Consider the following 288,358-nt stretch of genomic DNA (forward strand, 5'->3'; position numbering starts at 1 on the left):
AAAAATATATTCAAAAGAAAAAGCACAAAGAAACCCAAAAGAAAGAAATTTTGTTCTTTGTCCCATAACTTTTGTCCACGCGGATATAGGTATAGACATTGCTTCACAGAAAAAAAAACTAACATATTTTCTCTTTAAAAAGATGTTCAGTAGAGGTCATTAGGATTTACAGTTTTCGAAATATGATTTTTCAAAGTTCGCCACTCACAGCAATTTTGGGCAATTTTCCTTGTTATTTCGCAAATATTGTTCTGTAACTTTTTTCTACGTAACTTTTGCATATGCATATGCAATGGTACATGTAACAGAAATAGAAATCAATTACCTTTAACATGTTCTGCTGTATAATGTTGTACGACTTCTTTTAAAGAAGTTATCTTTTTCAAGATTTTATACTTTTAACGAGTTTTTATATTTTTTACGATTATTTTTTAAATTTCCCAGTATAACTTTTTTTTTCTACATTTAGGTATATATTATATAATAAAAAAGAAAGCTTATTCTGTTTACTTTATAATGGTGTATTATAAAAAATTCTAGGATTATTTTTTAATAAGATATGCTTTTTCAAAATGTAATAAGTACTTGCAACGATTTTTGATTTTAGGATTATTTTTTAAATTTCTCATAACTTTTTTATGTGATTGTGTGTTATGATTTTATCTTATTTTTTATAGGTAATATTTTGGATCCACTTGACTCGGCCGGACAAACTTCAAAATATGGATTAATTCCAATATTTACTGTCAAAGCTCCTGCACCACAAGCTTTGCTTGAAAAAATAGCATGTAAATGTACCAAAGTATGTACAAAAAACTGCGGTTGTAGCAAGATAGGAATTAGCTGTTCTGCAAAGGGTGCAATGTGCATAGGTACTAATCGTGGGAAATCTAAGATACCTGAGGTGTCAGAGGAAGATATTGAAGATAATGCTAACAAAGAGATGGACTTTGATTTTGAAAAATTTTTAAATGTCAACGTTTAAATAATTTTATCTAAAGTGATGTTTTCTAAGCCTAATGTTTATGTAATTTTTGTAAAAGAAATAATTTTAAATAATACAGGTAAAAAAAATATCAAAGAATCTCTTAGTTTCCATTATTTAAATATAGATGATACGCCATTTTAAAGAACAGAAAATAAGCAATCTTTATTGAGCAATATATAGTATATTCATGTACAAGAAAAAGAAAGTTATAATGAGAAATTTAAAAAATAATCCTAAAATCAAAAATCGTTGCAAGTAATTATTACATTTTGAAAAATAATACCTTATTCAAAAATAATCCTAGAATTTTTCTAATAAACCATTTTAAAGTAAACAATATAAGCTTTTTTAATTATATAATATAATATATAGGTACCTAAATGTAGAAGAAAAAAAGTTAGAATGAGAAATTTCAAAAGTAATCGTAAAAAATGTAAAAATTAATAATTTTTATATATTAGGTATTATATAATATATAATATAATACTATATTATATATTATATATGTAATTTAATATTATATAATACATAATATATTATATAATATTATTTTATTTTTATATTATATGTATTATAAAAAATCGTTAAAAGTAAAAAAACTTGAAAAACCATAATCTGTTTAAAAAAGGTCGCACAACGTTATACAGTAGACTATTTGAAAGGTAATTGATTTCTCTGCCTATTATGTGTACCATCACATATACCTAAAATTACGTAGAAAAAAGTTACAGAACAATATTTGCGAAATAACAAGGAAAATTGCCCAAAATTGCTGTGAGTGGCGAATTTTGAAAAATCATATTTCGAAAACTGTAAATCCTAATTACCACTACTAAACAACATTTTAAAGAAGAAATATGTAGGTTTTTTTCTGTAAAGCAATGTCTATACCTATATCCTCGTGGACAAAAGTTATGGGACAAAAAACAAAATTTCTTTCTTTTGGGTTTCTTTGTGCTTTTTCTTTTGAATATATTTTTGTAAAAAAAAGTATCATTGACTTTAAATAGTAATATTTAGATAGGAAATTTAATCAGGAACGATTTTTATGTAGACATGTTTGTACAAAAAGTGCATAGAACTCACCCTAATGTAACCTGTGCCCAGGGACTAATTCACCCATTTCTCAAAAACGCACCCCTTTAAATGGTAGCACTCCGCGGTTTTTTCATATATAGATGTCCATTGACCACATGAAATAATAAAACCCCGTTAACGTTGTAGTTCCTTTTAGCTATCTTATTTTGAATATAATCAATAGCCTAATAAAATTGTATACCATTTTTATTTACTTGCAATGCAAAAGCAAAACTGTCTTATTTTTCACAAAATTTCTGTCTTATATTCAAAATGGTATACATTTTTATTTCATTTTATATTGGTTTTACTCCTTTGAGTAACTAGGTCCATTTTCCGTTGAAATTTACCAGCTGAACAGACGGGGTCGTGAATTGTAAGTTTTTGAATTCTCTCTTGTTTTCTTCGCTTTAGTATCCATCTGGCTTGCAATTTTTAGAAGCCATGAAGGCGTTACCAGGAAAATGGTCCAATAAGTTTTCAATTGAATACCTTTTGCACAAATTGCACAATTGAGGTGGTCTCTTTTGTTAAAAACCTATATACTATATTATAATCTGTTAACCTAATGACAGGAAGCTCATTTTCAAATAAATAATGTAACGTAAAATGCAGAAACTTAATTTATTTTTATAAGTTGTTTCTTTATATCAGCATTTTTTGTTAGCTAATTTATTCTTTAAGATTTTTTTGTGGAGTTAAAGAAATTATTAAAACCAAAAAATATATTTTTAATAAAATAAATTGATTTATATATCACGTTTGTTTTTAACATATTATTATGTATAACTCATTATTGATATTGAATTTAAATAAAATTAAAAAGAATAATAAATACATACAGCGCTAGTCAAAAGTCCGTACCTCCCTCGTATCTTTTGAACGGTGAAATATAATAATTGTCCTATAATAGTGAAATTTGGAGGGAGGAAATAAACGGACGTAAGCTTCTTAACTAGTCACAACAGGTGACGTAATTATGACAGATGACTTTACAGCGCCACTGTGACAGATAATTTTAAATGGGACTTTATGGCAAGTGATTCCTCGTTTGAAAGGTATTGAAAATACCTATTCAGTCATACTAAATTTGTTTGAGTTTAAGCTAATTTTGATGAATAAATGAAATAAATATAAAATTGTAGTTTCGCATTTAATTAATAAAAATTCAAAATTCCGCATACGATTACTTGTCAAAAATGTTGACGTTGACGTAAAAACTACTAGAGAATTGAAAAACGTCAACTTTTTTGACAAAAAAACCATAGGCGGACATTTGAATTTTTATTAATTAAATGCGAAACTACAATATTATATTTATTTAATTTATTCACCAAAATCAAAATAAACTAAAACCCAAAAAAATTAGTATGACTGAATAGGTATTTTAAATACCTTTCAAACGAGGTAGGATCACTTGCCATAAGGTCCCATTTAAATTTATCGGTCACAGGGCTCTGTAACGTCATCTGTCACTATTACGTCACCTGTCATGACTAGTTAAGAAGCTTACGTTCGTTTATTTCCTCCCTCCAAATTTGACTATTATAGGTATAACCGTTCAAAAGATACGAGGGAGATACGTACTTTTGACGAGCACTGTATAATAGAAACCAAATTACCACATTTTGAAACGATACCAACAACTAAAATAATTGAAGTGACTATGTTAAGCACATTTTCTTTCCTGACCAGTAAACAATAATTTTCATTAAATTTTCTTCTATCTAACGGTATCACAAAGTGGTGGTCCTACTCTCAACAGCGTCTGGCATTGTTCTAGTCACTACATCAGGACTATTTGGACTAGCGATATCACAATCGAACTTCCACAGTATCTTGTCAGACACGTTGAGCCCACTCTGGACCACGTCGCAGGGGTTTTGAGGCCCTACCACGGTACGGCTGCGCCCCAGCGTGGCGCTCTTGGTGGCGCCCAGGTCGGGGCAATGGAGGTCTACCTTGTAGTTTAGCGTCGCCGCTTTTTGATGAGATCTGAATAAAGTTGAAATAATTATTATTAATGATATAGTACGTTCTTTAACGGTAAAATATTACAAAACCTCTAAATTTTAAAGAACCGCTTGGATTGACATGAAATTTGGTATACACATAGCTAACAAGTCAATGAAAAAAAGTGATATTATGCCGATATGTGCTTTTGCCCCGGGGGTGGTTTTCAGCCCCTCTTGCGGGTGAAAAAATATTCGTCCAAAGTGAGTCCGGAAATGGACAAACTGACTAATTTTAAGTAACTTTTGTTCTATAGAGTTTTTTTACTAAGTCAATACTTTTCGAGTTATTTGCCAGTGAATATGTTCATTTTTTCAACAAAATAACCACGCTTTTAGAAGTTTTTCGTAAATAACTCAAATAGTAACTATTTTGTCGAAAAATATTCTTAGAAAAAATATAGCCGGTAAAAAATTTAAAAAAATGGTGTGTATATCACGTCTCTATACCTAGTAGAAGCAGAGTTATAGCTAATTAAAAATAGGTTCATATTCGTCAAATTCCAAATGGAATAATTTAACGTGAAATAACCAAAAATGAAGCACATTTCGGGGAAAACTCATTACAACTTATTTAAAGTGTTTTCATTTTTGTTTTATAAAAAAAAATTCTAGAATAAAAAGTAAATAAGCTACGCTCAAAATAAAGTTAGTCCCTTTTTTTTGGTAAAAATCGGGAAAATCACCCCCTAATTAGTATCTCAAATGAACTTAATCGTTACGACTTCACAAGTTTCTTGACTCGTGTATGTATTGTTTATATGATCTGTAAGTTTCATCGGTTCAAAGGCCTTATTTTTGAAAGGGCTGTAGTTAAAAGGGGTTGAACGAGTCACTGATCACGAATGTATGCAAATTTAGAAATACCAAATCTTAATAAATTTTTGTCTAACAGGAAAACAAAAAAATACATGATATTCAGAAAAGCAATGCTGAATTTTTTTATTTTTCGAGATTTTTGGTATCTCTAAATACTTTTAAGTAATTTTAAAAAAAGCATATTTTTCAAAATTAAAATTTTACTTTAAAACCAAATTTTTTCAAAAATAAGCACTTTGAATCGATGAATCTTACATATCGTGTAAACACAACATAAGTAAAATAATTTCTGGAGCGGTAACGATTAATTTCATTTAAGTTGCTAATTAGGGGGAGGTCTTCCTGTTTTTTTTGCCAAAACAAAAAGGACCAACTTTATTTTGAGCGTAACTTGCATAAATTGATTGCTAGAAACTTTTTATAAAAACAAGAATAAAGCTTTTCTTAAACACTTTAAAAATACCCGCTTTAACTAAAAGTTAAAATGGGGTTTTCCAAAAAAGTGCTTAATTTTTTGGATATTTCACTTCAAAATTTGGTGAATATGAATTTATTTTTTCATTTGCTATAACTCTGGTACTACGAGGTCCAGAGACCTAACGCGTACACCATCTTTTTTTTTTACTTTTTTACAGGCTATATTTTTGATAAGAACGTTTTTCGACAAAATACTTATTTTTGAGTTATTTTCGAAAAACCGTCTGAAAATGTAGTTATTTTGTTGAAAAATGAACATATTCACTCGCAAATAATGTATAGATATATATTTTTTAAGCCATGTAATGAGACATTTAGTCTGTATGGTTAATAAATAAATAAATAAATAAATAAATAAATAAATAAATAAATAACTCCAAAAGTGTTGTCTTGGCGAAAAAGCTCTATAGAACAAAAGTTACTTAAAATTAGTCAATTTATCCATTGCCGGACTTATCATGGACATATATTTTTTCACCCCCAAGAGGGGGTGAAAGTCACCCCAGGGCAAAACCACACATCGGCACAATATCACTTTTTTTCTTTGACATGTAAGCTAGGCGTATGCCAAATTTCATGTCAATCCAAGCGGTTCTTTAAAATTTAGGGCAAAAACCGTGAAAGAATGTACTAATAAGAAACATCAAAAATTTCGTAATTAAGGAAACAATTCAAGTAAAATAACATTTTAAGTAATAAAGAACAAATATTTTGAATATTCCAAAATTTTTACATAAAGTAACAAATAGTAAAAATCTAGGAAACAAAACCATTAATAAAAAAACAGATCTTTAGTATTCCCATTCAGCAAGCTACAAAAATATTCAATGGAAAAATAAATGCCGAAAACAGTAAAGCATAAATTAATATAGTCCAGAAAGCCACTGGCGCATCCGCTAAGAAAAATATTCCCCTCATATACTCAAAATGGACCCCTCTTAACAATTTGCATGTTGCCAGGACAAAAGTGGGTCAAACATTTTTTAAACTTTTTTTTTGTTTTTTCCTAAAATTATTTTTTTTTGCATGGAACAAAGTTTTTTTTAGGTTTTTCGGATCATTAGAAACAGAAAAGGTCTTAAGTGACTTTTCTCTAAAGTTGATAGTTTTTGACATATAAGCGATTAAAAATTGAAAAATTTTGAAAAATTGCGAAATAGTCCATTTTTAACCCTCAAAAACTATGTGAAAAACTGAAAATTTGAATTTTACCAAGGTAGGTAAATATTCTTTAAACATCGGTTGATGAAATCCCAAAGAGTTTTTTGCAATAGAATATTCCAAACTCCTTTGTTTTTTAATTGCTAATCAAGCGTGCCTGACACTATTTTCCACCGTTGCATGTGTATACAGTACGATGCAAATGAAAGGAATAAATTCGTTATTTCGTAAACCGGCGACTTTAAGGAAAAATCCCAAAACAGGTCGATTTTCGACAAGAAATCGAAACGGGAGGTCGATCGTGGGAAAATCCCACGATACTCAGCATGGTAAAGCTCCAACAAGAAAGATTCCTTCCTTGTTGGAGCTTTACCACGCTGAGTAGATGAGTTGTGAATTATTTAAAATTCTCTCATCTCAATTTCCTCGGCACCCTGTATGATTTATAATTTTTGAAAATCTCAGGAGGTGTAACCAAAGAAAGTATTCCACCTGTTGTCAATCTGGTGGTACGGAGGCGATATTTATTCTCGTTTTCTGTTCTACTTCGATTGATACCTTAGTTTGTTTTTCGGTAGATGGCCCTAGTTCATCCGTGACATTTCTTTCTTTGAAATTCGGGAAGGCCCAAGCTATGGTAAATGGTTAAAGCGGAGAGAAGAGGATATGGGTTTACTAATGAGGGGAAAAAGATCTCCGAAACCGGTATAGACTCTTCCTGCACTCTCCGATTTAACCAGAGTATTATGCAGCTGCTGCATTTTCGTTTTGCAAAGAAATTGAGAATGTTTATACATTTACATAATTATTTATATAGGGTGGCCAAAATAGGTTTTAATTAAATTATTTGAAAAAGACAGAAGAATGTATGTAATTTATTTAATTCAAAACACATTTTACTGTTACCCGAAAACTAAAAAAATGCTTTTCGATTAAATTCAATGTTCAAGCCAGCTCCCGCCAGCCACCTGCCTCTTGGAAGTTTGAACATTTAATTTAAGCGAAAAGCAACGATTACTTGTGAAATAAACTTTGTTTTCTGATTTGTGAAAGCAGTAAAATGTATTTTGAATTAAACAAATTACATACATTCTTCTTTTTTATTAAATAATTTAATTAAAAACTTTTTTTGGACACCCTGTATAAATAATTATGTAAATGTTTTTATTACTAAATAGATAATTGAAGAACCTTTCAAATGAGCTAGCACACGACCCCTATTATTATTTAAAAAAATTATCGATTACGTCTTTACGCCCAGATGGATGACGTCACTTGTATACCATATATATGCCACAATATCATAACTTAAAAATAAAAATCGACCTTTTTCGGGATTTTTCCTTAAAGTCACCGGTTTACGAAATAACGAATTTATTCCTTTCATTTGCACCATACTGTATACACATGCAACGGTGGAAAATAGTGTCGCGCACTCTTGAGTAGCAATTAAAAAACAAAGGAGTTTTGAACATTGTGTTGCAAAAAACTCTTCGGGATTTCATCAATCGATGTTTAAAGAATATCTACCTACCTTGGCAACATTCAAATTTTCAGTTTTTCACATAGTTTTTGAGGGTTAAAAATGGCCGATTTCGCAATTTTTCAATTTTTAATCGCTTAATGTCATAAACTATCAACTTTAGAGAAAAGTCACGGAAGGCCTTTTCTGTTTGGAATGATCCAAAAAACCTTAAAAAACTTAAAAAACTTTCATGCAAAAAAAGTAATTTTAGGAAAAAAACAAAAAAAAAACGTTTAAAAATTTTTGAACCACTTTTGGTCCTGGCAACATGCAAATTTGTTAAAAGGGGTGTCCTTTTTGAGTAAGATTGTGCAAAAAATCCGAATCGGAATATTTTTTATAGCGGATGCGCAATGGCTTTTTGGACTAATACCCGCGAAGCAAATAATAAAAAAGAAAAGGAAAAAATGAAAAAGCAGTAGGAAAAACATATCGTTGTTAATAATGCTTTTTTGTACACATCACAAAACATGAAATATATTAAGAAGTATGTGAAATAGAATAGAGTATGAAATAGAACCAAGAAGTAAATAAAGGAGCTGCTTCATTTATTCATCTTTAGGTTAGACAAAAAAACGTTGATTTTAATATTTCTCTGGGGATGATTTCTGTATTTTCTACTTATTATTCTTTCTGTGCCATGCCCGATTATCGTATATTAGTCTACCTGGCCTTATATTACTGATTGGAGTGTATTATATCTCGCTGGGTGATACATAGTATGGCCAACGTATATCAATTTTGATCACTTCCTTAACTCACCCATCCGCTGCAAAACCACTCCTTAAGGAACTCTATCGACCACATTTATATTGCAATTACCATCGTATGAATTCAAATCGTATTCGTTATGAAACCTTGTTTAGCCTTTTGCCTCTTCAAGTTAGGTTTGTTATTTTTTTGTTACTTGACCCTAGAATTGAGACGAGCACAGTATTTGCTATGGATGTAGAGAATCCAACCAAACCGTGAGAAGGAAGCACTTCAAATGTTACCAACCATACATTGGAACGGCTCTTATTCAGCATTTTTTCTAGCAGCTAGTAGCTTATATTATTCACAATATCCTAGGGGAGTTTCTTTTAGAACGACGTAGTATTCGTCAGGAATTTCGTTCCCGCCCCAGTGTAGAAGTTTGGCTGGTGGAAACAGAACTCTTTTCTTGGGGCACCTGGTAAGTATGTAGACCTAGATGGTGGCAAAGAATTTTAAGGTCCGCTTTAGTTCTGATGTTGAAGCTGTCTCTTTTAACAAGTTTCCTTACGCATTTACTCAGGATTTGTATAATATAAACTATATTTTAAAATTTTCTAATATATTTTATATTTTTATATTAAACATCAGAATAGATGTTACCAAAAATGAAAGTCGAAAATCTCACAAAAATAAAAGACAATAAGAGAAGCCAAAGCCAATAATAGAAGAGCAAAAGACTAAATACAGGGAAAATAAAGAGGCCGCAATAGATTATTTAAAGATAAATCTATTTAGAACCTTTAATTACCATGGTCTATTTAAAATTATTAAAACAGTTGAAACTTGTAAGGATTATTATTAAAAAGGGAATTTATTGTTAAAAAAAATATATATACTCATGGACAAAAATATTGCATATTTTATCTTCAATCGTTATTATTTGTTTATTTTTTATCTTTGAAACGTTAAGTATTTTTTTTATTTAGTTGTTTATCTATTTATTTTATTTATTTTATTTATTTATTTATTTGATGTATTTTAATTTATTAGAGATAAATAAATGGTCAAACATCGTCTTTATAACTGAATTTTCAATAATTGCATAGTATGGCAAGTGTGCTTTGGCGACTTGAAAATTCTTGTTTTGTTGAATTGTCAGTTAGAATATGTCAGTTGGAGAGTTTTATTTTTCGATTCTGCAGTTTTCTTGCTGATATGCCACATCTAAGTGAGGTAGTGTGTGCTAGAATTGTTACTTTAAGAAATGAGGGTTACAGACCAGAAGATATTGCGTGGATAACGAATATTCATCAGTCGACTGTTTCTCGTATAGTAAAGCGATACAATGAGACTGGGGAATACAAAAGGCGACTTGGTCAAGGACGAAAAAGATGTACAACGCCAAGAGATGACCAATATTTAAGACTTAAATCTTTGCGAAATCGTACACTTACAGTTTCTTATCTCAAAAATGAGTTACTGATCACAAGAAAAGTTAATGTAAGTGTCAAAACTATGACTCGAAGAGGTTGGTTTGAATCCAAAACAGCCTGCCAGAGTACCACTTCTTCTACCACGGCATAAAACTCAAAGGTTGCACTTTGCAAGAGCCCACGTTAACTGGAACGAACATCAATGGAGAAGAGTTCTTTTCACAGATGAAACGAGGATACAATTATCGAAGCCAGTTGGACGTGATCGAGTATATAAAAGGTCTGGGGAACGTTTCGCAGAATATAATCTTGTACAATATGTTAGTTTTGGTGGCGGTTCCATAATTCTATGGGGTGGCATTAGTTGGGAGAGTCGTACGGAGCTTATTGAGGTGGATATTCGAATGAATGCTGACTGGTACATACGGAACGTCCTTGAAGAGCATGTTTTTCCTTATGCCGGCTTCATTGGGTATGATAACTTTGTGCTAATGCCTGATAATGCCCGTGCACATACCGCAGGAACAGTCATACAATATCTTGAGGGTGTTGGAGTTGAGGCTCTAGACTGGCCACCAATGAGCCCTGACGCAAATCCCATAGAACATATATGGGACATCCTAAAAAGGCGTATACGAGCAAGAAATCCAGCTCCAAACTCAATTGCAGAATTAAGAATTTCTGCACAGGAACAATGGAATTGACTTCCGCAAGAAACCATCCAAGATATTCTGCGGAGCATGCATAGAAGGATGCAGGCAATCATTAGAGCTAGAGGAGGAAATACTAGGTACTAAATTGTCACAATGTTGCCGTAAAAATTGTTCTATTGTTGTTATTGTTTCTTTTTCTAATTAAATGTTATAAGCAAAATCAGACTATTTCATTAATTTCTCTAAAAATTAGTTGTGACTTTGCAATATGTAAGTTACTTGATAATAAATATACGTAGGATAGTTCAGCTCTACTTATTTAGCAATAAAAATTACAAAATTTATTAAAAGGTAAAAGATATACTTCAAAAATAAAATATGGAATATTTTTGTCTGTGAGTGTAAAAACATGACAAAATAAATATTACGGAGAAAACATATACCAAAAGATATCGGACAAGTACAACTGTACAGAAATAGCTAAAACTGCGAAGGTCACTTAGGTAACAAATTAAGAAGAGGAGACTTCAGTTTAATGCGTTTGTACAAAGTGCAGATTTTCGTGAAATTATACACAATGTTTTAAAATTTACGCAAGAAGAAATTTTAGTGTGAAAGAAGTAACAATTAAAAAACCGAAACACCTTTGAAACCCGATCGATCTGACAACGTCGCATAACCCAAATGTCTCGATCGGTCTGACCTTGGCGATTTCAGATATTTCTGTCTAGTTATAATGGCGGTCTCAAAGCAAATTAAAAAAACTGCGAACGTTTTTTTACGTACAAATGCGAACATAAATAGGGGAGTGCAATTAGAACGAAAAGATACAATGTTTCAGAAAAAATCAAACAAGGTTATATTTTTCTAAAACTTTTTTTGTCAGTTTATAAGTAAATATGTTAAAGTAAAAAGTTCTACTCACAAATTTCGCCGCTAATTGTTTAAACAATAACAATTGTTTTGTATAAATAATGTTAAGAATATGGGTGAATTCAACATTTTATTTTGATTATTTTTTTCACCTGTCAAATTCTGATGTTTTTGCTTTTTCAGCCAATCACCACGCGTCGCTCTAGCCAATCACTGAGTGTAATACTGATAAAACAGCCTCTTCCTTGATAAAACAGTCTCTTCACTGATAAAACTTAAGGTACCCTAAATTTCACATAATACGTACATACCTGTGTTTACTAACTTAATTTATGAACAGCCCTGGTACATAGATATTTTAAAAACACTAACCACGATATACTAAGATTTTCTACAGTTTTTATTTTCAAAATAAATATTTAAATTATTAATGTTAAATGTATTTTAGGTAAGTTTTACAGAAAAAACTTTTGATCACTCTGTATATACATTTTTCAGCTGGTAATTTTCGGTTTTTGTATTACATTTTTGTTATATTTCTTAGTTTTCTCAAAAAGAAATTATTTATTTAATTTTTAAATTAAAATAATTCAGTGCTTTTTAAAGATTACATCCTAAGCTTTAAAAAAATATCAAAAAAATTGTAACAGATTTATTCAAACTTGAGTAATACCGTCTTAAAATGGTGGGAATTCTGTAAAACTACGAAGTTTTAAAAAATTAAATTTTTTGAGACATCGTATTATTTGAATTAAATTTTTGAGATTTTTTCTGAATGAAACATCGTTTAGTAAGATGATTGAGAGATAAGTTGTGCAAATTTGAGAGTTTTTTTATAGGTAAAATTGTATTAGTTACACATTTTTAAATCATTTTTAAACAAAATTCATGTAAGGCTCACTTTCCGCCCACACCGTACTTATGTCCATACATTTTATTTCTTTTTATTAAAACCATAAGATAGCTTATTTCATCTTCTTTCATGTCCAATTTGTAAAATTTCTTTTGATCCATTAGTTAAAAAATTACATTAAAAAAACTCAACCGTGCACTTCTTCCAACGCTAGTTTACAGTGCGACAATGTGTGTGAGAAGGGTGACTTTAGCGTTATAAATAAAAAATTACAGAAGCTAAAGATTTAATTTTAGAAAAATTTTTATATAAGGTTTTTTTTGTAAAATGTTCTGAATTTTTCATTGGTCAAGTCAGCTTTTTTCTAAAAATTATATTTTCGGAGTTATTTAAAAAAACATCTAACTTGGCTGTTCATTTGTTTAATAAAAAATGAAGCACCCACTTCTCGAGTAGAACTTTTTGGTATGTTGTTTATTAAACATTTCTTAATGAAATTACAAAAAGTTTTATCTTGTTTGATTTTTTCCGAAGTGAAAATCTAAATGCACTCCCCTAAAAAAGCAAATTAAAATTTTTAGATAAAGGTTATATTATTCATTACATACAATATTTAATTAAATTTACCTAGAGTACACTGGACCACCACAACAGTCCCTAATCGCATTTGAAGGGCATGTGAAGGTCGAATAGCCTCCACCTTGGAGTCGTCGCTAGGTGTCTACTTCATAATTTATAGGCGACCGCTTTATATCCAACATTGGTAGCATTACTCCTTCCTGCAACAATTATTTTAATTATAAGTAACAGAACATAGAAGGTAAGGAAGAAGGATTAAAATTGAAAATAATAATTATAATTTTCACAATTAGGTAGTTAAGCATTTTGGACATTTTTTAAGCATTATATATTATTAGTTTTAAGTTTGTTTAACATAAATATTTATAAAATTTAAATTATATACAATAAAACCCATTTATCTGCAACCGCGAAGAGAAGACACGACAGATGTTCGTTGATGCGGTGCAAGCGACCTTGAGGGTATCACTGGGTATCAGAGGGAATCTGTTCAGTGGTCGTCAAAAGTTAGCGACACTATTAAGATATAATTATTATTAAAAAAACATTGTGGAAATAATTTTGATGTTAAAGTAGATAAACACTTTTAAATAGTCTAGTCGCGCCATAGGGGGTCTCGTGGAAAATTCTAGCTCGCCGTGATTATGGTGGTATTATAGGATTTTTGGGTCGCCGAATCCAATTGAAGTGGTCTGAAGGTCCAAATATGCTGCGTTTAAATGTTATTAACAAATTATGCTAAAATTAGGTATTTTTCAGGTATTATTAGAAGCCCTTTAAAGAAATTGATAGTGTTAAGCTCTCCTTTGGTGTATTTTTGGTAGCTGAATCAAATGCGACTAGTCGCGATTACCCAAAATGTGTTCTTATTTTGTTAATAACAAAATAATTGTTTATTCGCCGAAAAGCTTAAAATAATGCGCTATCTACAGCAAGTTTGTAATCTTTTTCATAGTATTTTTATACGATAAATCGATTGCCACTATTTCATAGTCGTGATAGCTTAAACCAGAAAGTCGGAGAAGCCAATTTGGCCCCTGTTGCGATTTGAAGTTATTGTGGTTTTTATATTTGAGACAATAATAAGTTCATATTTTATGACTTTTAATATTTTGATACAAATATTTTAGCACAAAAAATATTGTTTACTAAATTTATTAAATGAGTTTTCTAACAAATCTACCATAGAAGTCTAAAGGGGCCAAATTGGCCCTGTGTAAGTTATTATAGTTTTCTGGGAAATTCGACGAGCCTCTTTTCAAATTCCTGTCGGATGGGTAAAATTATCTTTATGTATGTTTATTGTAAATTGTTACCCTTATACTGGTACTGATCATCTACGTAATCAAGATAAAATTGTTGGTGAACACAAGTGAACACAAAGATACAATTGTGGGTATAGAGGACCAAATGACACGTCTTTATACAAAAGTAACTTCAAGACGATGGCCTATGTACATTTTTTATAATACTCTTGACTTGGAAGCAATAAATGCATGGATTATTTATAAAGAAATAACTGGAAGTAGACTCAGTCTTTGTAAGTTTATTCTTCGGCTGTGTGAAGAATTATAGGCCCATACCTTGCCTCCCGAAATCTGGAACTACGCCTAGCAACACCAGGTCTACCAACAACTATCACTGTTACTATCCAAAAACGACAAAAATATCAGTTGAAAATATTTTCTAAAAGAAATCATACTTCCAATCATTGCCGCGGCTGTAACAAGGCAATGTGTGGAAGATATCAGAAACTGCAAACTGTATGGTGTTCCGAATATTTTTGATAGGCAGCAAACGTGTTAAACAATGAAAGTAAAAGATGAAATCAGATTATATCGTATAGAGTAAATTTAATTTTTTTAAACTGAGTTTTAATTGATTAAAGGACGTGGGGCCAAAATGATCCCTTCCGGCTTTCTAGGTAGGTAAGCTAAGCCCGACTTTCTAGTGTTAAACCACATTTTGACTTTGTTATTAATAAATTATTGCAAAAATAACGGTTTATAGTAGTTTACTAACGATTTTTGCTCTAAATTTTAAAAAAGTGACTTGGATGGGCATGCAATTTGGCATACACGTAGTTAACATGTCAAACAAAACAAGTGATATTGTGCCGATGTGTGCTATTGCCCTGGGGGTTCCACCCCTTTTCGGAAGTGAAAAAAGAAACCATTAAAATAAGTCCGGAAGTAGATAGACTTATTAATTCTAAGCAACTTTTGTTCTATACAGTTTTTTCACTAAGTCAATACTTTTCGAGTTATTTGCGAGTGAATATGTTCATTTTTTAACAAACGAACCACGTTCTTGGTGATTTTATAAGCACTTTGGACCGATAAAACTTACAGATCATATAAATAAAACATTAGTAAAGCAACTTGTGAAGTAATAACAAATAACTTCTTTTGAGATGCTAATTAGGGGGTGATTTTCTCGTTTTTTTTTACCAAAAAAAGGGACCAACTTTATTTTGAGCGTAACTTGCTTATTTTTGATATTAGATACTTTTTCAAAATACAAGAATAAAGTTTTTTTAAAAGCTTTTCAAAGTTTTAATGAGTTTTCCTTAAAAAGTGCTTCATTTTTTAGTTATTTTATGTTGAAATATTTGATTTGGAATTTGACGAATATGAACCTGATATTCATTAGCTACAACTCCGCTTCTACTGGGTCTACGAACCACACACATACACCATTTTTTTCACTTTTTTACAGTATATATTTTTGCTAAGAAAATTTTATGAGAAATACTTACTTTTTTAGTTATTTGCGAAAAGCCGTCTAAAAACGTGGGTTTTTTGTTAAAAAATGAACATATTCAATCGCAAATGTCTCGAAAAGTATTGACTTATTGAAAAAATTGTTCAAAATAAAAGTTGTTTAGAATTAATTAGTTTATCCACTTCCGGATTTATCTTAAAGGTTTCTTTTTTCACCACATAAAAGGGGTGAAACTCACCCCCAGGGTAAAAGCGCACATCGTCACAATATCACTTGTCTTGTTTGATATGTTAGCTATGTGTTTGCCAAATTTCGTGTCATTCCAAGTGGTTTTTTTAAATTTAGAGCAAAAACCGTGAGTAAACGTACTATAAACCGTTATTTTTGCAATAATTTATTAATAATAAAACAGGAACGTGGTTTAAGCTATCACGACTAGTGGCGATAGATTTAGCGTATAAAAATACTATGAAAAAGGCTACAACTTTCTGTAGATAGCGCATTATTTCGAGCTTTTCGGCGAATAAACAATTATTTTGTTATTAACAAAATAAGAACATATTTTGAGTAATCGCGACTAGTCTCATTCGATTCAGCGACCAAAAATACACCAGAGAAGACCTTAACACTATCAATTTATTTACAGGGCTTCTAATAATTCCTGAAAAATACCTAATTTTAAAATAATTTGTTTATAACAATTAAACGCACCATATTTGGGCTTCCAGACCACTTGTATTTGATTCAGCGACCCAAAAAATTCTACAATGCCACCATCAAATCACGGCGAGCTAGAATTTCTCACGGGCCCCCCTATGTTGCGACTAGACTATTAAGGAAAACTGCTGCATTAATCTTCGATGTCGGTGTACAATATTTGGTGTGCGCGATAGGCGCGCCCTCCAAAGTATCTGGAACGAACAGTCGCTAGTATCTCCGACATGCCCCTTTTTATTTTAAAACCTTTTTATATACTTGGCTTGGTTGGTGTCACGGACTCCGCAAATTTTGTAATCCATTTTAAAATCTACCTAGATACCTGAAATTTTCAGGATAGCTTAGAACTAGTTAACAATGCAATATTTAACTGCTATTATATTATGTACAGGGTGATTAATTATATAGTGGGGTGAAGCTCAGTAGATCCGTTATAGTAATGTATAGCGATAAAATTTAATAACAAAAATTGTAGTGAACTTTGAGCTTCATATTACAAAATTAGTTAGAATGTTACAGGGTGTTCGATAACATAGTGGCAGACCAAACATATGTTTTTTTAAATAGAACACCCTGTATTTTATTTTATATTCGAAATCTTCGTAACTTTTCGATTACAAAAATATTAAGGTTTGGTATGTTATACGGGGTATTTACAAAGTTATAACCAATCTTATATGAAAATCGTAACAAGTTTAACTAACTGTATAAATAAAAGAAAGCACAAGGTCAATAGTTTATTGACGTCATAATTTTTTATTTATTGTCAAAATTTTCGTAAATGTTTGTTTTGCTAATGTTCTTTATATTGAATACAGGGTGAGTCAAAACGCAAGTGCATTATTTTCTCAATAATTTTAAATAGAACACCCTGTATTTGATATCATTATCAAAAAGTACCATTACCATACTCTAATTTTTGTATAACATTCCATATGTGTAAATTTATTAGTTTTCGAGATATTTTCATTTTTCAGAGCAAAATTATTAATAATTACGGGTCTAAATCTTTCCAAATTTTAAGTAAGCCATGGCTGAATAATTGTCCAAAACTTACAATTTACCATTACTGATTATCAATCTGTAATCAAAGTTGACTACAATTTTTAAAAACCTATACAGAAGTAAAAACTTCAAATTGTATTTTGGTATAAAATAGTTTATTTAAAACTTCTAAAAGTCATCCACATGGATTGCAAAACGTTTTCGTTCTGAACAGAACATCTTCAGTGCCTGGAATGAAGTATTTCCACGTTAGATTAAGGCAAAAAGGATAAAATTGTGACTGTTAATGAGAAAATTATGTGGAGAATACTTACATTCCGCAAAGTAGTTGTAACTAGCACACCAATGAAGGTGGTAACTTCAAAATATATGGCTTACATTATACCTTATGATAAAATATTATGACTACAAGTCGATGTTACTAGATTAAAATATGTATGTGCCTAAAGAGCAACATGCTTCCCTGCTCGAAAAAACTAGGTACTTGCCATTTGAATTAGCACAGACCAACTGATGTAAAATGACCAACAATTTTTGTTATTAACTTTTATTACTATCTATTACTTATAACGGATCTACAAAGCTTTACCCCACTGACCAATCACACTGTATGGACAAATCGGTTTTTTTTTAATTTCAAACTATTTTAAAAATGTGACTAATGCAATGATATTTTAAAGTACGTTAATAAATCGATATCTACAAATTGATGGTGCCTCAGTGGCATTAGACTGAAGATCAAGAGGTCCCCCGTTGGAACCCGGCTGTTGCGTATTTTTTTTAATTATTTTATAAACTAATTAAACGTTTATATACTTAAAATTGTATATACCATTTTAAACAACCGTGGTATTATAAAAAATACTATTTTATACTAGTGTAATTTTTGGAATCATAATTATAAATAACAGTTAATACACCTACTAAAAATTCATATTTTATAAGTTAATTATTCTTTCCAAACATGTTGTCTCCTACATATGTACATGTACAATAACAAAACCGTGATATTATAAAAAGTACTTTTTATTAGAGTGTAATTTTTGGATTTTTAAGCATTTTATCGTTAAATCGTTTATCGTTAAATTATTTTATATTCTTTCTTATAAATAACAAAAAGGTGTTATTATAAAAAAGTTCTTTTTTATAAAAGTGTTATTATTTATTATACACTAAGCGTCAAAATTAACGCACCACCTTAAAAATGGGACATTTTTAATGTCTCATATTTCCTAAACCTGTTGTCCGATTTTAGTGATTTTTTTAATATGTTATAGCTTTATTCTTCAAGAATATCGACGTAATAATATTGTTGCTAAACAGATAAGTGTCATTGTATACCGGGTGTAACAATGATAGTGTGCTTTTCCTCAAAGTTTGGAACACCCTGTGGAATATTCTAGCGTATGTAAAATATTTAAATTAAAACTTGACTGTAGCCTTAAGCTTTCTTAACATTTCGCTTTTTGATTTATTTGATTATGTTGTATAATAAAAAAGTTAGATATTTTAACAACTAGCAACGTTCTGCATCAATACAGGGTGTTTCTAAATAAGTGCGACAAACTTTAAGGGGTAATTCTGCATGAAAAAATAATGACCGCTTACTTTATAAACACATGTCCGCAAATGCTTCGTTTCCGAGATACGGGATGTTGAATTTTTTTTTACAAACTGACGATTTATTTATTGCTCTAAAACCGGTTGGGATATGCAAATGAAATTTGGTAGGTGTTAAGAGGTGGTTATTGCGCATTTTTTGACGTACAACTAAGAATTTGATTACCCGGGTCATATTACCCGGTCATATTACCCGTATGCACGCCAATGGTGAATATAAAATTTACCGATAACTACCTCTTAACACCTACCAAATTTCATTTGCATATCTTAACCGGTTTTAGATCAATAAATAATCGAAATAATTTAGATCAATCGTCAGTTTGTAAGAAAAAATTCAACATCCCGTATCTCGGAAACAAAGCATTTGCGGACATATCGCACACCTAGTTCAATAGTGCCACAAGTGCAAAACACAATATTCTCGAGAAATGGGCAAAACGTTCTGTAGCAAACGCGTTATGCCCTGTAAATAATTTATTTTAAGAATGACTGGCTTCAAAATTACAATTTAGGAAGCAAATTATACAGTTATTCGCTGGATCTTATTACAATTTATTAAAATTGTGAAGCAAGTCATTTATAAAACGATACCTAGGAGATACGGCAGCAATATAATGGTAGGGGAGCAAAGTATGCTAAATGTGCAGTCACTCGAGCGCGTTGGGGACCTATTGGGTTGTGAAAAGTAGGTCCTAAAACCAAAAAAAAGTTAAGTAAAGTTTTCCATTTTAGTGGGCGCTTGCCATTTTTTAATTTAATTTTCCATTTCCAACAATCGTTTTTTCCGACTATAACGCCATCTATCCATAATTCGAAAAAATGTTTCGAATAAAAGTGACTTATTTTTACGTAAGGAATCCAAATCTGGAATAAAAAATGGGGGCTCCTATTTAAGATTTTAAAGTAGCCCCCCACCCCACCTCCGTGGGGAGTCGTGTTTGGTGCCATTCGACAGATTTTTCAAAAATATTGAATAAGTGTATTTTACAGTTTTTCGATCTGATGTTTATTTCACGAAATATCGCGGGTTTCGTATTTAAAATATTAAATTTACCCCCACCACTCTCCGTGGGAAGTCGTGTTTGATACCATTCGATAGATTTTTTAAAAATATTGAGCACATATTTTTAGTTTTTCGATCTGTCATTCATTTCGCGAAATATTCGCTTTTTTCTTGTGAAAATTTGTGACTCTTCCATTTCCTTACGCCCCGCTCAAATCGTCAGATTTTTGAAATATACACTCTTTTGCATGTACTTAACTTACCTTATCTTAATCTGACAATTTCGAGTTTTTTTAAGGATAGATTTTATTTTTCGGGCCCCCCTTAACGAACTCCCCTGCGTTAAGAGCCAATATATGGTAGAGGTACATCTGCAAGGTACCAGGTTTCTCCCCATATGATAATCTGACGCGCTCGAGTAACTGCAAAAATCCCCGCTTGGGCTCCCCTACCATAATGAAAAAATCAATTGATTTTTGCAGTTGTGGCCGTATTGAACGTATTGAATAATTACATCGGTTGTATTGTGGCAGTGTATATTATCGCCACATCTCCTAGTTATGGCCATATTGCATTTTCAAACCTCCAAAAACCCTACAGTGAAATACCGAAGTAACTTACTTTATACTTATCCAAAACAATATTTTAGTTCAGGCTGTATTGCATAAGATGGGGCATTATATAGGCAATAGTTTACAGCTTTAACACAAAATTCAAATTTTTTCCAGTTGTGGCACAATTGAACTAGGTGTAAACGTACTAAACGTTGAACTAGGTGTAAAGCAAACGGTCATTATTGTTTCATGCATACCCCTTAAAATTTGTCGCACTTATTTAGAAACACCCTGTATTGATGAAAAACGTTGCTAGTTGTTAAAGTACCTAACTTTTTATTAACCAACATAAGAGAATGAATCAAAAAGAAAAATGTTAGTATAGCTTAAGGTTACAGTTGAGTTTTAATTTCAATATTTTATATACCCTAGAATATTCCACATCGTGTTTCAAACTTTGAGGAAAAGACACACTATAATTGTTACACCCGCTATACAATAACACTTATCTGTTTAGCAACAATATTATTACATTAATATTCTTGAAGAATAAAGCTATAACACATTAAAAAAATCACTAAAATCGGACAACAGGTTTAGGAAATATGAGACATTAAAAATGTCCCATTTTTAAGGTGGTGCGTTAATTTTGGCGCTTAGTGTATTTTAAGCAATAATTAAAAATGCCATTACTATACAAGATGTATTTAAATCTACAGAGGACTATTCTAACAGATAAAATTACAGGTTGTAGGTAGCCAACTTGATTTAGTTTGCTTAATATTATTTAATTGTATTTATGGTTTAATTTTTTTAAATTTGTCACTTTAAAATTTTTTAATAATTTGAACATTTATAAGAAACCAAAATTTCTGTTTTATTTAAAAATTTTCTAAATTGGAGACTAAGCCTAAAAACGTATAGAAAATGTGATTTTAAAAGTTTTTATTATATGACCTATAAGTTTCTTACTATCAAATTTGTTTCAAATGACTAAGTTTTCAATCTAATAGCACATAAAACAATACTAAAAATACTACTCTACATCCCACCAAACTGAAAACAATGGAAACCTTCTCTGGTTACACCTCCGAGGCTTCTAAAATTTGCAAGCCATAACGGATGCTGATACTAAAGAAGATGAGGGAATTTTACAATTTATAATTTACGTCCCATCTGCTCAGCACGGTAAAGTTTCAACGAGAATGGTTCCCTTCGTACTCCAATCAGAGTAAACGTGTTAATCAAAAAAGAATGTGTGTGTACTTTTTACGCACGTAAGAAGTTATACTTCTATTATATGATTTAAACGAAATTAATATACTTTTTATTTATATTTTGTTTAAATATTAAACTAATTTATACTTACTACTTCTCAAACATTTTTATTAGAACAGTGCCAAAAATTAAAATAATAAAAGAATAAAACACACACAAACACATTAAACAAGCCACAAATGATGTCTGGACATTAATTGTCGAAATTTTTTTTAACTAAATACGTATTTTCTGAAAATACAATTATATAATAAATATACTTACAATCATAAAATGTATTAAAAAAAACAAAAAAGAAAGTTTCTATTGGGACTCGAACCAGCGCTGATAAGAGCGGTTGGTATTGGAATTCATTCGCCTTCTCCGCTTAGCCATGAACACTATGTGTCATTATTTACGAAGATCGACTAACTAAACGGATTAAACTTGTGATATTTTGATATTTTGAAAATTGATCAAATTATTTTAATTTTGAATTGAAATGATTTAGAATTGAAAAAATACAACAAAACATAGAGTAAAAAAACAATATATTAGGTGAATATTGATAGAAATTTTGATGGTAATCAAATTATATAAATAAAAGTATTACATACTATGTATTTTGGCAGATCAAATAGGTAGGTTTATACCCATGATACATTAACAATTATTACGTACCTGTTGCTTTTAAAAACTATTTAAAAGTCACTACAATATTATAAACTTTTTTGTTTCTGTCCTCACAACAGTAAAACTAATATATTATACATTTGTTTACCTTTACCTTTACCTCCAAACCACAGCTGCCATATCGGATAATTTTTGACATGTCATTTGAACATCCAATCAGAACAAAGTTATAATGCGCATGCGCCGGGCTGATAGGTTTTAACATATAAAAAAATCACCCTCTATCGCCGCCCACATAACAATTTCATGTTCTTAGTAGATTCATAGAACATACTTTTCAGAAAAAGTATATACTTAGAATATGCGTAATTACCATTGCGAATGTGCAGAGCATATACTGAGTATATACTACATTACAGTACTTAAACGTTCTATGTATATACTTAGAATGTACTACCGCACTTCTTTTCAGTATATACCAAGAACATACTTTTTATTAGATTCTAAGGAGGTGCTATAAACCTTTTATTTATATACTTAGAATGTACTATCGCACATATTTTTAGTATATGGGAAGAATATTCCAAGGAAGTGCTATATACCTTCTAGTTACGTACTTAGAATGTACTAGGGCACATATTTTTAGTATATGGGAAGAATATTCCAAGGAAGTGCTATATACCTTCTATGTATATACTTAGAATGTACTATCGCACATATTTTTAGTATATGGGAAGAATATTCCAAGGATGTGCTATATTTCTCAGAAGTATGTTTTCAACATCACCCAATCTCATCCTAGGTTCTACTAATATATTATATTTACATATTCTAATTGCATATGAGAATGTATAGTTATTGCATTCTACAATATTACGTAAAAAGTAAGTATAAAATGTATAAACTTTAGTTAGTTATATAGGTACCTATGTATAATAAATATTATATGGGTAAGTAGCCTATATATAAAATATAAGTAATATATTTAGTTATTATGTGCACATCAAAATAAAAATGCTGCTTATATAATTATATAATAGCCAAATATATAATATAATATGTATGTAAATTACTAAAATTTATAGGTATCTATATACATTATACATACTTTTACTTACTAGGTATTTAGGAAATATTGAAGTACCAATATGAATTTATTATTTTCAAGCTGCTTTTTATGTTCTTAAAATGTTTTAGTCCTTGTAGCTAGAAATACAGTCGCTTCTTCCTCACAGCGTAGACATAAATGCCCTAACTGTACTGGAAACTATTTTCATATTTTGCCTTTTTGTTACCTACCCCCTTCCCTTGTGCAGGTATAAAATATGCAATGCAAGGGTCAGAATAACAATGAATGGCCGTTTCCGGATTCCCGAAAATTATAGGTAAAAATATTTTTATGGTATAAACTCAAATCAAAATGGTGTATTCATTTCAATTGAAAACGAAACGAGAATTTCTCATTTTTCTTCAATAGAATTAAGTTTTAAACTTTTTTACCATACAATTAAAACGGTTTAAAAAAAATGATGAATTAGATAGTTCAGTAGTACCTACCAAAATACCTAAATTTGATTAATTATTCTTAACGCGAAGTTGATAATCTATAGGCTAACATTATTCTTCTTCCTATAGGTACATACAGTATATTCTTTTTAAGATATTTTAAAAGTATATACAAGTATGTGTTAAGCATATATTTTTGCATATACTTACGCATATACTAAGAATATTCGATTAAGGTATATTCTAAGAATAAACTTTTACGAACATTCCGAGATACTACGTACACGAATGTGCTCAGTATATTCGGTGCAAGAATATTCTTCGAAGCACATGCAAAGAACATGAAATTTAGAATGTTTTTTATGGTACATGCTATGCTTGTACTACGCATATACTAAAAAGGATATACTTCGACGAATGTTGGCAGGATATGCTTAGAACATGATGCGAACATCATTGTTATGTGGACGGTAAAGAAGTATAACTTCAAAAATGAATAACCACTCCGCTTCGCGTCGTTCGGCAAACTGTAATCGCCTGCAGAAAAGTATGACTTTCGCACTAGTTAGGAAAATAACTATTGTCTTACTAACTAATAAATTAATATTTTACAGAATGACGACACCCCGTATTATTCCCCGTTATATTTATTGTTCGTGTCTATTAATTATTCTGGTAACTACTAATAAACTTGTCGTTACAGGACGAATAGGTCTTTATAGCTATAACAACTTTAGCTCTCTAGAATTAGGTTCATGTCTTGTGCTTGTACTTTCAGGTCTCCAGAAGTTTGTGATCGTTAGCTTCGTACCAATAGGTAAATCAATGCTAATACGATTATTGCAGAGTGACGTCCAAATGAAATTCGTGTAAGTACAATACAAACTATACACCTCGTAAGTAGGAAGTATCTTTAACATTTAAATATACATAAAACCAAACTTAAATGCAATCACCATGTATTTCAAACTAACAGATATTTATTTATTTGGAAACTAACTTGTTATTATTGCGAAGAATAAAGGTGTTTACTAAAAATAAATAAACATAAAAACAATCAGATAACATAGGTCGGTACGTTATAGATTTACTTTAGTCAGTTGTAAATTGAATAAAAATAAATAAAAAGAATGTGTGTGTACGTTGTACGCACGTAAGAAGTTATACTTCTATTATATAATTATATGATTATAAACGAAATTAATATACTTTTTATTTATATTTTATTTAAATATAAAACTAATTTATACTTACTACTTCTCAAACATTTTTATTAAAACAGTGCCAAAAATTAAAATAATAAAAGAATAAAACACACACAAACACATTAAAAATGCCACAAATGATTTCTGAACATTAATTGTCGGAATTTTTTTTAACTAAATACGTATTTTCTGAAAATAAAATTATATAATAAATATACTTAAATCATAAAATGTATAAAAAAATAAAAAAATAAAAGTTTCTATTGGGATTCGAACCAACTTACCAGCGCGGCTGGTATTGGCGTTGTATTGGGGTTCACTCGCATTAAACGCTTGGCCACGGAGACAGTGTGTCATTATGTGCGACGATCGACTAACTAAACGGATTAAACTTTTGACATTTTTGAATTATGTAAATCAAATTATTTTGATTTTGAATTGAAATGATTTAGAATTGAAAAAATACAACAAAACATAGAGTAAGAAAACAATATATTAGGTGAATATTGATAAAAATTTTGATGGTAATCAAATGGTAATCAAAACTATTTAAAAATCACTACAATTATAAACTTTTTTGTTTCTGTCCTCACAACAATAAAACTAATATATTATACATTTGTTTACTTTCATACTGAACAATTATTTATTATTGACAGATCATTTCAACACCCAATCAGAGCCCGTATAACGACTAATAAATTTCGCAATCACTTGCATCGTGCAAAGTGGCTATGTTCAAATATCATAACAAAATTTGATCAACTATTTTTAAAACACTTACCAGTGTAAGATTCTTTAGCTTTGAATAAGCGAGATCGTAGATCGTCCCGGTTGATTGTTGTTATCCACAGTTCTCTACGCCTTCGAGCTAATAGGTTTTTTATCAGTAATTTTGCGGCACTCATACTAGTCACAGTTCGATGGGCTTTCACATTGGCATGCAACAATCATCTCTTCTATGTTAATAAGTACAAAAATATAATATGAAAACTATTTAAAAAGGCAGTATAACCATTAACTAACTTTTTGTTTGTTGTTTCTCTTCCTACAAATTTTAAAACGCAACAACCATACATAACCAAACCACAGTCCCACAGCTGCCATATTGGATAATTTTTGTCATGTCATTTGAACATCCAATCAGAACAAAGTTGTAATCCGACTGCGCCGGGATCAAAGGTTTTAATCCTATTAAAATTCACCCTCATATCGCGCTTAAAGAAGTATAACTTCAAAAGCTAACTTTTGCGTTCAAAAATGAAAATATGTTTTATACGGGATTGACGGGAGTGCAAAAGGAAAAGATTACTAGTTTTGTGTAGGGATGGTGGTTGTTGACAAAACACCGGTTTTCCGTTAAACCGGTTTTCTAACTTACGGTTTAACCTGACGGTTATAACAGATCAAAAAAACCGATTTTTCCAAAAACCGGTTTTAGGTTTTTTGAATCAATATTCAATACTCAATATTTTAAAAAGTTAAAACGTCACATTTACATTGCACTTTAGTTTGTGATACTCCATATGTATATGTATATTACGTCAATATAAAATCTCACAGGTTTCGACATATTGGAAAAAATCAATTTTCATTTGGTAATTTCAAAGAGCGGTAACTTTTTTAAGTGCTCATTTGTACTAATGTAAATTAGGTTAAATCGATCTATTTTTAAACTCAAAATATGTGATTTAATAATTTATAACCTACCTTTTTGTTACACCCTTTATAACAATAAACTAACCGAACGAAAGTTTCGGGTCCAAATAATACCTACTACTACTATCGGTTTACAGCGTTCTCCGACGCCTTCCGACTCCTAACCGCCATTCTTCTCTGTTTAACCATAGACCTGGAGGGATTTCTCTTTCCTCTAGTTCTTTTTCAATTCCCTCCCTCCAGCTTCTTCTCGGCCTTCCTCTTTTTCTTCTCCCTTGTGGTGTCCATGCCAAAATCTGTTTAGGGATCCTGTCATCTGGCATTCTCTGTACATGGCCGTACCATACCAATTGTTTTGTTTTTATGTCATCAAGTATTGTATGTGTTACTCCCATCATTTCTCGTATTCTCTCGTTCGGTATCCGATCTCTTCTTGATTTGCCTGCTGCTCTTCTCCAGAAGTCCATTTCTGTTCCTAGTAACATTTTCTGCGCTCTTTGTTTCAGTGGCCAAACTTCACTGCCATATGTGATTATACTTTTAAGTATGCTATTGTATATGAGCTGTTTGTTCGCTTTAGATATTGTCTGGTCCCACAGAATGCCGTTCATCATGGATATGGCTTTTCTACCCTGCATGTTTCTGTCTTTTATAGCAGCATCGAGTGTTCCATCTTGAGTTATCTTCATGCCCAGGTACTTGTATTCATCGCAGTGTTTAATTTCTACCCCATCGTCTAATGTAATGGACTGTTTTGTTCCTCCAATACACCAATAATACCAAATAATTAAAAAATACAAAAGTAGTGAAATTAGGTACTTATTCATAAGACTATAAACGTAATAAACATGAAGTAAATAAGCCTATAACGTTTATACATGTAGGGGAACGAGGGGCTTGTTGTAACAGGGGTAAGTAGTAACACGACTTTTTCATAGGTTATTTAACCGTTTTTAACTAATTTAGCTGACTCAATCTTATTCTCTTATCGCCCTGCAAATGACACCGTCTAGCCAGTCATCCTCCGATAGTTGCAAATAGTAGTTTTGTGCACGTGCTTCATTTGGACGAGGTAATTTAAAATTTGACTCTCATAAAATTTTTGGTTATCATGAAACTTTCAGTGTTCATTTCATTTCTAAATTTAGTTATACTTTGATGTTGCTTAACGATTTTACGATTAGCAGGATATTTTTACAGTTATTTTAATAAATATACAAAAGTGTGCTACGGGGCATGTTGTAACAAAACGTTGGGCTTGTTGTAACAAGTTACAAATTGCGCTGAATCTTACTAAATTTATGAGCTACAATGTAAAAACGTATTATTTAGTTTAGTAATAGTCCAGAATGAGACAACATAAAATAAAATGAGAAAGGGCAACTCAAGGCAACTTAGGAGGTCTAAGTTTCTGAAGGGCTCACAAGTGGACCCTGCCCCGATATACCATAACCAAGGGCAACTCAAAGCCAGAAAGTGAAGTCTACCAGTGAAGTTCAGCGGAAATTTTAGATAATCAATGTAGCATAAAGTAAGCAAGTAAAACAGCACCGACTGTGTCATGTATCTTGATACCGATATAGAAAAAAAGAAAAACATTAAGAGTCTACAAGTGGGCTGTAATAAACCCAGGGATAGTTTTTACAGCCGAAGAAGAAAGTAAAATGGCTTCGTATATTCTGAAGTGCACCGAAATATATTTTGGAATAATTCCCATGAAGATGCCAAAACTGCCTTACCAATGTGCTGTGAAACTCAGTGCTAAGCAACTTCTTTTTTCTTGGTATCAAAATTATACGGTTGGTCCAGATTTGGTCCAAAATTTTATGCGTAGAAATCTACATTTATATTTAAGAACACCGGAAGCCACGTTATTAAGTCGAGCAACATCTTTCAACAGGACCAACGTTGGAATTTTCTTCGAAATATTCCAAAAAGTTCGAATTTTCGTAATATTACAACCTGCCCCAATAGATGTTACAACTAGCCCTAAGCGCGGGGTAAGTTGTAGCAAGGCACTTTTTTTTGATAAAATGCTAGTTGATTAAAAAATACCAGTCTTTTTACCTTTTCTTCAGTTCAATTTTATTCAGAAAAAGTTAAACTAACGTTTAGTGTTTAATTAGTGATAATTGGGAAAATGGCTATCAAGATATTTGATTTTATGAAAATTGTTACAACTAGCCCCCTGCTCCCCTACCTCTATGAATTATAATGACAAAAATGTAACATCAAAAATAATAAAATTAGTAAAAACAAATAATTAATCACTGTTAACATTCTGAACTGGATGTATTATTGTCCTGAACACATCCAATCACATTTTATACAAGATACATAAAACTATTTTATTTTTTTCATTTTTTTAAGTTATTCCACAGGGTCGTTTTTGTAGGTATAGCATTTATTATAAATAATACAACTATGACTTCACTCACATTCTGCACAGCACATAGCTGACTGATATTGATACTAATATCTTTTAATATCTGTTTTCAATAGGATCCCCAATTTAGCAAACATGACGTGCTTATCCTCAAGTTCATCAAAATAACAAGTTCAGCTTATGAAACATACTTTAGTGAGCGTGAGAGTTATTAACGGATATAAACATTAAACAAATCAAGAATTATTAATGAACATAAACAAACAGTATTTTTCTCGGAATTCACTATTTTTTTATTATCCGGTAACTATTAAGGTTTTGTTATCTTAGGTAACTTATCCGGTTTTTCAGCGGTTATTAAAATAAAAAGAAAAAAACCGGTTAAAACCGTGAGAAAAACAACCGGCAAAACCGGTTATGACGAAGTAAAAAACCGGTTTTAGATTATAACCGGTAGGTTTTTCCCATCCCTAGTCTTGTGGAACAGGGAAAGTTTCAGAGAAACATAGCCGCAGTGGTATGCGTAACATATAGCGTTGTGTCAAAAACTTATAAAAATAGACCAAGTCAAAGTCTCCAAAAAGTTACAAAGTGTCACCACGATCGTTTAATTGTCCCAGTAACTAGAAGAGACCCAACAATTTTTCACCTGCAACTTAAAAAGCCAGCTTTTGGAAGCTATAAGTGTAAGTGTTTCAGTTGAAAGGATAAGAAAAAGGTTTCGTGTCAGCAAGAAACCGTTACAGGTTTCTGAGTTATCCAGGAAGTACAAAATTGATCTCAGAAATTGTGGAAAACTTGGATTTATGAAAAATGAGATGTGCCACGAGTTCGTGTACTTAGAGGACTAGGCACACAAGCAAGAACAGAAACTGAGAGAGCTGTTTAAAGATATAAAGGAAGAAATGTTATGTTCTGGAGTGGCACTACGATTGCACAACAGCTCGTAGGTATGTTAATTTGGTTTTAGAACCTGAATTTAGGCTTTGGAGAGCTGCAATGGATGAAATTTTAATTGCCATGTATGATAATGTAACTTCACATACCAGCAAAGTGCAGAGTGACTACAGACATAAAGCAGAAGATATCACTGTTCTGGAGTGGCCTACTTGCTCACCCCACCTTGCTCCACATAGCTACACATAGCTTGCCAAATAATGCAACTCCACATATAGTCTAGTAAAATAAAATTACACTACATGTAAATCAAAATGTAAATTCGTACAGATTGAAACAAATTTTATAACAAAGTTTAGGTGGGTACAAGAGATATTTTCAAGAAAGTATCCAAATCATACAAGGGGATCATTGTTTAAATAATTAAAAAGGGGTCATTTTTGCAAAAAAATTACTTTTTTAACTGCTGAGGTCATTCAATTACTAACGAAGGTCTATAGGATTGTTTTCTGCAAAGCTAAAGGGTGAATCTTTCACATAAGACTTACTAAATTAAATTTGACCCCCTATTTATTTAAATAATTAGACATAAAACTTTAAAAAGAAATTTGCAAAAAATTATTTTTAGCGTTTTAAATAAGCACTACAAAATGTATTATTTTACAGGAGAAGTTGCGCTATGTTATCAATATTAATTAAAAAAAATTGGTCCAAAAATATTTAATATTTTTTGAGATATTGAATTTGTTTATTAAATGTTACTCTATTCTCAATTGCAAAAACGCGGTTGTTGCCAAAGAAATCTTCACCTGTATTAAATCTTTGTATTTTTATTTTTATGTATATTTTCGATAAATGTATTGATAAATTCAAATTTCAATTAAACTTCCCCCTAAAATGACATTTGAAAATTATTCAAATTTGTTTATAAATCGTTTTTTAATAACGTCGCGGGGATTAAGTATTTTGAAATGCCGTTTAGATAATTGGGTTGCTGGGAATTTTTCACTAATTAACGAATTTTTTTGTCTTTTTTTCCTCTTCTTTTTTTTTCTTGGAGTTACATTACTACGGGCCCTTTTAGGGTTTAGTTTCATTAAAAATGTCGAATCTTTAAGTTGTAGATTATAAACCTAAAAATATTAAGACCGGTCTAAAATTACTTAAATAAAATGTGGCTACTTACTGAGTTACAGGGTGTTTTATTTAAAAATTTAAAAATTATTTTTACCAAGTACTTTCAAACTATTTGACGTATCCTTATCATACTTGGCAGAAAGTGTGGGTACTATACAGTCTACTAAATTTTGATAAACAAAAGTTTATAGCTGCTACCAGAGGCGTACGACAGGGAATAGTTAATGGTTGACCCTTCCCAAATTCTACGACACTGAGGGAATTATTATTTTAGCGGAATTTTTAGATTCTCCAATACTTTCTATGTAAATAATATACTCTTTACTTATAACGATTAAGTCATTAGTTTTCGAGATATTGGACGTTAAAAATGAAACAGCATAGTTATTTTGATTCATTCATTCATTTATTTTAAACTTCCAATATCTCGAAAACTGATGACTTTATCGACACCGATAAGGTTATTTACATACAAAGTATTGGAGAATCTAAAAATTTCGCTAAAATAGTAATTCACCCAGTGGCGTAGAATTTGGGAAGGGTCAATTATTCACTATCCCCTGGCGTACGCCTCTGGCACTAGCTAGAAACGCTTATTAATCACAATTTAGTAGGGCGTTTAATAGCCTCACTTTCTGCCAAGTATGATAAGGATACGTCAAATAGTTTTAAAGTACTTGGTAAAAACAATTTTTAAATTTTTAAATAAAACACCCTGTAACTCAGTAAATAGCCACATTTTATTTAAGTGATTTTAGGTAAATCTTAATATTTTTAGGTCTAGAATCTACAACTTAGAGATTCGACATTCTTAATGAAATTTAACCCTAAAAGGGCCCATAGTAATATAACTCCAAGAAAAAAAGAAGAAGAAAAAACGACAAAAAAAATTTTGTTAATTAGTAAAAAATTTCCAGGAACCCAATTATTGAAACGGAATTTTAAAATACTTAATCCCCGCGACGTTATTAAAAAAACAAGTTATAAACAAATTTGAATAATTTTCAAATGCCATTTTAGGGGGGAGTTTAATTGAAATTTGAATTTATCAATACATTTATCGAAAATATACATAAAAATAAAAATAATGAGATCCTACATAGGTGAATATTTCTTTGGCAACAACCGCGTTTTTGCAATTGAAAATATAGTAACATTTAATAAACAAATTCAATATCTCAAAAAATATTAAATATTTTTCGACCAATTTTTTATTGCTTAATACGGGTCACATAGCGCAACATAGCTTGTAAAATCAGATATTTTATAGTGCTTATTTAAAACGCTAAAAATCATTTTTTGCAAATTTGTTTTTTCAGTTTTATATACAATTATTTAAATAAATAGGGGGTCAAATTTAATTCAGTAAGTCTTATACGAAAGATTTACCGTTGAACTTTGCAGAAAAAAATCTCGTAGACTTTCATTAATAAGTGAATTACCTCAGCAGTTAAAGAAGTATTTATTTTGCAAAAATGACCCCTTTTTAATTATTTAAACAATGATCCCCTTGTATGATTTGGATACTTTCTTGAAAATATCTTTTGTGCCCACCTAAACTTTGATCTAAAATTTGTTTCAACCTGTACGAATTTACATTTTGACTTTTTTTTTATTTTATTAGACTAATACCAGCAGAGTGACTAGAGACTTAAAGTAGAAATTCACTATTCTGGAGTGGCCCCTTTAGAACACTTTTGGGATATGTTAAATATTGTTTAACTCTTAGGGTAAGAACAGAACAAGTGGGTCGAAGTGGAGGTGGAGGTCACGGTGGATGCTACTAGTTAAGTCGCGCTTAATGATGACAGCGCATAGCAAGGAGGTCACCTGTGTGTCACAAAGTAGTTTAATGGAATTTTAATGACAAAAAGACTGTGCTTTTGCGATGTTGTGTCAGTCAAGTGAAGATAGTAATGAAATGTCAGCTGTAAATAATCAGATCCTCCTTCATAGTTCAAATATTTACTGAATTTAATTACTTTATATAGTTACAAATACTAACTGCACACAAAAAATGATTATATAAAAAGTATCAACTCAGATGGCGCAGGTAATGACAACTTGGCTTCGAACAGACCAATCACAGGGAAGCATCCTTGTATGCCGCGCAGTAGACATCCATGTAACACAAACTCATTTTATTTTCAAAAGCATCGATGTAAAGCTCCTGGATGGCATCGTGCTAACCCTCCACCGCGACTTACCTGCTCTGTTCTTTTACATGGATATCGACATCGAACGCAACCTCCAACTCCACCTCCACCTCCACTGCGACCCACTTGTTCTGTTCTTACCCTAATGTTGTTAAATATTTGTTCCTTACTATGTTTTCGTTAATAACCTTTCATGTTTGATACGGTAAATAAGCTAAAAAACATAATTGGCATTATGTTTGTGCAGGCTATGAGATCATCGTCGATGTGCTAATGGGCGTTAATCAAATTAAACTCTTTTTGTTCTCAGCTTTGGGTATAAAGTTTTCCATCCACATATTCTCCTCGGACCCAACAACTATTATATACCTAGTTTCTACTGAACTCTCGCTTGTTAACAAGAAAAGTATTCTATTACTCTGGGCTAATTAGCAAAATTCATAGAAAAGTTATTTACCAGCAATTTTATTGCTGGAATCGAATTATAAGATCCTATATATTAATAATATAGGTATGCAAAGTCCACATATAGTGTGCTACTTTTTTTATAAACAAAATGGCGCCGACAAATCGTATTTTTTTCAATTATTGCCCTATAACTCCGAAGATTTTAACTTTACACCAAAAACACTCAAATAAAAATTCACCCCAATTTAATTCTGCATAAAGTCATGTTTTTCCCGATTTGCTCCGACGAAAATTTTCCTCGGAAAACGTGGGTTTCCCCAACAAAGTCTCGAATTTTCAAATAAATTTTTTGGGCCAGTAATTATTTATCAATAATTATATAGCTTGGCGAAATAAAAGCTTTATTGTTATACATTATAAATTCAGAAGCCGGTGAAAATATAACGAATATTTTAGCAACAATTTAATTGTTAATTAACAATTTACAGTCGCAATAACAACCAAAATAATCATGAGACATTGATCAAACTTAGAAAGGTTATAAAAGTGTGATGCCTATTTAATATTTTGTCGACAAAATATAAATTTTTCATTTTTTTGCATAATCTTTAAATGTTTAAAAAAAATTTTTATAAACAAATTAAGATTTCTCAGAAATTGTTTATTATATTCTAATTTAAAAAAATACTTTAAATGCGTATTTCATAGGTCTTGAAAATGAATGCTTTAAAAAAATTTTCCAACCATTTGCAAAAAAGTTATGAAACAGCAAAATAAATATACCAAATCTCCGTTGTTTATAATTTGTTTTAATTGTTTCAAAGCTTAAAAGTTAGTCTATGGTACAGCCTACTTACTCACAAAGAATGCCGAAAATTAGCGCAATGGTTATATTTTAATCAAAGATTAAAAATACTTTTTTTTGTAATTTTTAGCGCAAACCTAGGCCTGATACAGAGTCGGAGCTAAAATGTTCACTCGAAGCGACTGACACGCAGCATGCATTATTTATTAAAAGTGTACATCACGCGGCCGGTCGTCGCTCCGAGTGAAAATTTTAGCTACAGTACTGTGTTACTCTACTTTCGCGCGTGTAAATTACAAAAAAATATATTTATAATCTTTAATTAAAATATAACTATTAAACTCATAATCGATATTGTTTTGTAAATAATTAGCTTGTACTTTAAACTCACTTCTACGCTTTGAAAGAATTAAAAAATATTATAAACACAGTAGTAATCGTATGTTTACTTTGCTGTTTCATAACTTTTTTACAAATGGTTGCAAAAAAGTTTTAAAGCATTTATTTTAAAGATATTTAAAATGCGCATTTTAGCTATTTTTTAAAATTATAATATAATAAAAACTTTCTGAGAAACGTTAATTTGTTTTTAACTATTTTTTTTAAACATTTAAAGATTATGCAAAAAAATAAAAAATTCATATTTTGTCGACAAAATATTAAATAGGCATCTCATCTTGATAAGATTTCAAAGCTTGATCAGTGTATCATAATTATTTTGGTTATTATTGCGACCGTAAATTATTAATTAACAATTGAATTGTTGCTAAAATATTCGTTTAATTTTCATCAGCTTCTGTAACTATAATCTAAACCAAAAATGCTTTTAAGTCACCAAATTATTTAATTATTGGTAGATAATTACTTATCTAAATCTTTATTTGAAAATTAAAGATTTTGTTGGGAAAACCCGCATTTTCCGAGGAAAACTTTCGTCGGAGCAGATCGGGAGAAACCCGTCTCTATGCAGAATTCAATCACGGTGAATTTTTATTTTGGTGTTTTTGTTGTAAAGGTAAAATCTTCGGAGTTATAGAGCAATAATTGAAAAAAACACGATTTTCGTGCGCCATTTTGTTTATAAAAAAAGTAGCACACTATCTGAGGACTTTGCATACCTACATTATTAATATATAGGATCTTATAATTCGATTCCAGCAATAAAATTGCTGGTAAATAACTTTTCCCAAAAATGGCCTATTCTCCGATAATCAGCCCATACTATATGCAATTTCTAATTTAATTACTAAAACAAATAGACGTACAATTATGGCTGTAATGACCGAGTTTTATAAACTGCGCGTCAGAGAAAAGGAGCACCCCAAAATGGGCCATTTTTAACGTCTCGTATCTCCTAAACCTGTTATCCGATTTAAGTAATTTTTTTAATAAGTTGTAGCCCTATTTTTTAATAATATCGCTGTAATAATACTGTTGCTAAATAGGTAAATTTTCATTGTATACCGGGTGTACGAATCAAACTGTGTTTTTTTCTCAAAGTTCGCAACACCCTGTGAAATATTCTGGCACTTATAAAATACTGAAATTACAACCCAACTATAGCGTCGGATATTCGCTTATGTCGGATAATACAAAAGTTAGGTACTTTGACAACTAGCCATGTTCTCCATCCCTACAGGGTGTTTCTAAATAAATGCGACTTACTTTAAGGGCTAATTCTGCATTAAAAATAATGACAGTTTGCTTGATAATCGTATGTCCGCAAATGCTTCGTTTGCGAGATACGGAATGTTGAATTTTTTCTTACAAACTGTCGATTTATTTATTGCTTTAAATCTGGTTGAGATATGCAAATAAAATTTGGTGTGTTTAAGACGTAGGCATTGTCCTCTTTTTGACATACAATTAAGAATTTTATATTGATCACTGGCGTGCATACGGGTAATATGATCGGTCATATTACCCGTATACGCGCCAATGGTAAATATAAAATTCTTAATTGCATGTCAAAAAATGCGCAATAACTATCTCTTACAAAATACCAAATTTCATTTGCATATTTCAACCGGTTTTAGGACAATAAATAAATGGTCAGTTTGTAAGAAAAATTTCAACAGCTCGTATCTCGGAAACGAAGCTATTGCGGACATAAGTTTATAAAGCAAACGGTCACTATTTTTTCATGCAGAATTACCCCTTAAAGTATGTCGTACTTATTTAGAGAAACACCCTGTACTTATGAAGACCATGGCTAGTTGTTAAAGTACCTAAGTTTTGTATTTTACAACACAAGCGAATGAATCAAAAAACAGAATATTAAGAAAACCTGAGGATATAGTTGGGTTTTAATTTCAGTATTGTATAAGTACTAGAATAGTCCACAGGGTGTTGTGAAATTTGAGAAAAAGTTTGCTTCGTACGCCCGGTATACGATGAAAATTTACCTGTTTACTAATTTACTAGTTTCGCAACAATATTATTACAGAAAAATAAGGCTATAACATCTTAGAAAAATTGCTTCAATCGGACAACAGGTTTAGGAGATAAGAGACATCAAAAATGACCTATTTTTTGGGGTGCCAGTTTTCTCTGATGCGAGGCGTAGTTGATTAATACATACCTGTAAATTAAAAATATTTCTCAAAATTTATATCTTTCTGTTATATTTTTTTACATAAAGAAAAAATCACATTAATGCTGACACTCTGCATATCTAAATATTGTTGAAATATTTTTCTCAGATATTAAACACCTGGACAAAAATACCGTACCTATCGCTTTTTTACGTTTACTTTTCTGTTTTAGAATTAAAGGCACCCGAAGTCCCATTTAACGACAATGCTAACATTATGTCACATATCTCTGTAACCAAAGCACTTAGAGACCGAATCTTTATTTTATTTTGAAACTAGATGTATTATTTAGTCCCGCGTAGATTTTTGTAAAGCTAGAGTAAAAGAAACATTTATTTTAAATTTTTTTAAAATACTCTTACAAAAAATCCATAAAAGTTCAAAATTTTATTTTTTATTTTACTTGTTTTTGTACATTTTTCAATATAACTTTACGCGGGACTTGATATTATCTATCTACAACTACTGTAAAAATTTGGACCTTCTATCATAAATAAGAATCCAGAGATATTTGACATCAAAAGTTAAAAAACTAGTATTCGGGAAATCACAAAAACATAAAACACTCTAATAAGCTATAAAGCTACCGGTACACGGTAAGTTGAGTGTAGACGTTCAGAAACAAATAATTTGGTAACGATGGATATTTTATACTATAATGTGTTATATATCGTTGGAAAGAGAAGATTTCAGAGAATAATTTTCAATCATAACCCAAAAAAACTTAAAAAATTCAATTTTTGGGCTTTGGCTGCCCTTAAACTCGTGTATATTCCTTTTCTTGTTCGCAATTGGTATCTATGCATAGGAGCACTAGAAGTGTAGCACAAAAGTTATCGGCACTAATTGTAAAAGATCATGTCACACCGTTTGCTCCATTCAGCGGCGACAACTTCTTTTATGTGCAGGATAATCCTTTACTACACGTTGTAAAAGTAATGGTCTACATTCGTTAAATTAATATTCAGGTTACGAAGTAATCACCTATAATAAAATCTTGAAGCTAAATGTAGCGTCGTGCAGGATTTGTGGGATGTACTAAAAGTGAAATAGCTGCTCCTCTCCTACAATTGGAAAATCGAAAATGTTATAAAAAGTCATAACTACAGTTTGCAACTTAATCAGTAATGGGACTGGATGAATGGTATAATTAATAAAATTTAAATCAATAAAATTGATTAAAATTAATCAAAAAATAATAAAATCCTTTGTAGAAGGTATATTTATTAAAATTACCTAAAAAGGGTTACATCACAAAACTAGTTTTCAATCTGATAACAGATCATCATCAGTGCCAACAAGACGCTGACAAGATAACTAGCAAAATACAAAAATATTCGGGTAAAAACCCTTTAAACCTTCAGTCACGGAAACATTTCCTATAATTGTGAAATTGAACATTTTTCTTTTTCTTCTTCTACGGCACCACAGCCCAAATTGAGCCTTGGCCTCCTTTATTTTTTGCCTAAACCCTTGCTTGTCTTTGGCTGCTCTTCTCCATACACGGACTCCTAAAAGTGCTTGTGCGTCGCTGTTTACTGTGTCTTCCCAGCGCTTTCTTGGCTTTCCTCTTGGATTTCTTCTCTTTCCATACATTCTAGCACTGAGTGCTCTTTTGGGTAGCCTATCCTCTCCCATTCTTACCACATGTCCGGCCCATTGCAATCTTTGTATTCTAGTGAAGTCTGACAGGAGTGCTTCCTTATAAAGTTGATAAAATTCGCTGTTGTATCGACTTCTGAAGATTCCGTTTTCCCTCACAGGTCCTAGTATTCTCCTCAGTAGTTTCCTTTCGAATGTGTCGAGTTTGTTTTGGATGTTTCTTTTAGGACCCAGGCTTCACTGCCATAGCATGTTATTGGTCGAATTAAAGTTTTATAGATTCTCATCTTTGTATTTCGGTGGACACTTTTAGACCGAAATATATGAAAGAGGGCAAAATAAGCTCTGTTTGCCTGCGTTATTCTCTCTCTTCCGTATTTCTTTATCTTCTGATCCCTCAGCATATATTTCTACTCCCAGGTATGCAAACTTTCCAACCGTTTCAATGTCATCTTCATGTATAATGTTTTGTGGGACTACAGACCTAGCATTTTTGTTTGTGTTTTTAACTCTGCGTATGTTTCCTGTGCTCCTGTTGATGTACTGATCTACTCATAATATTAATATCATCGGTATAAGCGACCAGTTGAACCGTTTGGTTTTTCAGTAGGTTTCCTCGTCCAGTTTGCATTTACCTAACCGCATACTCCAGTGCCAGGTTAAACAATGTTGGGGCCAGCCCATCTCCCTGCTTTAGTCCCTGCGAAATTTTAAAAAAGTCTGTCCGGTGGTTTTGTATTCGTACACATGCCTGAGTTTCATCCATTGTGGCTTTAATGAGTCTTATTAGCTTGTGTGCTATTGCCAATTCAGCCAATATATAGTATACTTTGTTCCTTTTGACCGAGCCTTATGTCTGTTTGAAGTCTACAAACACGTTGTGAACATCAATATCGTGTTCCCATGATTTGCTCAAGATTTGTTTGACTGTAAATATTTGATCCAGTGTCGATCTTTCCCGTCAGAAGTCCGTCTGATTCTCTCCAATAATATTTTCTGCTAGTGGTTGGAGACTATATATTCTGTACATAGTAGAGAGATTCCACGGTAGTTTTTGCACTGGAGTTTGTCTCCTTTTTTATAGATCGGGCACACTAAACTTTTCTTCCAGTTGTCGGGTATTTTCTCTTCTTGCCATTTGTCTTTAATGAGCGCGTGGGTGTGACTTGCTAGGTGGTCGCCACCTACCTTATACAGTTCTGCTGGTATTTCGTCAACTCCCGGAGCTTTATTGTTTTCTGGGCCTTAAGAGCTTCGAGAACATCCTCTATAGTTGGAGCTTCTACTCCATTATCTACTTCATTCTCTTCTACGTAGTTCACACCCATTTCATCTTCCATGTCTACTTGTATTCCAAATAGAATCTAAAAATAATGCTTCCAGGTTTCTGTGACTTTCTGTTGGTCACTGATTATTTGCCCACTTTCATCTTTACATATATACTTGTTTGGTAAATTGAACATGGATGCACAAAATATCACGTGTTGAATGGTTGGTGGCAACTCCACCAGAAAATCTGCCTGTAGTTAGGTAGGGAGTTGGGTAAAGTCAGTAGTAGGATATTACTAAGAGTTGGATTAAGGCCTAATTAAAAATTGAGGATGAAAATGATTGAAATCATATAGCGAAAAGTATAAGATTATTTTTGCAAGTGAAAAAAAAAATTGAACAGTCAACTTATTCACTACCTTAAAATTATAGTGGTCCATGCTGAAGTTTTGTTCGGCGTTTCTAGGTCTATCTCTATTATTTGGAATCGATGCTAAATTTTAGTTTTTCCCCGGTTTATTTTAAAGCCCCCATTTGGTGCGGCCGTTAAGAAGGTGAGAACTACCTCTTCAAGTCCTAGCTGTAGATCTCGTTACATGTTTTTTTACCAACAAACCTCCAATGAACACTCAAAGTTGCTTTTATAAAGAAAGAAGAAGAACAAGTTTGTTGTATGTTTTCGTTTGTACTGTTTTTTCTATTTTTAACACAGGAAGAGATTTTTAACCGCATATGAAACTGTTGTTAAAAGTTGTGTAATGCTAAATCCCGCTGAACTAAGTTTAACAATCAGTTTAAGACTTTTAAAAAGGTTCGTATCAAATTTAAGAAAACATTCTGAAGTTGCTTACCCCATTGAGATGCGGCAAATCAAGTGCAGCAGGCACGTACGTGGTGGCTGGGCTGCACCTCGTACAGGACCGTCTCAGGGCCGGCCTTTGCCGCGATCCGTGACAGCGGACTGCGAACCTGAGTTCCTCAGCCATCTCTGAACACAGCGACTGGCGGTCGGTCTGAGCGTTCTTTTTGCTATTCCAACAGAATTCTAAAATGGCAACAAGGATGGCTAGGGCTAGGCCGCAAAGTAGGACGACGAAAACTCCACCTATAGAAAATATATGAACTGTATTATTACAACCAATGCATATTAATGCATTTACTGATATAAGACGTAGAGTCAAATAAAAACATAAATCTAGAGACGCAGACTACACAATAAACTCTTGTTAATGGTAGACTGCGCCATGAATTAATACATATTATTGCATTTGACAAAACGTTCATAGGTCAGTAAAATAAAAGAGATCAAGATTAAATTTTAAATTTGAATTTAGAAACAAATAGTATATATCTTGAATATTATGACAATAAATAACTAATAATGGTAGGGGAGCCCAAGCAGGGATTTTTGTAGTTACTCGAGCGTGTCAGATTATCATATGGGGGAGAAACCTGGTACCCTGCAGATGTACCTCTACCATATATTGGCTCTTAACACAGGGGAGTTCGTTAAGGGGGGTCCGAAAAAAATCTATCCTTAAAAAAACTCGAAATTGTCAGATTAAGATAAGGTAAGTTAAGTACATGCAAAAGAGTGTATATTTCAAAAATCCGACGATTTGAGCCGGGCGTAAGGAAATGGGTGAGTCCCATAATTTCACAAGAAAAAAGCGAATATTTCGCGAAATGAATGACAGATCGAAAAACTAAAAAATATGTGCTCAGTATTTTTTTTAAATCTATCGAATGGTACCAAACACGACTTCCCACGGAGAGGAGTGGGGGGTAAATTTAATATTTTAAATACGTATTCCGCGATATTTCGCGAAATGAACATCAGATCGGATAACTGCAAAATACACTTTCAAAATATTTTTGAAAAATCTATCGAATGGCACCAAACACGACCCCGCACGGAGGTGGGGTGGGGGTTACTTTAAAAACTTAAATAAGAGCCCCCATTTTTTATTGCAGATTTGGATTCCTTACGTAAAAATAAGTAACTTTTATTCGAAACATTTTTTTTGAATTATGAATAGATGGCGTTATAATCGGAAAAAACGATTGTTGGAGATGGAAAATTAAATTAAAAAATGGCAAGCGCCCACTAAAATGGAAAACTTTAGTTAACTTTTTTTGGTTTTAGGACCTACTCTTCACAACCCAATAGGTCACCATAACGCTCGAGTGACTGTACATTTAGCATACTTTGCTCCCCTACCATAACTAAAACACTGGCTCGTTTAAAATATCAATACAGAGTGTCTCCAAAGTAATGTGAAATATTTTAGGAGATTTACTATTAGAGCGTAGGCGCAAAATTTGATGCCAATGCTTTTTAAATGCATTTATCTTTTTCGAATCCTGAGAAAATAATTTTTGAAAAATTTAAACGCACAATGAAAGATTATCTTATTACCGAGGACCGAAAGTCCCTGAAAACTTCTATAACACTTATTTTAATAAGTTACAGGGGTAAAAAGAGAAAATAGAAAATTTAATGTGATTTTTATTTTCCAATAACACATTAAAAATAAACTTTTTGTTTATTCTAAGGGACTTTCGGCCCTCCGTAACAATGTATTATTTTATTCCGCGTGTATATTTTTCTTTCAAAAATCTTGATTAGTTTTCTCAAGATTCGAAAAAAAATGAATGCATTTAAAAAGCATTGGTCCGAAATATTTTGCGCCTAAACTCTTAAATATTGAGAGAAAAATTATTGAAAATCTGTATGATTTTTTAGTCGTCATTAGCGGCCCTTATACGATCAGTAATATTGACAGCATTAGCAAGTAATGACAGTATTATTAGCCGTGTAATTAAACAGGGAAAAATACCGACGCGATATTGACGAAATATCTAGATATTCTGATATTCACCATCAGTATTTTAACAGTGGACAGGACACTGTCAGTATCATCAGTAATATTGATCGTCTAAGGGTAAAATTGATCGTGATTATCAGCAATATTGATCGCCGCATTAATCGCCGAGACAGAAGACGATTTCCATATACACATCTTCAATACAACAGACAAGAAATACAATATTATAATAGCAGCAGAAAAAACCAAATGTATGAAAACATCTAAATACCCACTACGATGTAAAATCGAAATTGATGAGAAAATAATAAAGCAGGAAGCAAGGTTTAGATATCTGGGAATAGATATAACCAGTTACGGAGATGTTGAAGAGGAAGTACGACAACAAAGCTTAAAAGCAAGTAAAGCGGCGGGATCTCTTAATGACACAATCTGGAAGAACAATCACCTAAGACAAGACACAAAAGCAAGAATCTATAAAGAAGCAATTAGACCTATATTGACATACACGTCGGAGACAAGGCCTGGCACATCTAAAACGAGACGACTACTAGAAACAACAGAGATGAAAATACTCCGACGAATATCAGGGAAAAGTCTGTTGGATAGGGAGAGAAGCGAAAACATAAGAAGATCATGCAATATAGAAGACATAAATGGATGGGTGACAAAACGGAAACAGGAGTGGAACGGACACATTAGTAGAATGGCAGAGGATAGGATAGTACGAATAGCACGAGATAAGTCACCAAATGGACGAAGAAGTATTGGTAGACCAAGAAAAAGATGGTGCGGTAACTTAAACAATTTAGGAGGCTAAAATTGAAGGAGAAACAGGCTTTAAAACCTACATATAAGAAGTAAGAAGAAGAAGTCGAAGGACCGCAATTTATATACAGCAGTTTTAAACAATGTTTGTAAAAAACCTTCAACTAATTACCTGATGCCATTCGGTACCCCAAAGAGGTGTGTGCTTTATGAGAAACGATTTCTCACACATAAACACGCAGGAGCCTGTATAGTTCGTCCGCTATAACTTTTCCCATGAGTCACGATTGATTTTCAAACAAATTAAGCCAAAACACAAAGTGAAACGAGCGTCGATCTGTATATACATATACTGTATACTATATACTACACACATCGGCGTACGTTTCACTTTATGTTTTGATTTAATTTGTTTAAAAATGAATCGTGACGCATGGGAAAAGTTATAGCGGACGGACAATAGATAGGTTTTACAGCGTTAGGGCGCGTTCACTGTGCACGCTGCTTTCCGAGTCAGAAAGCCAACGCCAAGTGGGTGTGCGAATTATCATTCGTATTTAGTTGTCAACGAGCTGGTGCACTTTGGACAGGCCCATTTAAATACGTAGGACTTAGCTACACCGACTCGGCGTCGGCCTTCTGACTCGAAAACCAGCGTGCACACAAACCATACATACTCATAGACGTTTTATGTCCATGTTAATCTTTCGGATCAAATTAACGCCATCTCTTGATTGGAATGGGAACTAAATTGACAAATTTTAGTTACGTGGGAATTTCAAATTATAAATTTTGCGGAATTTTTGATGAAATTTCGCAGGAAATTAAAACAACAGAAAGACAATTCAATGTTTTACTGAAAACTTCAAATATTCCAATTTGTTTTCAAAATGCTAAACACTACCGCCATATGTCACGTGAAAGCACTGATGTGTAATATTGAGTTGAATGAAAATTTTTGAAAGAATCTTGTAGGATGATTGTTTAGATAAATATCTTTATAATCTTTTACAAACTTCCAAAAATATATAGGCCCGAAATATTGATGACACACTTGTCTATTGGAATAAACTGTTTCAGGATCTATTATATTGCTTTTTTAAATGTGGAGAAACACAACACGGGATGATCAATGTAAACTAAAAATTCTACTCATAAAAACGGAGAGGAGGTTAATACAATTGATTAAATTTGTGACTAAAACTAATTAAAAACGTAACACCACTATAATAAAATAATTAAGCCACAAACTGTAAAATAAAAAGTAAATAACAAATTAATTTAATTGTCAACTGTCAGTTGTTAAATATGACAAGATAATTGACTGAAAGCGACATCTCTGGATTGGAATGGTAACTAATTTGCTGTCTTGACCTTGACAATTTACGTGAAACGTCTATGAGTATGTATGGTTTGTGAGCGTGCACTATGGAAACGCGGCTTAAGGGTGCGTCCACTCTCTCATTACCAAATATACTGGCATGACCTTTAGTCCATATTATATAGGTACCCATAATAGTTACATAAGACTCTATATATTTCTGTATCATTGTACAGTGGAAACCAAATAAGTCGGCCCCCGATAACCCGGAAGTCCTGCTAACCCGGACCGATTTTCATCAGACAAACATTTCAACAATAACAATGTACTATCAGTTGCAAGATAATTCGGATAGAATTCCCCAGATTATTTTGTGCTTGATATCGGCCCAGTCTCTTAATCTGGGGAATTCCATCCGAATTATCTTGCAAGGGAAAGTATGTAATATAATAAGTTTGTTCTAGCATCAGTTTCAAACGGTTTGAAACCATCAGCGAATAGTGGACCAGCGCGAGTAGAAGGGATAGCACTGGTGACTGTATTATGTTCTCTCACTGACCAACTGTTTGCTGACTAGTTTGACTGTTTGCTAGAACAAACCTAATATTTGAGGGATAATGTGTATTTGCTAATTTGAACTATATATGTATACGATAGTAAAAATGATTCATGGCACACGGCGGCGGAAGCAGAGCGAGGTTCATTGTCTCGGATTTATCGGAAACAACAGGCACCTGTTATTCCTTTATTTATTTCAAACTATCTTAGCATTGTTTAAAAAAGACTAAAAGAATATTTAAAAAAGTGTTTTTTAAACAATGGTCTTAGTTTTCACAGTTCATAACATCGTTCCGATTGTGACTGTATTGTTTGTAGTACAGTTTTGTATTGTTTGCTTAGGTTTGTGTTTGCGTGTTTTTAATAATTTTTTCTACGAGCGTGCAAAAATGTCTACTTTCACGCATGCGTTTTAGTTTAGAAAGTTTTACTTTTCCGCACGCGTTTTACTTTTCCGCACGCGTGTAGATATTTTAATATGGCCTTAAAATAATTATAATACATGCAATAAATTAATATTTAGATATTATTTACTATTTTATTTCAAATGTTTGTTATTGTGTTCATGTTTTAATGAAATTAACGCGACAATTCGATGAAATTATTTTGACATAATATTCGAAAGTCAAATCGGTAGGGAATAACAGTCGTTTTGAATCATAGTCATGGAAACCAAGATCGTCGTCATGCTAACTAATTATATTGAAAGTTTGGTTTTGAAAACATTGTCAAAGAATTAACTTGTGTATGTATTTTCATAATAATTAAAGTAATTGATTAAGATTTGGTAATTTTTAAAAACTCGTAGAAAAAATATTGTTCCTAACTCTTGCAGAAAGTCTCTTTTCCGCACTCGACTGCTTGCCGAACTCCCGCTTTGCGTCGTTCGGAAAACTGCAGTGGCGTGCGGAAAAGTATGACTTTCTGCACTTGTTAGGAAAATAACTATAGATGTGTAGGTACTGTGCATATATATTTCATATTATTTCAATTATAACGGAGTTTATCTGTAAGTATACCGTATTTTATTAATTTTTACCATATTCTCCGGCTAACCCGGATCTTCTGCGGTCCCGATTAATCCGAGTTATTGAGGATCCACTGTACCTCACAACTTTTTAGTCGACAAACCGTCGTACATTCACGTATCAAGCCGTTTAGGCGCTATATGTCTAAAGTTCCTTTAGTTATCCACTCTTGAACCATCAATCATTCAATATTTACTTCTTAGCTGCCCTTTTTCCAACGAGGTCTCATACGTCACGATCCAACGAGCCTCTCTATTCCCGACTACAAAAAGCGTTAAAAATTACCAGAGTGGGCCTTAGATTATGGTGGAGGCGCCAATGTTAATTCTTCAGGGCGCATCCACCAAACCATCGCAGGTTTGTCACAGCATAATAATATAGGGATGGCGGTTGTTGACAAAAAACCGGTTTTCGGTTATACCGGTTTTTTTTTAAATTACGGTTTAATTTAACGGTTATAACCGATCAAAAAACCGGTTATTCCAAAAACTTTCGGTTTTTTTTAATCAATAGCAAATACTCAATAGGTTAATATATTACATTTATATTGCACTTTAGTTTGCTCAATTTTTTTCCCTAAAAATTCCCCAACCATTTCAACCTATAAAAATTTTCCCATGCGCTTTCAAATTACCCTAAAATTGAGCTAAAGTACAAGTACCCCAATCTGGTAACTCCGATTCGTCGCTCATTGTAGACGGCGGCGGCTTGTCTTGCGTTGTCAATTGGGATATTCCTAAAAGTGATGTTCGGTTTTTCACCGGTTATTACTTTAAAAAGAAAAAACCGGTTATAACCGGGACAAAAAAACAACCGGTAAAACCGGTTGTTACGAATTAAAAAAACCGGTTTTCGGTTATAACCGGTATGTTTTTCCCATTCCTAATAATAATTATTACTACGCTGGTAACTGTCGAGCTTAGCTGATAGTAGTCCAGGAACCGAAGCTTTTTACCTCGGAATTTTTACAGAATGGATCGATTTGCTTAAAAATTTGAGAATAAGTAGTGGATACTCCATGGATCAAAATCTATATGATGCCGAAAGGCGCTTTTACCATGGGGGTGGTTACCACCCCATCTCGGGGGTGGAGATTTTTGATTATATTTTGACTGCAAAAGTTGATAAAAACATTCATTCTAAGCAAAAAATGTTCTATACATTTTTTTGATAAAATTAATAATTTTCGATTTATGCGCTATCGAAAGTGTTAGTTTTATATCTAAAAAATCAATGTTTTTCGATGGTATACTCATTAACAATTCACTCAATTTTTGCCGTAGCAAAAATTTTTCAACCCAAATTATTGAGAATTAAATAACCCACAATTCAATATTTAATCATTTTTTCGCATCTCTGATGGTAATCTTTCTATTCTGAAGAGAAAGCATTTTTACCAAATTACAAAAATTCGTTATTCGCTTTAAACACCAGATTTTTACAAGATAATCATTCTAAGCCAGTCAAACTTCTAGAATCTATTAATAATACATAAATAAAGAAGAATGGGTAAGGCCAATAACTGAAAACACCGCTAACTTACATTATTATGCTTCCAATTGGATTTCTCCTTTTTTTTTTCTAAAAAATACATATATTGATTTTTCAACCGTAACTTTTTTATTTTTTATCTTAGAAAGTTTGAGAAAAAATAATTTTGTAGGTTTTTACAAGATATATAAGGCTATTAATATTAAATCTTTTTAAAATCCTGAGTCGCAAAAAGAGGTGACTTTGAAAGGGTTGGTAAAGGTGGTTTTTGCTTGTTATTACAAGATTTAATTGTCAATAGCTCACTTAATTGTTGCCGTAGAATAATGTTTTGCAAACTATGTTCTTGGGAATTAAATAAGCTACAGTTTCATATTTAAACATTTTTTCGTATCTCTGATCCTAATCTTTCTATTCTGAAGAAAAAGCCATTTTTTTCCAAACTACAAAAATTCGTTATTCGCTTTTAGCTCCATTTTTTTTACAACTAATCATTCTAAGCCGGTGAAACTTCTAGAACGTATTAATAATACATAAATAAAGAAGACCAAATAAGTTCAATGACTAATTTTAATTAGGGTGGTGATTAGGAGATTGCTTCTGATCACTTTTTCGCTGAAAAAAAAAAAAAAAAAAATAGGGACTGGCATTCTTTTCACTATAAGTCACTTAATTTTTTAGCTAGGGACTATTTTTTTATTTCTGGAGATAGATATTTTTAAATACTTTAAATTAGTTTAAACAAGTTATCCTCGAAAAATGCACAATTTTACCGTTTTTGACTTTGAAACTACAATATTTAGCATTTGACGAAGAAGAGCTAACATATAATAAAGTATAGCTCGATTACTATTGCTCTTAAAGAAAATAAAAAAAACGGTTTTGTCAATTTTTTTAAAAGGTACATTTTTGTTAAGTAAAGTTGTTTTTTTTTTAAACGAAACTTTTGGAGTTATTAGCAGAAAACTTATTAAAAACATTGATTTTTTCGATGTAAAACTAGCACATTCGATAGCGAATAAATCGAAAACTATTAATTTTATCAAAAAAATTTATGGACCGTTTTTTGCTTAGAATTAATGTTTTTACTAACTTTTGCGGTCAAAATATAATAAAAAATTTCCACCCCCGTGATGGGGTGGTAACCACCCCCATGGTAAAAGCGCCTTTCGGCATCATATAGATTTTGATCCTTGGACTATTCACTACTTATTCTTAAATTTTAAAGCAAATCGATCCATTCTGTAAAAATTTCGAGGTGTTGTCATATTTAAAGCTTCATTACTTGGACTATAGTCTGTTGGTAGCTATTTTGTAATCAGTTTGTACAGATGTGGTAACATGCTTATTGGTCTGTAATTTTCGAGTTTACGTTTGTCTATTTCCACGTTACATACAAATAAAGAAAATCCAGTATGCAAGTTGCATTTTTATTTCATCCATTCAAAAATTATTTATAGATATTTAAATTAAGCTATCATTACAAAGAAATACAAATGAATGAAGTAATAAAACAGTAAGTACGTGCAGTCTAAAATATGAGGTAAACAACACAGGAGGTAAAGCAAAATCTTCTTGTGGAGCGAAATAAAAATATATATCTAAAATTATGTGTTTTGACATCATTATTTATTTATTTATTTAAATTTATATTTTATCCCCTTATGAAACGACTACATTTATTTTTGCGTTATATGAATTTTATCTCTACATTTTCCTCTAAAATGCATTCTTCTCATAACTAAAAATTATTATGTGTGATACCTAGTAAGATGGTGGTTGTTGACAAACACCGGTTTTCGATTATACCGTGTTTTTACTTATGGTTTAACGGTTATAACCAGTCAAAAACCGGTTATTTCAAAAACCGGTAGTCGGTTTTTTAATCAATAGCCAATACACATTAGGTTAGAATATTACATTTACATAGCACTTTTTGCGATACTCCAGTCGAATCAGTATCAATATTATCGATATCGTTTCCATTGAAACAATAGATCGATATCAAGATAATAGTCTTGTCGCCAGAGGGGGTACCCTGACTTGCCCAAATTTTTCTATGTATTTTGACCCGTAGAACACAAATTTTTTGGGTAACAGTTGATCCGGATGTCGATAAGATTGTTATAAACAAAGAACATGAGGAATTATAAAACAGCGATTTCTCGCAAAATAATTTTTTTTTGTATTTTTTGGGTCATTCTAAGCAAAAAATTTTCTTACAAGTTTATTCGTAGGATGCATAGTTTTCGAGATAAACGCGGTTAAACTTAAAAAAATCGAAAATTTGCAATTTTTGAACCCGAATAACTTTTGATTTAAAAATAAAATAGCAACTCTGCTTGCCGAATTTGAAAGTTTAAGTCAAATTATATCGGTTTTGATTATTTGCATTGCTAAAAATTTATTTTTTTTATTGTTAAACAAAGCTATAAACACACAGTGTTTCCCGTGCCTAATACCTGCGTTTCAACGCATGCTACGTAGATATTGCCTCGCTTGCACTTGTACCTACTCTACCTACTCGTTCGATTTTAAATGAGAAATCATTGAAAATATCACTCACGCACTAGGTGTTTATAGCTTTGTTTAACAATAAAAAAATAAATTTTTAGCAATGCAAATAATTAAAACCGATATAACTTGACTTGAACTTTCAAATGCGGGAAGCAGAATTGCTATTTTATTTTTAAATCAAGTTATTCGGGTTCAAAAATTGCAAATTTTCGATTTTTTTTTAAGTTTAACCGCGTTTATCTCGAAAACTATGCATCCTACGAAAAAACTTGTCAGAACATTTTTTGCTTAGAATGACCCAAAAAATACAAAAAAATGTTGTGTTTTGCGAGAAATCGCTGTTATGTAATTCCTCAAACTCTTTGTCTATAACAATCTTATCGACATCCGGATCAACTGTTACCCAAAAAATTCGTATTCTACGGGTCAAAGTACATGAAAAAAATTTGGGTAAGTCCATCTGAATAAAGGAGGCCGTTCAAAGGTTGAATAAAGGAGGCGAATGATAAGGCCTCGAAAAACCGAATCTCCGCACCAAAAACATAAAAAACGTCAAGATACCGAGGGGACATAAAAGTAAATACTCCACCCTTCCGGTTGCTAGACTATAAGGTCATTTAATCATCGTCGAACGTTCTGATAGTGTTAAATGTTCGGTCGTTCTAATTTGAACAAAACCTAAATAAATACAATCACTAATGAACAGCATTTACCTATATTCTCTACACCTAAGGCATTAGCTTTCGATTCTTTACTCTTATCATCTCGGGTGCACACGTCTCCCGTATTCTTCCACCATTTGTCATACAAAATTTGTATCACACCTTTCTCTTGAAGTTCGAGAATAGCTAGCGATATTTTGTCCCTCCAAGGACTACCCTTTGGGGTAGCAATACCATATCCTTTGGAGTCCAACAAACCTCCTATTTGAGTTAAGTTGCAGTCCCTTTGAACTGCATAATCTAACATAGTTGATTCCATGAGAAAGGCGTAGTCGCCTTCTAACACCCTCTGAAAAACAAAATATATAACTTATATATAAATTATATGTATTTAACTGAATTGAATTAAAAAAAAAATACTGATAAACTTAATCAGTCTTGAATTTTTGAATACTTTTATTTGCAAAATGAAGACCATATTTTTAGTACGACAATTTCTAGCTATTTAAAATTATGATTTTGGTTTGTTTTGTGACATGCATAAAAACCCCTAGATTGGAAAATGATTACCCAACTCTGTATCTTATTCCCTGAAAATATAACATTAAACTTTTGAACAGCAACCATATTATTTATAGGGTCAATAAAACTCTGCCGATAATCCAAATAATTATATTACTTAATGAATAATTTATTTTATCATTTTAATTTAGAGCAAAATATCATCGGTTTTAATCACAGAGTACCTAATAATCTTTGAGGATTTTCCATATTGGTAGTCAAAAACCGTCTTTTTGACGGCATATCTTAGGATGTTAATAATTGATATTTCATTCACAATTACATCAACGGCTGAATCCATGATCTTAATAAATAATTAAATTGAATTTTCGAATTGATTTTAATGAAATTTTGGGCCTAGCTTCTACTTATCTCCTAATTCAAAGTCTATCCTATGCCGATGTGTGCTTTTATCTTGGGGGTGGTTCCCACCTCGTCTCAGGGGTGGAAATTTTTTTGATTAAAATTACCACGTAATTCGCTAGATAACCTAATTCTAAGAAAAAACTGTCCTATGATTTTTTTTTTGAAAACTCAATACTTTTTGAGTTACTTAGTCGTGGTTGAAGACTAACCACTTTCATTGAAACATAACACCTTTTCGAACGTTTTTTTGCGAATACCTTAAAAACTATGCACCTAACCAAAAAAACTACATCAAACATTTTTGTAAGTTACAAGAAAACAAAGAGACACCTGCCTTAATAAATCTTCTAGTTATAATACAAAAAGAGATATGGTAGGTGAAAATATTTTGTTTTTTGGTCCATTCTTAAAATGGTGTATTCAACTTGAAATAACAGTGAAACGGTCGATTTTAGGTGTACAATGCCACTAATACCTTTTGTAGTACTTGAAAAGACCTTTAAAATGAGCTATATTTGAGGTCCATTACGTTAAAACTAAGCGATATACGCTGCAAATAAAATTGATAACTAATGTATTTTAAGAAAAAATGAGAAATAATTTTAACCCCCATCCACCAAAATATAATGCATCGTTTTCCTTCTACAATACCTTTTATTATAGTATTATTTCTATGTTCAAAAAGGTGGACGGGTTTAAAATAAATGGTTTTTGAAAAAAGAAAAGATCAAACTATAAAGCGCATTTTTAAATTTTCTTAAAAATCTTCTCTTTCTCCTTGTAACTTGAATGAAGAGATACAGTAATGAAAAAAAAAATTGTATCTGAAAAAACCCTACATTTTTGTTTGGTATCTTTTTTCGTATCTCTTATCATTTTCGAGTTACATGGAGAAAAAGGAAGATTTAAAAAAAAAATTAAATGTGCGCTCTATAATTTCATCTTATTTTTTTGCAGAATATCTCGCTTAGTTTGAATGAAATCGACATTTAGTATTGCTCATTTTAAAGGTCTTTTCAAGCACTATAAAAGTTATTAGTATCATTATACACCTAAAATGGACCGTTTCTCTGTTATTTCAAGTTGAATGCACCGATTTGAGCATGCAGCAAAAAAACAAACTCTTCTTACCTACCATATCCCTCTTTGTATTTTAACTAGAAGATTTATGAAGGAACGAATCTCTTTGTTTTTTTTTTATAAACTGCAGAAGTATATTAAATCTTTTTTTTGTTAGATGCTTAGTTTCTAAGGTATTCGCAAAAATCCGTCCGAAAAGGTGTAATTTTTCAATGAAAATGGCCAATTTTCAACCACGAATAACTCAAAAAGTATGAGTTTTCAAAAAATAATTATAGAACAGTTTTTGCTTAAAATTAGGTTATCTAGCCTATTTCGTGGCTATTTTACCCAAAACATTTTTCACCCCCGAGAAGGGGTGGGAACCACCCCCAAGATAAAAGCGCACATCGACATAGGGTAGAATTTGTTTCTTGAGCTATTCCCTACTTACTGTAAAAGTATCAAGTAAATCGAAGTAGGTAGTAGGATGGAATTCGAAGCAAAATACCCTCGTTGACTGCCCTAATAGAATTATTTCACAAATAGACAGAATTTAATATACACTAAGAATCAAAATTAACGCACCACCTTAAAAATGGGACATTTTTGATGTCTCGTATTTTCTAAACCTGTTATCCGATTTGAGTAATTTTTTTAGTATATTATAGATTTATTATTCAAGAATATCGATGTAATAATATTATTGCTAAACAGGTAAGTATCATTGTATACCGGGTGTAAAAATGATAGTGTGTTTTTTTCTCAAAGTTTGAAACACCCTGTGGAATATTCTAGCGTATATAAAATATTGTAATTAAAACTCAACTATAGCCTTAGGCTTTCTTAACATTTTGCTTTTTGACTCATTCGCTTATGTGTGATAATGAAAAAGTTAGGTACTTTAACAACTAGCCATGTTATTCATCAATACAGGGTGTTTCTAAATAAGTGCGACAAACTCTAAGGGATAATTCTGCATGGAAAAATAATGACCATTTGCTTTATAAACATAGGTCCACAAATGCTTTGTTTCCGAGATACGGGATGTTGAATTTTTTCTTACAAACTGACGATTTATTTATTGCTCTAAAACCAGTTGCGATATGCAAATGAAATTTGGTAGGTTTTAAGAGGTACTTATGTTGCATTTTTGACATGCAATTAAAAATTTTATACTCACCATTGGCGTGCATACGGGTATAAATATTTTAGATACATCCCGTATGCACGCCAATGGTGAATATAAAATTCTTAATTGCATGTAAAAAATGAGCAATAACTACCTCTTAAAACCTACCAAATTTCATTTGCATATCTCAACCGATTTTAGATCAATAAATAAAACGTCAGTTTGTAAGAAAAAATTCAACATCCCGTATCTCCGAAACGGAGCATTTGTAGATTTATGTTTATAGAGCAAAAGGTTATTATTTTTTCATGCCGAATTACTTCTTAGTCTTACTTTGTTGAAGTTTGTCTCACTTATTTAGAAACACCCTGTATTGATGAACAAGATGGCTAGTTGTTAAAGTATCTATCTTTTTTATTATCATATACAGGGTGTCCAGAAACTCTACCGACAAACGAAGACAGAAGATTCTGCAAATAATTCTAAGACAATTTAACCCTATTCACTTAGTCCGAAAATGCTTCCTAAGGGAGCTAAAGCTCTTTGAAGATGGCGTCTTGTAATGAGTTTTTCTTAAATACTTCCAGAACGCTTCTATTTAGAAAAACAAGAACTGGTACGCGTATTTATCTTCCAGAGATAAATCTATTTCATCTTTTGCGAATTTTTAGTACCGATCATAGGCGTCCGTTTTGGGCAGGGCAACGGTTATTTTATCGCATAACTTTTTTGTCTTTAATTTTTAAGCATTTTTGACACTTCATTATTAAATTGTGAGGTATTCTAGTGATAAAAGTTACTCTTGTTTTAAGTCGGTAGGACACACCGTTTTCTAGAAAAATCGATTTGAAAATTTTTCGTTCTGTAAATTTCAAAAAAAAAATTTCCAAAAAAACCTTTTTAGAAAGACGAAAACTGGTACATTTATTTATATTCCAGAGATAAATCGATTTCATTAATTGCGAATTTCTAGTACCAGTCATAGGCGTCCGTTTTGGGTAGGTCAACAGTTATTTTATAGCGTAACTTTTTTGTCCTTAATTTTTAAGCATTTTTGACATTAGATTATTAAATTATGAGGTATTCGAGTACTAAAAGTTACTCTTGCTTTAAGTTAGTAAAATACATCGTTTTTTTTTGAAAATTTTTTTCCATTTTTTTCAAATTCCCAAAACGAAAAACTTTCAAATCCATTTTTCTAGAAAACGGTGTGTCCTACCGACTTAAAGCAATAGTACCTTTTAGTACTAGAATACCTCACAATTTAATAAACCAGTGACAAAAATGCTTAAAAGTTAAAGACAAAAAAGTTATGCGATAAAATAACCGTTGCCCTACCCAAAACGGACGCCTATGACCGGTACTAGAAATTCATAATAGATGGAATGGATTTATTTCTGGAAAGTAAATATGCATACCAATTTTCGTTCTTCTAAATAGAAGCGTTCTGGAGTTATTTAAGAAAAACTAATTACATGACGCCATCTTCAAAGAGCTCCAGCTCCCTTAGGAAGCATTTTCGGACTAGGTGAATTGGATTAAATTATCTTAAAATTATCTAAAAAATCTCCTGTCTTCGTTTGTCGGTAGAGTTTCTGGACACCCTGTATAAGCGAATGAATCAAAAAGTAAATTGTTAAGAAAGCCTAAGACTATAGTTGAGTTTTAATTACAATATTTTATATACGCTAGAATATTCCACAAGGTGTTCCAAACTTTGAAGAAAAAACACACTATCATTTTTGCACCCGGTATACAATGACACTTACCTGTTTAGCAATAATATTATTACATCAATATTCCTGAAGAACAAAGCAATAAACTACTAAAAAAATCACTCAAATCGGCCGACAGGTTTAGGAAATACGAGACATCAAAAAAGTCCCATTTTTAAGGTGGTGCGTTAATTTTGATCATAAGAAATAAAAACGACTTCCGGAGTGGAAATAGAAACGTCAAGTATTTTTGAGGTAAAAATGTAATAATTGTCATCACGGTTCTTAGACATTTACTACGGTTGCCTACATCGACTAACCAATGAACATTAAACCCGCGATTACGTCAAGAGATTACAGTAATATGAATCGTAATATGATTAATCGGTATTTTTATGTCTTTGATATATGCAAAATAGTAAAAATAGTTATGAAATAAAGATGTTAGTGGATTATAATACCTAATTAGGTATGAAGAACTGTTGATATTTGGGTGGTTTGTAGTCCAGGGCGCATCTGTTTTGAGATGGACGTTGAGAGGCGACTCAAATTTTTTTGCAGAAATTGCTTGAAAATAAATCAAATAATAATATTTGAGTTATCCTCCCTCTCAAAAAGGTCCGGAACATTGTTTAAATAATCAAAATGGCAAAAAATGAAGGAAAAATTCGATTTTATTCTTCGTTTCTTGATTATAACTTTAAAAGTATTTATTTCCGAGAAAAGTTGTACTAACATAAAAGTTGCGTAATTAAATTTCCTACAATATAGAATTGGTTAAAAATTTAAAAAGTAGTCACCCTAGTTGCAAAATAGCAATAATTGCGAAAAAAACATACAAAATCAAGTATTGGCATTTTACGTTTCTCAACCATTTATGCTACACTTAGGACCTTCATATTTCACCCAGAAAAACTTTATGATATAGTAAAACAATACTGTAAATTTTATTAAGATCGGTTCAATAGATTTCGCAAAATAAATTTCGCAATCCAGCTTTTGCAAAAAAAAATTATTTTTTCAAAATGTTACAGGACCGAAAATAAAGCAGATGGCTAGTTGAAATTTTTTTGCTTATAAAAGTGTACTGTACCTTTCATTTGCAATTTGCAAAATTAAAATCGATTAATTACCACGGCGTCAGGAAATTTTTTAAATAAACATTAATTTTTGGTGCTACGCGCAGGACAGCGGTGTTCGATTCACACAAGTTGATTTCCACCAAAATTTCTTCCAATCTTTATCTAATATATTATTTTCTTACTCTATATTTTGTTGTATTTTAATATTTTAATTCCACAACAATCAAACTAATTTTATTATTGTTTGTGAAATATTGTTTAAACAATTGCATATATTTAAAAATAATAAACTTTTATTCTCTAAGTTAAAATATATGAACAAAGAAAGTTTTTGCTAATAAAAGTGTTATTTCAAAGGATAGAGTATGTGTTTTTATTTTGCAATAAACAAATTTATTTATTTACATCGAAATGTAATAAAAATTAAAATGTATCAATCATTATCAAAGGCCATTGGAATGACCAATCAGAGCAAACTATCCGCTGTCCTGCGCGTAGCACCAATAATTAATGTTTATTTAATAAAATTCCTGACGCCGTGGTGTTAATCGATTTTAATTCTGCAAAATTGCAAATGAAAGGTACAGTGCATTTCTATAATAAAAAAAAAATCAACTTGCTATCTGCTTTATTTTCAGTTCTGTAACATTTTGAAAAAATGAATTTTTTTTTGCGAAAGCTGGATTGCGAAATTTATTTTGCAAAATCTATTGAACCGATCTTTATTTTTAAGCAATTTCTGCAAAAAAAATTTGAGTCACCTCTCAACGTCCAAATGTACTAATATTTTTACATATGCGCCCTGGTCTATTGGTACTTAAAATTAATCAAGACCAATTTATTGTTCTTGTTTATCTAACGGTTAATGTAAGATTTACAGAAATATAGAACTTCAATCTCCATTCTACACTGAAGATTTGTCGCTTATAGTGAATCTGGCATTCTAAAATTTCATCAAAAATATTATTATTTAAGGTACAAGGGCCTACATAATGAAATTTAAACGTTTTAACCTACCTTACAAATATATATTCTTATTTAAGCTTCTACAAGAGGTACGATGTACAATTATAATAATAAATAACTTTTCAAGGATAATTCAAAATAAGTTTTTACGGGAAACAACACTAAAATTTCAAATACAAAAATATAAAGTTAACTATTAGGATATAAAAGATAAATAATACCACAAATAATACACATACATACACAATAATACACATTCAATGATCGGAAATCATTTAAAAGTATGGGCGTGTGTATTGTGTACTCTTGTGACGTAAGTCAAACATTTAAGTCTCCCCCACCACAGTCGAACTAGACAACCGTAGTAAATGTCTAATAACCGTAAATTGTCATTACAACCAAACTATGGTTAATACCATATAAACATATCAGTTAATAATTTCAATATTTGCTATGCTATAATTTGTTCATTTTTTAAAAATGTTTATAAAACAGTATTTCAATAATATTGTATTTAATCTTTATAAGAAGAAGCAGCTCTACATATAATTCTAATAGTGGAGTCACTGAAGGTGGATATGAGCTATTACCTCCGATTTCGTTGAACCTCCATCGATTTGCATGAAAATTGGTGAGTGGTTAGAGGATATCTCAAGGAACAAAGGTGACATGGTGCCAACTTGCGCTTTTACCCTAGGGGTGGATATCACCCCTTCTCGGAGGTGAAAATTATTTTATTAAAAATAACCCCATATTTCGATAGAGGGACAAATTTCAAGCAAAATTTGTTATATAAAGTTATTAAAATAAATCAAAACTTTTTGAGTTATTAAAGATCAAAGATTTTAATTTTTCTTGAGAAAAATGCATGTTTTTAACCAATTTTTCATCAATAACTCAAAAAGTGTAAGTTTTTACAAAAAAGTTATAATTATCAAAATTGAAGCTAATAAAAAATGAAATAAACCGCTTACTACAAAAACCTTTTTATCTTAACTAAAAGTGAGTTATAGGTAATTGAATATATTTTTTTTCGGCGAGTAAAAAACTCTAAATATTCAAGCTGAAATAATGGGAAATTGACGAATTTTATAACATAAACTTATTAAACATTTGTCAAAGTACTTAAAAATATCTATTTAATGAGCCCCCGAATATGTTGATAGCGTTAAAATTTATGCACCAAAATTTTTTCAAAATTTATCTTTTAAAAATTTTTCCAAAAAATGTTATTGTTTTTTTTAATAACTCCGTTCTGTTTACGATAACAGATTCATCTAAAAACTGTTAGAAAGTTAATTCCAAGTGCTATTTAAGCACGTTGAACCTAATCTTTTAAACCCCTTACTTTTTAAAAAAATAAAGGTTCAATGACCCCGGTTGCACGGTTCCCACAGGAAAATTTAAGATTTAAACGTTTCTATCTCGGTTATTTTTTACCCTATAGAAATAGTAAAACAGGTAAAATATTTGGTATAGAAAAATCAAAAATTTGGTTATATATAATTTGTTGCGGATATTGAGTATTTTTGGAGTTATTATCAAAAGAATATGAGAATTACAATAATTTTAAAAATCATGATTTTTTAAATTTTTTTTTTCAAAAATGTGCATTCTAAACCGGTCAAAATTATCGAAAACATTACTTATGCTAATAAAAATAAGTTTTTTTAAGGATTACTATAAATTTTAATTTTTGTGGAAATGGCGTATGTTTTAATTTTCACTTTTTCCCAAAAAAATTCGAAACGGTTCTTTTATTTTCATTATAACTTGCTTAATTTTGACGCTATTACCTTGTTCTGAAGCTCATTAAATAGGTATTCTGAAGTACTTTGGCAAATGTTTAGCAGGAATATTTTATACATTGCATTGTTTTCCCGTTATTTAAGCTTGAATACTTAGATTTTGGTACTCGTCGAAAAAAATACACATTCAATTGCTCATAACTCACTTTGAACTAACATTAGTTTAGTTCTTTATGTGAGGAGTGTATTCAATTTTTTATTATCTTCAATTTCAGTAATAATAACTTTTTTATAAAAGCTTATAGTTTTTGATTTATACGTGAAAAACCGATTTAAAACATACATTTTTTACCAAAAAATAAAATCTTTGGTCTTTAATAACTCAAAAAGTGTTGATTTATTTTAATAACTTTATATAACAAATTTTGCTTATAATTTGTCCCTCTATCGACTTATGGTATTATTTTTAATAAAATAAGTTTCACCCCCGAGAAGGGGTGGCATCCACCCCCAGGGTAAAAGCGCAAATTGGCATCATGTCACCTTTGTTCCTTGAGGTATCCTCTAATTACACACCAATTTTCATGAAAATCGATGGAGGTTCAACGAAATCGGAGGTGAAAACCTTCAGTGACTGCACTATAAGAGCTGTTCAAATTACTGCTCTGATTTAGTTTATAGTTATTAAATATAGACATTTTAAATATAGACATACCTGTACTCCATCCTCGTAAGATTTTACGAAAGCTGGTGGGTTTCTATTTTCCATGAACCTCCACATCTTTTGATATATTCCAATTTTGGAATCCTAAAATTAAAAGTAATGCATACAGACATTATCCAAACATTGAACGATTTTTGTGTAGTGTTTTTGTTATCAATATTATTGGATTTTTGAACAATTTTGGATTATATGGAATCTATAAAAACCGAAATTGTATGTTTTGGAAATGTTTACGTTATTTTATTATTAACACCAAGCTATTTTTGTAGTTCCCTTCTATTTTATATTTATGTTAATTATCAAAACATTGTATATTCTTAAATATAATTTTTCCTCCAATTGTATGGCCACATGCAATAAAAATGGAAATCGTGCTCTATTCTATTATTCCAAGTATATTAGGAGGATGGAGCACCCAGCGCCCCAAAACTTATCAATAAACCGAGTACCTTAACAATAAAGCTATTGGAAGTTGTTAGGAATAACCTTTTATTCCAAAAATACAGGGTATCCCGAAAATATTGTCATAAATTATACTACAGATTCTGTGGATAAAATAGGTTGATTGAACCTCACTTACCTATATAAAATAGTGCACACAAAAAAAGTTACAGCCCTTTGAAGTTACAAAATGAAAATCGACTTTTTGAAGTTATACTGCTTTACGCAAGCTACGAAGGTGAATTTTTATATGTTAAAAACCTACGATCCCGGCGCATGCGCAATATAACTTTGTTCTGATTGGATGTTCAAATGACATGTCAAAAATTATCCAATATGGCAGCTGTAGCGCAGCTGTGGTTTGGACGGTTGACGGTTTGGTTATGTATGGTTGTTGCGTTTTAAAATTTGTGGGAAGAGAAACAACAAAGGTTAGTTAATAGTTATACTGCCTTTTTAAATAATTTTCATATTATATTTTTGAAGTTATACTTCAAAATGTTTTAATTTATGTATGTATCAGTCCAGAAAAGGTGTGGAAAGAATATATTAGTGTTTTTAAATATATTTTTCTACAAACGTGTTAAAAATGCAATTTTTAGGACTCCATAGGAGCGTTAAAAATGCTACTTTAAGGCACTAGTGCTTTAAAAATTTTAAGGCATTGCAGTTAAAAGTGAATTTTCAAATTGTGAAACGTCAAAATATTTATATTTCATTTATTAACATTAATATTAATAATACAACTTGGGCAATTTGAAAAAGGTGGTTTAAAAGGTTTTTTTATTATAATTTTGTGTCTTTGGATTTGTCTTCCTTGGGCGTAAAATAATAAAACATCTATTTTTATATTTCACTTGTCACCGTGATGTATAATTATGTATATCTGAAAGGTAAGTTGCATGCGGCTTGATGGCCTTGTTGGTAGAGCATTGGACCAGAGATCAAAAAATCACGAGATTAAGGTTCAAATCCCGGACGATTCATATTTTTTTCTTTTTTTCTTAATATTTGGCATTGTTAAGTTTTGGTTCATTTTTGGTAATTATTGTTAATTTTTTGTATTTTAACTGTTAAGTAGGTATATTTATTTCGTTGAAATTATATTAGAATAGAAGTATAACTTCTTACGTGCGTACAAAGTACACACACATTCTTTTTTTTGATATATCGAAAACTCTTAAGGTAGACTTCCGCACCAAGCGACCGAGACAGGAGACCGCGACAGGCGACAGATAGGTCGCGATTAGACGATAGTTGGTCGCTGGTCTCGGTCGCGGGCTGCAGAACTACCCTGATATAATTGCATTGAGAGCAGTCGTGGGGAGACCTCGCCTATCTGTCGCCTGTCGCGGTCTCCTGTCTCGGTCGCTTGGTGCGGAAGTCTACCTTTAGAGATTTTTTATTGAAAATGGACATGAGGAATTTTTATGGCAGCAATATCTTAAAAAAAATTAAAGTGAAATTTGTGCACCCCATAAAAATTTTATGGGGGTTTGTTCCCTTAAATCCCCCAAACTTTTATGTACGTTCCAATTAAATTATTATTGTGGCACCATTAGTTAAACACAATGTTTCTAAAACTTTTTTCCCTCCTAGTACTTTTTTGATAAGCCAGTTTTTATCGAGATATTTTGAATATTTGTCGAATCCACCACATATTTGTACATATGGTTAAGTATGATTATAGACACCTGCTAATAATCTGAAAATTTATTTAGAACTTACATTTTTAGGTATATTTTGAAAAAGAAGCCACATCTCAATAAAAGGGGATTTATCAAAAAAAGACTAAGAGGCAAAAAAGTTTTAAAAACACTGTGTTTAACTAATGGTACCACAATAATAGCGTAATTGGAAAGTACACAAACATTTGGGGTGTTTAAAGCAACAAAACCCCCATAAAATTTTTAGATAAATATATTAAAACAAAAAACGCATCTCGCTAAAAACTGGCTTATCTAAAAAATACTAAGAGGCAAAAAAGTTTTAAAAACGTTGTGTTTAACTAATGGTACCACAATAGTGAATTAATTGAAAGGTACACAAAAGTTTGGAGGGGGGGGTTTAATGGAACAAAACCCCGATAAAATTTTATGGGGTGGACAAATTTTACTATAATTTTGTTTTAAGATGTTCCTGCCATAAGAATGATACATGCCCATTTTCAATAAAAATCTCTAATAGTTTTCGATATATTGAAAAAATCGATTTTCATTTTGTAATTTCAAAGGGCTGTAACTTTTTTATGAGCACATTTGTACTAAGGTAAGTTAGGTTCAACCGAACTCTTTTTGACCCCAGAATGTGTGGTATAATTTATGACCAATCTTTTCGGGACACCCTGTATAACTACAGTTTACCCTTGCAAAACACTATCTTTTGCACTTCTTATGTAGCGTTAAGACGTTAAAATGAAAGTATGCGATGGAATTTTTTTCAATTGGACGTGTTTTACACGTGTTTCGAGTTATTCAACTCTTGTCAGGAAAACTTGTAGTAGCTCGAATTGAAATGAAATGTTTTTTATCTATATGGTTAACATAACATGTCTGAGTACGTTAGTAGCGGCCTCTATATGAATATCCTGACTTTTTGTTGCCTCATATATTTGTTGTTTATTTGGGTTTATATGACTGCGAACACTAAATCCATTCGCCAATTTTACTTTTTTTTATGTTTTTATGTTATTAGTCATTTTTTCGTATCTTATCCTAAAACTAATACTAATATTAATCTCTAATAAACAATTCTACTAATAAATATTTATTTTTGTATTTATTTTTTAATAATTTTTTATATTATATTTTTTTTTTATTTATTTTTTCTAAAGGATCTCTCAGAGTTCCACAGTAAAAACTGCAACATTCTTCTTTTCTTCTTTAGCCCTCTACTTCATTCGAAAGCTTTTTACTATGGACTGTCCAAGTTCGTCATTCATTTTTATCTACATATTTTTTTATTATATTTTTTTAATTATTATATTTTTTTTTCTATTATTTTTTCTTTTAATATACAGGGTGTCTGCGTAACTTGGAACCATATGGGAAACTTTTTTAATATCAATTTTACGAAAAAAAGTCATTCTTTATAAAGTACTCTGCATAGTCTAAAACCTAAGATGCAATCATCAGATATCAAATTTTGTCAACAGTATACGAGGTATGTCAAAAAATATGAATTTTGCTCAAGAGCAAACTACCTTTATATTTCAAAAATCAAAAAATTTTATTATGAAAAGTTATTTGTAATTAAAAACCATATTCAAATATGCAATAACAGCCTTCTACGTGAAAAAAAAATTTCTGAAATTTTCCTAAATTACCGATTCCGATCATCATTTTTATTAATTAGACATGTAATAACTCTTTTATTAATAATTTTACGAAAAAAAGTTATTCTTCATAAAAATCTGTGTATGGTCTAAACCTCCAGATGCAACCATCAGTTATCCAAGTTTGTTAATTTTATACGAGGTGTGTCAAATAATATGAATTTAGAAAGAATTTAGAAATTGAAAATGTATATTATTCGACACACCTCGTATAAAATTAACAAACTTGAATAACTGATGGTTGAATCTTGAGGTTTAGACCATGCACAAATTTTTATGAAGAGTAACTTTTTTTCCTAAAATTATTAATAAAAGAGTTATTACATGTCTAATAAATAAAAATGATGTTCGGAATCAGTAATTTAGGAAAATTTCAGAAATTTTTTTTTTCAAGTAGAAGGCTGTTATTGCATATTTGAATATGGTTTTTAATTACAAATAACTTTTCATAATAAAATTTTTTGATATTTTGAGATATAAAGGTAGTTTGCTCTGGAGCGAAATTCATATTTTTTGACATACCTCGTATACTGTTGACAAAATTTGATATCTGATGATTGCATCTTAGGTTTTAGACTATGCAGAGCACTTTATAAAGAATGACTTTTTTTCGTAAAATTGATATTAAAAAAGTTTCCCATATGGTTCCAAGTTACGCAGACACCCGTATAACAATTTACAAGAAATACTTACTCTATATTTTACAATTACAATTTAAGTTTAATATATAAAATATATGTTTATACAATACTCGGTATACCAACTCATTATTTTCTAATGTTAATAAATAGTATAAGTTAATGGAATGGTCGACATCAATCAAAGAATACAGTGAATTTAAAAACATGTTAACGTTATTAGAAATAAGAGAACAGGTCAAATTTTATGTTGAAGGTTACCCAACTGACCACAAATACATTGTGGACTATCAGCTATATTAAGTTTAAATATATATGGTGGTGTAAGCCAGTGGTTAAATCCCATTCTGCATATAATTTTTGTCATATCATTTATCGACTCCATTTTAGAAATCCAAATGTAGTTTCTGATTGATCTGTATGGATTCCTGTATTTATGTTCTCATCACTATACCTTCCTTTTCATTTATTCTTAAGCTCTTTTTGAATAAATCTGATTCAATATCTCTAGACGTACAAAGATAATGTGTTAATACTCCTTGTGTCACCGCGTTTTTAACAAATTCATCTACTATTTCATTTCCAGTTATTCCACAGTGGCTTTTAATCCATGCTAATTTAACAGACTTTTCTTTTTGCTGAAGTTCTTTAATTTTATTAATTATATATAATTCAATGTAGTTCACTTTTGATTTAGAACCTATAGCACTAGTTTTACTTAGAGAACTTTTACTGTCGCTATAAATTATAAACTTTGAATGATTAATATTAGATAAATATTTTAGTGCTTCCATTATCGCTATTAATTCAGCTCATATAGAGGTTGCACAGTTCTCCATATACTTCTACTGCGGTTTTTAAATATATTCCAGTGTTCTGTTCATACTATTGCAAGCTTGTTTAAAGTCTAGGTATAGTCTGTTCGCTAAACTCAGACACAACTTTCTAGATATTTTAGTCTGTAGATGTGCCAATTTTAGTAAAATTGGCAAAAAATAATTACTAAATAGTCAATAATCACTAAATAGTTAGTAATTTTGCCAAATTTTGCAAAATTGGCAAAAAACAAAAAAAATATCACGAGGAAAACGAAAAGCCCTAGATACAAAGTTTACTACTTTTTAAACAATTAGAATAATTGAAATAAAAATATAATAAACAATATTTTAAATCCAAGACTTTTCGTTAATAAACTGCTTTCTGGCTGCATCCCATATCTCCGGATTTTACAATATATAATCACATAGAGACGACGAAATAGCAGAAAGCAAATAGAGGACACTTAGGCCACGCATTTACCTTCTCTTCGTCTAGGAAAAGGACCGAAAGACAGTTTCTAAATACTCACAAATTGAGTAAAAATGAAAAAGATAAAAAAGGGTTCAAGGCAGGTTTTGTTTATATTCGATTCAGAGTTGGACTACCATCTCCATATAGTAACTATTTCAGCATCCTTATGCATCATCAGTGAAGATTATGCAGTCACAACTCTGAAGGGAATCACAAGGGAAGGGAGATATGGGATGCAGCCAGAAAGCAGTTTATTAACGAAAAGTCTTGGATTTAAAATATAGTTTATTATATTTTTATTTCAATTATTCTAATTGTTTAAAAAGTAGTAAACTTTGTATCTAGGGCTTTTCGTTTTCCTCGTAATACGAGAGATGTCGCTGTATTGCGTCTCAAAAGGCGGGTTCATCGCATCGCGATGGTTTGCTTTAAAAGAGGCAGAATGTTTGTATTCCCTTCAGAGTTGTGACTGCATAATCTTCACTGATGATGCATAAGGATGCTGAAATAGTTACTATATGGAGATGGTAGTCCAACTCTGAATCGAATATAAACAAAACCTGCCTTGAACCCTTTTTTATCTTTTTCATTTTTACTCAATTTGTGAGTATTTAGAAACTGTCTTTCGGTCCTTTTCCTAGACGAGGAGAAGGTAAATGCGTGGCCTAAGTGTCCTCTATTTGCTTTCTCCTATTTCGTCGTCTCTATGTAATTATATATTGTAAAATCCGGAGATATGGGATGCAGCCAGAAAGCAGTTTATTAAAGAAAAGTCTTGGATTTAAAATATTGTTTATTATATTTTTATTTCAATTATTCTAATTGTTTAAAAAGTAGTAAACTTTGTATCTAGGGCTTTTCGTTTTCCTCGTAATACGAGAGATGTCGCTGTATTGCGTCTCAAAAGGCGGGTTCATCGCATCGCGATGGTTTGCTTTAAAAGAGGCAGAATGTTTGTATTCCCTTCAGAGTTGTGACTGCATAATCTTCACTGATGATGCATAAGGATGCTGAAATAGTTACTATATGGAGATGGTAGTCCAACTCTGAATCGAATATAAACAAAACCTGCCTTGAACCCTTTTTTATCTTTTTCATTTTTACTCAATTTGTGAGTATTTAGAAACTGTCTTTCGGTCCTTTTCCTAGACGAGGAGAAGGTAAATGCGTGGCCTAAGTGTCCTCTATTTGCTTTCTCCTATTTCGTCGTCTCTATGTAATTATATATTGTAAAATCCGGAGATATGGGATGCAGCCAGAAAGCAGTTTATTAACGAAAAGTCTTGGATTTAAAATATAGTTTATTATATTTTTATTTCAATTATTCTAATTGTTTAAAAAGTAGTAAACTTTGTATCTAGGGCTTTTCGTTTTCCTCGTAATACGAGAGATGTCGCTGTATTGCGTCTCAAAAGGCGGGTTCATCGCATCGCGATGGTTTGCTTTAAAAGAGGCAGAATGTTTGTATTCCCTTCAGAGTTGTGACTGCATAATCTTCACTGATGATGCATAAGGATGCTGAAATAGTTACTATATGGAGATGGTAGTCCAACTCTAAATCGAACATAAACAAAACCTGCCTTGAACCCTTTTTTATCTTTTTCATTTTTACTCAATTTGTGAGTATTTAGAAACTGTCTTTCGGTCCTTTTCCTAGACGAATAGAAGGTAAATGCGTGGCCTAAGTGTCCTCTATTTGCTTTCTCCTATTTCGTCGTCTCTATGTGATTATATATTGTAAAATCCGGAGATATGGGATGCAGCCAGAAAGCAGTTTATTAACGAAAAGTCTTGGATTTAAAATATTGTTTATTATATTTTTATTTCAATTATTCTAATTGTTTAAAAAGTAGTAAACTTTGTATCTAGGGCTTTTCGTTTTCCTCGTAATACGAGAGATGTCGCTGTATTGCGTCTCAAAAGGCGGGTTCATCGCATCGCGATGGTTTGCTTTAAAAGAGGCAGAATGTTTGTATTCCCTTCAGAGTTGTGACTGCATAATCTTCACTGATGATGCATAAGGATGCTGAATTAGTTACTATATAGAGATGGTAGTCCAACTCTGAATCGAATATAAACAAAACCTGCCTTGAACCCCCTTTTTTATCTTTAAAAAAATTATCGACTAAAATATCTAGCCAGTTGCGTCTGAGTTTAGCGAACCGACTATATATATTGTAACAAAAACGAGCGTTCGGGTATTTATTTACGACTTTATTATTTATTTATACAAGTTTACTTTACAAACTTTAGCTTAAGATTAAACTCTATTTACAAAAATTATGCCTTATATATCCTAGTCGTTATTCTCGATCATTCCGGGCTAAGCCAGCTCTACGACTATCGTGTGACCTTCCAACAACCGCGCATCGGTTCCACGTATAGCGTGCTTCGATCTAGACTTTTCTCGGCTTACGTCTTGCGGCCGGTGACTCATTGTTTTGCTACATTGCTCCCCTCTTAAGATCTGAGCGTCCCGATCAGCAACTCTAGTTGAAGGCCCAGGATGGCGGAATCTACACGACTTTGCTCCAGCTTTGCATACACCCTTCAAGAAGAAATAACAGTCTACTGTCTTTGAAGGATCCGACATCTTCGGGTTCATGCAACACACAGTAATTCGTACGCCAGTTTCTCTGAAGACCACTTCAAGCATACTTCTCACAATCTTCCAATCCAGATTTTCTACTGCATGGCCTATTTTTGGTAAAGCCAAATCTTTGATGTCATAATTACACACGATTTTCTTCAAATTAGTTAGAGCACGCCATATGTTCTCGTAGCTTGGCGTGTCCGTATAAGACTTCCTGGTCACCATATACAGCAAAGATCGAGGACCATCTTCCAATCTCAGTACTCTTCCAATTTTAGGTTGTTGATTTCTTAACTCGTCCAGGCGGCCGAACTTTCTATTGAATACGGACGAGATTCCTTTAGTCATGTCGAGGTCTTGGGCAACACAGTGGGCTAGAGAGACGTTTTCTGGGACACCAAAGAGATCTTGCTGAACTTCTGTGGTCACGCCGAATCTAGCACTCTTTCTCGCTGCGTAATTTGACATAAATTGATTAAAACTTGGCTGTGTGGCGTCTTTCATCTCCTGTTGGAGGACTCGGGCTTCTTTTGTTTCATTTGAGCCAGCATATGGTGCAAGACGATTTATGTGAATAACTTTTGGTTTACCGTTTGGCAACTTCTTAATTCTGTATATTACGTCATTTATTTTCTTCTTAACTTCATACGGACCTTCCCATTGTCTTTGCAGTTTAGGAAACAAGCCGCGACGACGTTGTGGATTATAAAGCCAGACAAGATGACCTACTTCGAAGCTTTCATTCTTGCATCGAGAATCATATTGATCTTTCATTCTGTCACTGGCTATCTGGATGTGTTGTCGGGCAAATTCATGAATGTTGTTCATTCGTAACTTCAGGCGGTCGACGTATTCTTCGCCTGCAACATGTTCCTCGGAAGGTCTGCAGCCAAGCTCTAGGTCGCAGGGCAAACGAACTTCACGACCCAACATCAGGCAGGTTGGTGTTTGACCTGTAGTTTCATTTACGGCCGAGCGGTATGCCATCAGGAATAAATGAATGTGTTGGTCCTAATCTCGCTGATGTTCAGACACAACTTTGGACAAGTGTTTACCCATCGTTCGGTTCATCCTCTCGACCATTCCATCTGATTGAGGATGCAGGGGTGTTGTTCTGGTCTTATTGGCACCAATCAATTTACAAACGTTTTGGAAAAGAGCTGACTCAAAGTTTCGCCCTTGGTCGGAGTGGATCTCCAAGGGAACACCAAATCGGCTGAAGAATTCTCTAACAAGTACCTCTGCAACGGTAGCAGCTTCTTGATTCGGTAATGCATAGGCCTCGGTCCATTTCGTAAAATAATCCATGGCTACCAGGATGTATTTATTTCCAGCATCGGTTTCTGGAAATGGACCTGCAATGTCGATTGCTACTCTTTCCATAGGACTGCCAACATTGTACTGTCTCATGGGTGCTCTCTTTTTACCAACTGGACCATGACCGGATGCTCACAGTTCACATTTCCGGCACCATCTTCTTACATCATCTTTACAGTTCACCCAATAGAACCGTTCTCGAACCTTTTGCAGAGTCTTCGTAATACCAAAGTGTCCACCTGATGTACCGTCATGCAACTGACGCAATACTTCTGACACTTTACTTTTAGGTACAATCAACTGAAGCTTCGATTCTGTACCATCATCGTTCTCAAAGGTTCTGTACAGAAGATCATCTTTTAGTACCAGGCAATTCCATTGGCTCCAGTAGGCCTTGACTTCCGGACTACATGCACTAATGTTTTGCCAACTAGGTCTCTCACCTTGCCGCATCCAATCCAAAACTCTTTTTATACATGGATCGTCTTCTTGGGCGTCTTGTAACTGTTGGGGCTGCCATTTCTCATTAACGACGGTAGTTCGTCTCACAGGGCAAAGCTGTTCACCTGCTTTAAGCCGGTGATTACAACTTTCACCGCATGGCCGTATCGAGGAAGCATCTGTATTTGCACCAACTCTTCCAGCCCTCTTCATGCGTCTCTTCGGCATCGTGTCACGAATCACCCTCCGTACCATTTCCACCAAACGTTCATCTTTTCTCTTATTGCCTTTTTCCACGATTATTACTCGATTGTTTCGTGAAGCTTGGCTAGCTGCTTCGTGTTCCAAGGCAATAGCAAGTGCTTCATCTAAAACTTTCGGTCTTGCTAGTCGTAAAGCTTTCTGTAGTTCATTATCTTTCAGCCCATTGACGAAGGTATCTACTGCAATTTCTTCTAAAACGCTGTCTGGCACCTCTGGATAAGCCAACCGCACCACACGAGCCACATCTGCTTCAAATTCTTGCAGATTCTCACTTGCTCGTTGACTTCTACTTCGCAGTTGTGCTTTGTATACTTGTTGTAGATGGGCATCTCCATAGCGTTTTTCTAGACGAGTGAACAAGGTCTGGTAACAATTTTCTTGACCCTTGGGAATTGACGTTAATATATCTGCAGCATCACCTCGTAAAGCAGCAGTCAAGGAAACAGCCTTTTCCTGTTCGGTCCAATGATTGGCGGTCGCAATAGCTTCGAATTGTCTAAGGTATATGGACCAAGAGGACTTTCCATCAAATGGTGGTAATTTGAATCTCATATTATGCGACATTTCGTCTCTCGGTAGTTCATCTTTCACTACAGGATCTAAAGCTACTGCATTAACTGACGGTTGCACTTTTGTATCGGTTATCATGCTCTCTAATTCTTTGATCTTCTCTTCTACGGCCAAAACTACTGCATTAATTGAAGGTAGAACTTTCGTATTGGTTACCATAGTCTCTAGTTGTTTGATCTTCTCTTCTAACATCTCTTTATTGTCGTCTACACTTTTCTGTATCTTATCGAATGTTCTAGAAACTTCTTCAAATTTCTCATTGTTCTGTTTACAAACTTCTTCAAGTTTTTCGTTGTTTTGCCTACAGACCTCTTTAAAAGTTTCATCAATCTTTTGAGAAACACTTTCGAATTTCTCATTGTTTTGACTACATACGTCTTTAATTATTTGAGAAGTCTCATCGAATCTTTTAGCAACATTTTCGAATTTATCGTCGCTTTTTCTACAAGTTTCATCGATCGTTTCAGAAACAGTTTTTAATTTCGATAAGATTACTTGTTCTGCTGACTGGAAGTGGAACGTCTCTGGGCCATCTCCGTTCTTCGTGAGGACATCCTTGAGTCGTGCTTGTAGGACTATCTTGCACCCACTGCTGTCTAATTCGTACTCTTCTAATTGTTCACGGAGCTGTTTTATGGTCAGTTCTTGTAGCAACATCTTTGGTCGGCACACACGTACTTTTCAAAATGTCTTAAGTCTTTCCGAATACCGAACAATCAACGCACTTCAATTATTCCCGACGAATAAAGTTCAAAAGTCTTTTTTTTCACTTTTCATTTATTTACACTCCACACCGTTAACACCACTGTAACAAAAACGAGCGTTCGGGTATTTATTTACGACTTTGTTATTTATTTATACAAGTTTACTTTACAAACTTTAGCTTAAGACTAAACTCTATTTACAAAAATTATGCCTTATATATCCTAGTCGTTATTCTCGATCATTCCGGGCTAAGCCAGCTCTCCGACTATCGTGTGACCTTCCAACAACCGCGCATCGGTTCCACGTATAGCGTGCTTCGATCTAGACTTTTCTCGGCTTACGTCTTGCGGCCGGTGACTCATTGTTTTGCTACAACATGTATATGTTAGGCCTAAATAAATATCTAAGACAACAATATACGAAACACGAAGCAGGACAGAATACTATTACGACTTCACGGCACTACGAAGCAGGATAGAATACCATTACTAAAATCGAGTCAACAAGTAAAAAACATGCAATATTTGAAATGGCATGGACCATATTCTAAGTGCTTACCAAAATGATAAAGTAAAATAAAGAAATATATGGTCCAGACAAGAAATGAAGATAAGAACTAAATATCTACTTGATTTACTCGTATGGAGATAAACGTTAAGCAGTATGACAATATTCACATACAAGTTTATTAAACTCAGTATAAACTCATATCTTACAATATTAGAGAAACATTATTTTGTGTAATAAAATAACATCTGTACTAAAAGTGCAGAGACTACGATATACAGGATACATAAAAAGAATAGGGAAAGAAGTACCTATGCCGATAATAGTACTCTCAAGAAAGGTAATACAAAAGAGAAGGAAAGGTAGACCAAAAAATAGGTAGAAAAACAGAGTAATAGAAGTTTTCCAAAGAAGTAAAATTGAAAACTAGAACTCTTCAATAACACTACGTTTGTTTTCGTCTATTTTCAACCAAAATCTTTAAATATAAAATTATTGAATGCTAAGGCGTGACTTCCCAAGTTAGCTCAGATTTCGGTTTTTGTGCTGTGCCATCGGAGTTGGCAATATCTCTACTAATTTACAAACCTAAATGAAACATAAGGGCAGAAGAAGACAAATGAACAAATTTTTGAAATAAATATGCTAATAATAATTAGAATATAAATATGCTAAATGAGCAAAAGTCGAAAAATCTAAAATATTTCATGACAATATTTTCTGTTTTATTAGTTACCAAAGAATTCTAACAATATATACAGAGTGGGCCAAATATTTAGCAGTAGTTATTAAATTTTAAGGAAATGCCGAAACAGTTCGATTTTTGTTCTAAGGGGGACACATTTTTACGATACATATATCTGTCATTTGACAACCCCCTCCCTTACACGTCCCCAACACCTTATTTATAAATATGGAATAGGGGTCGTGTGGTAGTTCATTTGAAAGGATATTCAATTCTCTATTCAGTAATATGGACATTATCATAATTATTTATACAAGGTGTTAAATTTTTTTTTTTAATTAAATTAATAATTGACAAAAAAAAGAAGAATCTATTTAATTTATTTTATTTAAAATACATCTTACTGTTGTCAGAAAACAAAAATAAATGTTTACTTTACAAATAAACATTGCTTTTCGCCAAATTAAATGTTCAATCTTCCAAGAGGCAGGTGGATGGCGGGAGCTGCCTTGAACATTGAATTTAAGCGAAAAGTAATATTTATTTGTAAAATAAACATTTTTTTCTATCTTCTGATAACAGTAAAATGTATTTTAAATAAAATCAATTACATACATTTTCCTTTTTTTGTCTTAAAAAAAAATTTGGACACCCTGTATAAATTATTATGATAATGTTTATACTACTGAATAGATCATTGAATATACTTTCAAATGAGCTACCACACGATCCCTATACCCTATTTAAAAATTAAGTGTTGGGGACGTGGAAGGGAGGGGGTTGACACAAGACAGATATATGTATCCTAAAAATGTGTCCCCCTTAGAACAAAAATCGACTCGTTTCGGCATTTCCTTAAAATTTAATAACTATTGCCAAATATCGAGGTGAACTCTTTTCTTTGGCCCACCCTGTATATGTATTGTTTGGAGAAGTATTTAATATTTCAAAAATGAATAACCATTTTCAATTTCGTTGCAAAACGAAAATACAGCCGAACCATATTCCAGTCCAATCAGAGAGTGCTGCAAGCACCTCTACCGGTTTCGAAACTTATTAGTCTCTCATCAGGAGGCACATATGCTGCTCTCCCTGATCCAACCAAAACAAACCCCAGCGTGCAGTCCCGAATTGCAACGAACGAAATGGCATAGATGCCCTAGCGGCAACTGCTAGCAAAAGACTAAGTTTTCACTCTAATGGCATATAACATATCCCACCAGAATGAAAACAATGGGAACCTTCTCTGGTTACACCTCCGAGGCTTCTACAATTTGCAAGCCATACGGATGCTGAGACTAAGGAAGATGAGGGAATTCTACAATTTACAATTCACGTCACATCTGCTCAGCGCGGTAAAGTTCCAACGAGACTGGTTCCCTTCATACTCCACACAGAGTAAATGTAAATCAAAAATGAATAACCATTTTCAATTTCGTTGCAAAACGAAAATACAGCCGAACCATATTCCAGTCCAATCAGATAGTGCTGCAAGCACCTCTACCGGTTTCGAAACTTATTAGTCTCTCATCAGGAGGCACATATGCTGCTCTCCCTGATCCAACCAAAACAAACCCCAGCGTGCAGTCCCGAATTGCAACGAACGAAATGGCATAGATGCCCTAGCGGCAACTGCTAGCAAAAGACTAAGTTTTCACTCTAATGGCATATAACATATCCCACCAGAATGAAAACAATGGGAACCTTCTCTGGTTACACCTCCGAGGCTTCTACAATTTGCAAGCCATACGGATGCTGAGACTAAGGAAGATGAGGGAATTCTACAATTTACAATTCACGTCACATCTGCTCAGCGCGGTAAAGTTCCAACGAGACTGGTTCCCTTCATACTCCACACAGAGTAAATGTAAATCAAAAATGAATAACCATTTTCAATTTCGTTGCAAAACGAAAATACAGCCGAACCATATTCCAGTCCAATCAGAGAGTGCTGCAAGCACCTCTACCGGTTTCGAAACTTATTAGTCTCTCATCAGGAGGCACATATGCTGCTCTCCCTGATCCAACCAAAACAAACCCCAGCGTGCAGTCCCGAATTGCAACGAACGAAATGGCATAGATGCCCTAGCGGCAACTGCTAGCAAAAGACTAAGTTTTCACTCTAATGGCATATAACATATCCCACCAGAATGAAAACAATGGGAACCTTCTCTGGTTACACCTCCGAGGCTTCTACAATTTGCAAGCCATACGGATGCTGAGACTAAGGAAGATGAGGGAATTCTACAATTTACAATTCACGTCACATCTGCTCAGCGCGGTAAAGTTCCAACGAGACTGGTTCCCTTCATACTCCACACAGAGTAAATGTAAATCAAAAATGAATAACCATTTTCAATTTCGTTGCAAAACGAAAATACAGCCGAACCATATTCCAGTCCAATCAGAGAGTGCTGCAAGCACCTCTACCGGTTTCGAAACTTATTAGTCTCTCATCAGGAGGCACATATGCTGCTCTCCCTGATCCAACCAAAACAAACCCCAGCGTGCAGTCCCGAATTGCAACGAACGAAATGGCATAGATGCCCTAGCGGCAACTGCTAGCAAAAGACTAAGTTTTCACTCTAATGGCATATAACATATCCCACCAGAATGAAAACAATGGGAACCTTCTCTGGTTACACCTCCGAGGCTTCTACAATTTGCAAGCAATACGGATGCTGAGACTAAGGAAGATGAGGGAATTCTACAATTTACAATTCACGTCACATCTGCTCAGCGCGGTAAAGTTCCAACGAGACTGGTTCCCTTCATACTCCACACAGAGTAAATGTAAATCAAAAATGAATAACCATTTTCAATTTCGTTGCAAAACGAAAATACAGCCGAACCATATTCCAGTCCAATCAGAGAGTGCTGCAAGCACCTCTACCGGTTTCGAAACTTATTAGTCTCTCATCAGGAGGCACATATGCTGCTCTCCCTGATCCAACCAAAACAAACCCCAGCGTGCAGTCCCGAATTGCAACGAACGAAATGGCATAGATGCCCTAGCGGCAACTGCTAGCAAAAGACTAAGTTTTCACTCTAATGGCATATAACATATCCCACCAGAATGAAAACAATGGGAACCTTCTCTGGTTACACCTCCGAGGCTTCTACAATTTGCAAGCCATACGGATGCTGAGACTAAGGAAGATGAGGGAATTCTACAATTTACAATTCACGTCACATCTGCTCAGCGCGGTAAAGTTCCAACGAGACTGGTTCCCTTCATACTCCACACAGAGTAAATGTAAATCAAAAATGAATAACCATTTTCAATTTCGTTGCAAAACGAAAATACAGCCGAACCATATTCCAGTCCAATCAGAGAGTGCTGCAAGCACCTCTACCGGTTTCGAAACTTATTAGTCTCTCATCAGGAGGCACATATGCTGCTCTCCCTGATCCAACCAAAACAAACCCCAGCGTGCAGTCCCGAATTGCAACGAACGAAATGGCATAGATGCCCTAGCGGCAACTGCTAGCAAAAGACTAAGTTTTCACTCTAATGGCATATAACATATCCCACCAGAATGAAAACAATGGGAACCTTCTCTGGTTACACCTCCGAGGCTTCTACAATTTGCAAGCCATACGGATGCTGAGACTAAGGAAGATGAGGGAATTCTACAATTTACAATTCACGTCACATCTGCTCAGCGCGGTAAAGTTCCAACGAGACTGGTTCCCTTCATACTCCACACAGAGTAAATCATTCATTTACTCTGTGTGGAGTATGAAGGGAACCAGTCTCGTTGGAACTTTACCGCGCTGAGCAGATGTGACGTGAATTGTAAATTGTAGAATTCCCTCATCTTCCTTAGTCTCAGCATCCGTATGGCTTGCAAATTGTAGAAGCCTCGGAGGTGTAACCAGAGAAGGTTCCCATTGTTTTCATTCTGGTGGGATATGTTATATGCCATTAGAGTGAAAACTTAGTCTTTTGCTAGCAGTTGCCGCTAGGGCATCTATGCCATTTCGTTCGTTGCAATTCGGGACTGCACGCTGGGGTTTGTTTTGGTTGGATCAGGGAGAGCAGCATATGTGCCTCCTGATGAGAGACTAATAAGTTTCGAAACCGGTAGAGGTGCTTGCAGCACTCTCTGATTGGACTGGAATATGGTTCGGCTGTATTTTCGTTTTGCAACGAAATTGAAAATGGTTATTCATTTTTGATTTACATTTACTCTGTGTGGAGTATGAAGGGAACCAGTCTCGTTGGAACTTTACCGCGCTGAGCAGATGTGACGTGAATTGTAAATTGTAGAATTCCCTCATCTTCCTTAGTCTCAGCATCCGTATGGCTTGCAAATTGTAGAAGCCTCGGAGGTGTAACCAGAGAAGGTTCCCATTGTTTTCATTCTGGTGGGATATGTTATATGCCATTAGAGTGAAAACTTAGTCTTTTGCTAGCAGTTGCCGCTAGGGCATCTATGCCATTTCGTTCGTTGCAATTCGGGACTGCACGCTGGGGTTTGTTTTGGTTGGATCAGGGAGAGCAGCATATGTGCCTCCTGATGAGAGACTAATAAGTTTCGAAACCGGTAGAGGTGCTTGCAGCACTCTCTGATTGGACTGGAATATGGTTCGGCTGTATTTTCGTTTTGCAACGAAATTGAAAATGGTTATTCATTTTTGATTTACATTTACTCTGTGTGGAGTATGAAGGGAACCAGTCTCGTTGGAACTTTACCGCGCTGAGCAGATGTGACGTGAATTGTAAATTGTAGAATTCCCTCATCTTCCTTAGTCTCAGCATCCGTATGGCTTGCAAATTGTAGAAGCCTCGGAGGTGTAACCAGAGAAGGTTCCCATTGTTTTCATTCTGGTGGGATATGTTATATGCCATTAGAGTGAAAACTTAGTCTTTTGCTAGCAGTTGCCGCTAGGGCATCTATGCCATTTCGTTCGTTGCAATTCGGGACTGCACGCTGGGGTTTGTTTTGGTTGGATCAGGGAGAGCAGCATATGTGCCTCCTGATGAGAGACTAATAAGTTTCGAAACCGGTAGAGGTGCTTGCAGCACTCTCTGATTGGACTGGAATATGGTTCGGCTGTATTTTCGTTTTGCAACGAAATTGAAAATGGTTATTCATTTTTGATTTACATTTACTCTGTGTGGAGTATGAAGGGAACCAGTCTCGTTGGAACTTTACCGCGCTGAGCAGATGTGACGTGAATTGTAAATTGTAGAATTCCCTCATCTTCCTTAGTCTCAGCATCCGTATGGCTTGCAAATTGTAGAAGCCTCGGAGGTGTAACCAGAGAAGGTTCCCATTGTTTTCATTCTGGTGGGATATGTTATATGCCATTAGAGTGAAAACTTAGTCTTTTGCTAGCAGTTGCCGCTAGGGCATCTATGCCATTTCGTTCGTTGCAATTCGGGACTGCACGCTGGGGTTTGTTTTGGTTGGATCAGGGAGAGCAGCATATGTGCCTCCTGATGAGAGACTAATAAGTTTCGAAACCGGTAGAGGTGCTTGCAGCACTCTCTGATTGGACTGGAATATGGTTCGGCTGTATTTTCGTTTTGCAACGAAATTGAAAATGGTTATTCATTTTTGATTTACATTTACTCTGTGTGGAGTATGAAGGGAACCAGTCTCGTTGGAACTTTACCGCGCTGAGCAGATGTGACGTGAATTGTAAATTGTAGAATTCCCTCATCTTCCTTAGTCTCAGCATCCGTATGGCTTGCAAATTGTAGAAGCCTCGGAGGTGTAACCAGAGAAGGTTCCCATTGTTTTCATTCTGGTGGGATATGTTATATGCCATTAGAGTGAAAACTTAGTCTTTTTATTTAATATTTGTTTAAACATTTTGTTTAATTATTTTTACCACTCAACATATGACCTTATTTAAAACAGCTAATTTCATATTGTTTAAATTCTTAAAAATTGGCATATTCATGTTTGTCAAGTTTACAGAACTACATTTGTCATTAATTACCTAGAGAGCCCAAAACGCTTCTACGGATCAAACTTCTTGAAACCGTATCTAAAGTAATGCATGTAAAAGAGTGATGTATACACAATATAATAGCTTTAATTTATTTTTGTACGCCCATTCTTCTAAATACCTCGGAGAACCATGTAAGATAGTTCGTAAGGGAACTTGTCGATATGAGATATGCAGATCTTTACAATACGTCGTGGCAAGTACATCTTCAGTTTAACCTTGAAGAATCCTACCTTCCTAGTCGTGATGCCAAGCGACGCGCAACAAGCCGCTTTCCTTCCTACCAAGGAGCTTCCAAACTAAATCTCTACCCACGAATTAACATATTTCTGATATTTATGATTTATGCCAAATTATTTCTTTCAAATCTACAACTGTATATTTTATTTTGTCGTTTATTATTTTGATTAATTAATCAGAGAATTCCAATATTTCGTACTCTATTCACCCGTCTTGATGTATGGAAGCGAAAGGTGGACGATAACAAGGGTAAACGAAGAGAGACTACTTGTTTGGGAAAGAAGAATCCTCAGGAAGATCTTTGGTTTTGTGCTGGATGAAGCATCAGGACAATATAGGATAAGAACTAACAAAGAGCTCGAAGAACTTTACCCAGACGCCAACATCATAAAAGAAATAAAGTCCAGAAGACTCCAATTGGCGGGATACCTCAGAAGACATTCTGACCAAAGAACAGTAAGACTGGTGTGGGAGGAAGTCCCAACTGGATGGAGACCACGCGGATAAGCACTCGACTCCGGTGGAGAGATAATATAGCAGGAGACCTAAGCACTATGGGCGTGGATAATTGGATGGAGGTTGCTCAAGACAGAAATCAGTGGAGGCATGTTGTCGAGTCGGCTAAAACCCACGAAGGGTTGTAACGCCACCGAGTAAGTAAGTACTCTATTCAGTATATAATAAACATGATATAAATCAATAAAAAAAGTTACTAAATTTGAAAAGGATTTTGATAAATAAGTAAATTATTTATTAATAATTCAAAATTAACATATGTATTTTAGAAGTGTACTTCAAACAATTTAGTTGTCGTCTGAAAAGCAGCATGCAGTTTACGCCAGAAAGATGGATGCATTGCAGAGGGAAGTCCAGTAGGTAATATAATTTTCGATTATCGAATAAAGGAAGCGTTTCAGAGATTACCACCGGCAATGCGCTTGAAACTCATCACAAGATGTTGCAAAATTGGCCGTTTCCCTAATTCGATTTACCTGCTATCTCATGAAAATTTCGCACTAAAATTCCAACAACTTCTATTTTGGCAACAAAACGAATTTCAGCACGCGTTACGGTGGTAATAATACATTTAGAATTTATGTCTGTGAGTGTAAATCTCTTTGAAGTTGGATAATGTTTTTGTACATGGTGCACATTAGGTAGATACATGAATACAAGAGAAAACTAATATAATGTGATAGTGATAAATATTTTACGATTTACGTGTTTGCAATTTCTTCGTTTGGCATACAAAATAATATACAGTATGTTCCTATAAGTTATATCCATTTGGAAAACTTATTTATTATTAATTTTACGAAAAAAAGTTATTCTTCATAAAAAGCTCTGCATGGTCCAAAAGCTAAGATTTAAACATCAAATATCAAATTTTTTGAATATTATACGAGGTATGTCAAAAAGTTTGAATTTCACTCAAGAGTAAAGTAGCTTTATTTTTCACAATATTGAAAATTGCTATTATGAAAAGTTGTTTGGAATTAAAACAGTTATTTTCCTAACTAGTGCGGAAAGTGATACTTTCACGCACGAGACTGCCGTTGACCCGAACGACGCGATAGCGGAGTTCGGGCAAGCAGTCGAGTGCGGGGAAGACACTTTCCGCATGAGTTAAGAACAATATTTTTTCTAGGGCCGTACGTTTGAAAAAAAAACCACAAAAAATAGAGTTATATCAATTTTACAATTTTACAAATTTTACAAAAAAGATGAGGTTTCATTAACGATAAAGCCATTTGCTTTAAAAAGACGACGTTTTTCTGTTTTATTATTATTATCTTTATATAAAATGTTATTATTGTTGCCGCCAATATTTAACATTGAAAAATATATGGAAAATGACCATATAGGTACAACTAACCCGTGAAACAGAATATAGGATTTTCATATAATCGACCACATCCGCGGTACCTTTTATTACATCATAAAAGGATATTATTTTAGGTTTTAAGGGGAAAAATAAAATTAATTTTTATACACAGTTGGTGACGCCGGTGGTCGCCTGATGAGAGAATCTGTCACATGAAGCGCAATGACTCAACAATATGGTGATACTAACTAAGCTAAGTCACTATCGGAGTGGACGAGTCTATTAAATTGTCGAGGGAGGATAGTTAGGAGACTAGAAGGAACCACAGCGCGTATAAATTCCCAAAAAAAAAGGTGTGCGCTATATTCTGAAACTGTGAGAGAAAATCTCATATAGCGACCACTGGGGGGTTAAAAGTGAAAATACACAAATTAATTCTTTGACAAGGTTGTCAAAACCAAACTTTCAATATAATGGGTTACCACGACGACGATATTGGTTTCCATGAAGACGATCCAAAACCATTGTAATTGTCTACTGATCTGACTTTTAAATATTATGTCAACATAATTATATTTTAGCGAATTATCAGTAGTAATTGCACAGGAGCTCTAAAATTATCGAATTTTTCCCTAGTGACACTTTAACAGTTTTAATTTCACGACCCGAAGGGGAGTGAAATTATGTCAATTTGTTGCGATTATTTCATGAATAAAACTGTTCAAAACCAAAATTTTATTGTAATTTATTTATGTAAGTACAAATTAGTATAATTAAACACACAGTTGTTATAAATACTTGACGGTTGAAAGTCATCACTTTTATAATTTTTAAAACATTAATTGTCATTAATGTCACTGAATGTATTTTTCATAACAACGAAGGACATCTGGCGTAATATACTTGACGACGGAATATTATCAAAAATTATCAGTTTAATTTTTATTTCTGTAGCTTTCTATTGGTCAGAATCTCCTATGATGAAATAATCGCGCGAATTTCAATAAATCATGAACACAATAAGATTAGACGGACGATGCCCGTCCGTCTGGTATACATTTTTATGATATACATTTTTATTTTACAATAAGATTAATTTGAAAGTTTTTTTCTGAAAATATGAAGTTTTTTTCTTAAAGTTCGGAACACCCTGTGGAATATTCTAGCATATATAAAATATTAAAATTAAAATTCGATTGTAGACTTAGGCTTTCTTAACATTTTTTTTTGATTCGTTTGCTTATGTTGGAAAATAAAAAAGTTATGTGCTTTAACAACTAGCCATTCTTTTTATCAATAAATCCTCATAGTAGGGGAGAAGAGTATGCTAAATTTGCCACTCGAGCTTTATGGGGACCTATTGGATTGTGAAGAGTGGGTGCTAAAACCAAAAAAGTTAAGTTAACTTTTCCATAAAGTGTGGGACTCTCCATTTTTTAATTTAATTTTTCATTTCCACCAATCGTTTTTTATTTTGGAACCACCATAATTGGAAAAAATGTTGCGAATAAAAGTTGCTTATTTTTACGTCATGGATCCAAATCTGCAATAAAAATTGGGTTCCTCTATTTAAGATTTTAAAGTAACCCCCCAGCCCACTTCCGTGGGGGGTCGTGTTTGGTGCCATTCGGTAGATTTTTGAAAAATATTGAATGAGTGTATTTTGCAGTTTTACGATCTGATGTTCTATCGCGAAATATCGCAGGGTTCGTATTTAAAATTTTTAATTTACCCCTCACCCTCTCCGTGGGGTGTCACGAGCCCACACGGAGGTGGGGTTGGGGATTTAATTTAAAATCCTAAATAGGAGCCCCCAATTTTTATTGTAGATTTGGATTCTTTACGTAAAAATAAGCAACTTTTATTCGACAAATTTTTTCGAATTATGGATAGATAGCGGAGAAAAATGATTGTTCCAAATGGAAAATTAAATTAAAAAATGTAAAGTCCCCCACTTTATGGAAAACTTAACTTAACCTTTTTCTGATTTTAGCACATACTCTTCACAATCCAATACGTCCCCATAACGCTCGAGTAACTGCAAATTTAGTATACTTTCATCCCCTAATATGAGGATTTATTGATGAAAAACATGGATAGTTGTTAACGCACATAACTTTTTTATTATCTTATATAAGTAAATGAATCAAAAAGGAAAATGTTAAGAAAGCCTAAGTCTACAATCGAGTATCAATTTTGATATTTTACATGTGCTAGAATATTCCACAGGGTGTTCCAAACTTTAAGAAAAAAACACAGTATGATTGGTACACCCGGTATAAAATGATATTTACCTGCCTAGCAACAATATTATTACAACGATATTCTAGATATATATATATATATATATATATATATATATATATATATATATATATATCCAACGATATATAAGAATCACTCAAATCGGACCAGTTGTTTAGGAAATTCAAGGCATCAAACATGTCCCATTTTTAAGGTGTTCGGCTAATTTTGCCGGTGTGTGTATGTAGCTAGTTCCAACTACTTTGGATCTGAAGTTTCAACCTGATGATGGACTGATTAGTCCGAAAACGATTGTTGTGTACTAGTGATATACCCACTTTAATCCAACTTGGATCTTTTTAGAAACAATTTAATAAATTTATGTACCATCTACATCCCTACAAGAGAAGTTTTACTTCCTTGGTAAAAAATATATCGATTTATTGCGAACTTGTTAGAAAATATTCTCGTATAAAATAATATAACACACAATGTTATATTATTACATTATCACCCAGTTTTACCACAAATTGAGCAGTAAACTTTATCCTTATCCGTAGATGTAGGTTTTATCCAAGTTTGAAGCAGTGTTTATTTTCGGTAGATTCAAATTGCAATTCACAATATTATTACAAAGACAGGTGTTACCGGTTCCAATTTTACAACATAATTGATTTCTAAAACTGACCATCCCAATAAAAGTTTTTACCTAGAGGTATAAACTAGCAGATTTTGGAACCCTTATTCAAGGACAACACTATAATAAATATCTAGAGATATTAAAAAAAAATTAAATATTCAAATTTCCAAGCTCTTGATTTATTTGATGAATATCTATACACCTAAAATTTCAAGTTATATGCACGTTATGCAAACTTTTATAGAAATATGCAATTTGCATATTTGCCTAAGTGTAGTCATGACGTAACTAAGTAAAATCTCCAGGGGCGGAACGCTGCTTGGGGTACAAAGGGGTGGTAGGCAGGGGTGAGTGTAAAAATATAAGGGGTTTTTTTGCCGTTTGTGATCGAGATAGTGCACCAAAATTTGGAAATAAGTAGATCATGACATTACTAAGTAAAATCTCCAAGGGCGGAACGCTGCGTGGCTGACAAATGCTCTGCTGCGTCACAAAAAAATATTACAAACTGCGACTTTGACCCCTTAAAACTACCCTCATCCCAACTCTGGTTTCCGCCCCTGAAAATTTTGCTTAATTACGTAATGATCTACTTAATCCCAAATTTTGGTTCACTATCTCGATCACGAACGTCACAAAAAATCCCTTATAATGCTTATATTCAACCCTGCCCCCACTCCTTTCTCGGACACGCAGCGTTCCGTCCCTGGAGATTTTACTAAGTTACGTCATGAGCTACTTATTACCAAATTTTGGTGAACTATCTCGAATATGAGCGTCACAAAAAAATAATAAGAACAGAGACTTTGACCCCTTATAACTACCCTTTTGCCCCACTCTTGTTTTCGGCTCTAGGGATTTTACTTAGTTATGTCATGGTCTATTTATTCCCAAATTTTAGTGCACTATCTCGATCATAAGCGTCACGAAAAAATAATAAAAACCGCGACTTTGACCCCTTATAACTACCCTCGTCTCTTACTCTGATTTCCGGCCGTTGGGGAAAGTCATGTACACAACTAATTCAACATATCCCCGTATAGTTTTTACATATTACTTATCACGCACAAAAGCCGCTTTTATCTCTCCGACTATATATTACCTTATGTAATTTAAATGAAGATAATATCTTCATAATATATATTATATATTAACAATAATTTATATTTGGAATTACTTGAAGACACTGTCACACTCTTAGCCCGACCGCACATCAAAGAAACATGAAACGTAAATTACGTTTCATGGAAATAAACCACTGCTAAACAAATATACGTCCGGCCATTCATGAAACTCTCCGAAAATAAAAATGTGTCATGAGCATGAATCACACTCGTTTCATTGGTAGGCGGACTTTGAGATTTGTTTAGCAGTGTTTTAGTTTCATGAAACATGTTTTTCGTTTCATGTTTCATGTTTTTCGTTTCATGTTTCTTTGGTGTGCGGCTTGGCTTAGACTCTAACATTCACATAAATTAATGACGAAAAACGAATACTTTGAAGATCACAATCAAACCTAACATCTTTACATTTTGCTGTAGTGCAGCGGTTTGTATATGCTTGAAATAATGATTTCCGAGACGTAATCTGAATAAGAGAAAATTTAATTTTTAACAAAATTTATGTAGATGTATATCTATGTATGTACAAAAAGTGCATAGATTCACCCTAATGCACCTTAGTACATGGGACTAACTCACCCCTTTCTTCAAAATGCAGCCATTTAAATGGTAGCACTACGCGACTTTTTTATATTTAAATCAATTTTAAATTTAGATCAATGTATGTACTAATAATCTAAACTGGTATTTAATGGCTATCAACTGCCAATCTACATAGACCAGTACAGGGCGCATCTGTAAAAATATTAGTACGTTTGGACGTTGAGAGGTGACTCATATTTTTTTGCAGAAATTACTTGAAAATAACTCATCTAGTAATATTTGAGTTATCCTCCCACTCAAAAAGGTCCGAAACATTGTTTAAATAATCAAAATATCAAAAAATTAAGGAAAAATTCGATTTTTTTCTTCGTTTTTTGATTATACCTTGGAAAGTATTCATTTTTGAGAAAAGTTGTACTGACATAAAAGTTGCACAATTAAATTTACTACAATATAAAATTCGTTAAAAATTTTAAAAATTGTCACCCTTGTTGCAAAATAACAATAATTCTGAAAAAACGATAAAAAAACAAGTATTCGCATTTTAAGGTTTTCAATCATTTATTCTACACTTAGGACCTTCATATTTTACCAAGAAAACTTTATGATATAAGAAAATACTACTGTGAATGTCATTAAGATCGGTTGAATAGATTTTGCAAAATAAATTTTGCAATCCAGCTTTCGCAAAAAAATTTTTTTTTTCAAAATCTTGCAGGACTGAATATAAAGCAGACGGCAAGTTTAATTTTTTTTTACATATAGAAGAATACCGTACCTTTCATTTGCAATTTGCAAAATTAAAATCGGTTAACCACTACGCGGCGTCAAGAATTTTTTTAAATACACATTTTTTTTCTCTGATTGGGCATTCCAATGACCATTGATAATGATTGACAAATTTTAATTTTTCGTACATTTAGATATAAATAAATAAATTTGTTTATCGCAAAATAAAAACACAAACATGCTCTGTCCTTTGAAATATCACTTTTTTTGGCAAACACTTTCTATGTTCATATATTTTAAGTTAGAGAATAAAAGTTTTTTATTTTTATACATATGCAACTGTTCAAACAATAATCAAATTAGTTTGATTTTTGTGGAATTAAAATATTAAAATACAACAAAATATAGTGTAAGAAAATAATATATTAGATAAAGATTGGAAGCAATTTTGGTGGAAATCAACTTGTGTGAATCGAACACCGCTGTCCTGCGCGTAGCACCAAAAATTAATGTTTATTTAAAAAAATTCCTGACGCCGTGGTAGTTAATGGATTTTAATTTTAGAAATACCAAATGAAAGGTACGCTATTCTTCCATATGTAAAAAAAATTCTACTTGCTATCTGCTTTATTTTTAGTCCTGCAACATTTTGAAAAATGAATTTTTTTTGCGAAAGTTGGATTGCAAAATTTATTTTGCAAACTCTGTTGCAGCGATATTAATGAAATTCATAGTATTGTTTTACTATGTTATATAGTTTTTTGGGTACAATATGAAGGTCCTAAGTTTAGCATAAATGGTTGAAAAACGTAAAACGCCAATACATACTTGTTTTCTTATGTTTTTTTTTCCGAAATTATTGCTATTTTGTAACAAGTGTGACGATTTTTAAAATTCGTAACTAATCCTATATTGTAGGAAATTTAATTGCGAAAATTTTATGTCAGTACAACTTTTTTCAGAAATGAATACTTTCAAAGTTATAATCAAAAAACGAAGAAAAAAATCGAATTTTTCCTTAATTTTTTGACATTTTGATTATTTACACAATGTTCCGAACATTTTTGAGTGGGAGGATAACCCAATTATTATTATAGGAGTTAATTCCAAGAAATTTCTGCAAAGAAATATGAGTCACCTCTCAACGTCAATCTCAAAACAGATGCGCCCTGGACTAACAACCAAAATCATTGAGCTATAGCTCCCAGGAGTCTAAATACTACTCTTTTTTTTCTTTCTCAAAAAAGTGAAATCATTGGTGATTGTTAATATTTATCTAACCGAAAATTGCTAGTATCCGGTATTTTAAATATATTATTGGTAAAAACCCTTTTGATAACATAAAAAGTTAAGGCAACGACCACAAAAATGATCAAAACTCGTAAACTTACCCTGAAAAAAGTCATAGTACTGCCGCCTTCCAGAGTTCCATACGCGATTTCCGTTTGTTCGGCCAAGTCCTGGGCGCTCTCTATGGGGGTAATCATCCGTTCCACAGTAAGGAAAGCGGCTAAATTCGCCGTGTACGATGATATTATAATGAGGGTGAAAAACCACCAGATACCGCCTACGATGCGGGTCGACGTTGCCTGAAAATAAAATCGTATCATATGATATCTCATTTCCTAGTAAAGTCAGGACCGAACGAAGCCAATTTGCTGCTCTAACAAGATTACTACGTGATATTTATGGCATGCTAAATAAACAAATATTAAATTTTGAAAGCTGAACCGATCTACTATGAATTCCAAGCACATGCACTTAGCTGAAAGATCTCGTAACTCTAAACTTATTTTTAAAACTAGTTTTTTATATTAGCTAAATTTTACAATGGCAATTAAAGTAGATTTTACATTCAAAACAATATTATATTTTAACCTTCACAAGACCGGGAGCTACAGTCCCTGGCCATATTATTAGACGCACTATAAGATTTTATAAAACAAGTAATTATGAGGTGATACTAAATAGGTTTTTACCTATTTTTAGATACAAACTAATCATCATTATTAATTAACAAATATGTATTTATGGGCATAGGTACATTGAGTCCCGTATACGTATACCTGAATTAAGAAGGGTCAAAATGTCCCGGGCATCATAATCCTTCTAATTACCTTTTAATAGCTTTTTAACGTGTAAGTATTTTATTGGTTCTGCATTTATGTTAATCAAATACAAAAAGCAATATGTACCTACATCACAAAATATTTAGTATAGAGTGCGATCTAATTGTACATATACGATACGGTGTTAAGTTGATTTCCAAAATGAGTTCTGTGAGAATTGTTCTTAGAGAAAAAGGAAAACAATTGATTGTGTTGAATGGTTTCAAATATCGTTTTCACAAATTTTTAAAAAATGACGGCAAGCGTTGGATTTGTAGTGCGCAGACGAAAGAAAAATGTAAAGCATTTTTAAAAACCCAAGGGGACAGCGTAGTGACGGAAATTATGAATGACCACAATCAGAGTGAATTAAACGAAGATATACGCAATCGTCAAATGTTACGTAACTCCTTGAAGCGAAAGACCGTAGAAGATATCAGTGAAGAACCTATAAAAATGGGTGATATGAAAATTTTGCAAAGAAATTACGAAATGGCGATATTAGTACCTTGACTACCAAAGATGTGAAATTGGTCCGAAAAATATTTATAACGCCCGACGAACGCTTCTGCCTAAATTGCCAAAAAGTATGGAATAAGCTCATGAACATAAAAACATTTCCAGTGAAAACCAACAAAAACGAGGATTTTCTAATGGTAAACGACATAGAAAACCAAATTATTATGTTTTCCTGCAACAGTAATTTACAATTTTTGGCAGGTTTGGACACCATTTATATAGATGGAACTTTTGAATATTGCCCAAAGTTCTTTAAACAAAAAGTGTTCTCCATCCATGGTCTAAAAGGTCATTATATACCTTTGGTTTTCTTCTTATTGCCGAATAGACAAAAACATACATATACATAGACTGGCATTTAAATACCATATACTTAGCATGTAAATGTATGTTATATTGTTTACTGTAAATATTTTAGGTATAAATTTTCGTAATAAAATTATAATATATTAATTATAAGTAAATAAATAAAAGTAAATAAATTATTGTTTTATCATTCCTAGAAATCATTACGTACACCGACTAAGCCCCAGGTAGACACGGGACTCAATTTACCCATCTTTGGGAATCAACTCGGCTATTGAAAAGACGGATTACAAATTCTGGGACTCAACTAGGTTACTCCGGTATTTATTGACTCTTGAAAAACACAAAAATAACGACAATTAAATGTTAAATATTTTGTTGAGCCACCTTTAGCCACTATTAGAGCTTTAATTATGCGCGGCATACTATCACTGCAAACCTGTACTACGATACCTGTAGAATTAAAGCTCTAATAGTGACTAAAGGCGACTCAACAAAATAACATTTAATTGTCGTTATTTTTGTTTTCCTTCAAGAGTCAATAAATACATATTCGTTCAATAATAATGTTGTTTCATTTGTGATAAAATATAGAGAATTAAATGGACAACTAAACAATATACATTGTGTCTGGTACATACAAAAAGCCTAAGTAGTATCGCCTCATAATTAACATTTTTTATAAAATCTTATAGTGCGTCTATTAATTTGGCCAGGGACTGTATACTCGACATTAAAGAATAAAACGGCTGTTATTTGCAAATACACTCACCGACCCAAAATATTTGATTAAGTTTGACAATTTATAATTTTATTATTTGTTCTCCGATTTTCAAGATTCTTGCACCAGTTTGTAGGTACATACATGTAATTATATCGTTTGGTATTATTCCGGTAACTCAAAAATAATTTTGCTTGAACGGCATTATACAGGGGTGAATGGAAGCGTTGTATTTTCTCCTAACTTTAAAAATTCTGTGGAAAAATGGAAGAGTTGATTTTGTTTCATAGTCCTGTCATATTTTTCCGGAGGTATCATTAAAATTTTGTTTTTTTAATTATCCGAATATCTCTTTTCTTGTAAGAGCTGTACCATTTTTTGTAAATAAAAGCACTGAAGGACTCATAAAATAGAGGTTCGATTGATAAGATTAGAATGGACTGCATGCATCCCAGATCTCAATCCTATTGAACATTTATGGGATGATTTAAAAAAAGGCTATTCGCCGTCATCCTAATCCTCCAGAAAATTTGGTATAGTTATGGCCCTGATAGGGGAATATCGGGCTATTCCCCAGGCAAGGATAACACATCTTTATTCGATGCCAAACAGAATGCGAGTAGTAGTTGCTGCAAAAGATGGACATACCCGCTATTGAATTGTTTTGTTTTGTTAATTTTCGTGCGTTTGATATTTTTAATTAAAAAACCATCAAAGCATTGTTTTTATTTACAGCTCTTACAAGAAGAGAGATATTCCGATAATTAAAAAACAGAACCTTAGTGATACCTCCAGAATAATACAAAAGGAGTATGAAACAAAATGAGCCCTCCAATTTTTCCACAGAATCTTTTAAAATTAGGAGAAAATACAACGCTTCCATTGACCCTCGTATATAGCCATCTAAACAAAAAATTGTTGTTACCGGAATAATAGCAATCTACATCAATACATGTACCTACAAACTGATGCAAGAATATTGAAAATCGGGGTAGAAATAAGAAAGTTATAGATTGTCAAACCTAATCAAAAATTTTGGTTGGCGGAATTTTCTGCCGGTGAGTGTATATAAACTAATCCCTTCACCTTTTATCGAAATACCGCTTTCAGCTAATCCGTTTAAAGAAGCAACTGAAAAATATGCAATTAATCAAGTAACGTTCTGTCTATTCCGACCAGCGCAAAACACCAACTGACGGTACATTTGTCTATTTAAGTAATTTTCTGTAAAAAACTTACCTTTTCAATTCTATTTCATTTGCCACTAGGCATCAAGATGTAAGAGAAGTTCAACTTGTGTTTTTAGATCCCTGTTAACTGTAAGATCTTTTTATAACTTTTTTTATATTTGTATCTTTTGATCCTTCGCATATTTAATTTTGTAAATGAATGAAGTAAAGAAACACACACGTACTCACAATCTTTTAATTATTTCGACGACCGGTTTCGATCTCTACAATATACAGATCATCTTCAGGTCGGCGTTACAAGTGATTAAATGCTACAATTAAAGAAAGCCAGAGTTATAACAATGTCTGGTTGTATGAAAACTGATAGAAAGTCCAAAACTTTGAAAAGTATGTAAATGTTGATATTTCCGAACAGCCAAACAAACACATACGTATGCACGCACATGAGCAAACAGATACTCATAAGCACGCACACGCACACAGTTGCTTGTGGTTTATGACTAGATGTTAAATTACATTAAACTTTAAAAAATTTAAAAAATTTTAAAATTTTTTTGGATTTTTGATCTACTTACATGCCGTTACAACGGATGAGTTGTAAGTTGATCAGTAACATATTTTAACGTCCAGATTATGCTAGTAGGTTAGCTAGGTGAAGGACTGGGTAGGCGGACATGCTTAGTAGGTCAAAACACAGTGAAATTGGAATAGATCCTGAAGACAGATGTGTTATGTGAAACAGAGATAGATGTGTTAGCTATGAGAAAGACAACGCTTGGATGGAAAGTTCATAGATGCAGCTAAAGTGCAGATTGACTGTGTGTATGCACTTGTACGATTGAAAAGGTCTTTGCTCTTAGATGTTTTTGAGCTATGGGCAAAGGTCAAAGTAAAGTAATTGACAAATAGGAATCAGTTGCAAGATTGTATTCTTCTCAGTCGAAGGACTGAGGTGTGTCAGTTTGTTTATATCAATGTAGGTGCCTAACACTAGAAACTTTAAATGTAGAGAAATAAAGGAAATTTGATTAATTTGATACAGAATGGTCAAGTTAAAATATTTGTTAAAAACCGGTTATTATTAAAGTTGCTCTGAGCAAGGGGGTTGGAGGTTTGGGGTTTGTTTAAGCTATTAAAGCACAAACCCCAAACCTCCAACCCCTTTTCTCAAAGCAACTTTAATAATCACCGGTTTTTAACCAATATTTTAACTTGACCATTCTGTATCAAATTAATCAAATTTCCTATATTTCTCTACATTTAAAGTTTCTAGTGTTAGGCACCTACATTGATATAAACAAACTGACACCCCTCAATCCTTCGACTGAGAAGAACACAATCTTGCAACTGATTCCTATTTGTCAATCTCCTTACTTAGACCTTTGCCCATAGCTCAAAAACATCTAAGAGCAAAGACCTTTACAATCGTACAAGTACATACACACAGTCAATCTGCACTCTAGCTGCATCTATGAACTTTTCGTCCAAGCATTGTCTTTCTCATAGCTAACACATCTATCTCTGTTTCACATAACACATCTGCCTTCATGATCCATTCCAATTTCACTGTGTTTTGACCTACTAAGCATGTCCGTCTACCCAGTCCTTCACCTAGCTAACCTAACAGCATAATCTGGACGTTAAAATATTATGTTACTGATGAACTTACAACTCATCCCTTGTAACGGCATGTAAGTAGATCAAAAATCCAAAAAAATTTAAAATTTTTTAAATTTTTTTAAAGTTTAATGTAATTTAACAAATAGTCTTAAACCACAAGCAACTGTGTACGTGTCCGTGCTTATGAGTATTTGTTTACTCATGTGCGTGCATACGTATGTATTTGTTTGGCTGTTCTGAAGTATCAACATTTACGAACTTTTCAAAGTTTTGGGCTTTCTATCAGTTTTCATACAAACAGACATTGTTCTAACTCTGGCTTTCTTTAATTGTAGCATTTAATCACTTGTAACGCCGACCTGAAGATGATCTGTATATTGTAGAGATCGAAACCGGTCGTCGAAGTAATTAAAAGATTGTGAGTACGTCTGTGTTTCTTTACTTCATTCATTTAAAATGAACTCATATATGAACCCATTCAACACTTAATTTTGTATTTTCACCATCCAATTATGGTGTAAAGTTATCATATTGAGAGTTCCAGGTTGTTCCATTGGAAATCCAAATTTATCCGGTTGGAAATCGAAATTTATTCCTAATCCAAATTTGACTCGATTGGAAATCCAAGTTTGGCCGTTGCCGAGGTCAGAATCGAGTTGATCTGATTATCAGCTTTATCTAATTTATTGTGAGTACGTTTCCTCCTGTTATCTCAGCCCGTTCGACTGATGCTACTTCCAAGTTACCATACTTTTTTAAAAAATCCAAGATACTTAATGGATTTGCGTTCCTTTTTTAAAATCTTTTGTTATACAGTAAACGCCATGCTACTAGACACACGGGTACATGGAGGCAATACAGTCCTGGATCCTTCACTTCTTGCACTGCTTACTTTTATGTCTAGTGACGTCTAGAATGTCAGACAATGTATAGAAATTAGTATAAATATAGCAAGTTGACAGATTATAGAGCAGCTCTATTTGAAGTTTATAGCTGTCATTGTATTAAAGTTGTGAAAGTTATAAAGTATCGTAATATTTTTGGTTTTTGAATAATTTTTTTTTAAAGCAGAGTAGCAATAGTATTAATTAATGTATTTTTTGTATTGAAAAACAATTATTTTTAATAGTTTCATGACAGTCACATGCTGTGACAGACATAAAAGTTACAGGTGAGAAAGGGCACGATTAGCCCACGCCTAGAAATTAGGTTCCCGTGAGTCTACTAGCGTGGCGATTACAATATATTATTATTATAGTATTATAGTGTATATTTCATTATTGAACATTAAATATTTAATTATAATTAAATATTTGGTGCAGTCTCTATTTTAATTATGTGTAAACCAAAAGCCATAGAACAAGCTATTAATAATTGTAGAATAGATTCGAGATATAGACAACTAATACATAATATATATGAAAATGCAACTATGATAGTACAACTAGACGAAAATAAAAATCCCATCCCTATTAAGAGAGGCGTGAGACAAGGAGACGTAATATCGCCAAAGCTTTTCAACCTAGCACTAGAAGACGTCTTCAAAACGATAAATTGGTCAACCTATGGCATTAACGTTAATGGCAAGAAGCTAAATCACCTCAGATTCGCTGACGACATTGTGATTATAGCGAGCTCATTCGAGGAACTGCAAATTATGATAGAGGAACTCGCAGGCAGCTCCCAATACGTCGGTCTAAAAATGAACATGAAGAAAACAAAAATAATGACAAACACAGATAACCCCAGACGCATAACTATAAATGGCAGTGAGATAGAAAAAGTCCAGGAATATATCTACCTAGGCCAAATCCTGAAACTTGACAAAGAAAACCAAAGTGCGGAAATTAATAGGAGAGCAAGACTAGCATGGGCAGGATTTGGAAAACTTGGTTGGATACTTAAGAACCGCAAAATACCTCAATATTTGAGGACCAAAGTGTTCAACCAGTGCATCCTTCCTATCATGACATATGGGTGTCAAACCTGGACCCTAACCAAGGCAAATATGAATAAACTAGCTACAACAGAAAGAGCTATGGAAAGAGCAATGTTAGGTATACGACTGTCAGATAAAAAGAGGAGCGACTGGGTAAGATCAAAAACAAAAGTCGAGGACATAACAACAAAAGTTGCCAAACTTAAATGGAGCTTTGCAGGCCACACTGTTAGACAAAAAGACCAACGTTGGAATGCCACGATACAACATTGGAGACCTTACCAAAGTAAACGACCGAGAGGAAGACCACAGATGATATGGGTTGATGATATTAAAAGAGTAGCCGGAACGAATTGGAAATATGTTGCTCAGGATAGAGACCGATGGAAGGAGTTGGGAGAGGCCTATGTCCAAACGTGGACGATAGAAGGCTAAGAAGAAACCAAAATATATTAATTAGTAAATATTTTGTTCGTTTTGTGTATTTATCAATTAAATATTACTTATATTAATAAAACAGTTCTCATGTCGGTGATGATATAATATATAATTTCATTTATTTGATATTTTCAATATATTTTAATATCGTGAATTTTACCATAATTTATTGTAATGATATTTACACTCTTCTCTTTGATTTGTAAATATTCCATTTCTGTTTTTTTGGGATTCAAACGGGTGAAAACTGTGGCGCCCATTTTTCATAGTTGTTCTCTTCCCAATTTCGTATTTTTTGTTTTGTATCTATTAGTCCATCAAAATATTACATTTTTTAGGGCATATCTTGCATTTGTTAGAGGCGTCAATTTTATTGTTTTAATATGTAGGGGGTGGGGTTAGTATTTTGTTTCTACCACTTTTTATCGTCCAGTGACCAACAACAAAGATATAAACGAAAATAAGTAATTTTTTTAACAAGTTTTCTTTTGGAGGTTATAACTTTTTTCAGTTTATTTTACAATAAAATAACATTATTGAAATTTTGTAGAGAGTTTTTCAACGAACAATTTCCACTATAAAGTTGTTTAATTTTATTTATTCTTCTAGGTTTTACAGCGCTTCAAACTTGACCAGATTCTCAAATACTCATAGGAATGCAACAAAAACAAAATGTTAGGCTTAATTTTCTATTCATATATTTTTTTATTCATACAATTGATTATGATCTTAATATTCCTATGCCATGATTAAATTGTTTTTGACTCTTTTCCCCACCACCCATGAGGTAGAGTCTGGAGGAGCGTTTTTTGTGTGGTATCCCCAGTGGGCCTAATCCACGGACAATTTCTAGACCAAATAATATTCAGGACACAGCTGAACATTTGAGGGCTGCATTTAGGCAACGCATTTCCACAGTTTCCTTTGCATCTTCAACAGATTAATTTCATAAACTCCGGGGGTGCTGGAGGCTTGGGAGTTTGGATTCGTATCCAATATTTTTCATGCCTTTTCCAGCCCCAATCTTCCAGATAGCAATGATCCAGCCCCAATCTTCCAGAATCTGGTGATTCACTCGGAGACTGTGAGTGAAAACGGGCTGCATCTGATGTTGGAGGAAGTGAGAAGAGATTAAATGCATTTTTTCCCACTGTCTTTGCGAGTCGTTTTTATCTTAGGGTGTCCAGAGAATCGTCTTTATTTCTGCAATATAAAGAGATGAAAAAATGTTCGTCAACAACACTGAGTAAAGATGGCTCGACTTTCTCACTGACAAATAATGTTATCATAGAGAAACAGCAAATTCTCTGCAATTACGTCGTCATATATACAACTTGAAGGACAGTACAATTGTTCGGACGTACGCCCTTTTAAAGGTTTTAAAAAAATACATTAGATTGATTTCTTCCTAATGTCGTGAGCAAGACAATGATATCGATGTCGTCTGCTGTGATTGTCACCGAATCATATATGACTTTGATGCAGCAAGCGCACAATGGACGATGACAGCATCTGCATCAGATTCAGGCTAGTAAACTCACTAAAACCCACCTCTGATAAAGCAGTCTTCAGAAGGCATATGAAGTTAGCTTTGTTCGTCTCATTACCAAGAGATTTCTCTTGCGATAATGTTGGTACCGCGCTCTTAGAAAACTGTACCTCTGTCGATTGGTGCTTTTTAGTGCGATGCATGCGCTACCATGACTTTGTTCCTGCGATATCAGGATTTTCGGAATAGCCATCAAATCCTATTCTTGTAGACAATCCATAATGTTGTTGCACATACCAAACATACTTAGCGAGAATGTTGTTAAAGGAGGAATATCTATCCGAAACCACTTTATGTATCAGAAAACCACCATAGATAACACAGTCGCTTGTATGACTGTTATTACAGGGTCGTTCTATTGGTGTAAAGTCATTAAACAAAGATGATTTGGTACCTTTTCTCATTCCATCCTCTGTGAATAATGCCAACGGAAAAGGTGCAAAAATTGTTTAATAATAGCATAGGAATATTAAGATCATAATAAATTGCATGAATAAAAAATACTATATAGATTGAAAATTAAGCCCTTACGGTTTGTTTTTATTGTATCTCTATGAGCATTCGAGAATCTTGTTAAGTTTGGAGAGCTGTGAAACCTAGATAAATAAATAATATTTAACAACTTTATACTAAAAATTTTTCATTGAAAAACCCTCTACAATATTACTATGATGTCATTTTATTGTAAAATGAACGGAAAAAAGTTATAACCTCCAAAAAGAAACTTATTACAACATTTTCTCTTATTTTTGTTTATAAATTTTTGTTGGTCGATATATTTTGTATAGCTTGACGATAAAAATAATAGATATAAAATTGTAGAAAATTTAATTTGTTACATTGTATGTGTAATTAAATTTTCTGTAGGGTTGCTAGTTTACGAGATACAGCGCGAAAGCCCTTTCACCCCTTTTTCCAAGATGGCGACCCCAAAAACTTGAACTTAAGCTTCTACTTAGCCCCTCTACACATTAAAAAAATAAAATTGACTCCTCTAACAAATGCAACCCTAAATGTAACATTTCAATGGACCACTATTCTTTCTTGTGTGTCTCACCTATCTGGACGACCTCGTCCATAATTAATCGGTACTGAGTACCGGTGCTTTCGAACATATTGCACATCGGTCTCTAAAATTTATTTCTTACTAGGCTGTATCACATTTTGTGGGCTTTCGTCTGTAGCTTTTGTTTGTTCGTGTGAGGTCTTCAGTCCTGTTCCATTTCGTTAATACTATATCTTGTCTAGTTTAACATATTCACTAATTATTTGTTAATATTAGTGATATGATTATATGAAAATGAAACCCAAATATGTCAAAATCAAAAAACTATTAAATTAAATCAATGTTCAACATATTATGTTAAAAAAATTATAAAGTGCCTATATAAGAAGACATAATACATTTTCACCAACTCATAAAATAATCCATTAGCCCCCTTTTCATCTCCCTATGTTCTCAATGTTTATATCTTTCTTTGCTCTATTTTTTTGCAATCAACCCGTTGTCGAAAAATACATTACTATATTGATTATAAAACAAAAGAGAAAAGTCCTGACCTTTCTAATACAATTGTACTACGTTATGAACTACCACCCGTTTTATCAGTTAATTAAATGTAATAATCGTAAGTCCCTAACTCTCAGCAGCTAAAAATAAAATGGTGGAATTAAATTTAAAAATACCGAGGTCTTTTACACTATAGATGGTGGTTTATTATACTATCTATAAATCTAGATCCAGGTTAATTTAGATTTTTAGAAATTATTTAGCTTGATTCTCAGTTATGATATAACAAACCAATTTAAAAAACTAAACTAATAATTTCATACCAAAGCGATTTAATCTTTATTTGAACTCATTTTGTTTGTGTGGTCCTTTTTCTATTTATGTCATTATGACGTTTTTTCGTCATGTATTTCGTCATATATTTTATGTCATTTATTCGTTAGCCATTAGTGAGTGGTAAATATCTTAGACGTTTATAGCTATATGTCGATAAATACTTATTTATTTTCAGTGATAATTTTATTAAACATTGAGCAGTAATATTTATTTAGTTAGTGTTACCCAAATGCAAGAACAAGACCAGACTTAGAGAGCCTTGGTATTGTTGTTGCGCCAATACGCCTGGTGTTGGTCTGGGTCTTTGTATTGCGCAACCTGTCTTGGTCTTGGTATTTCGCTCCCGGTCTTGGTCTTGGTCTTAGTCTTGCAGCAAGGGTCTTGCAAGTCTCGCAGTTACGTAACATAGTAGGTACATTTTAAGCTTGAATTAACATAGCCATCATAAAGACCAGTCATACATAATAAATGTCCTAAACTTTAGACTTTAAACAACTGACACTGGGCGGGGTTTGAACCTTTCTATGTTGGAACAATTTACACAAAGCAATTTGGGTTTAATGAATTATTTCGAAGAGCTCATCAAATTTTCTTTTAGGCCTTTTAGATCTATGACTCCAACTCTCATTACTCTGACTAGAACTATTTGAATTTTCGTTACTAATGTCAAATTGTGAACCTATCGCCCCAAGAACAACAAGGATTAGATGAAAAACAATTATTACATTCTTTTTCAAGTGCCATCTCCGCAACGGAGGTCGGCAGTCATCATAGCTATTCGGATTTTAGAGAAGGCTGCTCTGAAAACTTCATTTGCTGTACATCCGTTGTGCAGCCTCGAAGGCTGCGCAGCCACAATGTTTTGCGTCTCCACGAGTAATATGCCCGAGATATTCTAAATTTTTTGTTTTGATGATATTTAAGATTTTCATTTCTTTATGCATCTTTCTCAGAACCTCTTTGTTTGTAACGTTTTCTGTCCACGATATTTTCAGAATTCTTCTGTACACCTACAGCACAAATGATTCCAGTTTCTTCATTGATGCTGCATTCAAGGTCCAAGCTTCCATTTCATAAAACAAAGTAGAGAAAACGTAGCACCTAGCGAACCTAACATGAGTGGTCACCAGCAAACAAACTTGAAAATATGTAAACGAAAATCAGAAGTAATAGTCGAGGAAATGAAGCTGGAAAAATGGCAAAACCTTGCAATTTTTTCGTCCAGCATCAATTTGTACAGAAATTTGGGATTAGGCTCATTTCACCTTCTAGTTCATTTTCTATATTGAGCCGTTGTACGCTTTTGGTTTTTTAAGGGTGAAAACCACCCCTAATTTAAAAAAATTATAAAATAACATTTTAAATTTTAATAATGTCAACATTTGCTTCTTATTAGTTACATAATGATTATTTTGTGCTTTAAGATATAATATCACAATATTTCAACCCTTAAAACCACCCTTATTGGAGCTATATATGAAAAGTTTACTTATCATAAAAGAATAATTTCGGCTTGCATCAATTTACATAAAAATTTGGGGTTACGATCATCTTACCCTGTACTTCATGTTCTATAGCATGCTCAAGGGCATTGATTATTTTTAGTGGTGTAAACTACCCTTATTTTCAAAAATTATATAAAAACATTGTAAACTTTAATATAGGTAAAATTTGGTTTTGACTGGTTAAATAATGATTGTTTTATGCTTTAGGATATAATATCATAATATTTCAACCATTAAAAACCACCATTAATAACATTGCAATTTTTATAAGTAGACAATTTAATAGATCTATACAGAAAAAAAAGTAGAATTAAAGAATTACAAAAACATTTATTTACACAAAAATAGGAATTTACAAATATATAAAAATACACATACAAATAGTTTTTTAGTCATCCAGTATACGAACCGGCTCTGTGGACTATTCGAATTTTTCGAAAAAAAAAATTAGTTTTATAAACACAGCTCCTTTATTTTTGGCGATAAAAATTTTTTCAATAATAGTTTTGTAAGATCCCTTAATTTTTAATTGAGGTGGGTTTAAAGGGCTAGAATAAGGGGATGTTTGCTCGTAAATAGATGTTTTAAACAGCTATATCCCGCTAACTGTTCACTGTAATGAAAATCTATGCATAAAAAAATTTTAGCTATTAAAAAAGCTACAATTTATTAGTCTATCATTTTTTTTGTATCTCCAGTGTTTTCGGAGATATTTTGAAGAAAATGATAAAAAATGCAAAATTGCAAAAAATCAATTTTTCTTTAAACTCCAATTTTTCTAAAATTAGGCCTTTTAAATAGGTCAAACTTCTTGGATGTATTGATAATATAAATATAAAAGGAATTACAGAAAGACGAAGACCAATTTTTAGTTTCAAGGGTAGTGAGGGGGTTGTTTTCACTGTTTTTTTCGTAGAGAAAAATAGGTACTGACTTTTTTTTTGATCATGAGTTGCTCAATTTTTATGCTAGAAACTTTTTATTATTTTTTTTGAAAGATCTTATTGTATGCTTGAAAAAACATCATCTAGGTTTTCCTGGAAAAATGCAAAGTTTTACCGTTATTTGGCATTGATTATTTCAAATTATGCATTTGACGAAAAAAGCTAACTTTTAACATGCCGTATCTCGGTTTGTATTGGTCGTAAAAATATTATAGAAAAAATTTGTTTGGGTTACTAAAAGATACAATTTTGATACCTTCAGTTTTTTTGATTTAATGCTTATTTTTCGAGTTATTCTCAAAAAACTCTCTAAAAAAGTTTATGTTTCCGTCGAAAAACTGTTACTTTCAACCACGAATAACTCGAAAAATATTAGTTTTACGAAGAAAATGTAAAAGATATTTTTTTCCTAAAATTACGTTTTACATCAATTTACATGGTTAAAATGTAATAAAAAATTCCCACCCCCGAGATGGGGTAGCAACTACCCCCAAGGTTTAAGCGTACAGCAGCATGATATAGAAAATGATCCTTGGACTATTCCCTACCTTCTGTGAAAATTTCAAGTAAATCCATGCTGGACGAAAAAATTGCGAGCCAAAATGCTTCATTTCCTCGACTATAAGTTTAGTGGGTGTAAGTACTTTGAGCATCATCAAAGACAAGACAAGAGCCATATCGTTAAAAGAAATGCTAGCGAAAATGTCATGTATTTCATTCAAAGGTTATGTAGAAATTAGTTAACAGCTCCTGGTAGAGTTCTATGTTAATAAATACTTCTTCTTTTTCTTCTTCTTCTTCTTCTTCTACTTCTTCTTGTTCTTTTATATAGGCAGTACTGCCTGTTTTTCTTCAACGGTGCCTTTCATTCTGCCCCTAAATTATCATTCCATCTTTCCTTGGGCGTCCTATACTTCTTCTGCCTAACGGTGACTTGTCCCTGGCTATTCTTACTATCCTTGATTTAGAAATCCTGCTCATGTGTTGATTCCACTCCTCTTTTCTGTTCTTCATCCGAGTATTTATAGTGTCTACAACACATATGCGTCTGATTTCCTCACTTCTTACCCTGTCCTGTAGTCCTTTTCCAGCAATCCTTCTTAAGATCTTCATTTCGTTGGCCTCCAGATGTCTTCGTGTTTTGCTTGTATCTGGTCTTGTTTTGGCCGTGTAAGTCATGCCTAATAACTGACTTATGTATATATTCGAGCATTTGTTTCCAAACTTAGGTGTTTATTTTTCCAAATTGTGTCGTTTAGGCATCCGGCCGTTCTGCAGGCTTTAATTATTTGGTCTTTTACCTCTTCTTCGAAATTGTTGTCGGCCGATAGATTAATTCCCAGGTGTTTGAAAATCGTTACTTGTTGTTTAATTAGATTGTCTAACTCCAATCTGCATCTTATTGGTTCTTTGGCTATTACTTAGCATTTTGTTTTTTGGGCTGATATTTTCATATTCATTTTTTTGCGTTCAAGTTGAATTCGTGCAGTAATCTTTGTAGGAGGTCTTCGCACTCTGCTACTAACACGGTGTCATCAGCGTAACAGAGTATTTTCATCTCTCTATCGCCCATTTTGTACCCTCTTTTTTTTCTTCACTTGTTTTATTATTGCATCCAACATTATGTTAAAGAGTAGAGGCCTTAGTGAGTCTCTTTGCCTGATTCCTGTGTTTGCTTCTATGGGTTCTGTTATTATTCCATTGACTTTTATTTCTATTCTATTTCTTACATATATGTTTTCTACTAGTTTTATGATATCCAGTGGTAAATTTTTGTCATGTAGTAGGCGTATCACATGTTTTAATTGTATTTTATTAAACGCGTTCTCTAGGTATATAAAGAAACAAAAAAGGCTAGTTTCTTCTATTTTAATGATTTCTCTGAAAATAAATACTTAAAAAATAAAAGTTCTGTATATAGTTCTATTTGAATGCTGTGCTCTGTGCGTAGAGTGAGTTAAGTCCAAAAATGGTCGAAATGAGGTAATGCACTATCTGTATGTTAGAATTTGATATCTACATGGTGTATAATTTGTAAAGTCCAATTCCATTCCTAAACTGAGATATACATTTTACACAAATGAAAAACAGTCAATACTAACTGTGTAATGCGTGTTAAGTCCTGAACTTGGACATATCACACTTTACACTAAACATTATTGAAGAAATAGGAAGACACAGTGTGTTAAGTCCCACAGTTTTGAGACTTAACATACTGTACCTGTACACTAATAAGTTATTGCGTTGACTCTTTGTACGCTGCGCGCTGTTAAAGCTGATTTGGCTATTTTACTAATCAGTGGCATATTGATCAGGTCCTTTCAAACGAGCTTGTACTTTAATGAACAACATAACGATTTTAAGATTTTAGTTGGAGTTTTCTTCTGTGATTATTTTGTTGGTCTAGTTGAAGGAATTTAGTTAAAAGTTTAACCTTCTGTGATTATTTGTTGGTTATTTCAAGGAATTTAGTTAAAAGTTTAACCATGTCATCCAGAGCACAACGCATATTGGACATGTTAAAAAACGATGAACTTGAGTCTGAAGAAAGTCTAAGCATTGGTAAGTTTTATTTAAATTTTTAATAGTGCTGTAGATTTTGGGCCGTGCTACCAATGATCTATTAAACTTTTAATTGCAAAAACATGTATTACATACTTTCGATGGTAAGAATGAGCCGTTTCACTTTTAGACAAAGAAATATAAAGCTCCCTTTGTTATTTTTTTGATAGATCGTTCATAATACGGTTGTTTTTCTTAACACTAACATACTGTAGTGAGCTATAGTTAATAGTTATTTATAATCATTCTCTTTTCCTTATCCCTATGCAGGGTGGGCTTTCCTAATTGCATTTCTCCACACAATTCTATCTTGGGTCATATCAATGTTAATACCCTTTACCAACATGTCCTGCCTTATCGTCTCCCCCCCAAGTCTTCTTTGGTCTTCCTCTCCTACTCCTTCCAAGAATCCCAAGAATCTGCACTTCAGCTATTCTTTGTATTGGGTGATTAACCTCTCGACATTGAACATGACCAAACCATCTTAAATTATGCTCTTTCATTTTGGCATCAATTGGTGCAACACCTAGACTTCCCCTAATATACTTATTTCTAATTTTGTCCTTTTTTGTCACACCTCTCATCCATCTAAGATTTCTCATTTCCGCCACATGAGTTCGTTGTTCCTTTTTCTTTTTCACTGCCAACATTCAATTCTGTACCTACATCATAGCCGGTCTTATGACTGTTTTATAGAATTTTCCCTTCAGCTTCTTTGGAACTTTCTGTCACACAACACACCACTTGCTTTCTTCCACTTCATCCATCCAGCCATAATTCTACTGCATACATCTTCATATATTTCTCTCAAATACTCCAACAAAAGTTGACAATTCAACCAAAACTGTGACATTTGACATGCAGCAATGCCTTCCCACTCCACTCGTCCATAGTTCTGTAGCCTTCTATAAACGCCAACTTTGGACTTTCAATCTAACAGTTTACGACTGCAGTGATGGCACAACTTACTGCTACCTTTGGCATGAAGGTATAGCTGGCAGAGGTGCAAATGAAGTTGGCTCATGTGTATACAGATTTATTTCTGAAGCTTTAAAGCCCGTTGTGAAAAGTTTGACCATGTACTCAAACCATGTACTCTACTGGTGGTCAAAATAAGAATACGCATGTAGCTGCTATGTGTATGGTAGCCCTGCAAAATTTTCTAACTTTGAAGAGATTAATCATAAATTTTTAGTGCCTGGTCACACGCACATGGAGTGTGATACATCCCACGCCCTTATTGAAAAAAATAAAACAGCTTTTGATGGAAACATTCACCATCCTCATGATTGGGCCCAACTTATACAAAGTACTGTTAAGAATTGTCCTTTGAATCAAGATAGCTTCTTTGACTTTGCTAAGCTACTAAAAACCGACCTTCAGCAGGGAAAAGATGATGTTGTTGGAATCAATTTTAGCAGGAGAGATGTACAGTGGCTGAAGTTTGTCAAAAACGAGCCTGGAATAATTTACTATAAGAATTCCTTAGACCCTAATCAACCATTTCAATGCATTAGTTTCAAAAGAAGAGGCAAAGAAAACATTAGCAAAATGGACCCTAGTTTAAGTTACCCAGGAAAAAATCCTATACCTAAGAAGAAAAAAAATGACCTCCTCGACCTGCTTCCATACATTTCACCAGTATATCACCAATTCTGTAAAGACTTCATTACCTCAAATGAAGCAGAGGATACCTACCCTGATGACATTCCTGATGAAGAAAATGAAGAGATAGTACAACCAGTTGACAAAAAAAAGAAGGTAAATGTGAAACCCACGAAAAAAATGACAGTTTCCCAAGAAAATAAACCAACGAAACAAACTGGTAGGAAGAAGAGAAAAAATGTAAATACTAAATAATAAAAAAAATATTATTTTGTTTTCCTTTATATTAGTTTTTCTTTATTTTTGGTATTATTTTACTTACTTAGTATTATTACTTACTTGGTTTATGATGAATAAACAGAAGTTTTTATCTTGCGTTTTTGTATTTTTCTATTTTTATTAAAACCTGTTACTTTGGTCTTAAGAATCCCCATTATTATTATTAAATAAATATTATTTTTTATGCTTTTCGTAATAGTTTGTGTTTTACGTTAAGCGTGTTAAGTTCATGATATTTGTGCAAATTGTGTTAAGTCCATGTAAGAAAAAGTTTATTATTTTTTTTATAATACCTATATGGTTTATTTATATTATTTATTGACTATTCTATTGAGAGAAATAACTATTTAATTGAGCAAAATTATTTAGAAAACTTTTTAGGGATAGGTTATTGTAAAAACTCCAAAAGTATAACTCGAACAGACGATTGCAAACTTTAAATGCGTTTATCTCAAAACAGTGTTTTAGGACTTAACTCTCTTTACGCACAGAGCACAGAATGATAACTTGTATATTTATCAATCAACGGTTCAAGCTTTAACAAGAACTATATAATACCCCAGCCTGTGGGTGAAAAAACGTGATAAAATTCAGGAATTTTTGAAACCTATCAGGTGTTGTAAAGGACGATGCCAGGAATAACTTCTACTAAAATGTGACCAAAAATATTGTGAGCTTTTTTTTAATTGCGATTTTCATTTGTTAAATTTGCAATTTTTAAAGGTTTTTAGTTTTGCAGCTTAGGATATTGATTTTAGAGGAAAACTTTTTAATAGAAAGTTGTAGTAAATTAAAAAACCTACAATTTGAGCTATGGTAAGATTAATTTCGTCTATTGGTTATTGCAAAACAGCATGCGAAAAGTCCAAAATGGCCGTTTTATACAATTGCGTTATTTATTGTACAAATAATTTTTTTTTATTTTTTAAAGCTTTAAAATGAAGATCTTTCAATTCCAAACATAAAAAAAATTGCAAGGCCGGATTAACGAATTTGTTGCTTAGATATTATAAATTGTTCATCCCAAGAGGTCAAATGTCGAAGGCTACAACTTTTTGAAGACAAATCTTAGAGAGTTGTTGTAACATACAATCTCCTTCTAAAGAGTTATATTTTCATATTCTGATGTAAGTAAATGCGTAAAACATTTTTAAACCTCTAATTTTTGGGTTTGCAAATAAGGGGGCAAATTTCGTTATAAACATTTAGAGCTGAAGCGGCCCTGTACATCCTATGAGTTTCTAACTTACAGGTTATTGTTGCTGAAGAGGAAACGAAGATTCATAAAAAAATAAAAATTTTCTACAACCAACTGAAGCCGAGATAATTGTTTCTTCTTTCTTAAATCATAGTGCCTTTATTTACAACAATTAAGAAATTATTTTACAGTCATTGACTAAAGAAAAACTTATATTATCTTAAATTAAAAATAATTATAAAATATAGTTACATTTAATTATTAAAAATTATTTTTGAAATCTGTGCTTTTGCAAGCGTCCGAATTTTGCAAATCGCCCGGCTGGCTTCAAATCCGCGCGCTCGGAAAATTTTTACGTAACTTGTATTAAGTTTTGACCGATTTAATAATATTATTATTAATTACCGATTTATTGATTTAAGAATATTATCATTATAATATACAGTGTATTTACCACTGTATTTGTTTTTCTTGATAAACTTTTATATGTGAAATCTTATTTCTGTAGAAATAATATTACAAAAATGATACATATAACTATATTTTTGTGCATTGTTATATAAATATAATAATAATAATGTTACTTCTTATTATACAATATAAAACTTTTTCTTCTTGTAGTGACTATCCGTTTTGGATGTTGGCGACCATCATGGCAATTTGGCAAACCCCATTTGGAAACTGAGAACCAGGAAGGCGAAGGATTACCTTGCTAGAAAATTTACGTACGTCGTTCAACACAACAACTACAAATCTTTTTAGAGCAGCAGTACCGATTTAGTGTGCAAGGACAGATTACCATTATGGTCGCCACCATCCAAAACGGATAGTCACTACAAGAAGAAAAAGTTTTATATTGTATAATAAGAAGTAACATTATTATTATTATATTTATATAACAATTAAAAGATTAAAAATATAGTTATATATTTCATATATATGTATCATTTTTGTAATATTATTTCTTTAGAAATGAGAAAACACATATAAAAGTTTATCAAGAAAAACAAATACAGTGGTAAATAGACTGTATATTATAATGGTAATATTATTAAATTATTTTCGCTCAAAATTTAATACAAGTTACGTAAAAATTTTCCGAGCGCGCGGATTTGAAGCGAGCCGGGCGATTTGCAAAATTCGCTCGCAAAAGCACCGGTTTTAAAAATAATTTTTAATAATTAAATGTAAGTATATTTTATAATTATTTTTAATTTAAGATAATATAAGTCTTTCTTTAGTCAATGACTGTAAAATAATTTCTTAATTGTTGTAAATAAAGGCACTACGATTTAAGAAAAAAGAAACAATTATCTCGGCTTCAGTTGGATGTAGAACATTTTTATTTTTTTATAAATCTTCGTTTCGTCTTCAGCAACAATAATCTGTAAGTTAGAAACTCATAGGATGTACAGGGTCGTTTCAGCTCTAAATGTTTATAACGAAAATTGCTCCCTTATTTTCAAGCCCAACATTTAGCTCGGCTTCAGTTGGTCGTAGAAATTTTTTATTTTTTTTTATAAATCTTCGTTTCGTTGTTTTTATCAATAATAATCTGTAAGTTAAAAACTCATAGGATGTACAGGGCCGCTTCAGCTCTAAATGTTTATAACGAAAATTGCCCCCTTATTTTCAAGCCCAACATTTAGCTCGGCTTCAGTTGGTCGTAGAAATTTTTTATTTTTTTATAAATCTTCGTTTTGTTTTTATTAATAATAATCTGTAAGTTAAAAACTCATAGGATGTACAGGGCCGCTTCAGCTCTAAATGTTTATAACGAAATTTGCCCCCTTATTTTCAAACCCAAAAATTAGAAGTTTAAAAATGTTTTAGGCATTTATTTACAATAGAATATGGAAACATAACTCTTCAGAAGGAGATTGGATGTTTCACCAGCTCTCTACGATTTTTTTTCAAAAAGTTATAGCTTTCGACATTTGACCTCTTGGGAGAAACAATTTATAATATCTAAGCAACAAATTCGTTAATCCGGCCTTACAATTTTTTTTTATGTTTGTAATTGAAAGATCTTCATTTTAAAGCTTTAGAAAATAAAAAAAATTATTTGTACAATAAATAACGCAATTGTAAAAAACGGCCATTTTGGACATTTCGCAGGCTGTGTTGCAATAACCAATAAACGAAATTAAACTTACCATAGCTCAAATTGTAGGTTTTTTAATTTACTACAACTTCCTATTAAAAAGTTTTTCTCTAAAATCAATATCCTAAGCTGCAAAATTAAAAATCTTTAAAAATTGCAAATTTAACAAATGAAAATCGCAATTAAAAAAAAGCTCACAATATTTTTGGTCACATTTTAGTAGAAGTTATTCCTGGCATCGTCCTTTACAACACCTGACAGGTTTCAAAAATTCCTGAATTATATCCTGAAATCGACCTATTTTTCACCCACAGCCTGGAGTATAAATAATTTATATAGTTTAATATATAAATTATAACATTACATATTGTAACATTTAATGTTTGCACGGTCTGACCTAAATGTGACCCGACGATAATACAATTAAGAAATTAACCTTTTATTTATTACATCACAAAGCCAGTGGGTAAAAATCCTAAAACCCTCAAGCAGAAAATACGTTTTGGACGAGCACAAAAACAACTCTATTGAATATAACTAGCGTTTGATAGCGATAAACGTACCCCTACGGATAATACCTTTGGATTAAGGTCGGACCCTTGTTGCATTAAGGACCCTATCGCGAACCAAAAACTGTTTCCCAAAGTAAATCCGTTTTCTAAAACATCCAGACTCTTGTCGCATTCTTCCAGCGAACACTTATGCTCCACATCATGGTCGTGTTCACACATCAGATCAATGTCCTCCAGTTCGACGCGTTTCTGCTGGACCTTTTCCGAAGAAATCTATTAGTGGGCCAAATTACAAGGTTATAATATTACTTGAAATTTTTGTGAAAGCAATGTTATGTGCTATAGCAATTAATATAAAGGAATATAAATATGTAATGTTTAAAAAGTTACTTTATCCTTTTATAGTGTTGTTCTGATGCTATTTTCTTGTGGCAGTTTTGTAATTAACTATTTTTAATGTGAAATAAGCCACAATTTTCCTAAAAAAATGATGTTATTACCGTTTCGACGTCCAAATCTGATGCCGTTGTAAAAATACAAAAAATATTAATAAATTAAACAAAAATGTTGTTGCTTAGTAAAAAATTGTTCTAATAATTTATTTAATCTGACTCATTTATATCGGCAATTCAGACATATATTATACATTTTAAAGTAGAAGACTTTAAAATAATATTGCCAATATTTAAGGGTTGCATACCTGGGACGGTAGAGGTTGCATACCTACCTAGATTTTAAAGTAGAAGACTTTAAAATGATATTGCCAATATTTAAGGGTTGCATACCTGGGACGTTTTACTGAAAGATAGTTAGTTCATTCGATTACATGAAATCAGCCCCAACTTAAGAATATCCGTCACAACAAAAATTCACAGCATGTGATCTGTCTTTAAAAAGACAACCACATGCAACGGTGACAGTAAAACAAAATAACATAGAGTTCAGTGGAGAGATTCAAATATAGTCCTGAAAGAAACAGATAGCAAAAAGAAAACAATCAAAGAAACGGCTCTAATTATGATAAATGAAACCAATTTTGTCGCAAATTCCTCGGTAGAATGCAGTAGGATGTGGTTACCCATACTAAAAGAGGAAGTCGATAGAAAGAAAATACCACGATTAGTAAGTCAATAACATTTCGAGTTAATACATTTTATATTTTAGCATTATTAATTATAAATAAATTATAAATATGCCCATTTTAAGGTCAGAATTTGGTATTGGTTTTGAGAGTAAACTAAAGTAAGACCTAATACTTGTCGGGATACTATCACGAGGTTTTTTCCTAGTTTTCCCTCGTGATTTACCATGAAATCTCTATCGCGAGAATTTTACTGTCACCGTTGCATGTGGTTGTCTTTTTAAAGACAGATCGCATTGAGGGTTGATTTCATGTAATCGAATGAACTATCTTTCAGTAAAGTCGTCGCAGGAACGCAACTCATAAATATTGGCAATATCATTTTAAAGTCTTCTACTTTAAAATGTATAACACATGTCTGAATTGCCGATATAAATGAGTCAGATTAAATAAATGATTAGAAAAATTTTTTACTAAGCAACAATATTTTTGTTTAATTTATTAATATTTTTTGTATTTTGATAACGGCATCCGATTTGGACGTCGAAACGTTAATAAAATCATTTTTTTAGTAAAATTGTTTCTTATTTTCCATTAAAAATAGTTAATCCTTTTATAGGATACATCAAGAAATAAATAGAGAAATAGTCCAGAAAGCCACTGCGCATCCGCTAGGAAAAATATTCTAATTCGGATTTTTTGCACAATCTTACTCAAAAAGGACCCCTTTTAACAAATTTGCATGTTGCCAATGCCAAAAGTTGGTCAAAAATTTTTTAAACGTTTTTTTTTTGTTTTTTTCCTAAAATTATTTTTTTTGCATGAAACAAAATTTTTTTCGGTTTTTTGGATCATTTCAAACAGAAAAGGTCTTTAGTGACTTTTCTCTAAAGTTGATAGTTTTTGACATATAAGCGATTAAAAATTGAAAAATTGCGAAATCGGCCATTTTTCACCTTCAAAAACTATGTGAAAAACTGAAAATTTGAATGTTGCCAAGATAGGTAGATATTCTCTAAACATCGATTGATGAAATCCCGAAGAGTTTTTTGCAATACAATATTCAAAACTCCTTTGTTTTTTAATTGCTAATTAAGCGTGCGCGACACTATTTTCCAACGTTGCATGTGTATGCAGTATGGTGCAAATGAAAGGAATAAATTCGTTATTTCGTAAACCGGCGACTTTCAGGAAAAATCCCGAAACAGGACGATTTTTATTTTTAAGTTATGATATTATGACATATATGGTATACTAGTGACGTCATCCATCTGGGCGTGATGACGTAATCGATGATTTTTTTAAATGAGAATAGGGTCGTGTGCTAGCTCATTTGAAAGGTACTTCAATTCTCTATTCAGTAATATAAACATTTGTATAATTATTTATATACGGTGTCCAAAAAATTTTTATTAAATTAAATCATATGGCAAATTGACAAAAAAATTAAGTTATTGGACACCCTGTATAAATAATTATGTAAATGTTTATATTACTGACTAGAGAATTGAAGGACCTTTCAAATGAGCTAGCACACGACCCTATTCTTATTTAAAAAAATCATCGATTACGTCATCACGCCCAGATTGATGACGTCACTAGTATACCATATATGTCATAATATCATAACTTAAAAATAAAAATCGACCTGTTTCGGAATTTTTCCTTAAAGTCGCCGGTTTACGAAATAACGAATTTATTCCTTTCATTTGCACCATACTGTATACACATGCAACAATGGAAAATAGTGTCGCGCACGCTTGATTAGCAATTAAAAAACAAAGGAGTTTTGAATATTGTATTGCAAAAAACTTTTCGGGATTTCATCAATCAATGTTTAAAGAATATCTACCTACCTTGGCAACATAAAACTTTCAGTTTTTCACATAGTTTTTGAACGTTAAAAATGGCCGATTTCGCAATTTTTCAATTTTTAATCGCTTATATGTCAAAAACTATAAACTTTAGAGAAAAGTCACTAAAGACCTTTTCTGTTTGGAATGATCCAAAAAACCGAAAAAAATTTTGATCCATACAAAAAAAATAATTTTAGGAAAAAAACAAAAAAAAAGCGTTTAAAAAATTTTTGACCAACTTTTGGTCCTGGCAACATGCAAATTTGTTAAAAGGGGTCCTTTTTGAGTAAGATTGTGCTAAAAATCCGAATTAGAATATTTTTCCTAGCGGATGCGCAGTGGCTTTCTGGACTAAAATCATATCCAATAAAAGAAATTGCATTAGGTCATTAATAAATAAAAATACATATAGGTATGTAAAGCAAAATAGTAACTTTAATGAGGAAGTGGTACACTTTTCTAGTAATATTGAAACAGTACGATGATCTGGATAAAAATTATGATGTCAAGCAAACTTTCTTTAAGAAAATTATATGTAACATTATAACATTATGTGTAACATTGTAACATAAAAAAACTAAATCAAAAACAAATTTTATGCAACACAAAAATCATTGAGAACAAACAATACTCATAAAAAAGAAAAATAATACATATAGTCTAATACTAAAAAAAAAAAAAAAATAATAAATAGATGAAAAAATACATTCAAGATCTACTAAAAGAGGGGGACACGAGGAAAGACAGCATATAAAACGAATTAGTGAGTGATGAAAAAGAAGAGCAAAAAGAAGAACTATGAGGGAATTAAGAGCAGGACAAAATCATTGACAACTGAAAACGCGCATAAAAAATTTACTACATTTATTGGGAATTCAATATGTACAGTCATAAATATTGACCCTATACTAGAATACCTAACAAATAACTTCCTTTGTAATGAACATGTTTTCCCAGAAAATTCTTTTAATTTATTCGATATAAATATGTAGTCTCCTTTATTCTATATTGGTATATATTAGATATTGTTATAAATCTGTCTTTTTACGCGGTTCACTCTACTATTTTATTTATTTATATTTTTAGGCACTAATTTAAATAAAGGAAGACTTACTTATATTATTTTATTTACATCGCTTATTTATTTAATATGTAATTACAAATAACACCAACTAACACATCTAATTTATTTACAAACTCAAATTTATGATTTAATTAACTAAACATAATAATCCCGATAGCTAATAAATACATTTCAATACATACGATTCGAATACATTAAATTACGCGACGCGCTTCGATCAATGAATGACTGGCCTGTGCTCGAATCTCGGTTCTATATATACTTCAGCAACGCTCGCCCCGAACGCCGTGGAAAAGGAATGGCTGTTTCGAGCGTTCTCCAGCAACGACTAGAATGTTCAGTCAGGATAGGCCAATCAGTGAGCAGACTGTTATAAATAGTGTCACAATATACAGGGTGTCCCGAAAAAAATGGTCATAAATTATACCACACAATCTGGAGTCAAAAGTAGTTCGATTAAACCTAACTTACCTTAGTACAAATGTGCCCATAAAAAAGTTACAGCCCTTTGAAGTTACAAAATGAAAATCGATTTCTTTAATATATCGAAAACTATTAAAGAATTTTTAATTGAAAATAGACATGTATGATTGTTATGGCAGAATCATCTTAAAAACAAAATTATAGTGAGATTTGTCCACCCCATAAAAATTTTATGGGGATTTTGATCCCTTAAACCCCCAAATATTAGTATTACGAAGAAAATGTAAAAAACATTTTTTTCTTAGAATCACATTTTCCATCGAATTACATGGTTAAAATGTAATAAAAAATTCCCACCCGCGAGATGGGGTGGCAACCACCCCCAAGGTTTTAGCTTATGATAGCGGCATGATATAGAAAATGATCCTTCGACTATTCCCTACCTTCTGTGAAAATTTCAAGTAAATCCATGCTGGACGAAAAAATTGCGAGCCAAAATTCTTCATTTCCTTAATCGACTATTGGGGCCGACCGACCGGCTCTGTCCCGTCATACAGCTTACCGACTATAATAACTTTTATTTATATTTAATTTAGAACGTGTGTACTTATTTTCAGCCTTAGTAAATGGAAATAATAATTACCTTCGTAGGAAAGCAACTTTGATACCTCTCAGTAACCCCTGTTCTACGTTTCGCTTGACCGACCGCAGTATGTTTCTCTACACAGTCACAGTAATCAACTGTGAAAATCTAGCTTTAGTAAATTCAAATAGATTTTTCAGCGCTGCCTCTTGGTCTACATAGAAACGAGTTATTAATTAGGATTCTACACAAATTTAACACTTGTAAAGCTTGGAAAATTACAAGAAAAATTACTATGTAAAAAATTAAATCAAATAAGAACAGAAATTGAATTACATCCTGGTCAGTATGGTTTTAGGAAAGGTAGATCAACAGAAGATGCAATAAATAAACTATTTGAAATAGTAAATGAAAGCATAAAAAAGTATGTTTTAATGATCTTTATAGACGTGTCTGGGGCTTTTGACAATCTTTGGTGGCCGTCATTCTTTGAAAAACTTCGAAGAATGAGATGTCCAAAGAATCTGTACGGAAGTCTCAGAAACTAATGTCAAGACCGATATGCAAGCCTAAGCTGTCCAACAGAAAAAAAGACAAAATATATCACAAAAGGATGTCCACAAGGATCAGTATGTGGACCGATGTTCTGGGATGTAATGCTAGAGGAACTGTTTGAACAATTGACTATAGATCCTGAAGTGCTTGGAAGCATAGCATATGCACATGATTTGTTGTTGATCATAGATGCAAACTCAAGAAGAGAATTAGAAAATAAATCAAATGAAGTATTAATAAGAGTAAATGATTGAATGAATAAAGTAAAATTAACAATATCAGATTCAAAAACAACATATAGTTTAATAAAAGGAAATTTAGAAAGAGATCCAATTATAAAAATTAGAGGGAAAACAATAAAAAGAAAAAAGGAAACAAGATATTTAGGTATTATAATAGACGAACAAAAATTATTTACAAAACACATGAGTTGTGTCTGTGAAAAGGCAACCAAGATCATGCATAGCATTGCTAGTCTAACACAGAAGGAATATAGAATTTCGTTCCGACAGATTAGAATATACCTAAGTACAATACTTGAATCAATTGTAGGGTACGGTTCAAGTGTATGGGCACATAGATTAATAAATAAAAAAAAATGCAGACTTTTTTGTACGTTACAATTACTTCAATATTGCGGTACCATTAGTTAAACACAACGTTTTTAAAACTTTTTGCCTCTTAGTATTTTTTCGATAAGCGAGTTTTTATCGAGATGCAACTTCTTTTTTAATATATTTACATAAAAAATTTATGGGAGTGTTGTTCCTTTAAACCACCCAAATGTTTGTAAACGTTCCAATTATACTATTATTGTGGTACCATTAGTTAAACACAGTGTTTTTAAAACCTTTTGCTTCTTAGTCTTTTTTTGATAAGACACCTTTTATCGAGATGTGGCTTCTTTTTCAAAATATACCTAAAAATGTAAATTATAAATACATTTTCAGATTATTAACAGGTCTCTATATAATATAATAATTACAATATAATAATAATATTCAAAATATCCCGATTTGATAAATATTCAAATATCTCGATAAATACTGGTTTATAGAAAAAGTTATAAGAGGCAAAAATGTTTTAAAAACAGTGTGTTTACCTAATGGTGCCAGAATAATAAATAAATTGTAACGTAAACAAAAGTTTGGGGGGGGGTTTAAGGGAACAAAAACCCCATAAAATTTTTATGGGGTACACAAATTTCACTTTAATTTTTATTTAAGATGCTGCTGGCATAAGAATGCCACATGCCAAAATTGATTTTCATTTTGTAACTATTTTTGACCCCAGAATCTGTGGTATAATTTATGACCAATGGACAACCTGTATAAGCTCTGCAAAATAGGTGTTTGCTTATAGTCCAGGGTAATAAGGTTTTTTCCATGACATTTGAACAGCCAGGGTACTAAAGCGTTTTTTCGACAGGTAATACCTATAAGAGCAAATTGTAACTATTTCCTGCGTAGGATCTGGCGACCATTTTTATTTATAAACAATTATGTGTCAAAAAATGTCATTTTTCACTTTTTTTTTTCAAATTAATGGAAAACAGGGAAACTTATGGTTTCTTTAGTACAAATATCTTCAAGATTATGGAAAAAGCTCTAAAATGACGTATTACAAAGTTTGATATACTCATTTATTGTTAATATAACTGCGAAGGTCGGAATTGCAAAAAAAATTATTTTCGCAATAACTGTTGTAAAAATTAGTGAACAGCTTTGAAATTTTTGTCAAATAAGGGTTCTTTGGTGCTTAATACGTGATAAAAATTTCAAAGCGATTCATTCAATTGTTTAAATTTTATTCAATTTGTTTATCGCAGAGAGCATTTTTTTTGCAATAACATAAGTCAGAAGAAAATAACGTTAGAACCATTCCAAAAGTGTCAAATGAAAGAGCAGGAGCCATATTTTCAATCTGGTTTAAAAAAAGTTAATAAAAAATTCATTTATTTGTAATAAATAATTATGCAAAAGTATCGTAAATCTTTCATTATAAACTTTTTATTTGTTATATAAGAAATTATACATATTTATTACAATGTTTTATCAATAATGATAAAGATAACATTACTTGGTAGTTGTGCACTTAAAACAGGGTAAAAAAGTTCATTTTTTGGAAAAAGTTATTCAAAAAGTTTATAAAGAAAAATTGACGATACTTTTGCATAATTATTTATTACTAATAAATGCATTTGTTATTCAATTTTTTAAACCATGTTGAAAATGTAGCTCATGCTCTTACATTTGACACCTGTAGAATGGTTCTAAGGTCATTTTTTTCTGACTTATGTTATTGCAAAAAAATGCTCTCTGGGATAAACAATTTGAATAAAATTTAAACAATTGAATAAATCGCTTTAAAGTTTTTATAACATATTAAGCACCAAAGAACGATCATTTGACAAAAATTTCAAAGCTGTACACTAATTTTTACAACAGTTATTGAGAAAATATTTTTTTTGCAATTTCGACTTTTTTCGCAATTATATTAACAATAAATGAGTATATCAAACTTTGTAATACGTCATTTTAAAACTTTTTCCATAATCTCGAAGATACTTGCACTAAAAAATGATAAGTTTCACTGTTTTCCGTTGATTTTAAAAAAGGGGAAAATGCCATTTTTTGACCGTTAATTGTTTATAAATAAAAATGGCCGCCAGGTCCTACGCAGAAAATAGTTATAATTTGTTCCTATAGGTATTACGTGTCGAAAAAACGCTTCAGTACCCTGGCTGCTGAAGTGTCACGAACAGGGTATATTTTTGTCTTATTACCCTGGCCTATTAATTAATTATTTCTTCGTTCGAGCTGATATTTTGAATTACAACCGTCTCTTTAACTACGGGAACACGAAATAATCGGAAGTGGCAAATCAGGAGAATTAGTCGGATGAGAAATCAACTCGAAACACAAATGTTTGCCATTATCATAACGATCTTGTGAGCCGGTACATTTTCTTGAAAAAACAATACTTTTTTCATCTGCATATGGGATCATTTCTCAGTGAGTTCCTGCTTTAGTTTGTTCAATAAGGCTCACTGATATTGGCTATTGATAGCTTTATTTTTTTTAAGACAGTAAATTCAAATTATTCCTTTGTAACTCCTAAATGCAGTAGTCATAATTAAAGACTGGATTATATGCAAAATGCATATGCATATATATGCTGCATATTTCTCATGTTTTTCATAAATGCATATGCCTTGCATATTTGGAGATTTAAGAGCATATAAATGCATATTTTGATGGGAATTTACTCTACCCCATTTAAAAATAAGGTATATATTAGTAACATCAACATCCATTAAAATAAAATGTGAAAGTAAATATTTTGCTGTTAAGCTCCTTTGTTGTTGTACCCATAAACATAATGGGCGTTATTTATAGCTGCAGGTATCATTATCCGGATATTTAAGATTTATAGACTTCTCAGAATTTACAAATTACCTAAGTAAATACCGATTATATTTTGAATAACATTACAAATATTACCTGTACTTTCTGCTGGTGTCGGCCAACTATGAATTATTCTGGGAAAACCAACCAAAACGAAATTTTAAGCATTTTAAGGGTAGGATAGATTATTTTATTTTATGAATGGTTAGTCTTAAATCAATCGCCGATTATTCAACTTTTGTGATTGCAAGTTATTGACTATACTGTGTAAAAAAATCATTTTATTATTATTGTGAAAATGCCTAAAGTAGCAAGGGAAAAATCAAGTCTTCTCAGAAGTTGGATTGGAAGTAACAATCATCTAAAAGTTATCGACAGTGAAAGTATGTTTTGCACCATTTGTGATAAAAAGGTAAGTTCTCCACTTCAATAGATTTTTAAACTTATCAAACTTCTTTGCACATCTATGTGTCTGTCTATTCTAAAATGACAAACCGTCCCATTTCTTCAAAAACTGTTTTTTAAAGTTCGCAACGGTTTGGCTTATACAGAGCGAGGTGTTGAGAGTGGCCCACCCTGTATACTACGGTACACTGACTGTACTTTATTGTTTGACGATTTCAATTTCACTTTGAGAAATAAAAAAAAATTGGGGGAGGTTTAAAAAGTTTGATCATTTTAATGTAGGTATCTATTTACGAAAACATCTAAAACATCATTATCATTATATTCCAGATTCCATGTCAAAAGAAATTCCAAGTAGTTCAACACATAAAAACTTCACTTCACCAAACTAAGCTATCAAAAAATGATAATAAACCTCGCCAGCAGATTCTACAGAACAGTTTGCAGATTCAGAATACGTCAGTTGGGCAAGAAACCTTTGCAAAGGATTTATGCCATTTTTTTTTGAACTGCAATATCCCTCTGCACAAGTTAGAACATAAATCGTGTCAAAACTTTTTAAAAACTTATTGCAAGATTAAAGATAAACCAGCTCAAATACCAAGTTCTTCAACTCTTCGGAAAAAATATGTCAGTGCATGTTACAAAGATGTGATGACGAGTATTAAAAATCAGTTAAAAGCCGAATATCTTTGGATTTCCGTCGACGAAACAACGGATACAAAGGGTCGACAAATTGCGAATCTAATTGTTGGAGTTCTTAACGACTCTGGCGATTTTAAAAACTCATACTTAATTAGTGTAAAATGTTTGGAAAAAACAAACTATGCTACAATAGCTAGATTTGTTAACGAATCCCTAACAAATTTTTTTTTACCTGATCAAGTACCATTTGAAAAAATATTATTAATGCTTAGTGATGCCGCCTCATATATGATGAAAGCTGCATCCAATCTTAAAATCTTTTTCCCTAATTTAATTCACTGTACATGTTTGGCGCACGGCCTAAACAGAGTTGCAGAGAAAGTTAGAATTGAATTTCCCAATGTAAACACCTTAATAAATAATGTAAAAAAAGTATTTCTGAAAGCACCACTACGTGTACAGGTATATAGGGAGATGCTTCCCGATATTCCTTTACCACCAGAACCAGTATTAACCAGATGGGGAACTTGGCTTAAAAGTGCTATATTTTTATCTGAACACTACGATGACATCAAAAGCGTTATTTCAAGTTTTGATCCGACTTGTACCGCTATTGATAACTGTCAAAATATTTTTAAAGAAAAGTCTATTAAAAATCAATTGTTGTATATAAAATCGAATTTCGATATCATTGAAAGTTCAATTACAAAATTAGAGGCTCAAAATTTATGTCTTCACAATAGTATGTCTATTGTTGATTCGGTTAAACAGAAAATAACAAATCTGAATGGGGAAATTGGAGTAAAAATTAAAGATAAACTTGATGACGTTTTAAACAAAAATGAGGGTTTCACTTTATTGCGTTCAATAAATAATATAATCAATTTTGGAAACTTCGATGAAAATATTAATATGGATCCGTCTCTAATAGCAAAGTTTAAATATGCCCCAATTACATCTTGTGACGTTGAGAGATCTTTTTCTGCCTATAAACAAATATTAACAGATAGAAGACATAATATTAGTTTAGAAAATATGAATCAATATATGATTATTTATTGTAACAATAAAAATATGTAAATTTGTTTTATTGTACTCTTTTTATAATATTAGTTTAGAAAATATGAATCAATATTGTAACAATAAAAATATGTACATTTATTTTATTGTACTCTTATTTATCTTGTGGTCAAAATAAAATATTTTGCCGTTTTATTTGTCACAAAACCTGAAGTTAAAAAAATATATTAAGAAATAATAATACAATTTGGTTTAAATTCAAACCTATTTATTTATTTTTATTATTTTTTATTTATTTATGTATTTAACGTAAACCATAAAATTATTCATATAAAAATAAGTGCATATATAAATGCATATTTGCATGTTAATTGTGCATATTCAGCTTGTTTTAAAATGCATATTGCATGCATATTTTAGACATTTTTTAGTGCATATTTTCCAGTCTCTAGTCATAATCATTCCGACTCACTGATCGACTCTTGACTGTTTAGGAGTATTATTGCATGCTTCAGTCCACTGCCGTGCATTCTTCTATTTTGTGATGTATAGTAGTCAATCGAGGTTTCATATATAGTCCAGGGCGCATCTGTTTTGAGATGGACGTTGAGAGGTGACATATTTTTTTTGCAGAAATTGCTTGGAATTAACTCATAATAATAATTGAGTTATCCTCCTACTGAAAAAGGTCCGGAACATTGTTTAAATAATCAAAACGTCAAAAAATGAAGGAAAAATTTGATTTTTTTCTTCGTTTTATGATTATAACTTTAAAAGTGTTCACTTCCAAGAAAAGTTGCACTAACATAAAAGTTTCGTAATTAAATTTCCTACAATATAGGATTTACTAATTTTAAACATTGTCACCCTTGTTGCAAAATACCAATAATTGCGAAAAAACCATAAAAAACAAGTATTGGCATTTTACGTTTTTCAACCATTTATGCTACACTTAGGACCTTCATGTTTCACCCAGAAAAACTTTATGGCATAATAAAAGAATACTGTAAATTTAATTAAGATCGGTTTAATAGATTTTGCAAAATAAATTTTGCATTCCAGCTTTCGCAAAAAATTCATTTTTTCAAAATGTTGCACGATTGAAAATAAAAAACAGATAGCAAGTTGAATTTTTTTACATATAGAAGAATACTGTACCTTCTATTTGCAATTTGCAAAATTAAAATCGGTTAACTCCCACGGCGACAGGAATTTTTTTAAATAAACATTAATTTTTGGTGCTACGCAGCGCTGTTCGATTCACACAAGTTAATTTCGACCACAATTTCTTCCAATCTTTATCTAATATATTATTTTCTTACTCTACATTTTGTTGTATTTTAATATTTTAATTCCACAAAAATCAAACTAATTTGATTATTGTTTGCGAAATATTGTTTAAACAGTTGCATATGTTTAAAAATAATAAACTTATTATTATTCTCTAAGTTAAAATATAGAAACAAAGAAAGTATTTGCTTAAAAAAGTGTAATTTCAAAGGACAGAGTATGTGTTTTTTTTTGCAATAAACCAATTTATTTATTTATATCGAAATGTACTAGAAATTAAAATTTATCAATCATTATCAAAGGTCATTGGAATGCCCAATCAGAGCAAACTTATCCACTGTCCTGCGCGTAGCACCAAAAATTAATGTTTATATAAAAAAATTCCTGACGCCGTGGTAGTTAACCGACTTAAATTTTGTAAACTGCTAATGAAAAGTACAGTATTCTTCTATATGTAGAAGAAATTCAACTTGCTGTCTGCTTTATTTTCAGTCCTGCAACATTTTGAAAAAATGAATTTTTTTTGCGAAAGCTGGATTGCAAAATTTATTTTAATATATGTATATATAATAATTGGATAAATTGCAATAGTTATTTTCCTAACAAGTGCAGAAAGTCATAATTTTCCGCACGCGACTGCAGTTTGCCGAGCGACGCGAAGCGGGAGTTAGGCAAGCAGTCGAGTGCGGAAAAGAGACTTTCTGCAAGAGTTAGGAACAATATTTTTTCTACGAGTTTTTAAAAAATGACCAAACCTTAATCAATGAATTTAATTAATATGAAAATACATACACAAATTAATTATTTGACATGGCTGTCAATATTAAACTTTCAATATAATTAGTTAGCATGACGACGATCTTGATTTCCATGACGATGATTCAAAATGACTGTTATTAGGTTTGTTCTAGCAAACAGTCAAACTAATCAGAAACCGTCAGCAAACAGTTGGTCAGTGAGAGAACATAATACAGTCACCAGTGCTATCCCCTCTAGTCGCGCTGGTCGACTATTCGCTGATGGTTTCAAACCGTTTGAAACTGATGCTAGAACAAACCTATTATCTAGCGATTTGACTTTCGAATATTATGTCAAAATAATTTTATTTCATCGAATTGTCGCGTAAATTTCATTTAAATAGGAACAAAATAAGATACGTTTTGAAATAAAATAGTAAATAATATCTAAATATTAGTTTATTGCGTGTATTATAATTATTTTAAGGCCATATTAAAATATCTAAACGCGTGTAAAAAAGTAAAACGCGTGCGGAAAAGTAAAACTTTCTAAACTAAAACGCGTGCGCGAAAGTAGACATTTTTGCACGCTCGTAGAAAAAATCTATTAAACCGATCTTAATGAAATATACAGTATTGTTTTATTATCTCATAAAGTTTTTTTCGGTGAAACATGAAGGTCCTAAGTTCAGCATAAATGGTTTAAAAACGTAAAATTTGAATACTTGTTTTTTGTGGTTTTTTCGCAATTATTGCTATTTTGCAACAAGGGTGACAACTTTTAAAATTTTTAACTAACCCTACATTGTAGGAAATTTCATTATGACCATATTAAAATATCTAAACGCGTGTAAAAAAGTAAAACGCGTGCGGAAAAGTAAAACTTTCTAAACTAAAACGCGTGCGCGAAAGTAGACATTTTTGCACGCTCGTAGAAACAATCTATTAAACCGATCTTAATGAAATATACAGTATTGTTTTATTATCTCATAAAGTTTTTTTCGGTGAAACATGAAGGTCCTAAGTTCAGCATAAATGGTTTAAAAACGTAAAATGTGAATACTTGTTTTTTTGTGGTTATTTCGCAATTATTGCTATTTTGCAACAAGGGTGACAACTTTTAAAATTTTTAACTAACCCTATATTGTAGGAAATTTCATTACGCAACTTTTATGTCAATGCAACTTTTCTCGGAAATAAATACTTTTTAAAAAACTCATACAGAAGTAAAAACTTAAACGTGTATTCTGGTATAAAATCGTTTATTTAAAAAATAATCTAAAAAGTCATCCAAATGGATTGCAAAACGTTTTCGTTCTAATTCAGAACATCTTCAGTGCCTAGAATGAAGTATTTCCTTCCACGTTAGACTAAAGAAGTAGGTTAAAATTGTGACTGTTACAATGAAAAAACTTGTGGGAATACTTACAATCTGCAGAGTAGTTTGAAATTAGCACACCATTTAAAGTGTTAACCCCATAATATATGGTTTAAATATGTTATTTTAACAAAACATGATGACTACAAGTCGATGTTATTAGATATAATAGAACACATGCTCATAGTCTAACGTGAAAATACTTCATTCTAGGCACTGAAGATTTTCTGAAGTAGAACGAAAACGTTTTGCAATCCATTTGGACGACTTTTAAGATTATTTTTTTAATAAACGATTTTATACCAGAATACAAGTTGAATACAGCCAACTATTGGGTTTTCCCATTGATTTTATTTTTTTTACTACTTTTTAAGTTATAATCAAGAAACGAAGAAAAAATCGACTTTTTCCTTAATTTTTTGACATTTTGATTATAGAAACAATGTTCCGGACCTTTTTGAGTGTGAGGATAACTCAAATATTATTTATGAGATATTTTGAAGCAATTTCTGTTAAAAATATGAGTCACCTCTCGACATCCAAATGTACTAATATTTTTACAGATGTGCCCTGGTCCAATATGTATTACAAAGTTACAAATCGATGCCGAACGACCGATAGACTCCGCTTCATAAGGTCCAAAAATTGCTGAGAAGTGGTCACACGTTCATGTTTTTGGCCAATGCTTGAAAAACGCGGCACCTCGGCGGGAAAATTTTTTCATATTCAAAACTTTATAATCCTTCGTCCAAAATATGACTGGTGTAATCTTTACTAATTGGAATTTATAGTGATAAAAGGCAGATTTCGAGCATATAGTTTAATCAAATCTTACCCAAGTATACTTTCGCTAACTTAGCATCATCAGGGGCATCTAAAATAATCCAAAAGAATTCCATTGTAACAAAAGAAATAAGTGGAAAAAGCTTTGACAAGAAATCAAAGTTGATGTTAGACAAAAAATTACAATAACCTAGACTTATTTCGTCAAAACAGGAACATATCCCAGCAAAATGTAGATAACATTTGTATGGCAAAAACGTAATTCAAATAATTTTGCAACTAATAAATAACATTAAACACATACTAGACGAAGGACAAACACATCAAAATTAATTAAAATTTGTGGAATACTACATCTTGGCAAGAGAAATGTAAGAACAATGAATGACAGTTCCTTATTTTGGCGGTAGGGTTCAAGTAAGTGATAAGTGACAAATGACAACTGACGTGACTTTGACAAATATTGTGTACAGTCACTGCATAGTGAACCGTATATTACAAGAATTTAATGCAAATTGAACACCGAACCCAAGTAAAACGAAACAGTAGCACAATGCAAGCCAGAGAATGAAATTAGGAGTGATTAACAAATATAAATTTGATGATGGTTAAATTGTGTAATCCAGATCACAAATTCAAACTTGTCAAAAAAATTAAATTTAGTTGTTAATTGGCGACAAATGTAGTAAACAAGAAATAGATGTGAGAACTGGACAGAATACATGATATATGATTAGTTTTATACTTTAAAAGATTCATATTAAGTAGCAAATGACATATACAGGGTGTCCCAAAATATTAGTCATAAATTATACCACACATTCTGGGGTCAAAAATAGTTCGACTGAACCTAACTTACCTTAGTACAAATGCGCTCATAAAAAAAGTTACAGCCCTTTGAAGTTACAAAATGAAAATGAACATGTATCATTCTCATGGCAGTAACATCTTAAAACAAAAATATAATGAAATTTGTCCACCCCATAAAAAATTATGGGGATTTTGTTCCCTTAAACCCACCCAAACTTTTGTGTACGTTCCAATTAATTCATTATTGTGGTACCATTAGTTAAACACAACGTTTTTAAAACTCTTTTGCCTCCTAGTATTTTTTCGATAAGCCAGTTTTTATCGAGATGCGGCTTCTTTTTCAATATATTTACGTAAAAATTTTATGGTGGTTTTGTTCCTTTAAACCCCCCAAATGTTTGTGTACGTTCCAATTAAACGATTATTGTGGTACCATTAGTTAAACACAGTATTTTTAAAACTTTTGTCTCTTAGTCTTTTTTTCATAAGTCACCTTTTATCGAGATGTAGCTTCTTTTTCAAAATATACCTAAAGATGTAAATTATAAATAAATTTTCAGGTTATTAACAGGTCTGTATAATCGTACTTAACCATATACAAATATGTGGTGGATTCGACAAATATTCAAAATATCTTGATAAACACTGTCTTATCGAAAAAGTACTGAGAGGCAAAAAACTTTTAAAAACATTGTGTTTAACTAATTGTGACACAATAATAATTTAATTGAAACGTGCACAAAAGTTTGGGGGGGTTTAAAGGAACAAAACCCCCATAAAACCCCCCACATGTCCATTTTCAATAAAAAATCTCTGAGAGTTTTCGATATATAAAAAAAAATCGATTTTCATTTTGTAACTTCAAAGGGCTGTAACTTTTTTTGTGTGCACTATTGTATATAGGTAAGTGAGGTTCAATCAACCTATTTTCGACCCCGGAATCTGTGGTATAATTTATGACCAATCTTTTCGGGACACCCTGTATAAAGAAGAAGGAAATTAACCTATGAATTTGAATTGAATAATACTTAAAAATTAAAACTTAGGAATTATTGAAATATGAAATATTATTGTACCACTGTTTAGCCAAACCTGAATTCAATGGGCAAAGCAAATTCTTTACTAATTATTGTGGCATCTGCCAATTTACACACCGTCACTTTACTATCAATGAGAAATATTTCATGGACTTTCTTCCCATTTTTTCGGAGTAATTGAGTAAGTGGGCCATCTAGTATTTCGTTCACCCAATGTAGATATACTGCCATTACAAAATTCAGAGAATCAAAATTTGATAGCATAGTCTGAAAGAGCATTAGTTCCAGAATATTCATCAAGATTGCTTTTTATTTTCGTCGTTGTTGTATTTTTCGAATAATAATATTTATTCGGATATCGAAATTTTTCTTTCGCCATGTTCATCATTTTTACAAACACGTAAAAAATTGACATATACTATGCCTAAAATAGGTAGACTTTTGAACTAATATTTTAGATACTGCACTAGCTTACTGGAAATTTACATTAAATATACATAAGGAAACAAAACTATATTCAGTATAAATTAGAAACATAATTCTAGAATTAAATAAAGTACCCCGCACAAACCTTATGGAAATTAGGTCCCAGTGGATTTAGTTCATACTTTGGAAAAAAACCTTTGAAGCATCCCGATAAAAAGGTCTCATGGGCACATCTCGATCGTATGGAGGATTTTCAAGATATAGAGGCACCAACTCGGAAAATTATAATATTTACTGGGTATTCCAATTCCCTGAGTTACTGGTTATCTGGCAACATGTAGAAGTTTGGATTAAATAAAAGTACTAGTAGTCTAGGATTTTTTCCTAGCTATCCAATGGCGACCTTTACTTTGAGCTTGACCTTCAACGGACGTCATCTTCTAGCGTTTCGATGGTTTTCGGCAATTCATTGATGCAAATAAATTACTAGAGGGTTTTTTGAGGTCGCTAAACACGAATATGTCACCAGAACAAACTCCAGAAGTACCTGGTTCCAAGCTCAATGAAAGGGGCTCCTGGAGTTTCGAGGGTCTTCGGTACTACATTGATGCATTGATGACACAGCTTTTTGGGGCTGCTGAACGTGAATACGCCATCAGATCCGACTCACGGGGCACCTGGTGCCTAAGGCAGCTCTTCTTTTAGAGTTTTGACAGGTTTCGGCATTAAATTGATGCATATGGGTATTATTCATGTGTTTTTGGGGCTGCTGAACAAAAATACGCCATCAGAACAGATACCGGGGTACCTGGTGCCTAAGGCACGTTATCTTCTGTGTTTTCGAGAGTTTACGGTACTAAATTGGTGTAAGCGGATTACTCTTGTATTTTTGGGGTTGCTGAATACGAATATGACTTAGATAAAAGACTCTGGAGTATCTAGTGACCACGATGAATAACAGTATCAAAATAGAATATAGTAAATCGATCTTAAAATAAATGAAGGAAAAACATTGTCAAATATAAATTGAGTTTATATTTATAAATAATTAAAACAATTGAATAGCACAACATTGCTATTTTATTAAAAAACTACAAATAGCAAAAAAACTTTTCACCAATTTTTACGCTTTCTTTGAACAGCAACTCAGAAAACCTCCAAGTGCTCGGTATGTACCAATCCGTTTACATAAATTTAGTACCGAAAACTCTCGAAACTCCAGAAGATGGCGTGCCTTAGGCGATAGGTGCTCAGGTGTCTAATCTGATGACGTATTCGTGTTCAGCAACTCCAAAAAGCCATGACTGATCCATTCGTATCAATTTAATGCCGAAAACTCTCGAAACTCGAGAAGATGAATACCCTCAGGCACTAGGTGCTCCGTGGGTCGGATTTGATGTCGTTTTAGCATTCAGTGATCCCAAAAAGCTATGAGTAATCCGTTTTTGTCAATTTAATGCCAAAAGCCCTCAAAACTCCAGAAGATGACGTGCCGTAGGCATAAAGTGATTCATGGGTCGGATATGATAGTGTATGCAAAGTTCAGCAACCCCAAAAGCCTAAGAGTAATCCATTTGATTCCTCCGAAACTCCAGAAGATATCCTGTCGTTGTAGCTATAGGTTTTGGGGTTGCTGAACACGAATGCGTGATCAGCACAGACATAGGAGCACCTTGTACCTAAGACAGGTTATCTTCTGCAATTAAAAACCTAAGAGTAATCCATTTGATTCCTCCATATGATTTCTCCAAAATTCCAGAAGATAACCCATCTTAGGCACCAGGTATTCCTGTGTCTGTGCTGATCACGTATTCGTGTTCATCAATCTCAAAAACCTATAACTAATCCGTTTGCATTAATGTAGTACCGAAGACCCTCGAAACTCCAGGATCCCATTTCATTGACCTTGGAAACCAGGTGCTCCGGGAGTCGGTTCTGGTGGCATATTCGTGTTTAGCGACCTCAAAAAACCCTCCAGTAATTCATTTGCATCACTGAAATGCCGAGAACCTTTGAAACTCTAGAAGATGACGTCCGTTGAAGGTCAAGGTCAAAGTAAATGACGCCATTGGATAGCCAGGAAAAATCCTAGACTACTAGTACTTTTCTTTGATCCAAACTTCTACATGTTGCCAGATAACCAGTAACTCAGGGAATTGGAATACCCAGTAAATCTTATAATTTTCCGGGTTTGTGTTTCTATATCTTGAAAATCCTTCATACGATCGAGTTGTGCCCATGAGAACTTTTCATCACAATGCTTCAAAGGGTATTTTCTTAAAGTATGAACTAAATCCACTGGGACCTAATTTCCATAAGGATGTGCGGGGTACTTTGGCAATAAAGTGTTTCACTTTAATTTATTATTTTTTTATTACTTTTAAATAAATCGAAACAGTATAGTCCTCAATTTTGGACACCATTTTTAATAATATAGATTCGCCATAAATATAAATGTGTGCATCTATTACAAAATTAAGTGCAAGTAATGTGAGATATAAACTTGACAACCTTGTAATTCATCCTACTCGGCACTTTTTCACTACATTCTCCGAAATGATCTATTTCAGAAATTTCATCATCGGATTCGTCGCTGCATATTCCAGAAGTGCCCTCACAAGAAAGGTGTTCGCACTCTTCTCCATATTTTTTCCATAGGCACTCCTCGCACGGCTCGATCTCTCGCCATTCTTTCGGAGAAACTCTGGCAGCGATCCAGATCGTTAAAGAAACAAGAACGTATCCGACTACCATGTATAACCATATTTCAATGGCCAAGGGCGTCAAAAAGGCGAACAGTTTGGTGGGAGCGCGCACTGATACCTTCAACAATCAAACAAAAAGTTAAGGATAGTATCCGTAACGAATTCTCCAATTGACGTACAATTTTTTCATACACAAAGAAAAATGATCCATATCAAACATCGGACTAAACTAATGATTTGGAATATGATTACGCGACGGAATAGAAAAGAAATATAAATTATAATAGGAACAGAATAAAATTTTGGTAAAATTTAATAATAGATATTAATAAAAAATAATATTGAAAATAATAATGTATAATATGAAAATAATATTGAAATTGAAAATGGTTATAATTCATTTTAAAAAAATAATATGAACCCAATATTTTAATATTAAATATACTATAACAATTTTATTATTAAATTAATATTAATAGGTTAATAACAAAATATAATTACTGAAATAATGGTCAACTAAAAAAGTTATCGACATTTATATTATGGTTCTATTGGGTCAAATAAAAATTACTAAACCATTTTTGTGGACAGGTCAGAGTTTGTTAATTATTTTCTGTTTCATCCTAATACATCCAATTATAATCAAAATTGGTACAGACATAACTTTAGACAAGATATATAATGTTATTTATAACTTTACATTTTTTCAGAAGAAGAGACATACATATTTTTCATAATTTTGAATGATACTTTTTTGTTTGATACTTTTGATACCTTTTTAAATTTAATATACATAGAAAAAATAAACTAAAGCATCACTAGAACAGAATAAGAGGTTTAAATATTTTAAAGTGTGTAAAATCTAATCAAATACTATTTTTTGAATAAATTTTTCAGGTTGAGTTGAAATGATTTAAACGTTAAACAAAGATGGAGAGAACTATAGTTTATACTCGTTTATGACTTGCTGACCATGACGTCAGCATCTAGGGTTCATTACACGCTAGTGTCTCGTTAGGCTTTTCAAAGGTGTAGGTCCTAATGTTGATTAATGTTGATTTGAAGCTATTTCCTTGTGGCATTTTTATAATTAACTATTTTCAATGGGAAATAAGCCACAATTTTACCAAAAACATGATTTTATTAACGTTTCGAAGCCCAAATCGGGTTTCGTTGTCAAATTACAAAATACTACTAAAAATAAACAAAAAATGTTGTTGCTAATTAAAAAAAATCTACTAATAATTTATTTAATCTGACTCATTTATATTGGCAATTTAGAAGTATATTATACATTTTAATGTAGAAGACTTTAAAATGATATCGCCAATATTTATGAGTTGCATTCCTGGGACGACTTTACTAAAAGATAGTTCATTCGATTACATGAGATCAACCCCAACTCAAGAATATCCGTCAAAAAAAAATCATAGCATGTGATCTGTCTTTAAAAAGACAACCAAATGCAACGATGACAGTAAAATTCTCGCGTTAGAGATTCCATAGTAAATCACGAGGGAAAATCAGGAAAAAACCTCGTGATACTATCCCGACATCGTAAGTATTTGGTCTTACATTTAATTTACTTTCAAAAAACTAATACCAAATTCTGACTTTATTATGTTTAAATTATAAATAATATTAATAATACATTGATATCGATGTATTATTAATATTAATAATATATAGATATAATAATATTAATAATACATAGATATCTATGTATTATTAACATTATTTATAATTTAAACATAATAAAGTCAGAATTTGGTTTTAGTTTTTTGAAAGCAAATTAAATGTAAGACCAACTACTTACGATGTCGGGATAGTATCACGAGGTTTTTTCCTGGTTTTCCCTCGTGATTTACTATGGAATCTCTAACGCGAGAATTTTACTGTCATTGTTGCATTTGGTTGTCTTTTTAAAGACAGATCACATGCTATGATTCTTTTTTAACGGATATTCTTGAGTTGGGATTGATTTCATGTAATCGAATGAACTATAATTTAGTAAAGTCGTCCCAGGATTGCAACTCATAAATATTGTCGATATCATTTTAAAGTCTTCTACTTTAAAATATATAATATACGTCTAAATTGCCAATATAAATGAATCAGATTAAATAAATTATTAGAAGATTTTTTTTTACTTAGCAACAACATTTTTGTTTATTTTAGTAGTAATTTGTATTTTGAAAACGAAACCCGCTTTTGGCTTCGAAACGTTAATAAAATCATTTTTTTGGTAAAATTATGGCTTATTTCCCATTGAAAATAGTTGACTAATGTTGATTGTGGCATAAACAATCAAAGGAATCAAAATTGTATAGAATTTAATTCTCTTAAATTTTTTTATGTACATTATGTCGTAAAGTTAAATTCAACAAGATAATAGGGAACTTGCATAAATTTTTAAATTCGAGAAAAATGTTATAAATCACAACAGAACATAATTTAAAACATGTATCAAAGATAAAAAAAGTTTTGTTTGTCTTTCGTTTGGCCCCTAAAGACGATTAAAAATTCAAATTAAAACAGGTGGTCCAAAACGCATAGTGACGTCATATAGTTGTGCATGTACATTCTGCACCAACAAAGTAAACAAAATTGTATATAATTTTAAATTAGACACTATAAACGTCAGTAGAAAATACAGTTATGTAACGTCACAAGCGCTTTTGATCGTTTGAACTATTTTACATTGGCTAAGGGTTCTTCTAAACCAAGGCCAGAAAACAGAAAAAAATATATAGATTTTAAATTATCTTCTAAGTTATTATGAGGTTTTACCGCGTGAAAGTTTGGAAATATTATTTTTAAAGGAAACTGAATAATATTACGTAATAAAAAAATGTGTAAGTTCCCTCATAGGTTTGGCATTCGTTTTGACACTGACACTAAGTTTTATAAATATATTTGATAATTTCTATTTCTGATATATTTGAGTGTTTTTAAGATATATTTTTTAAAATGACCGAAGAGGGTTTTTGTAAAGGGCAGTCTGATAACTTCCTATAGTTGATATGTGTATGGTGGCTACATATTTTCAAAAGAGTGAAAATTTTTCCGTCGGAGAAGTTCGGGGAGTTAAAGCAGATAGTATATTATACTCCCATTATACCTACTAATTTTATACTGTGATTTTATTCTGATTATTATTCTTATAAGTATTTAACGATAAAACTAAGTAGGTACACACTTCCTATTAAGTATAGTGATCAAAAAATGTCATTACAATATAAATATTTTTCCATATTTCGCGACGATGCTGTGGCCAAATACCCAAGTAGGTGGAGGCCAATAAACTAAAGAAGAAGAAGAAGAAGAATATACTTACATATAACCCTCCCACATCACTGATATAACCATATAAAAAACTAATGTAAAACTATGTGACGTCACGGGCCGTCTGAACTACTTTAAAATAAAGAAGACTTTAAATTTGTATTTCTAAGTTATTATGAGTTTTTGAAGCGGGAAATTTTGGAAATCTCATTTTTATACAAAACTGAACATTATTATGTAATAAAAAAAAATGTGCAAGTTCCCCATTCAATAATTATTATAGTAAGTCTCTATTTTCCCCTTAACTCGGAAAATATCGGCGGCGCTAATAAAATTGTAAGGAAAAAAATTGTAGGAAATTGAAATTGCAAAAATTTAAGTGCTTACCATTTTTTTTGAAAAGTTAAAAGTGGTCGAGATATTGAATAAAAACCATTCCTATAAAACGCGTTCCCGCAAGGTTTTACGCTCTCGCCTTTGCGGTTACATACGACCTCAAATATTGATTTCAGCAAAGAAGTGAAAGTAATTAAAATTGTATAAAATATAATTCTCTAGATTTCATTTATGTATATTTATGTAGTAAATTTATTAATAAACGAGATAATTCAATAATTATGCGTTGTCACTATTTTCTTATTTAACACGGAAAATATCAACCGCACGAAAAAAATCTTAAATAAGGAATTGTATGAAATCGAAATTACTACAATAATTTAAATCTATACCATTATCTACATAGCTACTATATTCTCGAAGAGTTCAAAATATTTGAAATATTGAACAAAAACTGAGGAGGTGTCAATAAAAATCAATCATGTCCACAAAAATAAAAAATCAGTTAGCAGCTTCATAATAAAAATGGTGGATCCTATTCTATGATGTTTTCGGTTTCGGTTAAAAAAAATGTCCAATTTAAAATAAATACACAATATTAGGGTCCCAAATCAAATGAGATCATGTCCACAGCTAGTTTCAATCATACAACCACATGTACATTTAGCTAATAATAGTGCCCGAATTTGGTCATGTGATTCAAATATTAATAAGAACCATCAAAAAGTAAACATATTATAGAATGATATTCTATTTCATCTTACAGGTGAGCAACCAAAATCAAACATGTCCCATAAGACTTCAAACAAAAAAGATCATGTCCATGAAATCCAATCAAATAAGAACATGTCCTTTTTTAAAACGAATTTACAGGTTTATTTATACCTTCAGATTTGCAATATTTATTATAATAAGTTAGTTTCACTAAATAAAATGATATATGCTAATTTTCACAATTTTCAATGTAAAGTTATTTGCTAATACGTTTTTTGCGATTTCCCTAAAACTGCTTAAGGTGGACAAGATTGGTTTTGATTGACACCTCCTCAACTATTCCTATATATCCAATTCCCTTATGGTCTTACACTCGCGCCTCTACCGCATACGTATCACCTTAAATACTGATTTCAGCAAAAAATAAAAGAGATAGGTAATAGCTATTTGTATAACAAGGGGGGAAAGTGTTACTTTTCCTCCCGATAATGAAGGTTACTGAATGAAGTAATCATTCAAGGGAGGAAAAGACACTTTACTCCCACGTTATACATATGGTTTTTCCACCTTCCTCAAATAACAAGTCATTTTTTCATTTTTACTTAATTTATTTATGTCAGTAACCAACAAAATTTATTAGAACTAAAACTAACAAGTAGGTAAAATATAACTATCAACTGTCAAATATAACACAAATTATTAATGTAAACATTGTTAAATCAAAATAACAATTTACTGTTTTTTACCATTCTGCAAAGTACAGGGTGTTTTATAAATAATAAACGTTAAAAACGTCAATAAGTTATATTTCACTAATAGAATACCATGACGTCACTTTTACTTTTTCTCCCTAGGGTGGAAAAGTACAACTTTGCTCCCTACAATCAGGTCCGGAAAAGTATACTTTCGGTAGAGGTATGTGGAAATAATAATTATATTAAATAAGTAAGTTCCTTTAATTTTCCTAACTATTAACTTTTTTAGGTTGAATTTAAGTGTCATGTCAGCTAATGTATACTATAATTTTATTATTATCTTACAAATTGATTTTGGACTGTACTGCCGGGGGGAGGGGGTGATTCCCTTATCCTCCTCCCTAGCTCCACCACTGTAGTTTTCTAAAGATAAGGCGGAACTGCAGCTACGCTGGTATTGGATGAGTGTGAAGCATTCATGAAAATATGATAGTTCTTATGTCGCTCTAGGAGCACATTTTCTATTGCACTTCTTCTGTTTTCTGAGGACTTTTCGGAAGTTCTTTGAAAACTAAAATACGGTGCCTTTCTTTTTGACCTCGAATTCATATGCAACACGCAAATATGCATGAAGAACATTTTTGATGTCTCTATTTTTCCAGTAATACATATTTTCGTTCACTTGACCGTGAACTAGTGCACTTCACCTAAATGCAATAACTTTAGAAGGCTGTAGCTTCAGAATATTAGTTTTTCAGACCCAGGTCCCATGTACTTTTTTAATCTACGCACTAAGAATTATTATCATTGACCGAGCTTTCGTTAATTTTGACCGGCGCCCACTTTTCCATATAGCCCGATCAAAGAACAATCTGACCAAAAAAAATAAAGGAAGGATGAAAATTTGGGAATAGGTAGTTGAAATTGTCTATTATTATATAAGAAAAAGTTTACAATTCCACATCCTCTCCATTTTAAAAAAATGGAGGAAATACCCCCTCTCGAAGATGAAAAAAATAAATTCAAAATAAGACCGGAATTGGATAAAATGACTAATTCTAAACAACTTTTCTTCTATAGAGTTTTTTCACTAAGTCAATACTTTTCGAGTTATTTGAGAGTGAATATGTTCATGATTAACAAAATAAAATATGTTTTTGGACGGTTATTTGGAGATAACTCAAAAAGTAAGTATTTTAATGAAAAAAATATTCTTAGCAAAATAAAAAATTGAAAAAAATGGTATATAGTTGAGGTCTGCAGACTCAGCAGAAGCAGAGTTGCAGCTAATGAAAAGTAGGTTCTTCTTCGTCAAATTCCAAATGGAATATTTCAATGTGAAATAACCCAAAAACGGAGCACTTTTAGGGGAAAATTAATTTTAACTTTTTTAAAGAGTTTAAAATAGGTTTGTATTTTAAAAAAACTTGTAATATTAAAAGTAAGTGAATTACGCTCAAAATATTGTTGGTCTCTTTTATTTTTTGGTAAAAAAATCGCGAAAATCGCCCCTTAATTAGCATCACATATAAATTTTAACATTACCACTTCACAAGTTACTTTGTCTATGTATTATTTATATGATCTGTAAGTTTCATCGGTTCAAAGTGATTCGTTTTGAAAAAGCTGTAGTTAAAATGGCTTAAATGAGTAACTAATCACGAGTTTAGGCAAATTTTGAACAGCCATAGCATAACCAATATTTGTCTAACAAGAAAACAAAAAATCAAAAATATTCAGAAAAACAAAACGTACATTTTATTACTCTTTAAGATTTTTTGGATTCCTAATTGTTTTTAAGTTAATTCCATAAACAATTACGACTTTTTTCAAAATAAAAAAAAAAATTTTTTATCAATATTTTTTAAAACTGAGCACTTTGAACCACTGAAACTTATAGATAATATAAACAATACATACTAGTCCGTTCTTTAACGGTAATATATTGCAAAATCTCTAAATTTTAAAGAACCACTTTGATTGACATGAAATTTGGCATACACATAGCTAACAAGTCAAAGAAAAAAGTGATATTGTGCCGATATGTGCTTTTGCCCTGGGGGTGGTTTTCTCCCCCTCTTGGGGGTGAAAAAATATTCGTCCAAAGAAAGTCAGGAAATGGATAAACTGGCTAATTTTAAGTAACTTTTGTTCTATAGAGTTTTTTTACTAATCAATACTTTTCGAGTTATTTGGCAGTGAATATGTTAATTTTTTCAACAAAATAACCACGCTTTTAGACGGTTTTTCGCAAATAACTCAAACAGTAGGTATTTTGCCGAAAAAACATTTGCAGCAAAAATATAGCCTGTAAAATTTAAAAAAAAATAGTGTATATATCACGTCTCTACACCTAGTAGAAGCAGAGGTATAGCTAATGAAAAATAGGTTCATATTCGTCAAATTCCAAATGGAATATTTTAACGTGAAATAATCAAAAATGAAGCACATTTCGAGGAAAACTCATTACAACTTATTTAAAGTGTTTAAGAAAAGCTTCATTCTTGTTTTACAAAAAAAAAATTTCTAGCATCAAAATAAACAAGTTACGCTCAAAATAAAGTTAGTCCCTTTTGGTTTTGGTAAAAAAATCGAGAAAATCACCCCCTAGTCGTATCTTAAATGAACTTAATCGTTACGACTTCACAAGTTTCTTGACTCGTGTATATATTGTTCATATGATCTGTAAGTTTCATCAGTTCAAAGTCCTTATTATTGAAACAGCTGTAGTTAAAATGGGTTGAACGAGTCACTGATCACGAATGTATGGCAAATTTAGAAACACCAAATCTTAATCAATTTTTGTCTAACAGAAAAACAAAAAAATACATGATATTCAGAAAAGCAAATCTGACTTTTTTTGTTTTTCGAGATTTTTGGTATCTCTAACAATTTTAAGTTAGTTTGAAAAAAAGCATATTTTCAAAATTTAAATTTAAAAATTTTTATTTTGAAACCAAATTTTTTCAAAAATAAGCACTTTGAATTGATGAACTTACAGATCATACAAACACAATATAAGTAAAATAATTTGTGGAGCGGTAACGATTAATTTCATTTAAGTTGCTAATTAGGGGGTGGTCTTCCCGATTTTTTTTTTGCAAAAAACAAAGGGACCAACTTTATTTTGAGCGTAACTTGCTTAAATTTAATGCTAGAAACTTTTTGTAAAACAGAAATAAAGCATTTTTTAAACACTTTAAAAAAGTTATAATAGGCTTACCCCAGAAAGTGCTTAATTTTTTGGATATTTACGTCGAAATATTCTATTTGAAATTTGGTGAATATGAATCTATTTTTCATTGGCTATAACTCTGGTTCTACGAGATTCAGAGACCTAACGCGTACACCATTTTTTTTTACCTTTTTACAAGCTATATTTTTGCTAAGAACGTTTTTTTCGACAAAACACTTACTTTTTGAGTTATTTGCGAAAAACTGTCTAAAAATGTAGTTATTTTGTTGAAAAATGAACATATTCACTCGCAAATAACTCGAAAAGTGTTGACTTGGCGAAAAAGCTCTATAGAACAAAAGTTACTTAAAATTAGTCAGTTTACCCATTTCCGGACTTATTTTGGACATATATTTGTTTCACCCCCAAGAAGGGGTGAAAGTCACCCCCAGGGCAAAAGCACACATCGGCATAATATCACTTTTTTTCTTTGACATTTAAGCTATACGTATGCCAAATTGCATGTCAATAAAAGCGGTTCTTTAAAATGTAGAGCAAAAACCGAGAAAGAATGGACTATAAGTAAAATAACTTGTAAAGCGGTAACGATTGATTTTATTTGAGAAGCTAATTAAGGGTGATTTTCGCTATTTTTTAATGTTAGAATTTTTTTTAAAAAACAAAAATAAACCTTTTTTAAACACTTTAAAAAGTTGTAATTAATTTTCCCCGAAAAGTGCTCCGTTTTTTGGTTATTTCACATTGAAATTTTCGATTTGGAATTTGACGAAGAAGAACCTACATTTCATTAGCTGCAACTCTGCTTCTACTAGGCCTGCAGACGTCACTCATACACCATTTTTTTCAAGTTTTTATAAGCTATATTTTTACTACGAATATTTTTTTCGCTAAAATACTTACTTTTTGAGTAATCTATGAAAGCCGTCCAAAAACATTTTTTTTGGATAAAAATGAACACATTCGCTCGCAAATAACTCGAAAAGTATTGACTTAGTAAAAAAAAACTGTATAGAACAAAAGTTGCTTAGAATTAGTCATTTTATCCAATTTCGGACTTATTTTGAACGTATATTTTTTCACCCATGAGAAAAAAAATTCACCCCGTATTTTCCAATTTTGGTAAAATGGAGGGGATGTAGAATTGTAAACTTTGTCTTATATAATAATAATATGTCAAAATAACTGTCAAAGTTTAAATGCATAATTCAAAGTTTCTCTTCGAATTTTGTGATTTAACCACAGATTATTTAACGTAGATAAAATTTGTTCAGTCCATTCTTGTATCGACATATCGAAGTAATTTAGTACAGCAAAAAACACCCTGTTCGGGACTGTGACAAGCCCAGTCCAGGAAAACTAATACACAGGTACGCAATGATGATAAATATATTTTTCAAAATATGTTTCCATCCGGGATAAATACAGAGTTTAGTAATAATTCAATAACCAACCCACAAATGTATCAACAAGTCAACACACAAGGGCAACTAGCCATGAATGTACAAACCACGCCATATCTAATATCGATGTCGCAACCAGCACCAACTAAACCAGTGCCACCTAACTTGTACCCTCCACTACCACAGACAAAAATTCCATTAGTGCCGATCACATATCATAGTTCTGCTTCAAGTTATCAATTACAACGATTGCCATCCACCAGTGAAGAAGAGGAAGAAAACAACGAACCAGCTAGCAGCAACGATTGGCAAGAAATTAAAAGCTCAAAAAGAAGAAAAATCAGAAAAACAACAGACAATTCAAACAGTACAAATATTATTGTAACAGAAAATAGATTTGAAGAGCTAGAAAATGAAGTAATCCCTCCCAAGGAGAACAACACAGCCAACCCTCCACCAATTTTCATACACGGTGTACAAGACTATCAAAAAATGGTACTAAAAATTAAGGATGTAGCAGAAAGGGAAGAATATCATACAAAAAGTTTAACTAACAATGTCTTAAAATTAAGTTGTGGCACGCCAGATACATATAGAAAAATGGTTAGATATTTTAATGAACATAACATTTATCACCATACATATCAGTTAAAACAGGATCGAGCCTAGAGAGTTGTAATAAAATACTTTCACCACTCTACTAACAACGAGGACATAAAAAACGAGCTCCTAAAACTGGGTCATAAAGTTCGAAATATAATAATGCACAACACAGAATTACTAAAGAACCACTTAATTTGTTCTTCGTGGATCTCGAACCGGCAGCAAATAGCAAAAATATTTATAACTTAAGAGGGCTACAGAATAGAGTTATTGAAATTGAACCTCCCCGAACAACCAAAAATCACATAATACAATGCATGAGATGCCAATCGTACGGTCACTCCAAGTCATATTGCAATAAACCTTTTTGTATGCGTCAAATGCGGAGGAGCCCACAATACCACAACTTGTAAGAAGACTAGAGAAACTCCAGCAAAATGTGCATTATGTGGTGGGGATCACCCCGCAAATTATAAAGGATGTGAACATTACCAAAAAATTTATAATATTAATAATAGCAATAAATCAAATACATACACAACCCAGAATATATACACAACCCAGGATTCAGAATCAGTATGAAAGTTACGCTCAAGCTGCAGCAAATAATCAGAACAATAACGAAGATACAGCGAGTATACTTACCAAATTCTAGAAGAGTTTAAAAATTTATTTAACCAGCTAATGCAACAAAACAGTATGGTGCTCAACATGATTTCCATGCAAGTGAAACCCATTTTACAGACAGAACCTACTTCAAGATACCTAAGTATAATTATATTACACAAATCACCCAGATGGTACAGCCCACGGAGGTTCAGCCATATTGATAAGAGAAACTATAAAACATTATGAAATGCTAAAATACGAAACAAATCACATTCAAGCAACATCGATAAAAATACAAACTCTCCATATGATATAACTGTCACAGCAATTTATTGTCCGCCCAGGCATAGACTTACAAAAGAAGATCTTCTACCTTTTTTCGAAACTCTAGGGCCAAAATTTATAGCAGGTGGAGATTACAACTGTAAACATACGCTATGGGGTTCACACCTAACAACCACCAAAGGCAGAGAGCTAGCTAAAGTTATCCAGGATAAAAGCTACTCATTCCTATCGACGGGATCACCGACATATTGGCCAACCGATCCAAATAAAACACCAGACCTATTGGATTTCTTTATTACAAACGGAATATCTCAATCATATACAGATGTAGTACCAAGTTTGATTTATCATCAGATCATAGTCCCATAATTGCCACAATTAGCACAACGGTGATAATCAAAAACCAACACCTCGACTGCATAACTTCAAAACAAACTGGGACACATACCGGCTAATCATAGAACAGGAAGTAAATCTACTAGTGAGATTGCAAACTCCCGAACAAATAGAAACAGAAACTAATAATCTAATCAACTTACTTCAAAATGCTGCCAAACAGTCTACCCCTCAACCTGGATAAAAAAAAATTTCAACCAACATTCCTCTTGAAATAAAAAGACTAGTAGCAGAAAAACGAAAAGCCAGATCAATTTGGCAAAGAACTCACAGACCAGACGACAGGACAATTTATAATAACAAAACAAGAAACTTGAAAAACAGCTCTAGAACAGATGAGAAACAACTCATTTGAAAACTATGTATCAACCTTTCCCGTCAAGATAACTCTATCTGGAAACCAATCAAAAACAAAAATAAACCAATAAATACTTCACCTCCAATTCGGAAAAACTCATTACCACCAGGACATGGGCAAAAAGCAACAAAGAAAAAGCTGATTTATTTGCTGAACATCTAACTAAAGTCTTCAAGCCCCGCGACAATGACCAAGTACAAGAAGTAGAGCAGGAACTAGCCTTACCAATTAATCAACGAGAGCGACTAACTTTAATTACACCGAAGGAGATCAAAGATGAAATTAATCATTTGAATGAAAAGAAGGCACCAGGAACTGATCTCATAACACCAACAATGCTAAAACAACTTCCTAAAAAGGTATAATGAAGTTATTGTACATATTAAATGCAATCTTAAGACTTAATTATTGGCCTATATCACTAAAAATTGCCCAAGTAATTATGATACCGAAACCTGGTAAAGCTTTAACGGATGTTTCATCATACCGCCCAATAAGTCTACTGCCAATAATGTCAAAACTTCTTGAAAAGCTGTTACTTAAAAGAATTATGAGCGACCTAGAATTCCAAAACTGGATCCCAGAACACCAATTTGGATTCCGGCAAGGTCATTCTACAGTGCAACAATGCCATCGCATATCAAATGTAATTAATAAAGCTTTGGACAATAAACAGTATTGCACAGCAGCCTTTCTGGACATCAGCCAAGCATTTGATAAGGTATGACACCCAGGATTACTTTATAAAATCAAAAAATCCCTACCCAACAAATACTTTGACTTATTAAAATCATATCTAAATCACAGAGAATTTGAAACTAAAGTGGAGGATGAACTATCAAATCGTAACAAAATTCAATCAGGAGTCCCACAAGGTAGTATATTGGGTCCACTTCTTTATGTACTGTACACATCCGATTTACCAACCTCTCCACAAACCACCATTGGAACTTTCGCTGATGACACAGCAATATTTGCAACTGAAGAGGATCCAAGAGCTGCAGTGTTAAAACTTCCAGAACACCTAGACCAAATTGGACAGTGGTTAAAGAAATGGAAGATAAAAGCTAACGAAACTAAGTCAACACATATAACTTTCACACTAAGGAAAGAGCAATGCCCAAATATTAGCCATAATCAAGTCAACATACCACAACAGAACATCGTCAAATACCTGGGTCTTCATCTTGATTCTAAATTAAACTGGAAACAACACATTTTAAAGAAGAAGAAACAAATTGAGTTGAGAGTGAAAGAAATTAATTGGCTTATAGGTAGAAAATCTCGACTCTCAATTGAGAACAAACTGCTGATTTATAAAACAGTCATCAAACCTATATGGACGTACGGTATAGAACTATGGAGTTGTGCTAGCAAATCAAACACAAAAATTATCCAAAGAACTCAATCAAAAATTCTACGCACCATCGCAAATGCCCCGTGGTACATTTCCAACCAAACCCTTCATACAGACCTAAACATCCCGTTAGTCAGCACAGTAATTCAAGAAAGAGCCAACAGACATCACGAGAAATTGGAAGACCACCCCAACCAATTAATATTACCATTACTGCAGCCACTAAACAACAGAAGATTGCGAAGATTATGGCCCATAGATCTTCGCTGAAACTGAGGTGAAACCGCTGGGTGATGTACCTCATAACGCCATTTTACTGTACAATAATACATTGATATATGTTATTGTACTTGTTATCAAATTAGCTTATAGAATATGTAATTCTGATTGTTAATAAATGCTTACAAAAAAAATATATAATAAGAGACAATTTCAACTACCTATTCCCAAATTTTCATCCTTCTTTTTTTTTGAGGATTTCGTAAAATTTTGCGTTCCCTGATCGGGATAATAAGGAGTGTTGCGAGGTCCTTTGTACCTTAACAAAGCTACGATCGCCAAAACTTACACTCCTTAATAATAATTTTACTGTTGGTAATTTAAAGAAAATTTATCACATACTATTCTCATTTGATTTAGGTGACGGACTTAGATATAGAACTATGTACGGTACTTTAAACAATCTCTTTTAATAGTTTAAAGTTCTGCTGTATTTTAGCTTTAAAAATAAAATGCCTTTGTTTTTATGGACCGGAAAATGAAAATAAAATGCGCTCTCAACAACCTACAATCAAATGGAGTGCAGTTTTAGTAATAAAACCTGAATAAAGGTCTATTAAACAATCGCGTATATTAAAAACTGACATCGCCTAAGTATTCCAAAAACGTACACTTTAGATTATGATATATGAAATATTTTCTGTCAAACACAAAAGATTTCAAATATTTGGGGCATATACACATTGAGATAAATACGTCATTGTTGGAGACAATACCACTACACTATAGAATAGTGAACACAATATACGGTTTATGCAATACGAATACAAATCTATTGTATTGTATGCCCATTACTTCTTTGACATTCTTGTTATTATCTTTGATATTATATTAGGCTCTCAAGATACACTTCTCACTCGTAATCCATTTCAATTTTATACGATATATGATTTATCCCTTTGAAATCCGCGAATACAAGTAATGCTGAAATGGATCTTCATGTTGCATTGGGACGGCTCATCTCCATGTATCCAGGGGCGAAAGTCCCTTAGAATAAATAAAAATTTTATTTTGAATGAGATATTTGAAATTAACCCGCGAGTAGTCGCGCGGTGAGATAGAATCTCAATTTTTATCCTTTTTCGCGATAACTTGATGAAACATTTTGCAATTTTGAAAAAATTTCGTAAGTGCCTCGAGGAAGGGTGTAGTAATGCGTAGGAATTTTTTTTCTTCTTCTTCTTTTTGTGGAATTTATGGCTTAGGGGAGAGCCAATTACCTTTCACCCGCGAGTAGTCGCGCCGTTAGATAGAATCTCACATTTCATCCTTTTTCGAAATACAGTAAAACCTGTCAGTAACGGCCACTAAAAATGAAAGAACTATTGGCCGATATAGAAAGGTGGCCGCTATTGCCAGTTTTTGTAGTCTACATAAATTGGTTTGGGAAATTTTCAAAAACTGGCCGTTAGGACAGGTGGCCGATGTTGGCAGGTGGCCCCTAACACAGGCTTTACTGTACAGTAAAATTTGTCAGTAACGGCCACTAAAAATGAAAGAACTATTGGCCGATATAGAAAGGTGGACGGTATTGCCAGTTTTTGTAGTCTACATAAATTTCCCAAACCAATTATATTATAATTGATTTGGGAAATTTTTAAACTGGCCATTAGGAAAGGTGGCCGATGTTGGCAGGTGGCCGTTAACACAGGTTTTTTTAATAAAATTGTTAGAAATATATATTTTCAATATAAAAAGTAGATAAAAATAGTACAAAATAAAAAATTTGTTTTAAATTCGTATTTTGAGATAGAATCTCACACGCGACTATCGACGTTACAGAAGTGAGCGCGACTACTCCCGGGTTAAAAATCACACTAAATTTTCTCTTAGTTTTTCACCCCTGTAACTTATTAAGATAAACATTATAGAAGTTCTCAGGAACTTTCGGCCCTCGCTAATAACATAATATTTCATTCTGCGTTTAAATTTTTCAAAAATACTTATTAGTTTTCTTAGGATTCGAAAAAAATGAATCCCCATTTGAATAGCATTGCAGCCGAAAATACGTACCCATCTCCTTAAGAATAGAGTCGACTCTTTCGAGCTGTGGACCCTTGCCTTTGCTGCGTATTCTGTGCTCACACGGAAAAAACATTGTAAAATATTTGATACAATACAATACAATTTGATAAAATATTTGAAACACTTGATAACGACATTTGACAATTAATCTAGTATTACAAGGAAAAATTAAGGGAAAACGCGGACTTGGTAGAAAACAGCATGCCTGGCTGAAATATGTAAAGGACTATTGTAGAATACCAGACGCCATCTGCTATATTTAGAGAGACGCGACAGGGTATTCTGGTCGTCTTACGACCATAGAAAGTAATTATATATTTGATCGTAGACGTGCAGCTTTGCATATAGCATATGTTGAAACAGATAAAGTTGAAACAGAATATGTTAATAATATTTAGATACTGCAATTTGGAATTAAAAACTGGACATTAAAGCAACAACACATAAATAAGAGCCTTAGAGCCTCCTTGACAACAGGTAGACCTACAAATAGTACTATCGGAGGATGGAGGGAGACAGATTTGAATCAAAACGAAACCGTAGATCTTCTTATTTTACTAATGCCATACTCTGTATTAGAGTACACAGACTCGTTTTATACAGGTTCTCTGAACTGTAAATTGGAATATTTTCCTAACGGTGCCTTTTGGTATTGTCATACCTGGGTTAAACAGAGAACTTGAATCGAGTCGAAATTCATTTCACTTATTCCCCGTTAGAGGGCGTTCTAACCATACTGCGATATAAATAGTTTTAATTTATATCGAGAAACTACGGTCGTGTTGGTGTAAATTTGTCTTCCTCGGAGCCTCCTTGACAACAGGTTGACCTAGAAATAGTACTGTCAGAGGATGAAGGGAGACAGATTTAAATCAAAACGAAACCGTAGATTTTCTAATTTTACACATAAATAAGCTACAGTTATTTGAAATGTGGTGTTACAGAAGGATGCTTAGAATAGCATGGACACAGAAGAAAACGAACACGGAAGTATTGCGAGAAATGGACACAGAATGCGAAATAATAAACACAGTAAAAATAAGAAAGTTACAATATTTGGGACACCTAATGAGGGGTGAACGATATCAAATACTAAGGCTGATAATACTGGGAAAGATAAGCGGCAGAAGGAATATTGGAAGAAGGAGAGTGTCATGGTTGAAGGATTTAAGGGATTGTTTTAAATGCAGCTCTATAGAACTCTTCAGAGCAGCGGTAGATAGAGTAAAGATAGTGATGATGATATCCAACCTCCGATTGGATACTTCGCACTTATAAATGAAGAAAATTATTTTGATAAAACATCAGGATTTTTTCCCTGAACATGTAGGTTTTCAAAATAAAGAATTTACTCCTTTCACCATACGGTAAAATAATAATTACTGTAATCAATTAAATGTTTTACAGGGCACAAAAATAAAAACGTTGCACTGTTGCCACAGTTTAATTGATGTTTACAATACCTTTCAAAAGATGTATTGCAAAAAGCCCTTTTTTATTTAAACAATATCGATTTTTCGATTTATCGAAAAAATCAGCACACGAACGTATGTAATAGAGATTTCTATCTTGTATAAAAACATACACGGTAACATATACTCGGTAAATTTTTTGAATGTAAAATCTGAATTTAAATATATTACTTTTAAAAACTAATAATTTAGCGCTTGAACTCTAAAGCTGCTTATAATTATTGACATTTTAGAGACGAGATCCTTTACTAAGCATGCTTCAACACAACGAAAAATCTAGACATGCAATGGTACAAACATGCAACATAATTCAATTAGCTCAAACCTTAGGATTCAATCCAGATCCCTGCCGCAAAAAGGTTCCTGTGATGAACCAAAAACTGTTTGAAACCGAAAATTGGTTTTCTACAATGTCAGAGTCCTGGTGGCAAGGGTGGGGGTTATTCCATTCGTATGGGGAAAACCTCGCCATTACAAACAATGTAAATGACACCAACACGTACGCTGCCAATACATAGAGCCAAATTTCCACGGCGAGGGGGTTCATGAAACTAAACAGTCTGGTGGGTTGACTGGTTGGGACCTAAAAAATATTGTCTAATCAACATCTATAGTGTTCTGTACGAATTTTAGCTAATTTAGTTATATTCAATTTATGGTTCGATTTTAACCCCGAGTAATTTTTTTTCTAATTTTCAAAATTGTTCACTGTAAAAATTAAAAAAGCATAAGTAATAAAAAATTTGGTTGCTTAATGCAATTGTACATAATTTAAATGATAGAATAAACTCGAATAAAAAGCTTCTTTCAAGATGGAAACCTCAGTCAAACGCCGCGTAATACAGGGTGTCCCGGAAAATAGTGCGTTCCTTAAAGGTATAGGTAGAAGGCACCATGTAGAACAAAAAACTCTTATAACATTTTTTTCTAAATGCAACCGTTTGACCAAAAAATTAAAATGTATTTTGGTAGGCAAATTTAAATCTGACAACTATGTGCGGTACGCAAATTTAAGCATAGACAGTCCCATGTAAATTAATAGATAGAAGATAGATAGTAAACAGATAGTTTTAAAGAATCCTGTTTAGTGCCAATGCCGAAAATGTTTTCGAATAGTGAGTGTATTACCTATTATGTTATTACCTATGAATGGTGTTTGTGAAAGGTTACTTGAAACATCTATTCGGTATAATAATTATTTTCAAGTAAGTACAACTTAGTTATTTCAGTTCACAAGTAAACAAATTACTGAGACATTATCTGGTGTATTTAAGTTCCACTGTAAACTATTACAACTATGTAATTCAGTTAAAGCCCTCAGCAATACTCAGCATTCAACCCATTTAAACCTTACGAAATACATAATACTAGTTCAGTTAAAAAATGTGTTTTTATGTTAAAAGATGTGTAATTCGTTTAAAATTATGCAATAGGTATTTCAATACATTTCAAAAGAAAATAATTTTAGTAAATAAATAGAAAATACATAAGTACCTATTACCTACTATTAGGTTGGATTATTTTAAATACTGTTAATCACAATCACAAACGAGTTCTTATTATGTTATTATTCCGTAGTGCGTACGATGTTGCCAGTTTATTAAAATTTCCAAACATTAAAATCAGGTATATGGAAAACAATGTTAACTTTTTTTTGAAAACGGTTAACTTTAGAAAAAAGTGGTATAGGACTTTTTTGTTCCAAATTGTGTATTCTCTCCATACCTTAAAGGAACGCACTATTTTCCGGGACACCCTGTATAATTATGATCACATTGTTTTTCTAAACAAAATCGAAATGCTTAAAGAAATACAAAATAGGGCTTTTTTTTATTAAACAAGCAGAAAAATAGCGATTTTATAAGTTAAAAATTATCAAGAATGTCAAACAGGCTTAACTATTAGCTATTCAATACCCAATTGGTGATAGTGGATACGATAGAAAGTAAGGTGGAGGAAGCTAAAGGATAAGGATTTGGCAAAAGTCTTCAAGAGTAGAGGGCTGGAAGAGTTTGAGGAAAAAGGTCAAATTGATTTGTTTTGTTAATTGGGCATTCAAGTATACTTCCTATTTGTCCACATTCACAAAAAGGAGTATCACTACAATTTATTTTAAACAAATGGTATGGTGTGAGGTAATGACCCGTTCGCATTCTAATAATTGATGTCAAGTGTCTTCGATCCACAAATGTGAATTTGTGGAACCAAGGGTTTCTAGAAAAATCACTTTGGCATTGTTGATACCATTTCCACCGAAATGAGGTGAATATACTGGTATAAATTGCCAATTTATTTGATTATTCGCGCAAACATCTGATATATTGGATTGATTCATCTTAAAGCGTGTGATACACACGCAAACTTTAAGTACGCGGGTGTAACGATCGCAGACTTACTCGGCTCGCCGTCGGTGATACACGGCAGACTTACTCATAACTCACTGCGATGTCGTTGAGAGAAGATGCTTTGTGCTATTTAGGAATTTTATCGTATTATATACTTCGTATCGTATCCTATCGTATTATATATTTTTAATACTAATTAAAAAAGACGAAATCGGAAAGTGTGGGTCACAAACAAAATATCATAGATAAGAGGGTAATATTTTCATCAGGAGGATCAAACAGCCTATAAATAACTAGGTTTACTCAAAAACAAATAATCAAAAAAGCTTAAAATAGTGTTTTACGGTTTTCTCAAAACAAGGTAACTTGTCTCCTTTCAACAATAAACGATTGAATTATTTCTAGGCAATTTGCTTAATTAGTGAAAATCTAAGTGTAACTTTAAACGCAATAACATGATGGCTCGAGGCTCGCGGCTCGTGGTAGTGATACACGTACGGGTTAAGGCGGGTATACATATGCGCTCTGCTCGGTGTGCGAGCCGCTCGCGCGCAGCATATTCGTCAGATTAGTACCTGTTTTCAAGTGGCGCACAAACGGCACGCACACGGCGCATCACGATCTAGCTTCTGTCGGTTTTTCAGCAAACGCTTTGATGGTTCGCGATACGTATTTGGACGGGTTTGCAAATGGTTTGTTGGTTTTTGCGCGCCTGAGTTGAATATTTGTTAGTAATGAATGGAGTGGTCGGAACTGTCGGAAGGAAATATCAAACTTATTGATGTTTACCGTGGAAAATCATTATTGTGGGATCCTAAACAAAGAACCATTTAAAGAAACAACTTAAAGCCGATATCTAAAGGGAAATAGAAGCTGAAATAAAAAACATACATGCAGACCAATGTAAAAAAGTCATTTCATTGTTGTCCTCTTACCGGCGTGAGAAATACAAAATAAAATTTACTATTTTTATTTGGGCATAAGCCACAATTCAAGTTTGAAATCAAGTTTACTTGACGTTTTTACTTTCACTTCGGAAATAGTTATCAATATCAAAAAAACATTCATGAACTAAAAATTTAACTTTGTTTCTGGTGAAGCAACGCAGTTGAAATAAGCAGATATATTATAATTGTGTCACCGGAAAACGAAAAAGGTAACGCACAACTTGGAAGAGCCTATAGTTTTCTAACTTCGCTTCTGGTGAAGCAACGGAGTTGGAACAAGCAGATATATTATAATTGTGTCACCTGAAAGCGAAAAAGGTAACGCACAACTTGGAAGAGCCTATAGTTTTCTAACTTCGCTTCTGGTGAAGCAAGGGAGTTGGAACAAGCAAATATATTATAATTGGGTCACCGGAAAGCGAAAAAGGTAACGCAAAACTTGGAAGAACCTATAGTTTTCTAACGTCGCTTCTGGTGAAGCAACGGAGTTGGAACAAGCAGATATATTATAATTGGGTCACCGGAAAGCGAGAAAGGTAACGCACAACTTGGAAGAACCTATAGTTTTCTAACTTCGCTTCTGGTGAAGCAACGGAGTTGGAACAAGCAGATATATTATAATTGGGTCATCGGAAAGCAAAAAAGTTAACGCACAACTTGGAAGAGCCTATAGTTTTCTAACTTCGCTTCTGGTGAAGCAACGGAGTTGAAACAAGCAGATAAATTATAATTGGGTCACCGGAAAGCGAAAAAGGCAACGCACAATTTGGAAGAACCTATAGTTCTCTAATTCTGTTTCTGGTAGTTTCTGGTTGTAGGAACAAGCAGATATATTATAATTGTGTAACCGGAAAGCGAAAAAGGTAGTCCCTGAAATGTTCAGGACCAAAACAATCGCTTGGCGAAAGGCCATACGGGCGATAATTTACGGCGCCATAAGAGCGGTAAACCTGACGAGGCATTGGTTGACTAACCAATTGTAGATGAAGTAGTTAGTCAACCAATGCCAGGTTTACTGCTCTTACGGCGCCGTAAATTATCGCCCGTATGGCCTTTCGCTTAAAATTCGACAATTTTTACGATTTTATATCAGGAGATCAGAAACGCGACAGGATTGACTTTATTGGAAGATGATAAGTTCATTCGATTACATGAAATCAACTTTAACTTAAGAATATCCGAAAATCAGAAGAAAGAAAATCAGAGAATATCAGAAAAATCATAAATGATTACAGTGAAATCTTCTGTTAGTGATCCCATAGTAAATGACGAGGAAAAAAACCTAATGATTTGATCCCGACAAGGTAAACATTTATTCGTACATTTAGTTTACTCTCAAAATCAACACGAAACGTTTGAAATATTTTATTTTTACTGTTTATTTTTACTGTTTTAACGTCAAATAAACTTGATTCAAACTCAAACTGTGGCTTATTCCACATAAAATAGGAAATTGCATAAGATGCCACAAGAAAATAGTTTCAGAACAATACCAAAATAAGATGTAGTAGAAGTACAGGACAGAGACATGATTATCTACAATTACTAAACGTTCGTAAGTTTCCTCTGGTTCGTCAAAATGAAAAATTTTAACGAACAATAACCGCGCCACGAACGCGCGGCGCTCACACGGCGCGGATATCTGTCTCCGCCTTTACAAGTAAAATTTCAAACTTGTTGGATCGACGGCGTACTTACTCGGCGGACTTAAGCCAAGCGTCCACAGACCCGCATCGTACGCAACGGATTTTAGTTTGCCTTACAATTATTGCCGATAATGCGATCCGTACGATGCGGATCAGCGGACGCGGTTACATAAGTTTCTGTACAAGGCAAACTAAAATACATTGCGTACGATGTGTCCGATGCGTACGATGCAGGTCTGTGGACGCTTGCCTTTAAAGTACGCGTACTTGCTAGCTGTGATACATGCGCGAAAAAGATCGTCGAGCCATAAGTTCGCGTACTTACTCGCGTGTGTATCACACGCTTAAGAAAGTTGCCTAAATCCTTTAATTCATTATAAGAAATAAATATATGATAAAAATGTAATAATTCAAACTTAATTATTAGGAAAGTCTAATATTCAGCTACTACCCTGTCATGTTTTGACGTTTATTTGTGTGTCAAGGCATGTCGTCAGGGGTCAAAGGTCAAAGTGTCCTCAAGTGGCTACCTTAGTAATAGTTAATTTATTAGAGATGACACTGTCATTGTCATTAATCTGTCCACAAATCTTACGTTATATAGTTTTTTTAACAAATTGACTCTCTTGACAATAAATATTTGATAAAAAATAACTAAATTTGCAATATTTTCGGAGTTGACATACCCTCCCTCGTCTGGAATTTTTGTTCCCGAGGGTTTGTTTGCAAGTGAGACATGGATTATTAAAGTGAATACATAAAAGGATGTAATTAACGGTGCAATGACAATGAGTGTTGGCGTATTCATATCCACCCTAAATCAATGGCTTCCGGTACTAAGCGATATTTCACCACCACACTTCCGCCGATTCAGATTGCTAACAAATAGGATATATTTATTAGCAAATAATAACCAAATACACATCGACATATTCAAGATACAAACATAAATCGAGTAGGATGTAGAAAACCGGGAACTACAACCTCAGAAAGAGTCACAAAAATCGGATATAAAATTATGAACAAGTTTACGACTACGTTCACATGAATACAAAATAAATATTGCAGAACATGAAGATGTAATGCAGCAATAAATAAGGGGAAATTAACTTTACTCACAGGAAAAAATGTAATCTAAATTAAAGAGCCATGGGTACATAATTCGCAAATATTTTACGGCTATCCCTACCTTCTCTGTCTTTACATGGCAAATTACGTGTAGTAAAATTCACACTGGTATGGATATGTAAATAATACTAGAATGTCATTCTACTTGACAATGTCATAATTAACTTAAAGAGATGGCTTTTAAATGTTCTTGGATAACTGTTATTTGTATAATTGCAAATTATTAATTCAGTTAATAAATGTGATAATTTTTTCACTAACTATGTATTCAGTAATTGTAATAATTTATATGTACAAGAAAAACTAATACTCAATCGAGAAAAAAGGAAAAGTGTTAAAGTGATTTCTTAATAATATATTGTTACTATGGAACGCTTACAATTTTGAACATCTTTAACAACAAAATACTTGGATCACAGAATATATCTTGATGTATTCTCTGATTGGATCTTCCATAAATATACACAATAAATAACTTTTTATAAAGTTCACGTCCTTAATCAATTATTTATCAAATACACTATATATCAATATTATTTAATCAACAACTCAAAATATTCCCGATTCATGTCAAATATTTAAAATTGTCACTGATTGTCACTGTCTGACTGACAATATGCTGACAGTATTCTATTCGACTGAGTGCGTTGTATGACAAAGAGAGATTTGGAAAATATTACCACGGACATCGTGTTCATTTTTTTCGAATCCAGAAAAAAACAATAAATATTTTTGAAAAATTTGGATGTTGATAAACCTTTACAGGGCTCTGTACCGCCATTTTTTATTATATTATGAGTACGTGTGCCAAATATCTCGAAAAAATATTCAAAATTACAGCCGCAATCTTGGAATGCGTTTTTGCTACCTGTTGATCGCAACTGTATCATCTTAAGGAATAAGTACAGACAAAGCTATCGTATAAATATCTTTATATATAGAATTAATATCTAAACCATTTACTCTTTTGTTTATGATTTTTATTAAAAAGTTGTGAAAATAAACCATTTATTTCTGTCCTAAAAAAGTTTCGAAACGAATACATTATCTACTAGTCCAAGTACTGAAGCTTAAAATAGGACAAAACCTCGCAATTTTTACAGAATGAATCGATTTGCTTGAAAATTTGAGAATAAGTAGTGGATGTTCCAAGGATCAAAATCTATATGAGGCCAAAAGGCGCCTTTACCATGGGGGTGGTTGCCACCCAATGTAGGGGGTGGAAATTTTTTATTTTATTTTGACCGCAAAAGTTGGTAAAATCATTCATTCAAAGCAAAAAACGTTCTATACATTTTTTTAATAAAATTAATAGTTTTCGATTTATTTGCTATCGAAAGTCTTACTTTTAAATCGAAAAAATCAATGTTTTCAATCAGTTTTCTGCTAATAACTCAAAAAGTTTTCGTTTTATCAAAAGAACTTTGCTTAACAAAAATGTACCTTTTAAAAAAATAAACAAAACCGTTTTTTTTAATTTTCTTTAAGACCATTAATAGTAATCGAGTTATACTTTATTATATGTTAGCTCTTCTTCGTCCAATGCTAAATATTGTAGTTTCAAATTCAAAAGACGGGAAAACTATGCATTTTTCGAGAATAACTTGGTCAAACTAATTTAAAGTATTTAAAAATATCTATCTCCTGAAATACTAAAACGTCTAAACGTCTAAAACTTAGACGAAATACACCTAGTGATTTACCATCGCGATTTTAGTTTTAGTTATATGTGCCGTAATTCCCAGAGACAAACAATTTTATATCTATGTAAAATATTTGTAAAGAAAATGATTAAGAGGAAACAGTAGCGATCAACAGGTAGCAACAAACGCGTTCCAAGATTGCGACTCTAATTTTGAATATTTTGTTAAGATATTTGGCAAACATAATCGTAATATAATAAAGAATGGCGGTACAGAGCCCAATTTCAGCAATATGTTAGTATGTGGAAATTACTCTATAACTAAATAAAATATTGAAAAAAAGAGCCTGTACCGCCATTAAGAAAGACAAAAAATACACTTTCTTCAAATAAACTTTTTTATCCCATGCCTAGATTTTGTGTAATCTTGAAACTACTAAAAATCGATTTTTTTATAACAAGAAATCGAACGTCACTGACTTGGCAACATTTCGCGCCTATGTGTATAAATAGTATATTGTACAACAAGAGAGAAAAAAGACATATTTCTCACGAGCGCAGAAGTTTGTTGGCACGAGCCGAGGTACGAGGCGAGTGCCTCAAATCAAGCGAGGGAGAAATATGTCGTTTTCTCTCGTGTTGTACACTGTACTTTTTCTGTGGATGTGTTTTTGTCAAGAGTTCAAACCTCGAAATGAAATAATGTGGGTGCTTTTATGTAAATTATATGAGAAAATTGAAATAAAATACATATTATACACATATGTGGGTATTTAATATTCTTAATAATTATATACTTTTATTTATTTAAAATTATAATTACCAGTTATATTTAAACAGTTTTGAAAGGTAATTCTTGGTAAGTTTTGATTTGACACATTTTATTTGACAAAAATATTTGTGTTTGTATAGTGCATGTTACCATGGAAACCGCGATTCTACGTATGGAACCCGCGAGAAAAAACATTTCTCACTGCAATGGTTGATTTTTCTCACAGCCTGAGAAATTGTTCGTTTTGAATGTATGTAAGAAGTGAGAGAAGTTGCACATTGTATAGCATCCATAGAAAAAAATATTTTTTTTTGATAGTATAAACGTCACTGCCAGTCACGGTTCTTAGACATTACTACGGTTATTAAGGGTGAGATTACGTCACGAGAGTTTACTGTCATTTGAATTGTAATATGATTTTTTTCGAATCCTGACAAAACCAAGTATTTTAGAAAAATTTAAACTCAGGATGCAAGATTACATTATTACCGAGGGCGGAAAGCCTCTTAGAATAAACAAGCAGATTCTATTGAATGAAATATTTGAAATTAAATATCACACTTCTCTTTTATTTTCAGCTCTGTAACTTATTAAAATAAACATTATAGAAGTTTTCAGGGACTTTCAGCCCTCGGTAATAATGTAGTCTTTCATTCTGAGTTTAAATTTTTCAAAAATATTTATTACTATTCTCAGGATTCGAAAAAAATGAATACAATTAAAACACATTGAGAATTTTGACATGCGTCAAAATTTTGCATTAACTCAATGTAAAATTCTGAACTGTTGAATTCCAGCTTCCCTAATAATTATTGTACATCAAAAGACATTAGAAACTATTTGTAGAGGATTGAAATCTGTATTGGAAATAACTGTTAAAATTGGTCTACGTAATTAAACATATTCCAAAATTTTGTAAAAATGTAATACATTTTAGTTTTCAGCCCAAACTTAGGCCACACACAATGCAATAATGTTCACATTTTTGAACTGTCAATATTTTTATTTTATCATCTATTGTTTAAAAACAATACAGTTGATAAGATACCCTCAGTTGCGGAGAAAGGATTAATAATAAAGGTTTTTTTATTCAGTCAATGGTGTGAGCACTGTCAGTTAAATAGTAACGTGTGGCCTTACTTTTACACGCATACCTATTGTGGCAAATGTATAATATTTTTCAAAATTTTGGAATGCATTTAAATCGTAGAACAATTTTAACTTTTGATTTTAATACAGATTTTAATTCTCTACAAGTATTCTCTTATGACCTTTGATGTAAAATAATTAGAGAAGCAGGAATTCAACAATTCAGAATTTTACATTGAGTTTCCTATGGCCCTTTTTACGATTCACCACCCGGTATAAGATAAAATGTGTACTATTTGTATAATTATTTCATAATAACACAAATAATACACATATATACACAATAACACACATTCAATGATCGAAAATCATTTAAAAATATGGGAATGTAAGTAAACTCTTGTGACGTAAAGTCAAAAATATAAGTCTTCCCACCACCGTCGGACAAGACAACCGTAATAAAGTCTTATAACCGTGACTGTCAGTGTCGAATTACCGACGCACTGTTGCCTCACTTTCAAAAGTTCGCAGAATTTTCGCAATCTTGGACCGCGTTCGTTGCTACCTGTTGATCGCTACTGTATCACCTTAATGAATCATTTTCTCCAAGTCACCTACACTAGTGGTCACAACATTTACTCATTGTAACTTGTTTTACAGATTGTAAATAAATTGGGAGGTTAAATAAAAAAAATCTCCTGAAATAAAAAAGTAGTCTCTAGCTCAAAAATTAAGTGACTTATAATAAAAAGAATGTCAGTCCCTATTTTTTCAGCGAAAATGTGATCGGAAACTTCCCCCTACTCACCATCCTAAATAAAATTAGTTATTGACCTAATTTGATCTTTTTATTTATGTATTAATAATAGGTTCTAGAGGTATGACCAGCTTATAATAATCGGTTTTTAAGAAAATGGAGTTAAAAGGGAATAACGAATTTTTGTAGTTTGGTATAAAATGCCCTTTTCTTCATAATAGAAAGATTAGCATCAGAGATACGAAAAAATATTTAAATATAAAATTGTAGGTTATTTAATTCACAAGAACCTGTTTCAAAAAATTTTTTCTACTGCAAAAATTAGTGAATCGTAAATGAGTATAATATCGAAATACATTGATTTTTACTTTATCGTACTATATACGTAATATAGTATAATAGATAAAGTTATAGGATCGTGCAAAAAATTTTTTTCAGATTTCACTTTTTTTTTACGTTTTGAGTCCCCCTGAGTCTAAAAAGCAAATAAAAAAAACATGTCGGAAGTATGTATGTACGTACGTATGTACGTACGTATGTACGTACGTATGTCGCCACCGCCCAGCAAAAACTACCGGACCGATTTCAATGAAATTCGGTATGAGTAAGTTTAAGAGAATTCTGTCGAGAAACTAAGCTTTTAAAAAAAATCTCTCAAAGGGGGGCGGAAATAGGGGGGTTATTTAGGGCCCATTTTTGCAAATTTTGACCGAAACGAATGAAATTTAACTCAAAGGTAGCTCATTATAGGTTAATCTAAATACGAAATTTGACATTTCCAAATTCAAAATGGCGGCCAAAATGGCCGACTGCCCACCCGACACATTTCTCTACCTATCTAAAAACTTGTTTAAGATAAGTTTACTTTGAAAAAGTCGTTATATAGCCTAAAGATGGGGGTCTAAGAGAAAGATTATTGTTTTTTAGAAAAAGTTATGGGTTGCCTATATTTAAGGGGTCAAAATTTGACATAATTTTGAACTAGATTTTCTCAAAAATGGCTCCAAGGAATTTGTTTATTTTTTGATTTAGTTTTGATATCCTCTAGATAAATGGAATGACATCAGCCAGATTTCTTAATTCCCCATAGGAGGGGAGTTATGAATTTTTTATAAAAAAATATTCGGCTGCCCGTAACTTCCTTTGTAATAGAAACTAAAATCTGAAATTTTGCAGATATACATGATACTTTATTATCTATTATAACAATAAATTTTACCCAAAATATGGCTTCCGGTTGAACCGGAAATGAAAAAAAAATCTTAATTGTTTTAGATACGCCCTGTATATTTTTACATATTTTGAAAGAATCCAAAATTACCTTTCCAATGACATAAAACTCGTTGCTGTAGCTCAAAAACTCGAAAAGTTACAGTAAATAGAAATTTTGCTATAATCTTGTGTGTGTCCTCTCTCACGCGATGATAGCAGAACATTATTATAGGGCAGTCAATGAGGGTACTTGGCACCGAATTCCATCCTACTACATCGATGTACTTGATATTTTCACAGAAAGTAGGGAATTGCTCAAGAAACAAAATCTACCCTATATACTATGGCGCTTTTTATCTTGGGGCGGTTCCCACCCCTTCAAGGGGGTGAAAAATTTGTTGGTCAAAATAACGGAAGTGGCTAGAAAACCTATTTCTAAGCAAAAACTGGTCTATACTTTTTTTTGAGAACTCTATACTTTTTGAGTTATGCGTAGTTGAAAATTGGCCATTTTCATTGAAAAATTACACCTTTTCGGACGGTTTTTTGTGAATACCTTAAAAACTATACATCGAACTAAAAACACTGTATAAAACATTTTTTAGATTATAAATAACAAAGAGATTCGTTCCTTCGTAAATGTTCTATTTATAATACAAAAAGATATATGGTAGGTGAAAAAGAGTTTGATTTTTTGGTGCATGCTCAAATTGGTGTATTCAAGTTGAAATAACAGAGGAACGGTAGGTTTTAGGTGTGTAATGCTATCAACGCCTTTTGTAGTGTTTGAAAAGGCCTTTAAAACGAGCACCGTTAGATCGACGCTGTCAAGCCAAAACGGCATAAACGACAATAAATTGATTTTTCAAGAAACACAAAAAAATTATTATTTTTATTTTTACAAATTCTGCTTATCTGCACAGTGACTCAAAAAAATTGGTGATTTTTTTTAAAAATTTTAATATTTTATGAACATTAATGTGGCTGAAAATACTGTCTGAAATAAATTAAAAACTAGAAAATGGCGCTTATGTCCAATCAAGATATAACATTGGTGAATATGCCAAACGTACCTCTGGCGTTTGTGTCGGTCGCATCGTTGTAAGGTTAGCCAATATGGCGCTTAAAAGGGATAGTTTAAACATATTGTACAAATCTCATTGTTGTCTAATTACTTCAAAGATAATACAGTAACATTTTCGAAAGCAATCAAAGATAAATCTAGTTAAAATTGAAAAACCATCTTAATTGATTCTTTGCATTTTTGCATCAAATTTGATTTTTGAGCATGTTTCACCAATTTTAAATAGAAATAAACATCATATTCCGATTCAGCGACCTCGAAAACATAAAGAATCATCAAAATTTGTCATTCACCTTAAAGTTGATTTTCGTGGTCGGTATAACATCATTTTAGGGGTTGCTGCCGCTTGCCTAACACTAGGTGTGCGATTTTTGGAGTCATATAACTTTTTTCCTATTGCATATTTTGACTGGTAATTTTTCAGAAAACTTCTTCATCACTTATATTTTAATACTGTATTGGTTAAAATTATAAGCTAAAAAGTTCGTCGATCAACTTTTTTAATTAAACATGAAACTAACGAAATCTGACCACAAAATGTTTAAAAATTAATAACTCCTTTTTGAATTCGTTTAAACACTTTAGACAAAGCTCGTTGGTATCTAAATACTTAAAAAATGACGCAGTAAAATTTTCAAAAGGAAATATTTACGGCGACCAAAGATACAGTGAGGTAAAGTTGAAAAATCATCAAAATTGATTTTTTGAATTTTTGCATGAAATTTGATTTTTGATCATGTTCCACCAATTCTAGATAAAAATAAACTTCATATTCGGATTCAGCTACCTCGAAAATATAAAGAATTATAAAAATTTGCCATTCACCTCCCATGGTCGCTTTTTCGATTTATAAGCCTCAAATTAGGAGTGTGCCGTTCGCCGCCGTGTAAGTGAGCTATGGAGTGACGTCAGAATTACGCCTCTTTTCGCTTTGACAAGTTGTTGCTAAATCAGTTTTAAGCGTACCCTAATTATTAACTGTAATTCTATATTTGATAGATTAATAATATAATTTGTGTGTTAATTTTAATTGATTTCATATTTTTAGTTTTGATTTGATTTTGTTCTAGTGTTACTTTTAGGTGATATTATTCTAGGTATATAAGGTAAGAAATACTTAAATTTTTAAAATATGTTAAACAATGTTGTTTTGAAGCTATTTTCTTGTGGCATTTTTGTAACTAACTATTTTTAATGGGAAATAAGCCACAATTTTACTAAAAAAATGATTTTATTAACATCCAAATAGGATCCGATTTAACCGTCGAAACGTTAATAAAAACATTTTTTTAGTAAATTTGTGTCGTATTAGACAAGCCGAAAACGGCGGGTTCGTCGGAGAAAATATTCCCATGACATTTTTTTACATAATCACGTTCATGAGACATCCCAGAATAAGGTTCAAGAAATCGCCTTAGGGAAAAGTGGTCCAAATTAAAAAAAAAATTTTTTAATCAAATTGCAAAAATCAATATTTTTGGGCCGGACAAATTTTGTTTAAATTTTTTGGACCATTCTGGATACAAAAGATCTCTTATAATTTTTCTCTAAAGTTGATCGTTTTCGAGGTATAAACGATTTAAAATTGAAAAAAACGAAAGATGGCGATTTTCAAGGCCTAATAACTCTATTGAAAGTTATTACTACGAAAATCAGAAAGTGACTAAATCAAAGTTTAAAGCACACCCTACAAGATTCTGGAGAAATTTTTGTCATTATTTTATTACTAAGCTGTTATTTTTAAGTAATAATAATGAGCGCCTGCATGTATCAGGTGCCCGTCTATACTGAGTGCAAGAGAGATGCCATTCCGGCAGTGTATCTTACTCGCACTCACATTTACAGTTGCGTCAATGCGATCTTACGGCTTATTGTTAATGATTAAAAATAACAGCTTACTAATTAAATAATGACAACAATTTCTCCAGCATCTTGTAGGGGGTGCTTTAAACTTTGATTTAGTCACTTTCTGATTTTCATAGTAATAACTTTTAACAGAGTTATTAAGCCTTAAAAATCGCCATTTTTCGTTTTTACTTTATCGTACTCAGGGATGGGCGGTGTCGATAATGTCATGTCGACAATTCGATTGTTGACATGTCGACAATCATGTCGATGTCGAGTGATTTAAAGTTGTTGCCAATGTCGACAATGTCGAGTATGTCGACAATTAGCAAACGATCAGAATGACGTTCCGTGCGCACTAATTTGAAATTTTAGGTTAATCTGGCTGCGCTGACTTATTGAAAAAGTATGCATTAATGTTTCAACAAGTTGCAAAGAGACCAAATAATCTCAAACTTTTGAAACTTTTAACCTCACTATTAACTTGCGATTGTCAAATTCATAGGATATTCCATAATTGTTTGATTGCAGGTTTTTCAAGTGCAAATGAATTTTAAATAGATTCATATAGAGACAATTTATTATGTGCAAACCTCATGATAGAGTAATGCAATGTAATGAATCTAAAATATTACCATATAGATGCAAAACCAGAAAAAACCAGCAAAACAAATTTTCATAGATTTTTAATTTTCTATCGTTACTCGTAAACTCGTAACATTTACAGAAAGGTTTAAAAAAATTAAAAAGAAATGTAAACCTAAACGTCAGTAAACGAGGTAAGATTCAAAACCACAATCAAACATATCTCAGTACATTGAAACCTTACCTTGTTTCCTAACATTTCGTTTACTTTTTTTTAAATTTTACTAACTCTTTATTATAATAATTATAGTATAATAATTACTGAAACAGTGCTGAATCTCTTCGTGCTTTGGCAGAGACTGCATAATAAAAACATTACAACATTTTGCGGTTTTGCTAATTTTTAACCAAAGAAAACATTTAACCAATAATACATCAAATAGTTGTACTTTCCCCGTCCATATCTACAATTTCTTCCTCGTCCAGGTCATAACTATTTTTATCAGGATACTCTCCCTTTAATGAAACATAAATATGTACCAATTTCTTGGAATTAGTGAACGTTAATCTATTTCTTATCAGACTGTGAATGTGTCCCCAATTTGAAAAGAGTCTCTCGATTTGAGCTGAGGAGGCTGGCATTTTTAGAAGTCTGAGAGCCATTTTAGCAAGAATTGGGCATTCCAGTTTGACCACTCGCCAAAATACTAGAGGCTTTTCAACTCCTTTTTCCCAAAGTGTTGAGAATATTCCTGAAATTGTAAACCTAACATATTAAAAATCAAAAGAGCGATAATTTTGTCTGAAAGACTTACCCGATTTAGTGTTAAATTTGTCCCATTCTTCTATGCCCTGATTGCACAACTTTCTGAGTAAGAACTGAGTTATTATATCAGTGTGCTCTGACGTAAGCTTGGAATTTTCATATTTCGGATGCAGATAGTACGCAGTTAATGCGTACACGTTTAACGCCATTTGTTGTCTGTGTTTCAATTTTTCTTTAAGGTTATCTGGCAGATTCAAATTGAGCCACAGATGAACGGCATCTGCTACAGATGTGTCAGATTTCTGACAAACATTGATCAGATTACAAATGGGTTCATAAATTTCTATGTTCTGTTGAATCTCATCCACAAATTCATCGTTGAAGATTAATTCCTTGACTTTTGGCTTAATCTTTTTTTTCGTTACAGCGGCTACTTGTTTCATATATACCAGATTTTCTAGGAGACTTTCGAAAGAATCTCGGTAAGAGCACCATCTTGTTTCGGCCGGCAATTTGATTCTGCGCCCTCCCTTATCAACTATCATTTTATCTAAATCTGGTTGCTTAAATTCTTTGAGGACAATGACCACATTGTCGACTAACTTTTTATCCAGCACGTCTTTGGCTAAAAGGTTGCCGGTGTGGCTACTGCACGTAGAGTGCCACATGTTGTGCTTGAGGAGGGATCCCATTTTAATCATTGCACTAGCATTATCCGAAACTATACCGTACGCATCTACATCGTATTTTTCTTTTGCAATTTTTTTAGATTCTGTTATTATTTCGGCAAGTTTTTCTCCAGTCTCAGACTCCGTGGTTAAATCCCAAGCATCAAGAAAGGCATTTTTTCCGTCTGCACTATGCAACATTGTCACAACCGTTTTAGAATTAGTAGATGAGTTTTTCCAACCGTCACACAAAATGACTGACTCGGTTTCCACTTTTTTACGTGAAATCTCAATACAGTCTTCATAGCACTTATTTAAAAGCGATGTACAAAGTTTTTTCCGGCCAGGAATTTTGTCTAAATAAGCAGGACGGATCGTTTTTATAAAATTTTTAAAGAGAGGTGATTCTACCACAGTAAATGGTAAGTTACAGCCGAATATAAATTTGGCTAGTGCAGTGCTTATCTTCTCCTCTTCATACTCTTGTAATATGTCCATATAGTCGGTGATTTTCTTTGATTTTTTGGCTGGTCTAGCTTGAGATGTAGCGAATAAATTTCTTTTATTCGTGCTTGTGTAGCTTGTGCTGGAGAAGGTTGGAGTACTTAAGTTAGTCAAATTACTACTCTCAGTATCAGTAGTTGATAACATCATATTTTCAACAATACTATGAGTGCCTTGAATTGCTACACCATTGTTTTCTTCCAATTCCAATAAGGCGGCATCGGTATCTAATGAATTTTCTATAATTCCATCTAGCATGTTTTCAGGTGAAGTTCCAGTCACAATAGCTAGCGAACCATCTTCCATAACTTCGTAACTACCGTTCGTTGTATTCTAAAATTCAAAATAAAAAGAAACTCTAAGGTGACTAAATATGAAGGGCGGATCTACGGACACCCTGTATACAGAAGTTGGCTTATATACAGCGTTTTGTACTTAATTCAATAGGCCAATCCGTTTTTTGCCGTAAAATACTAAACTTGGTTTTTTTAAATTGGACACCCTGTATATAGAGATGCAACAACGTGAAAACCTCAGAATACAAATTCTGGGGTGAAAACTGATGCAATTTATGTCCCCTTCCGAATTCGAATTAAATAGTAATCAAGAAATCTACAATAATATATAGTGCGTTATTTTCACTTCTTGCCGTTAGATGGCTATACGGTTTTTGACGCCATGTTTTCTCCAATATACTACTACCGAAATGGTGATCCATGCGTTGTTGAGTTATGCGGCTCCGAACACATTTTACGATTCATTTTTATATTATAGATAAAGGTAATTTCAAAAAGTTCCCCCCAAAATTTTTTCTAGATCCGCCCCTGCTAAATATGTAGTAGAACATACGTCCTATATACTCACTTGTGGATTAACTGTAGGTGTAAAACCTGTGTCTGAGCCAGTATTTTCGTATATCGAAACATGCGACATTTCATTATTGGATTGATTACCATTGCCACGATCTAACTTGCAGACGTTTCTTAAAATGGAAGTACGGGACGGGGTTAGTTATCAGCCGATACAAATATCAATTTCAGAGAATAAATCTCTATAGCTATCCAGCTAAAATTAATTAAAATATTTCTTCTTACCTGTGACTTTGCAATCTTGCTGCAGCTGTATTTTTTATCACATTTCCACATACACAACATTTAGCCGCGTGCTTTCCTTCTATCTTTAATACTTTGAATGATAATATATCATAGTTTTTATTCAGTTTTCTGCCACTCATTTTGATTCTGATCAGATCAGATCACATTCAAAGTTTACAACTGAATAATTTCATAACATAACCTCACTTTTTTCCATTATGGACACGTTGCTGACATTGTCGACATTGTCGACATTGTTGACACGTTCTCGACATTGTCGACACGTCTGTGTCGACAATTAAAGTCGACGTGTCGATGCCCATCTCTGATCGTACTATATACAATGTCCTTGTACGTAGTATAGTATAATAGATAAAGTTATAGGATCGTGCAAAAAAAATTTTTTCAGATTTCACTTTTTTTCGACGTTTTGAGTCCCCCTGAGTCTAAAAAGCAAATAAAAAAAAACATGTCGGAAGTATGTACGTACGTACGTACGTACGTATGTCGCCACCGCCCAGCAAAAACTGCTGGACCGATTTTGATGAAATTCGGTATGAGTAAGTTTAAGAGAATTTTGTCGAGAAACTAAGCTTTTAAAAAAAACCTCTCAAAGGGGGGCCGAAATAGGGGGGTATTTAGGGCCCATTTTTTCAAATTTTGACCGAAATGAATGAAATTCAACTCAAAGTAAGCTCATCGATAGGTAAATAAAAATACGGAATTTGACATTTCCAAATTCAAAATGGCGGCCAACATGGCCGACCGCCCACTCGACACATTTCCCTACCAATCTAAAAACGTGTTTAAGATAAGTTTAATTTGAAAAAGCCGTTATATAGCCTAAAGATGGGGCTATAATAAGGATGTTATCGTTTTTCAGAAAAAGTTACGGGTTGCCTATATTTAAGGGGTCAAAATTTGACATAAATTTGAACTAGATTTTCTCAAAAATGGCTCCAAGGAATTTTTTTATTTTTTGATATATTTTTGACATCCTGTCAGCAAATTGAATGACATTATTCAGATTTCTTAACTCCCCATAGGAGGGGAGTTATGAATTTTTTATTAAAAAATATTCGAGTGCCCGTAACTACCTTTTTAATAAAAACTAAAATTTGAAATTTTGTAGACATATATGGTACTTTATTATCTATTATCACAATAAATTTCATCAAAAATATGGCTTCCGGTTGAACCGGAAATGAATAAAAAATCTTATTTTTTTTAGATACGCCTTGTATCTTTTTACACATTTTGAAAGAATGCAAAATTACCTTTCGAATGACATAAAACTCATTGCTGTAGCTCAAAAACTTGAAAAGTTACGGTAAATAGAAATTTTGCTATAATCTTATGTGTGTCCTCTCTCACGCGATCATAGCAGAGCATTATTGTAGGGCAGTCAATGACGGTATTTGGCTCCGAATTTCATCCTACTACATTGATGTACTTGATATTTTCACAGTAAGTAGGGAATAGCTCAAGAAACAAAATCTACCCTATATACTATGGCGCTTTTATCTTGGGGCGGTTCCCACTTCTTCAAGGGGGTGGAAAATTTGTTGGTCAAAATAAGCACGGAAGTGGCTAAAGAACCTATTTCTAAGTAAAAACTGGTCTATACTTTTTTTTTGAGAACTCAATACTTTTTGAGTTATGCGTAGTTGAAAATTGGCCATTTTCATTGAAAAATGACACTTGTTCGGACGGATTTTTTTGTGAATACCTTAAAAACTATGCATCGAACTAAAAACACTATATAAAACATTTTTTAGATTATAAATAATAAAGAGATTCGTTCCTTCGTAAATATTCTATTTATTATACAAAAAGAGATATGGTAAGTGAAAATAGTTTGTTTTTTGGTGCATGCTCAAATGTATTCAACTTGAAATAACAGAGAAACGGCAGGTTTTGGGTGTATAATGCTACCAACACCTTTTGTAGTGTTTGAAAAGGCCTTTAAAACGAACACCGTTAAATGTCGGTTACATACAAACTAAGCGAGATATGGTGCAAAAAAAATATATGACTAATGTACTTTAAGGAAAAATGAAAACTATATACATTTAACACCCCATCCACCATAATTTAAATGCATTGTTTTTCTTTTGCAATACCTTTTAATATAGTGTTATTTCTACTTTCAAAAAGTTGAACGGGTTTAAAATGAATGGTTTTTGTAAAAAATGTGATCAAATTATAGAATGAATTTTTAAATTTTAAACCTCCCCCATGATAAAAGCGCCATAGTATATAGGATAGACCTTGAATTAGGAGATTGGGCTATACAATAGAGATGAAAACCCTAAGATCCATAAGAGGTATCACACTCAGAGATAGAATACGAAACGAAGACACATTGAGAGTGCTAGGCGTTCAAGACGTAGTGAGATGGACAAGAGCGCGACGATGCATGTGGAGAGACCACGTAGATCGGATGGACCCTGAACGTATGGCGCATTGGGCGAAAACACAGAAGCCCAACACCAAGCGACCCATAGGAAGACCCAAAAAACGATGGTACGAGAGTTGGAGCTCTGGATCGCAGCAAAGACTGTAACAGAAGAAACAGGACATAGTCCTATTACAAGAAGAAGAAGAAGAAGAAGGGCTACTCCCAAAATTTCATTAAAATCCATGCAGTAGGATAGAATTCGGAGATAATATCTTGTTCTTAATCTCGTGCATTGACTGGCGTAATCGAAATAGAATGAAATGCAAATATTGTAAACTATTAATTTCTCAGAAAAATTAACTAATTTGAAATGAAAGTATGACTATAATATTCTATTGATTTTTGCAATAATCTTTACATCTATAGTGTGTCCCCGAAATATGGCATCGAACATTTTCTCAAATGCAGGAATTAATGATGCGTATAACCATAAAATACTTTCAAGTACAGAAGGTGTTTCTAAAATATCAAAATAACGAGTAACTTTGTTATTTTTATAGAATGCCAGTATCTAGTACCATAACGATAATAGATCGGTACGATAAAGTTCTCGGGCGGCCCTTCCGTCCAGCGTTTTTTTTTATATAAATCAACACTTTCGATAGCGAATAAATCGAAAACTATTAATTTTATCAAAAAAAAATGTATTGAACATTTTTTGCTTAAAATGAATGTTTTTATCATCTTTTGAGGTCAAAATGTAATAAAAAATTTCCACCCCCGAGATGGGGTGGAAACCACCCCCATGGTAACAGCGCCTTTCGGCATCATATAGATTTTTATCCTTGGACTATCCACTACTTATTTTTAAATTTTCAAGCAAATCGACCCATTCTGTAAAAATTGCGAGGTGAAAAGCTTTGGTTCCTGGACTATATTAGAAAAAAACCTTGTTTATTGTTCCACCAGCTTCGACAAATAATTCAACAGAATTACATTCCCTAGAGTTAATTGTTCCAATCATGAGTAAAGATTCCAATCAAAAGCAGTTATATTTTCCAACTAGTCCTTTCTAACTTTTGCGATATATTTTTAAACCCACACGCCATTAAACTGACCAACTCATAGTACTCTTAATCTCATAAATTCAGATCCGTCGATAAAATAATCCAACAAAGACAGTTAACTTTTATCTTTCAGCCATTTCTGGTACATTTATTGGGGTTGGGATACTGATAAATTAAAATTACTTGCCATCCAATATAACCTCGACGCAGAGAGAAAACGCTATATGAAAGCATGTGTAATTAAAATTATGAGTTTCGTTTTGCCAACTTAAACTAAAAAAGTTATATAATTAAAAGTTTTATAACATAGGAAACAAACACCTGTATATTATAATATACAATATAATATATCAAAAATGAATAACCATTTTCAATATAATTTTAGTCTTTTCAGTAGTAATTGCACAAGAGCTCTGAAATTATTGAATTTTTCCCGAGTGACACTTTGACAGTTTTAATTTCACGAGCCGAAGTCGAGTGAAATTTATGTCAAAGTGTCACGAGAGCAAAAATTCTATATTAATTTCAGAGGTCGAGTGCAATTTGTTGCGATTATTTCATGAATACAACTGTTCAAAACCAAAATATCACGAGATAACCAAAGTGTCACGAGAGCAAAAATTCTATATTAATTTCAGAGGCCGAGTGCAATTTGTTGCGATTATTTCATGAATACAACTGTTCAAAACCAAAATTTTATTGTAATTTATTTATGTAAGTACCATTAAACACACAGTTTTTATAAATATTTGACGATTGAAAGTCATCACTTTTATAATTTTTATAACATTAATTGTCATTAATGTCACTGAATGTATTTTCTCGTAGCAACGAAGGGCATCTGACGTAATATACTTAACGACGAGAGATTATCAAAAATTATCGATTTAATTCAGATTTCAGTAGCTCTCTATTGGTCAGAATCTCCCATGAATGAAATAATCAGTAGTAATTGCACAAGAGCTCTGAAATTATTGAATTTTTCCCGAGTGACACTTTGACAGTTTTAATTTCACGTGCCGAAGGCGAGTGAAATTATGTCAAAGTGTCACGAGAGCAAAAATTCTATATTAATTTCAGAGGTCGAGTGCAATTTGTTGCGATTATTTCATGAATAAAACTGTTCAAAACCAAAATTTCATTGTAATTTATTTATGTAAGTACCATTAAACACACAGTTTTCATAAATATTTGACGATTGAAAGTCATCACTTTTATAATTTTTAAAACATTAATTGTTATTAGTGTCACTGAATGTACTTTTTCGTAGCAACGAAGAGCATCTGACGTAATGTACTTAACGACGGGAGATTATCAAAAATTATCGATTTAATTCAGATTTCTGTAGCTTTCTATTGGTCAGAATCTCCTATGAATGAAATAATCAATATAATATATACACACTAGTAAGTGGGATATAAGGTTTTGAGTCAAGAATAAAACGATTCTATTGTCTCGTCAAACTCAATATTTCGACAATGGTTATCGGCTTCAACAGGAGTGCACTAATGTTTTATTAAAAACAATTAATAAAGAGAAAATATTTACAAACAAATAAAAACTCACAGAGTGACATTGTGAGTTTACAACCAACCCATTACAGGACTTTTTAAAAATGAAAATAATACAATTACTGAAGGGAATTAAAAAAAACCTTTAAAACAACTTTTTGCTTAGTAGGGTAGTGTTCTCGGGCCGCTGCTTTTCTCCCTCTACACATCCGATATACCAGAGTCTCATAATACTACGACCGCTTCCTTTGCTGATGACGTAGCAATACTAGCTGTAAATTAAAATCCCATACAAGCCTCACAAGACCTGCTACACCATCAGGACATACTCAGTGAATGGTACACAAAATGGCGAACAACAGTAAACAAAACAAAATCATCTCAAATAACGTTTACCAACCGCCACAACACATGCCCACCTGTAAGAATGGAAAATGTACGAATACCAACAGTAACAGACGCTAAATACCTGGGACTCCATCTTGACCAACGTCTCACTTGGAAAAAATATATCCAGACCAAAAGAAGATAGCTTGACTTGAAATTCCGGCAAATGCATTGGCTCCTTGGACGCAGATCAAAACTCAATATCCCAAACAAAATTCTTCTGTATAAAGCTATAATCAACTATTTGGTACTACGGACTACACCTATGGGGCTGTGCAAAGTTAACGTCACTGAATGTCACCCAAAGATTTCAGTCTAAGGTTCTAAGATCAATAGTAGATACACCATGGTACGTAAGTAATCAAACACTTCATAAAGACTTAAATATACCTTTCATCAGAGAAGAAATCCATCGAGCGTCCATCCACGTAGTCACAAAATGAGCGGTCATTCACCATGAAAATAAGTTAGTAAGGGAATTATTCCATAATGGCCCTGCCATAAGGAGACTAGATAGAACCTGGCCTCAAGACATACTTTAAAACTTAAACATAAATAGAATAAGGTGAGATTGTGAGACATATTTGGAAGTCTTTACTTCATGCCCAAAAACATGGAACACATTTACTTAATACTCTTGAAATTATGTAGATTATAAATAAACATAATAATTATATAAAACAAAACTTTTTGATTAGATTTGAAAGCTCAAATTGCACAGAGAGGTAACCTTATATTATTTTTAAAACTTGGAACCTTATGGACCGAACTAGAAAATTTTTCACGTACTTTAAACCATATTTCATTATTGATTACACCACCATCTAGAAACAATTCAACGCATTTCAAATATCATTCGATCCAGAATTCTTGATTAAATAGAATCGTTTACAAAATCTGTTTTTGTACAAAATGTCGCTTGGGACCCTATGGTTCTCAGCATGTTCTCAACCCTCGATATGTTACTAAGGTTAGTAGTGTGAGTTTTATTGTTAATGGCATTCTTATATCGGTTGATATGACACATCTCGAGAAACGGCCTATTGTTGTAAATGCTTAGTGATTCTAATATTTTTACGTTTTCATAATTAAATTGGTGGCATTCTTATAAAGTGTTCGACAACAGAGCATGTATTATTTTTTCTGATGCAGTAAATTTTGTGTTGAATGATACGCTGTTTCAACCACTGACCGGTTTGTCCAATATAACATCCCTGGCAACCTAAACACTGTAATTGATATATATCATTGCTAATATACATCACTGTTCTCAGATCTTTAATTTGAGAGAATATGATTTTGCATTTAAGGTTGCTCTATTAGCCTATTTTCGAGTGACTCGTAGGTATTCGTTGACAATTCGTTGACGTAAATGTTCTTAAGATAAAGATGGTATTCTACAGATATTGTTTTTTAGATAAACTCCAAGGTAGAAATAATCACGTCTCTCAGTAATTGCAAATACATTTAGCCAGTTAAATTGCCAGGTAAAAAAATGGTCCCACCAGACCAAACTAGATAAAACGTCGCATAAACGTTTTTTAAAATTATGCAGAGAACTAGACCTTGATTTTCGTCATTTATTATGAGTTTTACCTATAACAATTATTTTTATTGCTTTGAACTTTAAATTTAAAAAATATTATACTATTTTATGACTTTCATAGGATTTTAGTTAACACAAACAATTCTATCATTGAAATTAACCTAAATATCATTATTTTGTCTGAAATATGATTATGGCAGATACAATAAATGGCACTAAAATTAAATTTTATGGTCGCGTAACGTTAACATGTTTATTTAAGCACATTATACAGAGCGGGTTGCGATAATAATTGTATTTGTATTTATGGGAGACTAGGTGGATATACACAAAGGTTACCATGGTTAAATTTGATAACAAGTAATAGATCAAAATCACTTTGTAGGACAAAAAAAGTGATTTATTTTAAATGTAATGTTTATATAGGATTAGTCACAGTTAGGTTTTAATGACATTTACATATTTTACTTAATAATAATACTTGACGTTTCGTTTTTCATCCTGGAATACTATCAAAACCATGATAGGTATGATGATATCGTCCTGAAAATAGTCCTATAGTCAGTCTCGCCTTAACTTTACAGTATAAGAAACGTATACAATGCAGCCCTAATGAAAGGTTTTAGCGCGGTGATGCCGATTTTATCAAAAAGAATTTGTAATCGAACATTAGAGCAATTAAATTAAAACTGTTTTAGAAAGGCAATTTACAATTTTAAGATTCATATGTGTAAATACTATAGTACCTATATTAAATAAACTTAAACGCATATGAAGCCTAAACTTGTAGATGGCCTTCCTAAAATAGTTTTAACTTAATCTCTTTAATGTTCGATTACAAGTTTTTTTTTTGAAAAAATCGGCATCACCGCGGTAAAAACTCTCATAATTGCATTGCCTATGTTCCTTATGCTGTAAAGTCAAGGTGAGACGGACTATAGAAGCAAGAATTAGGTAAAGAATCAAGTAAAAATGGAGAATCTAAATTTTGCTATGTATCTACCTTTTTGGAGAATAGAAGAATGAGGAAAAAGTGATACAGTCAAAGCAGATAATGGAATATTCTATATTAGAATAGAGTAAAACCTCCAGCTAAGAAGCCGAACTACATTCGACCCACAAAATAGCCTATACCAAAATAGCCGTAATATATAAAGTCAAATAATATATTGTAAAACAAGTGAGAAAAAAGACATATTTCTCACGCTCGGCTCGTGCCGCAAATCAAGCGAGTCATTTTTTCACGTGTTCTATACTGTACTTTTTCTATGGATGCGTTTTTGTCAACAGTTCATACTTCAAAATTTAATAGTTTAGGAGCTTTTAGGTATACTATATGCCTAAACTGAAATAAAATATATACATATATGTAGGTATTTAATATTCTTAATATAATATACTTTGTTTATTTAAAAATCTAATTAACAGTTATATTTGAACAGTTTTGAAAGGTAATTCCTGGTGTGTTTTGCTTTAACACATTTTGTTTGACAACAATAATTGTGTTTGTATTGTGCATGTTACCATGGAAACGGTGATCATGGAAAACCGGCGGAGAACCAGTGAGAAATTATTTCTCACTGCAATGGCCGACTTTTCTCACTGCGTGAGAAATTTTTCGTGTTGAATGTATGTAAGTAGTGAGAGAAGTTGCACATTGTACAGCATCCATAAAAAAATATATTATACGATTGAATCTTTAATTATATTTATAGAAAAGCGCGTAAGAAAGAGCATATTTTTATAAATTGTTATATTTCATAACATACGTTATACTAATTATTTTTATTCCCCGTGACTCCCATGTCTGGATATTTACAAAAGTACATATGGATCAAACCGAAAAAGATAAATAAAAAGGCAAAGGCAAACATTGCATATGAAATTTAAATATTTAACGAAAAACAAACTACCAGAAAAGTGAGAAGCGTTACCGACTGGAGAAATTATTACGCCAGCAAATGAAGCATTTTGGCTTGCAATTTTTTCGTCCGGCATGTATTTACTTGAAATTTTCACAGAAGGTAGGGAATAGTCCAAGGATCATTTTCTATATTATGCCGCTGTACGCTAAAACCTTGGGGGTGGTTGCCACCCCATCTCGGATGTGGGAATTTTTTATTACATTTTAGCCATGTAAATCGATGTAAAAAGTAATTCTAAGACAACAATATTTTTACATTTTCTTCGTAAAACTAATATTTTTCGAGTTATTCGCGGTTGAAAGTAACAGTTTTTCGACGAAGAAAATCCACCTTTTTTGAAGGTTTTTTGAGAAATCGAAAAAACTACACTTATCCAAATTGTTTCGTTTAATAACGCAAACCAATTTCTTTTTCTATAATATTTTTACGACCAATACGAACCGAGATACGGTATGTTAAAAGTTAGCATTTTTCGTCAAATGCATAATTTGAAATATTCAAAGCCAAATAACGGGAAAACCTTGCACTTTTAGAGGAAAACCTAAATAATCTTTTTTTAAGCAAACAATTAGATCTTTCAAACAAAAATAATAAAAAGTTTCGAGCATAAAAATTGAGTGACTTATGATAAAAAAAATCGGTACCTGCTTTTCTCTACGAAAAAATCAGTGAAAACAACCCCTAACTACCTCTCCAATTAAAAATTGGTCATCTCCTTTTTGTAATTCCATTTATATTTGCATTATAAATACACCCAAGAAGATTGACCTATTTTAAAGGCCTAATTTTAGAAACATTGGAGTTTAAGGAACAATAGATTCTTTGCAATTTCGTATTTATCACTTTTTTCTTCAAAATATCTCCGAAAATACTGGAGATACGAAAAAAATACTAAATTGTAGATTTTTTAATAGCTAAAATTTTCTTGTGCCTAGATTTTCATTTAAGTGAACAGTTAGCAGGATATGGCTCTTTAAAACCTCTATTTACGAGCAAACACCCCCTTATTCGAGCCCTTTAAACCCACCCCAATTAAAAACTAAGCAATCTTATGGAATTTAATTTACATAATTTTATATCTCTTTAAAAATTCTACAAAATCATTTTTAAACAAACTTTTTATCGCCAAAAATGAAGGAGCTATGTATATAAATCGAATTTTGGTTTTCGAAAAATTTGAATAGTCCGCTTATAGCATTTTCCATGTATATACAGGGTGTAACGAAAATACAGGTCATAAATTTAATCACATATTCTGGGATCAAAAATAGTTTGATTGAACCTAACTTACCTTAGTACAAATCTGCATAAAGAAAAAGTTACAACCCTTTGCAGTTACAAAATGAAAATCGATTTTTTTTCAATATATCGAAAACTATTAAAGATTTTTTATTGAAAATGGACACATGGAATTCTTATGACAGTAGCATTTTAAGAAAAAATTATAGTGAAATTTGGACACCCTATAAAAATTTTATGGGGGTTTAGTTCCTTTAAACCCTCCCAAACTTTTGTGTACGTTCCAATTAAATTATTATTGTAGTACCATTACTTAAACACAATATTTTTAAAACTTTTTTGGCTTTTAATACTTTTTCAAAAAGTCAGTTTTTATCGAGATATTTTGAACATTTGTCAAATCCACCACATATTTGTATATGGTTAAGTACGATTATGGAGACTTGGTAATAATATAAAAAATTATGTATGATTTACATTTTTAGATATATTTCGAACCGTATTAAAAAAGAAGCCATATCTCGATAAAAGGTGCTTTCTCGAAAAAATACAAAGAGGCAAAAAAGTTTTAGAAATATTGTGTTTAATTAATGATGTCGCAGGAATAGTTTAAATGAAGCGTACACAAACATTTGGGGGGTTTAAAGGAACAAAACCCCATACAATTTTTATGTAAACCTAAATAATCTTTTTTTAAGCAAACAATTAGATCTTTCAAACAAAAATAATAAAAAGTTTCGAGCATAAAAATTGAGTGACTTATGATAAAAAAAATCGGTACCTGCTTTTCTCTACGAAAAAATCAGTGAAAACAACCCCTAACTACCTCTCCAATTAAAAATTGGTCATCTCCTTTTTGTAATTCCATTTATATTTGCATTATAAATACACCCAAGAAGATTGACCTATTTTAAAGGCCTAATTTTAGAAACATTGGAGTTTAAGGAACAATAGATTCTTTGCAATTTCGTATTTACCACTTTTTTCTTCAAAATATCTCCGAAAATACTGGAGATACGAAAAAAATACTAAATTGTAAATTTTTTAATAGCTAAAATTTTCTTGTGCACAGATTTTCATTTAAGTGAACAGTTAGCAGGATATGGCTCTTTAAAACCTCTATTTACGAGCAAACACCCCCTTATTCGAGCCCTTTAAGCCCACCCCAATTAAAAACTAAGCAATCTTATGGAATTTAATTTACATAATTTTATATCTCTTTAAAAATTTTACAAAATCATTTTTAAACAAACTTTTTATCGCCAAAAATGAAGGAGCTATGTATATAAATCGAATTTTGGTTTTCGAAAAATTTGAATAGTCCGCTTATAGCATTTTCCATGTATATACAGGGTGTAACGAAAATACAGGTCATAAATTTAATCACATATTCTGGGATCAAAAATAGTTTGATTGAACCTAACTTACCTTAGTACAAATCTGCATAAAGAAAAAGTTACAACCCTTTGCAGTTACAAAATGAAAATCGATTTTTTTCAATATATCGAAAACTATTAAAGATTTTTTATTGAAAATGGACACATGGAATTCTTATGACAGTAGCATTTTAAGAAAAAATTATAGTGAAATTTGGACACCCTATAAAAATTTTATGGGGGTTTAGTTCCTTTAAACCCTCCCAAACTTTTGTGTACGTTCCAATTAAATTATTATTGTAGTACCATTACTTAAACACAATATTTTTAAAACTTTTTTGGCTCTTAATACTTTTTCAAAAAGTCAGTTTTTATCGAGATATTTTGAACATTTGTCAAATCCACCACATATTTGTATATGGTTAAGTACGATTATGGAGACTTGGTAATAATATGAAAAATTATGTATGATTTACATTTTTAGATATATTTCGAACCGTATTAAAAAAGAAGCCATATCTCGATAAAAGGTGCTTTCTCGAAAAAATACAAAGAGGCAAAAAAGTTTTAGAAATATTGTGTTTAATTAATGGTGTCGCAGGAATAGTTTAAATGGAGCGTACACAAACATTTGGGGGGTTTAAAGGAACAAAACCCCATACAATTTTTATGTAAACATATTAAAAAAGAAGCCGCAACTCGATAAAAACTGCCTTATCGAAAAAATACTAAGAGCCAAAAAAGTTTTAAAAATATTGAATTGAAATAATGGTACCACAATAATAATTTAATTGGAACGTACGGAAAAGTTTGGGTGGCTTTAAAGGAACAAAACCCCCATAAAACTTTTATGGGGAGCACAAATTTCACTATAATTTTTCTTTAATATACTTCTGTCATAAGAATGCCAGATATCCTTTTTCAATAAAAAATCTCTAATAGTTTTCGAGATATTCGAAAAAATTGATTTTCATTTTGTAACTTCAAAGGGCTATAACTTTTTTATGTACATATTTGTACTAAGGTAAGTTAGGTTCATTCGAACTATTTTTGGTCCCAGAATATGTGATTTAATTTATGACCTGTATTTTTGTTACACCCTGTACATAATACCACAGAACCGGTTCGTATACTGGAAGATGACTAAAAAACTATTTGTATTTGCATTAAGTACATATCTGTAAATTCGTATTTTTGTGTAAATAAATGTTTTTGTAATTCTTTAATTCTACTTTTTTTTTCTGTACAGATCTATTAATTATCTATTTATAAAAATTGCAATGCTATTAAGGGTGGTTTTAAGGGTTGAAATATTAAAATATTATGATATTCTATCCTTTAGCATAAAACAATCATTATTTATCCAATCTAAACCAAATTTTACCCATATTAAAGTTTACAATGTCTTTATATAATTTTTGACAATAAGGGGTAGTTTACACCCCTAAAAATAATCAACACCCTTGAGCAGGATATAGAATATGAAGTACGAAAATCCTAATCCGAAATTTTTATGGAAATCGATGCCAGCCGAAATTATTCTTTTAGTATAAGTCAATTTTTTTTATATAGCTTCAACAAGGGTGGTTGTAAGGTAGTTGTAAGGGTTGAAATATTATGATATTATATCTTAAAACATAAAACAATCATTATTTAACTAATAAGAACCGAATGTTAACAATATTAAAGTTTAAAATTATTTTATAATTCAAAAATGAATAACCATTTTCAATTTCGTTGCAACACGAAACTACAGCCGCATCGTAGTGTTGTACACTGTACTTTTCCTATGGATGCGGTTTTGTCAAGAGTTCAAGTTTAGTAAGAGAAGTTGCATATTGTATAGCATTCATAGAAAATATTGTTTATTTACCATGAGTACTATACTGAGAGAAAATTTATTTTAACTCTTGCATAGTACTTTTGCATATTACTGTAATTTGGTCGATCCATTTTGTTTGGGATCTTCCTTGTAATCTTCGGCTTTCTACTTTTCCTTATAAAATAGGACTTCCATGTTTTCTGTGTTTGCGCTCATAACATGTTCACGTATTTTATTGGTTAGATATGAACTATGCTGGAGAGATGTTTTCTGACCTTTAGCTCATTTAAAATTGAATTATTTGTCCTGTAGTTGCTCCACGAAATTCGTAACATTCTTCTCCAACATAACATTTCAATGTCATCTATCTCTCGTTTTCTGCTTGTCTTAGTCCAAGATTAACATCCATTGTCTGTATTGGGAATATTCAGCAATTGATCTACCTCATTTTTAAAGTTTTGGAGTCTTTCAATATTTGGCAATCTTTCCTACGGTGCGTGACCCGAATCCCATATTCTTTACCCTTTATCAATGACGTTTTATGAAGGTATTTTAAATAAAAACCGAAAATCTTATTGGTTAGCTTTATACCAGAGACCTTTTGGCTGATGAACACTCACATCAGGCAAAAACATTTTCTGTTCAGGTGAGATAAAATAGATTCGGATAGTAAGAAGCAAAAAGGCAGAATCAGAATATTTAATGAACGTGATGCATGGTACTACTTGGGTCCAAGAAAATATGGATATAGAACATCCTCTGTTATCATGTAGAGATATAAAACATTATAATAAATTCGCACAGACTTTCATTCTAGTCGTAGAAAATGACCCACTATGTATAAACATATTGAACATCAATATAATAATTAATTTTAACGGCCTATGTTACATTTACATAAGCATTTGTTAGTAGTGTTACACCCAATGGCTGACCGAATTCTATATACTAAAATAAATATTTAAAAAAACAGTATAAAAATTATTAGCCTTCCTTAAAATGGGTAAATTAAAATTATAGTTCAGAGCAAAGCTTCGTCAAGAACGGTAATAATATGCGATACAATAATAATTTATCTATTCAGTATTGAATAGGTAAGAAATAATTTTTGAAGTTTTTAAAAGAATAAGGGCCATTTTACATGATAGGCGCTTTTGTTAACGCTCGTTACTACTATAGACCAGGGCCCATCTGTAAAAATATTCGTACATTTGGACGTTGAGAGGTGACTCAAATTTTTTTGCAGAAATTGCTTGAAAATAAATCAAATAATAATATTTGAGTTATCCTCCCTCTCAAAAAGGTCCGGAACATTGTTTAAATAATCAAAATGTTAAAAAATTAAGGAAAAATTCGATTTTTTTCTTGGTTTTTTGATTAAAACTTTAAAAGTATTTATTTCCATCAAAAGTTGTACTAACATAAAAGTTGCGTAATTAAATTTCCTACAATATAGAATTGGTTAAAAATTTAAAAAATAGTCACCCTTGTTGCAAAATAGCAATAATTGTGAAACAAACATACAAAAACAAGTATTCGTATTTTACGTTTTTCAACCATTTACGCTACACTTAGGACCTTAATATTTCATCCTGACAAACTTTATGATACAGTAAAACAATACTGTAAATTTCATTAAGATCAGTTCAATAGATTTTGCAAAATAAATTTTGCAATCCGGCTTTCGTAAAAAAAAATTAATTTTTTCAAAATGTTACAGGACTGAAAATAAAGCAGATAGCAAGTTGAAAAATTTTTTGCATATAGAAGTGTACTGTACCTTTCATTTGCAATTTTGAAAAATTAAAGTCGATTAACACCACGGCGTCAGGAAGTTTTTTAAATAAACATTAATTATTGGTGCTACGCGCACGACAGAGGATAGTTTGCTCTGATTGGGCATTCCAATGACCTTTGATAATGATTGATACATTTTAATTTTTATTACATTTCGATATAAATAAATAAATTTGTTTATTGCAAAATAAAAACACCTACTCTATCCTTTGAAATAACACTTTTATTAGCAAAAATTTTCTTTGTTCATATATTTTAACTTAAATAATAAAAGTTTATTATTTTTAAACATATGCAATTGTTTAAACACTAGTTCACAAACAATAATAAAATTAGTTTGATTTTTGTGGAATTAAAATATTAAAATACAACAAAATATAGAGTAAGAAAATAATATATTATATAAAGATTGGAAGAAATTTTGGTGGAAATCAACTTGTGTGAATCGAACACCGCTGTGTTGCGCGTAGCACCAAAAATTATTTTTTATTTCAAAAATTTTCTGACGCCGTGATAATTAATCGATTTTAATTTTGAAAATTGCAAATGAAAGGTACAGTAAACTTCTATAAGCAAAAAAATTTCAACTTGCTATCTGCTTTATTTTCAGTCCTGTAACATTTTGAAAAAATGAATATTTTTTGCGAAAGCTGGATTGCAAAATTTATTTTGCAAAATCTATTAAACCGATCTTAAAGAAATTTACAGTATTGTTTTACTGTATCATAAAGTTTTTCTGGGTGAAATATGAAGGTCCTAAGTTTAGCATAAATGGTTGAAAAACGTAAAATGCGAATACTTGTTTTTGTATGGTTTTTTCGCAAATATTGCTATTTTGCAACTAGGGTGACTATTTTTTAAATTTTTAGCCAATTCTATATTATAGGAAATTTAATTACGCAACTTTTATGTTAGTACAACTTTTCTCGGAAATGAATACTTTTAAAGTTATAATCAAAAAACGAAGAAAAAAATCGAATTTTTCCTTCAATTTTTGACATTTTGATTATTTAAACAATGTTCCGGACCTTTTTGAGAGGGAGGATAACTCAAATATTATTATTTGATTTATTTTCAAGCAATTTCTGCAAAAAAATTTGAGTCACCTCTCAACGTCCATCTCAAAACAGATGCGCCCTGGACTACTACATTTCTTCTAAAATAGGACTGAAAATGAATTTAAACAAAATAAAAGTCTTGCACTCCGAAGAAACCGAGACAATAATAAACGACAAAGTTGTAGAAAAAGTTGAAGAATATTATGTATTTTAGGACAAAAAATAATACTAAATAGGGAAATGTAAACGGAAGAAATAAAAAGAAGAAGGAAGTTAACATGGGCAGCATTCGGCAAAATGAACTATACACTCAGAAATCAACAAATTCAGCTACATCTTAGATCTAAAGTTTTGGATGTATGCATTATTCCGATATTAACATATGGGGCACAAACTAGACAATCACAAACAAAATTAGGAATATACTCAGTCACTCAACATGCGATGGAAAGAGCAATGCTAGGCATATCACTTAAGGACAGGAAAACAAACACATGGATAAGACAGAAAACCAAAGTCATCGAGGTGGTACAAAAATCATTAAAATTGAAATGGGAATGTGCTGGACCTGTAGCTAGGCTAGGAGCGATATAAACAATTGGCGCAGAACAATAATTCTAACCTGGAGACCATATTAACACAAAAGACCCAGAGGACCCAGAGGCAAACCTCCTATGAAATGGACAGATGATCTGAACCGGACTGCCGGGAAAAATTGGCTACAAGTAGCGTACAATAGAAAACAATGAAATAGTATCTTAAGTGTGTGACTCACCAAGCTGATTAGTCTAAAATCGGTGCAATTAGTGTAGAATAATGGATTAAAATTTTATAAACTCATGCTAAAAACTAGGTACGACGTTTTAGAAATAAGAATGCTGAGACGTATGAGTGGAGTCATAAAAAGAAAAAAGAATGTGTGTGTACTTTGTACGCACGTAAGAAGATATTCTTCTATTATATAATAGGTAATTTAAACGAAGTAAATATACTAAAGGTTATTTGTACTTATTTTATTTAAAAATCAATCTAACTTTCTTATCTACCACTTTCAAAAAAGAAGAATATTTTCAAAAATTATATAATAATATACTTACAATCATAAAATCTATAAAATAAAAATAAAAAAATAATAACTTGCTTGGGGCTCGAACCCATTTCACGTCTACCGCGCCGTACGAAAGCTGACGGCATTTCAAACTAGACCACATTCGCGTGTACGTCATGTGGGAATATACACAAACTAAACGTTTACACCATAAATTTATATGAATTTAATAAAATTATTATAAACAACATATGAGATGAAGATTTGTAGAAAGTTTGTTCGTAATCAGACTATGTAAATTAAAGCCTTGCCTACTAATAGGTAACTACATTATTTTGTTTACATTTTCCAAATAGATAGGTATTGAAACTATTAGGTATTTCCAACTGAAACATTTAGAATTACGTACCTGCGGCTTTTCAAAACTATTTAAAAAGTCACTATAATTATAAATTTGATTTTATTTCTGTCCACACATCAATAAAAACTAATATACAATATTTTTGTTTACCGATAATCTCCATATTGAACAATTATTGACAGATCATTTCAAAATTTCAACACCCAATCAGAGCCCGTATAACCACTAATACCATACTGTCGGTGTGCGCATGCGCGGGGATCAATCAAATTTTACCCTCAATCGATTCGCCGCTAAGAAGAATATCTTAAAAAAATCAATTATAAATAGAAAAATAAGATTCATGTTATTTTCTATTTAGGGAAGTCCAGGTAAAGAAACATTCTAGTGCTTTTAGTCAATTATTCCCTAAAGATAATCAGCCACAGGTACTTTACTAAAATAAATATAAATTATGCCTATTCATAAACTTTCATAAATACAACATCCATTAAAATGATGGTCGTAACCAAATTACTACACTATAAACTAACCTTTGATCTAATTTTACACTTCACTAAACACCTTCGGGATACAACGATTTTCAAGGGACTTAAGCTTAACGTTTGTAACGTCAATTTAAACGTCTATATAGGTTGTGGTATGTTTGTCTAATTTGACTCCCCCGTAGCGATTGGAATCGAAGGCATAGTTAGCTACGAGCCAAGATACTGATTGGTTCGAACTTGTTGTTCAATACAAATTATTCGTCAAGGAAGTAGATATAATTTATATATGTTCCAAAATGTATATATATCTACACAGAGATGTTCAAAACTATGGAATAAATTTATTTTTTCGAGAATAGGCCACTTTGGAGAAAAATCCCGAGACAGGTCGATTTTTACTTTTAACCTTTGTCGAGCGGCATAATTTTACAACGGTAACAGACGGCATAGGTACAATTGTACCTATAACATATTTCCTTAAAAATTTCTTAATCTAAAGGTAATATTTGTTAGTTTTAAGATAATATTACTTATTGCTAGCTTAACTGGTAAAAAATGGTTTAATATTGCAATAAATAAATAATAATATTCGGTAATTTGTTCTTGTATGGATTTACAAACAAAGATTGAAAGCCGCTTTTAAGTGATCTCTGTTATCTATCGTGAATTATTGAAATTACTACAACAATAAACTTTTGGAAATAGTGGTCGTAAACAACTTCTAGGAAGAGTAGCATTGTATTGTATTTCAACTGGAAACATGGATTTCATCCACATTTAGTTGTTTGGTGTTTGTCAATATATGTATACTGACAATTATTATTAGTATTAATGATTCTACATCTAGTTTACCTAAATGCCGACAAAAGAGGTATAAATAGAATCAACGAAGAAAACTTGTGTGAGATGGGGAATATGGAGCCTCTGCCACTCATACGTGCAGCTTTGTGTCGTGATCATCTCAAGACTATGCTAATATTTATAAGACTTGACAACGAAAATACCCGTCAATAACGCCAAAAAGCTGATAAGGCTGCACTCATACCAGATATCTGGACAATTCTGAATGAAAATGTGCAACAAGACTACAAACCATGCCAATGCATAACCCAAGATGAAGAATTGTTTTCGTTTAGAGGCCATACCTAGAAAATGTACACAATATATCTTCCAAACACTCTAAACATGGTATTTTGGGATTGTAATGCATCAAATACCTTATCCCATACAAATTCCTCTTTATATTTGAAAAACAGAATTAGTATGATAAGATTGATCCAAAAGATGGCATAACCCAGACATCCAAAGTGAAAGTTCTCCTCCAACACCAAATTGTTCGATATGGTCCACATAATGTTCAGAAAAAAGTCACAACATTTTGAGCGTCGGGTTTGGGGGGAGAGGGGGGAGAAATCGGTAAATTCGTAGTTTTTTGCGTTTTTCGTCAATATTTCTAAAACCATGCGGTTTTGCATGAACAACCTTCTATACAAAAATGTTCTACATTAAATTTGAAATAAAAAAGGTCCAATGCATAATCCTTCTAAAATGAACGGTTCCAAAGTTACAGAGATAGTGTAGTATAATTGGTCAAAAAAAATGCCTAACCCAGACATCAAAAATAAAAGTTTTCCTCCAACACCAAATTGTTCTATATGGTCCACATATAGTTCAGTAAAAAGTTACACCATTTTGAGCATCCGGTTTGGGGGGGAGATGGGGGAGAAGTAGGTAAATTAGTAGTTTTTTTAAGTTTTTCGTCAATATTTCTAAAACTATGCTTTAGCGTAAACAATATTCTATACAAAAATGTTCTACATAAAATTTAAAACAAAAAAGGTCCTATGCATAATTGTTATAAAATCAACGGTTCCAGAATTACGGAGGGTGAAAAGTGGAGGTTTTCGATACTTTTTATATTTTTTGGGCAATTGATGATGATTTTGGGTGGCGAGGTTGACGTTTCTTCAAGGGCTTATCACTAACATACCATCGGCTACTGAAATAGCAAATTTGATTTATAAAACCCAATCCTGTTAAAGAAAATCAGTAGAAAATTGCCCAAAAAATATAAAAAGTATCGAAAACCTCCACTTTTCACCCTCCGTAACTCTGGAACCGTTGATTTTATAACAATTATGTATGGACCTTTTTTGTTTCAAACTTTATGTAGAACATTTTTGTGTAGAAAATTGTTTACGCTAAAGCATAGTTTTAGTAATATTGACGAAAAACCTAAAAATAACTACTAATTTACCGACTTCTTCCCCATCTACCCCCCAAACCGGACGCTCAAAATGGTGTAACTTTTTACTGAACAATATGTGGACCATATAGAACAATTTGGTGTTGGAGGAAAACTTTTAGTTTGGATGTTTAGGTTAGGCCTTTTTTTGGACCAATTATACTATACTACCTCCGTAACTTTCCGTAACTCCGACACCATTCGTTTTAGAAGGATTATGCATAGGAACTTTTTTATTTCAAATTTAATGTAGAACATTTTTGTATAGAAGGTTGTTTATGCTAAATCGTATAGTTTTAGAAATATTTACGAAAAACATAAAAAACTACGAATTTACCGATTTCTCCCCCCCTCTCCCCCCAAACCCGACGCTCAAAATGGTGTGACTTTTTTCTGAACATTATGTGGACCATATAGAACAATTTGGTGTTGGAGGATAACTTTCACTTTGGATGTCTGGGTTTGGGTCTAGTTATACCATACTAAATATGGTTCCCGACAAGTTAACGTTGGCAAACGAACAGTTTTGGATCTGGTCACATCTTATAAAGGTTCTGGGCGAAAGGTTACCACAGATAACTTTTTACCAGTTTTGAACTCGCTAAAGTCTAGAATTCGTGTCACATGACGTTCGTGGGCTCATTTAGAAAAAAAAAATAAGAGATTTTTGCTCACCAATTTGAATGCAAGCAAGGAAAGAGCTGTTTTTCCACAAATCTGGCATACAATCATGATGCTACCGTATGTTCTTATTTGCTAAAGAAAAACAAAGCAGTAATGTTACTCTCGTCCATGCATATGACAGGACAGGTAGCCTGAAATGATTAAGAATTAGAGTAAAGCCAAAGGGACGTTAATACGATGGAAAAATGCTGGGTGAATGTACGCTCAAGCGTCGAACATTGAGTTGGTACTTGACCTTTTTTTGTCACTGGCTTAGCATCCTACATTATATCGAGACCACAATCCATTACAAAATAGGACCAACGCAAGAAATTTTTGAAGTATCTTTCTAAAGATCTTTGTCTTGCTGTAGATACTCCTCCTCAAGTATCTCGCAGCATTCGTGGATCTACTTAAGTAACCGGAAGTTACCATGTTTGTCGAAACGAACGGAAAAAACAGCCTAAAGCGAGAAAAAGTTGTGTAGCATGTTTTCTACCTGTGTGTGACGAACATTTGTCTAAAACGACATGTATGTTGCGAAAATCCAGACAAATATTCATTTTTGCTTTTTGTTTCAAATAAACTATCATTTAAATACAAACTGTATTGAATTTTTATAACATTTATAAAAAAAAAGAATGTGTGTGTACTTTGTACGCACGTAATAAGTTACACTTCTATATGATTTCACGAAATATATATGCTTTAAACAGTTTATTTTTATTTTATTTAAATATTAAACTAATTTTAATGCCTATCATTTCCCAAAAAAAAATAATAGGAATGGTCCGGATTTGAACCCAAGACCTCTCGATCTGTAGCCGAATGCTCTACCAATAACGCCATGAGCTCTCTGTTTATATAGTTTCTCGGACATAATGACAATTCACGGTAACAAACACACGAAGTGGAGTACAGTAGAGCGTCGATAATCCGAACCCCGGTAATCCAAACGATCGCTAATCCGAACGCAAAAAAATTTATAAAATTAAAAAATATGACAATATGGGCAAAATATGACCGCGGATTTTTGTTTTGTTTATCCAGAAATACATACAATATATTTGTTTATTATGCAGGTGTTTTATTCCTTGTAACTAAAACGTATGTACGTACTATGTTTATGAGCTTTGTATGTATTTTGAACATATGTTCGATAATCCGAACAATCTGATAATCCGAACTACCCCTGTACCAATTAGTTCGGATTATCGACGCTCTACTGTATAATAAATATAAACATGTTTTTAATACCTATCTTACTCCCAAGGAAGACAAATCCAAAGACATATAAATTATAATAAATATATTTACTAAAAGCACTAATATATCCTTTTCACACCTTTTTTGCAGATATATACATATCTTGAAAGATTTAGCAACTAACGCCATACTGTCTGTGTGCGCATGCGCGCAGAATAATAAAAATTTACTCCCAATCGCGCCTAAAGAAGTATAACTTAAAAAAATACAAGGTACAAATGTACAGCTGGTTCCAAAAAAAAACTGATACGACTCTTAAAGCGTATTTTGTAGAAAATTGAGCAGTGTATTTTGAATGACAAATACTTATTATTTACATACTGTCACTGTCACTGCCAAATATTAAAATTTGTCAAATAACTTATTTTGTTCAACCTCAAAAAATGGCTCCACATGCTAGCAAAGAAATAAAAGCAAGAATTGTAACGAAATTAAAAGATGGTTGGTCACTATCTGCCGTAGCGAACCATTTTAACGTAAGCAGAACAACAGTTTTTAAGATTAATAAAAGATGGAGAGAACAAGAAACTCTCGAAAGAAAGCAAGGTTCTGGAAGACCAAAAATATCTACCGCTCATGAAGATCGTACGCTTTTTGAGAGATTCGAAGAGAATCCTTTTAATATATGATGTTGATATTTATATTATTTTAATATATGAATTAACATAAATGTAATCAGTTGTTTGCTGTTTGTTTGTTTATTTTATTATTTGTCTGTCATAATAAATATAATATAATGTCAGACCAATCAAATACACTGCTCAAAATAATCAAATCTTACTAAGAGTCGTATCAGTTGTTTTAGGAACCAGCTGTACCTATGCCGTCGTTTATGGGGGTAGGAAAAATTTAAGCACCCTGCTGGGAACTGAATGAAGATTTCTTTGTTATATTTGGGTCACATAATCTACTGGATAAATGTAGACAAAAGTTTAAGTCCCTATCCCTTTAACAAAAAAAGTTATCACAATTTAAAAGCTCAAAACTTGAAATTTTCAAGAAGTTGGCGACCCTTACGTAATATTGTAAATGGCGAATATCTTACATATAAAACTTTCCAATTTGTCTGGGTTCTCCGTTCCGTATGCAGTTAAAACTAAATATATCTTAATAATTTATGTCTTGACGCCTTGGCGTGTAAGAAAAGGTAATTTTAGTTAAAGTAATGTCTCGAAACAATAAAATCTAGTTCTAAACTACGCCATTAATCTCGGATAATTTATGATTATATCTTTAATTAAACTTTTTCAGGACAATCAAGTTAACTACTTTGATCTCAGCTTAGACCTGAAGCTGAAGTAGGATTTTCTTATTATAAATTAGCTGTTACGTCACAACTAACAAAGAAAGAGAGTATTCTGTTTATTTTACTTTTTTAATATTGTTCTGACGCTATTTTCTTTTGACCTTTTAATATTATTTTAATATAAATAATAATGTTTAATTTGATGTTTCTATTACTACGTTGGAACTCATCTTCATAATATAAATTAAACAAATTGTTTTATTTTGTTAACCTTCGGATGACCAAGCGGGGGAAATTGTGACCCCAGCGTATGTTTTTCTTTAATAAATTCAAAAGTATTTTCAATTTTTAACTCATTATTTTTTTATTTGACTTTAATATCATTCTAGATATCCTCATATTTTGAAATAAAAAAATTCCCTATATTTTACGAATAAAAAATACATATATTCTGAAGTTGATGTTTAGTAAAATACCGTCTATTATATGTAATTCTAAGTAGTTTTACGCTAATGACGTCGACTTTGCAAAGTAACAAGACACTTACTCAACATACACACTACACATGATACTAATACTCATGTTGTGACTGGCTGAATGACATAAAGTCAATGCCTTAAAAAGAAATGAAATAAAAAAAAAACTTCATTTTTTTGTTAGTTGTCATTTGTCATCCTTGTAACAAAAAAAGGTTGGCCATCGGAAGGTTAATTGAAAATGGAAACAATTATTTTAATAATTATTTGCATTTTCGTCAATCATAAGGTCAATTTTGAGAAATATGTATTTTGAAGTGGATGATTTTAAAATGATATTGTCAATATTTTTGAGATATAATATACTATAAATATTATAATAATTACAAGCTGAAAATGCGAGCATTATCATAACGAAAACTTTTTGTATTTACGGATTTAAGTTCATATGGCACACTTCATATGAAACATTGCTATAATGAAAAGTTGTATAGAATTAAAAACTGTTTAAATGTGCAATTATATCTGCACCAAATATTGCAGGGTCGGCAACGCACAAACCAACGAATGAACACACTTTGCGAATTTATAAACAAAAACAAACTTTTCGTTGAAAATTTAAATATTTCTAAAATTGAATTAAGTAATTTTAAACTTGGAAAAATTAGGAATATCTAGGATTGAAAGTATATGGGAAATATATATAAAATAGCGTACATGGAAGCAGGGAAAGAGATATTAGGGTACAAGGGGAAAGCTGATCAACCATGGATAACGCTGGACACTAAAACAATAATCAAGGAAAGAAGAGCAATCCAAACCGATTTGATCAGAACAACAAACCCACTAAAACGAAAAGAAATGCAGGGAAAATACACAGAAAAAAATAAAGTTAAAAACAAGCCAGAACAGATAAAAGCTCTATATGGAACAAATGGCAGAAAAAGCAGAGGAAGCAGCGAGAATACATGACACGAGGACACTTTACTCAATATCAAAAGCAATTAAAGGATGTAAGAACAAGCAAAGAACGAAACTAATGGGAAAAGAAGGAGAAACACTCATAATTCAAAAAGGAATCGCACAAAGATGGACACAATTCTTCACAGAACTCTATGAAGAAGGAACTGAATCATAAATAGAGATGGAAGAAACAGAGAGAAATGAAATATTAATCATTAGAAAAGATGAATTTACGAAGGACGAAATAAGGTATGATATAGACCTTTTAAAAAACGACAAAGCGGCTGGTGTTGTTGGAATTCCCGCAGAAATGATAAAATCACACTTAAACTTCTCAGTGGGTATGTACTACTTACTATTTAAAAAAATTTGGGTCGAGGAAAAGATACCAAAAGATTGGGGTGAAGGAGTTATAATAAAGCTACCAAAGAAAGAAAATCTCACACTATTCGAAAACTGGAAACCAACTCTTTTCACTGTGGCTACCAATATAATGGCCAGGATAATATTGGAAAGAATTAAAGATCCTATAAATGAAAATTTAAGAATTAACCAAATAGGATTCAGACCGAACAGTTCCTGTATTGACCATATAAATAACCTAAGAATCATCCTGGAACATCATCATTCTCTTTGCCTTATCCCTATGCGAAGTCGGCTTTCCTAATTGCATTTTTTCACACAATTCTATCTTCGGCATATCAATGTTAATCCCCTTTACCAACATGTCCTGCCTTATGGTCTCCCCCAGGTCTTCTTTGATCTTCCTCTCCTACTCCTTCCAGGAATCTGCATTTCAGCTATTCTTTGTATTGGATGATTAACGTCTCGACGTTGAACATGACCAAACCATCTTAACCTATGCTCTCTTATTTTGGCATCAATTGGTGCCACACCTAGACTTCCCCTAATATATTCATTTCTAATTTTATCCTTCTTTGTCAGTTCACTCATCCATCTAAGCATTCTCATTTCAGCCACATGCATTCGTTGTTCCTCTTTCTTTTTCACTGCCCAACATTCAGTTCCGTACATCATAGCCGGTCTTATGGCTGTTTTATAGAATTTTCCCTTCAGCTTCATTGGAATTTTTCACAGAATACACCACTCGCTTCTTTCCACTTCATCCATCATTTGTATCATTGGTAATACCCAGAGATATGTCAAGAATAGATCTGGCTAGGGATATGCAAAACAATGCATCGGGATGTAACGTCGATATCAAGTACGGTGGTCTAGCTATCTTTGTCTTTTTGCGAGTGTGAGCGTATCTACCAAGAGGTGAGAGTAATGGAACGACAGTTACACAGAGGCGGTAGCCATCATATGCTAGAGAGAAAGCTAAGCGCCAGTAGAGAGAGAGAGAGATAGATAGACCACCGACCCGAACTGCTCCGCGTTACGCTATTTTTCGGGTTGGCCAAATCTATGTGTATAAGATCTTTGGTAATAACAATAACGTACGACGCGCGACGTAGATATATTAATATTATGTGACACATGACAGAAGCTCGAAACAAATGACTGTAAATGAAAAGCCCTATAGTACAGTCACTGAAGGTAAAAATCAACTATTACCTTCAATTTCGGTCAACCTTCATCGATTTTCAAGAAAATTGGTGAGTGGTTAGAGGATACCCCAAGAAATAAAGGTGATATGGTGTTACCTTGCGCCTTTACCCTGAGGGTGGATACCGCCCCTTCTCGGAGGTGAAAATTATTTTATTAAAAATAAAGCAACACGTCGATATAAGGACAAATTATAAGCAAAATTTGTTATATAAAGTTATTAAAATAATTCAATACTTTTTGAGTTCAAATAATTCAAAAATCAAAGATTTTAAATTCGTGAAAATATGCCTGTTTTAAAGCGGTTTTTCGTAAATCACTGAAAAACTGTAAGTTTTTACAAAAAAGTTAATAATAGTTTAATTCTTATAGCTTATATTCTAAGAATAAACTCTTAAATCACGCGCATTTTGATTATTGGGCTACAACCCCTTAGCAAGAAAACCACCTTATCTTCCTGGCTTAAGAGAGTGATGTACTTAAAATGAATTAAATTAATTATTTGGCGATTACATATCGTTTAATTATTTATGAGCTCGCAAAATACACGCATGTCAATTAATTATTGAATTGCAATTTTCTTTCTATAGTGCAGTCACTGAAGGCAAAAATCGACTATGACCTTCGACTTCGGTGAACCTTCATTCATTTTCACGAAAATTGGTGAGTGGATAGAGGATACCTCAAGAAACAAAAGTAACATGGTACCATGTTATATGTACCTTGTCATATGTTATTAAAATAAATTAATACTTTTTGAGTTATTAAAAATCAAATATTTTAATTTTTTTGAAAAAAAAATGCATGCTTTAAAGCAATTTTTCATAAATCACTCAAAAACTGTAAGTCTTTATAAGAAAGTTTTCATCACTAAAATTAGAACTAATAAAAAATATAATAAATTCCTTACTTGAAAAACCATTTAATGTTAATTTAAAGTAAGTTATATTTCATTGAATGTATATTTTTTCTGCGAGTATTCAAATCTAAGGATTCAAGCTTAAATATCGGGAAAACGATGCATTTTATACTTAAACGATGCACTTACCAAATACTTGTCAAAGTTCTTAGAAATACCTATCAAATGAGATCTAGAAGAAGTTGATAGCATCAAAATTTTTTTCCAAATTACTCCAAAATTTTTTCCAAAAAAATGATATTTGAAAGGTAATTTCAAGAGCTTTAAAACTGTATTACATTTAATCTTTCAAATACTTTATTTTTTTAGGATATTACGTTAAAGGGCTCCAGTTAAATTGTGCAGGTAAAACTTAGGCTTAAACGTTTCTATCTTGGTTACTTTGATTCATACAAAAAAACAAAAGACAAGTAAAATCTTTGCTCATATAACAAACTCAAATTTCGTTATCTATCATTTTTTACGTATATCGAGTATTGTTGGAGTTATTATCAAAAACAAATAATTTAAGAAAATTTGAAAAATTTTGATTTTTTTAAATCATTATTTTTTAAAAATATGCATTCTAAATCGGTCAAAGTATTTAATATTTCTTATGCTAAAGTACATACTAAAAATTTTGATTTCTGTGGAAATCGCGTTCGTTTTATTTTTCACCATTTACTAAAAAATTCGAAAGGGTCCTATTATTTTCATGTTCACTTGCTTAATTTTGATGATATCAACTTCTTTCGGTGCTCATTTAATAGGTATTTCTGAGTACTTTAACAAATGTATATTAAGTATATTTTATAAAATGCATCGTTTTCCTGTTAATGAGGCTTGTATAATTAGATTTAAGTACTCGCCGGAAAAATAATACATTTAATTACCTATAACTCATTTTGAATTAATAATAAAAGGTTTTTTAAAGCTTTAATTTTGGTAATGATAACTGTTTTGTATAAACTTACAATTTTTAAGTGATTTACGAAAAACCGCTTTAAAACATGCAGTTTTTCACGAAAAATTAAAATCTTTGATCTTATAAACTCAAACAGTATTGATTTATTTTAATAACTTTATGTAACAAATTTTGCTTTTAATTTGTCCTTCCGTCTATTTGTGGTTATGGTATTGTGGAAGTTATTTTCAATAAAATAATTTTCACTCCCGAGAAGGGGCGGTATCCACTCTAAGGGTAAAGACGCAAGGTGGCACCATGTCAGTTTTGTTTCTTGGGGTATCCTCTAACCACTCACCAATTTTCGTGAAAATCGATGAAGATCCACCGAAATTGAAGGTAATAGTTGATTTTTACCTTCAGGAACTGCAATATACAAAAGAAATTGCAATTTAATGATATAGTTGCTCGTATTTTGGGAGCTCATAAATTATTAAAGGTTCTATAGTCGCCAAACAATTAATTTAATGCATTTTAAGTAAAACTTTCCCTTAAGCCGGCAAGATGGGGTGGTTTCCTTGCGAAGGGGTTGTAGCTCAATAATCAAAATGCGCGTGATTTAAGAGTTTATTCTTAGAATATATAAGCTATACGAATTATATCCGCGATACGATATATTTTAATTGTTTTCAGCACGTTTCTCTTAAGTTAAATCAAATAAAGGGATGTTTGGAGGTGAAGGGGATGAGCTCAAAAATCGAAACTATATCATTTCAAGAGCTCATAAATAGCTCGTAATTCTGCCGCAAAAGTCGATTCAATATCCCCATTTTTAAGTGGGGGGGAAAAATTGGACATCTGTTTGTGATGCATTGTATAATGCATAAATCTAAATATATTCTGTGATATACTTAAGCCATACGCAAAATAAATAAGTGGGGGGACTTAGTCAGCCCCCTAATAAAATATTAAATTCCTGCTCAGTGTAACGAGCTCAAACTTTTTAATTTGCGGAATATGAGAGCTCAAAAATAGCTAAGAAATCAGCGCTATTTGTTATTTAAATTTTTGCAAATGGGGGGGGGGCAGCTCAACAGGGGTTAGGCAATGTGAAGCTATTGAGAATAAGAGGATTAACTCGCAATATTAGTTATTAGTTTACGTGATGTGTCTTTCCGTTTTCAAGTTTTGTTAACTGTTGTTATTTATTATTGTTAAAATTTCAGTTAAAACACTTCTTAAAGAGTAAAACCATCTAAGTTTCTTTGTTTGTAAAGATAGAGAAAATAAAAAAAATAAAATGTTCATAAAATATGAGACTACGACTTAATTTTGTTGTATACCCACTTGTGTAGGAACCTTTTCCTCCCTAGAGGGTGTCTCAAACTTAACTTAAAAAACATTTTTTTCTTCCACCAGGTATAAGTACAAATTTTTTTTTTTAAATAAACCTTTGCTCAACCGTGTAAATACCAAAGGAAAATCTAAAATAATAAAAAAAATAGCGGAATCCGTTAATCTGCTCCCGAAGAAATCAACTATAAAAATGACCATAATTTTAGGTGATGTATAACTTTTGAAACTATGTGTAGTTTCTGGTATCCCTTTAAAAATTGGTTTTCTTTAAAAAAAATTAAAGGCACTCGTGGGAGTGCCGACAGAAGTGAAAACTTCTTATTGTATATAAATTACGAGCTCAATGCTTTTACCCCATCCTAAAAGAAGTGCTATACCTATATCATAATACGATATACGCGATGCGTATGCCCTGTGCTATTTATGTATATGTTACGGACAATGACGAAAATCTGGCCAATAACGTTATTGGCCGGCCAATAACGACAATGGCCGGTTGAATTGGTCATTGTCGACAGTGGCCGGATATTAACGTTATTGTCCATAGAAACTTGACATTGATAATAATTTTTGATTCTTGATAACATTTCTGTCATTGCCCGGCCAATGTCGACAATGCCCGTTGTTAATCGGTCAATGTTGAAATTTTGACTAAAAGATAGGTTATGTGTAGGTTTACTATTGTTTACTTCATGTGTGTATATTGTGTATTGTTTTCGTGCTCAAATTACTCGTAAATTTATTTAATAAGTGTTATCATTGATATCAACGATGTGCGCACTCGTTTTAATAATTATATAAACGCAATAGTCAAGTCAAAACGTGATGACAATAAATCATTTTTAAACTGTGACAAATACAATAGCCGAATAAGTGAAATTAAAGAAGCGAAAAATATTTTGAGAACACCGGGTGCTAAAAAAAACAACAAAACACTATAGAATGGTTTGTAAATATGATGTAATTACAATAAGTGGTAAAGAGCGACTGATTATGCCAGTTGACGAAAACACCCAGTCTAAAGTATTATATTATGCTACAACTGTATATTATAACAATATTATTATTTCCTTGTTTGTTTTTATGAATAATATGTTACCCATATTATGATAAATAAAGACATTTTATTTGTTTTTAAAACTACTTATATTTCTGCAACTACGTTCAGAAACATCTTAGTATCTCATTTTAAACACTTATTGACTCACACCGATTATCTTCTGAGGCATCGATTTATAAACATTGGCCATTTGCTTCTGGCCACTGTCGTTATTGACCGGTTATTGATGAAAAATCTAATTTTACGTTAAGTTTTTACAACATTGGCCAATAGCTAAGGTTATTGTCGTTAATGGCCGGGCATTGTCGTTAATAACCAAGGAAAATGGACATTCACGACAATGCCCGGCCATTAACGTCAATGTCCAATTTACATCATTGACCGTAACATATACATACACATAATTTGTATATATACAAAATTTATTTCAGCGAAGTGATGACGGTCGCAAATTCAATATTTTTCCCCATCCAAGAAGTGCACAACGTCCCTAAAGAAATTTTCAATTCAAAAATTTATTTCGTCGAAGCGATAAAGGTCTCTAATTTACTACTTTTTCCCCATCCAAAAAGTGCACAACGTCCCTCAAGAAGTTTTCACTTCAAATATTTATTTCGTCGAAGCGATGATGGTCGCTAATTTAATACTTTTTTACATCGAAAAAGTGCACAACGTCCCTAAATAAATTTCACTTCAAATATTTATTTCGTCGAAACTATTACGGCCCTAATTCAATACTTTTCCTCCATACAAAAAGTGCAAAACGTCCCTATAAAAGTTTTCATTTAAAAAATTTATTTCATCGAAGCCATGACGGTCGCTAATTTAATAATTTTTCCTTACCCAAAAAGTGCACAACGTCTGTCAAGAAGTTTTCACTTCAAAAATTTATTTCGTCGAAGCGATGAATGTTCGCTAATATAATATTTTCCCCATCCAAAAAGTACACAACGTCCCTCACGAAGTTTCCATTTCAAAAATTGATTTCATCGAAGCGATGAGGGTCGCTAATTTAATACTTTTTTACATCGAAAAAGTGCACAACATCCCTAAATAAGTTTCACAACAAATATTTATTTCGTCGAAGCGATGACGGTCCCTAATTCAATACTTTTCCCCCATCCAAAAAGTGCACAACGTTAGTAAAGAAGTTTTCACTTCAAAAATGAATTTCGTCGAAGCGATGACGGTCGCTAATTTAATAATTTTTCCTTATCCAAAAAGTGCACAACGTCTCTCAAGAAGTTTTCACTTCAAAAATTTATTTCGTCGAAGCGATGAATGTTCGCTAATATAATATTTTCCCCATCCAAAAAGTACACAACGTCCCTCAAGAAGTTTCCATTTCAAAAATTGATTTCATCTTTATTACTTTTTTACATCGAAAAAGTGCACAACGTCCCTAAAGAAGTTTCACTTCAAATATGTATTTCGTCAAAGCGATGACGGTCCATAATTCAATACTTTTCCCCCATCCAAAAAGTGCACTACGTCCCTCAAGAAGTTTTCACTTCACAAATTTATTTCATCGAAGCGATGACGGTCGATTATTTGATACTTTTTTCGATCCAAAAAGAGCACAACGTCCCTAAAGAAGTTTTTACTTCAAATGTTTATTTCGTCGAAGCGATGACGGTCGCTTATTTATTACTTTCTTCCCATCCAAATTTAATAATTTTTCCCCATCCAAAAAGTGCACAACGTCCCTAAAGAAGGTTTCACTTCAAAAATTTATTTCGCCGAAGCGATGACGGTCGCTAATTAAATACTTCTTCCCCATCTAAAAAGTGCACAACATCCCCAAAAGAAGTTTCCACTTTAAAAATTTATTTTGCCGAAGCGATGACGGTCGCGATGACGTTCGCTAATTCAATACTTTTTTCCTATCTAAAAAGTGCACAACGTCCCTAAAGAAATTTTCACTTCAAAAATTTATTTCGTCGAAACCATAACGGTCGCTAATTTAATAATTTTTCCCCATCCAAAAAGTGCACAACGACCCTCAAGAAATTTCCACTTCAAAAATTTACTTCTTCGAAGCGATGACGGTCGCAAATTTAATACTTTTTCTCATCCAAAAAGTGCACAACGTCCCTAAAGAAGTTTTCACTTCAATACATATACGTACAAAATTTATTTCGTCGAAGAGATGACGGTCGCGATGACGGTCGCGAAATAAATCCTTCTTCTCTATCGAAAAATAGGTTTTACATTTATTTTAAATTTAAATACTTCTATACAATTTATGTATAGATACACATAATATAGATACGTACAAAATTTATTTCGTCGAGGAGATGACGGTCGCTGTGACGGTCGCGAAATAAATCTTTTTTTCCCATTCTAAAATAGGTTTTACATTTATTTTAAATTTAAATACTTCTATACAATTTAAATATACAATCCGTCTAGAAAGTATCCGGAATTTTATATTTTTCCTAATTTTAATAGATTTCCTTTTTGTAAGATTTTAAGACAAAAGTAATGCATCAAGTAGGTTGTGCCGATAGTACGTTATGGACAAAATCGCATGACAACACCATCTGTCAAATATTTTTGTTTGTAAACAGATTTAAGGTTTGTGAGATAATGTCGAAAGTAGAAAAAAGAAAAGTGGTGGAATATTTGTATAGAAAGGGTGTCCGAAACGTTAAAAAATTAGTGCAATTAATTGAACTCGGAAAAAGCGCAGTGTATGAGACAATAAAGAGGATAAAAATGGCATAGATATGAGACATAGACCAGTTTCGGGTAGGCCGCTTAAGATTCGCGGAAACAATTTAAATGCTTTAGTGGCTTTGGGACGACAAAATCCTCGCCTAGGGTTTCGAAAATTAGCGAACAGATTTGGAAATCAACGAAGAATAAAAGTGTGCCCAGAAACTGTCCGCATGTCACTGAAAAAGCAAGGCTACATATCAAGGAATCCAAAAAAAATCCCTACAATGACACCTCTGCAAAGGCAAAGAAGAATAGATTTTTGACAACGTTTTCGAGAAGATAATTTTAATAATGTCTTTATATCTGATGAAAGTTGTTTCCAGCTTGGTGCAAATCATCTAAAAGTCCTATCAAGAGAAAATGTTACCGTTAAAATTTCCCACTAAAATAATGGTTTGGGGAGCAATATCTCAACGTGGTGCTACACCTCTCTGTATAGTTAATGGTACTGTTGATAGTGCCAAATATTGTGACATCCTAAATGGATTTCTTCTTGAAACGGCTCATGTTTTGTATCCAGAGGGGTGGCGTTGTCAGCAAGATAATGGAAGATACCATACTTCTGCTTATACTCAAGCTTGGATGCAAGAACACGAATTGGCAACAATTCCGTGGCAAGCAGTATCTCCAGATCTTAGCCCCATTGAAAGCATATGGAGACTAATGAAGATTGAAGTGGAACGAGCAGCGCCACGAGATAAAGAAGGTTTGATTCGGTCAGTTTTCCAGGCTTGGAACACCATTACCGAAAATTATGCCCTTGACCTAGTTTCGGGTGTACCTGGACGTTTAGTTAAGTGTTTAGATTTAAATGGAGGTTGTATAAGTAAATGAAATGAATTATTTGTTGAACTTTTATATTTCAAGTGAAATAAATAAAAGTGAAAAATAAAAGAAATAAATACCGTAAAATTATAATTCTGCTTTCTTTTTTCCGGATACTTTCTAGACGGACTATACATCTATACATACAAATAATATATAGCATAAGCGATGACGGTCGCAATGACGGTCGCGATGACGGTCGCAATGACGGTCGCGATGACGGTCGCAATGACGGTCGCGATGACGGTCGCAATGACGGTCGCGAATTCAATGCTTTTTCCCCTATCCAAAAATCGCACAACGTCCCTAAAGAGGTTTTCACTTCAAAAATCTCTTCAAAAACCAACTCTCTGAGCTCATATTATTACACTTTTTCTCACCTGAATTCAGTAATTCAGGTGATAAGAATCTTGCGTATAGTCACATATTTTATGTTTATTAAAAAACTTACATTTTAATTTGTTTCTTCTCGAAAACTCACGGTCCACTTAAAGTGAACATAAAAGAGAAAATCATATAGGCCTGGATCCCTCGACCCAAAAAAGTTTATTAAAAGCAAGCTGAACATTTGTTAATAGCTTAACGGTGTCTAGTCGGACAAACTTTGATGTATGGGAACACTGGAACAGGGAAAGTTAAACGTGATTTAAATTGTGGGACTTGTTGTCTTGACAAGTTTATGATTGTGAAAACCTAGGTTGTTTTTAAGTTTATTCAATAGCAAACTTTATATAACATATGAAAAAATGTTTATCCGTTAATATGTTGGGAATTTTAATAAGTCCTACACGTAAACATGTTAAATGACAGGAATTATGTTGGTGATAAATAGCAGTCTGATTTTTGCATGAAAGTTGAATGTAAGTGCTGTTTCACATTATAAGAATTTTGAACGTGCGAGGGTTTTCTCGTGCGATAGTTTTGACGCACCTATCCTTTTCAGACAATAAGAATTGAGTCGCACGAAGATATTTTGCTGTGATATTTGGTATATTATTTTTATTTACACTGTGTGGCTGAGGTAGGTACATGACACGATGTCTGATATGTATCATTACGATGTATAATTACACATGGGTATTTTTTGTACATACTTTTGTCCTAATGTACTGTAATGCGTATTTAATTCATTTGCAATTTCCATTTTGTATGTTTTTAATTAAAAGCCTTAATTTGTTTCTATAATCGTTGTTCTACTAAGTTATTTGTGGGATCTTGGATTAGCTCATCTAATTAGCTCATACAATCTATGTAATAAACTATTCTAAATGGGAAATAAGCCACAATTGAACTAAAAAAAAATGATTTTATTAACGTTTCGACATCCGATTTGGGCGTCGAAACGTTAATAAAATTATTTTTTTTAGTTAAATTGTGGCTTATTTCTCATTTAGACTAGTTTATTATAAAAATTCCACAAGGAAACAGCTTCAGAACAACATTACAATCTATGTTTTTCATGTACAGAATTTAAAAGACCCTCTGTCATACATTAATTTTTAAATGTTGTTCCCCTCGATTTAAATGTTATTTTTAGATAATTTCACACAAGACGTGACCGCAGCCCTACTCCCGTTTTCACCGAGTTGTTTACCCTATAAAACTAAATATAATTTCGTACAATAAAAGGTATATTTTATATGGAGCGAAATCAAATTATAGCGTTGTGTTTACTTCAACGTCGAAGAAAGAGAAATACGAGGAACCGGTTTTTTCTTTATCACCTCATTCGTCAAATTAATTAATTCAAATTAATTCGTAAACTGTTAAGTGCACGGCATACACCATTCCAAGCATATCTCGTCAAGTTTCTATCTTTATAAACTTCAATTGTTTTGTTCCAATGAGCAGGTCTCGCTTCAATTAATGTTATTAATATTTCACTATCAATCTGAGATATCATAATATAAAATATATGCACCTACTTTAAACAGCCACAGAGTGTAAATGAAAATCATATACCAAACAACTGAGGAAGCTACCTTCGTGCGACTGAACTACAGTATCATATGAAAGGATGCATTAAGTTCCCTATCCTACTGGGTGCGTAAAGACGGCACGGCTGCCGTCTGTTGTTGTAAGCGAGGGACGACATAAACACGGCGGCTTTACCGAACGTTCCAATCACCATCTAGTGACATGATTACATAAGCCAATATTGGAATATCGTCGTGCGTTCTAAAACTCGCACGTTTAAATTCTTATAATGTGAAACAGCACAAAGGGTAACAAATCCATTGGAAGTTCTGTCCGACAAAATACATGAAACGTTTTCGTAGTCTGACGTTCGAAACCTGTAACCTGTTCCACAATTAAAACTTCCCCTGTTCCAGTGTTCCCGTATATCAATGTTTGTCTGACTAGATACCGTTAAGCTATTAACAAAATTTTCAACTTGCTATAAATATACTTTTTTTGGTACGCGGGATCCAGACTTAATAATATTCCTACACATTTTCCAAGCTTACAGTCCATAAAAATCTAAACAAGATAATGGTCATAATAATATATCCTTCCATAAAACGTTCTTTCAACCAACTTTAAAAACTTACTTACAAAGTTTTTAATAGTTCTTATTTTTCCACGTTCTATGTGCAGTTACTTTAATATTTTAAAAGCAAATCTCCATATACTCCTTGGTAATGGAAAAGACATTTCATCTTAATTTAAATCTAGCTTAGTTTCTTTTATGCTATTTTCTTACATCTACGTATCTTAAAATGTAAATTTATAGTTGTACACGTTGAACACATTAAAATGCCATGAAAAATAAATTCACGGATGAAATGCGCCTTCAAGATAATAAAATACAGCAGTTGTTGGTACTTGTAACATTAACAAAGTCAGCGAAGTAAGAAAGAATTTAATATTTATGTGTAATTTAGTAAATAGTAGATACATTTTAGTTAAATTTATTTATTACCCAGGAAATAATAAAAAATAAATATTTATAGCAATAGCAATTTGAACATGTTCTCTGCGCACCGGAATAGACTTGTTTCAATCAGATGCTAAACATTTTTTAAGCTATTGGTTATATTTGTACTATTTCTGATTGTGGACAATCCTGTATAAATGAATATTAATAATATTTTTAAAAAATTAAGTGGCAAAAGTTTACAAACCCAAGCCAAAAAAAAAAACACTTTTACTATTTTACTAGAATTTGGTGGGTACAAGAAAAAAACCAGGATACAGAATGTAGCAGGATACACAAGAAATAAAAATGTAGGAGTTCTCAACGCACCGAAAGAAAAGAAAAAAATTTAAAAATTTGCTATGTGTAATAGCCTACTACATATTTTAATGATTTTATATATACCGAACGCATCACCTCCATGTCGAAGAGTCGAACCGTATGCGCATTCGATCTACGTTCCACGGTTCCACCAAGGAGCATCCAAGGTAGAGAGAGGTGGTCAGTTAAAGGTAAAAAATCAAGGCAGCGAGGAAGAACAGGCAGTCATGCGGCATTAAGCTCTAGACTTACTGGCTAACTAACGTACTAAATTAGTGAGCCAACTGGGCTACGACTGATTGAGTCGAAGCCTGCTGGGGCGGAGCAATTCTGTATTAAAAAGGCGCTTCGCTTGTAATGAAACCTTTGTACTTACAACTCTAGTCTGAAATCATTGTATGGATCTGTGTGTGTGTGGTTGTTGATATATTGATTTCGCGATTAAGTGACTGTGTGTAGTTATCCCTTATTGAGAGATAGCGTGGTTGCGAGTCTGTGCGTAATTATTAACCTGTGGATTCCGTATTTAGGAAGAGCGTAATTACTTTATGTATTATACTAATATTGTTTTGCATTTTTTGATACTAGTAAATACAATTTTGTTGTTCTTTTACAGACATCCGCCAAGGGGGCTTTCTTCGGGAGTGGAACGAAGAACAGAATATTGTTTTATTTTATTATTTTTGATTTTACTTTATATTGAAAGAACAATAATATATTTATTTATTGTGAACCTGTGTTTCACTGAGTCTGTTGTCGGAAAAGAACTGCCCGTTACAATATGTCCAAACTGTTAGATGGAGGAATATAAAAGAGGTTCCAAAGTATAATAGACGGTACAAGAAACTATAGGTGATAAATAATTTCAGGAGATAGATAACGCCAATACCATTCTTTGGGGAGTTTCAGTGTTCCTCTGGAATACCAGGACTACTACTTTTTGTGAGTTCTCATACATGTCCACTTTCCCAAGTTTATGAATTATTTTATATACAGTTTCACGTGCTATAGGCTTTTTGTCCTCATACTTGGAAATGTAACTTAAGTTTCAGGCGTTGCAGCAGGCCTGGCAAAAATCAAACCAGTACTAGAATGGCTCATACCAATAAACAGACTGTGTGTGTGTTTATGTTTTATTGGCACTGGTTTAAGCAACCAACTGGCCAGTCAATGTGTTTTGAATTCTCTCTTTTACAAAATATATGTTTAGTATCTAAATTTAAAACTATTAGTACTACTGTTTTTTTTTACTCTGTTTTTTTTTACTGTTTTTTTTTATTATTTTTTTTATTATATTTTTTAACATTTTTTTTATTACATTTTTTATTTTTTTTTTTTAGTTTTTTTTTTTTTTTTTTTTTTTTTTTTTTATCGCGCTAAGACCTAAACCCGATTCAACCTCGCGGAGGTTTAGATCTTAGTAACTTTTTATTTTATTTAATTTTTTTTTTTTTTATTTTTTTTTTATTTTTTTTTTCTTTTTTTCTCAGAGCTTTGAAACAGACTGGATGTTTAAAACTTCCTATTCCACTGCAGTTAGTAGCTTAGTGAAATATTTTGCAAACATGTTAAACCTCTACATACCTCACTAAGAGAAAGATGTCTTTAACTGGACACCAGATTATCTGGTTACCTTCACCACCATCAAGCATAAATTTACAACGGATATAATCCTGGCATATCCTAAAAGAGGGCACTTTCTTGCCTGATATAGGTAGATGTTTCTCAAAATGCATGATGTGGTGCTTTCTTAAGTCTGGAAAATGAGTACAAACTTATGTATTTGCCACCACCGAGCAGAAAGAAGTCACGGGTATGTGGACAGTCTCTTGAGAACACCATGCAAGGATTTTGGCAGCGCCAAGAAAAACGATAGGGCCATTTTTTACAGTTAAAACCATATAGGGCAGAACTGATGAATAAGGTGTAAACAAAAAAATCATTAGGCCAAATAAAAGAAAGATTCACATCTGTATCTGTCGAAAAATGTAATCAACTATTTTCAATGGGAAATAAGCCACAATTTTAGCAAACAAAAAAAATGATTTTATTAACGTTTCGACGCCCAAGTCGGATGTCGTCGTCAAAATACAAAATAATACTAAATTAAACAAAAATGTTGTTGCTTAGTAAAACATTCTTCTAATAATTTATTTAATCTGAATCTGACTCTTTTATATCGGTAATTCAGCCACGTATTATATATTTTAAAGAAGAAGACTTTAAAATGATATTGCCAATATTGATGAGTTGCGTTCCTGGGACGACTTTACTAAATGATATTTCATTTGATTACATGAAATCAACCCAACTCAAGAATAGAACAATGTAGCTAGGCTATAGTGGCAGGAGATTGCCAAATAAGGGAAAACAGTGAAGGGCTACTACCTTCAGTGGAAATACATATTAACTTATAAAGCGGTTAAATTCTGCAATCATCATTAAATCGATTTGCTTTTTAAGTTTTCATATGAAAGAGTAACCAAGAGAAAATATTTTGAGTCAGGGAACTGTAATTGGTTTTCATCTTGTCTGCCTAGTCCATTTTTTGGCATATTTATTTATTTCACCCACAATCAAGCTTAAAAACCTCTCATCTTCATTGAAAAAAATATATTGAAGTATTATTTTCTATTCTTTTCACTAATAGGTTCTTATCCCTAGAAAATAATGAAAAAAATAGGTTAGGTTCATCAGTCCGCGTAAACTGGTTTTGTGTACAGGGTGAGGTAGATAAAGGGCTTATTAGAAATATCTCTAAAACTAAAGGTAAGAGAATCATGAAAATTGGAATACAGGGGTTTTGAGGTATGAACTATTTAACGAAAATATTTTGGACTCTCTGCTACTTCCGGTTATACCGGAAGTTGATTGTAACTTCATTTTTTTAAATGGGACACCCTGTATATTTTTCCTTATTTAGATTCTTCTTGATTTCTTCTTTCTTAAAATATAAGGTTTTATAATATTATACAGGGTAGTTTAAGTTTAAAAGATAATTACGTTTCCTTATTAATTTCGCAGCAATATTCACACCCGGTAGAATTGTAACAGTTTGAAATAAGAAACTCTATGTTCAAGTGATTTTCAATATAGTCTTCTATTGCTAAAAATTATTGGTATAGTTAAATTTTTCATTTTAGTATACAGGGTTGGTCGAAATTCGGAATGAGTATTTTCTGAGTTTTCTTAAATGAAACACTCTGTATTTTAGTATTGTAGTGAAATGCTATCTTATGATACTTTTTAATTTCTTAAGCATTCCCTATACCTAACTGCTTTAGTTTGTGAGTTATTGGTGATTAAAGTCAAACATTAATTGCAACACAAAATACGTGAAATTTTATTAGGTTGGCCGTGAAAATATTCAATCACAAATAATTTTTTGGAAATAAATACATATTAACCTAGACTGATACTTAAAATTGCCAATAATGGTTGAGCTATCAAAATGCCTAATAGTTAAGGTTGTTGGTGCGATTAAGAATTAAGCACAAATTAAAGCAGTTAGGTATAGGGAACAGTTAAGAAGTAAGAAAGTACCATAAAATATCATTTCATAACAATACTAAAATCCATTTAGTTCCATTTAAGAAAACTCAGAAAATACTCATTCCGAGTTTCGACCCACCCTGTATACTAAAATTAAAAATTTAGCTATACTAAAAGAAAATGTGTGTGTACTTTGTACGCACGTAAGAAGTTATACTTCTACTACATATTATGTGATTCTTAAGACAATACCAAAAATTTAAAAAAATAAAAGAATAAAACGCACACAAACACATTGAGAAATGCCACAAAGAAAAAATGATTTAAACTAAAAGGGAAGTTCCCTAGGTTGGCTGTATACCATATAGTTAAAAAACTCTAACAAGAAGTAAAACCACTTCTATGTAAATTGGTATATTTATTAAAACTTAAAAATCCCAATGGATTGAATAAAATACGTCCAATTCAGAACGTTTTCAGACCTATCGGTCCATCATCAGTGAATCTACAATAAAATAAGTAATCCCACCATTAGAATTGAAAGATGGTTGAAATTTTTTTTAAAAAGCTAAAAATGTGGTTAGATTACTTACGTGCATACTTGCTAAATAGCCCCAGAACCAAACAATGGTTGAATTTAAAATTCGATTTACATTATTTAAAAATAATATTCAACAGGCTAAACGCCGATGTTACAGGATATTGCCTATGGGAACATGGTGAAACCCTACCAAAACCTCAATCAACCATCTTAGGCCAACTTTGACTATAAAGTGACACTAGTGTGTATGGAACTGTTTGAAGTGACATTGACAGTAGAGAAAAAGGTAGTCGATTTTACAGTTAATTAACCAATAGGTCATGACCCACAACAAATGATAAAAATTTTAATATCTGAAAATGTCTAACATTTTAAATCTATTGGTTATTGAAAAGAACTTGTGATATACAAAATTAATTTAGAATATAAGATTATTTATATTGACTGTATACCATAACATTAGATTGATCAAATTGATAGAAAGAAAGTTAAGCTGCTGTCAATAATGATAAAAAGATAAAAATAGATGAAGGTGAGAGAATAGAAAGAATCAGTATTAGTTGGAATGTTATTGTACAAAATGAATAAATTGGTAGGCAATTTAATCTAGTCTATATTGTATTGGTGGTTGTATATGTAAAAGGAAAATATTGTTATTTAAAAAATAAATGTAAATTTTTGTAAATAATGGATTTGAGTTAGGATACAGTCAAATAATTAAAAGTGTGTAATATGTGAATGAAAAAGAATTGTAATTATTATGAGATGTTTTATTTTTTAATTTTATTTCAAAAGTTTTGAGAGAATTCTTGTGACAAAGTGAGGGTATGTGAAGTTAGAGATAAAGAAAAATATGATTATATCTGTTAAGTCCAGTTGATACACGAATGAAATTAAAATGAAAATAATATTGAAAGTGTACTGAATAAAATAAAACCAAAGTAAGAAAAAGAATATTGATATAATTTAATTGTAATGATAATGGATCTGAATGTGAGAACTGAAATTAAGTGATGTGATGTTAGTTGGAGAGGTAAAAATTTTTTTCTTGGAAAAGTCAAAGACAAAAGTAGAGGGCTGTGGTGTAGGGTATAAAGACAAGAATTTTAAGGGAAAGAGAGGGATTTAATCATATTTTTCTTTATCTCTAACTTCACATACCCTCACTTTGTCACAAGAATTCTCTCAAAACTTTTGAAATAAAATTAAAAAATAAAACATCTCATAATAATTACAATTCTTTTTCATTCACATATTACACACTTTTAATTATTTGACTGTATCCTAACTCAAATCCATTATTTACAAAAATTTACATTTATTTTTTAAATAACAATATTTTCCTTTTACATATACAACCACCAATACAATATAGACTAGATTAAATTGCCTACCAATTTATTCATTTTGTACAATAACATTCCAACTAATACTGATTCTTTCTATTCTCTCACCTTCATCTATTTTTATCTTTTTATCATTATTGACAGCAGCTTAACTTTCTTTCTATCAATTTGATCAATCTAATGTTATGGTATACAGTCAATATAAATAATCTTATATTCTAAATTAATTTTGTATATCACAAGTTCTTTTCAATAACCAATAGATTTAAAATGTTAGACATTTTCAGATATTAAAATTTTTATCATTTGTTGTGGGTCATGACCTATTGGTTAATTAACTGTAAAATCGACTACCTTTTTCTCTACTGTCAATGTCACTTCAAACAGTTCCATACACACTAGTGTCACTTTATAGTCAAAGTTGGCCTAAGATGGTTGATTGAGGTTTTGGTAGGGTTTCACCATGCTCCCATAGGCAATATCCTGTAACATCGGCGTTTAGCCTGTTGAATATTATTTTTAAATAATGTAAATCGAATTTTAAATTCAACCATTGTTTGGTTCTGGGGCTATTTAGCAAGTATGCACGTAAGTAATCTAACCACATTTTTAGCTTTTTAAAAAAAATTTCAACCATCTTTCAATTCTAATGGTGGGATTACTTATTTTATTGTAGATTCACTGATGATGGACCGATAGGTCTGAAAACGTTCTGAATTGGACATATTTTATTCAATCCATTGGGATTTTTAAGTTTTAATAAATATACCAATTTACATAGAAGTGGTTTTATTTCTTGTTAGAGTTTTTAAAAAAATGATTTCTGAACGATAATAATTGTTGGCAAAAATTTTAAATACGCATTTTCTGAAAAAAAAAAATTATATAACAAATATACTTACAATCATAAAATGCATAAAAAAATAAAAAAATAAAAACTTGCATCGGGAATTGAACCCGTGAATTTCGGGGCGCTTTGATTCGTAATCGAAGCCTAGACTCACTCGTCCAATTCCACATTATTTGTCATGTGGAAAAATAGGGTAACTGAACGTTTTACTGTTTGACAGTTGTTTTGAATATAATTAAATTATGTAGTTTAAATTTTGTGGAAGAAAATATTAAAATATAACAAAACAGTAAGAAAACAATATATTAGATGAAGATTGGTAGAACTTTTGTTGGTAATCAAATTAAGTATGTAAATAAAAGCATTACATACCTACTAGATAAATAAATCTACGCCGAAAAATCATAATTTAAAAATAAAAATCGGACCTAATTTGGGATTTTTCTCTAAAATCTCCATTCTTGAGAAAATAAATGTACAGTAGAGCGTCGATTATCCGAACGTCGATCAACCGAACGACCGCTTATTCGAACTATCGACTCCCGCGTCCCGCACTCGAATACCGAGCAAGCGTTAGTAATTGACGCTTAAAATATCTTCAATTTTCTTCAATATTGTATCCAAAAATAATTATGTTGTTCCAAAGACTGCACTTTTTTGTTCAGTTGCTAGTTGTCATTATCAAGATATAAATAAATATGAAGGTATATAAATATGGCTTTTATTCACTTGTGGATATGCATGACTATAAATATGTATCAATATATTGTAGTTCGATTATCCGAACAAACCGGTTTTCCGAACACCTATGTCCCCCACTTAGTTCGGATAATCGACGCTCTACTGTATTTCAACCTAATCCAAATGTATAATTACAATATGATTATAATAAAAACTACTTACCAAATTAGAATGAGTTTTCCTTGTCCAAAATAGTCCAAAAGTCCAAAAATATAGGTATATGAAAACTATTTAAAAAGGCAGTATAACTATTAACTAACTTTTGTTTGTTGTTTCTTTTCACACAAATTTTAAAACGCAACAACCATAAATAATCTAACTACAGCTGTGCCACAGCCGCCATATTGAATAATTTTTGACATGTCATTTGAACATCCAATCAGAACAAAGTTATAATGCTCATGCGCCGGGATCATAAGTTTTAACATATAAAAATTCACCCTCATATCGCCGGTAAAGAAGTATAACTTCAATAATTCTTAACAATAGCAGACTATATTAAAAATCGTTTGAACATACATAGAGATTTTGATCTCAAACTACTACAATTCTACAGGGTGTGAAAGTTGCTACGACATGAATAAAAAAACGTAATTATCTTTTAAACTACCGTGTATAATATTAGAAAACCTCATATTTTAAGAAAGAAGAAATCAAGGAGAATCCAAAAATGTAAAAATATACAGGGTGTCCCATTTAAAAAAACAAAGTTATAAGCAACTTCCCGTATAACCGGAAGTACCAAATAGATGAAAATATTTTTATTAAATAGATCAGTCTTCAAAACCCCTTCATTCCAATTTTCATGATTCTGTTGCCTTTAGTTCTCGAGATATTTCTAATAGGCCCTTTATCTGCCTCACCCTATATAGTTGAGCTCAATTATTGAAGTTTAATTTTTTTCCTTATGAACTTTTATTTACAATCAATTTCCTAAGAGTTTTAAACAAATTTGAATGAAATTTTAAGCAAGGAAGGAGAACATCCAATGATGTTCACATTCGCCTTATTATTTATACAGTGCGTCCATAAAGTAACGCATAAATTCGTTATTTCGTAAACCGGCGATATTAAGGAAAAATCCCGAAACAGGTCGATTTTTATTTTTAAATTCCGATTTTTTGGCATACATATCATACTAGTGACGTCATCCATCTGGGCATGATGACCTAATCGATGGTTTTTTAAATAAAAATAGGGGTCATGTGATAGCTCATTTGAAAGGGTATTCAATTCTCTATTCACTAATATAAACATTAACATATTTATTTATACAAGGTGTTCAAAAAAACATTTTTTTAATTAAAATAATTGAGACAAAAAGAAGAATGTATGTAATTTATTTAATTCAAAATACGTTTTACTGTTGTCAGAAAACAGGAAAAATGTTTATTTGACAAATAAATATTGTTTTCGCTTAAATTCAATGTTAAAGCTGCCACCCACCTGTCTCTTGGCAGTTTGAACATTTCGTTTAAACGAAAATCAATGTTTATTTGTCAAATAAATTTTTTTCTCTTTACTGACAGTAGTAAAATGCATTTTAAATTAAAACAAATTACATATATTCTTCTTTTTGTCTCACTTATTTTAATTAAAAAACTGTTTTTTGAACACCCTGTATAAATAATTATGTTAATATATATATTATTGGATAGAGAATTGAATACTCTTTCAAATGAGCTATCAAATGACCCCTTTTCCTATTTAAAAAATCATCGATTACGTCATCACGCCCAGATGGATGACGTCACTAGTATGATATATATGCCAAAAAATCGTAATTTAAAAATAAAAATCGACCTGTTTCGGTATTTTTTCTTAAAGTCGCCGGTTTACGAAATAACGAATTTATGCGTTACTTTATGGACGCACTGTATTTTATTATTATTTATATAAGTTTAGTTCAGTGTATTAAATCTTGTGGCCACGTTCGCTGGAGTCTTCTGATTATTGGTTCATTCTGGTAGAGATGTTAAATCAGTTAGTTGTCATGGTTTCCTGTTCGACTTTCATGGTTGGTCGCTGCCAGTGGTATTTCATCTCTTACAAAGGGAATATTTAGACCATTGTGGATTGTGAGATAACTGACATACCATGGTGCGCCAGTAATTGATCTACGGACTTTTGATTGAAACCACGATATGATTTTGATGTGTAGCATAGTTTTTTATAGGAGTAATTCGATAATAAATAACAATTTTGAGACCTACCAAGGTCCTACCAAGGAGCCAGTACATTTGTCTGAACTTGAGTTCCAACTGCCTGCATTTCACTTGGATGTGTTTATTCCATGCTAGCCTTTGGTCGATATGCAATCAAGGTATTTCACTTCTGTGCTGATGGGGATGTATGTATTGTTAACTGTGAGTGGAAGACAGATTTCCCGGCGGGTGGTAAATGTTACTTGTACACGCTTGTACTGACTTTCTTTTATTTATTTTAATTCTCCATTGATTGTCCATTCTGTGAGTAGGTTTAGGTCGGTTTGGAGATGAGAAGCGGCATCTGCTGGATTCTAACTAGTTGATAATACAGCTACTGTATCTGCAAATGATGTACTTGTAGTATTGTGTATTTCTGGTAAATTTGCTGTGAAAGTCAGGAAAAGTAGTGCACTCAAAACGCTGCCTGGTGAGATCGAGAATAATTTTTTTTATTACTCCAATTTATTTAACAATCTGTTCCGTTAGGAACAATCAGTTAAAGTTATGACTTTCTTAGGCTATGACATGTAGGTAAGAATTACACTGAAAACTTTTCTTTCTAAATTATCAACAAATATATATATATAGTACTACTAGTAAAATAAAGTAACACTTCAAATAGTTCTAATTTATCTAAAATCTATTTGGTAAGTCAGTTGGTTTATAATGCTTAAGTCTGCGAACTTCATCCTCCGTGTTTAATAATTCACTCGCGAAATCATTTGGATGCGCACTAAGTCTTTCTTCATACTTTTCACTCTATTTGCTGATTCTTCTTTGGTGTTGGGAACTTTCAGGTCTTTTTCTATTATTGCGTTGAAGACGTATCATGGAGCGTTTACTATGGTTCTTAATGCCTTATTTTGAAAACGTTATATGATTTCCAAGTTAGAGTTGCTGGCTGAGCCCCATAGCTGTATGCCATAGGTCCATATGGGTTTAAGTATGGCTTTGTATACCACTAATTTATTTTCAATTGACAGTCTTGAATGTCTGCTCAGAATCCAGTACATTTGTTGAAGTTTGAGTCCAAGTTGCTTTCTTTTGGTGAAGATGTGTTTTTTCCATGTTAGTCCTTTATCTAGATGTATGCCCAGGTATTTGGTTGTATCTACTTGTACTAATTGTTTATTGTTTATGTATACTGGTGGACAGCTCTCTCTTGGCATGGTAAATGTCATATGGGTCGATTTTGTTTCATTAGCTTTTAGTTTCCATTTTTTAACCATTTTTCTATTTTATTTAAGTGGGCTTGTAAGCTATGCGAAACTATTTGGGGGTCTGTGTGAGATGCGATAATACCTTTGTCATCTGCGAATGTTGTGACTGTTGTCAATCTAGTTGTAGGTAGGTCAGCAGTAAATAACAGGTATAGTAAGGGACCGAGTACACTATCTTGTGGGACACCGGATTTTATTTTAAATAGTTCTGAGCGAGCATCTTGTTGTTTTACTAATGAAAAGCGATCTGTTAGATACGATTTTAAAATTAAATTATATTGATACGGAAGATTTTTCTTCAGCTTATGGAGGAGTCCTTTATGCCACACTCTGTCGAATGCTTGGGTGATATTTAGAGAAGCTGCACTACTCTTGCTTTCTAGATCATTGCTGATTTGTTTGACTATACGATGTGTTTCTTCTATTGTTCCATGTTTGCTACGAAAACCAAATTGGTGTTTTGGAATTAATCTTGTTTCTTCTATTATTGGTTCTAATCGACGTAGAAACATTTTTTCAAATAGATTAGATAATATAGGTAAGAGAATAATGGGTCTATATGAGTTCAGTTTTTTGGGGTCTCTTCCTGGTTTTTGTAACATTATGATCTCGGCTACTTTCCACTGATTGGGAAAATGTGCATACGTAAGTATTGCATTAAATATATGTGTTATTGCCATGATTGGTTTCTTAGTTACGTTTTGCAGGATTTTTCCAGTGACGAGGTCATATCTAGGATCCTTTTTTGGATTGATTTTATTCATGATTACCATTCGGATTTCTTTAGGTTTAAATTTTTTGATTGGGAGATACATTTGAAAAGGTATATCAAGAAAATTTAAGATTTCATTATTATCTTCGTCGTTTTGGTCCATATTGTAAGGTTTAAAGACGTTGCTTAGGTGTTCAGCAAAGGCCTTTGCCTCTTCATTATTACCTCTGGCCCATGTTCACGCAGAGTCTCTAAGCGGAGGTGTTTGTTGTATTGGTCTTTTCATTTTACGTGTAGCACGTCATAGAGAATACTCTGTTGCTTCCGTAGGTGTTAGTTTTTCGAGGTACTCTTGTACGTTCTGATTCCTTATTGTGTATAGTAGTCTTTTTAATTCAGATGCTGCTGTGTTATAATTCTTTTTATTGATTTCAGTTCTATGGTTTTGCCACTTTTTACGAAGTCTTCGTTTCTCTATGATTTTTTCTTTTACAATAATTGGATTATCACCTTTGGATTTATTATCGGCAACATTGGGAGTTACGTGCCAGGCTGCTGTTTGAATTCCTTTTGTTAGATTTGCGACGGCTTCATCAATGTTCTGTGGTGTCTTGAGTGGAACGTTTAGTTCAATGTTCTCATCAAGTTTTTGTCGGAATAGCTCCCAGTTGGTCTTTAGGTTGCATAATTGAGGCTCTTGGTATTTCCTTATTACTTTTGCATGTAACGTCAATATTATAGGAGAATGATCTGATGAAAGATCATAGCTGCTTTCAATTTTTAGGTAGTTTGGGTTAATACCTTTTAAGGTGTGAAGAAGTCGATAGCGTCTGGTATTTTCGCAGAGATCGAGAATAATGAAATTATTTTTAAATCTTTACGAACTTCTTCATCATTCGACTAGCAATCTTCTTGTTTTAAGGCAAAATGCAAGATAACAGCAGCATTATAAAAATACGTATTTTTTGATTAAATATATTGCACAAATGAGCCTGTTCGAGCATTTTGATTATGTACAAAACATATATTATTAATGAGAGTAGCACTTATTCGAGAGCACAATTTGACTGTGATATTATTGATATTGTGTGACAATATTTTAAGCACGTTTCTAAATCACATACATATTTGTTACTTTTTAAAAAATTCACATCCCATCTCCAAGTTACATCTAACTTTGTATACAATCAAGGCAACACTGTCAATCGACTCAATAAGAAGTTCGTTCGTAGATGCAACAAGAAATCTAATAAGAACTTTTACCAAGTTAAAAAGAGTTTCATAATTCAATGAGTTCACTATATCTTATTGACATACACTGGTAGTATGTGGGCCAGATCCGTACTCGTAGTTCCACTGTGTTTGGTTAAGCTATTTATCACAAACTTCTTACTAACATACACTACGTAATATACAAAAGCAAGTTTAAGGTACTAGAGGATCTAGGATATATCCTAAGAATAAATTAAATTGAGCTTTGATTCTATAATCCAGATAGCCATAACACTAGTACTTATCTATTATGGTAGGGGAGCCCAAGCGGAGATTTTTGCAGTTACTCGAGCGCGTCAGATTAGCATATGGGGAGAAACCTGGTACCCTGCAGATGTACCTCTACTATATATTGGCTTTTAACACAGGGGCGTGCGTTAAGGGGGGCCCGAAAAAAAAATCTATCCTTAAAAAAACTCGAAATTGTCAGATTAAGATAAGATAATTTAAGTACATGCAAAAGAGTGCATATTTAAAAAATCTGACGATTTGAGCCGGGCGTAAGGAAATGGATGAGTCCCAAAGTTTCACAAGAAAAAAGCGAATATTTCGCGAAATGAATGACAGATCGAAAAACTCAAAAATATATGCTAAATATTTTTTAAAAATCTATCGAATGATACCAAGCACGACTTCCCACGGAGAGGGTTGGGGGGTAAATTTAATATTTTAAATACGAATTCCGCGATATTTCGCGAAATGAACATCAGCTCGAAAAACTGTAAAACATACTTATTCAATATTTTTGAAAAATCTATCGAATGGCACCAAACACGACCCACCAAGAAGGTGGGGCGGGGGTTACTTTAAAATCTTAAATAGGAGCCCCATTTTTATTGCTGATTTGGATTTCTTACGTAAAAATAAGTAACTTTTATTCGAAACATTTTTTCGAATTATGGATAGATGGCGATATAAAAGGAAAAACGGTTGTTGGAAATGGAAAATTAAATTAAAAATGGCAAGCGCCCACTAAAATGGAAAACTTTGCTTAACTTTTTTTGGTTTTAGAACCTACCCTTCACAACCCAATAGGTCCCCATAACGCTCGAGTGACTGCACATTTAGCATCCTTAGCTCCCCTACTATTATTTATTAAACGTAATTTATTGATTTGAGCTAAGTGTTATGTGATATTTACTGAAAATTTAGCAAAAAATTAACGCCATTCGATCTAAAATTCGTGAAATTGTGCTGCGTGAATTAAAGAAAAGGTTATTGCTAAGATATGAGGGAATCTCAATTTGAGCACCTTATTTAAACTATTTTTCATTTAAATTACCAATATTTTTGTTTTTCCAATAAAAATTAGACATAACCTTTGACCCGTCCAACTCTTCAAACATAGAAATAACATTATAATAAAAGGTATTGTAGAAGTAAAACGGTGCTTTTAAATCTGGTGGATGATGGGTTAAAATTTAATATACTTAAGCAGTTTCTCTTTAAATAAATTAGTCATATAAATTGTTTTGAACAATATCTCGCTTAGTTTGAATGTAATTGACATTTAAGAGCACTCGTTTTAACGGTGTTTTCAAGCACTACAAAAGCTATTCTAGCATTGTACGTGAAAATTGATCATTTCTCTGTTATTTTAAGTTGAACACACCGATTTGTGCATGCACAAAAAAAATCTCTTTTCACCTGCCATATTTTTTTTGTATTATAACTAGAAGATTTATGAAGAAATGAATCTCATTGACATTTCATAAGCTACAAATATGTTTTATTGTTTTTTCGATAGATGCATAATTTTTAGGGTAAGTATTCGCAAAAAACCGTCCGAAAAAGTGACTTTTTTAATGAAAATGACAAATTTTCAATCATGAATAACTGAAAAAGTATTAAGTTCTCAAAAAAAAATATAGAACAGCTTTTGCTTAGGTTCTCTAGCCACCCCCGTGGGTATTTTGACCAAAAAATTTTCCACCTCCCAGAAGTGGTCGGAACCACCCCCAAGATAAAAGCGCACATCGGCACACGGTAGATGATTTTGAATTAGGAGATGTAGAGCTAGTCCATGTGGTGAGACCGCTCCCGTCTAAAAAAATTTCTGATTCGGTTTCTTTGTGGATTCCTATTCAAAAATGTCCCCTTTAAACAAAACTGAAGGGTGCCGGGCGGAATTTTTGGGCAGAAATTGTTTAAACAATTTTTTTAAACACATACAAAAGATCTTTATTGCCCTGGAACATATATTTTTAGATTTTTTTGGCCATTCTAAACAAGAGAGGTGTCTTTTAATTTTTCTTAAAAATTGATAGTTTTCGAGTTATAGGCGATTTAAAATCTGAAAAATGCGAAAATAAGTATTTTCGAGGCTTAGAAACTCATATTTAAATTAGTATTTTTGAGGTTGCCAGACTTAAATTGAAGATTAAACATTCAGCTTCAAGATTCTGAATGGTGATCGTCATCATCATCATCATCATGGTGCTACAGCCCTTAAAGGGCCTCGACCTTCTCAAGCGTTCTACGCCATTCTGTTCTGTTCTGTCCCTTGCCTGCGCTTTCCAGTTGCCGACTCCGATCTTCTCGGCATCTTGTGTTACCCCGTCCATCCACCTCAACTTTGGTCTACCCCGTCTTCTCATTCCCACGGGTTGAGCTGTTAGAATCCTTTTTATCATGTTCGATTTAGGGGCTCGGGCTATATGTCCTGCCCACTGCAGGCGATTTCGCTTAATTATAGTGATAATATCTTTTCCACCAAACGTTTGCTTGTAGGTATTCTGCAGTTCGAAGTTATATCTACGCCTCCATATTCCGTTCTCACAAACCGCTCCGAATATCTTGCGTAGTACCTTTCTTTCAAAAATTGATAGAGCGGATTCATCTGTTTTAGTTAGCGTCCATGCCTCTGAACCATATGTGAGAACGGGGACTATCAATGTTCTATACAGCCTTATACGAGTTTTTTGAGACAGACGTTTGTTAGATAAGTACTTTGATAGACCATGATAACACCTGTTTGCAATTATTATTCGCCTTTTTATTTCCTCAGATGTGTCATTATTGGGGTTAACCGATGTCCCTAGATATATGAACTCTTTGACCGCTTCGAAGTTTTGGTCATTGATGATGCTCAACATTCCAGCTCTTGTGTTTGTGTTGGTCGCCATGAATTTTGTTTTATTTTGATTTTTATGTAACCCCATTAGTTCTGCTGCTGCTACTAGATCGGTTAGAATTTCCGCAGTTCTCGCCCTGGTTCTTGTTATAATGTCCACGTCATCTGCATATGCAAGAATTTGGACTGATCTATTAAATATTGTTCCTCTGCTATCTAAATTAGCGTCTCGTACAACTTTTTCTAAGGCCACATTAAAAAGCTGACACGCCAGCGCATCTCCCTGCCTTAACCCCTTATGTATTTCGAATGGGGTTGACGAGTCGTTTTGAATTTTTACTGCTGATAGCATCTTCGCCATTGTCACTTTTATCATAGATATGAGTTTTTTTGGAATTCCCAACTCATTCATAGCATTGTAAAGACTTGGTCTTTACATGGTGATCGCATCTAGACTTAATTTGTACCGTTGTTTTTTAATTGTTAAATATGCGTGTTTATCCGAATTTTTTGCCGGCGCGGCTCGCTCTATTTCAAAAATCTATTTTCCTCCGAAAAATATTTTTTCTAGATTCTTTGGGATATTCTAAATAAAATAAGTTTACTGATATTTTTCTCAAAAGTTAATAGTTTTAAAGTTATAAGCCATTTAAAATCCGAAAAATGCCAATAAAAAAAGAATCTAGAAAAAATATCTTTCGGAGGAAAATTGGAGATTTTTGAAATAGATCGCGCTGCACCGGCAAGAAAATCGGATGGACATGCATATTTAACAATTAAAAAACGACGGTTTAAATTAAGGTTAGACGTAATAACTCTTTAGAATCTTGAAGCTGAAAACTTCAATCTAGGTATCTGGCAACCTCAAAAATACTAATATAAATATGAGGTTTTAGGCCTCGAAAATGAGTATTTTCGCATTTTTCAGATTTTAAATCGCCTATAACTCGAAAGCTATCAATTTTTGAGAAAATTTACAAGATACCTTTCTTGTTTAGAATGACTCACAAAACTTGAAAATATATATTCCGGAGCAAAAAAATGTGATCTTTTGTATTTGTTTAAAAAAATTGTTTAAACAATTGCTGCACAAAAATTCCGCCCGGCACCCTTTAGATTTGTTTAAAGGGGACATTTTTGAATAGGAATCCACAAAGAAACCGAATCAGAAATTTTTTCAGACGGTAGCGGTCTCACCACATGGACTAAGCCTATTCCCAAAATTTCATGAAAATCCATGCAGTAGTGTAGAATTCGGAGGTAGTATCCAGTTACTGCTCTCATTGACTGGCGTATGTTGTCTTTTAATAAAATGAAATCAGTCACATCATCAATCTGCACTGACTTTTTCATTGTTGAACATAGGCCTCCTCTAGATATTTCCATCTATTTATGTTCTGCGTCTCTGCAATCCAATTGACCACAAATCTTTTGAGATCATAGGTCTATCGCGTTGGGTCTCCCGTCTTCGATTGTCTGCCCGGGTGTCTCCACTCAAATAATCTTTTGTCTACCTGTCATCTTTCAAGAATATTAATGAATTTTATTAATTTTATCTGTCTCAGAAAAAACTACAATTTTATTTTGAAATTAAGAAAGAACTTAATGTTTCAACTAATTTTTAGATTTGCATCTTGAAAACAAAATTTGAACTGGATTTCGAAAGGTCAAATAATAGTTATAGTCCGTCCGCTATAACTTTTCCCATGCGGTACGATTCATTTTCAATCAAATTAAGTCAAAACAGAAAGTGAAACGTACACCGATGTGTGTAGTATATAGTATACAGTATAAAAAATGTATATACACATCGACGTTCTTTTCAATTTATGTTTTGACTTAATTTGATTGAAAATGAATCGTACCGCATGGGAAAGGTTATAGCGGACGGACTATATTTATGTACCAAGTCAGTAAAGTGATTTTTTATCGAACGAGTCTGATATTACGAGAAGAGCGAGCGTAGCGAGCGAGGCAAGTAACAGTCGAGTTCGATCAAGAGTCTTTACTGACGTGGCGCATAAAAATTTTTATCGCCAACATAATTTGATATTGGTTTTATTTTATTATTTTAACTTACTTGCAATTTACAGTTTAAGAACTTTTTAAATAAATTACTTTTAATGGGAAGTAAGCCACAATTTTACCAAAAAAATGATTTTATTAACGTTTCGTTATAATATAATGAACATGGGATAATGAACATAGAGTTCAGTGGAAAGATTCAAGTATAGTCCTTAAAGAATCAGATAGTAAAAAGAGAAAAATCAAAGAAGCGGCTCTAATTATGCTAAATGAAACCAATTGTGTCGCAAATTCCTCGGTAGAATGCAGTAAGATGTGGTTACCCATACTGAAAGAGGAAGTCAATAGAGAGAAAATACCACGATTAGTAAGTCAATAACATATCGAGTTAGTACAAATTTTATATTTTAGTATTAGTTATTGTATATCTATGTATTATTAATATTATTTATAATTTAAACATATTAAATTCAGAATTTGGTATTAGTTTTTTGAAAGTAAATTAAATGTAAGACCAAATACTTACGATGTCGGGAGAGTATCACGAGGTTTTTTCCTGGTTTTCCCTCGTGATTTACTATGGAACCTCTAACGCGAGAATTTTACTGCCATCTTTGCATTTAGTTGTCTTTTTAAAGACAGATCACATGCTATGATTTTTTTGTGACGGATATTCTTGAGTTGGGATTGATTTTACTGCCATCTTTGCATTTAGTTGTCTTTTTAAAGACAGATCACATGCTATGATTTTTTTGTGACGGATATTCTTGAGTTGGGATTGATTTCATGTAATCGAATGAACTATCTTTTAGTAAAGTCGTCCCAGGAACACAACTCATAAATATTGGCGATATCATTTTAAAATCTTCTACTTTAAAATGTATGATATACGTCTGAATTGACAATATAAATGGTCAGAATAAATAAATTATTAGAAGAATTTTTTTTTACTTAGCAACAACATTTTTGTTTATTTTAGTAGTATTTTGTATTTTGACAACGAACCCCGATTTGGGCTTCGAAACGTTAATAAAATCATTTTTTTGGTAAAATTGTGGCTTATTTACCATTAAAAGTAATTTATTATAAAAATGCCACAAGAAAATAGCTTCAGAAAAACTTATTAAATTTTAGACGTAATAATAATTTTATGACAGTGATGACAGATGACTTTTGCAATGTGGCCGCTTTCGATTTTCAATCGTTAGTTATCAGTATTGAATAATTACTAAATCGGTAAATTTTTAATTTAGTTTATATGAATATAATTACAAAATACAACAGAAGTTCACTTTTTGACATAAATTTAATTAATAATATCAAAAATTTTGTACAATATTTTCAATAATTAAAGTAAATAAATGTTAAATTCATTCAAATAAATAATCGATTACTGCCATCGACCACTTTATATTTAATCTCGGTTAATTTGATTAATAATCGCGGGAGGTAAAGTACAATTCTTCTTTCAGTACAATAATGTGTTACTTTACTGCCGCAAATGAGAGTAAATGAGTACAATAATGAATGAATTTAGTGACAGTTGACGATAATAGTTATTTATGTACCAAGTCAGTAAAGTGACTCTTTATCGAACGAGTCTAGTATTATGAGCCGAGCGAGCGTAGCGAGCAAGGCGAATAACAGACGAGTTCGATAAAGAGTCTTTACTGACGTGGTGCATACCAAATTTTATAGCCAATCATAAAAAACATTAACACTTACTTAACACTTACTTAATTATATCCTTCTAATGAAAAAAGAGTGTGTGTACTTAGTCCTTATAATAGTCTAAGTATATCAATAACCATTCATATTAAACAAAAAATTTTCCTTACGGGGGATTCGAACCAAGTACTGACACGTCCGTAGCTAGATACATATACCGCTAGCCTACGCAACCACTTGCTAGACCCGGCCGATAATAGGTATAAAAAGAACAAATAGGCAAGTAAAAAATGTAAAAAAAATAATTGACATCAAATGAAAAGACATTATACATAAATCATGGTAGATTCAAGGATATGAAAAAGAACTTTACGTACAATATAATATGTAATAATAATTTTATTTTTGTTGAATCACCTTCATCATTAAAAATAATCGTTATCAGGTGCAATTAATAAGAAATTTAGCACTTCTTCTTGCGGCAGGGTTTTTGATTTTTTGGGAATGTAATTCCTTCCTTTTTGTTTCAAAAAAGCTGTAAGTTTTTTATAATTACTTATATCTATGTCTTTATTTGTGGTCAAAGTTGCCTTTAACATTGAATAATAGGACCACATAGTCGATGGAGAATATTCTTTAGGCAATTCAGAGAAATATGCTAGTAAAACACTTTCACTATAATTTGTAATACAATTTTTTTCACGCCATGCTTCAAATATGTCATATTGCCTATTGTATTTTTCGATGGATTTTTCTGGGAGAAGCTCTGAAACTACCTCTAACGATTTCTTGCGCATTTCAGGTGGCGTTCATGTAATTTCTTCCATTTCCAAAGCAGCACTACTGTACTATAATTTGATATTCGTTTTAACACTTTTATTACAATAAATACAATTTTCAATTTAAATTTTTTAAATATGACAGTGATGACAGGTGACTTCTGCATGCCGCATTCGATTTTTAATCGATCAATATCGATCAATAATCGATTAATAATCGATCAATATTGAATAATTACTAAATCGGTAAAATTTTGATTAATTTTATATGAATATAATTGCAAAATACTACAGAATTTCACTTTTTGGCATAAATTTAATTAATAATAACGTAAATTGTGTACAATATTTTCAATAATTAAAGTAAATAAATTTTAAGTTCACTCAAATAAATAATCGATTACTGCCATCGACCACTTACATTCAATCTCGGTTAATTTGATTAATCGCGGCAGGTAAAGTAAAATTCTTCTTTCAGTACAATAAAGTGTTACTTTACTGCCGCAAATGGCGTCAAATGAGTACAATAATGAATAACTTTAGTGACGGTTGGCGATAAAATATATTATAATATATCTAAATATTTGTGTTCTTAATTACGACAAAAACTTCTGTTATTTTTCCACAAAAGTCTTTGTTTTCCTTAAGTGTTTTTTTTTCAGTATTGTTTTGATTTTGTTTTAAATCATCACATTGATCGCAACAAAATACACAATGTACTTGAGAGCTGTAACGATCATACAATATTGGGATTTACCGTGAAATTACCTAATTATTTGGTATATCATAATTGACGATCCATTGTAATATTGACGGGTAGCTAGGAAATATATGAGAAGACGATGTGGAGGTAGTAAATTGTTGAAACATGTATGGTTAACAATCGATTTTCTCTGTAGTGAACATTTCGAATAGGAGCGAATAATATCTATGTTAAATACTGTTGAATGTAATATTAGTCTAAGAGCTAGAGCCGAAAAATCATCGTCATAAGTAATATGGGGTTTGGCATGTGAAATGTGTCTATTGTATATTGATAATTATGACCCTTTTCAGGCTGACACCTCAGTGGATACAGGTAGTAGCAATAAGGGATGAAACGGGATAGTTAGTGTAGTCTTTAAAGGTTTTTCCCTCCTATTTTGTTAAACCTCCATCGATTTGCATGAAAATTGGTGACTAGTTAGAGCATACCCCAAGAAATAAAAATGATTTGGTGCCAACTTGCACTTTTACCCTGGCGGTGGATACCACACCTTCTCGGGGGTGAAAACTACTTTATTAAAAATAACCCCACAAATCGATAGAGGGACAAATTATAAGTAAAATTTGTTATATCATGTTTTTAAAATAAATCAATACTTTTTGAGTTATTAAAGATCAAAGATTTGTCTGTTTAAGAGCACATGCGTGAAGTTACGGATGATAAAAAGAACATATTAATTAATTGTATGTTACTAAAATATTATTTTTATATTACTTCGATATTATAAATTTAACAAAAGTGTATTCGAATATGTCAAATGTACCCATTATTGGACACCCCCAGTTTCTGGACATATTCAGTTTATATTGATACAAAAAATCCAATTAAATATCGAAATAATATAAAAATAATAATTTACTAACATTCAATTAATTAATATGTTCTTTTTATCATCCGTAACTTCACGCATATGCTCTTAAATAGACAAATCTTTGATCTTTAATAACTCAAAAAGTATTGATTTATTTTAATAACATAATATAACAAATTTTACTTAAAATTTGTCCCTCTATCGATTTGTGGGGTTATTTTTAATAAAATTGTTTTCACCCGCGGGAAGGGGTGGTGTTCACCACCAGGGTAAAAGTGCAAGTTTGCACCAAATCAGTTTTATTTCTTAAGGTATGCTCTAACTAGTCACCAATTTTCATGCAAATCGATGGAGGTTTAACAAAATAGGAGGTGAAAACCTTTAATGACGGCACTAACTTTCCCCTTTCATCCCTTATTGCTACTTCCTGTATCCACTGAGGTGTCAGCCTGAAGGGGTCATAATTGTCAATATACAATGGACACATTTCACAGGAAAAACTCCATATTACTTATGACGATGATGTTTCGGCTCTAACTCTCCGTCTATACCTGCAATCAAAACGCGGTCTTTTTTAAATTATTAACAATCAAAGTACTGCTAGATATATGTACTGCGAAGCATAAGTGAGGGATATAGAAATTATGCATATTTTCATAGTTAATTTTTTCGTGAACAGATTAACGGATTCCGCTATTTTTTTAATTATTTTACATTTTCCTTTAGTATTTAAACAGTTGTGCAAAAGTTTACTCAAACTCCTTTTTGTGCTTATACCAGGTGGAAGAAAGGAAAGATTTTTCTTTTATCACCCTGTAGGGAGGCCGAGGTACAAAATTAAATTAACATTTAAAAATAACAGCTAACAAAACTATAAGAACAGAAAGGTACATAATAGTGCATCTGATATGTGAAACAATTGTGCATTTAATGATAGAAGTATATAATTTGGACCACATATACTACACATATAAAGGTTCAAATTAAGATATGAGGCTATCTCAGATTTTGCCTTTTACATAAATGGCGGGTATTCAAAATGGCGACTATACATATGTGACTAATAGCACGATAACTTTTGAACGAGATGTCAGATTTCAACCAAATTTGATATATATCCTTTTTTTATGTATAAGATCGAGGTCTTGAACCGGAAGAGTCGGTTTACCAGAAGTTGTGTTTTCCTTGTTTTTATGTAAAAATATTATGTTATTTTTTTTTCAAGTCTTTCACCCTGTATGTATTAATTTTTCAAAAACTTAATACCGCCATTGAATAGAGCGTAAAAATATTTTTTAGGAAATATTTTGAACTTATTAGCTATGTTAACCCTCGTAAGGCGAGTTTTACATTATTTGATTACCAACAAAATTTCTACCAATATTCATCTTATATTGTTTTCTTACTCTCTGTTTTGTTGTATTTTAATATTTCAATTCCACAAAAATCAAACTAATTTGGGTAAATTCAGAACTGTCAAAAGTTTAAAACGTTCAGTTGGTCTATCTTCCAACATGATGCAGATGTCTCCGTAGCCAAAATCTAAAGATGCTTGAATTTCAAAACTAACTGCGTCAATGTACGCGGGTTCAATCCCCAATAAAAACTTTTATTTTTTATATTTTTTTATACATTTTATGATTGTAAGTATATTATTATATATTTTTTTTTCAGAAAATACGTATTTAGTTAAAATTTTTTCAACAATTATTGTTCAGAAATTATTTTTGTGACATTTTTTAAAGTGTTTGTGTGTGTTTTATTCTTTTATATTTTTAATTTTTCGTATTGTTTTAATAAAATTTTTTGAAAAGTAGTAAGTACTAAAATTAGTTTAATATAAATAAAATATAAATAAACTGTTTAAAGTATATTAATTTCGTTGAAATCATAATAATAGAAGTATAACTTCTTACGTGCGTACAAAATACACACACATTCTTTTTTGTTTATTAGAAAGGACTTTCGGCGCTCGGTAATAATGTAATCTTTCATTCTGCGTTTAAATTTTTCAAAAATATTTATTAGTTTTCTCAGGATTCGAAAAAAATGGATGCGTTTAAATAGCATTGGGCCAATATTATGTGCCTACAACCTTAATGTCTTTATAAAGCCTGGCAGTGGGTTTAAATATCCATTAAATTTTTTTAAGGCTACTTATATTAAGTTTAGACAGTTATTTGTTTACGAATTGGTCATGAACTTGTGCCACGAATAAATAAAATATACATCTATCCGCTGTCACTCACTATCCGAATTATAGGATATCCTATATAATCTTCAAAGGATATTTTTATGAAAGACCGACTCCAATTTCATTTCCGTCCCAATTCGAAGCCGTCCCTGGTGACCATCGAGTTGCTAAGTTTAATAAAAAAACGAATAAACCAGGACACATCGAAATAAACAACGTTTTAGTTTAAATCAGGGAAAAGTTTGGAATCGGTTTTTATTGAAACGAACGAAACTGGAAATTTGCTGTGAACTGGAAGTTTGCCGCTTGTCAATTTACCGTATAATATTGTTGATTAAGTTACTGAACGGGAGAAATTGCTCATGAATAAAATATTGTTTTAAATAAATATGCAGTGAGCACGTAAAGGTTGGAATAAACTCATTTTTTCATGAATGGGCAATTTTGGAAATAAATCCCGAAACAGGTCAATTTTTATTTTTAAATTACGACATCATCACATTGTTTGATTTGCTTGTCTAGAGAATGCTTAGAAGAAATGCGTTCAATGTGCTTCCCCGTTTAGGATTTTGTCCTCTTCAGGGTTTGAGGTGAATGATTAGTGTTGGCAGCAAAAGCAAACAGTCCGAAAAACACACTGGGGCAAGCGCCGTGTCCTGGTGTTCTTGGATCCTGGGTTATGCCGGACGGTGGTGTCCAGAAGGCTAAGAAGTCAACAGAGAAGAAAGTTTGATGGATTGTTGTTGGTTCCATAGACATTTATGTGTACTGTCCGTGCTTTGCTCTCGACCAGTCTCCCTAGAAACCATTGTACAACGACAGGCGAACCTGCGTCCCTCGTCGGCGGTCAGGAGGTGGCTTTGAGCGCAGCGTGGACAGTGTGCGTTCGAGTGGAGAAAATAGTTGCGGCTATTTTCTTGGGACGAACAGGTATAATTGTGCAATGAAGTTGGGAAACCGCAAAAAACCAACTTCTCCCTGTTCGGGGTAGGGAAGAGGAAATGTTAGAGGTGGGTACGGTAGGCTAACGGGTAGCCTCAAGGATGTTTTCGTACTCCACCGGGAGTACGTCAATGCATGTTTGCATTAGAGCGGACGGTACATGAATCTTTTTGCGTTTGGGCTTTCGGTGGAGTACGTGGCCGGAAGATGAACAGGAACATTTGAGAGATTCTTGTGTGTCGGAAGGGGGGCCGTTGATTACTTTGATGTGAAGTTCCTGTTCAGAGAGTTTATTCTCTCGGTGATTTTGGGGGTGTTCGAGATGTTATGGATTTCGTTTGAGGGATATCGCCAGTGCTCATAGTTACATCTACGCAAGACTCTACGCTCTGTCCTCAACAACCTCTCTTGTTTTTGTCTTGAGCAAAGAGAGTAGATACATGATTTGTACTCCATGACGGGTCGAATAAAGGTCTTGTAAGTGTGAATGAGAGTCTTCTTGTGTGTCTTGCCAATTTTTCCCGAGAGAGCGTTGAGAAGTCTGGCCCTGTTCCTTACCCTATCTAAAGTTGTCTTTAGATCTGCGTCCCAGTTGAGAGTCCTGGTAAACAGTACTCCCAAATAGTTCACAGTCGGGCTAACAACAAGCCTTTCTCCCAACAGACTCAGAGGATATTGGTCGTCTTCATTGCAAATGATTCTATTTGACACAGAAGGGGCGCGAAACACAATTGTTGTTGTTTTGTTCGCGTTCAGCGTGACTCTCCACTTACAACACCATTCGCCGACGCCGTCCAACAGAGCCTGGGCTCTTCTGAAGAGGAGTCTTGGGTTGTATCGAGAGGTAGTTGAGAGCAGAGTCGTGTCGTCTGCATAGAGAAACAGCCGAGTACCTGGGATATTTTGGTTAGTGATGTCGCTGTTGTAGATGATGTACAACAGCGGCGCTAGGACTGAACCCTGGGGAACTCCAGCTTGTGGAGTGAAGGGGGTGGACTTTTGATCGCCTATTTTAACTCTGACAGTACGGTTGTGGAGGTAGGAGTGTACAATTTTAGTAAATTGCAATGGTAGCCCTATGTCCAGAAGTTTCCGAACAAGCCCGTCGTGCCAGACCTGGTCGAAAGCCTTCTGCACATCCAGAAATGTGGCTATGGCGAATGAACCATCGTTGATGGTTTGAGTAACTTTGGTAGTGAAATCTATTAATGCATGTTTAGTAGATTTACCTGACTGGAATCCATATTGGAATTTTGGTATGATATTGTGGTTTTCGAGAAAGTTATTGAGCCTCTCTTTTAGGATTAGCTCAAGAACTTTACCCAGAGTATTGATTAATGAAATTGGTCTATAGGATTCCACGTCGGTTGGGGGTTTGCCTTTTTTCAAAAGCATGATGGTGTTGGCCACTTTCCAAGGAGTAGGAAAGTGGCTGTTTTTGAGACATGCATTGAATATTTTAGTTAGAAGAGGAATGATACTCTCTGGAAGTTTTTTGAGGCACCTTCGGTTGATGCCATCAGGTCCGGGAGCGCTGTTTTTGCCGATTTGGCAAAAGCTCTCCGTTTCCCTGTCGGTGAGGGGGTCCATGATAGGATCATAGACTGGAATGTAGTGGTTGAGAGTAACATTTACTATATATTCTGTGTTGAATTTAAATATGCGATCAAAGTTCGGGTTATCTGGCGTTTGGAAATTGTTTTGAAGCGAATTTCTGAATGCTTCGGCTTTCCCTTCTGGGGAATTGACTATGTGATTGTTGACCAATAGATGGGAAGGTTGAGATAGTTTTTGTTTTGTTAAGACTTTGAATTTTTGCCAGAATTTACCTCCGTCTCTGTAGTCCAGTTTTGAGGTAGCATCTTCCCACCGGCGAGCCGTTAGGACAGATATCTCCCTCTTTATCCTGGCACAGATCCGGTTGTACTCTGTTTTGATTAGTGGGTTTCTGTTGGCCTTGTATTGACGTAGAAGACGTCGTTTTTGTTGGATTTTGGCAATGATGTATTGTGGAAGTGCCGGTGGTGTATAGGTTATTTGTTTGAGAGTGGAATTGCGTGCGTGATCGCCTCAGTGATGAGGTTCTCGATATCGGTTGCACTGGTGTCGATACTATCGTTAGTATCGAGTTCGCCTAACATAGGGAGATTTTGTGTGATGAAGTTTTGGAATTCAGTCCAGTTAGCGTGACGATAGTCTCTTATAGATCTTGGAGGGTTTGGTTGTTTTGTAATGAGTATGTCGGTGTCGACAAGAAGAGGTACGTGGTCTGACGTTATTGAATCGCCTATGTGGCATCTATCCCCGAACCGATCCAGAATGTTACTAGTAACTAGGATGTGGTCGACAATAGAGGCCCCATTGGCGTTCAAAAACGTGAATTCAGTGTTGGTGATTCTTGAAATGGGAAGGTCTAGTAGATAATCCGTGAGGCGGATGCCTTCTGGGTTTTGACGGTGATCACCAAACTGTGTGTGTCTACAATTTAGATCGCCCATCAACACAGCCTTGCCGAGCCTCGAAAAGTACTCTAGCAAATGCCTGTTGAGTGGTTGATCCGGGTGTTTGTAGTAAGAGACTATCGTGAGGGTTTCGTTATTGGGGATATGCACGTCAATTGCCAGGAAGTCCACATCAGGTGGACGAAAATTTTGTGGGAATGTGTGTGTGTTGTGCGGTATTCCGTGTTTCACGAGAATACCATTCCCACGTGAAACCTGACAGCGGCTTCGATGGATGATCGAATATCCTGCGAAGTGTGGATCGTTTTTCGACAGAGTATCTGTGAGTGCGAGGATCTGGATGTTATGCTTCGACAGGATATTCTTGATGAGGGGTCTCTTTTTGGAGAGACCCTGACAGTTGACTGTGCCTAGGGTGAAATCCATAAAGGGAGGGTGTTTAGTGGTTGGAGCGGAATGTCACCGTGACATTGCTCCCGTACCCGTGGACCACTGTCGAGTGGTCGTAGACTTGGCTAATCAGATTAGCCGTGATTACAGCGATATGTTCACGAAGTTCGGGCAACAAGTTAAGCAACAGAGCAGTCTGAATAGACAAGATGTTCTTTGTTTCTGTAGGGAGTTCGAAAGGGGGAATGATCTTTCGATCGTAAGTGGCTGTATTTCGTGTTGGACGGAGGGGATGGTGTGTCTTTGTGGACACTTGTTGGAGTATGCGGGGTGGTCACCGCCGCAATTCGGGCATTTGGGTTCCTGCTGTTTGGTGCAGGCGCTGGATTTGTGGTTGCCGCCGCAGTGGGGGCAGACGAATGCTTTTTGAGGGCATTCGTCGATGGAGTGTCCGTTAATGCAGCATTTGCTGCAATATTTTGGGGTGGGGATTGTAGGGTCGGAGCCATGAGGAAGTTCGGCATTATAGATTTCACCATCTAGAGTTATGCCTCGGCTCAATGCTGACGTGAATTTCTCCAAGGATTTGGTCACCACCTTGATCACTTTGGAGTCCTTGCCTGTTTTGTAAGCTTTGACTCTCCACAGTCTTTCGACTGGGAATTGCTGTTCTGTGAGCAAGTCGGTGACCTCCTGCTCGGAGTAATCCACGTCGATACCTGTAATGCAGAGGAGGTAGGTGGGCTCTTTGGCGGAAGTGTTAGCATTTCTGCTACGGCTGTGGACCGTAACCATGGTTTGGCCAGTTGCTGTGTGGATAGCTTTTTCTATATCCCCTGCATTTATCGGATTGAAAAGTCGAAGATGTGCGATTCCATGTGAGAGTACTTTGCAAGAATGAATTTTGTTGGACAAGAGAGTGGTGGCATTTATTTGCCGAAAGAAGGTGCGTTTGTTACAAAGATCTTTTGGGAGATCTTTGATGAGATACTCGGACAGTGTAGGATCGTTTATGGCGTTAATGACGTTTTGGTTTCTGGCTTGGGTTTTGGGGCGTGGATTGGCTGCGGCATTGGCGTAAGACATTTGTCTTAGTTGTCTTCTTTGGAAGACGAAATCGTTGGGTTCAGGATTGTTTGAAGTGCTGATGGATGCATGTTGTTGAGAAGAGGGTTGCTGTTGAGATGGTTGTTGTTGCGAAAGTTGGGGTGCTTGTTTTGACGGTTGGGTTGGGATTTTTGGTATGGCACCATGTATATTCCGAGCGCTCTGACGCTGAGGACCAGCCTGTGCTGGTGTTCTTAGAGGCGGAAAATCGTTTGCATATCGCTGCAGAAGGGGGTTGGAGGCGTCGTCCCGCTCGATGCGGAGGTAGGCCTCGCGATACTTATCGCGGACGATTTGCATCTCCGCGCTAAGCGTCTCGAGGTCTAGCTCCGCCGTGAGACGGTTGTAGCCTCTGGATGGGGGTACAGTGCCTTCCTGTTGCAAGGAAGAGAACTGGTTGGCTGTAGTGGTGGCTGTAGTGGTGGTGGTGGTGGTGGCAACGCTTGTTGAGGTCGTCGTCCGAGGACGAAGCGACCGGGTGGAGCTGACGGACCTTACAGATGAAGGCATGACAAATGGGGGAGGATGCAAGTCTAGCGATCGGAGGGCACCTCAGCCTCAAGGTGTTCTGGGGGGTAAACCCCAGGGATAAAGGTGGCTTGTCCACCCCTCCGTGCTTTTCCGGCGTTAGACAGTGACTATAATTACCTGATGGGTGCAGTTTACCCTGCTGCTAGTGGGTCCCTCGTTGAAAGCCTTTTTCGCAATTAGTTTGGCCCCCTTACTCGCACTTGTTCTTGGAACCGTATGTGAACACTAGGTAGAGTTCGGGGCGAGCGAACTCGCTCGAGCCCAGGGCCAGAGTATTCCTCTGAAACCCCGCAATCCGTCTACCTTTTTGGTTTACACGGCCAAGCGTCGTTGGTTTTTCACACTGGTTCCAAACTAATCGCTTAGGGCTAACCGTGCGCCGCTTCTTCAGCACTTGGTGCTCTCAAGCTTCTCGCTGTTCGTCGGTAAGAGTGGGGTGTGCTAGCAGTGACCTTACTCTTCGACGTCCGGGACGAGAATGGACGTAAATTACGACTTTTTTGCATATTATATATCATGTTGTTCTGAAGCTATTTTCTTGTGGCATTTTTACAATTTTAACTATTTAGAATGGGAAATAAGCCACAATATTATTAAAAAATGATTTTTATTAACGTTTCGACGCCCAAATCGGGTGCCGTTGTCAAAATACAAAATACTATTAATATAAACAAAAATGTTGTTGCTTAGTAAAAAAATTCTTCTAATAATTTATTTAATTTGACTCATTTATATCGGCAATTCAGATACATATGATACATTTTAAAGTAGAAGACTTTAAAATGATATTGCCAATATTTATGAGTTGCGCTCCTGGGACGACTTTACTGAAAGATAGTTCATTCGATTACATGAAATCAACCCCAACTCAAGAATATCCGTCACAAAAAAATCATAGCATGTGATCTGCCTTTAAAAAGACAACCACATGCAACGGTGACATTAAAATTCTCGCGTTAGAGATCTCATAGTAAATCACGAGGGAAAACCAGGAAAAACCTCGTGATACTATCCCGACATCGTAAGTGTTTGGTCTTACATTTAATTTATTCTCAAAATTAATACCAAATTCTGACTTTACTATAATTTTGTTTAAATTATAAATAATATCAATAATACATGGGTATATAAGTAATACTAAAATATAAAATATATACTAACTCGACTATTGACTTACTAATTGTGGTATTTTCTTTCTATTGACTTCCTCTTTCAGTATGGGTATCCACATCCTACTGCATTCTACCGAGGAATTTGCGACACAATTGGTTTCGTTTAGCATAATTAGAGCCGCTTCTTTGATTTTTCTCTTTTTACTATCTGTTTCTTTCAGGACTTTATTATCCTTTATCGTTTATAAATAAGGAATTGTCAAGATTGGATCGAATGGAACAGAACAACATAGAACGGGATCCTACAACATTCACAAGAAATAATACGAGGAAAATATCAATACCATACATAAAAGGACTATCCGAGAAACTTAAAACAATAGGAAATAAATTCAACATTTCAACAACATTCAAAACAACCAATACATTGAGATCTATTCTATCTAAAACTAAACCTAACAATGAACAAGAAAGGACAAAGAATTGTATTTATAAAATACCTTGTGAATGCGAACAGTTTTATATAGGTGAAACATCAAGACCATTAAACGTTAGAATAAGTGAACATCAATCTTATATTAAAAATAGAGAATTTGATAGATCTCAAATATGTCAACATGCATGGGATAATGAACATAGAGTTCAGTGGAGAGATTCAAGTATAGTCCTGAAAGAAACAGATAGTAAAAAGAGAAAAATCAAAGAAGCGGCTCTAATTATTCTAAACGAAACCAATTGTGTCGCAAATTCCTCGGTGGAATGCAGTAGGATGTGGATACCCATACTGAAAGAGGAAGTCAATAGAAAGAAAATACCACAATTAGTAAGTCAATAGTCGAGTTAGTACGTATTTTATATTTTAGTATTACTTATATACCCATGTATTATTGATATTATTTATAATTTAAACAAAATTATAGTAAAGTCAGAATTTGGTATTAATTTTGAGAATAAATTAAATGTAAGACCAAATACTTACGATGTCGGGATAGTATCACGAGGTTTTTCCTGGTTTTCCCTCGTGATTTACTATGAGATCTCTAACGCGAGAATTTTAATGTCACCGTTGCATGTGGTTGTCTTTTTAAAGGCAGATCACATGCTATGATTTTTTTGTGACGGATATTCTTGAGTTGGGGTTGATTTCATGTAATCGAATGAACTATCTTTCAGTAAAGTCGTCCCAGGAACGCAACTCATAAATATTGGCAATATCATTTTAAAGTCTTCTACTTTAAAATGTATCATATGTATCTGAATTGCCGATATAAATGAGTCAAATTAAATAAATTATTAGAAGAATTTTTTTACTAAGCAACAACATTTTTGTTTATATTAATAGTATTTTGTATTTTGACAACGGCACCCGATTTGGGCGTCGAAACGTTAATAAAAATCATTTTTTAATAATATTGTGGCTTATTTCCCATTCTAAATAGTTAATATTATATATCATACTAGTATACTAGTGACGTCACCCATCTGGACGTGATGACGTCATCGATGATTTTTTTAAATGAAAATATGGGTCGTGTGATAGCTCAGTTGAAAGGTAATTCAATTCTCTTTTCAGTAATATAAACTTTAATACAATTATTTATACACGGTGTCCAAAAACTTTTTTTTAATTAAATTTATTTACATAAAAGGAAGAATGTGTATAATTCATTTATTTCAAAATACAGTTTACTGCTATCAGAAAACAGGAAAAAATGTTTGTTTGACAAATAAATATTGTTTTTTGCTTAAATTCAATATTAAAGCAGCCACCCACCTGCCTCTTGATAGTTTAAACATTTAATTTAATCGAAAAGCAATGAACATTTTTCAAATAAACATTTTTTTCTGTTTTCTGGGAGCAGTAGAATGTATTTTGAATTAAATAAATTACATACATTCTTTTTTTATGTGAATAAATTTAATTAAAACAATTTTTTGGACATCCTGTATAAATAATTATATTAATGTTTATATTACTGAATAGATAATTGCATTACCTTTCAACTGAGCTATCACACGACCCCTATTCTGATTAAAAAAATTGTAGATGACTTCATCACGCCCAGATGGGTGACGTCACTAATATGATATATATGCGAAAAAGTCGTAATTTAAAAATAAAAATCAGTCAGATTAAATAAATTATAGAAGAATTTTTTACTAACCAACAACATTTTTGTTTAATTCATTAATATTTTTTGAATATTGACAACGGCATGCGATTTGGACGTCGAAACGTTAAAAAATCATTTTCTAGTAAAATTGTGGCTTATTTCCCATTAAAAATAGTTAATGTACTATTAGTATTAATGTTAATAAATGATATATAAATATTTTAACGTTTGCTTTAAAATTTGATATTTCACTTTTAACTGCAGTGCCTTAAAAATTTTAAAGCACCCAGTGCTTTAAAGTAATATTTGTAAGGCTCGCATGAAGTGTAAAAATTGCTTTTATCTACTCTATGCCATATTATGTATCAGTTTTTAGTTTGTGAAAACTGTCATTATAGATAGCAGTGCGTGAAAGGTTAAAGTGTGCGTGAAGTAACAATGTATTTTAAATGGGATTTACTTTTTCGCACACTTTCAATGTAGACAAGGCGGAAACAGCGGGTTCGTTGGGAAAAATATTCCCATGAGATATTTTTGCATAATCACATTTGTGAGACATCCCAGAATAAGGTTCAAGAAGTCGCCCACGTGAAAAGTGGGCCAATTTTTTTTAACAATTTTTTTAATCAAATTGTAAAAATCACCATTTTTGGCCCGGATTATTTTTTTTAGGTTTTTTGGACCATTCTGGACGAAAAAGCTCTGTTATAATTTTTCTCTAAAGTTGATCTTTTTCGAGTTATAAGCAATTTAAAATTTGAAAAACGCGAAAATGGCCATTTTTAAGACTTAATAACTCGGTTAAAAATTATTATGAAAGTCAGAAAGTGACTAAATCAAAGTTTAAAGTCGCCGCTATATGATCCTGGAGAAATCTGTGTCATTAATTTACTACTAAGCTGTTATTTTTAATTAATAACAATGAGCGGTTAGATCGTATTGACGCCGCTGTAAATGTGAGTGCGAGTAAGGGCCAATTTCTCGTATCGAGTTCAACTCCAGTTTAACCTGAACTTCTAGTAAACGTCAGTTTAAAGTCAAAATCGTCTTTCTCAATTCACGATCAACCGATGGCAGTTTAAACTTGAACGATCCTTGAACGGTGGAATTCGGCCGTTCAAAGATTTCAGAACTCAGTTCAGATGATTCCATGGACTACGCATGCGTTGTATTAACACGAACCGCTGTCATAATATAAATATATCCTATTTTATTATATTAAGCCCAACGATAAACGATAACATTATTTTTGTTTTTATAATATTTATTTATAATTATTAAAATGACTATTTGACTATAAATACTTAAATTTAACTTTATTCAAAAACAGCATAAAAATGGTAGTTCAAAATGGCGACAGTTTTTTACCTTTTGCCATCTATTGGCATTTCTCGAAAACTGTAGAACGAGCGCTGACATGAACGCGCAATGAGAAATGCATTTCAAACAAAACCACAGATCACGGGTGAACCTGGTTCAACTGAACCATAGATTAACGCAGGTATGAGAAATCGACCCTAAGATGCACAATAATTGGACTGCTGGAATGGCTTCTCTCTCGCACTCCGAATTTACAGCGGCCGCACACGTGCATGGCGCTTATTATTATTACTTAAAAATAACAGCTTAGTAATAAAATAATGACAAAAATTTCTTCAGGATCTTGTAGGGGGGGCTTTAAACTTTGATTTAGTTATGTATTGACTTTCATAGTAATACATTTTAACCGAGTTATTAAGTCTTGAAAATTGCCATTTTTCGTTTTTTTCAATTTTAAATTGCTTATAAGTCGAAAACTATCAACTTTAGAGAAAAATTATAAGAGACCTTTTTTGTCCAGAATGGTCCAAAAAATTAAAAAAAAATTGTTTGGGCCGAAAATATTGATTCTTGCAATTTGATTAAAAAAAATTGTTAAAAAAAATTGGCCCACTTTTCACGTGGGCGACTTCTTGAACCTTATTCTGGGATATCTCACGAATGTGATTATGCAAAAAAATCTCATGGGAATATTTTTCCCTTCGAACCCGCCTTTTTCGCCTTGTCTAATGGGTTTTTTGGCACACTTTCATATAATCAAATATCCTTAACTTTCGCGTTGTCACGGTGATGACAATATGAGCAATGACTTACAACAAAATTTTTGACAGCTTTGTGGTTTGAAAGTAGTTAGGATTTTTAAATGTCAAAGTTCTAAAAATTGTAGAATAGAAATCAATTCCAGTGACGAAGAGTTACAGTTTTTTTATTTGTTTATCGAAGAGTAGATAAAATATTGTATGAAACTATGCGTGAAGTACTTCTTGCGAACTTACGCAATGTATAGCACTCGCGCCGCTATCGCTCGTGCTCTAAACATCGCGTGCGTTCGCAAAAAGCATACTTCACGAACTGTTTCATAAATAATTATTATCTACTCTATGTCATATTATGTATAAGTTTTTAGTTTGTGAAAACTGGCATTATAGATAGTAGTGCGTGAAGGGTTTAAAGTGTGCGTGAAGTAACAATGTATTTTAAATGGGACCTACTTTTTCGCACTGTTTACATATAATCAAATATGCTTTTTCTCATGAGGATCTTTCAGTGCGTCACAGTTTTTCGATTTCTTTCTAACGCATTAAATTCCATGTGACAGGAAAAAACGCACGTCGGTGATTACATTTCGTCGGTGACATTTATAACATTTATTCTAGTTGTCAATAGATGGCGATAAAATCGAAAAAAAAATATTTACGAATTATTTATTATATCTACGAATATAATCTGTACAATTTATAAGAGTATTTTGGAATAATAGACATTCAATAAAATAAAATTATAAGTCGAGTTATCTAACTGAAATTTAAACAACAATTATAATATTTGTGGTCTAATCTAATCAGCTGATTCAGCAAATGAGTAATTATTCCTGCAAGTTTATTACTACAATATTTTGAATCTAAATATAGGTATTGTATAAATACATAAAGGCTAAGAATTAAGCATCAGTGTTCATGTAGAACGCGTCAGTCGTTTATTTAAGAGACTATTGTTTTTCTCTGGTTTTGCAGCTGTATAATTCCGACTGTTTCTGTATATTTAATATCCAATGTTTCAGACTCTATTTGATTTATGCTCAAAGTAGTTCTAGTAAATGACACGCTCTGAGTATTCGGTAAGAAAATACGACGCCATTTTCATGATATTGTTTCATTTAGTTTAATATCCCTAATAAGATAAATGGGAAAGTGCATGTAGATTTTCACTTCGGAAAAATCAAACAAGATATAACTTTTTGTAATTTCATTAAGAAATGTTTAATGAACAACACATCAAAAAGTTCTACTCGAGAAGTAGGTGCTTCATTTTTTATTAAACAAATGAACTGCAAAATTAGATGTTTTTTTAAATCACTCCGAAAATATAAATTTTAGAAAAAAACTGACCATAGAAAAACTCAGAAAATTTTACAAAAAAACCTTATATAAAAATTTTTCTAAAATTAAATCTGTATCTTCTATAATTTTTTATTTATAATGCTAAAGTCACCCTTCTCACAAACACTGACGAACTGTAAACTAGCGTTCGGCGAAGTGCACAGTTAAGTTATTTTTCCGTCGACCGTCCATTTATGATCAATTTTAACACCCTCAAAATCATTGATTAATGACCCCTATTAATGAATGATTTTCTATTAATGAACGATTTCATTATAGGCAACACAACATACATTGCTTGCATAAATTAATTAAACACTCTGTGATTGGCAGTGACCTGTGGTGTAGGCAACCAAACATATACCTATTTATATTCCCACTAAAAAATTTAAAGTCAAGTAGCCGCTGTTAGTACTATCTGTGATTGTATGTCATTATTTACTTTATTGTTTAAAATTCTGTGTATTTGAAAAATCAAAAGATGGATATTGACGAAAAATTTAATTTAACTCCACCAGAAGTGGCAGAAACTGCAAATGAAATATCTTTAAGTTTATTGCCTGAAAAAAGCATAGTGTTGTACGAAAAAATATACGTTGAATTTATTGCATGGTGTGACGAGAGAAAAATAATACGATATTCAGAATCTGTCTTGTTGACATATTTTTCAAACATTGCCGAAAAAGGACTAAGAGCAAGTTTGTGGCCCAAATATTCGATGTTAAAATCAACCTTCACCTTAAAATCAAACATTGATATATCTAAATATAATAAGTTATTTATGTTTATAAAAAAAGAACAGGTTATATACCAAAGAAATCAAAAACACGAAAAAAAGAACAAGTCTAGAAATTCATATCTGATGCTCCTAACGACGTGTTTCTAATGATAAAGCTAAACCAGTAAATTAAGTTTATATATTTAATACTCGTATTTCATAATATTTCATTTTGTAGGTAGCATTGATTTTCGAAGTGGCTGGTGCGTTAAGAAAGGACGAACTATTGAAATTAGAAACAAATAACGTTCAAGACTTGGGATGAAAGTTCCTTGTCACAATAAAAGCATCAAAAAACACACAAATAGAATATTTACCATAGTAGAAAATGAAGCAAAACCATTCTGAATGCGATCAAAAACTATATTTCTTTAAGACCGACACACACACACACACCACATAAACGATTTTTCATTTTTTATAAAAATAACAAATGTTCCACACAGCCAGTTGGCATAAATACGTTTTCCAAAATTCCTTCCGTTATTGCTAAATTCTTGAAATTAGAGCACCCGCATCTCTACACTGGGCATTGTTTTAGACGTTTCTCTGCCTCAATACTGTGTGACAGTGGTGCAGACTTTTCAGCTATTAAAAGACGTGGTGGCTGGAAATCGACTGCTGTAGCAGAAGGTTATATAGATCATTCTATGAAGAATTAACTTGAGACGGCTGAAAAACTCTTGGGACAAAATACCACTAAACCTTGTCAAAGTACTTCCTTCAGCACCACCGCTTCTTCTTCTATCACAGAATTTACAGAGATCCTTCTTCTTCAGGTTTCTTCCCCTCTCGGAGGTTGGAAATCATCATCGCTATTTTATTTTATTGGCCGCCCTTCTGAATAATTCTAATGAGCTGCAACAAAACCACTCTCTCAAATTTCTTAGCCAGGATATTTTGCGTCGTCCTGGGTTTCTCTTTCCTTGTATCTTCCTTTCCATAATTAACCTAAGTAATACGTACTTCTCGCCCCTCATTATATGACCCAGATATTGAATCTTTCTAATTTTAACAGTTTTTATGACTTCACATTCTTTCTTCATTCTTTGTAACACCTCTATGTTAGTTACTTTTTCAGTCCACGATATTCTGTGGATTCTCCTGTAGCACCACATCTCAAAGGAGTTTAATTTTTTGATTTAAGACTGTTTTATTGTCCACGCTTACATGCCGTATAGTAAAGTAGAAAAAACGTAACAACGTAGCATTCTTGTGCGGAGATCTCTAGATTAAGGTTACGGTTGCAAAGGAAGTTCTTCAGTTTTATGAACGTGTTTCTTGCCATTTCTATTCTAGATCTGATTTCTTTTGTTTGATCTCCATCTTCAATTAGCCACGTTCCTAAATATTTATATGTTGTTACTCTTTCGATCGTTGTATTATTGATCAGGTTATCTACATTTTGTGTTTTGTTTGAGAATATCATTGATTTCGTTTTCTTAAGATTCATTTGCAGTCCGTACCTTTCACATGCATTGTATACAGGTTGTATTATGTACTGTAGATTTTCCATGTGAGTTGCAAATATGACCGTATCTTCCGCATATCTAATATTATTAATACTATTTCCGTTGACCAAAATACCTTCCACAATATCCAATAAAGCTCCTTGAAATATCACTTCACTGTAGACGTTGAATAAGAGTGGTGAAAGTATGTACCCTTGTCAAACTCCTCTAAGTATACTTACTTCCTCTGTCAGTTCTCCTTCGACTCTTACTCTTGCTTTCTGATTTTGATACAGATTCGATATAATTTGTAGAACTCTACCATCTAGGTTTTTGGTCTTAAGAATACTTAAAAGCTTTTCATGTTGAACTCTGTCAAAAGATTTTTTTAAAATCTATGAAGCAAGCATATATGTCCTGATTTATATCCAGACATCGTTGTGTCAGAACATTGACTCCGAATAATGCTTCTCTAGTTCCTAGACCCTTTCTAAAACCCATCTGTGAATCACTTATTTCTTGTTATAATTTCACGTGGATTCTGTTATGTATGATTCTAAGGAAGGTTTTCAATGTGTGGCTCATTAATGCAATTGTCCGATAGTCATTGCAATCTTTAGCATTTGTGATTTTTGGAATCGTTACAAAAGTTAAGAGAAGCCATTCTTTGGGTATGTGTCCCGTCTTGTATATGGAGTTAAAAAGGTCTACCATGACATCAATATTATCTTCATCAATTATCTTCAATAGTTCAATTGGTATTTCATCGGTTCCTGAAGCTTTTCTACCTTTTGTGTGTTTTATGGCATAAATAACTTCCTCTTTCCAGAGATCCAAAAAGACTTAAATATAAATTTGTTAAAATGCTATACAGCAGATAATCATTTGTCAATACCTTTAGTCTGGGCTGATTATCGGAGAATAGGCCATTTTTGGGAAAAGTTATTTACCAGCAATTTTATTGCTGGAATCGAATTATAAGGTCCTATATATTAATAATATAGGTATGCAAAGTCCTCAGATAGTGTACTACTTTTTTTATAAACAAAATGGCGCCCGAAAATCGTGTTTTTTTCAATTATTGCTCAAGAACTCCGAAGATTTTAACTTTACAACAAAAACACTCAAATAAAAATTCACCGTGATTAAATTCTGCATAGAGACGTGTTTTTCCCGATCTGCTCCGACGAAAATTTTCCTCGGAAAATGCGGGTTTTCCCAACAAAATCTTTAATTTTCAAATAAAGTTTTAGATAAGTAATTATTTACCAATAATTAAATAATTTGGTGACTTAAAAGCCTTCTTGGTTTAGATTATAGTTCCAGAAGTTGGTGAAAATTAAACGAATATTTTAGCAACAATTCAATTGTTAATTAATAATTTACGGTCGCAATAATAACCAAAATATTTATGATACACTGATCAAACTTTGAAATCCTATAAAGGTGAGATGCCTCTTTAGCATTTTGTCGACAAAATATAAATTTTTTATTTTTTTGCATAATCTTTAAATGTTTAAAAAAATAGGTATAAATAAATTAACGTTTCTCAGAAAGTTTTTTTATATTATAATTTTAAAAAATAGTTAAAATGCGCATTTCAAATACCTTGAAAATGAATGCTTTAAAACTTTTTTGCATCCATTTGCAAAAAAGTTATGAAACAGCAAAATAAACATACGATTACTACGTTGTTAATAATTTGTTTTAATTCTTTCAAAGCGTAGAAGTGGGTTTAAAGTACAAGCTAATTATTTATAAAACAATATCGATTATCAGCTTAATGGTTATATTTTAATTAAAGATTATAAATATATTTTTTTGTAATTTACACGCGCGAAAGTAGAATAATACAGTACCGTAGCTACCCGCCCACATACACAACTCGCGCGAGTTTAAGCGTGTCAGCCGCTTCGAGTGAACATTTTATCTCCGTCTCTGTATCAAGCCTATTTTCGCGCTAAAAATTACAAAAAAAAGTATTTTTAATCTTTGATTAAAATATAACCATTGCACTAATTTTTGACATTCTTTGTGAGTAATTAGATTGTACCATAGACTCACTTTTAAGCTTTAAAACAATTAAAACAAATTATAAACAATGGAGATATCGTATATTTATTTTGCTGTTTCCTAACTTTTTTGCAAATGGTTGGAAATTTTTTTTAAAGCATTCATTTTCAAGACCTATGAAATACGCATTTTAAGTATTTTTTAAAATTAGAATATAATAAACAATTTCTAAGAAATGTTAATTTGTTTATAACAATTTTTTTAAACATTTAAAGATTATGCAAAAAAATGAAAAATTTATATATTGTCGACAAAATATTAAGTAGGCATCACACCTTTATAACCTTTCTAAGTTTGATCAATGTCTCATGATTATTTTGGTTGTTATTGCGACTGTAAATTGTTAATTAACAATTGAATTGTTGCTAAAATATTTGTTTCATTTTAACCGGCTTCTGAATTTATAATCTATACCAAGAAAGCTTTTATTTCACCAAGCTATATAATTATTGATAAATAATTACTGGCCCAAAAAAATTTATTTGAAAATTCGAGATTTTGTTGGGAAAACCCACATTTTCCGAGGAAAATTTTCGTCGGAGCAAATCGGGAAAAACATGCCTCTATGTAGAATTAAATTGGGGTGAATTTTTATTTGAGTATTTTTGGTGTAAAGTTAAAATCTTCGGAGTTATAGAGCAATAATTGAAAAAAATACGATTTGTCGGCGCCATTTTGTTTATAAAAAAAGTAGCACACTATCTGTGGACTTTGCATATCTATATTAATAATATATAGGATCTTATAATTCGATTAAAGCAATAAAATTGCTGGTAAATAACCTTTCTTTGTACTTTACTAATTAGACCAACGTATTATAACTATTTTTTTTTCAAAATTTAAAAATTATGCATAAAAAAGGAAAAATTTATATTTTGTCGATAAAACATTAAACAAGCGTCTCATCTTTATAATCTTTATAAGTTTGATCAATGTATCATGATTATTTTGGTTATTATTGCGATCGTAAATTGTTAATTAACAATTGAATTGTTGCTAAAATATTCGTTTAATTTTCACCGGCTTCTGGAATTACATTCTATACCAAGAAATCTTTGATGTCACTAAGTTATTTAATTATTGATTAATAATTACTTACCTAAAACTTTATTTGATAATTATAGTTTTTGTTAGGAAAACCCGCATTTTCCGAGGAAAATTTTCATCGGAGCAAATTGTGAAGAACATATCTCTATGCAGAATTTAATTGCGGTGAAGTTTTATTTGGGTGTTTTTGTCGTAAAGTTAAAATCTTCGGAGTTATAGAGCAATAATTGAAAAAAATACGATTTGTCGGCGCCATTTTGTTTATAAAAAAAGTAGCACACTATCTGCGGACTTTGCATACCTATATTATTAATATGTATATAGGATCTTATAATTCGATTCCAGCAATAAAATTGCTGGTAAATAACTTTTCCATGAATTTTGCTAATTAGCCCAGAGTACCTCTTTTAATTTCAGTAATTGTACTATTTCGAATATTTGTTTACAATAATAAAACCACCACTAAGGAAAATTAAACTTTGAATAAAGTTAATGAAAGCTGAAAAAATTGATGTTTATCGTTAAGTAAATAAAAATTTAAACTAGGGTGTATTTATTTCTGAAAAGTACGGTCGACGGAAACGTTTTGTAACGAAGTCGTGAATTAAAATTGCGATTAACAATCTCGAACATTAACGCGCTCGCCCCGCTGACGCATTAAAATATCTTAATTGTTAATCGCCCTTATTAATACACTTGTTGGTTAAATAACTATTAATGTAATTCTTTAACTAATGGATCAAGTGAAACTTTACAAACTAAACATGAAATAAGAAAAATTAAGCCATTTTATGGTTATAATAAAAAGAAATAAAATGTATGGGCATAAGTACGGTGTGGGCGGAAAGTGAGACTTACATGAATTTTGTTTAAAAATGATTTTAAAATATGTATGTAACACAATTTATCTTATAAAACTCTCAAATTTGCACAACTTACTTTAACATTTTAGTAAACGATTAAAAAAAAATCTCAAAAATTTAATTCAAATGATACGACAACTTCTCAAAAAATGTAATTTTTGTGCGAATGTGCAACATTCTACAGTAAAATCACATTTCAAATGCCATTATACGCTTTGAATCGGCATTTTTCATGGTCCAAGTTTCCGAAGCATAGGTGGCGATATCAAATATTAATGCTCGAACCAGGTAGTCCATTCTTTCACGGTTTTTGCTCTAAATTTTAAAGAACCGCTTGGATTGACATGAAATTTGTCATGCGTATACCTTACATGTCAAAGAAAAAAGTGATATTGTACCGATGTGTGCTTTTGCCCTGGGAGTGACTTTCACCCCCTCATGGGGGTGAAAAAATATATGTCCAAAATAAGTCCGGAAATGGGTAAACTGACTAATTTTAAGTAACTTTTGTTCTATAGAGCTTTTTCGCCAAGTCAACACTTTTCGAGTTATTTGCGAGTGAATATGTTCATTTTTCAACAAAATAACCACATTTTTAGACGGTTTTTCACAAATAACTCAAAAAGTAAGTATTTTGTCGAAAAAAACGTTCTTAGTAAAAATATAGCTTATAAAAAAGTAAAAAAATGGTGTACGCGTTAGGTCTCTGGATCTCGTAGAACCAGAGTTATAGCCAATGAAAAATAGATTCATATTCACCAAATTTCAAATAGAATATTTCGACGTGGAATATCCAAAAAATTAAGCACTTTTTGGGGAAAACTCATTAAAACTTTTTTAAAGTGTTTTAAAAATTATTTATTTCTGTTTTTAGAAAAAGTTTCTAGCATTAAATTTAAGCAAGTTACGCTCAAAATAAGGTTGGTCCCTTTTGTTTTTGCAAAAAAAAATCGGGAAGACCTACCCCTAATTAGCAACTTAAATGAAATTAATCGTTACCGCTCCACAAATTATTTAACTTATGTTGTGTTTATATGATCGGTAAGTTTTATCGATTCAAAGTGCTTATTTTTAAAAAAAATTGGTTTCAAAATAAAATTTTTAAAAATTTAAATTTTGAAAAATATGCTTTTTTTCAAAATAACTTAAAAATTGTTAGAGATACCAAAAATCTCGAAGAACGAAAAAAGTCAGATTTGCTTTTTTAAATATCATGTATTTTTTTGTTTTTCTGTTAGACAAAAATTGATTAAGATTTGGTGTTTCTAAATTTGCATACATTCGTGATCAATGACTCGTTCAACCCGTTTTAACTACAGCCCTTTCAATAATAAGGACTTTGAACCGATGAAACTTACAGATCATATAAAGAATATATACACGAGTCAAGAAACTTGTGAGGTCGTAACGATTAAGTTCATTTAAGATACTAATTAGGGGGTGATTTTCTCGATTTTTTTACCAAAACCAAAAGGGACTAACTTTATTTTGAGCGTAACTTGTTTAATTTTGATGCTAGAAATTTTTTTTATAAAACAAAAATGAAGATATTTTTAAACACTTTAAATAAGTTGTAATGAGTTTTCCTAGAAATGTGCTTCATTTTTGGTTATTTCACGTTGAAGTATTCCATTTAGAATTTGACGAACATGAACCTATTTTTCATTAGCTATAACTCTGCTTCTACTTGGTGTAGAGACGTGATGTATACACCATTTTTTAAAATTCTTTACAGGATATATTTTTTCTTAGAATGTTTTTTTCGACAAAATACTTACTATTTGAGTTATTTACGAAAAACCGTCTAAAAGCGTGGTTATTTTGTTGAAAAAATGAACATATTCACTGCCAAATAACTCGAAAAGTATTGACTTAGCGAAAAAACTCTATAGAACAAAAGTTACTTAAAATTATCCAGTTTATCCATTTCCTGACTTTCTTTGGACGAATATTTTTTCACCCCCAAGAGGGGGTGAAAACCACCCCAGGGCAAAAGCACATATCGGCACAATATCACTTTTTTTCTTTGACTTGTTAGCTATGTGATGCCAATTTTCATGTCAATCCAAGCGGTTCTTTAAAATTTAGAGGTTTTGCAATATTTTACCGTTAAAGAACGGACTAGCGTAAATTTGTTGTCAGTGTTCTTCCATATTCTTGTGAGTTTGGCTGTTGCCGACCTGGCCACTGTGATGCATTGACGGATCTTGTCTTCGCATCCTCCACTGTTAGTAATAAGGAGCCTAAGAATTAAATTATTTGACCACTTCGTAACCTGCCATATTTCTTACTTCTATTTGGTTGTTGCTGATTACATCGATGATCATTACTTTAGTTTTCTGTATATTTATTTTCAAACCATATTCTGTAGTCACCGTGCCTAACCTATTCATTATTTGTTCCAGTTCTTCTGGTGAAGATGCCAATATAACCGTGTCAGCATATCAGCATAACATAGGTTTTTGATTTTTCTTACTCCTATAGTTTGTTCCTCTACCTGGGACGAATCCGCATTGTTCTTGGGAAATTTGTGGTAAGAGAATTGATTTTAGTCTTTCGTTGATGATGGTTAGAAGTAATTTGCTTGCATGTAATTACTGCAATCCGTCGGTGACCCTTTTTATAAATGGAAAACGTGAGTTTACCCCACCCATTTGGCCACTTTCCGGTATTCCAGATCTTATTGAAAATTCAAATGAGCTATCAGACGACCCCTATTCTCATTTAAAAACTGGGAGGGATGACGTCATACCTCCCAGATGGGTGACGTCACTAGTATGATATATATATGGCAAAAAATCGTAATTTAAAAATAAAAATGGACTTGTTTCGGGATTTGTTTTCAAAAGTTCCCAGTCATGAAAAAATGAATTTATTCCAACCTTTACACTGTATGTACACTCACCGACACAAAATTCCGCCACCCAAAATTTTTGATTAAATTTGACACTTTATAACTTTATTATTTTTACTCCGATTTTCAAGATTCTTGCATCAGTTTATAGGTACATGCTTTAGAGTCGTTTTTTATTATTTCGGTAACAAAAAATTTTTGCTTAGATACCATTACCTATACAGGAGTGAATGAAAGCGTTGTATTTTCTCCAAATTTTAAAAAACCCTGTAGAAAATTTGAAGAGTTGATTTTTTGTACATACTCTTCTTGTATTATCCTGGAAATATTCCTAAGGTTATGCTTTTTAAATTATCTGAATATCTCTCGTAAAAGGCATAAATCTTCATCTAAGAGCTGTACAATTTTTTGTAAATAAAATCACTGATTGACTCATAAACATAAATATCTTAAATAGAGGTTGGATTGATAATATTAGAATGGCCCGCATGCAGCCCAGATCTCAATCCTATTAAGCATTTATGGAATGAATTAAAAATAGCTATTCGCCGTCTTCTAGGCCTCCAGAAAATTTGGTACACTTATGGTCCTGGTAGAGGAATATCGGGCTAATTTCCAGGCAAGAAAAACACATCTTTATTCGTTGCCAAACATATTGTGAGCAGTCGTTGCTGCGAGAGGTTGTTAATTTTAGTGCGTTTAATATTTTTAAAACCCTAATCCGGGAGACACATTTTACTTACGTAACCGGGCAACTCGGGTCCGTTGGGCCCACCAATGTTCTTTAATGTACTATTCATATTTACCCATATATTATGTCTAATATTCATTTTTGATTCTTTATTAAAGTTAAATTTAAATTCTCTAGATTAAAAAAAGGTGGTACTATAGTACATATGCGGTCTACCTCGAGGGTGCGATCTACCTGAAGGATTTGCACAAAATAATGAAATGCAAAAAAGCTTTTGTAGAAAAAATAATTATTTACAAGTAATAAAGATTTGGAGCCAAAGAAGACTTAATTAATAAATAAATAAAATCTTTTGTAAATCTAATAGGCCATTTTATTTGAAAAGAGGGATTGGTACTTACGCATACCCTGGAAAAATATTACGGTGTTGTTGCCTTTCATTATTGTGTGAAAACTATTCTGAGAAAAGAGTATAAAAGAGAAAATATAGTAGGGCCATAAAATTTACTCCAAAGTATATCTACATTATGATTGTTGACACTCAGGTTCCCTGCAGTTAGTAGGAGTTCAATAAAGGCATATATCTTCGTAGAGTCCCAATATGTCCAGTTCTCTATCCCCAGGACTTTTTCGGCTTCTTTATTTGTACACTTCACTATTTCGTTCACAATCTTTTCGTCCACAAACAAACAAAAGGAATCAACAGGATCATCCACACTTTGAGCAGGGGCTAACATTACTTTGTGCACTTTGCTTTTCATTATGTCGCAGGATCGCATACGTCCTGTCGCTTATGGTTTACTATTCCAGTTAGTTCCATCCTTAGTTTCCAAAATTACACACTCTGAAATCTGGGAACTGGTAGCTACACATTCTTCTTCATTATCACTCAATACTACTTGCTGATCATCCTCTTCACTTGCTTCCGAAAGATAATCTTCAATTTCAGAGTCACTTTCAATTCCAACTACTTCAGGAGATACTTCATCATCGGAATTCCATAAATTATTAGCAATATCTTGCAGTTCAGCAGCTGATAATGGTTTTCGGGACATTTTATTCGCACTATCTACTTTCACTGTAATTCAATATTACAATTCATTTAGAATAGATATAACACCTATTGTAAGCATCTCTTTGATGTTCACATCAAAGAGATGTTTAAATTGTTTGTTGTACGTTTAGACTTTATTATTGGATTTCCGGAATCATAAAAGTCTTTTACATAACGCACAAAAACATTACCTGACTGCCAGATTAACTTCTGTAACAGAGATTTAGACTTTAGGTATAAATACAAGAAGTAGCGCCCAATAGGCCCGTATTGCCCCTTTACGTGACAAAATTGTTTCGACGCAATAATTTCAAAAATGATAATGAATATTTTGAATAGCTCATGACTGTGTTGAAGGAAACACACTTTACTCTGGGCTAATTAGCAAAATACAAGGAAAAGTTATTTACCAGCAATTTTATTGCTGGAATCGAATCTTATTATTGTATGTATTAATAATATAGGTATGCAAAGTCCGCAGATAGTGTGCTACTTTTTTTATAAACAAAATGGCGCCCGAAAATCGTGTTTTTTTCAATTTTTCAACTCCAAAGATTTTAACTTTACACCAAAAACACTCAAATAAAAATTCACCGCAATTAAATTCTGCATAGAGACGTGTTTTTTCCGATTCACTTCGAACAAAACTTTCACCGGAAAAAGCGGGTTTTTCCAACAAAATCTTTAATTTTCAACTAAAATTTTACATAAGTAATTGTTAATCAATAATTAAATAACTTGGTAATGTAAAAGCCTTTTTCATAAAGATTATAATTCCAGAAGCCGATGGAAATTGAATGAACAGTTTAGCAACAATTGAATTGTTAATTAAAAATTTACGGTCGCTATAGTAACGATAATAATTACGATGCATAAGAATAACTATGATTTTTTCATAAAAAGATACTATACCTATCTAACGTACTTTACAGAATTGAAATTGGACTATTTAAGCGGCCTCAGAAATATTTTAAAATTATAAACAATTTTTTGTCTTATAAACAAATAAAATAAAATATAAATTAAATTATGAAAACGGTATTCGAAAAACAGTAGCAGGACGCTTCTTTTAAAAGAAAAACGTTTAATTATGATGAGTGGTTTCTGAGATATAGCCGGTCAAAGTTGACCGGAATTTACGGCAAAAATATGAACAATAGGATCATAATTTTTAAACCATCACCTTTTTATTTTTGTCCTCTTTCTCCACACCAATTTTCATATCTTTAAAATACTCATAACATATATTACTATAGCAAAAACTATCGATAATACGTGTGAAAATTGCCAAAAATAGCAAAATTCCAATCAAAAATTAGGTTGAAGAAAATGTAACCCTCAAAGTTCAAAATCGGTATACGTTAAAAAAATGCATTTTCTCGGCTTCCTATGGAGCAATTTCCTTCATTCTTTTTTTGTTCCCTAATAACTCGAGTAGAGCCATCAAACTAACGTATTATTAAATGTAAAACTTGCTTTTGTTTTGTTATAATAGAATAATTTATTTATAAGAACAGAAAACTACATATTTTTTCCAGTTGTAGGCTTTTTTAGATAAACTTACTAAAAGTGTACCTTTTAAAGTTAAAAACATAAATATTCTCATTTGAAAGCTGTATAATTATTTAAACAATTTTTATTTAAACAAATTAAAATTTTGTGTTATAATAAATAAACTAATTTATTATAACAAAACAAAAGCAAGCTTGACATTTAATAATGCGTTAGTTCGATGGCTCTACTCGAGTTACTTGGGAACAAAAAAAGAATGAAGGAAATTGCTCCATGGGAAGCCGAGAAAATGCATTTTTAACGTATACCGATTTTTAACTTTGAGGGTTACATTTTCTCCAACCTAATTTTTGATTGGAATTTTGCTATTTTTGTCAATTTTCACACGTATTATCGATAGTTTTTATTTACTCTGGGCTAATTAGCAAAATTCATGGAAAAGTTATTTACCAGCAATTTTATTGCTGGAATCGAATTATAAGATCCTATATATTAATAATATAAGTATGCAAAGTCCGCAGATAGTGTGCTACTTTTTTTATAAACAAAATGGCGCCGACAAATCGTATTTTCTTCAATTATTGCTCTATAACTCCGAAGATTTTAACTTTACAACAAAAACACTCAAATAAAAATTCACCGCAATAAAATTCTGCATAGAGATATGTTTTTCACGATTTGCTCCGACGAAAATTTTCCTCGGAAAATGCGGGTTTTCCTAACAAAAACTATAATTTTCAAATAAAGTTTTAGGTAAGTAATTATTAATCAATAATAAAATAACTTAGTGACATCAAAGATTTCTTGGTATAGATTGTAATTCCAGAAGCCGGTGAAAATTAAACGAATATTTTAGCAACAATTCAATTGTTAATTAACAATATACGATCGCAATAATAACCAAAATAATCATGATACATTGATCAAACTTATAAAGATTATATAAAGATGAGATGCTTGTTTAATATTTTATCGACAAAATATCAATTTTTCTTTTTTTTGCATAATCTTTAAATTTTGAAAAAAAAAATAGTTATAATACGTTGGTCTAATTAGTAAAGTACAAAGAAAGGTTATTTACCAGCAATTTTATTGCTTTAATCGAATTATAAGATCCCATATATTATTAATATAGGTATGCAAAGTCCACAGATAGTGTGCTACTTTTTTTATAAACAAAATGGCGCCGACAAATCGTATTTTTTTCAATTATTTCTCTATAACTCCGAAGATTTTAACTTTACACCAAAAATACTCAAATAAAAATTCACCCCAATTTAATTCTACATAGAGGCATGTTTTTGCCGATTTGTTCCGACGAAAATTTTCCTCGGAAAATGTGGGTTTTCCCAACAAAATCTCGAATTTTCAAATAAATTTTTTGGGCCAGTAATTATTTATCAATAATTATATAGCTTGGTGAAATAAAATCTTTCTTGGTATAGATTATAAATTCGGAAGCCGGTTAAAATGAAATGAATATTTTAGCAACAATTCAATTGTCAATTAACAATTTACAGTCGCAATAACAACCAAAATAATCATGAGACATTGATCAAACTTAGAAAGATTATAAAGGTATTTAATATTTTGTCGACAAAATATAAATTTTTCATTTTTTGCATAATCTTTAAATGTTTAAAAAAATTGTTATAAACAAATTAACATTTCTTAGAAATTGTTTATTAAATTCTAATTTTAAAAAATACTTAAAATGCGTATTTCATAGGTCTTGAAAATTAATGCTTTAAAAAAATTTTCCAACCATTTGCAAAAAAGTTAGGAAACAGAAAAATAAATATACGATATCTCCATTGTTTATAATTTGTTTTAATTGTTTCAAAGCTTAAAAGTAAGTCTATGGTACAATCTAATTACTCACAAAGAATGTCAAAAATTAGTGCAATGGTTATATTTTAATCAAAGATTAAAATACTTTTTTTTGTAATTTTTAGCGCGAAAGTAGGCTTGATACAGAGCCGGAGATAAAATGTTCACTCGAAGCGACTGACCCGCTTAAACTCGCGCGAGTTGTGTATGTGGGTGGGTAGCTACGGTACTGTATTATTCTACTTTCGCGCGTGTAAATTACCAAAAAATATATTTATAATCTTTAATTAAAATATAACCATTAAGCTGATAATCGATACTGTTTTATAAATAATTAGCTTGTACTTTAAACTCACTTCTACGCTTTGAAAGAATTAAAAAAAATTATTAACACCGTAGTAATCGTATGTTTACTTTGCTGTTTCATAACTGTTTTGCAAATGGTTGCGAAAAAGTTTTAATGCATTCATTTTCAAGATATTTGAAATGCGCATTTTAGCTATTTTTTAAAATTATAATATAATAAAAACTTTCTGAGAAACGTTAATTTGTTAATAACTATTTTTTTGAAACATTTAAAGATTATGCAAAAAAATAAAAAATTTATATTTTGTCGACAAAATGTTAAATAGGCATCTCATCTTTATAAGATTTCAAAGTTTGATCAGTGTATCATAATTATTTTGGTTATTATTGCGACCGTAAATTATTAATTAACAATTTAATTGTTGCTAAAATATTCGTTTAATTATCACCAGCTTCTTGAACTATAATCTAAACCAAGAAGGCTTTTAAGTCACCAAATTATTTAATTATTGGTAAATAATTACTTATCTAAAACTTTATTTGAAAATAAAGATTTTGTTGGGAAAACCCGCATTTTCCGAGGAAAATTTTCGTCGGAGCAGATCGGGAAAAACACGTCTCTATGCAGAATTTAATCACGGTGAATTTTTATTTGAGTGTTTTTGTTGTAAATTTAAAATCTTCGGAGTTCTAGAGCAACAATTGAAAAAAAACACGATTTTCGGGCGCCATTTTGTTTATAAAAAAAGTAGCACACTATCTGAGGACTTTGCATACCTATATTATTAATATATAGGATCTTATAATTCGATTCCAGCAATAAAATTGCTGGTAAATAACTTTTCCCAAAAATGGCCTATTCTCCGATAATCAGCCCAGACTAATTATAATAATATATGTTATGAGTATTTTAAAGATATGAAAATTGGTGTGGAGAAAGAGGACAAAAATAAAAAGGTGATGGTTTGAAAATTATGATCCTTTTGTTTATATCTTTGCCGTAAATTCCGGTAAATTTTGACCGATTGTATCTCAGGAACCACTCGTCATAATTAAACGTTTTTTCTTTTAAAAGAAGCGCCCTGCCGCTGTTTTTCGAATACCGTTTTCACAATTTAATTTAGTTTAATATTTCCCGAGATATTTTATTTGTTTATAAGCCAAAAAATTGTTTATAATTTTAAAATATTCCTGAGGCCGCTTAAATAGTCCAATTTCAATTCTGTAAACTACATTAGATATGTATAGTGTCTTTTTATGAACAAATCATAGTTATTCTTATGCATCATCATTATTGTCTATATTAAAGCGACCGTAAATTTTTAATTAACAATTCAATTGTTGCTAAACTGTCTATTTAATTTCCATAGGCTTCTGGAATTATAATCTTTACGAAAAGGGCTTTTATATTACCAAGTTATTTAACTATTGATTAACAATTACTTATCTAAAATTTTAGTTGAAAATTAAAGATTTTGTTGGAAAAACCCGTTTTTTCCGGGGAAAGTTTTCGTCGAAGTGAATCGGGAAAAACACATCTCTATGCAGAATTTAATTGCGGTGAATTTTTATTTGGGTGTTTTTGGTGTAAAGTAAAATCTTTGGAGTTATAGAGCAAAAATTGAAAAAAACACGACTTTCGGGCGCCATTTTGTTTATAAAAAAAGTAGCACACTATCTGCGGACTTTGCATACCTATATTATTAATATATACAATCGTAAGATTCGATTCCAGCAATAAAATCGCTGGTAAATAACTTTTCCCAAAAATAGCCTATTCTCCGATAATCAGCCCAGACTACTTCTAAAAAAATTCAGTGGTGCATAAAATTCAATAAAATTTTTTTTATCAGTTTATGATAAAAGAATTGGGGTCTCGGGCCCGCGGATAAGGGTTAAGTAAACATTCAAAGCAGTGTTTTTATTTACATCTTAAAGAAAAGAGATATTCGATACTACAAAAAACAAAATCTTAGGGATACCTCCAGAATAATACAAAAGGAGTATGTAACAAAATCAGCCTTCCAATTTTTCCACAGAATTTTTTAAAGTTAGGAGAAAATACAACGCTTCCATTCACCCCTGTATAATGCCATCTAAGCAAAAAAATTTTGTTACCGGAATAATAACAAACGACATGAAAACATGTACCCACAAACTGATGCAAGAATCATGAAAATCGGAGTACAAATAATAAAGTTATAAAGTGTCAAACTTAATCAAAAATTTTGGGTGGCAGAATTTTGTGCCGGTAAGTGTATAAGCATGTACATGTACATAATTATATTTATATTCAATTTGTGTTTGTAATGTAACCATTTTCCTAGAATTGTTTTTGATAACCTATATTTAGATATCGGAAAAATATGATCAGTAAATGTAAAAGCGTGTATCCCCACTATATCTATTAAACCAAGATACTACCGTCAAAGCGTTTCATCAAAAGCTACTGTTGAATTTCTCGCAATTCACTCATCAAACCCCAATTTCCTTGCTATCGGTATTGGTTGTTACAAAGCGTATCAATTTCTATTTTGCTTGTATGTATAATGTATATGTCTACCGATCAACCGCTTGGAATATTTGTGGAAATCGAGCGATACGAAGAAACCTTACCGTTGGCTTTCCTTACGATAAATGAGGCTCCTTATCAGAGAGGATTTTGGTGATTTAATAGTCTCTAAGTTCTCAAGGATTATCATCAACAAGAAGTAATTAATTTCGTGAAGATTTATGTTGTAATAGTTGTAAAAGATCAGATGTTATTTACAGACGTCATTAGTACATGGAATAAATCTATTTACGGGATAAATTTATATAGACAAGGCGAAAACGGCGGGTTCGTTGGAAAAAATATTCCCATGAGATTTTTTTGCATAATCACATTTGTAATACACCCCAGAATAAGGTTCAAGAAATCGCCCACGAGAAAAGTGGTCCAAATTTTTTTTAAGAATTTTTTTAATCAAATTTCAAAAATTATTATTTTTGGTCTGGACAATTTTTCTTTGGTTTTTAGACCATTTTGGACTAAAAAGGTCTCTTGTAATTTTCCTCTAAAGTTGATGGTTTTCGAGTTATAAGCAATTTAAAATTTGAAAAACGCAAGAATGGCCATTTTTAAGACTTAATAACTCGGTTAAAAATTATTACTATGAAAGTAAAAAAGTGACTAAATCAAAGTTTAAAGCCCCCCTACATGATCCTGAAGAAATTTGTGTCATTAATTTATTGCTAAGCTGTTATTTTTAATTATTAGCAATAAGCCGTAAGAGCGTATAGACGCGGCTGTAAATGTGAGTGCGAGTAAGATGGACTGCCGGAATGACATCTCTCTCGCACTCACCATAGACGGTCGCCTAATACGTGCTGGCGCTCATTATTATTACTTAAAAATAACAGCTTAGTAATAAAATTATAACAAAAATTTCTTCAGGATCTTGTAGGGGGGGGGGGGGCTTTAAACTTTGATTTAGTCACTTTCTGACTTTCATAATAATAACTTTTAACCAATTTATTAAGCCTTGAATATCGCCATTTTTCGTTTTTTTTTTAAATTTTTAATTGTTTATAACTCGAAAACGATCAACTTTAGAGAAAAATTATAGGAGACCTTTTTTGTCCAAGATGGTCCAAAAAATCTAACAAAAATTTGTACGGGCCAAAAATATTGTTTTTTGCAATTTGATTAAAAAAAATTGTTAAAAAAAATTGGACCACTGTGGGCGACTTCTTGAACCTTATTCTGAGATATCTCACGAATGTGATTATGCAGAAAAATCTCATGGGAATATTTTTTCTAACGAACCCGTCGTTTTCGCCTTATCAAATATAGGAGATCGGTAATAGATATTAACATAGTATACGCGCTAATAAACCGACCAGAATTTGGACTGTTCTGTTCGGTTTGTTGAAAATGAATGCTCAAACAAGTCAGTTGTTCATCATCGTATTGGTTAACTTTTTATTAGCTGTCATTATTACTATGCGATATGATATTAAGTATATTAGTACTAAATCTATGCAATAGAAAACTATACAACTGAACGTGTAGATACCTACAAATATCGGTCATAGAAATCAATCATAAGAATTACGCAAATCGCACTTAAATCGATGAAAAACGGCAGGGCTTTAGGCCCAGGAGGAATCATGGCAGAGATGCTTAAATATGGAGGGAAAATGCTTATAGAACCATTAACTAAGTTAATGAATAGATGTGTTAGAACTAATTATTTTCCTCGAGAATGGAAAATTTCCTACATTTCGAGCATCTACAAAAAGGGGAAACATAGTAATCCGCCTAATTACAGAGGCCTTAGTGTTGACAGTACTATTAGTAGACTATTTAGCAGAATAATAAAGAACAGATTAGACGTGAGACAAGAGGGAGAATAAGTGAAGATCAAAAAGGTTTTACGGCGGGACGCTCATGTGTGGGCAACCTTTTCGCCATCTAACACCTTATAAGAAAAGGACGAGTGTAAATGAAGAAACCCACATTTTATTCATAGACTTGGAAAAGGCATATTACTCAGTCCCTAGAAACAAGTTGTGGCATGCCCTTGCTAAAATGAAAGTGAGTCCGGCTATTATAAATATTATCACATCATTTTACAGCGATAATGTAGGATATGTCAAGATTGGCACACAACTATCTGAAGGAATAAAAATAGAAAAAGGACTGAAGCCAGGGTGTAGCTTATTACCGTTGCTATTTAACATATACTTGGAAGTCGCTTTAAAAGAATGGAAAAGAAGTTGTGGACTAATGGGAATCATGACCGGAGATGACTGCCTGTTTAACATTCACTTTGCTGACGATCAAGCAGTAGTGGCACAAGATTCGTATGACATGGAATTCATGTTAACCCGCCTGTATTCGGCCTACAAAAGATGGGGATTAAATATAAATATAAAAAAACAGAATACCTAGTCGTGAATTCTGACGCCCACATTGAAATCCTAATTAAAGAGAACACATCAGTTAAACAGGTTGAAGAATTCAAATATCTGGGAGCTGTAATAAACAGAGAAGGCCTAGACAACAAAGAAATCCAAAGGCCAGTTAAACAAAGTAGGAAGGTAGTAGGTTGCTTAAATTCCGTGTAGTGGGATAAAAATATATCCAGAACTACACAATTAAGAATAAGGAAGTCATTTGTGGAATCGGTGCTAATGTATGTAAGCGAAGTCTGGACAATAACAGCATAGTCCAGAAGAAGGATTAATGCTGTGGAAATGGAATACATACGTAGAAGTGCTGGAATCTCCCGATTAAACAGAGTACGTAACGACTAAACAAGAAGAAGGATGCAGGCACACGATACAGCAGTACACAGGCTCGAGAGAAGAAGCCTAAAATGGTTCGGTCACTTACTTAGAATGGACGACCAACGATGGCCAAAGAAACTACTGAAATGGAAACCCCCAGGTTGGAAGAAAAGGGGAAGACCAAGACTATCCTGGAATGACACGATAGGGAAGGCCATGGAACACCGAGATTTGGAAGAGGAAGATGCCCAGGAGAGAAACAGATGGCGCATAGGTGTGGGTATGCGGGGTCATCCGATATGACACCCCGTATATAAATATATATTTCCAGTTCGAATCGTACATACCATGCTAACAAAAGACTGATGATTGATGACATCGAAATTTTTAGACAAAAGAACCAAAATGACTATCTACAGAACATTATTGATTGTTCAAACAGACTTTTAAGAGAACAAGAATTTGGAATACACAAGCTCACTCAGACATAACTGCTCACACAAGTCAGTTATCACATTTTTGGTAAACATGTCATTTTATGTGATGCAAATACATAATAAATGATTTATTAAAACCCCAAATATATACATAAAAAATATTTAACCCCAAATATATACATAAAAAATATTTAAAAAAATATTTAGACAAAAGAACCAAAATGACTATCTACAGAACATTATTGATTGTTCAAACAGACTTTTAAGAGAACAAGAATTTGGAATACACAAGCTCACTCAGACATAACTGCTCACACAAGTCAGTTATCACATTTTTGGTAAACATGTCATTTTATGTGATGCAAATACATAATAAATGATTTATTAAAACCCCAAATATATACATAAAAAATATTTAACTCTTGTTTTAGAGCACAACAGAAAAAATCTTATGTAGTAGCACACCATTCCAACGCAACAGTTGTTACATTTAGTATATCAGATGTCAAGATCTTAGATACAGAAAACAAGTATAAAAAGGCTATTTCTCGAAGTGTACAACATCAACAAATATAAAAAGTCAATATTAATTACTTATATAAAACAGATACTTATAGTATGATATAACTAGACCCAAACCCAGACATCCAAAGTGAAAGTTATCCTTCAACACCAAATTGTTCTATATGGTCCACATAATGTTCAGAAAAATGTCACACCATTTTGAGCGTCGGGTTTGGGGGGGGGGGGGGGGAGAAATCGGTAAATTTGTAGTTTTTTACGTTTTTATTCAATATTTCTAAAACTATGCGGTTTAGTATATGAAAAACCTACTATACAAAAATGTTCTACATTAAATTTGAAATAAAGGCCTAACCCAAACATCCAAAGTAAAAGTTTTCCTCCACCAAAACTCCAAATTGAAGAGCTTATTTCCAAAGTGTCTTAAATCCAAAATTTCGATTTTTTTATTTTTTTTAATTTTTATAGATTTCTTCAGGTCTAGAATAAAGTTTTATGTACCAAAACGACTTATTTACCACTTAAAAGTGCATATGAAAATTGTAAAATTGTATACTTTGTAAGTTAAATTTGTATGAAAATCTGTAATTTCTGAGTTTTACTATAACATGGGTTTAAGACACTTTGGAAATAAGCTCTTCAATTGTTCTATATGGTCCACATATTGTTCAGTAAAAAGTAACACCATCTTGAGCGTCCGGTTTGGGGGGATATGGGGGAGAAGTTGGTAAATTAGTAGTTTTTTTTAAGTTTTTTGTCAATCTAAAACTGTGCTTTGGTGTAGGTAAACAATGTTCTATACAAAAATGTTCTACATACAATTTAGAACAAAAAAGGTCGTATACATAACTGTTATAAAATCAACGGTTCCAGAGTTACGAAGGGTGAAAAGTAGTGGTTTTCGATACTTTTTATATTATTTGGGCAATTTATAATATTATTACTGATGAAAGAAATTTTCTTTAAGAGGATTGTGTTTTGTAAATAAAACTTGCTATTTTAGTGACCGATGGTATGTTAGTGATAAGCCCTTGAAGAAATGTCAACCTCACCACCCATAATCATCATTAATTACCCAAAAAATAAAAAGTATCGAAAACCTCCACTTTTCACCCTCCGTAACTCTGGAACCGTTGATTTTATAACACTTATGTATCAGACCTTTTTCGTTTTAAATTTTATGTAGAACATTTTTGTATAGAACATTGTTTATGCTAAAACATAGTTTTGGAAATATTGACGAAAAAGGTAAAAAAACTACTAATTTACCGACTTCTCTCCCATCTCCCCCCCAAATCGGACGCTCAAAAGGGTATAACTTTTTATTGAACAATATGTGGACCATATAGTACAATTTGGTGTTGGAGAAAAACTTTTACTTTGGTTGTCTGGGTTAGGCCTTTTTTTGGACCAATTATACTATGCTACCTTCGTAACTTTGGAACCGTTCATTTTAGAAGGATTATGCATCGGGCCTTTTTTCTCTCCAAATCTAATGTAGAACATTTTTGTATAGAAGGTTGTTCATGCTACACCGCATAGTTTTAGAAATATTGACGAAAAACGTAAAAAGTACGAATTTACTGATTTATCCTCCCTCTCCCCCCAAACCATTTGAACAATTTGGTGTTGGAGGATAAGTTTCACTTTGGATGTCTGGGTTATGCCAACTTTTGGATCAATTATATCATACTATTACAAATTAAACGACATGTATTGCAATGTTTTCAAATTCAGATAAACTAAAACACCTAACACCTAGTTCGATAGTAGAACTATGTAGTTAGCCCTAATGTCACATGTGAAAACAAAAAAAAGGGCCAAACTCAGTGCCACTTCGGGCGTTCCTAGAAGGACATGTGTTTGTCCGATAGAATCAGCTTCACAAAATAAAATACAACATTTCATAAGTGATAATATTTTAAATGTTATGTTTGTCTTTAATTATTAATTAGTTTTATAGTATGTCCCTCATGAAATTAAAAAAATAAAGAATCAACGAAATACCGAAATTCCGAAATAAATTTATCTCAATTTAAGACACAGACCGTATGGAATATGTCCTTAAATCAGTCTCACACCACATTAACAAGAATTTAGTTAAAGCGCTTAAACACTTAATTATTAAGCCACGGTTTCCGTCACCTTTATATCTGTATTAAAAGTTTACGTTTTAAAAATAAATTATTCAAGCCAAGCGAAGACGCTGTCATAAAACGTTTTGATATTGTTACTAGGGCTTTAATTTATACAGTGTTCGGAATATGCATGGAAGTTAATATTAAATGTGTCCATCAGCTTAACACCAGTGTGGTAGTGAATACAGCTTTCATTATCTATACTCATAAAAGTGGATTGCAAGATTAATTCAGGGCTTCCTTAAATCTATTTTGAGCTTCTTGTTACCGATTTAGCAGATTTTTTAAAAAATTCCAATACAGGGTGATTGATTAGTAGGGTATGCTCAATAGCTCCGCTATAAAAATAGATAGCAATAAAAGTTAATAACAGAAATTTTAGTCACCTTTGAACTTCACATTACAAAATTAGTTAGAATGTTACAGGGTGTTCGATAACACAGTGGCAGACCTAACTTTGGTTTTTTTAAATGGAACACCCTATATTTTATTTTATATTCGAAATCCTGTTAACTTTTCCATCACAAAAATATAAAGGTTTGTAATGTTATACAGGGTATTTACAAAGTTATAACCAATTTTGTATGAAAATCGTAACAAGTTCAACTCCCTGTATAAATAAAAATAAGCACAACAGCAATAGTTTATTAATGCCATATTTTTTTATTTATGGTTAAATTTTTTTAAGAATTATTGATATTGCTAATTTTTTTTATATCAAATACAGGGTGAGTCAAAACGCAAGTACATTATTTTCTCAGTAATGTTAAATGGAACACCCTGTATTTTATATCATTATTGAAAAGTAACATTAACGTACTTTAATTTTTATATAACATTCCCTATGCCCAAATTTATTAGTTTTCGAGATATTTTCATTTTTCAGAGCAAATTATTTTAGGTGTTTAAATTTATCTAAATTTTAAGTAAGCCATGACTGAATTGACAATTGAAGATTACCGATTATCAATCCGGTAATCAATGTGACACTGTAGCAAATAAAGAAATAAAAATAATTTATTAGTAATACATTTTACAAATAAAAACACAACCACTACATGCAACATTTTTGAAACAAGTAAAAACTATCTTTTTATGAAAATGCAACAAATAAACAAAGAAAATTAGTAATAAATTTTACAACAAAACACACAAACACAAAATACAATATTTTGTGAAGGCAATTAAACACTACTTTTGTATGTAAATGTAACAATGTAACAAATAAAGAACGAAACATAATTTATCAGTAATACATTTTGCAAAAAAAACATGTTTGAAAAAATTATAAGCTACCTTTAATAAAATATTTTTAATATTTAATTACATAAGGTGTTCAAAATTATCTCCTAACACATTTATGTACGCCTAAAAACGATCATTGAATGAGCTACTTAATCTACGGAGCATTTGTAAATTAACACATCGAAATACACTTGTATTCTATTTTTCATCTCATCCCTTGTTGTTGGAGGTATTTTATAAACTTCATTATTAACGTAACCCCAAAAAAATCATCAGTCCAGTTTATTAAATTGTGGTGATTTGTGTAGCCACGCTACTGGTCCATTGAAAAATGAAAATATCTCGAAAACTAATAAATTTAGACATAGGGAATGTTATCTAAAAATTAAAGTACGGTAATGGTACTTTTCAATAGTGATATAAAATACAGGGTGTTCCATTTAAAATTACTGAGAAAATAGTGTACTTGCGTTTTGACTCAACCTGTATTTGATATAAAGAAAATGAGCAATATCGACCATTCTTGAAAATTTTGACAATACGTTAAAAATATGGCATTCATAAACCATTGTTGTTTTGCTTATTTTTATTTATACAGGGAGTTGAACTTGTTACGATTTTCATATAAAATTGGTTATAACTTTGTAAATACCCTGTATAACATAACAAACCTTTATATTTTTGTGATGGAGAAGTTAACAGGATTTCGAATTTAAAATAAAATATAGGGTGTTCCATTTAAAAAAACAAAAGTTTGGTCTGCCACTGTGTTATCGAACACCCTGTAACATTCTAACTATTTTTGAAATGTGAAGCTCCAATGTGGCTAAAATTTTTGTTATTAAATTTTATTGCTATCTATTACTATGGCGGAGCTATTGAGCTTTACCCTACTAATCAATCACCCTGTATAATAAAGTCCTTATTTTTTTATTCTCGTTAATCATCCTAAACCTTAAACCTTGTGAAACGCTATGTAAAATATTATTTGTTCGAACGTTTTCTAAATTTTCCAATTGTTTATTCGAGACATGCCTATTCATATTCGAACACAATAAATAAGAACTAGATTGCCTAGTCTCTTTTGAAATACCTCACATAAACTATTTCCAAATTGAAAATACAAAAGATCTTACATCTGTCCCAACAAAGAGTATTGTCGTAAAAGGAATAAAATATTACCAACAATACCAAGAAAAATTTGTCGCATCCTCGTACACGTTTGCACTAACAACACAACATACGCCAGTACACCGAAAGATAAATGTGCCCTGAGTGATGTATGTTGTGATGTTGAAAAATTAGAAGTGATTTCCTAATATGACGTATATAGAACGCGATATACACGTCACTGCAAACTAAATTTATAGCGTAAAACTTTATCCGTCGAATGTTTGTGTCGTAGGACAAATTTTTATAGAAACATTTTGTCATTATTTTTCTAATATTTATTACCTCGTGGAATATAAATTGTACAGCAGATCGAAATATTCATACAAGACAAATTACTGAAAATATATTTTTTATAGGTATAATCTTGATATGCAGCAACATTATTTATTTACGGTTTTAGTTTAAATTTATGTTATAGTTATTTTCCTAACAAGTGCAGAAAGTCATTATTTTCCGCACGCGTCTGCAGTTTGCCGAACGACGCGAAGCGGGAGTTCGGCAAGCAGTCGAGTGCGGAAAAGAGACTTTCTGCAAGAGTTAGGAACAATATTTTTTCTAAGAGTCTTTAAAAAATTTCCAAATCTTAATCAATTAATTTAATTAATATGAAAATACATACACAAATTAATTCTTTGACAAGGTTATCAAAACCAAATTTTCAATATAATTAGTTAGCATGACGACGATCTTGGTTTCCATGACGATGATTCAAAACGACTGTTATTGTCTACCGATTTGACTTTCGAATATTATGTCAAAATAATTTTATTTCATCGAATTGTCGCGTTAATTTCATTAAAACAGGAACACAATAAGATATATTTGAAATAAATTAGTAAATAATACATAAATATTAGTTTATTGCATGTATTATAATTACTTTAAGGCCATATTAACATATCTAAATTAACACGCGTGCGGAAAAGTAAAAACCGCGTGCGGAAAAGTAACACGCGTGCGGAAAAGTGAAACTTTCTAAACTAAAATGTGTGCGCGAAAGTAGACATTTTTGCACGCTCGTAGAAATAGCTATTTGTATAACAAGGGAGGAAAGTGCTACTTTTCCTCCCGAGAATGAAGGTTACTGCCCTATACAATATAACTGTCAACTGTCAAATATAAGTCAAATTATTAATGTAAACATTGTTAGATCAGAATAACAATTTTCTTTTTTTACCATTCTGCAAAATACAGAATGTTTTTAAATAAACGTTAAAATGTATAGATATAACTTACGTAATAGAAAATAGATATTGTACAGGGCGCCAATAAGTTATATTTCATGACTGAAATACCATATGACGTCACTTTTACTTTTCCTCCCTAAGGAGAAATAGTATATTACATACCTAGCGGGAAAGTACTCTATTTCAGCCGAGTGGCAAGGTAGTTTGCCTCCGTGCTTCTCACCTCGGTAAACTACAGACGCGAGGCTAGAATGAATTCCCGCGAGGTTTGTATATTATTTTACTCACAATCGGTTAGTAGTTTATGGATTTCCAACACTCACAATCTACCAATAATAATTTCGTTTTAAATATCTGTATCCATTTTCATTATGTGATAAGATGAATTATTTTAAGTAACCTGTGAGATCGTTGCTAGGTAACAAAACAAGTTTGTTGAATCTGCACGACGCCATTAATTACACGGTCTTACTTTAACCGTTAACAGTAATCATAATTCCAATGTAACTATTAATATTTATAATTCCAAGTAGTTTTCTTTTTGCTATTGTTGTTGTTTCTTAATTAAATAAATGTTGAGTGGATTCTATTCTTTCTAAACCATCTTTTAATCAAAAAAGACATTGACATTTTTGCAGGTATAAAAGTGACAGATGCTAGCCGGGAAAGTACTTTCCCGGCTAGCTGGGAAAGTAAAGTAAGTAATAAGTCGCTTCCTGACTACTTCAAAGGTTAGAAATCCACAAATTACTAACCGATTGCGAGTAACAATATTTTCCTCCCTAGGGAGCAAAAGTACAACTTTGCTCCCTACAATCAGGTCCGGAAAAGTATACTTTCAGTAGAGGTAGGTGGAAAAAGTATATTACGTATTATGAAGCTATTTCCTTTTTGGGATATCCCACAGGGGATTTTTTGTAATATTTGGTTTACATTTAATTATTGTATAATTTTAGTAAATAGACTCAGCAATAAAGCACTAAAATCGGCCTTACCTCCGAAAAAGAAGGACAAGACAGATCTTAATAATTCTTTTTGCATTCGATTCGTGAATTCACCAGGAAACTTTGTGAACTGGAGCCATGATATAATATTGAAAAACTGCGATCTTAAAGCGATCTCCGGAATAACTGTTGCCCAGGGTACCTACTTCTTATGGAGTTTTTGCCAAATTCATTAAAAATTTGCCAAAATTAATTACTCGGGAGGGTTTTTGGGTCGCTGACGACGAATATGACATCGGAAGTGATCTACGGAGTACCTGGTACCCAGGGTACCTACTGTTTACCTAGTTTTCTGGAGTTTTCGGCAAATTCATTAAGCAATTAATCAAACATCATTAGTCAAACAATTAGTTACGAGATAACCAGTAGGTACCCTAGGTACCAGGTACACCGGAGATCGCTTCCGATGTCATATTCGTCGTTAGCGACCCCAAAAACACCCGAGTTATTATTTTTGACTAATTTTTTAATAAAAACTTTACAAGACGAGGTAAACAGTAGGTACCCTGTGCACCAGGTACTCCGGAAATTACTTCCGATGTCATATTCGTTGTTAGCGGCTGGAAAAAAACCCCCCGAGTAATGATTTTTGCCTTATTTTTTAATGAATTTTAATGACAAGGTAAACAGTGGGTACCCTTGGCAACAGATACTCCGGAGATCACTTTTGATGTCATATTCGTTTTCAGCGACCCCAAAAACTCCCAAGTAACAAAATTGAAATCATTTCCGCCGATAATTGACGAGTTCTGAATTTTTTTTATTGTCTGCTTATGATGCATTTTAAGAATGCATTTTTTATGCAGTTTTTAAATACTATATCATGGCTCCGGTTCACAAAGTTTCCTGACGCATTCACGAATCGAATGCAAAAAGAATTATTAAGAGTCGTCTTGTCCGCCTTGTCCTTTTTTTTCGAAGGTTCAGTGCTTTATTGCTTCGACTAAAAGTAAAGTGTTGAAGCTTAAAAGAGGAAAAACCTCGCAATTTTTACAGAATGGATAGATTTACTTCAAAATTTAAAAAAGTAGTGAATGGTCAAAGAATCAAAATCTATATGATGCCAAAAGGCGCTTTTACCATGTGGGTGGTTGCCACCCCATCTCGAAGGTGGAATTTTTTTTATTATATTTTGACCGCAAAAGTTGGTAAAAACATTCATTATGAGCAGACAACGTTCTATACATTTTTTTGATAAAATTAACAGTTTTCGATTTATTCGATATCGAAAGTGTTGGTTTTATATTAAAAAAATCAATGTTTTTAATCAGTTTTCTGCTAATAACTCAAAAAGTTTTCGTTTTATAAAAACAACTTTACTTAACAAAAATATACCCTTTGAAAAAATAAACAAAACTGTTTTAATTCATTTTCTTTAAGACCAATAGTAATCGAGATATACTTTATTTTATGTTAGCTCTTCTTCGTCAAATGCTAAATATTGTAGTTTCAAAGTCAAAAGACGGGAAAACTATGCATTTTCGAGGTAAACTTGTTTAAACTAACTTAAAGTATTTAAAAATATTTATCTCCAGAAATAACAGAAAAGTCTCTAGTTCAAAAATTAAGTGACATAATGAAAATACTGTCAGTCCCTATTTTTTTTCAGCAAAAACTGATCGAAAACAACCCCCTAATCACCACTCTAATTAAAATTAGTCATTGACCCGATTTGGTCTTTTTTATTTATGTGTTATTAATAGGTTTTAGAAGTTTAATCGGCTTAGAATGATTAGTTTAAAAAAATGCCGTTTAAAGCGAATAAAGAGTTTTTGTAGTTTGGTAAAAAATGCTCTTTCCTTCAGAATAGAAAGATTAGCTCAAGAAATTGGCTCGCAAAATTTTTTCTACGGCAAAAATTGAGTGACCTATTGACAATTAAAACTTGTAATAACATGCAAAAACCAACTTTACCAACCCTTTCAATGTGACTTCTTTTTGTGACTGAGGATTTTACGAGGATTTCATATTCATAGCCTTATCGATCTTTTAAAAACCCACAAAATTATTTATTACCAAACTTTCTAAGATAAAAAATAAAAAAGTTACTGTTCAAAAATCAATATATTTTTTTGAAAAAAAAAGGAGAAATCCAATTGGAAGCATAATAATGTAAGTTAGCGGCATTTTTAGTCATTGCCCTTATTTAGTGTTCATTATTGATGTAATATTAATAGATTCTAGAAGTTTGACGGGCTTAGAATAATTAGTTTTAAAAAAACTGGAGTTTAAAGTGAATAACGAATTTTTGTAATTTGGTAGAAAATGTCATTCTCTTCAGAATAAAAAGATTAGCATCAGAGATACGAAAAAATGGTTAAATATGAAATTGTAGGTTATTTAATTCCCAAGAACTTGGTTTGAAAAAATATTTTTCTACGGCAAAAATTTTGTGAATCGTAAATGAGTAGGTATACCGTCGAAAAACATTGATTTTTTATATATAAAATTAACACTTTCGATAGCGAATAAATCGAAAACTACTAATTTTATCAAGAAAATGTATAGAACATTTTTTACTTAGAATTAATATTTTTATCAACTTTTGCGGTCAAAATATAATAAAAAATTTTCACCCCCGTAATGGGATGGCAACCACCCCCATGGTAAAAGCGCCTTTCGGCATCATATAGCTTTTGATCCTTAGATTATCCACTACTTCTCAAATTTTCAAGCAAATCGATCCATTCTGTAAAAATGGTAAGGTGACAAGCTTCGGTTCCTGGACTAATAAGGTCAGCAGAAATTATGTGTTTAGTATTTAAAGGCAACCTCTGATATCACGATATAATTCTGGTAAGTAGAAGAGTTAAGACACACTCTCTTGTTTACGCTGTAGAACTAACCAAGGGTTACGGTTGAAATGTCTTGTTATTAAATAACGAAAAAGTATAATCTTTATTTTTGGAACTGCAACATGGAAAATCAGTTGAGGTAGCCGGGTGAGGTCTCAATACCACATGGCGATCCTGCCTTAAGAATAAAAATCTATTGATCCGCAGAAAAAGACATTACATTATAAGGATCACCGCCCATTATTATACCTATTTGGGATGACATACCAAAATTGGAGAAATAAAACTTTACAATTGGATATATGAAAGGAGCTGAAAACTTTAGAGCAGATACCTTATCACGGATTGAATTCACATCAGAAAAGTTAAAGCAACTAAATAAAGACAAATAAAGAAGTACATTGGTGTCAACGAGTGCACAAATTAACAATCACTAACAGATACACAATTTGAAAGCCTAAATTATTGATCAACGGGACATTGTAGAACTATTAAAATTACCCAAATATCCAGTAGAAGTGAGACTAATAAATAATAGGGAATACGAAAAATAAAAGATTCTGATGAACTACTTACAGAGAATAGCGTATTGTATAATAAAGAGTACGAGTAGAGTTGTTAAAAAAATCTCACAAGAGGTTCCAAGATCAAAATCTATAAATTCATCATCAGACCTGTACCTACATATGGATGCGAAACGTGGACCATGACCAAAGCAAACGAAGAAAAGCTCAGACGTTTTGAACGAAAAATACTTAGACAAATTTTCGGACCTCACCACGACATTAACACAAACCAGTATAGGATCGGAACCAATATCGAACTAAAAGCACTTTACAATGACACCGATATTGTCCAAGAAATTAAATCACAGCGATTAAGATTGGCAGGCCACGTGCACAGACTTCATAACGAGAGACTTGTATGGGAGGAGACTCCTACAGGCAAAAGACCACTTGGACGTCCCAGAATGCGATGGAGAGATAACATCCAAGCAGATCACCGGAAAATGAACATTTGACCCTAGGTTGATGGAAGACCGAACAAATTGGAAAAAAGTTGTACAGTCAGCAAGGACCCACCCAGGGTTGTAACGCTACGTGATGATGATGATGATGATAACAAAGAGGAAGCTACTAATTATTTGATTCGATATTTTCCATCAACGTCTGTATTACGAGCGGCGTTGGGAGACTCGGAATATCTGACGTCATCCTGAGCACAATGCAAAAAGTTTCAAGTCTCTAGGTATATTTAACCCTTATCCGGGCAACACATTTTACTTACGTAACTGGGCAAGTCGGGTCCGTTGGGCCCACCACTGTTCTTGAATATACTATTCATATTTACCCATATGTTTCTAATATACTTTTTTGATTTTTTTCATAGAGCTAAATTTAAATTGTCTAGATTAAAAAAGGTGCTACTATAGTATGCGGTCTACCTCGAGGGTGCGATCTACTTGAAGGGTTTGCACAAAATAAAGAAATGCAAGAAAACTTTTGTAGAAAAAATATTTATTCACAACTAATAAACCTTTGGAGTAATAAACAACGGAACAAGTTGCTCATCTACCGTTATGTTTTCTACTGGTAAATAATATTTTTGAAAGTTTTGGTTGACTTGATTCCACACATCGCGTATTGCTGCTACTTTGTCGTTTCTTCTTCGTTCAGACCTCGTGTCCTTATCGTCAAATCGAACAAATCTTAACATATTTTTGAATCGTTTTAACCCCATGGTAGCTTTAAATATAGTAGGTCCATAAAACTATCTACATATAAAACTATCTATCTATCCATAAAACTATATCTACATTATGGATGTTGGCACTCAGGTGCCCTGCAGTTAGTAGTACCTAGTCCAATAAAGGCATACATAGCTCTCTAGAGTCGCAATATTTCTAGTTCTCTATCCCCAAGCCTTTTTCGGCTTATTTATTTGTACACTTTACTATTTCGTTCACAATTTCTTCGTCCACAAACAAAAAAAAGGAATCAACAGGATCATCTACACCTTGACTAGGGGCTAGCATTAATTTGTAAACTTTGCTTTTTATTATGTAGCAGGATCGCATACGTCCTGTCGGTTGTGTTTGATTCATCCAGTTAATTACAGCCTTAGTTTTAACAATTACACACTCTGAAATCTTGAAACTTGTAGCTACACATTCTTCTTCATTATCACTCAATACTACTTGCTGATCATCCTCTTCACTTGCTTCCGAAAGATAATCTTCAATTTCAGAGTCACTTTCAATGCCACTTACTTCAGGAGCTTCTTCATCGTCGGAATCCCATAAATTATAAAAAATATCTTACAGTTCTGTAGGTGATAATGGTTTTCGGGACATTTTATTCGCACTATCTACTTTTACTGTAATTCAACATAATTTTAGAAGCTTAGTTGTCGACACTAACATCGATGTCACACGACTGATAGCAGATGCATTACATGCAAAAAATATTATTGCATTCCAACAATGATTACCAGTTTTTAAAATTCATTTAGAATAGATATTACACCTATTGTAAGAATCTCTTTGATGTTTACATCAAAGAGACGTTTACGTTGTTTGTTACGGTTAAAGTCTAACTTTATTATTGGATTTCTGGATTTACAAAAGTCGTTTATATAATCCAGAAAAACATTACCTGACTGCCAGATTAACTTCTGTAACAAAGATTTAGACTATTTTCTTGTGGCATTTTTGCAATTAACTAGTTTTAATGGGAAATAAGCCACAATTTTACTAAAAAAATTATTTTACTAACGGTTCATTAATAATTTTTTATTTTTTACAACCACACCCGATTTGGGCATCGAAACGTTAATATAATCATTTTTTTTAGTAAAATTGTGGCTTATTTCCCATCAAAACTAGTTAAAAGATTTAGATTTTAGATATAAATACAAATAGGGTCCGACGGGCCCGTGTTGCCCCTTTACGTGACAAAATTCTTTCGGCGCAATAATTTCAAAAACGCTAATGAATATTTTGAATAGCTCATCACTATGTTGAAGGAAACATACTTCTAAACGAATTCAGTGATGCATAAAATTCAACAAAAATTTTTCTATCAGTTTATGATAAAAGAATTGGCGTCTCGGGCCCGTTGGACCCACCTTGCCCGGATGAGGGTTAAAAATCGATCTATTTTGTGCTAAATTCCCTGTAGTCCAAGTAATGAAGCTTAAAATAGGACAAAACCTCGCAATTTTTACAGAATGGATCGATTTGCTTAAAAATTTGAGAATAAGTAGTGAATAGTCCAAGGATCAAAATCTATATGATGCTGAAAGGCGCTTTTACCATGGGGTTGGTTGTCACCCCATCTCGGGGGTGGAAATTTTTTATTATATTTTGACCTCAAGAGTTAGTAAAAACATTAATTCTAAGCAAAGAACGTTCTATATATTTTTTTGATAAAACTAATAGTTTTCGATTTATTCGCTATCGAAATTGTTAGTTTTATATCGAAAAAATCAATGTTATTAATAAGTTTTCGGCTAATAACTCCAAAAGTTTTCGTTTTATCAAAACAACTTTACTTAATAAAAATGTACCTTTTGAAACAATAAACAAAAAAGTTTCTTTTAGTATTTTTTAAGACCAATAGTGATCAAGCTATACATTATTAAATATTAGCTCTTCTTCGTCAAATGCTAAATACTGTAGTTTCAAAGTCAAAAGACGGGAAAACTATGCATTTTTCGAGAATAACTCGTTTAAACTAATTTAAAGAATTTTAAAATATCTATCAACAGAAATAAAAACGAAGTCTTTAGCTCAAAAATTAAGTGACGTATATTGAAAAGAATGTTAGTCCCTACTTTTTTCAGCGAAAAAGTGATCAGAAGCAACCTCCTAATCACCACCCTAATTAAAATTAGTCATTAACCTTATTTGGTCTTCTTTATTTTTATATTATTAATAGGTTCTAGAAGTTTGACTGGCTTAGAATGATTAGTTTAAAAAAAAATGGAGTTAGAAGCGAATAACGATTTTTTGTAGTTTGAAAAAAAATGGCTTTTTCTTCAGAATAGAAAGATTAGCATCAGAGAAACGAAAAAATGTTTAAATACGAAATTGTAGCGTATCTAATTCTCAAAAAACTGGTTTACAAAAATTTTTACTACAGTAAAAATTGAGTGAGCTATTGATAATTAAAACTTGTAATAACATGCAAAAACCACCTTTACCAACCCTTTCAAAGTCACCTCTTTTTGCGACTGAGGATTTTAAAAAGTATTAATATTAATAAGTCAGGTCAAAACGGCAAACAGGTGTATGTTTTCAAAAAAACTTTTGATAGTGTGTAAAAAATATATTTTATATCAGCTAAGTACTTTCAACACATAACGTGCCATCATCAGAGCTTCGTCCTCTTAAAATACCTTCATAGAAGAGCAATTGCTTAACAACACACAAAAAAAACCTGAATACTGGGCAAAAGCCACAGATATAATATTAATAAGCTTATATAACTTATAAATATCTACAAAATTATATTTTGCCAAACTTTCTAAGATAAAAAATAGAAAAGTTACGGTTAAAAAATCAATATATATTTTTGAAAAAAAAAGGAGAAATCCAATTGGAAGCATAATAATGTAAGTTAGCGATGTTGTTAGTCATTGGTCTTATTCATTCTTCTTTATTTATGTATTATTAATAGATTATAGAAGTTTGACTGGCTTAGAAAGATTAGTTTTTAAAAAACTGGAGTTAAAAGCGAATGACGAATTTTTGTAGTTTGGTAAAAATGTCGATTTTTTCAGAATAGAAAGATTAGCATCACAGATACGAAAAAATGTTTAAATATGAAATTGTAGGTTATTTAATTCCCAAGAAATTGGTTTGAGAAAATTTTTTCTACGGCAAAAATTGAGTGAATCGTAAATTAGTATATTATTGAAAAACACTTATTTTTTCGATATAAAACTAACACTTTCGATAGCGAATAAATCGAAAACTATTTATTTTATCAAAAAAATGTATAGAACATTTTTTGCTTAGAATGAATGTTTTTATTAATTTTTGCGGTCAAATTATAATAAAAAATTTCCATCCCCAGGATGGGGTAGCAACCATCCCCATGGTAAAAGCGCCTTTCGGCATCATATAGATTTTAATCCTTGCACTATCCACTACTTGTTCTCAAATTTTCAAGCAAATCGATCCATTCTGTAAAAATTGCGAGGTGAAAATCTTCAGTTCCTGAACTACTGGTCTCATAGATTTTATTTTATTTTTAAAGTTTTTGAAATAGATTTACACACTTTAAAATAAAACGCTTTTATTTCCTTTTAGTAAACAACATTTAAAGTTTAAAGCCACTTCACTTTTCATTCGAAGTTTATAGAGAAAACCGAAAGCTATCTAGCCCACTTGATCCCCTTAATAATTTCAATTCGAGCCTTACCTTGAAGAGAATTCCAATTCCGAGGTTCATGAAAGGTTTCGTGAAGTCAATTACGCTTTCTCTCGCGTAATTTATCGTCATCGAGGCTACAGCCAGATCCGCTCTCTGAAAATCAAAATACCTTTGGTGAGCATGCGACATTCCTACAATTTTTTCTACTGACGACGACACTCTACTAATGATGTCCATTGATTTCTCTATTAGGGCGCTATTCAGGCCGAGAAAATACCTGGCCTTCTACTTTATATGTAAATTTTTCTGCAGAGAGAATTACGTCTTTCGTAAAAGGATTATAATACTTCGTAAATGCCATTTGAAAACAAATTGCATTACGAACGTTATATTACATAATATTTTTCTTATTTAAAAAACGTATAATTCGATAAAAAAATAAACTCTCAGTCAATAAAAATAGTACGAGATCCCATTGCAGATACAATACGTTTATCTATCTATCAATCGGTTTTAAAACGTCTTGCGACGTTGTCCGATGCCTAATTTCCATGACACTCTATCATCCCATTGGCCCTCTCTAAGATCTCTTGCGCTCATCGCCTTCGTTACTCCCTCTCTCCAAGATTTCTTGGGTCTTCCTCTCTTTCTGCGGTTTGGTGGTACCCATTGCATAATTATTTTAGGGAGTCTTGAGTTATCCATCCTCTGGACGTGTCCGTACCATATCAGCTGTTTTCTTTCTATGTCTGTTGTTAGAGAGCCGTCAACCCCCATTCGCTGTCTTATCTCATCATTACGTATTCTCTCTCTGCGTGACACTCCTACTGATCTTCTAAAAGCGTCCATTTCTACTGCCTCCAGTTTTCTTCTGTTGTTTTCGGTTTTCCGCCAAGTTTCTGCTCCGTACAATAGACTGCTTTTAATAAGAGATTCGTAGATATTGTGTTTTCTTCTTTTTCCTATTTCATGATTCCACAGTACGCTGTTTAGACAACCTATTGTTTTTCTGGATTGTGTTATTCTTCTCTTTATTTCTTCATCATCTTTCCCCGTTGTGTCAAAAACGATTCCTAGATATGTGTAATGGTCGCAGGGCATGATGATTTCATTATTTTCTAATGTGATGTTCGATAGTTCGGTACCTATTGGCAGGTATTTTGTTTTATCTGTATTAATTTCTAGTCCCCACTTTCTATATTCTTCTTGTAATTTCCTTGCCATGTACTCTAAATCATCTTTATCGTTTGCTATAACAACCTGGTCATCAGCAAACTGCAATGTATATAAGCAAATCTCTCCAAGGTCTACGCCCATGCCTCTGCATTTTCGTTTCCACTCTTTCAATGCTTTTGCAACATATATTTTAAATAAGGTCGGTGATACACAACACCCCTGACGTAGACCTTTATTAACCAGGAAGCTTTGCGATAATCTGTTTCCAGTTTTTATTTGTGATGTTGACCCTTCATACAAATTTCTTAAGGCTTTTATTAAGGTGACACTAATATTCGTCTGTCGTAACACGTTCCAGAGTTTGTTTACAGGAACTGTATCGTACGCCTTCTGCAAGTCAATAAACATGAGGTGGGCTTCTTGATTTGTGCTTAATTTTTTTTCTATTAGTTGTTTGAGGCAGAAGATATTATCAGTACAGCTTCTTCCTGTTCGAAAACCGGATTGTTCTTCTTCCTCTTGGTCTTTGTACTCCTTCTCAATGCGGTCTCTAATTATTCGTCCATACAAACGGCTGAATGTACTAGTCACTGATATCCCTCTATAGTTTTCACATTTAAGCTTATCTCCTTTCTTATGGATCGACGAAATATAAGCAATTTTCCACTCGTCGGGTATGGGAGAACCATTTATAAATTGATTTATGCACCAAGTGACGGTTTCAAACAATTTTTGTGATCCACATTTTATTAGTTCGGCTGGGATATCGCCTGGTCCTGGAGACTTACCGTTTTTCAGTTCTTTTATAGCTTTTATAATTTCTGTCACTTGTATTGTTATATCTTCTCCTTCAATGTTAACCTCTGTTGGTGATTGAGTTAAGTATTCGTCCCTATTTTCTGTCAGTAGTTCCCCATAGTACTTTTCCCATTTTTGTGTGGATATTAATTGAATGTTTGTGCTCTTCCTTTCGTTAGTTCTTATTTTATTGAGGAACTTCCATGTTTCTGTACATTTTCTGCCTCCCAGGTAGGTATTAATTTCCTGACACTTCTTATCCCACATTTCTCTTTTTGCTTTTACTGTTGTTCTTCTTGTTATTCTTTTGAGTTCCAGGTATTCATCTCTATCTTTTTGTTGTTTACTGCTCAGCCATCTGATATACGCTTGCTTTTTCTCTTCTACGAGTGCTTCTATTTCTTTGTTCCACCATAGTTTTTCACTTTTTCTTTGAGTGTTAAAGCCGAGTGCTTCTTCTGCAGCTTTTTTAACGCTAACGACTACGTTTCCATATACCTCCTCTACTGTTGATGTTTCAGTTATATTCATTAGTTTGCCATACAATACGTTTATAAGTTAGCTAATTAAAATCACATTTTTATATAATTTAGAATGGGAAAATACATTTATAACAGTTTACCAATCAAATCACTACCTCTGACTCGTAGACGAAGCAACGAAGCATTAAACCTAGGAATTTTGTGCAGTAAGATGAATCGTTATACAACTTTTTGCATTCGATTAGAGAGAGTGTCAGGCAACTTTGTGAACTAAATTCATCTAGGGCAAACATTTTTATGCATAAGAAAATGCATTTTAAAGTGCATCTCGAAGAGGTGAAAATGAAAAATTTAGAACTCGGGCAATATTGATGGAAATGAATTGAATTTTTATAATCGGGGGTTTTAAGGATCGCTGAGTACGAATTTCATATCGGCGATGGTCTCCTAGGTACCTGGTGCCCACGGTGGAACTCGTCGCCAAGAGTTTTACGTTATAATCATTAAAAATCAGTCAATATCCATTACTCGGGGGGTTTTTGGGGTCGCCGGCTACGAATTTAGTGTTGGCGATGGTCTCCAAGATACCTGGTGCCCAGGGTGGATCTCGTCGCCTGGAGTTTTATGTTATAATCATTTAAAATCAGCGAAAAACTATTACCCTGGGGGTTTTGGGGGTCGCTGAACAAGAGTTTCATGTGGTCGATGGTCTCCAAGATACCTGGTGCACAGGGTGTAGCTCGTCGTCAGGAGTATTATGTTATAATTATTCCAAATAATTTAAAACCATTACGCGCGGGGTTTTGGGGTCGCTGAGCACGAATCTCATGACGGCGATGGTCTCCTGTGTACCTGGTGCCCAGGGTGGAACTCGTCGCCTGGAGTTTTATGTTATAATCATTCATTATCAGTCAATAACCTCAGTCCCCTCTGGGGATTTTGGGGGTCGCTGAAAAATAATTTCATGTGTTCGATGGTCTCCAAGGTACCTGGTGCCCAAAGTGGAACTCGTCGTCTAGAGTTTTATGTTATAATTATTACAAATCATTTAAAACCATTACTTGGGGAGTTTTGGGGGACGCTGAACATGAATTTCATGACGGTGATGGTCTCCAAGGTACCTGGTGCCGATCGCCTGGAGTTTTATGGTATAATCATACAAAATCAGTCAATAACCATTACTATGAAGGTTTTATAGTTCGTTGGGCATCAATTTCATGTTGGCGATGGTCTTCAAGGTAGGTATACAATAATCTAAAAAATACGTGTTAAATTAAATGTTAGTGCACGTATTCATAATTAATTTAATTGAATAGTACAATGAAAAAATTAGTAAAAAAGTAAAATAAAATAAAAAATATCACTTACTTGAAGTTACACAAATTTCTCTCTTCCGCAATTTCGAAAACCAAAATTATAAAACAGCGCAGCTATAGACTGTAGATAATGAAAATTCCTTTAATACCAATCTTAAACAGCTTGATATTATAATATCATTATTTATTCTGTAATTAACAAAACGAATAAGTATAAAATATATGACTTTTTCAAAACACCAACATTAAAAACTTACTTTGCTTTAAATACGGTATCACTTTTTAGATGTTTTTTTATAATTAATTAAAATTTTTTAAAAGAACAGAACTACATAAAAGTGTAGCTTGGAGGTATTCACATATATACTATGCTTTGTTTTCAAACAAGGAGCAGTAAAATAAAAAGACATATTCACACCCAAGAAAGTCAATAGAAAAATCATCATAGACATCTTTTTTTTTGGTTGATCATATCGGTCTTCGACGGTAATCCATCAACATTATATTATACTAATACGTTTCTAAAGAGTTCTAAAAACCACTGTTTTTTATATAAAAGCAGACTAGAAATCTAAAAATTAAAATAATACCGCAGAAAACACAAAAAATCGCTGATTTAACTTAATTACCCTTGAAATGCCAATTATGTCAAAATTTCATAAATGTCATTAGTGTCAAATTTAACGACAACTGCTTTAAAAGGGACAAAATTTTAAAGTAATTTTAAATAGGTAATTTTTTAGGATATAATATAAAAGTGTTTTAAGAAAAATTATTAATGAGAAATATATTTACCGACCCCCAAAACACCAAAGTAATGGATAATGACTGATTTTGAATGAATATAACATAAAACTGCAGGCTACGAGTTCCACCCTAGGCACCAGGTACTTTGGAGACCATCACCGACCTGAAATTCGTACTCAGAGTCCCCAAAACCCCCTAGTAATGGTTATTGACTGGGTTTGAATGGTTACAACCATGCAACCCATGCAAGTCATATTAGTTTGTCTATATGTAAAATCTAATAAAGAAAATGTTTTATCCGGTCAACAGATCGGTGAAGGTCGATCTAGATTCGGATCTTAGACGGTTAGGCAGGCCGCACATCAAAGAAACATGAAACGTGAAACATTAAACGTGAAACATGAAACAAATAGATTGTAAAAAAAGTAACCGTTTCATGTGATAAGCTAAGCGATAAAACAAAAATAAAATTTGTATAGTCAGCAATGGATAGTGACGTGGCCCTTGCTGTCGGTGCCGCTCTTTAATTGCTTTTTAATATCAAAGAAACGTGAAATATGAAACAAAAATAAATTGTGAAGAATGAAACCGTTTCATGTTATATAGTGTAGGAAACAAAGGTTGAACTTCGCAAATAAGTCCGGTTATATATATTTTTCAGTATATCAAGGGGTGCTTTTAATGAGACTAATTTTTTCTTAAAAGATTTCGCCGCGGAACGCCCATTTTCATCCCTTTAAAGGGGGTAGTTTGTCGTTTTTGCGAAACGTAGCCCTTCCTGTACGTCATTGCAAAAAATTCCTCAATAGAAATATAAAGAGGACTATATTTCGTACAATTTATTCCTCGAGAGTATATATCTGTCACACACGGTTTAGCGGAGGTGGCGCCCCAAAGTTGGCAAGTTTTTAAAAAAGATGTTTTTAAAAAAATATTTTTCCCTAACCGTAATGGGAATCAAGAAGCAACCCAGCGGCAATTAATCACAAATAAATGTCTGATTTTTTGGTATAGGTTTCATTTAAGGGCAATTGTCCATTTTTTAATTAGAGGGTGTTAAATTTTAAAAAGCTCCTTTTTATATATACCATCTGAATCGCTTATGCTAGCGTAAAAAAACTTTCAGCGATTACCCATGTACAAGAATTATTTACAAATTTGTATAATTCACCCCCATATTTTCCCCGAAATCACCCCAAAAAAAAAGGAAAATAATTAAAGGAAATATGCAAAAATTGACTCTGGGTCACCACTGTGGCTTTTAGGCGCAAAGAAAGTTAAATATATATAGTGGTCTTTAATTCTGTATAAGCGTTGTTTCAAAAAAATAGGTATGACAATATCGGTATATATAGGTAATGACAAAATCGTAAAAACATGCTCGCCAAACTTATTTTCAGGGATAGGGGTAGTTTCCGCAGGGATTTTGCAATAACCATAATATACAGGGTGTCCCGAAAATATTGGTCATAAATTATACCACAGATTCTGGGGTCAAAAATAGGTTGATTGAATCTCATTTACCTATATACAATAGTGCACACAAAAAAAGTTACAGCCCTTTGAAATTACAAAATGAAATTAGATTTTTTTTCATATATCGAAAACTCTTAGAGATTTTTTATTGAAAATGGACATGCGGCATTCTTATGGCAGCAACATCTTAAAAAAAATTAAAGTGAAATTTGTGCTCCCCATAAAAATTTTATGGGGGTTTTGTTTTCTTAAACCCCCCAAACTTTTGTGTACGTTCCAATTAAATTATTATTGTGGCACCATTAGTTAAACACAACGTTTTTAAAACTTTTTTGCCTCTCAGTACTTTTTTGATAAGCCATTGTTTGTCGAGATATTTTGAATATTTGTCGAATCCACCACATATTTGTATATGGTTCAGTACGATTATAGACCTGTTAATAATCTGAAAATTTATTTATAATTTACATTTTTAGGTATATTTTGAAAAAGAAGCCACATCTCGATAAAAGGTGACATCAAAAAAAGACTAAGAGGCAAAAAAGTTTTAAAAACACTGTGTTTAACTAATGGTACCACAATAATTGTTTAATTGGAACGTACACAGACATTTGGTGGGTTTAAAGGAACAAAACCCCCATACAATTTTTATGTAAATATATTAAAAAAGAAGCCGCATCTCGATAAAAACTGGCTTATCGAAAAAATACTAAGAGGCAAAAATTTTTAAAAACGTTGTGTTTAACTAATGGTACCACAACAACAAATTAATTGGAACGTACACAAAAGTTTGGGGAGGTTTAAGGGAACAAAATCCTCATAAATTTTTATGGGGTGGACAAATTTAACTATAATTTTGTTTTAAGATCTTCCTGACATAAGAATGATACGTATCCATTTTTAATACAAAATCTCTAATAGTTTTTGATATATTGAAAAAAATCGATTTTCATTTTGTAACTTCAAAGGGTTGTAACTTTTTTTATGAGCACATTTGTACTAAGGTAAGTTAGGCTCAATCGAACTATTTTGACCGCAAAATGTGTGGTATAATTTATGACCAATCTTTTCGAAACTCCCTGTATAAATGTATATATAAATATATTTATAAAAACCCTACTAATGGAGTAGGATTTTTCCCTACCCCCTTAAAAGGAATGAAAATATGTGTTCCGGGGCAAATCTTTTAAAAAAAGTTAGTCTCATAATAAGCACCCCTTGATATACCAGAAAAAAAATAATACCGGACTTGTGTCGAGCTTGCGAAGTTTAATCTCTGTTTCCTACACTAATATACTAATCAAAGAAACAAAAATAAAATTTGTATAGTAAATAATGGAAAGTGATGATGACGAGGTCGTTGCTGTTGTGGCAACTCTTTAATTACTGTCCAAAAATCATAATCATAGTAAATAATATTTGGTTGCAAACGAATTAAATAATCTTCTTCTTCTTCTTCCTCTTTTTATATAGACATTACTCTGTCTGTTTTTCAATGTGCCTCCAGTAAGTTGTCATTCCATCCTTTTCGTGGTCTTCCCACTGATCGTCTTCCTATTGTTTTGTAAATTCTGCCTTTCACTTCTTTTCCGATGTTTTTATTTTTCCATATTGTTTCATTCAGGCAACCTGCGGCTCTGTTTGCTTTATTCACCTGATCTTCCACTTCTGTTTCGAGCTTTCTGTAGCTGCGTAGTGTGATGCCTAGATATTTAAACTCCATGACTTGTTCTATTATTTGACCCTCCAGCTCTAATTTACACCTTATTAGATCTGCTGTTATAACCATGCATTTAGTTTTTTTTGGGGAAATTAACATGTTACATTTTCTAACGGTTATATTAAATTCGTGCAGCATACGTTGTAAATCATCTTCACTTTGAGAGATTAGTATTGCATCGTCTGCATAGCAGATTATCTTAATTAAATAATCATCTTGCTAAACTTCAATCATTTTATAGAATGAATATTCAAACATTTACATTGTTTTATTGTGGGTCCTGGTTTAAAAAAACGATATTTTCTTTTTATTGTCTATTCGAGTACCACTTCAGGTTATAATTATTGTACAACTCTTCATTCTGCTCCACCACAGAATCCAATACAATACTAAATTCTTGGTATCATTCATTTTACGCATGTAATTAATTAGTTAAAATAATGAAACTGATATCGAAAAATAGAACACATCCTATTTCATGAAACACGTTTCAAGAAGATAAAAATGTTTCATGGGCATGAATCACACTCGTTTCATAGATATGCGGACGTCTATTTGTTTAGCAGTGTTTTATTTTCATGAAACGTGTTTCACGTTTCATGTTTCTTTGGTGTGCGCCTTCGGAAGATAAAAATGTTTCACACGCATGAATCACACTCGTTTCATTGGTATGCGGACTTCTATTTGTTTAGGATTGTTTTATTTTCATGAAACGTGTTTCACGTTTTATGTTTCATGTTTTACGTTTCATGTTTCTTTGATATGCGGCCTCTTAGAAATAAAGTAAATCATAATTGTTAGACCAGGGCCCATCTGTAAAAATATTAGTACATTTAGATGTTGAGAAGTGACTCATATTTTTTGCGGAAATTGCTTGAAAATAGCTCACTTAATAATATTTGAGTTATCCTCCCACTCAAAAAGGTCCGGAACATTGTTTAAATAATCAAAATGTCAAAAAATGAAGGAAAAATTCGATTTTCTTCTTGGTTCTTTTATTATAACTTTAAAAGTATTGATTTCCGAGAAAAGTTGCACTAATATAAAAGTTACGTAATTAAATTTCCTACAATACAGGGTTGATTAAAATTTTTAAACATTGTCACTCTTGTTGCAAAATAGCAATAATTGCGAAAAATCCATAAAAAAACAAGTATTCGAATTTTACGTTTCTCAAACATTTATGATACACCTAGGACATTCATATTTAACCCAGAGAAACTTTATGATATAATAAAACAATAATGTAAATTTCATTAAGGTCGGTTTAACAGATTTTGCAAAATAAATTTTGCAATCCAGCTTTCGCAAAAAAAAATCATTTTTTCAAAATGTTACAGGACTGAAAATAAAGCAGACAGTAAGTTAGAATTTCTTTTACATATAGAAGAATACTGTAACTATCATCTGCAATTTGCAAACTTAAAATCGGTTAACTACCACCGCGTCAGGGATTTTTTTAAATAAACATTAATTTTTGGTGCTACGCGCAGGACAGCGGATACGTTTGCTCTGATTGGGCATTCCAATGACCTTTGATAATGATTGATAAATTGTAATTTTTAGTAAATTTAGATATAAATAATTAAACTTGTTTATTGCGAAATAAAAACACATACTCTGTCCTTTGAAATAATACTTTTTTTAGCAAAAACTTTTCTTTGTTTATATATTTTAACGAAGAGAATAAAAGTTTATTATTTCTAAACATATGCAATTGTTTAAACAATATTTCACAAACAATAATCAAATTAGTTTGATTTTTGTGGAATTAAAATATTAAAAGACAACAAAATATAGAATAAGAAAGTAATTTATTAAATATAAAGATTGGAAGAAATTTTGATGGAAATCAACTTGTGTGAATGGAACACCGCTGTCCTGCGCGTAGCACCAAAAATTAATGTTTATTTAAACAAATTCCTGACATTGTGGTAGTTAACCGACTTTAGTTATGCAAATTGCAGATGAAAGGTACATTATTCTTCTATATGCAAAAAAAAACTAAACTTGCTATCTGCTTTATTTTCAGTCCTGCAACATTTTGAAAAAATGAATTTTTTTTGCGAAAGCTGGATTGCAAAATTTGTTTTGCAAAATCTATTAAACGGAGCATAATGAAATTTAAAGTATTGTTTAACTATATCATAAAGTTTTTTTGGGTAAAACATAAAGGTTCTAAGTTTAGCATAAATGGTTAAAAAACGTAAAATACGAATACTTGTTTTTTTATGTTTTTTTTCACAATTATTGCTATTTTGAAACAGGGGTAACAATTTTTAAAATTTTTAGCTAATCCCATATTGTTGGAAATTTAATTACACAGCTTTTATGTCAATGCAACTTTTCTTGGAAATAAATACTTTTAAAGTTATAATGAAAAAACCAAGAAAATAATCGAATTTTTCCTTCATTTTTGACATTTTGACCATTTAAACAATGTTCCGAACCTTTTTGAGTGGGAGGATAACTCAATTATTATTTTATTAGTCAATTCCAAGCAATTTCTGGAAAACATGTAAATCACCTCCCAACGTCCATCTCAAAACAGATGCGCCCTGGACTATATTAGAATTTTAGGAAAACCAAATAATAAAAATTTAATATAATTTTTGGACATATTAAATTTATTTCAGACGTATTTATTCAGTCTACGACATTTATATTTTCCCATTCCGCAAACACTTTTTTCCTATTATTATCCTGTCTCACTTTGTAGTTAAAAACTCAAGCTCCTATTCATTTATTTGGGTCCTTTTCAAAAGAACGAAATGAGATAGTTAGAAACTTATAAAAAGGTGGAGATGTCAGGGCTCATGAATAGGTTGCTCGAACAGTAGAAAAGAACCAGATTATCTTTCATTTGTCTGGAGGTGACAGAAGGAACAGCAAAAAATTGTGTGGTTATTACTTTTTGTTTACAGATGTTTCATAAAAAAGCGGGGCATAATAATTTCTTTTGTATGAATATAATGCGACGATTTTAGATTTGGAAATATGCAAGCTGTATTTTTATATAGAGAATGATTTTTTAAATTGGTTTTTACAGAAACTTTTATGGAAAAAAAATTATAGTCCGACATCACAACAATTGCAATAAGCAAATACGATATTGTTGTTCATAAAATGAACGTAACATAGTCTAGTAAAATAAGATTACACTACATGTAAATCAAAATGTACAGGTTGGAACAAATTTTATATAAATGTTTAGGTGAGTACAAAATTTATTTTCAAGAAAGTATCCAAATCATATGAGGGGATCATTGTTTAAATAATTAAAAAGCGGTAATTTTTACACAATATTTACTGTTTTAACTGCTGAGGTAATTTACCTTTTAATGAAGGTCTTTAGGGCTTTTTCCTACAAAGCTGAAGGACAAATCTTTCACCTAAGACTTACTAAATTAAATTTGACCTCCTATTTATTTAAATACATAACTCCACCATTGCCTGGTCCCAAGCCCCGGATGAGAAAGGAGGAGGGTTGTGCGTGAGGCTAGCGACCTCACCACATAAAAAAAATATATGTATATGCACCAACAAATGAAAAAGATCAGGACATAAAAGATGAGTTTTACCAACAACTACAGACGGCATACGATAAAATACAAAATAATTATAAAAAAGGTAGTCGGCATTTTAAGGGTTTTAACCCATGTATTTTTGATGGCTTAGAATGTAGAGCTTGTGAGTATAACCTAATTTTTTATCTTGGACAACCTTTAAATGTTTTACTCTTATCTTCAGTAATTATGGTTATACTTATTTTAGGCTTAGAACACTGATGATGCCCTCTTTAGAGCAAAAACGTTCTGTATTTTAATGTGGCCCTTTATTGGGGTTTTCAAATAAATATACCTTTTACACAGAAGATCTATTTCTTCAATTTTTGTAATGAATGGTGTACAGCCAGCTACAGGAATTCTTTCCTTATGGATAAAAAATATATTGTGATGATAATCGGAGATATAAATGCCAAAATAGGAACGAATAATAGTGGAAGAGAAACTGTAATGGGGAAAGAAGGATTGGGACAAATTAATGAGAATGGAAATATGTTTATAGATTTCTGCACCCAAATCAGTTTAGTCATAGGTGGAAGTATATTCCAACACAAACGCATACATAAAGTAACATGGACATCCCCCGATGGACAAACACACAATCAGATTGACCACATAACCATATATAAGACATGGAGGCACTCACTGTTAGATGTTATAGCAATAAGAAGGGCAGATATAGGGTCCGACCACATGGTCCGACCAAACTAGGCAGAAGTAAGAAAACGCCAATGGAACAACGAGAAAGATATAACGTTCAGTGGCTCAAAGACGGAAATGAAAGTACTGAAAAATATAAGACCAAGTTAAGAGAATTATATAATAAAACTTACAACACAGAAAATGCCACGCTAGAAGAGCTGTGGGATAAATGCAACTATGTATATACACAAGCAGCAAAGAAATGATAGGAATACAAAAAAGAAGTAATAAACCATGGCTATCGAGAAGCAAGTGGGAAAAAATAAAAGAAAGGAAACTACTTAAATGTAAAATGCTAACAAATGATCTAAGAGATAGGGAACAAATGAAGAGAGAATATAGAGAGAAAGATAAATAAGTTAAAAAAAGTGCAAGAAACGACAAAATATAACGCAGAACTGTTAATAGAAGCAGAAACAGCAGCAAAAAACAACGACATGGGAACTCTATATAAAACGACGAAAAAACTAAGCTCGTGCGGAAAAATGAATGTTGGGCATGTAAAAGACAAAAACGGGAAAATATTGAAGAATGAAAAGGAAATAGTTTAGAGATGGATCGAGCATTTTAGAGAAGTATATGCCAACAGAATAATAGAACACGAAATAGAAAATGAGGAAAGAAAGGATGAACTAAGCTTCACTGAATCGGAATTCACAAAAAAAGAAGTAGGTAAATAAAGCAATACCACAGCTGAAAAGAGGGAAAGCAGCTGGAATAGATGACATTACCACAGAACTACTGAAAGCAGATAGAGAAACATCGGAAGAAATCCTGTATGTACTAATAAACAAAATATGGCAGGAGGAGAGGATACCTGATAATTGTAAAAAAGGTAAAATTTAAAGATACCCAAGAAGGGAGATCAGAGAGGGGCGTATTCTTTCTCCAACCATATTTTTGATCTTAATCGACAGTCATGAAGAAAGCAACGAAACATAAAACAGGAATTAGATTCCAATTCAAATTCAAAAAACGAAAAATTTTCAAATCGATTTTTCTAGAAAACCGTGTATCCTGCTGACTTAAAGCAAGAGTACCTTTTAGTACTAGTATACCTCACAATATAATAATCGAGTGTCAAAAATTATTAAAATTTAAAGACAAAAAAGTTACGTTATAAAATTACTGTTGCCCTACCCAAAACTGGCCCTAATAAAATACACAAAAAAGTGTATTTTATTAGCACTTTGCTTTTATAATTCGTCCTTATGCTTTTTAGGGTCTTCCAGGCTTAAGAACTTTTGATACCTTCAATGTTAAAATTTATTTGATTAAAAAGCCAAATTATTTAACAAAAATATATTATTCAGTGTATATTTCAACTAAAATAATTACTCCAATCTAAACTAAATGTTTAAATTCACATCTATACTTATGGATACTGGTTTAGTTTTTAATAAAAAAAATCCACAAAATCTGTGGACAATGTCTATTGATAATATAAATTTCAAGCGAAAATACACTCAGATGCAAAAAAAACGCAATGGAGAAAATTTTTCAACCCTCAAATTCAAAGTATGTCAGTTTTTTATTTTTAGCCCTATTTTGATGATTTTTTTAGCACACTGTGTAAAAATTTATAAGTTTTAATTTGGTATAGTGAGTTTTTTATTAAAATTTTTTATTTGACCTATTATACGGGGTTAATCGAAAGGTGGGTTTTCATCCTAATTTTCAAACATCCTGTGGAATAATTCCGTTAGCGTATTTTCGTAAAACCTTATTTTTAGGTTGCAACCATGTCTTCTAAGTATTTTGTTTTTTTTTGTTTCATGTGAAAATATGGATTGGTTCATTTTTAAGAGCGAAATGACTTTGTCACCCACAATTTACGACTTTTCCTATTATTACCATTATCTTTTGTATTAATTTGTAACACAACGATGGGGGCTTTGATAACTGATATCGAAGGAATGTCACATAGACATCCCAGAAGCACTGTATATAAATAATGATTAAAAGCAACGACATAATCTTGGTTTTAATGAACAATGAAAACAATAGCAAAACATAAAAAAAACTTAAATATAACTTAACCGAAGTACGAAAATAACAAAGAAAAACAACTAAAATATATCTCAATACTTTGTATTGCCTCCCCTAGCCTCCATAACTGCCTGTACACGTCGGCTGATGCTGTCTAGGAGATTGCGAATATCATTTTGCTGGATGTTTTGCCATTCCTCTTCTAGAGCCAAGCGAAATTCATTAGTTGAGGCTGGTGCGACTTCGCGACCTCTAATATTTCTACCTACATGTCCCAAACGTGCTCTATTGGGTTCAGATCTGGCGAATAAGCTGGCCAGTTCATTTTATTAATTCCAACTTCCTCTAAATATTGCGTGACACACATTGCAGAGTGG

At 32.4% G+C, this 288,358-nt stretch overlaps 1 protein-coding gene across 1 annotated transcript; it reads right to left on the minus strand.

The window, feature by feature from the left end:
• Window positions 1–3,801: 3,801 nt before the first annotated feature.
• LOC114327119 (glutamate receptor ionotropic, kainate 2-like) lies at window positions 3,802–162,394 on the minus strand. The gene is made up of 11 exons (XM_050657069.1): window positions 162,380–162,394; window positions 147,409–147,666; window positions 130,040–130,191; window positions 127,029–127,043; window positions 109,915–110,008; window positions 88,295–88,492; window positions 60,804–60,896; window positions 51,511–51,808; window positions 41,138–41,391; window positions 13,327–13,346; window positions 3,802–4,060 (listed from the first exon to the last, which is right to left on the minus strand). Exons 1-11 carry the CDS (start codon window positions 162,392–162,394, stop codon window positions 3,802–3,804), a joined length of 1,656 nt encoding a protein of 551 aa, XP_050513026.1.
• Between the last annotated feature and the right edge of the window lie 125,964 nt (window positions 162,395–288,358).

Source organism: Diabrotica virgifera, chromosome 7, assembly GCF_917563875.1.
Source record: "Diabrotica virgifera virgifera chromosome 7, PGI_DIABVI_V3a".
Lineage (NCBI taxonomy): Eukaryota > Metazoa > Arthropoda > Insecta > Coleoptera > Chrysomelidae > Diabrotica > Diabrotica virgifera.

Coding starts and splice junctions, on each gene's coding strand:
- LOC114327119 (XM_050657069.1), bottom strand. Junction 60,897..88,294: donor GTACTATGACTTTTTTCAGG/GTAAGTTTACGA, acceptor TTTTAATTTTAG/GATTCCAAAATTGGAATATA. Junction 41,392..51,510: donor CTTAGGTGTAGAGAATATAG/GTAAATGCTGTT, acceptor TATTTTCTATAG/GTGGAGTTTTCGTCGTCCTA.